This window comes from Saccopteryx bilineata, chromosome 2 (genome assembly GCF_036850765.1).
Source record: "Saccopteryx bilineata isolate mSacBil1 chromosome 2, mSacBil1_pri_phased_curated, whole genome shotgun sequence".
In the NCBI taxonomy this organism is placed as follows: Eukaryota; Metazoa; Chordata; class Mammalia; order Chiroptera; family Emballonuridae; genus Saccopteryx; species Saccopteryx bilineata.
In genome coordinates, this window is record NC_089491.1 from 264307789 (window position 1) to 264552427 (window position 244639).

General features: G+C 46.1%; 1 protein-coding gene across 2 annotated transcripts; it reads right to left on the reverse strand.

Annotated features, from left to right (window-relative positions):
* Positions 1-32223: 32223 nt before the first annotated feature.
* CCDC60 (coiled-coil domain containing 60) lies at positions 32224-171453 on the reverse strand. 2 transcript variants are annotated; one of them, XM_066255058.1, is made up of 15 exons: positions 171224-171453; positions 170950-171112; positions 110242-110321; positions 73202-73312; positions 68369-68476; positions 57155-57245; positions 53445-53492; positions 52062-52296; positions 47362-47446; positions 43929-44000; positions 40184-40246; positions 39405-39527; positions 36690-36821; positions 33906-34095; positions 32224-32541 (listed from the first exon to the last, which is right to left on the reverse strand). In XM_066255058.1, the coding sequence occupies exons 2-15, from the start codon at positions 171037-171039 to the stop codon at positions 32440-32442; spliced, it is 1530 nt and encodes a 509-aa protein (XP_066111155.1). In that variant the 5' UTR covers positions 171040-171112; positions 171224-171453; the 3' UTR covers positions 32224-32439. The 2 variants fall into 2 exon arrangements, with proteins under 2 accessions (XP_066111155.1, XP_066111153.1); XM_066255056.1 differs by having other exon boundaries at positions 170950-171453.
* Between the last annotated feature and the right edge of the window lie 73186 nt (positions 171454-244639).

Below are 244639 nucleotides of genomic sequence, written 5' to 3' on the forward strand. Positions count from 1 at the left end.
GAGCCTTGGCTGCGGGAGGGGAAGAGAGAGACAGAGAGGAAGGAGGGAAGGGGGAGAAGAAGCAAATGGGCTCTTCTCCTATGTGCCCTGGCTGGGAATCGAACCCGGGTCCCCCGCATGTCAGGCCGACGCTCTATCGCTGAGCCAACCGGCCAGGGCCAGCCTCCTTTTGATTTCAATAAGAGGTGGAGAAATGACAGTTTCCGACACATTTCTTCCTCTCCTATTCAAGTCAATGGGAGGCCGCAGTAGATTCTGCTCAAATATAGAGCATGTTGCTTAATTTTTTTCACGCTAGAACTTTTCCTAGAGCAGAAAAATTCCAAAGGTGGAATCCGCCACCCCCAATAGACTGAAAGAGGCCTCACACTGAGGAATCTGCTGTGCGGATTCTGCAGTGTAAAAGATCTGCCTCCTATAGAAGTCTGGCTCAATGTCATGTTCCTCAAAGAAGGCAGATAGTGTAGGAAACATGTAAATTTTATTTTTATCCAATTTATTTTTCCAAAGCTGAAGTTTCATTTGGAATGATTTAATTTTTTCGGACAAATTGAGGCATGTTGCATTTGGTCCTTGCAGTGATAAATTTAAGTCATTCAAGATGACAAAGATGTCCACCAAGTAAGCTATTTTCTGCAGCTCAGTTTTATCGCTAAAAAGTGTTTTGAATTGTGGTCTTGCTTTCTGATTAAAAAATGTTTTCAGTTCATCACGAAGCTCAAAGACATGTTTTAAAACTTTTCCTCTTGACAACCATCTGACTTCAGTGTGAAACAACAGAGCATTGTTTGGCGCATCTAGCTCGTTGCACAGTTGCCAAAACAGCCTCCTGTTTAAGGCGCTCAACTTCTGTGAAAGAACATTTGCACATGCTTGCAGACGAAATTTCATCATACTTTCCTAATCTACCTGACACCCCATTTGCATTTGCCAGAAGTCCATTCACAGTGAAAGTTGAAGATGTTCTGGAGACAGCGCAAGAAGAGTTCATTGACCTAATTAACAATGATGCAGCGAGAACAGATTTCTCTACGATGCCACTGACAAAATTCTCGATTAAGTGTTTACAGTTATATCCTATTCTGTCTGAGACTGTGCTGCGCCTTCTTCTTCCTTTTCCAGCAACATATCTTTGTGAAACAGGGTTTTCCAGCTTGCTGGTAATCAAGTCTAAATACCGAAGTAGACTTGTTGTGGAAAATGATCTTCGCTGTGCCCTTGCAAAGACTGCCCCAAGAATTTCTGAATTGGTAAGCAAGAAGCAACCACAACCATCTCACTGAATTTGGCAGCATACTGTTGCAAAATATTGCACTGTTGTTTACTGTTATACTACTGTTGTTATATTTAAACCCATGCTATACCATGGTGAAATGTTATTTATTTGGAATTGTTGTTATATTTAAACCCATGCTATGCCATGGTGAAATGTTATTTATTTGGAATTGTTGTTATATTTAAACCCATGCTATGCCATGGTGAAATGTTATTTATTGGAATTAGTAATAAATATTTCTCAATATATAATTAAATATTGTTTTTGTGATTAATCACTATGTTTCAATTATGTTTGATTTAAAATTAGTTTGTAAAAAAAATTCGTTTGTAATCCACTTTGGTTCTGGGAAGTGGAAGTTGATACTAAATAAAGTTTTATTAGAACACAGCCACACTTATTCATTTAGATCAGCAGTTCTCAATTGTAGCAATGAGAATACATAATGCATATCAGGTATTTACATTCCGAATCATAACTGTAGCAAAATTACAGTTATGAAGTAGCCACCAATTTTTTTTTTTGGTTTGGGATCACCACAACATGAGGAACTGTATTGTGGGGTCACGGCATTAGAAAGGTTGAGAACCACTGATTTAGATATTGTAGGTGGCTTTGCTCATGCTACCATGTCAGAGTACTTGTGATAGAGATTTCTTGGCCCCCAAAGCTGAAAATATTTACTCTCTGGCTCTTTACAGGAACATTTTGCCCACCTCTATTCCATATCTATAGGCTTCCTTTCCCTTTGGTTGCAGGTGGGTTTGGCCAACAGGGATACCTGGCAGGAGAACAGAGGGAGGGAGGGGAGTGATGTCAGGGCGTTTTCCTCCCTGGCTTTCTCGGCTGAGTTTCCTTGAGTTGGTGACTCATTGGATTGAAGGTCACAGCTCCTCGAGGGGGCAGCTCTCCCTGTGGAATTCTCCTTTTGGGTTCTAGAGAGCCCTCTTCCCTCTTTCCTTCTGGCCTAAGAGTGATACGAGCTCCTCTGTTGTTCCTGGGTTACTGTGTTATCCCTTGTGGTTCCCCACACCTTTGTTCTTCCTCTAATGTTCTAGTGTGAATGTATCATTTGAGGCTTGCTGGGCCCTTGACATCACATCTCTTTGGGGAGATGACATTTGAGTGGAGATATGATGGCTAAGGAGAAGCCAGACATTTGAAGAGCTAAGGGTAGAATATTCCAGGCAGTAGGAATAGTGCAAAGGCCCTGAGGTAGAAAAGAATTCAAGATGCTTAAGAAACAGAAATGGTAGGAGATGAGTCAGGAGAGGTAAGGAGAACCACACCATATAAGGCCTTTCCAGAACTAATAAGAAGTCTTGATTTTATTTTAAAAAATCAACAGGAAGCTATTGATGTGTTTTATAAAACAGATTTGGATGTGAGCTGATTTAATGGTCTTTTGTGCCAATCAGTTAAATCAATGAGTTGCCAGGTATAGATAATGATTAAATTTGCTTTTGGTAAATACATTGGAAGGAAGATTTATTTCATGAGCTCCAAGAGGAGTGAGACAATCTGGCCTTAGGACAGGCAGAAACCAGGGCAGATCTGGGGACCTTACCATAGATGTTAGTCTCTTCTCGTCTGGTTCCCAATATGGATCAAATTCCCAACCCTTGGGAGAGAGCACCTAGCTTCACTGAGGTCTAGTGTCCCTTAGGTTTCAATTGGTTGGTGGCCAGTATGGTAAAGTGAAGAAATGATCTATTCCTTGATTATTTATAAATTCTGTGCCAAATGTATGCCTCGTACTGTCCTAGGTGCTGGGGTGCATATGATGAGATAAACCAACCTGTCCATGCCCTCGTGGAACCCTTAGTTTAAAGGGAAGGGAGCCCCTCCCTCTAGGGGAAAAAAAAGCAAACACATTATTTCAGAATGTTCCTTGTGAGCAGGGCCTTTATCTGGTCACAGTTGTATGTCCATAGAATAAACAGCGGCTGGCACAAAGGAGGTGTTTAATGAATATTAGTGGATCGACAGATAATAGCAAGGGACTTACTTAGATAGGATGATCAAGAAAGCCCTCACTAAGAAATTAATGTTTAAGTTGAGATTTGCAGTATAAGAAGGAAAAGCCACGTGAAGAGCAGAGTCTAAGTCACCAGGCACAAAGAATAGCATGAGCAGAGAAGTGAGAAAGTGCTTTCTCTCTCTCTCTCTCTCTCTCTCTCTCTCTCTCTCTCTCTCTCTCTCTCTCTCTCACACACACACACACACACACACACACACACACACACACACACACCTTAAAGCAAGGGAGAATTGATGTGAATCAGACACCCCTCCTCCAAAGGGATGGGTTTCAACAGGCATCTTGTAAAATGGCTTTCACAGTATCAACTTAAGTGCCTTAAGTAAGCTAACTGTAAAGTGGTTTGATTTGCCTTGTGAATGACCAAATCTCAGTGACCTTATAAATGGGCTGTTCAGGACCAATTTTAAGTGCTTCAGAGTTTAAAGAGGTGGAACTTTTTTCTTCCCACACTCATCCTTGTAGTTTCTGAAATACTTAGTAGCAAAAACACCCAGGCTTGGGGTCACATGAGTTCCAGGAACCCTCTGGGGCTGGATCTCTGCTACTTTGTAACATCAGGGGAGTGCATGCCTTTTGTTCTTTTCTGGCTGGTTTTGCTCTCTGGTTGTCTGAAGCCTTTCCTCCCCACCCTCCCATCTTTTTGCTTCTGAGCTCCTGTATCACATTCCACTGCTTGGAATGATGATGAACACTTTGACTACAGCAGCAACTCCCTTCCTTCCCCCAGAGGCTGTGCACCTGTCATTGGTCCTTCCAACTGGCAAGGCCCAAATCAGTTTACCTCTGAACTGCTTTTTTTGCCATTATGTAGCCATGGTCAAGGTTTTTTTTTTTTTTTTCTTGTTTTTTTTTTTTTTTGTATTTTTCCGAAGCTGGAAATGGGGAGAGACAGTCAGACAGACTCCCGCATGCGCCCGACCGGGATCCACCCGGACGCCCACCAGGGGGCAACGCTCTGCCCACCAGAGGGCGATGCTCTGCCCCTCAGGGGTGTCGCTCTGTTGCAACCAGAGCCACTTTAGCGCCTGGGGCAGAGGCCAAGGAGCCATCCCCAGCGCCCGGGCCATCTTTGCTCCAATGGAGCCTCTCTGCGGGAGGGGAAGAGAGAGACAGAGAGGAAGGAGAGGGGGAGGGGTGGAGAAGCAGATGGGCTCTTCTCCTGTGTGCCCTGGCCGGGAATCGAACCCGGGACTTCTGCACGCCAGGCCAACGCTCTACCACTGAGCCAACCGGCCAGGGCTGCCATGGTCAAGGTTTCTAACTTTTACATTTTGTTCTCTATACTATAGAGAAATTAATTCTTTTGGGCTTTGTCCAGATGTTAAATTGAAACCATCAACTGATAGTTTCGAAAGTGTTATGTGCACAGCACTTACTGCAGAGTCAGGTTGTGTGTGTGGTTTGACTTAATTGAAGACTGAATCCTGTGTCCTTACAGTTGTGTCCTTCCAAGGAGAGAGAACGAATAAAAACTGGGAGGAGGGAGGATGGGAAGGGGAGAGGACACTGCATAGTGCAGGGGTCGAGAACCTATGGCTCACGAGTCAGATGTGGCTCTTTTGATGGCTGCATCTGGCTCGCAGACAAATCTTTAATAAAAAAATAATAACCCCATTAAAAATATAAAACATTCTCATGTATTACAATCCATTTATTTCCCACCGCTCATGTTCATGGTTGCAGGTGTCTGGAGCCAATCACAGCTGTCCTCGGGACAACACCAAATATTTATTGGATAATGTACACGGGTCCTTGTATGGCTCTCACGGAATTACATTTTAAAATATGTGGCGTTCATGGCTCTCTCAGCCAAAAAGGTTCCCGACTCTTGGCGTAGTGTAACCACTTAGCTGTTGTTACTTTTGTTATATGCCATCCCATTTTATCAGGGTCATCTAGATTCTGGGTCAATATATCAGATAACTTATCTGTGTTTTTGGAGCTCTCTGACTTCCTCTTCTAATTTGGGCCATTTGTTTTCATGTCCACTGCATAGCCATCATCCTGGGATTGACTTTTATCACACTCTGTCTTAATTGCTATTGCTTTACATAAACTCTTCATGTTTTATGGGACAGATCCAACTACCTTACTCTCCTCCTTCAGAATTCTCCCGGCTACTCTTGGCTCCTGTTCTTCCTTGTGAAAGTGTTTTTGGAGTTCAAGGGCAGGGGCTGAGTTATTCATGCTCCTCAGTTCATTTTGTGTATTATCCTTGGCCCATTCAAGGCTCTGCCCTTGTCTTATTCATTGATTCCTCTAATCTCTTAGTCTCACTTCTCTTCCATGTCTTGCCTGCCTGCCCCTGATGTCTGTGCCCACTCAAATGTGGTTGCTCTGTGTGCCTGGAAATGTGCATATCATTGTAAAATGGATGTTGCTACTTTATTTGTATATGTGTTTCAATGATACGAACATATTGTGTCTTCCTTTTTAAAAGCAACATTGCCCACTCATCCCTTTTTATCTTCCTTCAACCCCTGGAAACCACTAATAGATATATATTTGTAATTGTGGTAAAATATGCCTAACATAAAGTTGACCATTTTAGCTATTTTTAAGTGTAAATTCTGATAATGTGATACATGGGTAAACCTTAAACACATTGTGCTAATTGAAATAAGCCAGACACAACAGGGCAAATATTGCATGACTCATACTTACATGAAGAACCTCACATCGGGAAATTGGTAGAAACAAACAGTAGAATAGAAGTTACCAGGTGCTGGGGTGGGGAGAAGAAATGGGGAGTTCTTGTTTAATGGGCAAAGAGTTTGTTTGGGTTAATGAAAAGTTTTGGAAATAGACAATGGTGATGTTATGCAGCATTGGCAATGTACTTAGTGCTACTGAGTGGTACACTTAGAAACAACCTCAATTTTTGGTTCCATCTTTCCCCCCTTCATTTTGTAGATGTGTATAATGAGATTGAGAGAAAGGAAGTGACTTTATGCAGGGGGCACAGTCCCCATGACCACAGCCAACATTCTGTCATTTTATCCTCCTTTTACCTCGATTCCTTATCAACTTGAAACACTTTTGTTTTACTCTCTCTATTCCCATCCCATTATCACAAATCTGTGTTCCCCAAATCAGTTTCTCAAGAGTGGCTCTGCTGACATTTTGGGGCAGGGGAATTCTTTTTTGTAGAGGGGCTGTCCTGTGCATTGTAGGAGGGTGAGCAGCATCTCTGGCCTCTACCCACTAGATGCCAGTAGTACCTTTACTCCTAGTTGTGACAACCCAAATTGCCTCCAGATACCGCCCAGTGTCTTCTGAGGTCATAGTCACTCTAGTTGGGCATTACTATTGAAAAGCAGTTTTTTCCCCCCATGGGATGAAGGAGAGAGATAGAGAGACACAAGACGGGGAGGGAGAGAGAAAGAAAAGTATTAACTCATGGTTCCACTTAGTTGCACACTCATTCATTGCTTCTTGTATGTGCCCTGACTGGGGATGGAACCCATGACCTTAGTGCACTGGGTTGATAAGTTATCCACTGAGCTACTCAGACAGAGCTATTTAATTTTTTTCTTTTATCTCTGCAAGCTCTCAGGTGCAGCTGGTGATGTTGACTTGTGAAACACACATTGAATAACACACTGCCAACCCTACATCCTAGTACCATGATATTGAACCTTTTTATAAAAACAACCCACTTTTGCAGTGCTGGTCAACCTGGTCCCTCCTGCCCACTAGTGGGCATTCCAGCTTTCCATGGTGGGTGGTAGCGGAACAACCAAACAGTGCCGTGATTGGCCCACCATGAAAGCTGGAATGCCCACTGTGGGCGGGAGGGACCAAGTTGACCAGCACTGCAAAAGTGGGCGTTTTTTATAAAAAGGTTCACCATGATGGTCCTAGTAAGTTCACCATTTCCCTCTCCATTTTTGGAGACTGTGTATATCACACCTGTCATGCAAAAATAACACCTCACTCAATACAATAGTAGCTATGAGTTAAATTAGTTCTTCTATGTGGAAGACGGGGATTCCAGCATTCAGTTATCAGAAGCAAAATGTTCTTGTGTGATAGGGACCACACACCATACAGTTTTACTTCCTATGCTTGGCAAATTAGAAACCAACAGGATAATCATAAAGGAAATGCTTATTAAAACCAATCATTTCATTATTTATGTTATTTTGGAAAACAGATTTAATGAGCCTCCCCTACATATTTATAGCAAGGCCAGGGTGAGAAAAGTTTGAAGAATGAATACCGTTGAAGTGAAGAACTCCTAAATGTGTTGTTGCCATCACACAAAGACCGGGATGAGCTCAGACTCTCTCTAGGCAGCAGAATGGCCATTTTTAATTGCTCAGCGCACTTCCTGGGAGAGCCACCCATTAGCGAGGGTTTGGAGGCGGCAGGAAGGGTTGTAATGCTGTCCTGAATGTCTTCAATTATACATGAAGGGGTGGGTTCTCTATCACACCCAACAGAAAAGCTCTTCTCAGGCTCCTGGGGAATTTTCACACATTAGGGATTAAAACTTCCCTGGATCTTTTTGGACAGTGAAGATACAACATGCTCCTGGTAAGGGAAAAAAAAATGTAGTGTTCTTTTGAGTAGGAGTGAAAGTGGACTTTTAAAAATTTAGATGGAAGGTTTCACACTTGAAACCTATCATGTTTTTTATTATTTTAATTTTTAAAATTTTATTTAGAAAATTGAAATTTAATGGGGTGACATTGATCAATAAGAGTATATAGGTTTCAGGTAAGCATTTCCATAGCATTTGAACTGTTGATTGTGTGTGTGCCCATCACCCAAAGTCAAATCTTTTTCCATCCCTGTATGTTTGCCCCTTTCTTCCCCTTCCCACCGAACCCCCTCCCCTGATAAACACTTCACTTTTATCTATGTCCATGAGTCACATTTTTATATTCCACCTATGTGTGAACTCATACAGTTCTTAGCTTTTACTGATACACTTATTTCACTGAGTATAATGTTCTCAAGGTCCATCCACGTTGTAAATGGCACGATGTCATCATTTCTTATGGCTGAGTAGTATTCCATTGTATATATGTATCACTTCTTCTTTGCCCAGTCCTCTATCAAAGTACACTTTTCGTTGTTTTCATGTCTTGGCCACTGTGAATAATACTGCAATGAACATGTGGCGTATGTGTCTTTGCATACAGTGTCTTCAAGTTTTTGAGGTAGATACCCAGTAGAGGGATTGCTGGGTCATATGGTAGTTTTGTACTTAATTTTTTGAGGAATCACCATACTTTATTCCACAATGGCTGCACCAGTTTACATTACCACCAGCAGTGAATGAGGGTTCCTTTTACTCCACAGCCTCTCCAACACTTGTTATTACCTGTCTTGTTGATAATAGCCAATCTAACAGGTGTGAGGTGGTATCTCATTGTAGTTTTGATTTGCATTTCTCTAATAGCTAGAAAAGATGAGCATCTTATCATCTATCTGTTGGCCATTTGTATTTCTTTTTGGAAGAAGTGTCTATTCAGGTCTTCTTCCTATTTTTTTTTAAATTTATTTTATTTTATTTATTCATTATAGCGAGGGGAGAGAGAGTGAGAGAGAGAGAAGGGGGGAGGAGCAGGAAGCATCAACTCCCATATGTGCCTTGACCAGGCAAGCCCAGGGTTTTGAACCGGCAACCTCAGCGTTTCCAGGTTGACGCTTTATCCACTGCGCCACCACAGGTCAGGCCTTCTTCCTATTTTTTAATCGGATTGTTTGCTTGTTTGTTGCTGAGCTTTGTGAGTTTTTTATATATTTTGGATATTAACCCCTTATCAGAGCTGTTGTCTGTAAATATTATATCTCATTTGGTTGGCTGCCTTTTTGTTTTATTGTTGATTTCTTTTGCTTTGCAGAAGCTTTTCAGTTTGAAATAGTCCCATTCACTTATTTTTGCTTTTAGTTCCCTTTCTTTGGGGTCAAATTCATAAAATGTTCTTTACAGCCATGGTCCATAAGTTTAATACCTATGTTTTCTTCTATGTAATTTATTGTTTCAGATCTTATATTTAGGTCTTTGATCCATTTTGAATTAATTTTTGTGCAGAAGGACAGGGTATAGTCAAGTTTTATTCTTTTGCATGTGGCTTTCCAATTTTCCCAGCACCATATATTGAAGAGGCTTTCTTTTCTCCGTTGTGTGTTTTTGGCTCCTCTGTCAAAGATTATTTGTCCATATATATGTGGTTTTATTTCTGGGCTCTCAATTCTGTTCCATTGGTCTGTATGTCTGTTCTTCTGCCAATACCATGCTCTGTAGTATAATTTTAAGTCAGGTAGTGTGATATCTCCAGCTTCAATCTTTTTTCTCAGGACTGCTTGGGTTATTCAGTTTTTTTATGATTCCATATAAACCTGGTGATTTTTTTGTTCTATTTCTTTAAAAAGTGACATTGTGATTTTAATGGGGATTGCATTAAATTTGTATATTGCTTTGGGTAACATTACCATTTTAGGTATGTTGATTCTTCCAATCCATGAACATGGAATATTTTTCCATTTCATTGTGTTTTTTTCAATTTCTTTCAATAATGCTTCATAGTTTTCAGGATATAGGTCCTTCACATCCTTTGTTAAGTTTATTCTTAGATATTTAATTTTTTTCTTTTTGGTTGCAATTGTGAAAAGAATTGTTTTTCTGAGTTCATTTGAAGTTTCATTGTTGGCATATAGAAAAGCTGTAGACTTTTGTGTATTGTGTTTCCCTTTTATTTTTTCTTTAACCCAGTTATTTTTTAGAAGTATATTGTTTAATTTCCACATTTTTGTGGGTTTCTTTACTTCCTTTTTGCAGTTGAATTCTAATTTTAAAGTCTTATGGTCAGAAAATATGCTTAGTATAATTTTAATCTTCATGAATTTGTTGATGTTAGCTCTGTGACCCAACATATGGTCTATTCTTGAGAATGTTCCATGCATACTTGGGAAAACTGTATAATCTGATGTTCTGAGGTGCAATGTTCTATAAATGTCTATTATGTCCATTTGGTCTAGAGTGTCATTTAAGGCCAATATTTCTTTATGGATTTTCTGTTTGGATGAACTATCTAAAGCCATCAATGTTGTCTTTAGATCACCAAAGTTGATTGTGTTTTAGTCTGTTTCTATTTTTAGATCAATTAGTAGGTGTATTATATATTTTGATGCTCCCTGATTCGGTGCTTATATATTAAGAGGTGTTATGTCTTCTTGATATAGAGCCCCCTTTATCATTATGAAATGTCCATCTTTGTCTCTTGTTGTCTTGAAGTAAGGATTATCAGATATTAGTATGGCTACACCTGCTTTTCTTTGGATATTATTTGCTTGGAGAATCGTTTTCCAACCTTGCACTTTGAGTCTACTTTTGTCCCTGCAGCTTAGGTGTATCTCTTGAAGGCAGCATAGAGTTGGGTTTTGCTTTTTGATTCAATCTGCTACTCTGTGCCTCTTTCTTGGTGCGTTCAGTCCATTTACACTCGGTAATTATTAATGAATGAGGATTTTCTATAGCCATTTTATGTTTTGTTTTCTGGTAACTCAGTGTCTCCTTGTTCTTCTCTTTTGTGTTTCTGTCAGTTGTTTTTGTTTAGTGGAATTTCATACTTCTTTCCCCTGTTTCTTTTTTTTTTAAGCTGTGTGTTTCAGTATTAGTTTTTTTGTGGATTGTTAGTTACCATTGGGCTATTAAGAGGAAAATGTTCATATATGCAAGAGTCCTTTGTCTTATGAGTGCTTCTGTACTCCATCCTCCTTTGCTAGTGCAGATCTTTATCTTGTCCCCTTTTGTGTTATTGTTGTCACAGATCATCCTTGTTTTTATTATAACCTTGTTGGAGCTTTTGCTTGTAGTTTTGTCAGGTTCTTTGTATGCAGTAGAACAGGGGTTGGGAACCTTTTTGGCTGAGAGAGCCATGAACACTACATATTTTAAAATGTAATTCCGTGAGAGCCATTAATGCGACTTCTGGTGCTGCATGGTTTTGCTGATGGCTTTGTAGTCTAGTTGATACGTGATGAGGTTAAGCTTCATGCAGGTGTTGAGACTTCCATCTGTTAAATGTGATCATAGGTTGGTCTTAACGTTCTTTAGATGTGAGAAAGACTACTCACATGCATACGTAGAGCCAAACATTGTCAGTACAGCAACACTCACATGCTGCAGTGTGTGGTGTGTGATGGGAAGCACGTTCCAAGTTTTGACAATCAGCTGGTCTGCGGGTTGAAGTTTTTTCATTTCTCCCCACTTGTGTTTGCTTGCCAACTCTGCTTGCTGTAGTGCAAGTCTTTCCAAATCTTCATTCAGTGACTTGAACTTATTCACCCACATGTCTGAGGCCTTCAGGTCAGCAGCTTGTAGCTCAAAATATCTCTGATGGAGACACCGGGATGTAACTCAGGTCGGCACTGTCCACGGTATACTCGTATGGATAGGTGATGAACTTAAAAAGACGAGTGCACTCACGAAATTCTCCAGAGCGCGCTTTGAATGACTGCAGGAGATTAGATGTGAAGCCCGCTAGCTGCTGGAGATCAAGATATTGAGCAGGGTCACTTGCTGTGCATGCATCTTTAAATTCTCCCAGTTTTTCAAAGTGTAGTAAATGACCTGTTTCAATGTCAGCGATGAAGAGTTCCAGCTTGTTTTCAAATGCAAACACTGCTTGTTGAAGGGATAAGACTATTTCCAACACCTTGCATTTTCACATTGAGCTGGTTCAGATGTTCAGTCATGTCCATGAGGTAGTAGAATTTCAGGAGCCACTCAATGTTAGCTAACTCAGGATGCTCGGCATTTTTCATTTCAAGAAAAGTCCGGATTTCGCTCAGACAAGCCACGAAATGGCTGAGCACCTTCCCTCTTGACAACCAATGCACATTGCTGTGCAGAAGCAGACCAGGATAATTATTCCCAACTTCATCCAGCAGTGTCTTAAACTGGCGATCATTTCAAGCTTGGGCAACAATACAGTTGACCACTAGAATGACCAGCGACATCACCTCACCAAGCTGCTCGCCACACATCTGAGCACAAAGCGCCTCCTGATGTAGGATGCAGTGAAAACTTAGGATAGGTCTCTTTTCATGTTTACAAAGAAGTGCTACAAATCCTCTGTTTTTCCCCACCATGCACGGAGCACCATCAGTACACACAGAAATAAGTTTATCCATCAGTAGATTTTTTTCTTTAGCAAACTCAGTGAAAGACTTGAATAAATCCTCTCCTCTTGTTGTCTCTTTCATAGGCAAAACAGCAAGACTTTCCTCACGTAGTGTGTCACCGACAGCATACCTTGCAATCATGCTGAACTGGGATAAATGGCTTACATCTGTTGACTCATTCAAAGCGAGAACAAAGAATGGTGCTGCATTGATGTCCTTCACTTGTGTTGCCTCAGTTTGATTTGCCATCATGATGGTACGATTGTGAACAGTTCTTGCCGGCAGAGGCATGTCTTTTATTTGTTTGATTATCTTGTCTTTATCTGAAAAGACATCAAAAAGTCCATTGGCAACATCAAGCATGAATGTTTTGGCATACTCCCCATCTGTGAATGGCTTTCCATTTCTCACAATTGCTAAAGCACCAGCAAAGCTAGCTAAATTCCAGTCACCTTGTTGGGTCCAAACACGGAATTGCTGCTGACTAGCTTGCAATCTGCATAGTAGCTCTTGACATGTTTTCTTCCTGCTGTCCCTTGCTGGATATTTCGATGCAAATGTAGTATGGCGTGTGTTGAATTGCCGCTTTGTATTTGACCGTTTCATCGATGCAATTTTATCATTGCATATTGGACACACTGCAGAACCTGCTCTCTGCACAAAGGCGAATTCCTCTGTCCATTCCTGCTGAAAAGTACGATACTCCTCATATTTTTTTCTTTTAGACATCTTCTTCGTCAAAAGGATTTCTGCAGTTAGCTAGATGACTACTTGATTAAAAGGAGGGAAGTTTACTTCCTGACCTCACAATGACCCATGTATGTTATGCATTATCCAATAAAAATTTGGTGTTGTCTAGGAGGATAGTTGTGATTGGCTCCAGCCACCCACAACCATGAACATGAGCGGTAGGAAATGAATGGATTGTAATACATGAGAATGTTTTATATTTTTAACATTTTTATTAAAGATTTGTCTGCGAGCCAGATGCAGCCATCAAAAGAGCCATGTCTGGCTCACAAGCCATAGGTTCCCGGCCCCTGCAGTAGAATAACCCCCTTGAGTATTTCTTGCAGTGGGGGTTTTCTGGTGATAAATTCCCTCAGCTTCTGTATGTCTGGTAGTTTTATGGCTCCTTCATATTTGAAGGATAAATTTGATGGATATAGGATTCTTAGCTAGTAATTCCTCTCTTTCAGTACTTTGAATATTTGGGTCACATCTGGCTTGTAGGGTTTCTGCTGAGAAGTCTAATGATCACCTAACGGGCCTTCCTTTATATGTTAAGCTGCTTTGAAAAGTCTTTCTTTGTCATTGATTTTTTACAATTTTATTATGCAGTGCTTTGGAGAAGATCTGTTTGGATTGAGGTAATTTGGTGTTCTATTTGCTTCTTGGATTTGAGAATCTAACCCTTTCCATAGGCTTGGGAAGTTCGCATCAATTATTTGTTTGAATAGGCTCTTCATTCCCTTCTCCCTCTCTTCTTTTTCTGATATTCCTATTAGTCTTATATTGCTCTTTCTGATGGAGACAGACAATTCTTGTAGAGTTCTCTCATTATTTTATTTTATTTTTTTAATTTTTCTTAAGTGAGAAGCAGGGAGGCAGAGAGACAGACTCCCGCATGTGCCCGGCCGGGACCCACCCTGTAAGCCCACAGGGGGCGATGCTCTGCCCATCTGGAGCGTCCCTCATTTTTTTTTAAATTTATGAGTCTCTCTCTTCTCTCTGTAGCATCTCTAGTTGCCTGTCTTTGATGTCACTGATTATCTGCTCTATCTGACCTGTTCTATTAGCTAAACTTACTACCCTATTTTTCAATTCATTGAGTTCTTCATCTCTGGTTCTTTTTTAAAGTTTCAATCTCCTTGGTGAAGTACTCATTTTGCTCATTATTTTCTTTTTTTGAGGTCAGAATTGCAGCCTATCAGCGTTTTCTTGCATCTGAGTATTTTCAGAACTTTAATTTTGAATTCTCTATTGTTTAACTCCAAGGTTTCCATGTGACTGAGATTGCTTTCTGGAGATTTTTCATTTTCTTTCTGAGCTACATTTCTTTCTTGTGTAGCCATGGTGTTCGTTTTCTTCTTGAGAGGCTGCAGTCGCGATGATGGGTGGGGCGTATTGTGAGAGTTTGACGGCTTTAAGGCTCTAGCAGTGGCGATCTCAGGCCTCTGGGCGCTCCTCCTCATGTCTCAACAGACGGGGGACCAGACATAGACAGAGCACCTTCCCTTCAGGGGAAAGAGTGGCTCTGGAGAGCTAGCCGTGAGGTATGTCTCTGCTACTCTCGTACCCGCAAGGTGAGGGAGGTGGCATCTGGGAGGGTTGAGGGCTGCACTTTGTTTGTTTCTTTCTGTCTCTGCCCCGAGTGTGGGCTGCAGGCACATGGTGGGAACACTGGCTGTGCCCCCTCAGTCTCCTGTCGCTTTGGTTTGGTACCCACATTGCCCCTCAATCTCTCCACTCTTGGCAGAAGGAGACCCAGTCACACGGGGCTCCTCCCCCTCTGGAGCCTCACTGCGAACTGTCCTATGCCCCTCCCCCCTTCTTGACCCTTCCCACCTGTAGTCAATGCCACACGTGGACCTTTTCGGGCGAGCCCAGCGGGGGCTCCTCGCTGCGTTATAGCTGTTCAGTTTGTTGAAATTTCAAGGGGAGAGATCAAGAGTATCTCTCACGCCACCATTATTACTCTGACGTGTTCTTTGAAACCTATAATCTTATTAGTCAACATCACCACCGTAAATTTGACTTAAAAAAGGAAAAGAAAATGCAGAACCACAGTGAGTAGAGCCCATGTTGGACCATTTTGTTTTCTCTTTCTCTCCCCATTGACTGCCTCCTCCCCAAGCACCCTCTTCCTCTTTCTGTCCCTTTGATCTTTACGCAAAGTGGATACAATGAGAGACAGACCTTTCTTCTGTTTTATGATTTGCGATGTGTCATGCTCTGTCTGTGTGTCATGCTCTGTTTGCTTGTTTTCCTTACAGAAACCAGGGCAAAGCAGCAGAGTTCCCTGAAATGGGATGTGAAACTTATCAGCTGTAAGAATTTTCAACCATTTGGCATTGGTTTACCACCTTAATTCACCATTTTCTAAGGGTGTGGTTCAGCGGTATGAAGTTGAGTCACGTTGTTGTGCCGCCTATCTCTGGGACTTTGTCATCTTGTAAGTTTGAAACTCTACCCTTTAAACAACAACTCCTCACTTCCCCTTCCCCCCAGTCCCTGGCCACAGCTGTTCAACTTTCTGTTTCTATGATTTTGTCTCTTCTAGATGCCTCATATCAGTGAAATCATACAGTATTTGTCTTTTTGTGACTGGCTTATTTCACTTCAATATGATGTCTTCAAGGTTCATCCATGTTGTAGTATGTGTCATAGTTTCCTTTTTGAAGGCTGAGTAATATTCCATTAGACCACATTCGCTGTTGATCCATTCGTGCACTGATGGACACTGGGTTGCTACCACCTTTTGGCTGTTGTGAATATCCTGCCATGAACATGGTGTTCACCTGTCTCTTTGAGATCCTGCCTTTAATTTTTTTTGAGGGAGGTAGATACCCAGAACTGGAATTGCTGGATCATATGCTAATTCTACTTTTAATTATTTTTTGAGGCTCTGCCATACTTTTTTTCACAGTGGCCACACTATTTTACCACCAACCAGGTATAAGGGTTCCAATTTCTCTACATTCTCACTGATACTTGTTATTTTCAGTTTCTTTTCATTGGACCCATCCTAATGGGCATGAGGTGATGCCTTATTATGGTGGTCAATAAGTTTTTGTCATGTGCACAGCACCGCACAGTGAACAGGCTTGGAGCTTGTGGGTATGAAAAACATACAAATACCTAATTATCAATAGTTGTGCAGATTGCTCCCAAGGAGAAGTTATAGGCCTGGGGTGGATGGCCTGACTAGTTCCTGGAAGAGGGGCATCCCTTAAAGACATGGTCACTCCTGCCCAAGCAGCCTCCTTGGATGGGGTTCTTTTCTCGCTGCTTGCTTACGAGGCCCCTGGGGAAGTAACCTTTTGACGGCTCAGTTTGCAGAGGCCCATGGGTCCTTTCTGAGCATACAACAGCTTTTGGGACTGGGACTTGCCAGACATCTTCAAAGGTCTTTAAAGAGCTCTTACTCGCACAAACAGTTTTCCATCAATAAATGGCAGCAGTTTCTGCCCAGATGCCTGTTAAATTTGTCTCCCCTACAATGAGTCACTCTTAGTCAAGAGTCCCCTTGTTGGGAAGGATGGTCTGGTGACCCAAGGCCAGTTGGTTTTCTGTGATCTCATTTGCCTATTTGGGACCAGAGGTTGGAGTGCCACAGGGGTGGGAGGAAGTTGTGGTAAGTGTAGCCAGGAGAGGGGGTGGGATTCTCTTATGTTTGGGTGCATTTTCTGTAACTCGAAGACTCGGATTTTCTATTATAAAGTGACAAGATTGGACTTGACAATCCCTTCATACTCGGGGCTTGGTAACTTGGAGAGGAAGTGGCTGGGACAGCCGTTTTCATACTTTCTTTAATAAAGACAGATGGAGTGGATGGAGCTCAGAGGGTGACCCACCACTGCTGTGCTCAGTTCTGGGGAAAGTAGCTATAATCCTACTGTCCTCCTTTCCCACTCAACCAAGTCCCCTGGAAAGCCCAATTATAAGTGGAATATTAATAGTGATAAGCATGCTTAACAATAGTAACTGATGCCTGGCACATTCTCAAAATCACATGCTATTTTAAAATTATTATTATTATGTATATTGTAGACTCTATCGACAACCTGGGGTGGACAGACAACACCCCATGGGGCCCAATCCAGCCTGCCACCTGTTTGTGTATAACCTGTGAGCTAAGAAGGGCTTTCACGTTTTTAAGTCATTGAAAAACACAGAGGAATATACTATGTCTTGTGGAAACTGTTTGCAATTCAAATATCAGTGTCCACAAACAAGGCTCGATTGGCACAGAGCGATGCCTGCTGTGCTTGTGCGTCCTCTGTGACTACTTTTACACTACGGTGGCAGAGTTGAATTGTTGCAACTGATACCCTATGGCCCACAAAGCCTATAATATTTATTATTTGCCATTTACAGAAAAAAAATGTTTGCTGACCATTTCACAGACTGTCACCATCACTGGAATGCACTCCAGGTGTGTATAGATTTGTTGAGGATCTGTCATATCTGTGATGTTCTGGACCATGTCCCTCATGCTCACCGTGTCTTTCTAGGTCTGGACACAGAGTTGATGGGTCAGTTCTGGTGTGCTGGTTGCCACCCAGATGTCCTGGGGTTCTCTATCTCCTAGTGATGACTGCATTGCTGTTGTTGAGCCCTTCTTCTCGTTGATCCACTGGAATGCAGCCTGTGCCAGGTGTTTCTGTGGGTCCCTGAGGACCCAGATCTGTTCTAAAGGTTCCCTCTGGGCTCCAGCTCCTAAGTTCTCTTGGGACATCTCTCATGGCCTTAGCCTTGACCCCTTTATGGGATGACTAGGAGACCAGAAGTAAGAGCAGGAAAATGTACCATAGAAAGGTTAGCGTCTAGGACCAAATCCTGGGCTTTGCCTGTCCCAGGGCTCAATCGTCGTACTCATAGGCATCCCAGCAGGTGCCCCTCCTCTCCTGCCACCATTTGTGGGTCAGCCTGCTTCCCACACCAGTGGTGCCTTTGATCTTTTCTCCCCCAAATCAGTTGAAGTCTCCAGCTTCCACTTTGTTCCAGAAAGAGGAGAAGGCTTTCCTCCCCACCGACACGGGTATCTTCAGAGCCGTGCGTCTCTGCCCTCAGTGAAGATCTGTTCTGAAGAGACCTTTGCTTCTCCTTTGCTGAGTGCAGAGGCCTCCAAGAGTGATTCTCCCCAAATAATATAGATGTCTTCCCTCCTCTTCCTCCTATGATGAGCTCAATCTATTTGATGAGTGGCTGAAAAAACTCTGACAGCTTTAAAATAGGGGTTTATCTTCTGCTTTGGTACAAAGGTCAGGGTCCAGTGTCACAGCCCAAATGAATGAATGAATGAATGATTGACTTATATACGGTTATCATATAATAACCTATATCACTTTATATAGCATAGATACTTAGGTAATGTATAGTACTGTGTAAATATAGGTACTTTTCTCTATATAGTGTATCACATAGTAAAACACAGTATATATAGTAAATTACATACTTGCTATAAATATTAAATTATTTAAAATCTTTGGTCTTTAATTGTTAGCATCCCATGACTATTACCTCATGCAGATGCTAACCTAGGGGTGGTCAGTTGCTGTTTTAGGACGAAGAGAGCCCGAAAGCAGGTGCGAATGCCCACGGCTGTAAGATGAATCTTTGAGTGGGCTTCATGGCTTCACGCTCTGCCTTCCCACAGTCTGGGCTCCTGCTCTGGCATTAGCTTGCCCTGGCATTTAATAATGATCCCCAAAGTCCCCAGGTTTGGGGACAAAGGAGGTGAGGGGGTGAGGCTAGGACAAGTGTGGGTATAGATTGGTGACACCAACTTCCTGGAAATATTCTTGCAAGTGTGTGCTCTTCCGGTGGCAGGTTATTCTGGGCTCCTGAGTCTGTAGTGTTAATAACATCACCTGTGCTGAGTGGGCACAGATGGGCAACGTGGATACCCAGGAAGCTGGAGGACACTGAGAGAGGCATTGGGTGGGTTCATGGACGGAGCACAGCACTTTGGTGTTGCAATCGTGGTGTCTGGTTAGCAGCTGGCTACGAGGTCCTTCTGGGGCAGCGGCCACCATCAAAGAACCAGTGGCATCGCTGGAGGTGGTGAGGATGGTATTGCCAGTGGCGAGAAGGACACCTGTTTATGTCTCTCTCCTTTGCTGTTTATTTTTCTTATGATGAAAGTTATAAATTTGTTGTATATATTTAAAAATATATAAGTGAGAGGAAAAAGGTTGAAAAAAAATCTATGGTACTCCTCTTAGAGTGGGTTCTAGATGCTGGAATGGGACAGACTTCCTTCTTCCTGGAATTTATAAAAAGTGGTCGGGGCGACGAAGAAAATAAAACAGAGCACAGGGTCACTGGGTAGGAGGTTAATGTAGCAAGAGATGATTTATTATTCACGTTCTCACAAGTGTGCTTTCCAAAGTCTCCACCCTCATAGCTGTCCTTTTCTTTCCCTCCTGATCTAACTGTGTATCATCTATCTTATGATGAGATCATGCTGAGCACTCTACATTGTAACCTTTGTCCACTTACTATATTGGGAACACCCTTCTGTTTCCTTATTTATTCATCTACATCTTTAATTTTCAGGATGCAGAGCAATCTATCATATAGGCTATCCCACATGCTCGTGTCCCTTATGATCACACACAGGTTACTTAGGTTGCTTCTGTTATGTCGAAGGGGTGACACCTCTGGCGTCTGTCCTTTGCCTTCCATCATCACGGCCACCTTCCCGGCTCAAGCTTGCACTGCCCCTCACGTGGACCATTGTAATAGCATCCTCATGGGTCCTTGGGCTCTGTCTTACACTCTTCTGACCAGAGCGTATATTTCTGATTCTGCCACCCTTCTGCTCCCAAACTAGTACTGGCTGCCTGTTGCCTACACAATAAAACCTAAACATTTCTTCAGCTTTATTGCTTCTGGACTGGGCACCAGTAAAACCGGATGGCTTGAATAAGTATGTGTAAAGATGCTCAGTGTTCTTAGTCATTAAGGAAGCGCAAATCAAAACCACAATGAGGTACTACTTCACACTTGCTGGGTACAAGGATGGAGCTATATATCTCACCAAATACATGTATATATATATCTGTATATATATATCTGTATATATATCAATCATATATAATATATATAAAGTGGAATATATATATACACACACTAACATACACACATATATGCCTATATATATAGATATAGGTTTATATATAACGGAGCATAATAAGTGTTGGCAAGGATGCGGAGAAATTGGAGCTCTTATACATTGCCCATGGGAACATAAAATGGTGCAGTCTTTGTGGAAGACAGTTTAGCAGTTTCTCAAAAAGCTAAACTTAGGGTAACTATGTACAACCAAGCAATTCCACTTCTAGGTCCATGCCCAAAAGAATCGAAAACAGGAACTTGAACAGATACTTATATCCCAGTGGTCATTGTAACATTATTCATAATGGTCACAAGATGAAAGCAATTCAAGTGTCCACCAACAAATGAATAAACAAAATGTTATGTGATGGAATGTCATGCAGTCACACAAAGGAATGAAGTTCTGCTCCATGCTACTACAACACAACGAGCTGTGAAGATACTATGTTAGGTGGTATAAGTCAGGCACAGAAGGAGAAATATATGACTCCATTTATATGAAATAGAACAGGCAAATTCATAGAGACAGAAGGTGGATTAGAGGTTACCATCCTAGAGGGAATGGGGAATTGCTGCTGGGTGGGTAGAGTTTCTGCTTGGAGTCACGAAAAAGTTTCTAGAATGGTGATGGTTGCACAACAGTGTGAACATAATTAATGCCAATGAATTGTTGACCTAAAAATGGTTAAAACAGCGAGCTGTATGCTGTGTCTATTTTACCACAATAAAAAACCCCCAAACCAAACCAAACTGGATGGCTCGTCCATCCCTGCCTCCACGCCTTTGCTCACACGGTTTGCTCTTCTGGGTGCACACTCTTCTTAATTTCAGCCTGTTAAAATCCCATTCCATTTTTAAGGTCCATCTCAAGTGGTACCTCCTCCTTCCTGGATGACTTTTCTAACCTGTCCCTCCTCCTGTAGGCGAGTCAGTGTGATCTTTAATTTGTTTGAGCTTTCAGAGTACTTTATCTGTTCTTTTTGCACTGTTCCTGTGCCTGAACAGGTTGTTAGAGAACTAGGTTGTTAGTTCTCTGGGCAGGAGGATCTTACTTACCTTATTTTCATTGTTGCATCAGTCATCTGACAGGTATTTATTGAACCCATTAATTGCCAGCTTGCAACGTAATGCCAGTCTACCATAAAAGTTCAGTTAATGGGAATCTGAATTGAAAGGTCATAGGTGGTCTGAACCCCAGGTTCTCCAAGGAATTTCACTGTGGCATAATCTTAAGGAGGAGTCACTTTACTGCTGACTTCAACGCCTTGTTGGCTTTCATTCCTGGAAGTACGGGACCCTGATGGGTTGTTTTCTCTGTCTTCTGGGAACATAGACCACCCTTCCTTTGGGAAAATGTTTTCCCTCCCCCTTCCCCCAACTCCACCCCATGTGATTGGAGTCATCTGCCCTGTTTCTTACCTTCTGCTCTCTCAGTAACTGTTGATTTGTTCAAGGTGGACAACTAACACAAACTGGGTCAATCTGAGCTTTTCCCTGGGATTAAAAAAAAACCATACCGATTTTATATATTGATTTTACAGAGAGAGGAGATAGGGGGAATGAGAAGTATCAACTCATCGTTGGTTCACTTGAGTTGTTCATTGGTGACTTGTATGTGCCTTGAACCGGGCAAGCCTGGGATTTTGAACTGGTGACCTCAGCGTACCAGGTCGACTATCCACTGCGCTACCAGAGGCCAAGGCTCCCTGGGATTTTTTTTTTTTTTGTATTTTTCTGAAGCTGGAAACGGGGAGAGACAGTCAGACAGACTCTCGCATGCGCCCGACCAGGATCCACCCGGCACGCCCACCAGGGGCGACGCTCTGCCCACCAGGGGGTGATGCTCTGCCCCTCTGGGGCATCGCTCTGCCGCGACCAGAGCCACTCCAGTGCCTGGGGCAGAGGCCAAGGAGCCATCCCCAGCGCCCGGGCCATCTTTGCTCCAATGGAGCCTCGCTGTGGGAGGGGAAGAGAGAGACAGAGAGGAAGGAGGGGGGGTGGAGAAGCAAATGGGCGCTTCTCCTATGTGCCCCGGCCGGGAATCGAACCCAGGTCCCCCACACACCAGGCCGATGCTCTACCGCTGAGCCAACCGGCCAGGGCTCCCTGGGATTTTTAAAACCAGAACAGTGGAGGAGATCCTGGCAGAGGCCAGAATGCATATTGCCTTCTGTAAGAAGCTGATGTGCAGCAGGGTAGGACACGGCTGATGCACAGAGAGAAGGGGGAGGCAGAAAGAGAGCCCTGGTCCCAGTTGCATCAGAGATCCAGATGGATCTGTCCGTTCCAACCTTGCTGTTTCAGCCTCTCATTGCATTCCCTGAGGCAACAGACTCCTCTCTGGTCTACGTTAGTCTCCTTTGGGATTCCATCACTTGCAACCAAACCACTGCACCTCTCTGAGCCCAAGATTTCTCATTATAAAGTGATGACAATAGAATTGTTTTCAATATTAAAAGGTGATGCATATAAAATGCTTATGATGGTGCCTGGCCCATAATAAGTACCCATGAATGTCAACAATGATTACTGTTTGAATCAGCATCTATAGTGCCTGAGACAATGTGGTTGTCTACTGAAGAAGAAAAAAGATATCTTTGAAGAAATTGGATTTATTAGGTTGACACTGGTTAACACAATTATACAGAGTTCAGGTGCATAGAACAAGAAAGGACAAAAGTAACCTTATGGACATGGACAGCAGTGTGGTGATTGTTGGGAGGGGGTGGTGGACGAGGGCGGGGGGGTAAATGGTGATGGACAAGGACTTGACTTTGGGGGATGAACACACAATATGGTGTACAGAGAAGAGATGCCTTTGATTCTTCTTGCAGCTCTGTCCAAGAGAGAAGGGTCATTCCTCATGACTTTAGTGCCTGTCTTCTTTCTGTCCTTATTATCCCAGCCCATGCCTTCTTCTCTGATGACACTCTGAGTTTGGAAGGTCCTTCCCCATGTTCAGCCAGGTCTCACTGAGCCACCTCCCATTGTGGGGGAGACTGAGACACAGATGGGTTTAGTCTGTTCTCTAAACAGAGCCTCACCCCACTGCATCCCCATTGGGCTCCAGCTGGTAGACAGTGCCCAGCTCCAAGCATTCTGCCTGTATGCCGCCAAATGCTAAAACCTTGTCGTTGGAATTAAGTGTTTTGGGCAACGGGCTGTGTTATTTTGCTGACCGAGACTTTGAAAAGTTGGGACTGCTGAATGAACCACCGGATCCGACCTTGATCTCTGGTTGGCGCACCTGTACTCGTCAGGACAGACACAGTGCAGTGACATGTCACTGTGAGCTCTGTGCGTTCATCGGGAAGGTGTCCTGCTTATGCAGTGGCATTTAGTGGCGCCCAGTAGGCTCTCAGTTATTGTTTTAAATATAAACTATTCAAGACGTTAAAGACATAATAACAACAAACACTGAAATCATGGCTGTACTGTGCCAGACATTGTTTTAAACATAATATGTATGCTAACTCAAGGGTTTCCTTTGCTTGGAATGCTGTTCCTTCTCTTTCCACTTCTTTAGAAAACTTCCAAGACCCCATTGAAATGCCTTCTTCTTTTAAAAACTTCCAGGATTTGTCCAGGAGGAGGAGTTGGTCTAACCCTCCCGTGGAGGCCCGCGGTACTTTGAACGTAGCTTTTTATCCTATTTCTTGGTAACTGCCTTTGTCCTCGCCTCCCTCACAAGACCAAGCGCCTCACCGGCGAAGGGACGCAGCTTACCCCGCGTCTGCTCCTAGCACCTTCCTCACTAACTGCCCGTCAAGGAGGGCTCGGGTGCGCAGCGCACCGGTTCCTTTCGTTCACGTTGATTCCCTGCTTGGCGCACAGCCTTGTTCGTTCGGGGGACCTCATCGTTTTACCTTCCTAACCTTCTCATTTTACAGGTGGGGAAACCAAGGTCCCAGAAGAGAAAACGATGGAACCTGTTGCCACCTGGCCCACTTCCTGGCTAGCCCTGCTCGGCTGTGCTACTTGTCACCGGTAAGTTTTCGGGAATGTAAAATAACACAGGCTCGGAGAAGAGACGAGGACAGTGAATCTCTGCTTTCTGTAATCAGCGGTTCATGAAACAACACCGTGTAAATAAAATGGGTGGAGACGTGACCACATTCCAAAGGCCCTGGAGTTGCTGGATGTGTAAGGGAATCCTCTTTCGAGTTCTGGTAGAAAGAGAAAAGAGCATCGACTTGATGGTTTTTGTCATTTTTTATCCCTTCCCTCCCCATTCGGGAACTGCTTACAAGTGAGGTCCTGCCGCTGCTGTCCCAGCAAGGCTGGGTGGCGGTGTCTCCGTGCCTCCCTCAGCAAAAATGGTTTGGGCTGCATTGTCCGCTTCTTTGATGGCTGGAAGCATCAACCCTCCTTGTTGTCATGGCTGAGGGAGGTGATTGGGGGAGCTTGGACGAGCCTGTGTGTGGGGATAACGAAAAGACATCGCAGAATATTGTTTCATGCTCTTTAACTCAGGTTCTCGGCCGTCTGACTTCTGGGTAGTCTCAGTCATTTGCAAATGTGACCATGAAACAGGGACTTGGAGATATATATATATATATATATATATATATATATATATATATATATGACTCTAGGTAAAAGTAAGCTTTCTAATTGAACAAGTTTGGTCCAGGTTTCTCTTGGCAAACCCAGAGAGAGCCAAAGAGAAGGCAGGGGAAGGATTAATTATCAATAGAAGAGCAGCTCTGGAGCCATTTAGCACGAGTCCAGGTAAGGAGATCTCCCCGTACCCGAGAGCATCACTGGGGACACAGGACAACGCCAATTTCATCGGCATGTGCCATGTTCTAGAATTAATGTGGCAGGAAATTTAAGAAAAGGCACTGGAAAAGCTAGACTCATAGATACAGAGAACAGACTGGGGGTGCCAGGGCTGGGGTGGGGGAATTGGGCGGGGCTGGCCAAATGGTGCCAGTGTCCAGTTACAAAATATTGATAAATAAGTGCTGGGAGTATAATATACAGACAGCATGGTGACCATAGTTCACAATACTGGACTGTGTACATCAGTCCTCCCTTATCTGTGGTTTTGTTATCTACGGTTTCGGTTTTCGGTAGTTGATCCTCTGTCTGAAAATATTTAATAGAAAGTTCCAGAAATAAACACTCATAAGTTTTTTGTTTTTTTGGTTTTTGTATTTCTCTGAAGCTGGAAACGGGGAGAGATAGTCAGACAGACTCCCGCATGTGCCCGACCGGGATCCACCCGACACGCCCTCCAGGGGGCGATGCTCTGCCCACCAGGGGGCGATGCTCTGTCCCTCCGGGTGTCGCTCTGTCGCTACCAGAGCCACTCTAGCACCTGGGGCAGAGGCCAAGGAGCCATCCCCAGCGCCTGGGCCATCTTTGCTCCAATGGAGCCTCGGCTGCGGGAGGGGAAGAGAGAGACAGAGAGGAAGGAGAGGGGGAGGGGTGGAGAAGCAGATGGGCGCCTCTCCTGTGTGCCCTGGCCGGGAATTGAACCCGGGACTTCTGCACGCCAGGCCGACGCTCTACCACTGAGCCAACCGGCCAGGGCAACATTCATTAAGTTTTAAAGTGCATATGGTTCTGAGTGGCATGATGAGATCTTGTGCCCTCCGCTTCCGTCCTGGCTGGGGTTGTGAATCATCCCTTTGTCCGGCATGTCCACTGTGTAGATGCTACCTGCCCGTTAGTCACTTAGTAGCCGTCTAGGTTATAGATCAGCGGCCACAGTATCACAGTGCTTGTGTTCGAGTGCCTTTTATTTTACTTACTAAGGACCCTGAAGTGCAAGAGTAGTGATGCTGGGGGCTCAGACATGCCAAAGAGAAGCTGTAAACTTGACCATAGTATGTGAAGGAAAAAACAGAATACATAGGATTCGGTACTATCTGGGGTTTCGGGGATCTACTGGGCGTCTCAGAACGTATCCTCTGCGTTAGATTAGCGGGGACTACTGTGCTTTCAAGTTGTTAAGAGAGTAGATCTTAGAAGCTGTTACCACAAGGAAAAAAAGAAATTGTAGTTATGTGTGGTGACGGACATTAACTAGACTTACTGAGGTGATCCTTTCACAATATATATGTGTATCAAATCATACTGTATGCCTAAAACAAATACGATGTTATGTGTCAATTATATTGCAATTAAAAATGGGAGAAAAAGAAGAGGCATTGTTGTTTTTTGAATGTAAGAACCGGGATGAGAAGACAATGGTGCTGTTATTAACCACATCATACCATAGAATGCTCATATCCATTGGGGTTCCTGGCTTGACCGATACCAGACACATGGTACCTGTCTCAGTCGAGATGGGTTGAAAGGTCCAGGGTCAGTCCACATCTAAATGACCAGTAAAATATACCTTAAAATATACCTACGATAACTAGAAATAGGTGAAGAGGAATATAGTCGATAAGACTGTGTGGTAAGTGTGCCGGCTGGCAGAGGATCATTAGATTTAGTGTGGGGACCAGGTTGTAAGGTAGGTAGAAGTCGTGTCATTCTGTTGTACACCTGAAGCTAACACAGCATTGCCTATCCACTCTACTTGAATAAGGGAGATACTATCACAGTATTTTCTTCTACTCTCTAATGGAGACCATGGAGCTAAGAAAGTCATGTACCCAGCGCCACTCTTCATGGTGGCAGATACAGGAGAGTTGGCTCTGATGATAGTCCCACCCTCCATTTATTTCACGCTCTTTTAAATCTGAACGGGCACGTGCACACCTGCTGTGAAGCTGAGTGATAAAACATCTGTGTTCTCAGTCTTTCCTGTTTCTCTTGATGGATGACATGAGGTTAACTCAGGATTGTCCCCTAGCTTGACCTGTTTAGCTTTGTCTGGGGAGAGTCTCCCACTGCTGTTCCACGAGCCCTGTGAGAGGACAGGTGCTTCCTCGCAGGTACCTAGAATTTGGCTACGGTTGTTCACAGATTCCTTGCCTCTCTCCCGCTGCACATTAGGAATCTTTTAGTGGAAAGTGAAGGAAACCCAACTGAATCTGGCTTAAGCAGAGAAGAGACTTGTTAGCCCTAATAACCAAACTGTTTGAAGATCTGGCGAGATCCAGGTGTTCAAAATGATGTCACCAGGATGTATCGTCTCTCTCTTACCACATTTTCTGGCTTGGTTTTTCCTCTCTTTGTTGGCAATGTTTCTGCGTGGGGTGGTTCCCAGAAGCTCTAGGCTGGTTCTATCCTTATGGTCAACTGTTCAGAAGAAAACTTCTTGTTCTCATCAATTTCAACACAAGTTCAGGATTGGCCTTTTATTTTCTCAATCTGACACCAGAACCTTCTCTTTTAACCATCATGCTATAGGACCCCTGTTTAATCCTTCTGCGCCATCCTGGAGTACTGGGTCTAGGTGTCTATTTTTATATCTTTGGCATGGTACATGGCCTGGTACATGGTAGGTGCTCAGTGAATGCTCGAGTTCAAGTAGATGACAAGGTCTCACCTGGTTCAAACACTCCACAAACATCCACGAGCTGCCTACCCACCTGCACCCACCAAACAGCATCCCTTCCTCCCTTAGCTCCCTTCTCCCAGGTGCTACCCCCAGGACTTGTTTTCTAATCGATAGGAATCATCCTCCACCTTCACACACCTGTTCCATGAACATCTTCTTCAAACCCACATGGAGTTGAAAGTTGAGCCTGATAGTTTTTTTTCCCACCTCTGTTCCTGGTTCTTGGGACTACAGGCATGAAGGGGCCTCATGAGAAACTTAGACTGGGTCATGCCCTTCAACCTCCAGTTCTTTTTTTAAAAAAATTTCCCATTGCTTTGAGAGGAGAGAGAGAAAGGGAGGGAGAGAGAGAAGCATCAACTCGTTGTTCCACTTAGTTGTGCCCTCATTGTTTGATTGCTCATCCGTCTGAGGATTGTACCTGTGACCTTGGCATGCTGGGATGATGCTTTATCTACTGAGTCATCTGGCCAGGGACAATCTTCAGTTCTTTAGTGAGAAGAATTTCCTATCTTTGGTAAGAGTTTCACATCTTTGGGAAGGTTTTGGCATAGTGAACTTTGCCATTTGGGGGATATAAATGGTTTTAAAAGGGTGATATGACTGAATCTCTGGCTCTGACTTCCACCAAAAGACGACCAATTTGAATCCCAAGACAAAAACCTCTAAATAAGTATTTCTTCCTGTGGCTCCTCTTTGAGCCTGGGAGCTGAGAGGTGCTGTACTGCCTCCCCCTAGTCCATAATATATTTTAGTAATGAAAGATCTTTTGTTTGAATAACTATTCCTTGCCGAAGCAGAGTAGATCTTGCTGCTGGTAATGCTGCCTTTCTTTTTGATAGATTTTACTGGCAAGCATGATGGGAGCGTAATACTACTATAGACCACTAGGTGGTGCCACAGCTCTGAGAAATAGTCTTGGAAAGCGGCTAGCAGGTGGGTGGAGTAAGTCTTGTGACTTCAGCTTCAACCCTGCCCAAGACAGACTTGGCTTCTGCCACTTACGGGCTCTGTGCCTGTTGGCAAATGACCTTAAGGTTTGGTATCCTTGCTTGTAAAATGGTAATGATAACAAAGCCTACTTCAGAGGGATGCTGTGAGCATCTCCTATGGTAATGCTGGAATATTATCTAAATTGCAAACTGTGAAATGCTGTGCAAATCGAAGTTAATTGGTTCCAGGGAGCCCCACCACCTGAGCTGTTCCTTGGGCATGATTTCAAAAGCAAGATAACTTTTGTGACCTCCTTGTCTCCTACGGTGAGGGCTGGGATCAGCTGGACACGAGTGTAAAACACCGTTTGGAGCCTCTATCTCATCATCTGTAAAGCAGGTGAGCCCTGCCTTGCAAAATCTGGAGATACATATATGTATCAAGTGTTTTGCACAGTGTCTGGAGCAGAGCCGTCCTCAGTCATGGCTGGATTGTAAGTGGGCTGTTTGATGCTTTTTGGGGCTCCCACTCCTCTCCTAACCTCTCTTCTCGCTTCCTACTTTAACCATCCTGCTCCTGGGGTCCCGGTGTTATGCCTCTGTCCCCAGTGCAGCCCTCTCCCCTGAGTTTCAGGTTCCTTCCCCCTGCTGTCCCACGTCTCCCACTCCGTGTGCTCAAAACAGCACTCCTCACCCGCTCATCCCGATTTCTCTCTTCTTCCTCTCCTCCCGGTGCATTAATGACCTGCACCTGCGCTCTTCCACCCAGTGGTCCGAGCTGGAGGACTGAGCTGAGTATGATTCTGCGCTTGCCTGCCTTCTGCCCGCCTTTACCCACCACACTGAGTTCTGCTGATTCTACCTTTCACTGCCAGCCTCTGCCCACAGTCACTGCCTCAGCCTGACCTTGGCTCCCTACTTACTGCCTCGCATTCACATAGTAGCCTTTTTTTTTTTTTTCTAAATGCCAATTTGATGATTCCCCTGCTCTAAATTCTTCCATGGCTCCCTAGTCCCAGTAAATTGGTCTAAGCCTCATAAGATGGCCTAGAAGGCATCTAAAAATCTTCTTTCTCCTTCCCCAGCTTCCCTCCTCCCCTTCCCTGCATTGCTGACCTGATCGCCTAGTCCAGCCAGGCTCAGGCTTAGTTCTGCAAATGACATCAAGCTTCCTTTTGCCTCTAGGCCTTTGCTTATGCTGTTCTATCAGGAACATCCCCTCTGCCCCCCCTTCCCTACTTACCCTTCTCTTCCAGGTAGTATCACCCTCTCTAGAAAGCCTTTGCTGACATCTGAAATATGAGTAGGTGCCCCTGCCTCCCTCCATGCCCGGCCCTGTGTCCCCTGGGATGTTCTTGCACTTGCTTTAATTTGGCACCACTGTACGAATTCTCTAGTGCAATTAAATGTCAGCTGTGGTGGTCACCTGACACTTGAGATATATATGCAATATATATCAACTTGGCAGAGTCCCCATCCTGTGTCTCATGGGAAGCCAAGTGTGCATTTAAGATTTCTGTAAATCCAGAGAGCTCGCATAACATAGCCTGTCTCTGACGTTCTGCTCCCTGAAGCCCTGTCTCTGACCTGAGGCAGACCGACAAGTACAACAGGCTTTTCTCGTTTCTTTTCTTTTTATTAAGTGAGAGGCGGGGAGGCAGAGACAGACTCCCAGGTGCGCCCAACAAGCCCCCTACCAGGCAATGCTTTGCGTATCTGGGCCGCTGCTCCATTGCTAGGTAACTGAGCTATTTTATTGAATATTTTAGTGCCTGAGGTGAGGCCATGGAGCCATGCTCAGCACCTGGGGCCAATTTGCTTGCCATTCAAGCCATGGCTCGAGAGACAGAGCGAGAGGAGGAGGGCAGAGGTGGAGAAACAGATGGGCACCTCTCCTGTGTGCCCTGACCAGGAATCGAACTGGGGACTTTCACACGCGGGGCCGATGCTCTACCACTGAGCCAACCAGCCAGGGCCCTTTTCTCATTTCTTCACAACCTCACTCACAGGGACACTTGAGCGTGTGGCAGAAACTACTGAGGGTTCAAGGTGATGAAGCAGAGGGGTTGGCTTGCCCAGGAGTTCTAGGGACCCTTCTGCTAGCCCCACCTTGGGAACTGTTCCTGGGTTGGTTTTCTTCCAGAGTTCCTTACGCTCACATTTCACTCAGTCCCCTTTTCCTTCTTCTTCTTCTTTTTTTTTTGCTCTCCCTCCTTTTGTCTCTGCTCTCCAGTGCTCAAACTCCTGTTTAACATGGAGATGTGTATAGTCTCTTAATTTTGCACACTCCTTATAGACTTTATCTCGCCTTTACACCCCAGTGGCTTGTCAGGGCATCATGATAAACAAAGGGTATGAATGTGTGGGGACCTGTGATGGTAGGCAGTCCCTTTGTCCCCTCTTCGCCATTGCTTCTGTCGACTTGTATGCTTCCATGTGAACTCCATGAGCTGGGTGGGGACCTTGTCCACTTTGGTCATCACTGTGTCTGCAGAACCTAGGACTTGGTGGATGCATGTTGGGCTCTCAGCAAATACTCATTGAATGAAGGAGTAAAGGACTGACTGACCAGGTGACTAGATGAGTGAGTTGTGGCTTAGACCAGGGGTCCCCAAACTACGGCCTGCGGGCCACATGCGGCCCCCTGAGGCCATTTATCCAGCCCCCGCCGCACTTCCAAAGGGGCACCTCTTTCATTGGTGGTCAGTGAGAGTACTGTATGTGGCGGTCTTCAAAGCACGGCGTCACTCATGTATAGTGATACGGGATGCACGCATCACGGCTCCGGAAGTGCATCATATCATCTGTTATGGCTAGCAGTGACAAATATGGAACCGGACAGTGACCATCTCATTAGCCAAAAACAGGCCCATAGTTCCCATTGAAATATTGATCAGTTTGTTGATTTAAATTTACTTGTTCTTTATTTTAAATATTGTATTTGTTCCCGTTTTGTTTTTTTACTTTAAAATAAGATATGTGCAGTGTGCAAAGGGATTTGTTCAGTTTCTTTTATAGTCCAGCCCTCCAACAGTCTGAGGGACAGTGAACTGGCCCCCTGTGTAAAAAGTTTGGGGACCCCTGGCTTAGACTGAAAAATAGCTCCCGTTCAAGTCCCGTCCCTCCCTTCCAGATTATCATGGACAGATGTTGAGGCCCAGCCCGTGTGAGCCTTCTGATGATCTGGGCATGACAGCAAATCAAGTCCAGTAGTGTAGTTGTTAATTCAGCTAGGCCACCAGTGGGAGAGTTAAAATGACGACAGGTTTTATAACTTAGTGAGAATGAAGGTAAGGTCAAGACCAAGATGGGAAAAGAAATTAAATAGCGGTAAGTACACACGCATTCTGCAATGGCAGGAAGTGAGGCTTCCTGTTGTTATCCTTAGCATCTGAACAGCACACCCAGATCCCACAGCTCCAGCTCCCTCCCAGCCAGACATCAAACGTTCAGCTCAATTTTATTATCCAGAATTTGAGGGAGAGAAACACAGTGTGGGAATCGGGAGAAGGGGTGGGTAGAGTCAGGCTGGACCAATGGGGAACAGAGACTGGGGTGTGAGGGTGGGGGGAGTTTCTTCTCCGGAGTATCATCCCTTCAGAACGTTACCGGAAGCCAGTCTCCAGGTGACCCAACTAGATCACGGTGCGTATCCCTGAGGGTGGGCAGGCAGCAGGCACCAAGTGTAGATGAGCTTGCCTCCTCCGCTGGGACAGCTGGAGACTCTGGCCCGCCCAGGCTATGTCTGGGCATTCTGGGGCCGGATGGGGATGCTGACTCGGTTCTGCAGCCAGTTGATATAATCCTCTTGGGGCATGTGGATAATGTGTTCTCGCACAAACTGCAGGGCAAATACAGTGGCCGTCTCAGCTTTGGTCAGAACACTAGACTCCTTGGCCCTGCCAATGCCACCCTTAAGATCCTGGAATATCTGTGATTGAGGCTGGTGGTCCCAGGATGCCTCCCGCCATTCAGGCATTCATAACGCCTGAGCATCCTGCTGGGAGGGGGTTCTCTCAAGAACAAGACCCCTTTCTCACCTCTGCTTCAGCAGGCTTATTCTAAGCCTCTTCTATTGAACACATAGACATTTGGAGAGATCAGGAAAACCCAGCTGTCTTGACATTTTTTCCCTACTCCTTAACATCTTTAAAAAAAGTCATTTGTCTTTAAACTTCTATTGGTTCCTAGACAACTTTGACAATTGATGACAACTATGGTCTTGCTTTTAGGAAATGGGTTAAGACACAGAATGCAGTTTCAAATAGATTCTATAATAGATTAAGACACCCCATGTCCAGGGTATCAGACGTTCTGTGATGTTCTTGCTGGGAGAGGCACATGCTAAGTTTTACTAGCTGGGGCCGTGGACTCACCTCAGAGAATGAGGAGAGCCTTCATATCCCCCCTCCCCTTACCCATCCAGAGATGGCCCCATAACTGGCAGGGTAATGGTGGACAGGTGCCCTAGAGTTAGCTTTGGCCGAGCCAGCTAGAGTCCTTCCTGAAAGAGCCACCTTGCTCGCTTTCTGTCAAACCCATTACCTGCCGATGAGTTCAGTGGACACTCTAGTTCTGTGCTGGGACCTGTGCACGTGCTCTTCCCTCCTCCTGCCCTGCCCCTTCCCCTGCTTTTCGTGGTGCTATCTTTTCGTCATTCAGGTCCCAGCTTCAAAGTCACCTTCCCCATCCCCCCTGCTTAAGACAGGTCCCCTCTACCTCTACCTTGAACAAGTAAGTGCTCCTCACACTTTGTTGTGCATGAAAATCACCTGGGATCTCACGGAAGTACAGATTCTGAGTTGGTAGGTATGGTTTGGTGCCTGAGTGTCTGCATTTCTAACAAGCGCCCAGGCGAGGCCCGTGCTGTTGGCCTCACGCCACAATTTTAGCAGCCAGGTAGATTTAGAGGGCTTCTTGTTATGATTGCCAGGTATTTTATTCACGCATCTATTTATCGCTGTCTCTCCAAAACCTCCCAAGTTTCCAGGGGCACCATTTGCAAAGAATACAATGTCCCGAGATGAACAATCAAGGTTCATGAGATGATCTGTCTTCTATTAGATGACAGGCTCCGTGAAGGCGGAGAGCTTTGTCTTTTAAGTCGTGTTCCCTGCACTTAGATGGTGCCTGGATGTGGAAAAGATGTGATGACACGAGGCGGGATACCCGAGGCTTTGTGAGGGGACGGGATGTGCCAGTTACCTCGATGGCCCCGGCGATGTCTGGGGAGCACAGTTCCCAGATTCTCAGGTCCTGTAGCACCTTCAGGAAGATGTGCGGCCGGATCCTCAGGTCCAGGTTTTCCCCAAACTTCTGCAGTTTTGCCAGGATCTTTTTGGCAGGGCGGAAATTCTTCAGATCTTCAGGGAGTTTGGACAGAAGATCAAAGTACCTTCAATTTCAAGAAGAGAGGGCCAGTTAGGGAGCGGCTGGGAGGTGGGTCTGACATCTCAGGCCCTCCACTTTCACTCTCTTTCTCCCTCTCATGTGATGTCTTTTTTTAAAAAAGATTTTAGGGAGAGGAGAGAGAGAAAGAGGGTAGGAGTGAGAAGTATCAACTCATAGTAGTTGCTTCTTGTATGTGCCTCAAATGAGTAAGCCCGGGGTTTCGAACCGGCGACCTCAGCGTTCCGGATTGATGTTTTATCCACTCCACCACCACAGGGCAGGCATGTATCAGCCTTTATCTGGGGGACTCTCCTTCATCCTAACTGGAAGAGGCCCACAGATCAGGCAAATCTTTGATTTTTTTTTTTTTTTTTTTTGTATTTTTCTGAAGCTGGAAACGGGGAGAGACAGACAGACTCCCGCATGCGCCCGACCAGGATCCACCCGGCACGCCCACCAGGGGCGACGCTCTGCCCACCAGGGGGTGTCGCTCTGCCACGACAAGAGCCACTCTAGCACCTGGGGTAGAGGACAAGGAGCCATCCCCAGCGCCCAGGCCATCTTTGCTCCAATGGAGCCTTGGCTGCAGGAGGGGAAGAGAGAGACAGAGAGGAAGGAGGGGTGGGGTGGAGAAGCAAATGGGCGCTTCTCCTATGTGCCCTGGCCGGGAATCGAACCCGGGTCCCCCGCACACCAGGCCGACGCTCTACCGCTGAGCCAACCGGCCAGGGCCAATCTTTGATTTTTAAGGATAGTAAAAGCTGGAGCATGGTTTGCATCTCATTAAGGAAAGAAATTGGGGACATGCTTTAAAGAGATGCGTTTGTAATTGTAGAAGCTGACGATGTGGAAGCCTTACAAGAAAGGGAGGAGGCCCTGGCCGGTTGGCTCAGTGGTAGAGCGTTGGCCTGGCGTGCAGACGTCCCGGGTTTGATTCCAGGCCAGGGCACACAGGAGAAGCGCCCATCTGCTTCTCCACCCCTCCCCCTCTCCTTCCTCTCTGTCTCTCTCTTCCCCTCCCGCAGCCGCAGCCGGGGCTCCATTGGAGCAAAGATGGCCCGGGCGCTGGGGATGGCTCCTTGGCCTCTGCCCCAGGCGCTAGAGTGGCTCTGCTCGCAACAGAGCGAAGCCCTGGAGGGGCAGAGTATCGCCCCCTGGTGGGCAGAGCGTTGCCCCTGGTGGGCGTGCCGGGTGGATCCCGGTCGGGCGCATGCGGGAGTCTGTCTGACCGTCTCTTCCCGTTTCCAGCTTCGGAAAAATACAAAAAAAAAAGGGGAGGGACCCTGAGATTTTGAAGCTTCATTTTTGAGAGCTGATCAGGCCAGGGGGGACATGGACACATCTGTGGGGTAACATTCCTGAGTGCAGGAGGCTCTCACACACAAGATGGAGGAGGAGAGGGAGGAAGAAGAGGAGGAGGAAGGCGATGGGGGCCAGGAAGTGCTTGTGCATTTGCTGTGTCTGTAGCAAATAGGCCTGGGCCACAGCTCCGTGTGTTTCTGTGGATTCCAAGAACCTTTCTGAACGCTGTGACAGAGAGTGTGAGGGTAGTTTGGTAATCTGTATTGGGGCAACATGATTCTAACCAGGAGGTGGTTCAGGTATGATCAGGGTTTATGGTATCTCTTTAAAAAAAGGTGTGTGTGTGTGTGTGTGGGGTGGCATCTCTTTAAGGAAAGGTCTCCCCCCCTCTGATATATCTGTACCCATTGTGGAAAAATTGGAAGAAATCGATCATCCACCATACGTTTTTGGGCCCCTCATACAGTTCTGTATTTTATCTTTTATGACATATATTCATATTTATTCATGTCTCTTTGTAAGCTTCCGTTCCACATTATTAAAATCATGGAAAAGATTCTGGGTACATTTTTTAGACTTTCGGATCTTAAGTCTTAGAGCTTGATTTACTCACCCTGCTAGGATTAGGTTCGTAAAATCCCCATTCATCTGACTCCAATCCTGTGTTACAGATGAGCACAGAGACTGGGCTCAGGCAGGGGTTTAAATCCTAACGTTTCCTTGTTTGCAAAGTGGAGATTAATGTGTACCCTTCAGGATTTTTGTGGGGAATAAAATAGATAACTTATAAACGTTGCTTAGGGTGGTGTCTGCCATCCAAGAATCGCTCAGTTTATATCGCCTTTTGTTGTACTTACTGTCACCCCTGGGCACAGTGTCCCTGGGATACGCCTGCCTGGTTTTGTATCCTTAAGGGGTTAAATTATTTGGAGAAGACAGTGATCGCCTCATAGACCCCTAACTCTGTAGGAGTTTTTAAGTTGGTTTGCCTCATCTGCTGCTTCCTTCAGGGCTGGTGAGTTAGTCCTTGTTTGCAAGTCTGAACCCAACAGAAGATACCGTAAGTGTGGAGAGTAGAGCTGGTTGGATTATTTGTAATTAAGAAACTGAAGAATTCTTGCCTGACTGTGTTCTGGAGATAGCCTGTTTGGGGGCTCAGTTGCTGGCCAAGGGCAGTTGTGGAGTGATACCTCTGTCTGTCTTGAAGGCTCATGAGGTCAAATGTGATCTTGTAACAACAGCCCCCCACCTTCAGCCCCTCCAAGGACTGTCTTTTCTTGCTCTCAAGACCTTTACCAGTGGTCTGCAATTTCCTCTGCATCATTTTTCACGGTGGGGACTTCATATCTCATCTTTGTGATATCCTTTTGAAAATTTGAGGTGAAGAGTAAAGAGTGGAACTTCTGGAGAGCTCTCTCTTCCTCGTGCCTATATCCCGGGTTGTATGAGAAAAAGGAAGAAGAATTAGACCCCTGTCTCCTTTAACCATCCTAGTTGCCCTCCAAGATCTGACTTAAGCAATTTTCCTTCATGAGGGTTTTTTATTTTATTTCATTTTAAAAAATTTTTCTGAAGTTAGAAGCGGGGAGGCTGTCAGACAGACTCCCACATGCGCCCGACCGGGATCCACCCAGCATGCCCACCAGGGGATGATGCTCTGCCCATCTGGGGAGTTGCTCCTGTTGCAGCAGGAGCCATTCTAGTGCCTGAGGTAGAGGTCATGGATAGAGTGTGCCCTGACTGAGAATCGAACCTGGGACTTCCACATGCCGGGCCGATGCTGTACCGCTGAGCCAACTGGCCAGGGCATGAGGTTCTTCTTAACCCTTCCACCCACTGTTTAATTTCTATCTGGCTTTGGCTAGAAGAGGATACAGCTCTCTCCAAGGTCCTGAAATGCTCTTTTGCTAAATCCAGTAACTTTTTAAAGTCAGCTCTCATTCTCTCCCTACTTTTGACTGTATGTACCCAGCTTTCTCATCTGTAAAATGAAGGCTAATAATGGTTCCTAGCTCTCAGAGGTGAGGATTAAATAATATAATCTGTTTAAAGTGCTGAACTTAGCCCCAGTATTATAGTGGGTGTTCAACTCGTGTTGGTTCTTCTCTTCTCTACTCCCCCTTTCATTTTGTGCACATGTCCTGTCTCCCCAAAGAGACTTTGTATTATAAATATAACTATGCCATTCACTGACATATGCATTTCAATGACTTCCCATTTTACCCTGAATAAATCCCTCTGAATGGCTTGCCCTCTAAGGCTCTGGCTTATTCAGCCCCTATAACATAGTCGAGCTTTATCCCTATCCTTCTTATTTCTTCTCACCCAGAATTTTATGCTTTGGCTCACAATCAAAGTCTCTGAGATAAAATTTAACCTCCAAAGCTGGTCTAATAAGGCCTTTTATGATCTGGCCCTTGTCTGTCTTTGATTACCTTGTCAGCAACCTAAGCCCCAGCCACACCTGGTTACTGGCATGTCCTGGCCCAGTGTGCCCCTTCTGGCCTCTGGGACTTCGATGTTCTTTTCCTTTGAACTTCCTTCCCTTCTACTTTTCCTGTGTGACTCTCTGGGTTTGATTTCCACCTTTACTGTATAACTACTGGGTGGACCTTCAATAAGAAACATGTCTGAGCTCACTTTTCTCATCTATAAAATAGGTCTAATTATCAAACCCTCTCCACAGGATTGTTGTGAGTACTAAACAATAAATAAACACAAACTCTTACACCCATGACTGTTACACAGTAAGTATCCTGGAAATATCACCTATTTTTATTAAGCTGAAAATGTTTCCTTCAGGAAGACCTTTCTGCTTGCTGCTGCAGGCTAGGCAGGATGTCCTTCTTTTTTTTTTTTTTTTTTTTTTTCTTTTACAGAGACAGAGAGAGAGTCAGAGAGAGGGACAGACAGGGACAGACAGACAGGAACGGAGAGAGATGAGAAGCATCAATCATTAGTTTTTCATTGCGCATTGCAACACCTTAGTTGTTCATTGATTGCTTTCTCACATGTGCCTTGACCACGGGCCTTCAGCAGACCGAGTAGCCCCTTGTTGGAGCCAGCGACCTTGAGTCCAAGCTGGTGAGCTTTTCCTCAAACCAGATGAGCCCGTGCTCAAGCTGGCGACCTCGGGGTCTTGAACCTGGGTCCTTCTGCGTCCCAGTCCGACGCTCTTTCCACTGCGCCACCGCCTGGTCAGGCGGATGTCTTTCTTTGTGTTCCCTTACTCCCTGCTCTTGTCCCTTGTCGGTCCTCATCACCCTGTGTTGTACTTGTCTGTTTAATTTTCTGTCTCCCTAACTAGACTGAGGGGTGGGGGTCCCAGAAGGCAGGGCCAAATCACCTTCGAACCGGGGCCCAGAGAGTGTGAGAGGGCAAAGGGTCATCATGCAACCTTTGTTAAACGGATGAGTTCATTGGGTGAATGGTCATTGCAGTCAAGGCGTAGGCTGGGACAGGGGTCAGAATAGGAACGTTTCTACTGGACAGACTTCCTGGTACTCTTAAACTCCAGGTCCAAGTTTTAGTTATGACACTTATGGTTGTGCATGGGGCCACTGACACACCACTTCTCTGTCCTCTTCAAAGTTTCCGTGCCCCTTCTACCTTGGGACTTTGCATGCACTTACCCTGCTGCCTGGACTGTCCCTCTGCCCCCTCACCACACCAGCATCTCCTCTTTATCCTTCAGGGTGCAGGTTTAAAGTCACCTCCTTGGGGAGGTCTTCCTGAATTGCCCGACCTACATTAGGTCCCCATGGTTTCTCTCCCTCTCAGAGACCCCTCTTCTTTTCCTCTAGAGCAATGATGATCATTTCTACCTATTTACTCATTCAGTGATTTTGTTTCTGCCCGTATTTTCCAGGAGAGGCTATGAGCTCTCTGAGGGCGAAGAACTTGTCTTTCCTGCCCTCTGCGGTAGCCTCAGTGCCAGACCTGGCATCAGATGGGTGCACAGTAGGTGCCTGATGCATGCCTTTGAGTGAACGTGTCAGTGTGTGCTCTTACTTCATGAAGATTTCTATCTTGTCCTGTAGACAGAAGCTGGCCTCCTGGGCCATGCTGTCAAACTCAGCCTTCATGGTGTTGCACACGCCGCTCTTGTAGATGCTCAAGTCACAGTTGGTGCAGCTGTAGACAGAGACAAGAAGGACATGGGGGATCAGGCCCAAGAGACAGACCCATGAGGCTGGCCTCTCTGGGCCCCATGGTGCTTTGCAGTGGGGATTCCCTGTATCCACCTGGGCTCTCTGCCCTCCCCTGGAACCTCGCCCCTGCAACCCCCTGGACGTGGGGAGGACACATCTTCCCTACAGTACCAGGCCAGTGGTGCGGGCCTTATTAAACGAGCCCACAGTGAGACATCTGCCCACTTGAGCCCAGCCAATGTTAAGGCCCTTGAGAGGGAGATTCAGGTTCAGACTCCGGTGCCACGCTCTTAGCTGGTGGGTTGGCAAGGCATTCCAAGGCCAGGTGCCAGCCTGCTTCTCTGTAGAATGGGATAATGTTGCCGCCTCTTTGGACTGCTTTTGAGGAATCAGCAAGATGGTGAATATGGAATGCTTTGTCCAGGCCCTGCCCCAAGGAGGAATTTGTTGCCATTGTCCTTGTTGTGGCTCCGCAAGGTGACCCTGAGCCCCTTGCCCTGGGAGTCCCTCGTCCTTCAGCAGTGTCTGTGCTGCGGGGAGTCTGGTTGGCACGGGGTTATTTCCACACCCCTGGGAAGAGGGAGGGTGTGTCGCCGCTGTCCCTCCCGTCCGTCTCCTGCCATGGCCCACCTGGCCCACCTTTTAGACTTCTCCTGGATGGGCTGGCTGTGGCTTTCTCCCCTTGTACTGCTGGGTCTGTCACTGAAACGCAGAGGGATGGTTTTGAGTTGCTTAGAGCCTGCTTTTCACACAAAGGGCACTCTCAGGGTCCCCTCGACAGCTGCCTGCCAGCCTCCAGAATTCAGGTAAGGGAGGTGGTTCTAATCAAGGCAGTGGTTGTAGAGCTCACTGTGAATTTTCCCACCTCCTCGTCCTTGCCTCTCCCACACCCCCTGCCTGGGGAGTCCTGTTTCTTCTCCCCTTACTCAAATCCTGATGTCTCGTGGTCTACAGCAAGTTCTGCTTGCTCCAACCCTCCTGGCCCAAGGTTGACCTTCTGTCCCTGCATATCAGCAGGATGACAGTTTCTGGATCCCGGTTTCATTTGTATAGAATGGGTTTCTCTTCCTGGAGGAGAAGTTCACTGTGGACCCTTTCACCCTCCTGCCTACACCTGTCAGCACTTAACCTGGGGCTAAGGGCAGATTTGGTGAAGGACTAGGGGTCGTATCCTCCTAGTCATGTTGTCTTGGGTGTTTCTGACGCCAGACTGCCTTGTCACATAAGGGTTCTGTTCTCTTAATTGGACCCTTGAGCTAAACACCATTTCACTTGACTTTGGGGGCAGACAGAGCAGGGTGCAGAGCCCAACTCTGGTCTGTGGACGCGGAGCTCCGTTCTGCATGTCAGCTTTCCTATCTGTGACCTGTCAACTGCTCATACCATTGGACCCTTTCTCACGTGGGGGCTCATGGAATTCTTTATGTGGCTATTTCTTCCTGTGACTTTGTCTGGCTGGGGTTCCTGGGGGAGACTCTCCCTTGCTTGAGCCCATCCCTCCTCTGCGCCTTCTCCCAGGTCCTCCGTTAGTGACCCGGGCTTTCAGCACAGGGTCTAGCACCTTCTCTTTCACCCTGTCTCCCTCTGTGTCTTCCAAACGCCTCGAAAACTGACTTGACTGCTTTTTTTCTGTGTGGATCTAGAGGGTAAGACTTTTTCTTATCTCTGTGGTGTGTGGCTGACCCTCTCCTTTGGGCCTTGTGACGTCTGGGACTTCTGTTACTTTCCCAGGCCTCTCTCCACAGGAAAGGGCCTGGCCTTTCTGCTTTTCCCAGAGGCTCACGAGGCTGGACCTGGAGGTCTTAGGCCTGGCAGGTGATGGAGCAAATGCATATCCCACTCAGCTGGGAGGCAGAGCCCCATAATAATACCCAGAAGGCCTTCTGTTGGATTCCAACCAGCTGCCTCAACCCCTACAGATGAATTATTTGCGGGGAGTGCATTGGCTTTAACCTTTCTCTTATAAATGGCATTCTTTTGTAGAGCTGACAGTTTGACTCAGAGAGGAGGTGAGAGGTGAGGGAAGTGTTGTTATTAGCTGTGATGAACAAACAAACAGAAATATAAACAAGAAAATACCCTTTTGCCTGTCTCAGTCACCCTTCCCTGGTCTCTCATTGAGTTTCAGACATACTGGTGTTTGCTCAGTGCCTCTAAGTTGCTTGCTGTCTCAGGCCCTTTGCACATGCTGTTTCCTCTGTTTGGAACACTGCTCCCATCTTTCCCAGTCACAGGCTAGATAATTTCTTCTTATTTCTGGTCTCAGCTTAAATGTCAGACTCAGTCTTGGTTAGAATCCTTGTGCTCAATAGTCACTCAACTCTCCACATTTCTCCTTCAGCATCCTTCCTATAGTCATGGTTACAGAGCTGAGTCTGTGCACTTATTTGATAAGTGCATGACTGTCCCGTCAGACCAGCGGTTGATTCTTAACTGTGAGCAGGATTCAAGGACTCCATGAATGCAGATGGGAAAAAGTTACATTTTTATTTTAACTAGTCATTAGCAGAAATGGAAATTATAGGTATTTGCACATCACGTTACAATTGTGAGAGATATTCTGAAAAATCATTTACATTTGATACTAATCCAAAATTACAGTCGCTCCTAGAGCTGCTGCTAATTCTTGTTATCTAGTGCATTTTTGGAAGAAGCTCACAGGTGGCTATGCCCCAAATGTGGTGGTAATAGTATAGCCTAGCTTACTACAGATTTCTTTATAAACCTTGGTGTTTGTAATGTGCAGTTAAGAGCATTTTCTGAAAGGATCCATAGGCCTCCTCAGACTCTCAAAGGGCTTATGGCACAAAAAAATGATGGACCCAGTACAGACAGTGAGATTCATGAGGGCAGACTGTGATTGTCTTACTGCTGCTGAATCCCCCCAAACCTGGCACAGTTCTGGCACATAGTGGGTTCAGTGAATGTTCTCGGGATGAAGAAATGAAATGGGGAAGATCTCCTCTTCCCCATTGTAAGTCACCCAATAAAGAGGGAAGGACTGCCTGTGGGTAGCTCAGTTGATTACAGTATCATTTTGATATACCAAGGTTGCCAGTTTGATTCCTGTTCAGGGCACATACAAGAATCAACCAGCCCTGCCTAGATAGCTCAATTGGTTAGAGCAGGGGTAGTCAACCTTTTTTATTTTATTTTTTTATTTTTCTGAAGTGAGAAGTGGGGAGGCAGTCAGACAGACTCCCACATGCGCCTGACCAGGAACCACCCGGCATGCCCACCATGGGGCGATGCTCTGCCCATCTTGGGCATTGCTCTGTTGCAACCAGAGCCATTAGAGCGCCTGAGACAGAGGCCATAGAGCCATCCTCAGTGCCCGGGCCAACTTTGCTCCAGTGGAGCCTTGGCTGCGGGAGGGGAAGAGAGAGACAGAGAGGAAGGAGAGGGGGAGGGTTGGAGAAGTAGATGGGTGCTTCTCCTATGTGCCCTGGCCAGGAATCAAACCCAGGACTCCACGCCAGGCCGACGCTCCACCACTGAGCCAACCGGCCAGGGCTGGTAGTCAACCTTTTTATATCTACCGCCCACTTTTGTATCTCTGTTAGTAGTAAAATTTTCTAACCGCCTACTGCTTCCACAGTAATGGTGATTTATAAAGTAGGGAAGTAACTTTACTTTATAAAATTTACAAAGCAGAGTTACAGCAAGTTAAAGCATATAATAATAATTACTTACCAAGTACTTTATGTCGAAATTTTGCTAAGTTTGGCAGAATAAATCTTTATAAAACAACTTACTATAGTTAAATCTATCACTTTATTTATACTTTGGTTGCTCCACTACCGCCCACCATGAAAGCTGGAATGCCCACCTAGTGGGCGGTAGGGACCAGGTTGACTACCACTGGGTTAGAGCATCATCCCAAAGCACAGAGGTTGCCGGTTCAACTACTGGTCAGGCCACAGACAGGGACAGTCCCTTTCTCTCTCTAAAGTCAATAAATAAACATAAAAACAATCAACCAATGAATGCATAAATAAGTAGAACAACATATTGATGTCTCTCTCTCCTCCTCCATTTCTCTTTAAAATCAACAAATAAAAATAAAGATAATTTAAAAGGCAAAAGATTTATACGATCTGAAGAGAAACCAGAGCATGATATAAAGATAATTTAAAAAGAGGGAAGGTCCCTGCACTACTGGAGGATTCCAGCTGTGTGGTTGGTTAGTATACTGTCATTGGGGAGAGATGCCCGGATACTCACACCCAGCCCTGGGAGTTAAGGGGCTGAGTTGTACTGAAGAAGAAAAATGTCACCCCTCCCTGCCCCTCTTTCCATGGTCTGGTGAGGAGCATCTCCACAATGGCCCCTGTTCGGTGGAATGCCTCTCGACCCCACTGCCGCAGGCCCCAGGCCCTCCTACCTGGATTTGCGGGTGGTCTGCATGTCTTTGTAGGTAGAATCACTCTTGGTTTGTCTCACCATTGAGAAGATACTGCAAAGCAAGCCGAGTCTCTTAATAAAGCAGTTATTATCTGTGGAAGGACAAAGAGTTCTCTTTCTAGAGCCGTAGGCTCTACTGGGCATAGCTGTCTCCGGGAGAGATGGCTGAGACCACAGGCTCCTGGGCCACGCTCCCAGGGCTTTGAATACATTAGGCCTGGAGTGGGGCCCCACCCTAGAAGCTGCATTTGAAACCACACACACGCACACACGCACGCATGCACGCACTTCTGATGCATGTGTGCTGAGAGCACATTTTGAAACCTTAGAATTTCTCAGCATATTGGGAAGTAATGCCCACTGGACGTGCTTACTAAAAAATATGATTTCCTTTGATGATTCTGATGCAGTGGGTCTGGGATGAAGACTAGAAACTTGTATTTCTCGTGAGCACTCCCACTGATTCTGATCTTCAGGGACCTTTGGAAAACACTTGCTATGGGACTTTAAGAAAAGGCCATCTTCCTAGATGATGTTATGGTCTGAATGTGTCTCCCCAAATTTATACATGGAAATCCTAGTCCCCCAAGGTGATGGTTAGGGGGTGGGGCCTTTGGGGTGATTAGATCATGAGGGTGGAACCCTCATGAATGGGATTAGTGTCCTTCCTAAGAGACCCCAGAGAGCTAGCTTGTCCCTTCTACCACGCAAGTTTACAGTGAGAAGAGGTATCTGTGAAGCAGGGGGCCCTAACCGGATTCCAAATCCACCAGCACCCTGATCTTGGATTTCCAGCCTGTGAGATATAATTGTTTGTTGTTTATTATCCCCACCCTCCAGTTTATGGTATTCTGTTATTGCGGCCCAAATGGACTGAGGTAGATGCTAGAGGGAGGTCTGGCCTTGAGGTAGGGGACTGGGCAAGTTGTCTTTTAGAGTAATCCCCAGAATTCTATAACCGCCTCAATGGGATATCCAAAGGGAAGTGGGAACCCGGGTTCCAAAGTGAGGAGGGCGGAAGAGTGCCCGTGGGGCTCCCTGTTTCTCTGCAGCTCCGCTGCCTTAGCGAGAGATTGGGGAGAGGTCCCTTCCAGAGGAAGTGAGGAGGATGTGAAATTCCGACAGGTTCTTGCTCTGCAACTGTGGTTATTTTATCATTAAGTGAATGTAGAGGCCACGTGATGAGTTTTGTGAAGACCAACTTCTTGCGTGGTTTTTGTCTTTGACCTTATGCAGGTCACCCCTCACCATTCTTCTAAGTCTATGAGATGGAGCGGAGGTAATGAGTATGAGCTGGTCTCAGCCAGGTGCTGTGGAGACTCTGTGGGACACTATATGTGAAGTAATAGCAATGACCAGTACCACCACCCTGACCGCCACTGCCGTTTGTTGGTGCTTACAATATGCCAGGCACGTTCTAATATGTTAAACACATTATATCTCATTAAATGCTTAACATGATTCATTGGAGTAGACATTACTTCCATAACAATAATGATAATACTTTGCCAGGATAGTATTTAAATCTCACTGCAACCCTCTGGAATAGGTTGTTAACAAGCCTCATTTTACAGAATTGGAATCAGGCTCAGAGAGGTGAAGCAACTTGCTCAGCATCACACAGCAATGAAATGAAGAGAAGGGAGATGAACCCTTGTCTCCTTGGCTTCCAAGGCCAACAATGTTTGTTTTTTTGTTTGTTTTTTTCATTTTTTTTTTTTTTTCCATTTTTCTGAAGCTGGAAACAGGGAGAGACAGTCAGACAGACTCCCGCATGCGCCCGACCGGGATCCACCCAGCACGCCCACCATGGGGCGACGCTCTGCCCACCAGGGGGCGATGCTCTGCCCATCCTGGGCGTCGCCATGTTGCGACCAGAGCCACTCCAGCGCCTGAGGCAGAGGCCACAGAGCCATCCCCAGCGCCCGGGCCATCCCTGCTCCAATGGAGCCTCAGCTGCGGGAGGGGAAGAGAGAGACAGAGAGGAAGGTGCGGCGGAGGGGTGGAGAAGCAAATGGGCGCTTCTCCTGTGTGCCCTGGCCGGGAATCGAACCTGGGTCCTCCGCACGCTAGGCCGACGCTCTACCACTGAGCCAACCGGCCAGGGCCGCCAACAATGTTTTGATGCTACCTGATGTTATTTTATAGATGGGAAAGCTGAAGTTTAGAGAAAGGCTGAGGAACTTGTTCAAGGGCATCAGGTGTTGAACCCATGGCAGTTGTGACTCTAAAGCCAGTGTTCGTGCTGTGAGCCTCATAGAGCTGATCTTCATCGTCGTTGTCTGTCTCTAGTGCTGATGAATCAGGCACAGCAGTCAGGGCCGTAAGGGCCAATGCTGTCTCTGGGTGCCAGCAAGGGCTACCCCTCGGAGCCCTGATGTGAGTTGAGGAAGCAGCAAAATCCTTCATTACAAGCGGAGGTGAAAATACTCGGTGAACTATAATTATGGTAATAACAGTAACCAGTAAGTCATAGCCAGCATCTCAGGAGGCTGAAGGCGATGATGAGCCTCTTCTAGTGCCCCATTTATTTTCAGAGGGATCTGCACTGGAAGGGAACTCCAGCTTTAGCCTGTGGGCTCTCGGAGGCTGTGAGAGGCCAGAAGCTCTGTGGACAAGGTGTCCCATCAGGAGGAAGACACGTCAGGTCCACTTCTGACACTCTGAGCCAATTACATTGGCTGCCAGCTTGAAACTTCAAAGGATTCTCGTTGCTCCTAATATAGACACGAGAATCCTTGAGGCGGCCTCCAAGGTCCCAGACAGGCTTATGTCTCTTCCCATCCATTTTGGCTGCATTTCAGTTCTTTGAAGGTGCCATGGTCCCTTCTGACCATGTTTGCATATTTGTGTATGCTGCGTATAATGGCCTTCCTTGCCCCTGACTGTGGCTGGCTAGCTCCTTTTCATACTTCATTCCAAATCTCCTTAATGTTTCTTCCTTGGAGGAACCTTCTCTGATCTCCATCCCCATCCCAGATGAGACCTGAGACCCCTAATACTAACACAGGTCTCAGCTTTCCTGCCAGAACTCATCCCTCTGTAACGAGTACAGAGCCCATACATGTTCATATCTCCTCACTAATGGATGGAATGAAAAAAACCTCACAGACAACGGTTTTGGAACTTGAAAGATCTGGATTCAAGGTGTGGTCTTACACACGTCAGCTGGGTGACCTCCAACAAGTTTACTTCGGCTCTCTGAACCCCATTTCCTTATTTGTAAAATGAAGACCATAGTACCTGCCTTGTAGGGTGGTTGTAAGAACCCAGGTAGATGACATGCATGAATAAAAAGGACAATGCCCCGTGTGTGTCACAGAGAAAATGCCTGTAACTGGGAACTGCTATTGGCAATGTTACCATCATTATTTCGACGTCCTTTCTGTGCCCCAGGAGCAAAGGGGACATACCTGGGCGCATTTCTGTGCATCCCGTTCTCCAGTGTGATCGTCCTCTGGGCCTCTTTCTGAACCATCTCTAGGAGCTTCTGCAGGCCTGACGGGAACATGCAAGGTCACTGTCTGAGGGCTTTCTCGGGACGGGACTGTGCAGGTCAGGGCCCAGCCCCCAGCCTAATGTCGCCTCTGCTTCTGAGTTTTGGGGAGCTGGAGGGGGATTAGCCAGGGTCTGGAAGAGGTGGCTCACATGGTGTTTGGCAGGTTGTAAGTCTGACCATGTCACTCGTTTGCTTAAAACCCTTTAATGACTCTCCATTTCCCTTTTGTGCGACATCTAAATCCCCTGGAGTGGCCTCTGAGGCCTTGTAAGATCTGACTGCTCTTTTTCTTTCCTGTCTCATCTCACATCACCACCCCCCACCCCGCAATCCACTTTAAACTTGGCTCTAGCCAGAGAAGACTATTTCCAAGTGCAAGAAGTCAGCTTGTTCAGGGAACCTTTCCTGATCCCATACACCTGAACTTCCAGTTTGCTCACCCCCAGGCCGGATCTCGCTCACAGATCTATTTGATTTGACTTGATGTAGATGCCAGCCTTTTACAATGGGAAGGTTTCACAGAAAATTCCAGCTTCCCTGGAGGGGGATCTGATTCAAGTCTGATGCTGGTGGCATGCCGGCTGCGGCCTTTAGCCTGTGTGAACGCTCCAGCGACCCATAGCGCCCACCCCTCCTCACTGTATTACAGCTAGTGCTCGACTTACGACCATGATTGGTTCCGACAGACCGGTCGTAACATGATTTGGTCGTAAGTTGAGTAGGCTATATGTACAGTACTCTGAAATGATGTTATAAAAATCTTGAAGTCATATTTTATCATAATTTTTTTTCATTATTGTTACGTATCATAATTTTCTTTGTTCATTTTATGCCATTTGTATCATCTCTACGCTGTTTTGTTTCTTATTTCTACATTTGTCAGGTTTAAGTAAAACACTGCATTACCAGTACAACTGGTTTAATATTTGCAAAGACAATTTCCTCTTGGTAGACATCTTGGGAGGGGTTGATGAAAAATATCCAAGACACAAAACACAAATTGCTGTATGGAGTCTGGGATAACAGTTGAAATGGTGCACGCGGAGATGGTAGTGCTGCCGGAAGCTGGTCTGCACTGTCGTTCGCCCAGCTGGGCAACGCTTGTGCTGCCAGATGCGGAACAGTCGTGGCTAGCGATTGTGGTCGTAAAGTCGAATGGTTGTAAGTGGCATAGGTCGTAAGTCGATCAATATTTGTAGTTGACTTTTGTTTCATGCTTAACATTATTGCTTTTTACATAGTATAGAAATATTTCTTTGTATCTGACTGTTCAGGGTTGACTTGTGTCTTCCCAAGATATGTTGAAGCCCCAATCCCAGCCCTTCACAATGTGAATTAGTCACATACTTATTTGGGAAAAGGGATGTTGCTGATATAATTAGCTAATTATAAGGTGAAGTCACACTGGAGTAGGGTGGGCCCTTAATCTGAGATAAGTGGTGCCCTTATAATAAGAGGATGAGACACAAAAGGAGAAGATGGCCTCGTGATAAGGATAAGGCAGAGATAGGGCTGGTGGCGTATCTGCAAGCCAGACTGCCAAGGATTGCAGACAAGCTCTGGGGGCCAGAAAAGGCAAGGAAGGATGCTTCCCTGGAACCTTCAGAGACACTTAGCCCTACTGACACCTTGTTTTTGGATTCCAGCCTTTGGAACTGGGAGACAGTAAATTCCTGTTGTTAGAAGCGGCCTAGTCTGTGTCACTTTGTCACGGCAGCCCTAGGAAGCTAATCAGGGACACGTTCAGAAGTTTAAAAATGAACTGCATTTGGAGGAAGCTGTGTGCTTCAAGGAAAGTGGGAGAGGCCCTGGCTGGGTGGCTCAGTTGGTTAAAACATCATCGCGATAAAAACCTAGGTTGAGGGTTTGATCCCTGGTCAGAGAACATACAAGAATCAACCAATGACTGCATAAATAAATGGAGCAAGACATAGATGTCTCTCTCTCTCCCTCCCTCTCTCTCTCAAATCAATTAATAGCAATGGAAAGTGGGAGAGTGGAAGCTCTGAATGATGTAGTACAGACTTGCGAGTGTCTGATCCTGTGCTTGTGGGGCAGGCATCTCAGTCAGTGTTCACTCGTTAAATAAATGAATGACTAAGGAGAAGAGAGGGGAGGATTTGTGGCGTTGGCGCCTTTCTAAACGAGTTTCTTCTCCCAGGTAGCCTTGAGGAGTAAACAGGGCCCTACAGCCCCAAGACTTAGTTCTGTTTCCCATCTATCCAGCCTCAGCCACATGATGGATGGAGGTTGGTCCTGGGGGCACCATTTCTGCCCAGAGGCATCATTGGCAGGCAGAGAAAAAACTGTGGGCTGCTGCTTGACGTGTGGAGCTTTAGGCATGATTTTCTCAGAGAGCTGCCCAATGTACAGGTCACTGGAGTCATTGGCTGGTATCCTCCCTGCCCTGGGCAGGTAGGTGAGAAGCCAGGTGTTCTGCGTGGTTCCCAGTTGAAGGGAAGGAAGGGGAGTAACCAGCCCAGCCTCGGCTCCCTCACTCACAGGCTTCTGGACACACCCCGTGGATTCCGGGACACGTGGAGGTATGAGAGGTGTGTGTGACAAGACCCAGTGAAGGTCAGATTCAAGTCAAATGGAACCGTGACCAAAAATTACTAGGAAAATAAGCTGCTTGAGAATAAGGACGATGGTGTGCTTAGAGTAAGAATGGGTAAGTGTTGATGTTTGTCACAGCCAGGATGGCCCCAAGGTCACTAAGGGGAACGCCCTTTCCTAGCATCCAGCGACTGCATTCATAAACAAGGCAGGCACTTGGTTAGATGTGGGTGAAGGTGGCCACTGGGAGAGGCGCCTTGTCTTAGGTGCCTGGAGAGGTGGCTAAACAAGCCCCGTTCCCACCAATAGTCTCTCTCTCTAGCCTGACCTCTTGTTTTTTTTTTTTTAAGCTTTTTTGTTTGTTTTTTTAAAGAGTTTTTACTTATCTATTTTAGAAAGGGGTGGGGAGGAACAGGAAGCATCAACTCCCATGAATGCCTTGACCAGGCAAGCCCAGGGTTTTGAACCGGCAACCTCAGGGTTCCAGGTTGGCGCTTTATCCACTGCGCCACCACAGGTCAGGCTGTTGTTGTTTTTGATCATGTATTATCTGTAATAATCTTGCTGTTGATGGTTTTCTTAGTGTCTGCTTTTTCCTTCAATAATGTAAGCTGAGGGAGGGCAGACACTGTAACTCTCAGTTCCAGGCGTTCACTAGCTGATCAAGAGATATGTGTGGAATGAAAGGAGGTTCCAGAAATCCGTGAGTCACACATCTGCTGGTGGCTTCTCTTAGTTCCTCTCCATCTCCGATAGTACCCCTGTTCAGTAAACAGCTTTACTGGGCTTGGGCTTTTTTTGGTTCCCTGTCGACAAGGGGGGATGTCAGGAAGTTTTCTCACTGGCAGTCATTGCTCTGAATCCTGACCACTTATCAGACTTTTGCACTTTTGCCCATTTCTGGCTGTGATGGGCCCAATCAGGCTTTCTGGTCTACCTTGGCCTCTTGTTCAGCCTCCCTGAATCTACATGACATCCAATCCTTGTCAGCCCAACCCAGCCCAGCCCAGGCTGCTACAGGTGTTCAGGCGGGTGTGAAAGAACAGCGGCCCAGATTGGGTGCCATGGGGGGACACAGCAGATGAGGGCATGGCAGGGAGGGGTCCCTTGCAGCAGTCCCTTGTGGCCTTTCTCTTCCTTCGCCTTCTCCATCTTTCCGTGTACCTCCTTCTCTTCATTTTCCCACATCCTTTACACTCAAGCCAGAGAGGTCTGAGAATGCACTTTCTACATGACGTATGGAGCCCACTCCCAATTCTGTCTGGGGAAGTCCATGGGCTCCCCCCAAAGGAGTCTGCAGAACTGCATATTTGTGTATGTCGGAATTTCTTTTCTGGAGAGAGGACTTGTTGCTTTCAACAGACTTTCTGAAGAACCTGTGTCTCCAAAATTATCAACCACTGAAAAGGTGTGTTCCAGAGTGGGGATCATAGGGTGATACAACTTCTATGTACAAAACGTTCAGAAAAGTGGATCTTTAGAGGCGGAAAGTAGATCTGTGGTTGCTGGGGGCGGGGTGGGAAAGGAGAGGACTGCCATGGCTAGGAGGTTTTCTTTTGGGTTAATCGAAATGTTCTAGAATTAGATCGTGGTTACCCAACTCTGTTACTAAAAGTCATTGAATTATTCACTTAAAATGAGTGAATTTTATGGTATGTAGATTATACCTCAAAATCTGTTAAAATAGACAATGAATTTTAAGACAGTATGAAAAAATATGAAATATCTTATTAATAAGTTTTATGTACTAATTACATGTTGAAATGATAATGTTTTGTATAAATTGGGCTAAATGAAATACATTATTAACATTTTATACAGAGAAACTGATGACCATTGGCTGTTTCCTAAGGAGAAAGAGCTCAGAGTAGGCCAGGTCTTAGGGTACATTGCTGAGCCCCACTGGACTAAAGGAAAGGGGTCCAGGAAATAGGACAGGGCTAGGGGACCCTGTGTCTCTTAATTGAGTGGGGGAGGAAGTAGAGCAGGAGGCTTCCTTGCTATCTGGCTTCAAGGCAAAGTGTCAGGGCAGATTGGTCAGACTTGCGTAGGACTTACTGATATGGAGAGGTTCTTCATCTGGCTTGGTTGACGACGATTCATTGTCCTCAATGTCCTTACTGCCTGTTGTCTGGGTGGTCACACTACGGGGCTCATCGGAGCCAGGGTTCATGGAGACCATGCTGCTCTCGGGCGATGATCCCCCACTGGCCCGAGACAGTGTGAGTGTGAGGCCTCGCTGGCTTGGTTTGTGGTTTGCCGCATGTACTGTGGGAAATTTTAATTTCTTGGTCTGAAGGAAAGGGAGAAGAAAGAGGGATTTTAGAAAGAAGCAAGGAAGGAGAGAAGGATGGAAGGAGGGTGGGAAGAAGGGAGGGATGAAGGGAGAAGAAAGAAGGAAAGAAAGTGAAAACTTGGCTCTGAATATGAATTCCATTTGGTCTTTCCAAACGCTATGGGATGTGTCCTCGGTCTGTGGTGACTTTCTGTCTCTAATGGAGATAATTTACAAATGTGTATTATTTGAAATAAATTGTGAGCAGACTCATTCTAGTCACTGAGTCCTGTGGTTACCCAAGCAGCTATCACAGGAAACTACTTGTGGATTCCAATTTTACCATGGCCTGGAACAGCTTTTGACTTTTCTTTTGTAATAATCATCAGAATTGATTTCCAACCTGTGGAAGAGGATGGGTCTAATTTCTACATGTTAGTTTTGACTCAAATTGCGTATATCAACTTCTTGTTCAACAAGTTGATACCTGAGGCTAGGAATAAAGATTGTGTTGATGTGGTTTCTTCAAAGAACACAAGACAGAGAAAGTTCTAAGCCTGGCATTTATGAGTGGAGTAGGGGGAAGCAGGTTTGTCTGGTGTGGTGGCACTCCTGGGGGAAGACCCATGGCTCTGATGGGCGGGAAGGTCTAGACGACAAGTCCTGGAAGCTCTGGGTAGGCAGGGAAGGTTCTGTGAGGGGAATGTGGGTTTCTGGAAGGAAAGGAGTCAGAGAGGACTGGTTGTGTGTGTGTTTGTGTGTTTGTTTGTGTGTGTGTTTGTATTCACACACCCTTGGAGTTACTTCAGAATGCACTGTGAAGTCATGACCTCACTTAACTCACAATCCAGGTCTTAGAGAAGCTTCATAAGTTGCCCAAGGTCACAGCTAGCAAGAGACACAGCCGGGATTCAAACCCAGGCCAGGCTAACACCAAAGCTAATTATTATGCCTTGCTTACTTTAAAAGCCCTTTTCAGTAGTGTTGAAAATGCCGCTGGTGCTGTGCTGGGATTTGTTGTGACTTTTAAAATACCAGGTTTACAGTGGGGAAGAGTGGGCCCTCAGCTGCTCCAGAGTAAGGGCTCACTCTGGACCTGGGCTATAGTTTGCCCTCAATTAATAGAAACAGTTTTATTTGAAAACATCTAAAATGAAAACTCTTACAGGGCAGTCTGAAGTCTTCTTTTCATGAAGCTCACAGACTTTTCTATCCTAGGAAAGAAGATAGGAGAAGTTGTAGCCACAGCAACATTTCATAAATATCTAACAGGGTGGAGAGAATTGTATCCAGCAGGATTCATTTCCCAGAGTCTACTGTATATGATCAGAAGTAATTTTTTTGATTGGCTACCCTGTGGGGCCCTAAGTTTGGGTGAAACTTCCCTGCATTAGAAAAGGGGAGGAATTTCTTGGTTGCACTGGAGGAAGTAGAAGGTAGAGGAATAGGGGGAGGGAAGGCTGTCAGGCTTAAGGTGTGATCTCTCCTGTGCCTCTCTGTCCCCCTCAATCGTTAGTGAAATTCTGCACAGATTATGGAATGCTTCAGAATTTGACAGGCCGGGGAACCGGCATTTGAGCTGGGTTTAACTGGATCTCCAAGGGGACATGCAGGTTACAAAATGGCTGTAACATGCCAAAGGTTGGCATGTTCTCTCCTTGGGTAAATTAGGAGCTTGATACAGAAGCTTTGCCAGACTGACAGAAAACCCCTCTACTCCCCACCACGCTGATGTCCAAGCTCAAGGCTAATCCAAATAGAAGTCGCCTCTTCCTGTTTCATCTGGCACAGGGTGAACTCCCGACCCTACCAACCAGGCTCTTTACATTAACGTCCTTATTGAAGGCTAGGCAGATTGTGTTGTGGGTGGCCTGCAATCTTGCAGTAAGTGCTGGGCTCAGACTCCGGGAACCTCATGGGGGTCTTGAGCAAGTCACCCTGCCTTACCTCAGTTTTCTCATCTATCAAACAAAGAAGAGGGACTGAGATCATCTGAGAAGAGCTTTTCATATCTCGTGTACCATTTCTGTGTATTTCATTTTGTGCTTCTGAAGTTGCCATCAATTAAAATTCAATTAACAACCTCAGCCAGGAAATCCAAAATGAAGGGCTGACACTTTTGATTTGTTGAGAGTGGCAGACAAATAAAATGTGGGGAAGGAAATGTGACAGGCAGTTTCAGCATTGAACTGGCTCTCTCTGCTTTGACTTAAATTCCCATTGCTTCTTCTCTGCTGATTTGTATTTTACTCAAGAGTAGTGTTAACCAAACTGCTGTGTTCCACCTCAGTAGGGATTGCAAGGATTCCTTTTACTTTCTGAGGAGTAATGGATCCAGACTGGTGGCTTATGGGGAAACAGGTTTAGCTGCCCAGGATTTTACCAGTTGGGGGGAGTGTGTGTGTGTACACACACACACACACACACACACACACACACACACACACACACACGGAGACTACTGGTCTCTATTGAAAATGATATGCCCCGGGCTTCCATTCTCACATAGCTTAGCAGAAGAGGTTCTTCCCTTTAGCTGTAAAGGAGTATTACTGTTTGCCACAAGCCTCATCACTCCCTATTGCCTTTTTCAGCCTAATTTTTTTTTTGTTTTCTCAGTTTGCCAGGCTCTTGTGACCACTGCCTTGGCACTATCAAGGTCTACACATACAGAAGGCTATCCCTTGCTGTATGAGTTGATTAGAGCCTCTCTTTCACAGGGCCCATTTTACAGGGGGAGAAACTGAGGTCAGGACAGATGAAAGAACTTGTCCAATGCCATACAGTGAACTGAGTGAGTCACATGGCTGAACTAGGTTTCCTGACCCCTAATTTCGTGCTCTCCAACCATCAGAGAAGACCACATTGCAGCCCAGAGTTTGAGCCACAAACTTGAGGGGAATTCAATTTTATGAGCATGCAAATATGTTGATTCACTCCCTGCTCCTCCAGTATTCATTGTATATATTCCTGAAGGACATATTTTAAAGGTTTGTGGCTCCTGCTGGGTTTTTTTTCTGTGCATCTTTGGAAACGGATGCACATGATATCTTCATGGCAGGTTTCTGTCATAAAAACAAGCGTTCAAACTTCTCTGAGCTAGAGCACCCTGATAAAAGGGCAAGAAAAATGCTGAAACTGGGCAATTATAATTATACACTGTGGAGAGAATGCCTTTGAAGTCTCAGTGTTCAATAAACAGTGTTTAATAAGTAGACCAGAATTAACTCTCAGTTCTGCCATTACCCAGCTATGTGACCTCATGCAAATCACTTAACCTCTCTGAGCCCCAATGTCTTCCTTTCCCATCTGGGGACAAGAATAATGCCTCATGGGATTATTAAGAGGACAGACTAACTCCTTTAGCACAGAATCTGGTCCATTGCAATTATGTTAACAAGTGGCTTCTACAAATTATATAACCATAGTAATGCTCAGTACTTCAACATTTTCAAGGTGAATTTGCATATTGCTTCCTGGGATCCTTTATTAACGCTGTGAAGTAGAAACGAGCATCACACCCATTTTGTGGGTAAGGGGAGAGGTTCAGCAAGCACTCTAGTTGTATGCTCTCCCAACTACCTTTATACAGCTAACTATTGCCTGCCTTCATTATTATTTTAGTGCTTTGTTGCATAGATGAATTTGGGACATTTTGGGTAGGAATAGTTTTGGGTGGAAAGAATAGACCTCTTGATATTCACTTAATGACCACATGATCTAGTTTGTAGATGAGGAGCCTCTGAGCCATTTCACCCACAGGTGTTGTACGAAAGGCTACAGAATTAATATTAATATTTTAGGAGGCTTGGAGAACATTTTATTAATTTGGGTTAAGGTGTGAAGAGAAATTGTGATAATAGTCTCTGTACTGTGTGATTGGCATAACCAGGATGGCCTTTGGCATTGAATTGTAAATGCAAGGGGAGGAAAACATGGATTCCCAGACATTCCACCACACCTGTGGGGAAAGGGGTGAATGGCTAGCCAGGTGCAGGAAGAGAAAAGCCAAAATTAACCTTTTCTTATAGCAATGAGCCATTTGCGGCCATTTGTCCCCACCGAAACTACCTCTCCTATGTAAATGTGTGTGTGACTCTGGACAGAGAGATAGCAGATAAACACTAGATAATATAGGAAAGCCTTTAATATGTAAAGAGATATCTTTCTACCATTGTGTTGACTTGTAAATTTTGTTTTCTCCAAAATGATGTATGGTTTGCAAATTGAACGTGGTCCTATCATGTTAAAGGACATATGACTATAACCAATAGTGGTAAGGGGCTCCTAATTGCAATTTTTGCTTCTGTACTTCCCACTTACAAAACTATAAAAACTAAGTAGAACAAAGGGCTGGCGCACTCTCCGTCAGATTTCTGTCGGAGTTCCTGCCGCTTGGCCAAGCTAGACAATAAAGCTTTGATGTGTAAACGATGGACCTTGTTCCTGTCTTCCATATTTCGGGTCCCTCCGAATTTGGATTAACAATAGAAAGCCCTGTCTCTTCTTATTTTCTGAAGTGAGCCCCACTCACTTCTTATTTTCTGACTGTGTTTGAGATAGATGGATAGATAGATTGATGACTGTTACTGATTAAAAATATGGAGAGCGGTGGGTTCATTTCCTCCTGGTGACATCCTATTAAGCAGCACCTCAGCCATCCCACCCCTTCCCTGTGAATTGGTATCCAGACAAATGTCCTTTCTCCTATAATCCCCAGATAAGTATCTGGGAGCATGTGGTTCTGACTTTTTTTTCCTACTCAGAAAACCAAGGAGAAAAAGACACCTCCCCCCCCAAGAGAAAAGACTGGCAAAAACGCCTCCAACACCAGCTGGGGCTGTTCGCCAGGCGGCAGGGCTGGGCTGTCTGTTACCTTTGGCGCTGTGATGAAGTGCTCCCACCTCTGCTCCACAGACTTGTCCTTATTGATTTCTTTTATCGTGCTCTTGCTTCCGCCGGGGTCCCTGAGTGGGAAACAGCTTAATGAGTTTTCCGTTTCCAGAGTCTCAGTTTATTACAAGTTCTTTTAAGAAATGCAATAAATAGGCGATGGATGGTGACTGGTCACTTATATTTCACCCCCACACCCCCATCCTGAACTCGTGAGGCAGCGGGAGGGACCGTTCTCCATAGCTGGGTCTTGCGAGTAAGAATCAAGGCTGGGAGAGATGGCTGCTTACTGGGAGTGGGCTGCAGGAGGTGGAACATACACGTGTGCATTCTGCACCTGTTTGCGTTTTGGATGCGCTTCCTCTCGTAGCCCCTAGGGCAGGTTTGCGCTTGCCCCCCCCCCCCGGGGGTGAATTGAAAAGAAGCCTGTTCATTTCTGGGTTTCTAACCGCCCTAATGCCTTAGGGTCCCACCATAAGGAACATTTCTAAGTAACATACAGAGAGAATTACTGGGTGGGGCTGGGGGCAGCTTATGGGTGAGTTGCACATTGAAAATCACTGGTTTGGATTCATTGAGCAAAAGTTCTACACGATGTGATATGCAAGATGCTTCTCTGTGTTCTCACTAATTCATCACAACAAAGCCTTGAGATATAGTCATTACCACCCTCATTTACAGATGAGAAAACACACTCGAGGAGGCGGGGCTTAAGCCAGTCTTAGCATGATGCATATTTACCATGAATCAAATGACCCTGGCTTGCATGGGTCTCTCCGGGGCCCTGTACCTAACTTTGCCTTGTAATTTTGTATTCTATTTCTTTTTTAAAATTATACACACCATCTGTTTATTGTCAGGTACCCTTCTATCACCTGTACCCCCTTCTCCCCGGCCTGCCCCCCACACCACCTGCTTTCCCTCTGGTCATCAATCCCCACACTGCTTTCTGTGTCAATGAGGTTCTTTTCTGGTCCCTTCACATTTTCTTCATTGGAGCCTTCGTTTCAGCTTAATGGTGTAGTAGTCTCTAACTTCAGGTCTAATAGAATCAAAGTCTCCATTGATGAACTCAGGCAAAAAACTTTCCCTCTCCCCTTCAGTGACTTCGTACAAGCGGTTGGCACCTCCATCAGCACAGGCTTTTAAAAGAGCTTTGCTCCAAAGATGACGGAAACTTTTGTCCAAAGGCTGATTCAGAATCACAAGGCAATATTTCAAGTTTCCAGTGGGAAGCAGGGGTTCCAACGGGGTAAAGGCATGGTCCATATCGGGTTATTGGCCTACAATGGCGGGTGGAGCCAACGCTGCGGGAGCGAGGGCATCGACTGCTCGGCACTTGGCTGAGACGCCTCGGGCCTGTATTCTATTTCTTAAAGTATCCCTCTCCCCTACCAGTTAAATATACTTCAAGTCCCACAAAACCTGGATCCTCCCCTCATGTTTGGAGAATTTTCTGGGTATAAGCCCGAAGTTCCAGCCGGCTCTGTTTGTAACATACCCACAATTGCTTATCCGAAACCCACGGGACCAGGAATGTGGCCAAACTGAGAATTTTGGCATCTTGGAAAGGAACTATGCTGCATATGTCACATGCTGATATCATTCCTCCAGTGAGGTCGGAGACAGCATGCTGTAATCATGCATTAATATACTATTTCTGCAATGATATGTATGAATATTCAACCTGGGAGGGGTACATGAAGACTAGAAATTGCTTCAAGTCAGGCTTTACCATCAAATCACTTTAGTTTATCTCAGATTTTGATGCCAAATGAGTTTTGGAGAAACTGAGTTTTCAGAGCCTTCTGGATTTTGGACTTGTGGCTGTGTGGTGGTGGATCTCTGATGAGCAAGCCAGGAGACTCAGTGTGTGCTCTCTCAGTTACCCAGTCCTAGTGGTTGATTGATTGGGTGATTGATTATATATTGACCTCTTTCCTTTCTTGCATCTATTCATCCACCCACCCACCCACCATCACTCTTTCTCTCTCTTTTTTAAGTGAGGAGGAACCTGGCAACCCCTGTCTGTGGCTGATGTTCAAATCAACCAAGCTATTTTTAGCACCTGAGGCTGATGCTCGGACCAACCAAGCTATTCTCAGCACCCGGGGCTGATGCTCGAATCAATCGAGCCACAGGCTGCTGGAGGAGAAGGAGGAGAGTAGTGGGGAGGGAAGGGGAGAGAAGCAGATGGTTGCTTCTCTTGTGTGCCCTGACAGGGAATCGATCCTGGGATGTCCATACACCAGGCCAATGCTCTATCCACTGAGCCAACAGGCCAGGGCCACCACCATCTCTTTTTTTATCCCCCTTTTCTCTGTAGAAAGACTTGAGATGGCTGGGATCCTTTAAATCATTTGGCTGGCTGTCACCTAGTGTAGACAAGGGACTTGAGAAGTGAGATAGCCTGACCCATTTGATGGGGGGAGGCTCTGAGCTATTAGGGGCTGAGAGTGCCAGCGATGGGGTTGGGGGAGATGCTCAGATATAGGAGGCGAAAGGTGATTAAGATCAACCTTACTTAAGACTGGCTTCCCAGGGCAACGGGGTCTGAGCAGAGGAAACAAAGGCCTTGAGCAGCCTAAATGGGGAGGTGGGGGTGTGTGCTTTTCACTGGCAGAACTTTGCTGAGCAACTGCCAGCTCACAGCCACAATGAAAAAAAAAGGTACCTAGACACCCAGGTGGAAGTCGGGCTGGGAGGGGAGGGCTGGGTGAGGATGTGCCTCAGAGCTTTTTGTAAGACTTTATGTTTGATTACACAATAAAAAGCCCTCTGAATAATTAACAGTGAAACTCATTTAACGTTGGTTCTGCCTGCCTCTCCCCCGAGTAATCAAATTAGGGAATATTTAAAATCCAGCCAGAGGAAGGAGCAGCAATACATCAGTCCTATAAACAATATTTAAACTAGCGGCACTTTTGAAGTCTTAAACTTTTGATTTAAGGCTCAGCAACTGCAGCTTTAGCGTTTCCGCTTTGGAGCATTTCTTTCAAGACCACAGGGCTTTTTGCTTTTCCCCTTTGCTAATGCAGCCCCTGCTGTGCCTCCAGCCTTCTTCTTGAAGTTCAAAAGCAGCCCCTTTCCCTTTTTAAAATTAAATCTGGTCCCAGCCAAGGTTTTCAAAGTCTTAAATATTCAGGCCGGATCGGGAAGGTGGAGGTTTTCTGCTGACTTCCAAGATGACCCGAAACCTATTGCAGCTTCAGGCAGCGGGCTAAGTGAGCTAAAAATGCAGCAGCCTTCGCAGAGATCTTAAAAGCCCTGCACCGGGCTCTTGCAAAGCCATAGATAAAGAAAGGGCATAGTTAGATTGCATCGGTCTCTCTGTTTCATTTTCAGTAGCAAATAAACCAGAAGAGAAGATCAATAGGGGAGGAACAGAAATAAAGGACCCGAGCTTCGCTGTCCCCCTGCGGGCTGATACACACCTTTTGGAGAAGGGCAAAGCAGTGGGTACCCCTTCCCAGAGCCTGGCAGTGGGTCATTTGTGTGGTTCAAATGATCCAGGTCTCTATGCTCCTTGAAGTCAGGTGTAACACTGACTTGCTTTGTTCAAAAATGCATGAGTGACAGTGACATGTTGCACTTAGGGGGCCAGTCCTCGAGGCAGAGTCCCTTTTCTGCCATGTGGATTGGTGGGAGCTTGAGTTGAATTGGAGCTTCCACCACCTTGGGACCTTGAATGACTAATGAACAGAGACCCCCATGTTGATGGCACAAAGGGTGAGTAGGAAATAAACTTGTGGTGTGCGAAGCCACCGCGAGATTTCGCAGTTGTTTGTTATGGAAGCCTAACCCAGTTTACCTAACTGACGCCCACAGATGAGTCGCTCCAAGCATCAGAACCAGGACAGTTGATGGTTTAAGAATTGGGCAGACTGGCTGTTTGAGTATCGACCCCCCCCCCCGCCTCCCGCTGCTCCTTAGATGTGTGTTTGTGTAAGTTATTGAGCCTCAGTTTCCACATCTGTAAAATGAGGGGGGATAATGTTAGCTGTGCTGTGAAGATGCATTGGAATGATAGAGCAGAAAGAACTTGGTGAGACTCTTTGTACAGAGAACTGGATACAGTTAGACTGTTAACAGCAACATGCCTTTTTCATCAGAGATCTCAGTGTGGCTTAGGGGAGGGGCCGCAGGTGGGAAAGAGACACCCAGGCAGATCCATGGGGGAGAAGTGGTTATGGTTTCTGGACCATAATTTCAACCTGCTGAGGCTTTCTGGGAGATCCTATTTGTCAGAAATCCAGGGAAGAGGACATTGAGCACTCTTCATCTCTCTTGAGCACATTTTGTTCCCAGTGGTCACTTGAAGATGTCTCTCCACAGTGGCAATCAGAGTAATTTTTCTCAAATACTTCACTCTCTTTCTGAACCCGCATTTGGGGTAAAATACCCGATTCTCGGGGTGGAAAACTCGTTGTCTGGTTCAGGAGATGTTCTCGTGTTCGTGACCAAGATGGAGAACGGAGGCAACTACTCATTTTGCACCGGGAAGGGGACAGAGCCCAAAGCTCTGGGGTCTCCCGCCCCGCCCGAGTGATGGGTGCATGCCTGTCATCCCTCCAGGTGCCCACGCCTGTACAGATGCCACTCAAGTGAAGGAGTGGAGGGATGTGAGCAAACCGCTGCAGGGAGGAGGGCCGAGATCTCACTCAGGTGTCACCTTTGGAGTGAGTCTTCCGCTGACGACCCAGTTTAAAAGTTGCCTACCCCCCCTTGTCACAATCATATCACCCTCTCAATTTCTTCCTGACACTTAATATCTCAAAGTTTCTCAATTATTGCATGTTTATCTGTTGCCTCTCCCACCTCCCCTAGATCAGAATCCAGAAAGCAGGGATGCTGTCTTTTTTTTTTTTTTTCCCCAGTAGTGCCTGAAAAAAATCAGGTCTGAGGAAAATGAGACATTCCAGGGTTGGGGTAGGCACATAACAAAAAACCCCAAATAATCGTTATTATGTGCATCGTTCAGAACAGTGCTAGGTTTTTTTTATTTTTTCACAAGAGCGACAATCCGGCAAACACTTAAAGGTCTTTGGGAGATTGGTTAAACATATTGATAAACTCCACAGTCATTAAAAGAGGTTTTGACATGGAGAGACGTTCCCTACATATTAAGTAGCAAAATTTACTTGCAAAGCAATACATGTAGAATGCCTCTTTGTTGTTGTTTCTAAAGAAAATTATATATTTATAAGATCATATTATCTTGGTAAGTTAAGGTCCGCTTTGTATCCTGGGGTCCCCTGGCAAATATTACTTTTTTAATGAGTTCCTCTTTTTATCTTTTGACACCAGATTGTTCCTCAAATTAATCGAAGACTATTGGGGTTTAGCTAGAAACTGGAAGCAATTGTGTGGTGGTTAAGCATGTGTGCTTTGCAGTTTGGGCTGCCTGAGTTCACATTCTGCCTTAGCTTTTACTTAGCTATGCAGTTTTTAGCAAGTTACTCAAGTTCTCTGTGCCTCAGTTTCCTCATTGTAGGTTAGAATGAGGCTCAACTGTGCTCATATACCCAGAGCGATACTTGACTTAGAAAGCACTCAAAGGCCAGCTATTTTTTTTTTTGTATTTTTCTGAAGTGAGAAGCTGGGGGCAGGTGCACGAGACAGACAGAAAGACTCCTGCATGCGCCCCACTGGGATCCACCTGGCATGCCCATCAGGGGGCGATGCTCTGCCCATCTGGGGCGATGCTCTGCCAATCTGGGGCGTTGCTCTGTTATAATCGGAGCCATTCTAGTGCCTGAGGAGGAGGCCATGGAGCCATCCTCAGCGCCCAGGCCAACTTTGCTCCAATGGAGCCTTGGCTGTAGGAGGGGAAGAGAGAGACAGAGAGGAAGGAGAGGGGGAATGGTGGAGAAGCAGATGGGCACTTCTCCTCTGTGCCCTGGCTGGGAATTGAACCTAGGACTTCCACACGCTGGGCCAACGCTCTGCTGCTGAGCCAGCTGGCCCGGGCCAGGCCAGCTATTTTCATTATAACACAGCTGTTGGATTTAGGTGCCTGTGCGGTGTCAGAGAGGGTTGCCTTTTAGCCGTTTATGTTTTTCTAAAGGAGGGGTGGGTTCTTTGTGCCTGGGCAGCCTGACCCTTGAGTGTCTGGATTATACCCCCCCTGGACTCCAATGATGTCTCCCTAGGACAACCCAAAGTACCTGCAGGGGACAGCATGGGACTGATTTTGGAGACGCGAGACTGTTGGAATAACTCTCCCACCTTCACCCCATCAGTGTGTGCTGTACCCTGCTGGGAAGGCAAGCCAGTAACTCTTTAGCAAGTTACTGGCTCTTTGGATGCGGTCTTCCTTGTTCTTTCCCACTGGGATAGGGAACGTGGCAGGGGATGGGGTGGGGTGAGTGGAATCGGGAGAGGTGGCCCTAGGCTTGGAGTGCTTGCTCATGTCTGGTCTAGTCTGCCTCTCTGTAAAGGTCCAGTCATTTCTAGTCATTACTCAGGAAGTTAGTCTCTGATAACAATGATACCAACGCAGAGTCACGACCCCTTAAACAATTCCAAAATCCAAAGGGTCTTGAACACCAAAATAATTTTAATAGCTTATTTGACAGCAAAACATGACCTGAACTGAAGGGAGGCTATTGATGACCTTTATTTACCTTTCTCATACACTTTGTATAAATACTCATTTTTTTTCTCTGTAGGAATAGTGTTTGATGACAGGGTGCTGCCCCAGTACCCTCAGGGACTGTAAAGTTCCATTTGATATACATCCACACATTTCCTTTCTAACATACCAAAAAGGAAAAAAAGTCAGAATTCTGAAACACAGCTGGTTTTCCCAAAGGTTTGGAGAAAGACTTGTGGGTCTTTGTAGATAAAGCAAGTCTCACTTTGCCTAATCAGTGGCTTGCATCTCATGCTCTGAGTAATAAGCACTTTGTTACTGAAGGCTCAGTTTCTGCTCTGTTGTGGACCCAATCACCTTGTCAATTGAAATAAACTCTCCTGCTAGCAGCAGAATTAATGAGGATGCTGGGAAATAATAATGTACTTGAATTGCTACATGGTGACACTGGGGAGCTCTTCCTCCTCTTCCTCTTCCTCTTCCTCCTCCACCTCCACTTCTTTCTCCTTCTCCTCCTTTTCTCCCTCTTCCTCTACCTCCTCCTCTTCTCTTCCTCTTCCTCTTCTTTTTCCTCCTCCTCCTCTTCTTCTTCTTCCTCCTCCTCCTCCTCCTCCTCCTCCTCCTCCTCCTCCTCCTCTACCTCCTCCTCCCCCTCCTCCTCCCCCTCCTCCTCCTCCTCCTCCTCTTCTTCTTCTTCTTCTTCTTCTTCTTCTTCTTCTTCTTCTTCTTCTTCTTCTTCCTCCTCCTCCTCCCTCTCTTACTCCTCCTCTTCCTCCTCCTCTTCCTCCTCCTCCTCTTCTTCCTCCTCCTCTTCCTTCTTCTTCCCTACCCTCTTCTATTTTTTCTTTCTTCTTTTTACAAATAAAGCAGAAAGTCAGGTGTGACTCACAAAACATCCTAAAATTTGTCATCTCTCCATTCATGCAACCAGCCACCAATCCATCCAAATATGAGGATCATCCTGCAGCTCACAAAGATCATCTTCTGTTTGCAACACACTACCTGCCAATTAGTAAAGTCCTGCTGCCTGGAAAAAGCCCACATGGAGGTATTGGACCACGCCACTTTCTTGCTGTATAATCCATAGGGTTTGGGATTGGATCTAGAACTGTCATTATGCCTGATAGAAATGAAGCTTCTGGGACCTATAGGTCCCTGGGGATGGATGCTTCCTTTTGGAAAATGAATGGTGGGTGCCAGTACCTGGGTTTTAATAACAGGAGACGCTGGCAGTGTGGTGGTGGAAACTTAGAAAAGCACTGTTAGGAGAATTGGAGATTTAGATTTTCCCTCTTGGGATCATCCCCTGGAACACTCACCTTTGTAACTAGAGTTTGGTTGACCTTGTGTAGCTTCTTTTTTTCCTGTCGCTTTGTATGTTTATTTATTTGCTTAATAAACAAGGCTTTCTCATTTGCTGGTAAAATTCAGCTCGAAGCTTATTTCTTTACTAGCCTCAAGTCTCAATGTTGTTGATAATCATCGAGATGACTGCTCTTTAAAACAGGTATTTGAATCTTGAGTGGCTATCACACAGGGAGCACTCATTGTGTCCCTAGACATTGGGCTGAATGCTCCATGTTCCTGAGCCTCTTAATTAACCCTTAAAACAACTCTTCTAGGGCAGGGACCCATTCGATAATTGAAGAAACAGAAACAGAAGGGCCCAGAGATGTTAAGTGACTTGCCCAAGGTCACATTAAATGGCAGGGCCTGGACTCATCCAGGTCTATCTGATGCCAAAGCCCTTGATCTTAATCACTCTAATCCCTCTGGCATTTAGAAAACGCAATTGAAGATCAGGGGAAATTTTCATTATGGCATAAGGATGAAACATCACAAATGGGGATTGAATGTAAAAGAGAAGAAAGAGTCCCTTCTCCTTTCTTGCTAACTAAAAAGATACTTCCTGCTACTTTCTAGGAAACGTAACCCCCTGACCCCATCCCCATCCCCATCCCCATCCCTAGATTCACAAATTTTTAAAAAATGAGTCTCAGTGGTGTGCTGCAGTAGGCCCGTCCTGGCTCAGGAGAACTGAACTTGTCCATGGTTCCAACCGCAAGTTCAATGACATCACGTTGACATGCCTGGAGGCAGCCACAGCATGACCGTTTCCACCCTGGACATTGGCGTGACTACAGCCCAGGGCTTGTCCTACTTGGAGAGCTGATTATTAAACGTTGACCCGCATACGCTGACCCCCAGCTAAAATCGCTGTCAGGAGCAAATGGTTCACTGGGCAAAACCAACCCCAACAAGTCCTCTGACTTCCTGTGGGAATCTTTCCTGGGCCACGTGTATTTCTGTCGGGTCGGGCTGAGGTTCCGGCTTGGGTTCGGCCCTGAGAATCACGGCAGAACCTGTATTACTCTCAGTGTGACCTCTGTATCTTTTTTACTGCAAGTAATGGTTGTGGTGGGGTTTTTTTGTTTTTTTTTGTTGTTGTTTTTTTTTGGTCACAGTCTGGACACATTTCTAAAACGAATCCAAAGAAATAAAGACGGTCCTTTGTGTCTTCACAATCCACATGCTACACCATGTTCTTGCCTCAGTTTGGAGAACGGGTGCTCAAATGTCACAGGCAAAACATTGCCGCTGGGAGCCTGCTTGGGGAGATGAAATGCTATTAGAAGTCCGTTGGCTGGGGGCCCTTTTTCTTAGAATCTAAGCAATCAAGTGTGAAGAAAAATTAGATGCTGCTTTGACCTGGAAATTCGATTGCTCAGAATCCAGCCAACAGAAATATTTCCAACTGGGCTTAAAATGTATGAACAAGGATGTTCAGTGCAGTCTTATTTGAAAAGCAAACATTTGAGAGCCATCAATGGAAAAATGGTTATCTAAATTATGGCCTATCCATACTGTAGAATACAAGTATTTTCTTCAAGGAATGTGGAAAGTGTTAAAAAAAAAAAAAAGTGAAAACTTCATATATACCATCATGGAAAGATGTCCATAAGACATTGTAAGAGGGCAGGAAATTGCGTAAAGAACAATATATAATATGATCCCATTTCTTTTAAAAAATTTGCATATGGATATATATATTTATAAAGGACTCACCTTAGACCTTCAGAATGAATTTCTTCTAGGGAGGAGAATGAATTGGGGGTGGACGGAGGATTAAAGGCTTTCACACTTTATATACTTCTGAATTTTTGGAAAAAATTTTAATAGGAATAAAATAGATGCATTTATTACTTGAACAGTTTTGTTTAAAAAAAAATTATAGCAATTGTTTTAAGGCTGTGGTTTTCATGCAAATTCTGTGAGCCACAAAGATTATTTTGTAAATAATTAGGGTGCCTTGGTGGGAGTGGGAGGGGGTCCCACGTCTCCCAGACCCCCACCCCAGGCTCCAGTTTCCTGTAGGAGGCTCCATTTTGAAACTTTTGTTTTATATTATTGGTGTTTTCATTTTTTTTAAAAAAGGATTTCTGCTGCTTAAAAAATAATAAAGGTTATAAACCACTGCCTCAAAGGAAACGACAGTTTTAAATTTATCCCAACAAACAAGAACATGGAATCAATTGGAGTTACTGGCCTGTCAATAGACGCATGATTTGTGTTTCTGATTGTAGCTGAGGTTAGTTTATCTGGGCTCTGGCGCCAGAGATGAGTAGGGTGGGAGATGGGGTGGGGATTTGGGAGAGGGGGGAAGGGGTTAAGAGTCAGGATTTGGGAAGAGAGAGAAGACTGAATCCACTTTTAGGGCAGGGCTGACAGAGGGTGCCAATATCAGCTTATTGGGGTAGGAGTGGGGGGTTCCCACTTGCAGGGGAACTGTTGTGTTTTTTTTTTAGCTCAGCCTGGGATTTTCACACAGCTAATCCAATTCCTCAAGTCAGGATTCCTGACCTTTTTAGCTCCATTCTTGCAGGCCACCTGGCTCTCCTTAAAGAACCGGTGCTTTTCCATGCCTACCTGTCCCTCGTTCTGCCTTGTGTGTGCAGTGTGGTTCCTGCAACAGTAGCCATGAGGCTTTCGCATGGGCCCTCCCCGCTGATGGGGACACACATTGGCCATGTTCTGGAGCTTGTGCCTGAGCAAACCCAGCTGCTCCAGGGACCAGAACACTGACTATTTCCTTGGGTCCAAGTGGAGAAACATATATATGTTTGTATGTATCCACAAAACCTTGAGAGAAAGGAGAAAAATAATAACAAAGGGAAAGGAAAGAGCAAAAGGGAGGGAAGAGGAGGGAAAGAAAGAAGAGCAAATAAAAGCTATGGTTGCAGGGAGACATGGTCTGAGAAGAGAAGTGGAGAGTAGTCAGGCCGTGCATCCAGTGGTGTTCCTGGCTAGCTGGCCAAGTCCTGTGGTGTAAATACTCCCACTGTGGCCGATTTTAAGCTCCCAGTGTGACATCAGCCAATGTGGGACTGGGAAGAGATGCTGGGAAGAAAGGCACACAGCTGGCTCCCATAACTATGTGCTCTGGGGCTCCAGTTCACCCCTGTTTTGGTCTCCCAGAGCACACAGGAAAACTCCTTAAGCAACCCACCCACCAAAAACAGCAGATGCAAGGGAAGAACAAATAGGAAGAACAAGATGCCTAGTCTGTTGTTGGTTACGGCAGGTGGAAGGGCTGAGACCTACTTTGGATCCCAGCAAGTGATCAAGGGCTTCATGGCGTGGTGGGTGTGGTCGATCGTCAGGGCCTCCAGAAGCCAGTGGAGGGCACAGAGCTGGCGGAAGAGGGGTTCCCTGCAGAGACAGAGAGAGGGAGCACGTGGGACTCTGTCAGAATAGCATTCTTCACAATCATGTCAACAGAGACCGAAGTTGTGCTGGCTTCCAGTTAGACGGGTTGCCCTGCTCCAGGCATGCAGGTTTCCCAGGCATCAACCCATTAAACCATTGCAGTGGCCCCATCTTATAGATGCGGAACCCGAAGCTCAGAGGAGTGAAGGATCTTGTGCCAGGTCACTGGGCTCCTAGGTGGCAGAGCCATGGTTTGCCACAAGATGACCCAGTGCCAGTGACTGGAGGGTTGTGTGTGTGTGAGGGAGAGGTGATGAGGGGGTCCCGCAGCTGGAGGTCTCAACTTGGGCAAACGAGATTGAAGGAAATGAACATCCCACAGGTATCTGATTGTTCACTTGATAAAAGTCCAATAAATACATTGAGTGTTGAAGACGACTGGAAACATAGGGAAACAGTGTATTTCGTATAAGTCTCCCCACCCTCAGATTAAGTTGGACCTATTGCTTTAAGTGCATCAATCCTTTGCCTCAATATTGAAAACATCTTGAACATATTAATTCAAAGTGCACCTAAAATATGTCTAATCTATATTTTCTGATTTGGGGGTGCATCTTGTATTACAGTGAGCCAGGCACTCACTAGGGCACTTTACACATGGTTTTTATTTCTCCCAACAGCCTGTTGGGGTGTGAATCATTATCCACGCTTTAGAGAAGAGGAAACAGGCTCAGAGAGGTACAGTCACCTTGCTCTATGTCACACAGCTTGTGGATGATAGAGATGGGATGTGACTACCTCATTTCATGCTCCCAACAATCCCATAAGGAGGGTACTGGGGTTCCATCCTCCTTGTGGACAAGGGACTTGAGGCTCGAGAGGTAAAGGGAGTTACCCCGAGGTCATGCTTGGATTTGACCTTGAGGATCAGTGAGGATTTGAACCCAGAGTTTTTAACCTCAGAGACAGTGCTTCGGTGGGCCTCAGCTCTGATTGTTGGAGATCAGGAGAGGGTTAACCTACTGCACTTTTCCTGGAAAGAGGCAGAGTCCTCACCAGCAACTCCCTCCCACCCAGTGCAGTGATTCCCCCTCTTACACTAATGGGCACCATGCCTCCATTATTAACGTGTGATTGCTCTTCTCTGAAACTGTGCCCTGCCTTGCTCAGCCCTCCCCAGGGCCCTGGGCCTGAGGCTCAGAGGGGCAGGGCGGCATCCACCTCCCTGCTTCTAAGAAGGCACCATCTCCTCTGAAGCTGAAGCCTAAGCCCAAACCTGGGGCTCAAGTAGGGAGCTGAGCCAGGGTTTTCCTGGCACTCACTTGGGAGGTGTCCATTTTACTCAGCTTGAAGGGGAATTGCCCCCTGCACCCTATACCCATCCCTGGTTGCTGGGGTGGCTGTGTCCACTTGGTCTAAGGAAGAAAACCAGAGTCACAAGCTCTTTGTTCTCCTCTGGAGCCCCCTCCTCCCTCCTCCCTCCCCTCCCCTCCCCTCCACCCCTCCCCTTCCCCAGATTATTTAGTAAGCACCTACTATTTCCTTTCTTTAAAAAATTCTTTTTTTTTGAAGTTATTGAGGTAGCATTGGTTAATAAAATTATACAGGTTTCAGCTGCACTGGTCTATAATACGTCTCTGTATATTGCATTGTGTGTTCACCACGCCAAGTCAAGTCTCCTTCCGTCCTCACTGATTCCCATACACCCTCTTCTGCCTCCCCTCACACCCCTTTCCCTCTGGCAGTCACCACACTGTTGTCTGTGTCTATGAGGTGTTTCTGCTTAATTCCTTCACCTTTTTCACCCAGCCCCCAACCCTCCTCCCCGCTGACAGCTCTCAGTCTGTTGTCTGTAGCTATGAATCTGTTTCTATTTTGTTTGTTTGTTCATTATGTTCATTGGATTCCACATACGAGTGAAATCATATGGTGTTTGTCTTTCTCTGACTGGCTTAGTTCATTTATTGTAATACTCTCCAGGTCCATCCATGCTGTCACAAAAGGTAAGATTTCCTTCTTTTTTACGGTCCACTGTGTAAATGTGCCACAGCTTTTTTACCCACGTATCTACTGATAAGCACTTGGGTTGCTTCCCAATGTTGGCTATTGTATATAATGCTGCAGTGAACATAGGGGTGCATATATTCTTTAGAATTAGTGTTTGAGGTTTTTCGGATATGTTCCCAGAAGTGGAATTGCTGGGTCGTGAGGCAGATCCATTTTTACTTGTGAGGTCACTTCATACTGCTGCTTTCCACAGTGGCTGCACCAGTCTGCATTCCCACCAGCAGTGCACGAGGGTTCCCTTATCTCCACGTCCTAGACAACACTTGTTGTTAGGTGATTTATTGATGATAGCCATTCTGACAGGTGTGAGGTGATACGTCAGTGTGCTTTTAATTTGCATTTTTCTGATGATTAGTGACATTGAACACCTTTTCATATGTCTATTGGCCACCTATATGTCCTCTTTGGAGAAGAGTCTGTTCAGATCCTTTGCCCATTTTTAATTGGATTGTTTGTTTGTTTTGGTGTTGAGTTTTGAAGTTCTTTATAAATTTTGGATATTAACCCGTTATCAGATGCATCATGGGTGAATAGGTTCTCCCACTGTGGGTTGTCTTCACTTTGTTGATGATTTCCTTTTCTGTGCAAACACTTTTTAGGGTGATGTAGTCCCATTTGTTCATGTTTTTCTTTTGTTTCCCTTGTTCGAGGAGATATATCAGAAAAAAAGTATTGCTATGAGGGGAATGGGGGTGGGTGGCAAGGGGGTGAAATGGGAATGGGAAGAGACTCTGCATGGGCATGGGGGCAGAGTGCAGGAGGTAGAGGGTGTTATATTGAGTGGGACGCTCGAAGCCATGTCAACACAATAAATTTAAATTAAAAATTAAAAAAATATTGCTATGAGAAATGTCTGAGATTTTACGGTCTATGTTTTCTTCTAGGATTTTTATGGTTTCAAGTCTACCATGTAAGTCTTTAATCCATTTTGAGTTTATTCTTATATATGGTATAAGAAGGTGGTCTAGTTTTTTTTTTTCATGTATCTCGAGTAGATATATGAAAAAGCCATTTTTCCAACACCATTTATCAAATAGATTGTCTTTACCCTTTTGTGTGTTCTTGCCTTCTTTGTCAAATATTAATTGACCATATAGGCAAGGGTTGATTTCTGGGCTCTCTGTTCTGTTCCATTGATCTGTATGTCTGTTTTATGCCATTACCACGCTGTTTTAGTTACTATGGCTGTGTAGTATAGTTTGATACAGATAGCGTGATTCCTCCAACTTTGTCTTTCTTTCTCAAGACTGCTGTGGCTATTCAGGTTCTTTCGTGGCTGGCAACAGCCAAGGAGAAGAAGGTACAGCCTTCAGTCTGGGGCAGGAGTTGGCAAATTACTGCTGGTGGGCCTGCTGTCTGTGTTGGTAAATAGAACATTTGGGGAACATGACCACATCCATTCATCAGAGCTTTTATGCTTCCGTGGCAAAGTTGAGTAGTTGCAAGAGAGACCATTTAGTCTGCAAAGGCTAAAATATTTACTGTCTGCTTCCTTAAGAAGTTTGCTGACCCCTGGTCTGAGGCATAAGAGGTAATAATAGGAATAATAATAATAATCTTGGGCATAAGAGGTAATATTAGTAATAATAATAATAATAATAATAATAAAACAGCAGCAGCAGCAGGAGCCTACCTAGGAAACTTGCTACAAAGATCTGACTTAGGAGCTAAGAGATCAGGATTCCTATTAGGGAAGTGTGGCAGGTTCAGCCCCCTCTCTGGGCTTCAGTTTCCCCCCTGGCATTGAAAGAAGACGAGCAAGAAACTCTCCAGTTACTTCCACAGATGACTTGAGCCTCAGCTTGCTCAGATCAAATGAATCAAGGGTGGGGCACACGAATATCCATTTTCCCAGGCTTTCCATCCCCACCCCCTCATCTATCCCCAGTCCCCAGGTGACCGGGTTGCAGGTAAAAACCTAAGAACTACTGTTCTACACCATTTGGGTTCAGAGGGCTTATCCTTGGCAGAGAAAGGCAGAAACACATGCTTCTGAGAGATACTAGCAGAAATGACTTGTCCCGGAACGTTGGTAGTGCCAAGATTGAGAAACCCTGCCCTAAAGTCAAAAGCTTCTATCTCTGTACCTGGAGTCTTCCCATTGAAAAGTGCTAACTAGCGAAAAAGAAAAAGTCGGACTTGAAATTCTCTGGCATAGACCCAGGGGAACAAGATGTGAGGGTTTTAGAAAGCCGGAGTGTTCTCTGGAGGGTTGATGAGCCCAGTACGCCATGCAGTGATGAGTTCATGCCTCTGGTCAGAAGACGGCGGGGCTTCTCTGGGAAGTAGCTCCCTGAGTGTTGGGGAAAGCCTGTCCCCTGAGCCCTGGCTGAGACGTTGTTGCACATGCTCTGAGAGGGCTGTAGACAGATTTTATCAGGCTTTGCAAACTATCTGACATTTAGAGCATCTGGCTTGGTAAGGAATGGAATGACTCAGTCCCAGCTGATTTGCCACTTAGTTCTAAGCCTCCATGTCTGCTTTCTGTTATTTTTATATGCCAAATAGTGTCGTTGATTCCAGGCTCCATGTCCCCTTTCAGGAAAACAAAGGAAGAGCTCCACAGCTCCTGAAGACACATCAGTTGGTTGAGTCATCTCCGCCTGGCTTCGCTTGGGACACTAGCAAGGCAGCCAAGCCGGAGGGGGACACTGTACTTACACGTGTCCTTCTGGCAGCAAGGGCGAAATGATGCAGCAGTGCATGGGGATGAACGGGGGCAGTATGGCTCCAGCCCCCGCCTTCTTACTCTTCTCATCAGCATCGTAGGTGCTGGAGGACGGGCAGAAAGAGACAAGCAGAGCCAACAGTGAGCAGCAGTTAGTTTTAAACACCTTTCGCCAGGGTTTATTTGGCAAATATGATTGGGTGCCAACTACATGCCAGGCAATAATTATGGCTTGAGAGATGAGGATTCTAGAAGTAGCTGGCGAACAGAGCGTACAAAGACCTCTGCTCTTGTGGAGCTCATATTCTAGTGAGGAGCAAAGAGAATAAACGGGATATAGAGGTAAATTGTGTGGTGGACTAGTATATGGTTGGCTCTATTTTCTTAAAGGGCCAGGCAAATCTTTATGACTTTGTGGGACATAGGATGTATGTCACAACTACTTAGTGGCATGAAAGCAGCCATTGATGGTATGTATACAACCTGTAATGGCAGTGTTCCAATAAAACTTGATTTACAAAATCAGCCTGGGGGCTGGATTTGGCCAGCATGACCTACCCATTCCATACTAGATAGGGATAAATGCTACAGGGAGAAACACAAGCAAGTGGGGGGTTTGGAAAGGCTGGGAGCTCTGGGAGTTGTGATTTTAAGTAGAGTGGGAAGGTGTCACCAAGAAGGTGGCATTGGATGAAAATCTGTGTAAAAGAGTGAGGCATTCAGATGCTTGGGAGCAGAGCATTCTGGACAGATGGAATAACATGTGCAAGTGTCCTGAGGTATAACTGTGTTGTAGAGACAGCAAGGAGGCCATGTGGGGTGAGTGAGCAATAGGGAGAGAAGGGAGGTGAACAGAGGCCTTAGGGGTCATTGCAAGGATTTTGGCCTTTTCTTTGAATGTGAGTGTAAAGGATTTTGAGCTGAGAGAATACATAGTCTGATTTGTGTCTGAGAAGGCCCCCTTTGGCTGCTGTTTTGAGAATGGCCCGCAGTGGGGGCAGAGGAGGGTAAGTGGGGCCACGTATTAGGAATTTACCTTCCTCCTGGGAATCTGAAGACAATCCTGGGGTCATCGAGTTAACTGAAAAATGGGACCAGAGTCTAAGTCGCTTGGCTTCCATTTTCAACCCTAGAGCTGAGAAAGCCACGAGCAAGTATCTTGGGAAGGCCCAGTCTTTTATGTCTTTCCATTTGTTCAGGTCTTTGTTAATTTCATTCAGTGATATTTTGTAGTTTTCAGTATATACGTTTTACAGTTTTTAAATTAAATTTACCGGGGTGACATTGGTTAATAAAATGATGCAGGTTTCCGGTGTGCAGTGCTATCACACATCACCTGTGTATTGTATTGTGTGCTCACCCCCCCAAGTCAGGTCTCCTTCCGGCACCAATTATCCCTGCCACGGCAGTGCCCGATCTTACTGGCTCAACTCTGACCCCAGTGGCTTAGCATACGGTATGTAGAACTTAACCTGGCTTTTACACTCCTTAATCTCTGGTTTTATGTCTTCTCTCAACCAGATAATAAGACAAATTCTACCCCTTGTTGTGTTTTTTTTTTCTCACTTTTTCAGCTTAATTTGCATCTGAAAAACGAGGCCGGTGGGAAAGTCTGCTTGCAGGCATCCTTGATTTTCTCTTTTTCCTGCATAGTTTGTCAGACTTAGAACTTTTGTCTAAAAGAACTGATCCTATGGCCTTAGATCCAGAGGGGAGAAAAATAATCCCTTTTGCTTTTATAATGCACAAGATCAGACACCTTGTTAAAAAAAAAATTTTTTTTAAAAGACGAGCACTTGTATTTCTGATACTTCTGCAATTGGAATTAAACTTAAAGAAGTATAGCTCCTAGATGTGAGATGCTTTCAAGCATGCTTGGAAATTAAGACTTTTAGCCATAAATCTGAGGATTTTAGGGGATTGAGGCCCAGAGAGATCAGATTATCTTTATTGCATATAGCAGCTAACAATCATCAAGTATTTCTCATATGGCAGGCTCTGTGCTAAGCGTTATTTTATTTAATCCTCGTACAAAACTTGGGAGTTTGGTGTCATTCATACGGGTGAAAGAAAAGGAGGTTCAGAGAGTGGAGCAGCAACTTGCCCAAAGTTAAATAATTGTACGGGGGGAAGGGAGTCAGGACTTGAACACTATCCTGTGCCCTTAACCACTACTCTGTACTGGTAAGGATAACCTATCTGCTATTTTATAACCCCTGCCTCCAGATCTGCATTTGACAGCTGCATCGCAGAAATGGCCTCCAGTTATATTTTAATAATCAGCCTTGTACAGCTCAGAGAACTCACCGGATCAGACACAACCAGACCAATGTCTACAAGAGGAGCAACCTCATACATATTTAAACTTATTAAATTTTAAATAAATTCTGTCTCACACACTGAAGTGTGGATGGAAGAGGGGAGGATTGTGTTTTGTGACCAGGGATTAGAAACCCCATCCAAACGGAGAGCGTGACAGCTGAACTAGGTAAAACATGCCACGGGAGGGTCTTGAACAGACACCACCACCCCCCCCCCCGCCAGCGCCCATTCACCCGCCTGCCTGTTAATCTGGGCGCAGCCCCTGCTAAACATTATTTCTCATTCCTCCAGGAAAGGCAGCTGGCTGGCTAGTGCCCCTGGGAGTGGCCGACTCTGTGAGCCCCTCAGCTCAGGGAAGGCAGAATTTGCTCTGAGTTCTAGGGACCCTCACGGAGAGGGTAAGACCCCCTTGCTCACTGGGTGGCTGTCTCAGTATCACAAGGTCCCATGAGGGTACTTCCATCAGTGGTGGCCCGTTGAGTGCCTGGATGGAGGTGGCTCAGGTCATGACTTGCCGGCTTTATTTATTTATTTATTTATTTATTTATTTATTTATTTATCTATCTATTTTCATCCTGAGAATAATGTCACTGACTTTTGGTTAAAAAAAAACAAAAAAAACCCCTACCACCATATCCTCTATTTTCAATCCTGGCCTTCCTAGCCAGAAATGCTGGCTGCACAGGAATGTCTGGTGGGTGGATAGGAATAGGTCTAACCATGTCTCTTTTTTTGTCATTCAGTGAGCTTCTCAAACCCTTAGAATGTCCTTGGTGATAATAGCACTAGGGACATTTTTTTTTTGTTCTAGTATTTGGTCTTAGACTCTAGTTCTTTTTTTTTTTTTTAGACTCTAGTTCTTGACACAATTCCTAAATTTCTTGGAATTTCCTGGGTGGTAGGATTGTCTGTTGTTCCAATGATGCAACTCTTGGCAGGCTGCTGGGTGGCTTCCGGAAGACCAAGCCCTGATGAGAAGTTTGGAACTTTCAGATGTAAAGATAGGTCATGTCTACATGATGATGCTTCCGTAAACATTTCAAAAGTACGGGCCTCAGAAAGCTCCTGGGCGGGTGAACACTCCATGTAATAGGAGGGTAGCACTCCCAACGCCACTGGGACAGGTGCTCCTGCACTTGGGCCCCTGCCAGACCTCGCCTATGTGTCCCTTCATGACTGTTCATCTGTATCCTGTATTATAGCAAACAGGTAAATGTAAGTCAGTGTCTCCCTGAGCCATTCTAGAAAATTATCAAACCCAAAGAGGGGATCACGGGAACCCTTATTCATAGCTTGTTGGTCAGAGTACAGGTGACAATCTGGGACTTGTGATTGGCGTCTGATGTGGGGTAGTCTTGTGGGACTAAGCCTTAACCCGGGGGTTCTAATGCTAACTCTAGGTAGAAAGTGTCAGAACTGAATGGGGTGGTAGTACACCCAGTTGATGTTGCAGAGAATTGCTTGATGTGGGGGAACCCCCCCCCACATATCTGGTGTCAAAGGTGTTGTGTTTGTAGTAAGAGAGTGAGGAGACAAACACTGAAGGAGTGTAAAATCCTTTACATTTTAAAGGATTTACATTTTAAAGGATTTTAAAGGGTGCATGTCAATAGAATTTGAAATGATAGTTGTACCTCAACCTAGTTCCCAAATATGATTACCGCCAAAGGAGACCCGGTACCCATTATGCAGTCACTCCCCTCACCCCCCTTTCCAGTCCCTGGTAACCACCAGTCTGGTTTCTGCCTGGGATGAATCTCAAATACAACGTGGTAAATGAAAGATGCCAGACACAAAAAGGTCACATATTAATTAAATTATTCCATCGATAAGACTCTTGTTTTTAAGAAGCACATATTCCATTGGCACAATGTGTGGAAGTCTCGGGTTTGATTCCCGGTCAGGGCACACAGGAGAAGTGCCCACACACCTTTCTTTCCTCTCTTGCTTCTCTCTCTCTTCCTCTCCTGCATCCATGGCTCGATTAGAGTGAGTTGGCCCCAGGTGCTGAGGATGGTTCCATGGCCTCTGCCTCAGGTGCTAAGAAGACCTTGGTTGCTGAGCAACAGAGCAACGCCCCAGATGGGCAGAGTATTGCCCCCTAGTGGGCTTGCCAGGTGGATCCCAGTCAGGGTGCGTGTGGGAGTCTGTCTCTGTTTCCCCTCCTGTCACTGAACAACAACAACAAAAACACAGATTCATATTTTTTTAAGGTAAAATTCTGGAGAGCAGAATCTGGGAAATGGCATAGAAGACAGCAGATATCTGCTGTGGGCACCATTTCCTCTTTCACTAACAACCTGGCCATTCGGGTTCCTGAAGATAACCCCCAGCATAATGGCTCTTAATCTTGGCTTCACATTGAAATCAGCCAGGAGAGCTTTAAAAAATACTGCACACATGTAATACTCCCAGAACTGGTCTGGGACATGCCCTGGCCATTAGTATATAAAAACCTCTCCAGGTGATGCAATGGGTAGGTAGGCAGGGCCGACACCATGGCTCTAATAGGACGATGGCAACTGTGACAACCATTTCTACTATATTTCTTCTCTACCTGCCTCAGCACCTCCTCTCTGCCCCAGATTTGTGCCCCATTCAGTCTGCATGAGCTAAGGATCCTAGGATTTTTTAATTTTTTAATTTTTCCGAAGCTGGAAATGGGGAGGCAGTCAGACAGACTCCCGCATGTGCCCAACCAGGATCCACCTGGCATGCCCACCAGGGGGCGATGCTCTGCCCATCTTGGGGCGTCGTTCTGCCGCAATCAGAGCCATTCTAGTGCCTGAGGCAGAGGCCACAGAGCCATCCTCAGTGCCCAGGCAAACTTTGCTCCAGTGGAGCCTTGGCTACGGGAGGGGAAGAGAGAGACAGAGAGGAAGGAGAGGGGGAGGGGTGGAGAAGCAGATGGGCGCTTCTCCTGTGTGCCCTGGCCGGGGATTGAACCTGGGACTCCTGCACGCCAGGCCGATGCTCTACCACTGAGCCAACCGGCCAGGGCCAGGATCCTAGGATTTTGTCCATGCCTAATGGTGACACCAGAATCCATGGACTACACCATTAGGGATGCTTTTAATTTAGAACCTGAGTCCTAAGGGGAACTGTGTATCTTTAAGCCTTAGTCCTAATCTCTAAACTGGGGCCAATAATAGCACCTATAATATAGGAATTTTTAAAATTTAGAAAGATGTACATAATGCATCTAATAGACACATTCTAATTATTGGTGTGGTTACCATTATTTCACTGCTATTGTTATATGAATGGATGTTTCATAATGGGTCAGTCTCATGATGGTCCTTTCTCAATGAGAGGGAGGACATTTACCAAAAAAAGGAGGGGTTTATTTTATTAAATAAACCAACAAATATTTTTTTGTCTTCCTATTGGACACTGAGCTAGGATCTGGGGTTTCAGGTGGAATTTCTAGACTATTGATGTGGATTAAAGTGAACTAGCATACAAACACGTTATGAGAACCCAGAGTCCAGATGGGATCTGGGGGGTGTTTGGTCTGAAATCTAGGAAGACAGGAGAGAGAGGCATTTAAGCTGGGCTTGAATGGTAAGTAGAAGTTCTGTTGGAAGAGAGTGTAGGGAAGAGCATTTAAGGCCCAAAGCACAACCTGGGAAAGGCCTAGAACTAGAGACAAACCTGGGAAGGAGAGGGAAAGATGCACATTTGGGGACCAGCAAGATTTTCTGTGGAGCTCCAACCTTGGCCTCCCATTTTTTTGTATTTTTCTGAAGTGAGAAGTGGGGAGGCAGACAGACTCCTGCATGTGCCCAACCGGGATCCACCTGGCAAGCCCACCAGGGGGTGATGCTCTGCCCATCTTGGGTGTTGCTCCATTGTAACTGGAGCCATTCTAGCACCTGAGACGAAGGCCATGGAGCCATCCTCAGTGCCCAGGCCAACTTTGCTCCAATGGAGCCTTGGCTGCAGGAGGAAAAGAGAGAGACAGAGAGGAAGGAGAGGGGGAGGAGTGGGGAAGCAGATGGGCACTTCTCTTGTGTGCCCTGGCTGGGAATCGAACCCGGGATTCCTGCACGCCAGGCTGACGCTCTACCACTGAGCCAACTGGTCGGGGCGGCCTCCATTTTTACCTGGCCTCTTTTCTTATGTCTGTCCAGTCTCCCTCTCCTTTCTCTTATAAGTTCACCAGCCATTGGATTTATTGATTTTTTTTCTTTTTTTTTTAGAGAGGCAGGGAGAGAGAGAAACATCAAATTGTTGTTCCATTTATTTATGCATTCTTTGGTTGATTCTTATTTGTGCCCTGACTAGGGATCAAACCCACAACTTAGTGCATCAGAACAACATTCTAACCAACTGAGGTACCTGCCAGGGCCCACCAGCCTTTGTATTTAAGACTTGACCTAGATGCAGGAAGATCTCATCCTGAGGTCCTTAGCTTAATTATACCTGTAAAGGTCCTATTTCTGAGTGAGTTTAGATACACAGGTAGGGGGTTAGTACTTAGACATATATTCTTGTGGTAAACAATTTAGCTCACTACCCCTGTGGAGGATTAATGTGAACTAATAGCTTTAAATTTGAACTACTGTCATCCCTGACCCTCAGGTGGGATTATCCACAGGGAATATCATCTACCTCTTTTAACTACCTATTTAACTATGTAATGGTTTTTACTATTACATAGTACCAATTATAGCATAGTTCTAAGTGCATATCAATTGTAATTAGTCTTATTAATATCAATATATTTCAATTTATGATGGTTCCAGTTATCTATGTCACAGTGTGTAAGTGAATATAATTATATGCGTGTGTGCAAAACACAATTTATTTTTGTAAGAGTGACAGCAATGAAATGAATAGAAATTTTTTTCTGTCCTTTACCAAAGAGCTTTAATGAACATTCATGCAAATGAATTTGCTACTTCAAGGAAAAAAATAAAAAGACACCATCTCTTTGTCTTGGGACTGATAATTGCTAAAGGGCACGCTGATGCTGCAGGGCAGAAGCCTTCCCAGTTTAGAATTCCACAGTCAGAAAAGGAGGGAAAGAAGGGAGAAAGGAAGGAAGGAAGGAAGGAAGGGAGGCAGGGAGGGAGGACGGGAGGACATTCTGCTATCCCAGACTAAAAACTATAGGGAAATATCGGTACAGTAGGTAGCTGGTTAACTGGTCTACCTTTGGCAACCACATCAGGTGACATTGCAGCTCTGGGCACCCGCTTCCCCACAACTTGGTTCTGGGGTGGTACTCTGGGAGGCAGTAGATTTTTATCATTTTAATGAAGAAGCTCATCTCTAATAATTCAGTCTAGCAGCGTCGTATGTGGGGCCTTAGGAACAGAGCTGTCGAGGTCCCTCTCTGCCATCGGCCTTCAGTGACATCTCTAGGTGCTTCCGGTGGGCTCTCGGGATGCAGCCAACCTCGTCCCTGGGAGAGGCTTTTGTAGAGAACTAGGCCGTGCTGCAATTTCACATCTCTGGTAGATCTTGGCCCTGCCTGCCAATATTTCTGTGCCGTTCCCTCCTAACCCCCTCCCTTCTGGGTGCATGAATTAGCTTATCTATCCTGACAACAACTCTAGGTCATGCTGTTACTAGCATTCCATTTACTGACGAGGAAACTGAGGCTCAGAAAGCTGGAAAAGAATAGAGCTGGGGTCTGAACCCAGATAGTGGATTTCTTGTGAAGTCCAGCTGTGCCCAGGGCCGGTTTGTACAATGTCAGGATGTCGCTGAATGTGGCCGGTTGGCCTTTCCACTGGAAAATCTCATCAGCCTGTCCCTGAAATCCCCAAATCATTGACTTTGGAGATTCTATGGGCCACTAGGTCCTTGGATAACTTGAGTATCTTGTCATTGACTGGCAGGTGTCAGGGGCTCCCCTTTTGCTGTGAAGCCTTCTTTGCTGTCATTTAGATTCTCTCATGGAATGAAAGACTTTCAGTGAGACCTCCCAGGTCCTGGGGCAGACCGCACTTTTCAGAAGCAGAGACTGGGGCTGGCATGGAGAATACTCATTGTGTGTGATGATGACGCATGGCCATGGGATAACTTAGGGACAGAGTGGAACCAGCCAGTTTGGGAGCTGTAGGCTCTGATTTCATTGTGCAACTAGACAGAGGCCTCCATCTTCCCCTGTAGAACTTGTAACCATTTAGATCTTGAAATATATGTGTCCGCCCTAAAACCCATAGATTGAAGTCTTACCCCCCCCCCCCAGTACATCAGAATCTGACCTTATTTGGACATTAGGGTCATTATAGACATAATTAGTTACGATGAAGTCATACTGGAAGAGGGCTGACCCCTAATTCAATATGACAGGTGTCCTTACAAAAAGGGAGAACTTTGGACACAGATATGCATGCAAAAAGAATGGCATATGAAGATGAAGGCAAAGATGGGGTGATGCTTCCACAAGCCAAGGAATGCCAGAGATCACCAGCAACCACCAGAAGCCAGGGGAGAGGCACAGAACAGATTCTCTCTCCCATAGGCCTCAGAAGGAATCAACCCTCCTGACACCTTGACCTTGGACTTCTAGCATCCAGTAGTGTGAGACAATCCATTTCTGTTGATTAAGCCCCGTGATTGGTAGTACTTTGTCCTGGTGGCCATAGGACAAGAACTCAGGACGATCAAATATCTAGGCCTATACTCCCAAAGCAGCTGAATTCATTTTCTTTGAATGTTAACAACACTCTCATTAATTAACTTTGTGGTAAGTGACAGGCTGATGGTCCATGTCGCAGTAAATCAAAAGGGCTTGAGTATTATGTTTTGGGCCCTGGGAAGGACACCTGTTATGTCAGATTTTGTGTTAGGGACTTGTTATGTTTCAAGTTCTGTTTAAGGCTCTGGCTTTACGAAGGTGAACATACCCTCCAAGAATTCAGTCTTCACTTCTGTGTCTTAGTTATCTAATTTTTTTATATTAATTAGGAGGGTGGTAAGAGATTTCTTGACTTGGCTTATTTATGCCTTTATTCCAAAAAGTACTTGAAGCAGAAAAGAGAAACAAATAACAGAGGCAGGAAAATCAAGAAAACAGAATCAGGTAAGACAAATATCGAGACCCATGCCATGTGACCTAGTGTGCAAATTTGGCCCAGAGCATCCTAGTGTCAGCTGCAAAGGAGGAAATAATCTCTCACCTGATTCCTAGTGACCGGTAAAATGTTTAAAAGGTGGTCCAGGTGATGCCTGGCTATTCCTGGTGCTGCAACTGGGAAGATATTTCTTTCAAGGATCTGTACAGGGAGGATGCTGTGAAAAGTCAAGTCCACAATAAACCCTGAGATGCAAATAGGGTGATCAGTGCCTGTGTTGCCAGACTCCCAGCTACCAGACCTTCTGGAAGGACCTGGGTGAGAGATGGACAGAGTTGGGGGTGGGGAGGGTCTGGGCCCTCATGTCAGACACACCAGATCTATTCTGGGAACTTCAGGCTGTGGGATGGTCATTCAGCGAGCTTGAAATGCTCCCCTGGCGCCGCGGAGGCCCATTTAAAAATGCTTAATATTTTAGCAAATTCTTGTTTAATTCCCTCGTACGTTCCCTACGTTTTCTTCATCATTATTGCTGATTACCAGGCTATTTGTGGAAAGGGAGCCATTTGCCGGGAAGAGCAGTTTTCACCATTACATCTCCTCACTCCTGGGCCTCTTGCTCACAGCTTTTCCTCGATGTAAAGAAAACTCCCCCAGGCTCACGTGGCAATGGGAACGGTGGGGGGTAAAATAATTAACTGCGTCAGAGGAGTGGGTATAAAATGAAAAGTTTCCTTCACTCCATGCGACTTCCTCTTCACCATGCGTAGGGGTGGGTGGGTTTTTAATTTTAAGGGACATGTGTTCTCTGTGGGGGAGTCTGTGCATGAGCTGCTGCGTGGAGAGTGCTCACTGGGGCAACAGGGATGCTCTGAGAGGGGCTCAGATGAGACACACCAGAGGGGCGGCAGCGAAGCTACCCACGTTTCAGTCGTGAGCCTGAGGCTTGAGGGCAGGTGTGTGCCGTGGCGGGGGGGGGGGGGGGGGGGGCTCGGGGACCCACCTCTGCCACTCCCTTCAGCAGGCATTAAAACCTCTGAACCACAGCCTCCTCTTCTTCAGATGGCTGATGGGGGCCATACAGCGGAAGGGCAAAGCAGGAGTTGGAAACCGGCAGGCTGGTTTCACATTTTGTCTCTCTCTACCTGCATGTTGCCAGCACGTTCAGTAGGAAGCTCTAAAGCTTAGAGTTGTGTGTGTGTGGGCTGTTGTGCGGAGTTCATCTCCAAGCCTGTAGCAGAAAACCTTTTCCCCTTTGGACCATGCTTCCCCTAGTCCAGGGGTCCCCAAACTACGGGCCCGCGGGCCGCATGCGGCCCCCTAAGGCCGTTTATCTGGCCCCCACCGCACTTCCGGAAGGGGCACCTCTTTCATTGGTGGTCAGCGAGAGGAGCATAGTTCCCATTGAAATACTGGTCAGTTTGTTGATTTAAATTTACTTGTTCTTTATTTTAAATATTGTATTTGTTCCTTTTTTTTTTTTTTTTTTTTTTTTTTTTTACTTTAAAATAAGATATGTGCAGTGTGCATAGGGATTTGTTCATAGTTTTTTTTATAGTCCGGCCCTCCAACGGTCTGAGGGACAGTGAACTGGCCCCCTGTGTAAAAAGTTTGGGGACCCCTGCCCTAGTCTGAGACACCACCTGTGGCAGGTCAAGTCACTATTCCAAATCCTCAGTCCCCCACCCCCTACTTCCCAGCACCCTAACTTTCCTCTTCTCCAAGGTGGCTTCTTTGGCCAGTAGGATGTTAGCAGATCAGACCTGCACAGAGGCTTGCTCATTTACGTCCCTGACAAGAAAAAAACCTCACACTTTCACTCAACCCGGAAGAATGAGAAATGCATGGAACAGACCTGAACCAGGGGAATTGTCAGCCTAGATCAGCCAAACCCCAGTTAACCTACAGACACATAAGCAAAGAAGAATGGCTGAAAGTCACTGCGTTTTGGGGCAGCTTGCTACATAGCATATGGTGGTGACAAGAGCTGACTGATAGCACCATCCATTATAAGATGTACCATTATTTTATGAACTACAAGGAAGGAAAAACCTGTGCTAGTTACATTAAGTCACACACGTTGCCTCTCCAGTTCACAGATGTTAAAATGTGGGGGAAAAAAAGCACCTCTTAGATAAGATAAAATATGGCATGAAGAAAGAAATGGCCCCAGACTTAAGCAGAACTTGGATCATAAAGTAATTAACAGCCCCTTCTGAGAGGTGATCTGGTAAAGAAATATTTGAACAATTATCTGATCTCCTCCAGTGAGATCAAGAGTTCTTCCTGGGGTGTTTGATTTACCCACACAGGTGGCCCGTCAGACTTGTAACAACGCTGTTGACCTTTTGCTATCATTTCTCCCTCAAGTGCTACTATCTAGCTCCTTGCTACCTGCTCAAAGTGTGGTCCCTGGGCCAGCTGCGTCCTCATGGCCTGAGAGCTTGTTAGAAACGCAGAATCTTGGTGCCCCCCCCAGACCTCCTGAATGAGAATCTGCATTTTAACAGGATCCCCAAGTGATTCACATACACCTTGAAGTTTGAGTTGTACTGATCTGGCCATCTCTTTCCCTCTATTAAAAAAATAAAATGCTTCAGAAAGGAATCTTTCCACTGGCTGTATTAGAAGCCCAATTCCCTTGCTACAAGTTTGAAATGAAACTTGGACCGCATGCTGGCGGTCAGAGCATCTCAGAAAGTTCTTTAAGCTTTTCGGAGGTGGCCGGTCTCACCCTGGAGGGCACCATGCTTGCAATGGGTGCCTCACTTCCTGAGTCAGCCTCCATCCTCAGGCCCGGCAGGAAACTGGGCCTGAACCTCACCTAAAACACGATCCCTGCTGTCTTCACGGGGGGCCTTGCAAGAAACTGTGAAGGACTGAAGAGTTTGGGGGCCATGAAAGAACTGAAGTTCAACCTTTCTGTAACTGGGGAGTGGGGTATGGGATTAAGCACTGCAGATCGCTTTGTTAAAAACCAATCGCCCAAATGTGCTAGCTAACACGCACATAACAACAATAACAACAAAACTTTTAATGGTCTTATTGCTCTGCATCCAGCTGGTTTTCACCCACATTTTCTGTCTCTGCTGGCATGAAATATGGGGCTATAAAGCTTGGAGTGCTCTGATGGAGAAGGCAGAATGACATTTCAATGAACAAACACTCCTAGCAATCCGATTTCAGGGATGTCCTGCTCTTACTGAAGGAATTGCCTACACAGGAAATTTTCACTTAACAAATTTTATGGTTTTCAAATAATAGCAAATAACTCAGTTTCTCGCCAGTTTGTGGAGGCTGGAGGCTTAAGGGGCCCATTTAATCTGGCTGGTCCCCTGCCCCAGTGGTGCCAGCTCCCCACCCAGACATACTGATTTCAGAGCAGTTGAGGGCAGCCAGGCTGGACCCAAGGGCTCTGAACCGCTTGTCCTTAAATTTTTTTGAATTTTCCGGCAACCCATACAATGGGCAAATTAATAACGCGGCCCCAGTTCAAATGGGTACTGAGCAAATATTTTGCATTTAATTTCCCGTATTAGAATGCCCTGTTTATACAATAACTTAATAAATCTAGCCCAGCTGCCAAATTGACAAGAAGGTGAGAATCGTTCATTAAAATGCAAATACCGTTGAGATGAAATTTGGAATACATTTATTACAGTAATTGAACTTCAGTCAACTGTAGTCACAACACAGATTTTGAACTGCCTTTCAGACAAAAGGACGTATTGCATTGTTCCCCTCACCACCACAAGTTAATATCTTTGTCAGCATGCAAATTAGTCTTTTCCTGAGTGCTAATGATTTGCTATGGAGATTTCACTCTTCTTTATAGGACAGGATTGCCAGAGATAAAGGTCAACTGCAAACACAAAAGATTGCTCTGGTAGCATATTGTGTATACAGCAAATTGATTGCAAACATATTCTGAGTGCTTATTGCAGCCACACTCTTACTAAATCACACCGAAACAGCTCTTTCCCATCCCTGGGTCATTTGCTAATTGTAACGCCCAACAATGGGAGCTGTGCTGAGTCAGGATTTTACCTGTGAGATCAGAAGTTCCAGGTGGATTTCCCTGCTTTCCGAATGACTCAGCCAAAAGAGAAAAGGGTTCTGTTCGTGCATACCTTGTGCTCATAAATCAGGTGGGAGAAAGATGCCACGGGGACTATGATGAAGGCTCTGAAAACGTGATTCTGGATGGTGAAGTCACATTAGCTGCCCACCTTTTATTCTTTCTGGTCGCTTTGCAAAACTCACATGGCGTTTCTGAGGTCTGGACAGACAGGCATCTAGCAGACGCTGTTTGAAGTGGATGGAGGAATGCACAACCTGGAGAGTTTTTTCGGCTAAGGATGTTAAGGCCAAAATCAATTTGTTTCCCCTGGAAAATGGAGAGATTACTTTTGTTCTCTTTACCTCCTTCATATTTATCAATCAGTTGTGAGTGATGTCAATGCTGCTTGCTAAATATCACCTGTCTGTCTTCCTGTTGCCACCGCCCTAGCCGGAAACCAGCAATGTCGCTTCTGTTGCTCTAAGTGGCTTCCTACGCGGTTTTTCTCTTTCCCAGCCCGCTGTCCACCTGGCTGCCACAGGGCTCTTTCTAAAACTCACATCTCTTCATTCCCATCCCAGTGCTCTGGACCTTTCAGTGACTTCTCTGTTCTCAGGATGAAGTCCAGACTCCTTCCATGGCAGGAAGGTCCTCTGAGAGCTGGGTTTTATCTCTAACCACATACCCGGTCATTTATTTGAGTCTCTTTGCTTCTCAGAATTACGTACAATTTTGCTTCCTCCCCATTTCTTCACTTGTCTGATTTCTGTGTGTCCTTCAAAGCTTGGGAAAACAAGGACAATTGTTGACCATTTAGTTCCATTCTTCCTTCTCCTCCCCGAACTCCATCCTAGGTCAAGTGCCTTCTCTTGGCACTTGAGGCAGTCCCCACAACTGCCTCTGCCTAAATGTTCCCCATCATTATGCTCGTCACAATGTGGCAATGGCATACTCCATTGTCTGCTTTTATTACTAGACTGTGGACTCCTTGCAGAGAGTGCAGAGAGCAGGCGGTCAGCATTTGATCTCTCTCTCTTCCTCCTAATGGCAGAAAGTGCCAGTTTGTACCAAATGTCCATTTTTCTGGCTTTCTTAGTAATAGACCAGGTTGTTTTGTGCATTATTAGACCTCCCCCCAAAAATCAACAAAACGAAACAACAACAAACAAAACTCTGTTTTTGAGCTGCCCTGACAGATAGAACAGGCTAGTGAGGCACAAAAGTCATTGGGAGGGGCTGCTGGGCACACTCTTTAAAGGGAGTTAATACAGCTGGATGCTATATGCCTTTTGGACCTTCATCCCCCCCACTTCCTTCCTTCCTGCTGCCTGGAATTTAGCTGTGATGGTTGCAGCTCTAGCAGCCATTGTGTTCGTATGAGGAAAACTTGCAGATGGAAACAAATACTAGGGTACTGGATTAAAAGATGGAAGGAACCTGGTCCCTGGATGAAGCCACCATACCAGTGCTTCTTCTGCAAGGTAAACTTCTTTTCTGTGAGGACGGTAGGCCTCTGTTTTTTAAGTCATGGTAATTTCAGGGCTTCGTTTTCTCTGCAGCAAAATGCAGTCCCAGCTGACAAGTCTCTGTTCCCTTTGTCTCTGTTGTTCTCCTTCTGTCTCTTCGTCTTTTGCCCCATCTGCCATGATCATCACCTTTAAAACGCCATCCTCTTTGGCTAAATCAATGGCCATGGTCTAGGGAAAGATAGTGGGAGATGTTGGTTTGGATAATAAGAAAGGGGCTAGGGGACTTAGAAGCATGAAACTGCCAAGAGAAGTAGGTCTGGGGGAGCCACCATGGAGGGTGCCTGGACGGCTGGGAAACAGAACAGGAAGATGTGAGTCTCTAAGGAGTAAGGGCTGGGAGAGCAGAGGTGTGGGTGCTGTTGGAGAGATCTGTGCTGCCTGGGGTGGTGGGAACAGGTGCACTCATAGTAGTGAGTTGAGCGATGCACTGAGCTAGGCACTCTCTTTGCATTAACTCCATGAATCTTCATGTCATCCCTACAAATTAGGTACCATTGTCCCCATTTGGCTGATGAGAAACTAAGGCTCAGAGAGGTCAAGTAGTCTGACCATTAGGGTTAAACTGGTAGAACTGGAATTTAAACCCAGCTAGCCTGATTCCAAAGTGTTGCATGAGAAAAATGCACTGGTTTTGGAAAAGGTCTGTCCTTGTTTCAACTGGTCGTTGCTTCCTTGTCACTGAGTGTCTGTGACTTTGGGTGAATCATTTTGGCTTATTTGAGATGCCCTTTCCTCATCTGTAAAGTTAAGACAAATTAATGGCCATCCTAGGATATTGTGGAAATTACATAGGAGAGGCATTTAGCATGGTGCCTGGCACATTGGAGGCATTCAATAAATTGTGACAGTTATCATCATAGTTGTCATCACCGTCCTCACAATAAAGCCATGAATGACGGCTGTTACTATTCTCTTGCTTTGCACACAGCCAGGATGCTGGTTTGGCTCTAAGCCCCGCAGGCTTCTGGGAAGTGGCACTTGGTTCAAGTGGTGAGCTTAGGAGTCTCTCTTCTCTGAGGGTGGTGGCCAAAACAGTCTAATTAGACCGCAATTATTTTGGGATTTGGTAAATTGCACTACTCAGTAATTCATAAAGGTTTATGAATCTACCGTCCATGGTGTTGGTAGGATAAATGAGTGCTTGGTTATCATGTAAGTAATGAAATTTATTAAGCAAAAGGGCCAGGGAATTAACCTCTGCTCTGCTGAATAAGAAATTACATGCAGAAAACTTCTAATTAGTTTAAGTGGTTTTCTTCTTTTATCTCTAGCTCTGATTTTCACTAAAGAAAAATAAAGAAAAAGGGGGAGGAGAAGTGAGGGAATGAGGGGGAGGAGAAGAGGGGAGGAAGATGGAGAGAACCTGTATCACAGCCTGCTAGGTGTTTCAGAGGGAGACCCCGCTGATGACAGTGAGTTATATGGGTTTAGGCAAAAGCGGGATGTACATTAATGTCAGTTAGCCAGGTTCTAATTCTAACTCTACCAACAACTGGCTGTGTGATCTAGGCAGAATAATTAACCACTCTGTTCTATTAAGTAGGAATAACCATCACAACCACCACTCCTCCTCTTCCACCACCATCACCATCACAACTAGAAGATGAATAATTACCATGTGGCAGTAGCTGTGAAAAAAGCATTATGGTTACTGATCTCCTTAACCTCTTAAAATAACCCTACAAGGCAGCTACTAGTAGAATTGTTAGCCCTATTTCACAGTGAGGGAGCTGAAGTACAGCGAGGTTCAGTGATTTATGCAAGGTTGCCCAGATGGGGTGGTCTCTGGGCTGGTACTCAGACCTGAGCCGGTCTTCCTCATCAGCTCTTTGAGATAATATTGTCTTATCTGACTTGTTGTGAAAGGTGAAAAATGAGGAAATAGACACGAATGCTTTTAAAAAATTGTTATGTGCAAACACAAAGTACAATTCTTTTTTTTTTTAAAGAGACAGAGAGAGAGAGAGAGTCAGAGAGGGGTAGATAGGGACAGACAGACAGAAACGGAGAGAGATGAGAAGCATCAATCATTAGTTTTTCGTTGCGACACCTTAGTTGTTCATTGATTGCTTTCTCATATGTACCTTGACCGTGGGGCTACAGCAGACCAAGTAATCCCTTGCTCTAGCCAGAGACCTTGGGTCCAAGCTGGTGAGTTTTGCTCAGACCAGATGAGCCCACGCTCAAGCTGGTGACTTTGGGGTCTCAAACCTGGGTCCTCCACATCCCAGTCCGACGCTCTATCCACTGCGCCACCACCTGGTCAGGCCAAAGTACAATTCTAAACTCGATATTGAAAACTGATTCATAAAGAGAAAGGATTGGTCCTCACTTCCTAATTAGTTATTGCTAATTGCCGGGACCACAATCAGAAAAGTAAGCCCTCTCATCAGTGCAGGGTGCACGCACAGACGAGTAGGAAATGAGTGAAACTAACAAGCAAAAAGGCTGTAGCTTGTCTGACCTGTGGTGGCGCAGTGGATAAAGCATCAACCTTGAACCCTGAGGTCGCCTGTTCAAAACCCTGGGCTTGCCTGGTTAAGGCACATATAGGAGTTGATGCTTCCTGTTTCTTCCCCCTTCTCTCTCTCTCTCTCTCTTTTTCTCTCCCCTCTCTAAAATGAATAAATCAAATATTTTTTAAAAGCCGTAGTTCTTTCTCTCTCTGCAAAGCAGCTTTAGAGTTTTGGCTAAACAAATCTCTAGAGATTAAATTCCTTGAAGGCAGAAACCATATTATACTCATCGCTTCTGCCCCTCCCCCCATTTCAGGGCATATAGTGGGGACCTAATATTATTTTTGATTATCAGCTCAAGAAAATGATGAGTTGATTTAATGAAGGACAAAAAAAAAAATAAGAAAAAGGATTATGTTGATTATATGATCTCCTGCTGACGGTCATTTCTATTCTTATCTATCTCTAAAATTAGAGACCACATCTTTAGGCAACACGTCTCATGATTCACACATGTCCTGTCAGGAAGTGTCTGATGCAAATCTCTTCACTGCTTGTCCCACCTAATTTTGAACGCAACTCATTTAGTTTCTTCTTTCCTGACATTTCTATTGGACATTGACTGTGTACAACAGTGGTCCCCAACCCCTGGGCTGTGGACCTGTACCGGTCCATGGGCCATTTGGTACTGGTCCGCAGAGAAAGAATAAATAACTTACATTATTTCTGTTTTATTTATATTTAAGTCTGAACGATGTTTTATTTTAAAAAAATGACCAGATTTCCTGTTACATCCGTTCTAAGACTCACTCTTGATGCTTGTCTTGGTCACGTGATACATTTATCCATCCCACCCTAAAGGCCGGTCTATGAAAATATTTTTTGACATTAAACCGGTCTGTGGTCCATAAAAGGTTGGGGACCACTGGTGTACAAGGTACTCTGTGAGGCTGAGAAGAGATGCAGACATTTAAAAGGTTCTTTGCCTTCAAAGAATGTGCCCTCTTGGTGGCATCTGGGGACCAGAGCCCTTCACTCCATGGCTTGGCATTGGGTTGCATTGTCCTGACCTGACGCAGAGACTAGACTGAGCGTTTTGGAGATGAGAAGACCCATGGGGAAAGCCCCGAGTCCCCGTTTTACAAGTGAAGAAACTGACCCAGAGAGTAGAGATGTCACATGGCAAGTCAGTGGGAGACCAGAGATAATAGTGGGGTCTCTGGCTTCCCAGTCCGATGCCCTCCCTTCTCAACCCTCTCCCACCTTAGGTACCATTCAAGGAGGTTCAAAAATCTTGGCAATGGAATGACCCAAACGTTTTTACGCCCTTAGCTCTGCTCCCATTCGCTGTTAGAAGTCTTCCAGTGTCTTTCCTCCATCCCGGCTGCACCCCCCTGCCTTGTCTCAGGGCTCTCTACCCTCGTGTGGGATAAGTATCAAAAGTCTTCCCTTCTGGCCGCCATGCTCTGACACCAGGCTGCCTTCATCTCTCCTCTGGAGAACTGCCGCTCCCTCTTCACTGGCCTCCCTGCCTTGGACCTCTCTTTCCCCTTCTGATCCTTCCTGATACCGCACACGTGGCTTGCAGACTCCCGGGACAGCCTGCAGGGCTCTGAGTGGGCTGATGTGTCCCCGCACCTTAGCCTTTTCCTTACCATGTGACGCCCTAGCAAAGCCAAAGATTCTGCCTTATCACCAGGCTCTCCTTGTCATGCTCCCGGCCTGCAGTGTCCTTTTCTTCTTCTTCCTCTGGCTAACTTCTATTCATCCTTTGGAACTTGTCAGGCGTGAGCCCCGGGCCATGCCGGAAGTCACTTCTGCTTTTCCCAGGCTGGATTCAGCACCTTGGTCAGTGCTGCCCTGAACTTCTTGGTTGATTGTGTGTCCATGAACTCCATCCTCTCGCCTCCACTCCTGCCTCCCCTCAAAGGCAGGAACAATGTCTGACTTGTTTCTGTGTCCCCACAACCGGCACGCAGGGAGTCCTCAGAGAATACTTATTGCACGGATACCTAAACCATTCCAAATTTTTGCATTTCAAGCCCTAATTAAATTTATGTGACTCTAGAGCAAGTAACAACTACGCTACCACTTTCCTTTGATGTGGTGTATTTAGTTATCTTTGGAGAAAGCAGGTACGGACCATATACACAGGAACTGAATCATCCAAACAGGATGGAGATAAATGGATGCCTTTCAAACAGGTATTTTTTTCAACTGGGAACTAGAATATAGCTGTGTTCTGGAAGACGTGATCAAATGAAACAGGCTCCTCATGTGCCTTTCAGAAAAGTTATTTCTTTAGCTTCTACTGCGGTCTGGGACCGACCAATCCAGCATTTAATATCAGGTTGCACAGTAGGGCACGTGTTGTACTTTGATTGGTGATACATCTCCAGGACTTTGAAAGCTTTATGTGCCCTCACTGTTCACACATTCACACCCTTATTCACACACCATCCTGCCCCCCAACAGCCGTTTCAGCCCTTGTAAACATCCTGATATGCAAACATAGTGACGGTGACCTAAAATGGCCATTTTGTCAGAGGGTGCTGACCGAGGCCACCGTCCCCACTGGCTTGTGGGGTGACTGAAAGGTGCCCCGGCTCGGGGCGACTCTTTAATTAATGTGAGTGAGCATTTGTGTGAGAGGGCTGCATCTCTTCTGGAAGAAGAGGAATGAAACCCTGCCAAGTGTCAACAAACAGTTCTACATGCAGCCCAATTAGGGTGATCTCTGGGAGGCCGCAGAAGCCCACTGTAGCTCCGGTTTCTAGGCAACTCCTGTTAGGAGTGCTGGACCTGATTGGAAAGGGAATACTGGCACGTCTGCCTTGCGGAGGAGTCCGAGGTGCCCCCTTCCCGCCCCCCTCACCTCTCCACCGCTCTTCTGGTCTGTTTAGCCCATTTTACTTAGTAGCAAATTACGGCTTAGAGAGGTTGCGGAAGGTGCTAACTATCCTTGAGGGCAAAAGCCTTGGGGAGGACTCAGACTTATAAAATCATCCTAATGATAGCCACTAGTTACAGAACACTTACTCTGTGTTGCCAGGGCCCTGGTGCCCCACACCCATTACTTCATTTAGCCCCTACAGCAGACCTGCAGGGCAGGTGTTGCAGTGTCCAAGATGGGGAAACTGAGGCTCACACTATTGAAGCCACTTGCCTAATGTCACCAAATAAGACGGTGACAAGGCCAGTGTTTGCACTCTAGTCTGTCTGCACCACTGCCCCTTAGGTCACCTGTCAATACACAGACGGTCATGCCACCTGAGAAGACGGAGCATGGCGTTTGGAGGCAGTTCTGAGATAAATTGGCGGAGTATTATTTTTTTTTAAAGAATGCAAACCCCACCACCCTGTGATACCCATCAATACCTATTGTGCTTAATGGCTAAATGGAATGAATGGGATTATTCTTCATGGACCTGCCAGTGGGGATATAAAAAATGCATTAGCAGAGAGGGCGGCTCTGGCTAGAGCACACCGACAATTTGCAGAGCACTCCTGGCTTATAATGTCGAGAGAGACAGCAGACAGTGGAATAAGGCACAAGACCACCAGCCTGTGATCTTTTGGCCCATGCTCTTGTGTTTGATGGATGGCGGGGAGGTCTCGTGGGAGACTCAGAACGCTTCAGGAGTCGGCAATGGCACTGTCACTACTTGTCAGCACAGGGGAAGTTGAAGGGGGCAGGTCTGACATGCAGTGCAGTTGGAGGGGGCGTGTGGCTAAAGGCTTCCTTTCTGAATTTACAACTTGGGTGTTGCCTGTCACCGTGAGAAGAAGCTTCTGAATGCCTCCTGAACATGGGGTGGCCATCTGCGACGGCTTATCCTTGTCACAGTACATTCAGAGGGATCCCAGAAGATGCAAAACCTCTGCCCAGGACGGCTGACCAGCTCCCTCCCATCCCCCCAGGGCCCATGGAGCTGTATCAGTCTGAAACGGTTCTCTTAACTGTCTAGTCCCCCAAGTTAGGCAATCACCTCTCATCTTCTTCTCCCATTGGAGACACCCTTATATCAATTTCTAGCCGCCCCATGCCTGACACAGCAGGAACTTGCTAAAATGTGTCTGTGGCCACCCAGTCTTCCAGGTCTTATCCTGACCATGATCATGTGTAGACTGTTTTCTCTCCCTGGGATACCACCCCCCACACCTCCTGACTCCCTATATGCCTTTTACCTGGTCATTTCCTCTTCACTTTTCTAGACCAAACAGGTGCAAACTCAAAGAACTGATATTGCTAGTGAAAGGTGAACACGGAGCCTGAACACACACCTTTTATTTTTTTATTTATTTTTTAATTTTTTTTAATTTTTAATTTATTCATTTTAGAAAGGAGAGAGAGAGGGAGAGGAGAGAGAGACAGAGAGAGAGAAGGGGGAGGAGCAGGAAACATCAACTCCCATATGTGCCTTGACCAGGCAAGCCCAGGGTTTCGAACCGGCGACCTCAGCATTTCCAGGTCGACGCTTTATCCACTGCGCCACCACAGGTCAGGCCAAAGGAATTTTTAAAAAATTTTTATTTTATCTATTCATTTTAGAGAGGAGAGAGAGACACAGAGAGAGAGAGAGAGAGAGAGAGAGAGAGAGAGAGAGAGAGACAGGGGGGAGGAGCTGGAAGCATCAACTCCCATATGTGCCCTGACCAGGCAAGCCCAGGGTTTCGAACCGGCGACCTCAGCATTTCCAGGTCGACGCTTTATCCACTGTGCCACCACAGGCCAGGCACACACACCTTTTAAGGCTGTATCTAGTTTGCAAACTACTGTAGACACTCTCACCAATCATTTGGCCTGTGATTTTCTCTCCCTTCCCCTCTCCCCAGAGCTCTTTAAGCTCTTATTTTATATTTGCATCACTTCCACGAAAGGGCTGCTCAACTAACAGGAGCACTATTAACATTGTATTGCACAAATTGCATTTTGGGGTCATCATTGAGCCAGGAGCAGCACCCTTTGTGAATGGTGACCCCTGGAATTGTGCGAAGGGGCCGCCCTGCTCCGAGCATATACTGCCCCAGCCAGTCCTGAACGTGGGGAACAGTAGACCTTAGCAACAGTTCACAGATTCTCAGGGTCTCTTTGCAGCTAGTAGGCATTTTGGGGCTGTCTCAGGGCAGAGATGGAGATTCAGATTCTTCTGTAACTAGTTGTTTGGGTCTGGCTTTATTGAATGGATTCCTGCTTAAGCTCTTCTGATTTAAAGACAATCTTGAAAAAACAGTGTTCTAATCGGCTTTTTTAACTTTGCACCCACATTCTGCCAGGAAGCTCTTGTTTGGAACCAATCCAGCTCAGGACGATTCCTAAAGCTAAACCCACAGCCAGATATGTGGAAGGGCCAGGCCACCCACTTTCTTTAAATGCGACCCATGGGCTGACACAGCAGCACCAAGACATGCAGAATTTTCTGACCCTGAAATTCTGTCTGCCTCAGATGCAATCTAAGGGAATTCGCGGAAGCATCGTTCTCAACACTTCTCGGGCTGTTTGAGTTGGTTGTCCTGAATTTCCTTAGCTCAGGACAGATAAACACTTCTGTGAACATTCTTGCTGGCTTTGTTCTCATTAGTTTGGGAACTTTGGGGAGGTCAGAGCCCAAACAAGTCTGTAAGGGGGTCTCTCTAGTCCAGTAGGGTATGGCAAGGTAGGGCTGTGGTGAGGTTTGACTTTGGGGAAACATTTCAGTTCACATCATTGTCAATCTATTGAAATGATCTATATGCTATATCTGAGTGTCTCAAAAAAAAAAGAGTACTATTCCTCCTTGCAAGTTTTTCTCTAGGAAAAAAGCCAGAAAACCATTTGGATTAGATGCTAGGGCAGCTTCTCAGGTTGAACATGAATAAGGCATTCTAGAGCCCCTAAAGACAACTGCCCAGATGCAGCTAGCCTCATTGTCTGGGGTAAGTCATCTAATCAAACCCTCTGGGTTTTGAGAGCTATAATAATGTGGATCAGTGAGATGTCAGTGAAGAAAGGCCAGTATGGTCTCTAGGATCTTGAAGGACTTGTTCTCTGCAGTGACACCTTGTGGCAGTGAGTAGCAATAGCAGTGGAAGACAAAAAGTAAGGGGTGGTTTTACTTCTCCTTTGGGTGTGGAAGGTAAGCAATAAACTTGTTTATGAGACAGTTAAGGGGGAGGTGAGACTCCTTGGAGGAGATACTAGTCTTCTTGTAAATAGTTCATGTAATGGCTCATATAGGTAACTGGTTTTCTAAGTGTGACTTAAATGTGTAGCCTCGTTCATGTTACAAAAGGAATGGTCTGTACTATGCAGCTGCTCAGTTTTTCCTCCATGGTGAGATTGTGGGTATGCAAGAGGGACATAGATTGATTCAGCTCTTTTCCAGCCTTTTCTCTTTCCATTGAGTCAAGCTGTTGACTGTACCTCCAACAAAAGCAATGGTAATAAGAAAAACACTAATAACAAGAGTCAACAGTTACTGTGGAAACTTTATTCTAAATGCTTTCCAGATACTGACTTAATGTTATCTTAAAAACAGCATCTCAAATGTATCTAGCCCTGCTTGGGTAGCTCAGCTGGTTAGAGAGTCGTCCTGATACTCCAAGGTTGCAGGTTCAATCCCTGGTCAGAGCACATACAAAAATCAACCAATGAATACATAAATAAGTGCAACTACAAATAGAAGTCTGTCTGTCTGTGTGTGTGTCTCTGTCTGTCTCTCCCTCCTTCGCTCTAAAGTAAAAAATAAAAATATTCTTAATAAAGTATCTATTATAGTCCTTTGTCTCTCAAGGCAAAGAACAGACTACAGCACACTAAGCTTCTTAGCTCTATACTCCCCCGCATCTGACTTTGCAGTCAGACAGCAATGACACAACTTTTGATCCCCTAACAGACGAGAAGAAAATCTCCCTTGCAGAGTGGCACAGTCACGCATCTAGGGTGAGGTATAGACACCAGCCATTGGGATTGGCCTACTGGTTGTATTTATGTGTTTAACACTGATGTAGTCCAAGTGCCAGACACATGCATCTTAACTCATTTAATTCTCGCAAGCCCCTGTGAGGTAGATTTTATTATCCTCATTTTACAGATGAGAGCAATGAGACTCGGAGATTAGGGGACCTGCCTATGTTTAAACAGCTTGTTCACGGTGGAGCCAGGATTCAGGCTGGTTCCAAAAGCCAAGATAGAGCATACTACCTGTCAGAACAGGTGAGGGATAGGGGCCTGGAAACTGGCTTTAAAGATGGTTCCTGTTTATTTTTAAAAAATTTTTCCATTGAGAGAGAGAAAGGCGAGGGAAGGAGAGAGAGAGAGAGAAGCATTAACCCACTCCACTTAGTTCCATTTATTGTGCATTCATTAATTGCTTCTTGTATGTGCCCTGACCAGAGGTCAAACCCATGACCTTAGTGCATTGAGATGATGCTTTATCCACTGAGCCACTCGGCCTGGGCCAGATACTTGTTCTTAATTACTTTAGGAATAGAAACATGAGGAAACTAATACCTGTTGAAATATATTTACAAGCATTAATTTTGGAATAACAGGGTTTAAACTGCCTATTTTATTGCTATAATTGCTCTGCACTCCTGTGGGTCATGGGCTGGACAGATGACAGTGTCACTTTCGGTGGGCTGCAAGACAGTTTTTCAGTCTCGCATCCTATGGTGTTCCTGAGCACTGCACAGGTGTTCTGAGATAAGCTTGGCAAACTTGTAGGGTTTCTGACTTTTTAATATAAGTTTATTTTATTTTGCCTCTTTTTTTTTGTGACAGAGAGAGACAGAGAGAGGGACAGATAGGAAGGGAGAGAGATTAAAAACATCAATTCTTTGTTGCAGCACCTTAGTTGTTCATTGATTGCTTTCTTATATGTGCCTTGACCGAGGGGGGGCTATAGCAGACCGAGTGACCCCTTGCTCAAGCCAGCGACCTTGGGCTCAAGCCAGTGACCTTTGGGCAACCACGAGGTCATGTCTATGATTCCATGTTCAAGCCAGTAACCCCATACTCAAGGTGGCAACCTCAGGGTTTTGAACCTGGGTCCTCTGCTTCCAAGTCCGATGCTCTATCCACTGTGCCACCTCCTGGTCAGGCTATTTTATTTTACTTTTAAGTGAAATTAGGACTGCAAAATGTTGATTAATATTATACATAAGACCCAGACAATGATGTGGTCAAAGCCTCTACTCTGTTCAGGAAAATTGGAAGTCTCTACCTGTACTGGAAAAGGTGAACGGATTATAGCCATTGGCAATAGGCTCAGCTGCATGAAAACCATCACAATTGCTTTATGGAAGGGCCGGGATTAAAGAAGTGCTGAATAGGACAAAGATTTTATGCGAAGGACCCTGGGGTAGGAAATGGTCTCACTGATGCAGCTGGCTCTGTTTGTGGCTCAGTAATTTGAGAGGGGTTTTATTTATGTCTACTTATCTGATTTTCTAAATTTTCCAAGATTGTTTTATTTGTGTATTTTAAAAAGTTCTTTAAAACCTAAGTCTTGGTCCTGGCCAGTTGGCTCAGTGGTAGAACATCAACCCGGTGTATGGATGTCCCGGTTTTGATTCCTGGTCAGGGCACACAGGAGAAGTAACTACCTGCTTCTCCACCTCTCCCTCTCTTGCTCCTCTCTCTCTCATTCTCTCTCATTCTCTCTCTCTCTCTCTCTTCCCCTCTCTTCCCCTCCTGCAGCCATGGCTCGATTGGAGTGAGTTGGCTGGCCCTGGGTGCTGAGGATGGCTCCATGGCCTCTGCCTCATGCTCTAAGAAGAGCTAGTTGCTGAGCAACGGAGCAACACCCTAGATGGGCAAAGCATTGCCCCCTATTGGGCTTGCCGGGTGGATCTCGGTCAGGGTGCATGCGGGAGTCTGCCTCTGCCTCCCCTCCTCTCACTGAATAAAAAAATAAACAAAACCCCTAAGTCTTGTTTGGTAGTTTGGAAACAGCATATGCAAACTGTGTGAGCCAACAATTCCACTTTTAGGTGTATTCCCACCAGAAGTGCATACATATGTTCAGAAAAAAACGAAATAAAACAAAATACGTGTAAGAATGTTCATAGCAGCTTCATCATAATAGCCCCAAGTGGAAACAGCCCATGTGTCCATCAATACTAGAATGGATATGCTGTGCTGTCTTCACACAGCGGAAACTACACAAACCGAGAGAGAACCTGAACTGTACGAGACAGTGTGGGTCACCCTCGGAAACAATACTGAGTGAGGAAAAGCCAACAGTACGATTTCACGTGTTTTAAGTTCCAAACAGGACAAACGAACCTAAGTCTTAGAAATCAGGATAGTGGTTATCTTTGGCGGGGGGAGTGCTGGAAGGGGGACTTGCGGAGCTTGTCTGGGGGGCCTTGGTCATGCTCCCTTTCTTGATGTGGGTGTGTTCATTTTGTGAAAATCTGTTGAGTTGTATGCTTAATGATTTATGTGCTTTCCTGTATTATGTTATATTTCAATAAAAAGTTCAAAAAAAATTACAGGGCTTAATGCATGTGGCGTCTGTGCTAAGTGGTGGATTAGTGCTTTCTTGTCCAGCCTGTGGTTCCGTCCATTAGAGTAATGGCTTGCTAAACAATCCTGATAGGAAGAGATTTAAAGTGAATATGGAAATTCAGTACTAACAGCTGCATTTGCAACAACCTCCACTTAGGAAATTGACTTTCTACCCCCATCATATTTGTTCCATTTGTGCCTGAAGCATAGCCTTCCAAGGTTCAGCATCTGGGATCAGGTATGACATGCTGGCTGTAGCCCCATGACTGGGGACAGGGAGGAATCCATGAGCTCATCATCATATCGGTAAAATAGTTACAGTCACTTAGGGAGCATGAATGATATAATATACACAGCTAAAAACTTACCACCGGTCAAGCACTGTGCTTAGTGCTTTATTTATATTAACACATTTAATCCTCACAACAGCCCTGTGAGAGAGAGAAAGCATTTCTGTAATCCCCACTTTGGGGATCAGAGAAATTAGTCAGGTCATTCACCACTATGTGGCTTGTAAGTGGCGGGGCTGGGATTTGAACCCAGGCAGTCTGGCCCAGAGCCTGTATGGGCTTGTGGAACAGAAGCCGGCCTATGCTTGCTGCTCTGAGCTAGGTTCCTTCCCGGCCCAGCCTGGCCACGTGATCTTTTCAAGGTTGCATCTAGTCACCTCCTTGCCTCCCCTTAGCCTGATGCCTAGAAAGTGGCGGAGGAATTCTGAGGCATGCATCCGTTCATTCATTCAACAACTAGCTATTAATCACCCAGTAGGTTATATCCCATGACGCAGATGAAGAAACTGAGATCTACAGAAGTGAATTGGTTTGCTCCATGGCCACCCAGCTAATAACTAGTAGAGTTGGGACTTGAACCCACAGCTGACTCCAAAGCCAGTGAATTTTCAGCTGTACTACGTGAGTTCTCCAAGCCTGTCATCTGGAAGAGAATTCCAGAAAGATTTTGTGTAAACCCTTATATGTGGCAAAGAGCTCAAGATGTTCAAGATATCTTGATGCTTAAATTTGAATACCTGATCTCCTAGTTAAATTCTCTATTATGTGGGGTCCTCCTAGGCAGCCCTAGCCACGGGGAAAGGAATTAGAAGGATATTTGCCTTCAGTGGGAGAGCGGAGACAGAAACTTACCCTGGAACTGTGGTTAACTAGAGGTCTCAAAGACACAGGATGACACCAGAAACAAAGAAAAAATGGGCAGGGACCCAGGTCACATTCAAGATGATAAAAATGCAATTAACTTGAGCCAGGTTGCTCCAGCCCTCAGCAGTGACTTACTCTTTGGGCGTGTGGCTGTGTTTATCAGTTCTGGGCTAAGGATGTGGGGTCGAGCATTTGCCTGTACTGATGTCTGCCTGCTGGCTGCAGTCTGTGGGGGTGATGCAAGGTGGGGAGACTAAGGTCTTTGAATGATTCATAAGGCACAATTCAGAAGCCTTTGCTATGCCTGCATCCAAGGTATTGACCAGTATATAAATCCATGTTCTTCAACCATGCTGGGGCTTTGAGGCAAGTCTAGGTAGGGTAGGGGGCAGTGGGAAGAATCAGGTTTGAACTTCTAAATGACAAAGTTCTGGCTTACAGGCTATGGATGCAGAGGTTCTAGGTGTTGAATGACGAGATGTAGAAGTGACTGAGAACAGTCAGTAAATGTCTGAGACCAACGACAAATTTTCGGCCCTGGCCGGTTGGCTCAGTGGTAGAGCATCGGCCTGGCGTGCAGGAGTCCCGGGTTCGATTCCCGGCCAGGGCACACAGGAGAAGCACCCATCTGCTTCTCCACCCCTCCCCCTCTCCTTCTGCTCTGTCTCTTTCTTCCCCTCCTGCAGCCAAGGCTCCATTGGAGCAAAGTTGGTCCGGGCACTGAAGATGGCTCTGTGGCCTCTGCCTCAGGCGCTAGAATGGCTCTGGTTGCAACAGAGCAACGCCCCAGATGGGCAGAGCATCGCCCCCTGGTGGGCATGCCGGGTGGATCCCGGTCGGGCACATGCGGGAGTCTGTCTGACTGCCTCCCCATTTCCAACTTCAGAAAAATCAAAAAAAAAAAAAAAAAAAGCTGACAAATTTTCCAACTATTTTAAATTCACTAATTAAAAGCAGCCTCATTCATAAAGGGATTTGACTTAGGTCTATTTCTCCTGCTGGTCTCTTATACTTCAACCCTCAATTTGGGTTAATAAGGTGTCATTACAGATACCAAAGTGTATTTTGAGTCCTCTAATTTAGAGATGACAAATAAATTAAACCCCATGTAACAACTCTAATCAATAGTAGTGGCTGCTTGGAGTGCTGGGTTTAGAGAAATTGTGAGACCAACTCTGGGTTCAAATGGAAAGAGTGCTGCAATCCATTAGTAATGTCTGTATGGGGCACAGGAGTGGAGTGTGAGTATATATTCAGCTATCATTCTGGACCTAACTTATATGAAATTATTAGTTTCATGTGTTCTGGTTTAAAAAATTAGTTGGGAGAAGCTCAGTCTACCTGCTAGCTCAGACACAACCACATCTCAAAGTGAATGTCCCCTCTAATACTCCGTTAGCTCATATAACAGCCCAAGAAATAGGGTGAGGTGATAAAAGTGTCACATTGCCTCTTGATTTCTCTGTCTTTGTGGATAAGAAATCATTTTAGTCAAGCTCCTTGGTTGGCAGCTAGCACAGTCAGGAGGGGGGTTTATTGTAAGAGTACATGTGAGGGTGACAGAGGATCTGAGATACCACATGGGAGTCTAAGATCAAAGATCAGGCACCCCGTAAGGAGAGTTCCTCCAGAAGACAGAAGCTGCAGGAAGCTCAGTAGCAGGCGTTTGAAAGTCTTCAAGTTGAGTATTACTCAAGGGCTTTCTTCTTTTGTGCTTGGTCTGTTCTCCTCCAACTTCCCATTGGTTTCTTCCCTGTCTTTCCTCTAGTTGTAGTGTCTGATCACGGGCAGCCATTCTACCCTTCCGCCTTGGGCTTCCGCTCCACTCCCCACAGCCCCCCTGGCCTCCCTTCCTCTTAGCCGTGCAGCTTCTACTCTCACTGCTGCCTGCTTGGTTCTCGATGTGCTTCCCACTTTACATTCCCAAGAGTGCCTTCAACAGGTCATCTCTGTGATACCAGCCAGCTCCTGTGTCAAAGGCCAGCTCAGATTGGCTCTCTGGTGGAAACAAGACCCTAAATCTCTACCCTTTTGTGGTGTGACTTTGCCAAAGAAGTGGGGTCTGTCTTCCCCCCTATAATCTGGGCTGGGTCTATGACTCACTGTGGCTGCACGAGTATGGTGGAAGTGCTGTTTGGTCAGTTCCTCGCCTGAAGCTCAAGAGAACCAACACACTTCCTTTTTCTCCCACAATCCTGCCACCCCAGAACAAGCCGCGGCTAACCTGCTTGAGAATGAGAGACTATGTTGCTTGGGCCAGAGCCATCCTAGACCTGCCTTTGGCTGGTGTCCTCCAAACATATGAGGGAGCCCAACCAAGATCAGCTGAGTCTCCTACCCAGCCCTCAGCTGATTACAGGCGCTCAGGGGAGCCCAACTGAGACCAGAGAATCTCCCAGCTAAACTGTAGACTCGTAATCAGTAATAAATGCTTATTTTAAGTCACTGAGCTTTTGAAGTGATGTTGTGTGGCTATAACTAACTGATACAATGACTTCAAGCAAATCTCTGAACTTCTCTGGGTCTCAGTTTTCTCGTCTAGGAAATGGGTCAACAAGACCTTTCCTGCCTCCCTCAGGGAAGCGTCAGCAAATATTTATTGAGCACCTATTTTATGACCAAATATTCAGAGGCCAGGCAGGTTCTGTTGTAGGGCCATTCACCAATAAACCTGAGTGGACAGTCCTGCTTGCATGGCGGTGGGAAGGGAGAGCTCAGTGGGCTCACCTAAAAAGTCTGATAGAGATAGCAATGGGCCAGCCATCTCATCAACTGATTCATCCCACAGATTTATATCTAATCCATCTCCCTTACTCACTTCTCCGCTAAGTTAATATACGGGCTTCCCCCTTATTGTTAACTAAGGTCTACGGATGGACAAAAGAATTCATCTCGGGGACCATGAAAGTAGACATCATATAATCTAGGAGGTGACAGATTTTTATATCCCAGTGAGGGGAGGCAGAGAGAAGAAAAACATGTCGTGGCAGCACGATGATCCCGCCTTTTCCCTCATCTCCTACATCCAATCCGTTAGCTAGTCTGGTGGCTCCAAATAAATCCTGAATTCATCTACTACTGTCTAGTTCACTGCTATTTTCAAGCAGTGGTCAGCTCATACCATATCCTCCCAGCTGGTCTCTGTGTGGCAGGTGGGATATTCTTTTAAAAATCTGATTCTCTCCTTTTCTTGTCCAGATCCCTCCAGTGGGTTCTCATTGCACTTAGACCAAAACCCAAACTTTTCGCCTTGGCCTAGGAGGCCTGAGGCCTTGTATGGTCTGTCCCTTGCCCATCTCTCTAATTTCATCTGCTGGTCCTCTCACCCTCTCTCACTCTGCTCCAGCCACACCGGCCTTCTTTCTGTTTCTCCAATGTTTCCATCTTGTTTCAACGATGGCACCCACCCACCTCTTGTTCTCTGAAATATTCTCTCTCTCCTCTCAATATCTTTATGAGAATGGTTTTTTCTCACGATTCAAGTACCAGGTCCTGGGTACCCTTTACAGAATGGCCGCCCCCAACCACCCTCACTGAAGAGCAGCTTTCTCCACATCACCATACTGTCACATCATCTTGTGTCACAATCTAGAGCCAACATCTCCCCCCCTGCCCCCACTCCTGTCTATTTGTCATGTTTGTTGTCTTTGCCCCATTATGACACACATCACTGGCTCTCATTCACAGGAAGCTTGTCTGTTTTGTTCACTGCTGTGTCTCCAGTATATACAGTCAGTAATGCCTGGTGTGCACACCTGGCAATACCTAGTACTCAATAAATATTTGTTAAAGAAAATTAATGAGCACAGAAAACTAAGGAGGAATTGAGAAGTGTCCAACCTCATACAAAGGAAATAGCTTCTTCCCTTGCCAAAACCCACCATTGTTATTTCTAATTGCCTTGCTTCAGCTGTCTATCAAATGAGCTAGAAGGCAGAGTCTTAGACCTCATAAGCACTTGCATGGTCTATATCCTGCTGGGGTCCACTGGGGGAGGGGCTTCATTCATTACTGTTCATTTGCAATTGCCTGTATCTTAACTATGGCTTCAGGCTCAACTTTTCACTGTTTCAGTTGCAGAGGCATTTATTTTCTTTAAAACACTCCCAGTAAAAAGCACTGGGCAGCTTTGGAGGAAGGTATGTTGTTGGCTTCAGCAGTCAACCCAGTCAAAGAACCAGGCATGCGCAGATGCCCCCATGCGAGCCTCAGCTGGGAGAAATTCGGCAAGTAAGGGCACAGCGTGTTGCTCAATGCCACAGAACATCTGGTGGAACAGGCGAAGAGGAAAGCAGTTAGATTTTTATTCTTCTTATCATCATGTTAAATTGGCCATGAAACCAGGGATGGTGCGATTGAATCATAAGAGGGCTGAAGTATTAAATAAAAGTCTTGTAGACAGTCAAGGTGTTTGGCTAGATTCTAAGAGAAGGCAAAGCAGATTTGGAAAACATTAAATGGAAAAGACAACATCTTCTTTGCTAATAATTCGCCTCATTTAATATCGGGAGATGGGGCCATGGGGTTTGCATCTCTTTCAAGAGGTGATTTCCGCTGGAAAACAGGTTGTTTCTTTTTGAAGTGGAATTGCCCATTCCTTAAATGTCAGTGGAATTCGGGCAAGAGGCCAGGTGGAACATTTTCTTGTTTGTTGTTGTTGTGTGTGTGAGTGTGTGTGTGTGTGAGTGTGTGTGTGTGTGTTTGTGTTTTGCTTGTGGCTTTTCTGTCTGGCTTTCCCCACATTTTCTTTCGTGTCCAGACCTTGGACAGGCTAACCTGTTCGATAAGGATGCTAAATTCGAGCTCGTGTTGAGCCGTGGTCAGTGTGTCTGGCAGGAAAGGCACACTCACCTTGCCAACTCAAGGATGCGGAAAAGCGGCTGTCTTCATCACCTTTGAATCAAGCCCCCTCCATTATTCTGGGTTAGTGGGAAATTCAACCTTGGTTATTTTGGGGGTTAACAGCCATGTATCGGGGTGGGGTGCGGTGGGGGTGGGGGACAAGTAAGCCCTGATTTGTTGTGTTTGCTGATTTTGGTGACATAATTATTCCCTCTGTGGTTAATTCTGAGCTACCAACGCAGTGTCAGTGAATGGGGTGCTTGGAAGAGATTTTTAATGGCCCCCCATTTATACTGTTCCCGCCAGACTGATACTGTAACCAGAAGTAACCTCAAGAGGGTAGAGAACAACAGTAAATTTTATAAAATCATTAGGAAGTGATGAGTTTCGAGTTTTTATTACCTTTGTTGATCTTAGCCAAAAGACTGAGAAACGATTATTACCTTTGTTTTAATATCATGTATTTAATTGTAAGTTTATGTAATTTAATTTTTAACAATAGCTATGTTTAATGATTAGCTTGCAGATGCCCTAAAAATTTAACAGTGGGTTCTGGTTATAAGCTGACTCACCACTGCTTGTTGCCCTCCTCGGGCTGGGTCGAGTGAGACTTGGTATCTGGGACTTAACACCGATCAATGCATCAGTTGGTACCTCCCTTATCAGCTCCTGTTTGCTATAAAGATTATTGCAAAACTCTCAGTTCCCAGGCTCTAGAGATTCTGGTATGCATTCGCAGCTGGGGAATCTGGGTTAGAATCATGTACCTTAAGGGTGACAAAATTCAGCTATTAAGAACTGTCATGGTCATAGTAGTTGTGTATGGCCAGTGTCTGTTCTGATTGATTAATGCTCATGACACACAAATAGTTCTGTATTTAGAACCTCTAATCCAGTTTTCCTCTGCACCATTTCTTCTAAAGCAGGGGTCGGGAACCTATGGCTTGCAAGCCAGATGTGGCTCTTTTAATGGCTGCATTTGGCTCGCAGACAAATCTTTAATAAAAAATAATGTTAAAAATATAAAACATTCTCATGTATTACAATCCATTCATTTCCTACCACTCATGTTCATGGTTGTGGGTGGCTGGAGCCAATCACAGCTGTCCTCTGGGACAACACCAATTTTTTTTTTTTTTTTTTTGTATTTTTCCGAAGTTGGAAACGGGGAGAGACAGTCAAACAGACTCCCACATGCGCCCGACTGGGATCCACCCGGCACGCCCACCAAGGGCGAAGCTCTGCCCACCAGGGGGCGATGCTCTGCCCCTCCGGGGCGTCGCTCTGTTGCGACCAGAGCCACTCTAGTGCCTGGGGCAGAGGCCAAGGAGCCATCCCCAGCACCCGGGCCATCTCTGCTCCAATGGAGCCTTGGCTGTGGGAGGGGAAGAGACAGGCAGAGAGGAAGGAGAGGCGGAGGGGTGGAGAAGCAGATGGGCGCTTCTCCTGTGTGCCCTGGCCGGGAATCAAACCCAGGACCTCTGCACACCAGGCCGACGCTCTACCACTGAGCCAACTGGCCAGGGCCACAACACCAGTTTTTTATTGGATAATGTGTAAAGTACACAGGTCATTGTATGGCTCTCATGGAATTACATTTTAAAATATATGGCATTCATGGCTCTCTCAGCCAAAAAGGTTCCCGACCCCTGTTCTAAAGCCTGGCATATCCTCCAAGTACAAATCCTGTTGGGAGGCTCATCTTCACCCATGCAGTCCTCTCTCTTTGCTGCCTAGCATGAATGCTGTCCCCACTCAGATAACTCTTGGCCTCCTGACCCTACTTCTTGCCTGTCCCTGGGGCATTAAGGTTCCCGAGGCATCAGCCTCATAAGCCCTCCAGCCTGCTTTCAAACACTGTAGAGGCCAACATGTCCACAACGAACAGAAGTCCTGTGGGTCCCAGCTCTCGTCTGATGGGCAGGTAGTTAGTTCACATGCCAGCCCCGAGCTTGGCTTTGTGTGAGACTCTGAGACTGTGGTGCATCAGCCCCCTCGAGCTGGGGACATTTTCTGCAATACTATCTCAATCTTGACTGTTAGTGTGATCAGGCTGTCACAAAGCAGCACAGACTGAGTGGCTTAAACAACAGACATTCGTCTCGCAGTGTGGGAGGCTGGAAGCCCAAGATCGAAGTGTCAGGAAGGTTGGTTTCTCTTGAAGCTTCTCTCCTTGCAGAGGGCACCTTCTTGCTGGGTCCTCACATGGCCTTTCCTCTGTGTCTTATATTCCTGGTGTCTCTTCTTATAAGGACACCAGTCTTATTAGATTAGGACCCTAACATTATGACCTCATTTAACCTTAATGACCTCTTTAATGGTCCAATATTCATATGCAGTCACGCTGGGAGTTAGGTCTTCAACATATGAATTTTAAAAGGGGCACAATTTAATTCATTAACAACTATTGAGTACTTGAAATATGTTTGGTTCAAACTGAGATGTGCTTTAAGGGTAAAATATGCTGTGAATTTTTCATTGTCATTTTTAATCACTTTTTATCATGTATTCAAAACAAAATATAAAGTATCTTATTACATTTTTATATTGATATGAATGATAGTATTGATAATATTACTTATTAGACTAAGTAAAATATATTATTAGAATGATTTTCACCAGTTTCTTTTTACTTTTTTTTTTTTTTTGCGACAGAGACAGAGAGAGTCAGATAGGGACAGACAGAAAGGAAGGGAGAGAGATGAGAAATATCAATTCTTTGTTGCGGCTCCTTAGTCTCCTTAGTTGTTCATTGATTGCTTTCTCCTATGTGCCTCGACCTGGGGGAAGGGGGAGGCTACAGCAGACTGAGTGACCCCTTGCTCAAGCCAGCGACCTTGGGCTCAAGCTGGTGAGCTTTACTCAAACCAGATGAGCCTGCACTCAAGCTGGTGACCTCGGGGTCTCAAACCTGGGTCCTCTGTGTCCCAGTCCAATGCTCTATCCACTGCGCCACTGCCTGCTCAGGCTCTTTTTACTTTTTGTAGTATGGCTACTCAGAAGTTTTAAAAGACACGTATGGCTTGTGTTATGTTTCTGATGGACAGTGGGTGTCCAGAGACCGTCCAGGAGCTGACATGGCCATTCCTCCTGTGGTCTGGGGCCCTGTCTTCATCCCTTTCACCCCCTTACATTCTCCCCACCCTCGCCCACATCTTCCCACCTCCTCTTGGGCTTAGTCATCCAGGTCCGTCAGGCTGTGCCGCTGGACAGGTCAAGGGCGGGGTGCGGGTGGGCAGTGGAGGAGGAGGAGCTTCCAAATGATGGAGGTGAAGGGAGTCAACGTCCCACTGTGATTTTCACTGTGGTCTGCCTCCGGGGGAGGGGGTGGGGTGGCGTAGACCTTCCGCGCTGCCTGCATTAACCCCTGAGCACGGCCTTGCACATTTTGTGCTGAGAGTCTGTATCTCGTACTCTGCCTTGAGTTGCTTTGCCCAGGTCCCATTTATGATCCCACTTTGGATCATTCCAGCTCCTGGGAAGGAGTTCAGGGGAAAGGAAAACAAGTCCCATCCTCCCCCCACCCCCATAGGGATGAGTTGAATATGGTCCTAGACCGGAATGTGCTCACATGATCGCAGAGGAAGGAAGTGTGGGCCTGGGAGAGACGCTAATGGCACTGTCTGGATGCAGGCTGCACCAGGGCACCTGAGCTGCGGAATGTCACCCAGTCCTTCTGACAGCCTCTCAGTACAGTATGTTCATGTTACAGGTAAGGAGACAGACTCGGGGAGAGTACAGAACTCCTCCGGTGTCACCAGCTGGTAGGTCACAGGGCCGATATCTGAGACCAAGCCTGCCTGACTCTCGGCTACCATGCTGTGGGCCTGGGTGAAGAGGAAAGACTTTTCTGGAGCATCTAGGACTCTCTTGAGTTGGATTAGGGTCCAGGAGGGAGAGCAGAGGGGATTCTGGGTAGGGGACTGGCATGTGCTGGAGCGGGGACATAAGTCTGGTACAAGTACTCTTTGAAAAGTCTGAACAGGAAATGGATCCTTACAGGATGACCCTCTTGAAAGTCTTCTGCTTAATGTTCAGGGTTGGGGGGCAGGGCACAGAACTTGGCAAGGACTTGTAGGGACCACCTGGGAGCCTGCTCTTCTCTGCCAGGCTGTCTATGGGTTATTCCATGTTGGGCTCACCTACCGGCTTCGTATGAGGTTCTTTTTGAGGTTCAGTGTTTCCTTCTCTGTATACCTGATGCTTTTCACTGGCTTCTCTGGGACCTGAAGGGAAGCCAAGAAGTGAAAGAAAAAAAGTGTCAGTACAACTGTCACGAGCGGAGTCAGGCTGCGCGAGGCCTGTCTGATGAGGTTGGCGGGGTCCTGGGCAGCCTAGCGACCTTGTCTACACCACAGAAGGGCCATGTGGGGCAGTGCAAATAGCAAGGGTTTTGCAGTCTGACAGACCTGAACTCTGACCCTGGTTTTGTCTGGTGACTGGCTGTGTGACCCTGGACAAATTACTCAACCTCTCTGGGTCTCAGATTCATCAACAGGATGGGAGTGGGGTGGGGGGCATGGACTAATTCCAACCCTGTTTTGACAGTTAGATGAATTGCCGAATTCCTGACTCATAGCAAGCATTTGAAAAATGGAGGCTTCTATTATTAGTGTTATATTGCAAATAAAGGTTAGTCATTGTTGGTGGCAAGGGCAGCTGATTCAGAGCTGAAGCTCCTTATTGTAAAAATGCAAATAGACTTTCTTCAACCCCCCCCCCCCCAGGACTTAATGAGCGTGAGCGAATCATCCAGGTAGTTGCTCATGGGTTTTCCTTGTGTATCTTTCCCTTTCCCCTTGCCTGGTCATAGGGGAAACCTCCCAACACTTAACTTCATTACCCAGAAGTTGATACCAGCTCACCATAAAAAAAGAGAGTTAAATTAGCCATATTTTAATATAAGTCACTTTTTTCAGCCACCATTTTGGTGAAACAAGAACAAAACTATTACCTGGATTATTCTGTCCTGAGGTTAATTCCTACAGCATTAGGATTTAACATTTTTATTGATTGACTGCTTTTAGGGAGAGGAAAGGACAGAGAGAGAGAGAGAGAGAGAGAGAGACTTTGATTTATTATTCTACTTATTTATGCATTCGTTGGTTGATTCTTGTATGTGCTCTGAATGGGGATTGAACCCACGTCCTTGGCATATCGAGAAGATGCTCTAACCAACTGAGTACCCGGCCAGGGCAGGGTTATTATTTTCTTTTTAAGAAAAGGAAATGCCAAGAAATGAGTGCTTTCAGGTGAAGCTGGTGGGAGACTACTCTGCAACAACTTTTCTGAAGGGTGATCCATCAGTGCGAACTAAATGCTGTAAGAGCGTGCCTGCCCGTGGACCGAACAAGTCTGCTGTCAGGCGTCCTCTGGGAGTATCCCCGCAGGGCACAGAGGCTCATCCACAAACTGCTCGCTGGACGCTGCCTGTAAGAGCAAACTCTTGGAAGCCACCTATTTACTTTAAATAATCATGCTGCATCCGAACAATAGAATGCATGCAGCAATTAAATATAATGACAGTATGATTATGTAAGTATATTTATTGATATAAACCAGGGGTAGTCAACCTTTTTATACCCACCGCTCACTTTTGTATCTCTGTTAGTAGTAACATTTTCTAACCGCCCACCGGTTCCACAGTCATGATGATTTATAAAGTAGGGAAGTAACTTTACTTTATACAATTTATAAAGCAGAGTTACAGCAAGTTAAAGCATATAATAATAATTACTTACCAAGTACTTTATGTCGGATTTTCACTAAGTTTGGCAGAATAAATCTTTATAAAACAACTTACTATAGTTAAATCTATCTTTTTATTTATACTTTGGTTGCTCCATTACCGCCCACCATGAAAGCTGGAACACCCACTAGTGGGCAGTAGGGACCAGGTTGACTACCACTGATATAAACAGAGCTGTTTGAGTTTTTGAGTGGGAAGACATGTTCCAAAGTCATATATATCAGATAATTCTGGTTTCTTTTTAATGACTTATGTGGATGTACACATATCAAAAGATATGGAAAGCCTAGGCCCCCCAAATGCAGTGATTATCTCTTGGGGTAAAATTATGGCAAATTTCATTTCTTCTTCTTCGCTTATGTGAGTTTCCTATCAGTCTGCGACAGGTATTAATCAGTTGTATAACAAAGAGAAAAGACTTTTTAAAGTAAATGGCCAGGTGAAATTTGACAAAGGCTGATGGCAGGTACTGTAGTGAGGGTGTTGGTGTTGTGTTAACCCTGAGGGTCCGAGTGAGGTCAGGCACTCACTAACAGATCATAACGTGGACATGCGTCAGGAGGCACGGTGTCTTCCCCACGGCTGTCATTGCTCATGGTCTCTGCAATGAGATTGGGCGTGCTGCCTGCTTCTCTGGGCTTTTCAATGGAAGGTGAGGCGTGTAGCTGTGTCGGAGTTGAATGATGTGTGTGTGTGTGGGGGGGGTTGCTTGGAGTCCGCAGCAGGGGAGGGAGCTGTTTGATTCTCAGCCACTTTACTCCTGGTTCACCCAGTCCTGCGCATGGCAGCTCAGATCACTGGTGGAGAGTCCATGGCAGTTCCCCAGAGTGTCTCATAATTGCAGCTCCTTTTCATCCACTAAATAGTGTATATAGGATATAAAACATAGTATCTGGGATCGCCTTGCATAAGTGGAACTAGATATGAAACAATGAAATTGTTTTTAAACTTTATCTCTTTAGCTATTATTAGAAATGACATAGGTAATACATCTTGCTCATCTCAGTACACCAAGGTGTTTCAACTTGAACCCTTGGCTGAAAATTGATGGCAAAACCATCAGTTTTCACTGGAGGGATGGATGAAGTGGGTGCAGAGACAGACCTCCAAGGAGGCATGTAAAGATCTCCATGAGTACCTTTTAAAAAAATTCTAGGTAATAGACATTTGCTTTTCTCATGCTCCCAATATCCCTTCACCCTCCTTCTTGATACCAGTTCCCTGCTGAGACCTTCTGCACCTAGGGAGTTACCCATGGTACCAATACCAGGGTCCCATTGCCAAAAAGATCAAGCATCCAGTGATTGGTCTGGGGATGGTCATGTGACCCAGTTTGAGCTAATGAGATGTAAGCAGACGTTTGCCAGGGGCTTCTAGGAAGCACAATTCCTAGCTATGGTATGGAATCACAGCCAGAGAAGTTTTCTTTCATTATTGACTATGAAGAGAGGGGAAGACATTTATGGGAGTTGCTGGTAGCCAATTTGTGACCATGAGGGGAGCCATCCCCCAGTTGAAAAATAATGTCGGGAAAAACAGAGAGGAGAACCAAAGGAGAGGTTGTCATATGGTACCTCATTGAACTGGTCAGGCTTCACTGGAACCTGGACCTTTTATAACAGTTCCTTTATTATTTAAACCAGTTTGAAGTGGCTTTTCTATTTTCTGCAACCATAAAATTTCTCTTTGAAATATGTCCCCTGGTGCGCCGAGGCAGTCAACAGATCAAGAATGATTTTAACTAGTCCTCTTTCCCCTCCATTTCCCCTCTCAGGCTGTCACAAGCAGATGCCCCCTAGCCTGGTGCATTTTGTAGGGACAGCAATGAGAAAACATATTTATGAACAAAGAAAGAAACAAACACAGCCAAATTTCCCTGCCAGATAATTTGAAAATACATGACCGAAGCAAGCCCTGCTTGATGTCGTGGTTGTGAACCCATCAGGCTCTTAAATGTCCCAAGTTTTACCCTCATGAAGAAACTACTACACTGTCCAAATTTCCCCACCTCATCCCAACAAATCCCATCTAATTTTAGTTGCCTGTGCACCAGGAATTCACACAATTGGAAGAGAGTGAATTTGTATTGGCTGGAACTGGTGCTGAGCAATTTATAGCAGCAAAGCCAGGTTGTGTCCTCGATGTGGCACAAAACTTTAGCGGGATAAGAGCTTCCAGCCCTGCAGTTACATCAGCATTTCATTGGATTCTCAGGAAACCATTTGTGTCATGACCTGTTTAATTACCATTATAACAAGCCAGCAGTAATAACTGGCTTTGAGTGAGGGAGTTCTTCTTGCCAGGACACTTACAAGCAACCTTTGATGCTAACACAATGAAAAGTTTACAGAGCATCCAAGAATCACTGTCTCTACAAGCCTTGCCGGGTGGCACTTTTCACCATATGTATGACAAGCCTTAAAAATAACTTCCTTTTGCACCAGCAATTCTACTTCTATCCAAGGAAATTGTGCAGCAAGGATGAAAAGACCGCCATGAGGATGTCTATTACAGCAGTGTGAACAATAGTGAAAAACATCTCAATGCTGAGCAGTAGGCACTGGGGAGATAGATTATGGTCTAGCCAGACAACGGTCTACGATGCCTTTGAATTTGGTGTGACTATTTAATGTTGCTATCAGTGTACACGTTACAAAACATAAAGAACTTAGATAATAGAGAGTTTGAAAATTTATATTTATAAAAGCTATAGAAATTTCTAAAAGTTTATATAACCTGATACAAATTACATCTTGAAACATTGATATATGGTGGCCCCGGCCGGGTAGCTCAGTAGGTTAGAGTGTCGTTCGATACGCCACAGTGAATGCAGAATAAGTGGAACAACAAATCAATGTTTCTCTCTCTCTTTCTCAAATCAGTCAATCAAAATAATTTAAAATATTGTCATATGGCAAAGTATATGTATAATTTTAAAAGCTGGAAGTAAATGTAACGAACTATCAATAGTGATATTATCTCAGGTGTTTGAGTTATACATAAATTATTTTTAAGTTTGGTTATCCTTTTTCCCCAATTTTAATATAATTTATATATATGTATTACTTCTGTAATAAAATGATAGTGTTTTTCATGTTTGTAAAGCAGTTCTGACTAATTCTAACACTATAAGCAAAATGTAGTTTTTCAATGCGATTTTAAATGGAGTCATCCACATGTTTGGAATGATGGTTTTGCGACACTGTATCATGCAGTGTCTATGCAGGAAATCATGCAAGGGGGTTCCATACAGGGAGTTTTACACAGGGGAGCAGTTCCAAAGGTGTTGGAAGAGCTGAAAGGCCCAGTGAGGGATGGCAGGACAAGCTAGATGTTAGCAAAGACGGCAGGTGCTCCCACCTCCCTGGAAGCCCGCTGCAAGAGTGCCTGGGAAATGCGGTTCACAAGGATCAGCCCCCGTGTGGCGCAGGAAATGGAAATGAAGGTCAAAAACAAGTGACCATGGTTATAGCTTATGCAAATTCTTTGGCTGGAGGTGCTGACCAGCTACTTTTGGGCTATCAAGCTGGTTCTTACTTTAATGAAGGACACCTTTACACTTTGTGTATGCCTTATCTTTTGATGCTAAGCCTGAGATTCCCAGAATTTTCCATGGCTGTGGTACATATCCAGAATTCTTTCTTCCTCCTACCTTCCCCCTACCCCCCAACCTCAGAATCATTAACAAAACCCGGGATCCAGAATCCTCTGACTTCTGCCTATTTCTTTCCCTGGGAAGCATTGGATATGGCAGCTCTTTCAAGACCACCTCCTGGTGCCTGAGGACTTGGCTGTTGCATGTCTCAGGCCCTTTGGGTCCTTATCGTTGATAAGGAGCCTGGTGCTACGTATTTCCTCCCTACTGATGTTGATATATGTGTCTCTCTGACCAGGTAACACACTTGCAGTTCAACTCTGCATTTCAGATTGTGTTCCGGTTCTGAGACTAACGAATGGACGTTGTAGAAAATCAGGAAAAGATTTAAAAAATAAATTAGGAGAAAATAAAACGCTCAGTGTAACTCCATCACCATCTCTTCCTTTGTCCTTTGTCTTGCATTTGTCTTGCATTCTGTGGCTGCTCCCAGCAGGGTTTCATAAAAGCCTTCATAGTACGGTTGACTTGAATTTTCTGTCCTTGCTTCCTGTGGGAGTGTCCTTGGCCTTAAGAGCTTTCCATTTCTCCAACGCTTTGCAAAGCGTGGGGGATGCCTTCATTTTTTTGTTTCCTGGAAAACAAAGTCAAGTCCCTGCCTTCCCTGCTTTCCCCCGCAGCATGTGTCCTTTCTCCGATTGACCTGTGAGTGGGTCTCCACGAGCAGGGCCACACGACGCTCTGTGCCATGTCTGGGTACAGGCTAATGTGTGTGTGGGGACGGGAAGGGCGCAGACTCACAGTGAAGACTTAGGTGGGGATGATTTGGGGGGGCGGTATATGCACATTTAATATTCATGTGCTGGGACTGTTTAAACAGTAGCATTTGGAAGTGATCTGGTTTAGTGTGACGGCGGAGAAGTGGGGGGTGGCGGGAAGAAACAGAAAGAGCTTTGTTGTCGGAAAGACTCAGGTTGGGGTCCAGGCTCTGTCACTTATGTGTTCGGTAGTCTTGGATAAGTTACATATCCTTCCTGAGTCTGTTTCCCCATCTGTGAAATGGAGCTACGGCTGTCTACTGGTAACACTATTGTTCATCTACGTGGCCCATGGTCCTACTGAGTGTGCTCGTATTTGAAACGCATGATTCCGTTCAGCCCTTGCCATCTTACTCTTCCCATTTTATAGAGGAGCAACCTGAGGCTTCTAAAGGTAAAAGCAACATGCTGTCAAGAGGCTGAGTCTGGTTCTGCACTCAAGTTCAAGTGGCATCAAGGCATGTGTTCTTAATTCTACCTCATTCTGCACCCCTCCCCCAGCATCTTGCATACGAGGAACTGAATAAGGGGCAGAGGTTACTAGTTGTTAATTTACAGACATTACCTCCAAAGCTTGCCTGCTGAGTTTTGTTAGATTTCGCCACAACCATTTTCCTACGACAGAAAATCAGAATGACTTGTCGGAGGTCACGGCCGGAAAGCCAATCTTTTAAATATCTGCTGTTCTCTTGTCTTTTATGTGAGACTGTTCCAAACCCATCTTTGTTATTTCTTATAATATGATCTACTTCCCAGAATCAGATTAAGATGGAAATGAATTCCTGCTAAATGTACTCGGGCTGATACAGACATCAGGGGAACAGCTGGGATGTTCTGCCAAGTGGTGAGGGGGAGGGGAGAGTGTTTGCAAGAGAGAACTGGGAGCGAGCAGTAGGGTTGTTGACAAATTTCAGACTCGTTATGGAGAGGCTGAACAGAATGAGGCAGAGAGTGGGCCGGATCTCCAAGGCAAAGATCTACACGCCAGCCCGGAGAGCTGAGCGTGCGCTCTGATATTGAAGCTTTTGTTGGTTTCATGGTGGTGATGGTCACTTTCCTTTGGGGAGAGTCCGGTTCTGTTGTCATAAGGGTATAAGGCAGGGCCCTACCTCTGTAGGGATAACTTGGAACTAGCGACCTTGCTCATATGTAGCCCCTTCAGGCGGAAATATGATGGAGTGTGCTATTGAATTCTTTAAAGACTCTCTTTGCTGAAGGCAGGTTGCATCCTTAGAGAGTACTCTGAGTCACACTCTGTCTTTCTGTCATTGTCCTGTGGACCCAGGAGAAAGGAGGTTAGGGATTGGTGGGGAGGGGTGGTGGAAAAGGGAACTCCTCTGGGGAAGGTCACTGGGTCCTTCGCTGAGAGTCCTCTGGGGGAAGAGAAGGGTGACGGGGACCCCTGGGACAGAAGCTGCTCACCTCTAACTCCTGGCACGGTGCCTGGCCCTGAGTTCAGCTTGTCATTACTGAATGAGTGAAGAGGTAATGGCATCACAGTCTCAGGGTTAAACTCTGTAGGTTAATTACTAATTATGAGTGGAATGAGTTGTGTACATAATGGTGAGGTCTGGCAGACACCACCTGAACTAACGTGAGCACACTTAGCATCGCCAATGACTGGGACAGACAGACGCCACGTGCTCCCAGAGTGATGTACTGGGGAGGACCTGGTGACCCCTGATAGTCTTCCTGCCCATAATGCCCCATCTGGATCGGATCATGAGGGAACAACCCGAGAAATAAAAAGTGAGGGTTGTTCTGGAGAACGGATGCCCTGGACTCTTAGAAAATGTCAACCTTTTTCCTAAGGGTTGGGGCCTCTGGGACGCAGGTGCTGAGGCGGGAAGGCAAAGGGCTAACTGGGTAAGCCTGTGAGAGAGAAAAGAGGGAGAGAGCAGGGTTGCGCAGAGGGAGACCGAGATCGCGATGGGGAGATGACAGAACTCTCAGCCAAGGCAGCAGGGAGCTCAGAGCACGGTCACCCACTGTGGGAGCGCAGGCGTAGGGCAGAAATGGCCAGAGCTCACTGACCAGGGGTTGCTAGGTGGACCCTGGCCTCAGCATCAAAGCCACAGCGGATCCCGGAAGCTCCAACAGCTAGAAGCTCTCGGCTTCCTGCACTCCTTGTGGCTGAATGTCAACTGCTTTCTTGGAGAGAGATCCAAGGGACACACCTCTGTGGCTTCCACAGTGTCATGAAAGAGGAAAAAAGGCAAAATAAGGGGACATGAGACGAAGATGCAATGTGTAACCCCCTCCCCCCATTGGATGCTGGATGGAAAAGACAAAACTAGAGAAGGCATTACTGGGACAAGTGGGGAAATTAATATATGAACTGAATATTAGGGAAGGGTATTGGGTTTGGGACATTTCTGTATTAATTGTATTGTGTTTATGAAGAAGAGGTCCTTAGGTAACACATGCTGAAGTATTTAGGTATGAAGTGACTGCAACTAACTCTCCAAGGGCTCAGTTAAAATATATGATATACATATATATATATGTTATATATGCACATATAAACACACATATATACACTTAAATACCTATATATGTACCATGGCAAAATGTGAAAGCAAGGCAAAATGATAACAGTGAATTTAGGTTAAATCTATATGATTGTCTATTGACTAGTCTTGCAATTTATATATAGATTTGGGATCGTATATAATATAAAATTGGAGGGGGGACAAAATGGCTGCCAGCTCGCTCTCAAATTTTTCTTCGCTGCAGTTGATTTCCTCGGGGTTGTCTTTCAGTGTGAGGGAAACAGGAGAACCTCGAGGACGGGGTGCTCTGGGCGTACAGGCAGGGCCCGGCTTCCTGCTGCTGTTCATAGTGGGCACATGGGCGGAGGTGGGAAATACGGGGAAAGCCCAGATCCCCGAGGCTGCCCCGGATAAGAGGGAACTCGTCTTGCTTGACTGCCTTTGAGATAGAGCTAGGACAGCAGTTTTTTTCCTGCTTTCAGACTTGAACTTGAAACATTGACTCTTTCTGGGTCTTGAGCCTGCAAGCTTTCAGACTGGAACTTACACCATCCGCTCTTCTGGGTCTCCAGTTTGCCACCTGCAGATCTTGGGACTTGTGAAGCCTCCGTAACTGTGGGAACTGGTTCTTTATCATAAATCGCTTTGTGTCTGTGTCGATATCTAGCATCCATACACATGCTGTTGGTTTTGTTTCTCTGAAGAGCTCTGACTGGTACATTCAGCCTCTTTGTATTTAAAACTTGGGTTCTTAACTCTTTAGCCTCCCTGAAAAGACGGTCTTTTCCAATCCTTCACGTCAGCGGGAAAGACATTATCCCATTCTTTGTTTCTTACGGCATCCCCGTGTGCTGAGAAGGAAGATGAGTGAGAAAGATGGTACTGAAGGAACATGGAGAGAGGGTGGAGGATAGTCCAGGCTGACAAAGGCAGAGTCGTTATTATGGATGGTGGGTGGGCAGGGCGCCTCGGACCTGGGGGAGGAGGAACCGACATCCAGGTGCAGAGCAAGTCCAAGTTGAAAGGACTGTATTACTGGTTTTTCTTCCGTGGGAGGCGACATCGCCCTCCCCTCGACCTCCTCCTCACTTCTAGTGAGATGTACATTAGGCGCTGGCGTTCCTGGCAGGCATGGGAATTGTGTGCTGAGGGGCTTGACAAGGTGTGAACCGGAGGTGGAGGAGGGGCAGTTGCAGGGGGAGAGCAGGATGTGGATTCAGAGTCCCAGCTTCTTGTTCCACTAGCTGTGTGACGTCAGGTCAGTCACTTCCTCTGTACCCCAGGGCTCCCACCTGGCACTGGACCAGTCTTCACCGACCAGCTGTGAGGGCGCAGAGAGGAAGAGGCATGCTTGATTCAGATGGCTTTGTGAACCGAATGTGTTACTGTCCTTGTCACTACATCGAGTCTCTGGAGTTTTCACAAAATTGGAGTCACAATTTATAAATGAAAAACATAGCCTGAGTGAGATTAGGAAAATAGTACCAGATACACGAACCCCAAACTCCTCAGCAGTGGTAGCGATGCAGCAGTAGAACAGTAGGTGGCGCTAGATGCCATAGCTTTCAATCAAGTTCTGGTTTACCACCTCTCTTTAACTTGATTGAAATGGAAATTGGCTGTCAGCATCAAGAAGTTCCCATTAGCTGTGGGATTAAGCAGCAGCCAATGTACTATCCACCCAGTAAAAAAAAAAAAAAAAAAAAGGAGGGAGAGAGAAACTTTAATCAAATACATTAATCTCATAAGCTCCTTCGAAAGATTGATATGCGTGGCCAGCAGTCCAGCTGTTGAGCACCAGTAGCCAATAAGAATCCGTATGGGCTGCTGTTCTAAGTCCTGGAGGAACTAGTTTCAGGACACGGGCCCCAGTATGTAACAACCACTTTGCCAATGGCACTTCCACTGAATGACCAATGAATAACAGCGCCTAAATTTTCAACACCTCCTGCATGTCTGTAAATGTGCAAGGCTAGTTGGAGCAAATGGGCTCCAACTTGAGTGCCTGCATCAGTCTACTCATCAGTGGCAGTGGCTGCCTGGAGCTCCCTGCAGCCCAATCTCATCAGAAAAAGAGTTCTTTGATTGATTAGCAATGTCTGCCATGGTCCCAGGAAGGGAAGGCAGCATCATGACATACAGCTGCTATTCCCATGCCGGGCACTTTATCTGTCTTTTCTCATCGAATCCTTATGACCACCCCCAAAGCTAAGTGCTGTAATTATTATTATCCCCCCCCCCTTTTTTATGATTGAGGAAACTGAGACCCAGATTAACTAACTAACTTGTCTGAGGTCACCCAGCTGGTAGGAGGGGGAATGAGAGGTCTGGCCAGTCTAGGTTGCTGTGGGGCTCCCTCTATCATACAACTGACTTCCTTTCTTGGAAGTAAAACAAGCTATTTAACAATTCATTGCAGAGAAATGAAACAAGTCATCGCCCAGGAAAGTCAGTCCCCTTCCAGGTTGTCAGAGTTCTGGTGGGGAGTGTGTGTGGGTTGAGGTGGGGCTACATCCTCATGTGGCTTCAGCTTCTCTCTCCTTGGAGAAGATAAAGTTGACTTCTTTGCAGAATTCAAATGAAGTCCCTGGAGGTCAAAGAAACCCAGCCCCCCATTGGTTAGTAACTATTAATGCAATTTACCACCTGAGGAGTAGAAACAGCCAAGTTTAAGCCAATGGTGAAGGGGAAGAGCCAAGGCGCAGAAGGTCAGGTTGCAGCTTGAGTCCCTCTGGGAGTGAACGTCCCAAGGCTGCTGTGATAGGAACTCTGTGATGCTGTCTTCAGGAAGCCATTTGATGCCCTGTTACAGGGACCATGTCACGAGTCTGGGTGATGGGCAAGACTACCTCGACCATTTCTTAGTTACCTACCATGAGTTAGAAACTGGGCGGGATTGGACCCTGAGCAAGACATCATTCTTGTCCTCAAGGAGCTCACAGGCTAGTGGAGGAGACATGTATGAAACGGGTCTTTCCACAGTGTGGTTTGGTTAAGTGCAGGCATCAGACCCAGCCTGGGGCTGACGGTTCAGAGGTTCAGACTGAGCTGAATGGAAAAGGGGAGGGAAAAGTCTTTCAGAGGGGATCGTGAGGACTTGCAATGTCGAGGGTGATGGGGAGGGGGCAGCGATGAAGGGCCCGCTGACGTTCGGACACAGGAGACATCCTAAGCCTGGTAATGTTGCTGAGAAGCCACCAGAAGCCACTTCAGCAAAATTGGCTTAAAGGTGAGGGTCCTAGCTAAGGACCAAAGACGAAACATTAGTTTTCATTTAATTTCATTTCATTTATCTTTTTTTTTTTTTTTTTTGAACAGGAGGTGTTTTCATATGGTTTTAAGAACACACAGAAGGGTGTGCAGTTTTAAAAAGTATTACTTGCACCTTGTCCCCAAGCCATTCCTCTCCCTCCATGGAGATGACTGGCGTTACCAAGGCCTGTGTGTCCTTCCAGAGAGAGTTTATATACCACTCACACAAACTAGGGGATACTTCAACATGAATACGAAGCGGTAAAATATTTCTGTGAGCGGTGTGCTTTAATTAACACACATGCACGCACACATGCACACACACACTTTTCCCCACCACAAGCATTCCTTTTCGTACAAATGGCAGTATTATCTGTGCCTCGATTTCCTCCCATGTAACACTATGTCTGGGAGAGTGTCTGAGTGTTGTGGGTACATGAGGAGATCAGAACAAGGACAACAAGCTCTTGAGTCTCCGTGAGTGGTGGCCGAGAGGCGGGTAGCGGATACCCGGACTGGGGTTTGGAGAAGAGGGTGGACTGGGAGATTCAGGTGTGACGTGCTGAATTAAGTGTCAGAGAGGGAGGTGGAGAGAAGAGGACGGTTAAGAGAGAACTGCGATCCCCACAGGCATCTGGGTTGTGGTGTCCAGAGATTCCTTGAGCCCGCAGTCCCTAGCTAAGCTACAGAAACTGAGCTAATTTAATAGCTGTTTGCTGTCTGAAGCCGCTAAGTTTCAGGGCAACTTGTTCCACAGCAATAGATAACTAATGTCCATCCATAGAGGAGTCCACTTGCCATAGGACACAGTGGGTGATTCAGGTTACACAAACTCATTTAATTTCTCTTTAGGGCCTGGTCATAGAATTAATAGAATTGCTTTGACCATATAGCTCAATCTTGCCCATTGGCGAGGAAAAAGCATTGGCCCATTGCAAGGTGTGAATTGGCCCCCGTATGACTTGGTTGCAACAAGATAATTCCATAACTGAGTGACCGCAGGTGGCCGTAGCTTGTAGTATTGAAGAGCACAGACTTTAGAATCAGGCAGACTTGGGTTCAAATCCCAGCTCTGCCACTTGCTGTTAATTTCAGGCAAGAGCCATAAGAAATGCATGCTCTTAAACGCTCATTTTACAGGTTTACCCCAAAGCATATAGGGGTAGAATGACAGGTCAAGGCCATGTAGTCAGGAAAGAGACCCAGTGGTGATGATCCAAAGTGCAAACCAAACTACTGAGTTGTTTGCAAGGTAAGTAAATAAAGGAACAATCTGGGACTTTCTTAATTGGCATGTATACAGGTATGTATGTTTGGATAGAGACTCTGTCTCATAATTTGAATTTTCCCAGTGCACTTGGCAATCTGGCTTCTAGTGTTGTCATGCCCAACTCTCTCTCTCTCTCTCTCTCTCTCTCTCTCTCTCTCTCTCTCTCTCTCACACACACACACACACACACACACACACACACACTCATCTGGATGGGACATGCAGAATATTCTCCTCCATGGCCCTGGAGCTCTCCTTGGTGTCCTACGCTGGCCCTCTGGGCGTCGTGGTGACTGGTCTGGCCCCTCTCATGATAAGCTGATGTTTGTTCCCAGCTGTCCTCAGGGTGACATTTCCAGTCACTGCGTTCTGGACAAATGTGTCCAAGGCTGCAAAGACTTCCTCTCGGTGGAGGAGCTTTGCAAATGAGAAGCGAAACTGCCACCATGCTGCCTCTCACCGTTTCTCTGTCCCTGAGGAAAGGACAAACCCCCCAGTGTGCAGGTGCCCCTGGGGTTCTGGCTGCATCCGAAGGGTCAGTGGCGAGGGCATGTGGGCCAAGCTTTGAGCAGCAGGGCTCTGCTTGTAATCACAAGGTTAAAAGAAAATCAAGCAGCTTCCATTAAAAAAATGTTTTGTTGTTGTATTCAGCTTGCCTCTTGATGATGTTTAGTTTTCGTATTTTTAACATAAAGTTCAAAGCCGCTGATTTAAGCAGCTATTACACTTATGTTGTAAATTGTGTGTTTTCCCTCTTCTCTAAATTCTAGCCTTGTGGTGCATGCAGGGAGTGTGACCTGTCTGGCTGCATCTTTGGTCACTGGCACAATACCGACCACAGAGTGGCTTCCTGGCAGTTGTTTGCTGAGGGAGTGGACGGCTAGGTGGGAACAGAACCACAGCACGCCTTGATTTTTGACTTTTAGACTCAGCTCATAGACAAAGGCTGGAGAACTGAACTGCGGGGCCAGAGCTCAGCCTTGACAATGCAAAGGTGGCAGTTGTGACACACAGACAGATGATGAGGAGCTAGCTAGCCTCTTCTACAAAGGAAGGGGCCAAAGACACTCTCTGTGGTGGGTGGGGCAAAATGCAAGTGTAGCACAGTTGGGGTTTTTTTTTTTTTTTTGGTTTTGTTTGGTTTGTAGACTTTTTTGTTTTTAGAGCAGTTTCAAGTTCACAGCAAAATCGAGCAGCAGGTACAGAGGTTTCTGACAGGTGCCTGACCTCCACGCGTTTATCAGTATCCCCAGCCAGGGCGCACTGTTTGTGACCACGGGCGAGCCTGCGTCAGGAGTCTAGGGTTTACATTCCGGTGTTTACATTCTGGTTCACTCTTGGTGTTGTACATTCTGTGAGTTGGGACACATAGATAATGCATCCATCGTGATTGTATCTTACAGAATTGTCTCACTGCCCTGCTAACATATTTTTTTAAAAGTTACATAATTAAGCAGGTGAGGAACTTGGAGTTTTGGTGGCCATGGGAGGTGGGGGTGGGGCAGGTATAAGGATAGAAGAAGCCAGGTCCTCCTCTTCCGGAACAGACAGTCATTAATGTCTTAAATGTGTACACTGAGACATGGAGGTAAAACTTAAACACTTTGAGAACGCGGATCATTGGAAGAAATAGAGAAAAGCGTGAGAAGTGGCTGCCCAGAAAATTGTATTACAAGTAAGAAGTGGTCCAGAAAGAGGGACCCCCTTCTCTTTGGTAAAAGACTTTCTGGGCTGTTTTTTTTTTAACCTGTGTATATTTTATATGGACTTTAAAAAACAACCACAACAAAAAAAGAAACTGCAGGAGTGTGAGAGCTCTAGCTGGAATAAAAATACAGAGCCCCACTTCCTTCCCATGGAAAATAACAAACACCAATAATCCATTATCATTTCGGAGTCAAGACAAAATTAATTTGGATAAAAAAAAACCCCTACAAAACTATACAGCCGCGGAGCTGAGTTAGCAACCTCGGGAAATTCAGGGAAATGTAATTGAGTAAGAATTATCTCCTTAATTACTTCTGACCAAATCAATAACGACACTAGATGAGAAACCTCGGCCGGCCGCCACCACCGAGTATCAGGTTGCTGAGAAACGAATTGGGGTTCAGGCTTGTTTGGAAAAGCAGAACACTTTCCTTCTCATAGTTAGTGAGCGCGGTTCCTGGGGTAGGAGAGGCGGGAGAGGGATGGCTGGCAGCGTGGGGTGGGGAGATAATGAACCAAGCCTGCTTATTATTTTTAAATGTGACAGCCTGAACAGAGAGCCCTGTCTTCAAAGAAAGCATTGGATGCCCTGGCGGGCGTCAGATGTTCATTTTCATGTTTTCCTGGGGCTAAGCATGGGAGAAGCCAGCAAATTAGAGGGAGGTGAGCCCAACGGAGCAGAGGTAGGGGAGCGAGCATGTGTTTTCAGAGCACAAGATTCTGTGTGGGAACTGCAAAGATGTCTGTAAAACCATCTTGGGTGTGCCTTCGGTGGGGACGTGGAGAAGATCCTCGTTCCAAAGGGTCCCTGCTGGGCACACCTTCTAGATCTGGGACATGGCATTTGGGCTGGATTCAGACCCGATCTAGAGCTGAGATTCAAGTGTGCCCTATTTGCCTAACCTCGTGCTGACCTTCCTCCCTGTCTCTATCAGCATTGGGCGTCTCTTGACAATTGTTAGGGTCCTCTCGCTTCACTCTCACTCTTTGGGCCTTGCTCCTGGTCCTCTGCCCCTTGGACTTGTCAGTGAGTCATCCCCACCATCCAGGGCATATTTAGATATTTTTTCATTCAAAAAAGACTTTAGCCCATCTGAGGGTGCCGGCCCAGGGCTTGGATAAGAACTGTTACTAACTTCATTTCATATGAAGATAGAAACTGGTGTTACAGAAAGGCTAAGTTCAGTTCCCCAGTCTCCTGACAGGCAAAGGACGGAGGCGGAGCTCAGATCCAAACTGCAGTTTGGTTCCAAAATCTGTACTCTCCCTGCTCCATGAACAGGTGAGCAACCCAAACACCAGAGAGGCTGTGCCTTTTCCTGAGGCCACACAGCAAAGCGGGAGAAGACTTAGGACAAGAGGACCCAGGTGCTCACTCCCCAGCGTGCCACCAGCAGGTACAGTTGAAGGCCAGTGTGTGGGATTTGGAGCCACATAGACCTGAGTTGTCTGGCCAGGGTCTTTGGCAAATACAACGCCTCTGTGAGCTTCAGTTTCCCAGTGCACAGAGCCTGCTTCATACGGTGGGGATGGAGATTCAACGCGTTAATGAGTGTCAGGTCTCAGGACAGAGCTGGTTTATGGGGTCTCCCAATAAATGCTAGTTGTTACTGTAATTGTTATAATTAATAAGCTATGCTGTTAATGAAGGTGTAAAATGCAGGTGAGCTGCCACAGGACCATGGGGAAGTTGCTGAATTACAGTGGCCATGGGTCCCACTGGTAAAACGGTTATTATCCGCCCTTTACTCATGACACTAGAGCATTAGGAGGATTAATTAGAAATTTTATAATGTGCGGTGCACTTTGATGCTCTATAAACATGGAAATGCGATGGCTGAATATTTATATAATCTCTATTACTGAGATTTTGAATTGCTTTAGTGATGTTTAAAAAAAAATTCCAGATTTCCAAAGGTGTATACATCTGAGCTGCGTAAGAGAATGGCTTTTTGTTATCTGCCAGCTCAGTAGGACTGGGCATCTGGGCATCAGTGGGCAGAGTGCAGCGCCAGCATTTCGGGAATGTAGGAGGAGCTGAGATTGTGGGGCTGTCTCTTTAGATTTGTGCTCCTTCAGGGTTAAGACTGAATCTTGTCTTCCAGTGGACCACCGGCATGGAGCACAGAGCTTGACGTGCAGTAAGCACTGAATGAATGCTTGATGAAGGGATGGATGGATGGGTGAATGAATGGATGGATGGATGGATGGTGGATGGATGAGCGGACGGACGGATGGACAGATGGATGGATGGAATTGTTAACTTCTTGGTGACAGGAGATTAGATGGCTATGGACCCAAATACTTGGACTAACATCAGTGGGGAATCACCTCAGGTACTGGAGAAAAAAGCCACTTAGGCAGTGTGACAAATTAGAAACATATTTGGCATTGGACAGACCTGCATTACCAGGTGTGTAACCTTGGGCTTGGACTGAACCCTTCTTATTTTGAAAATGAGAATGCCTGGATGCTTTGAGCAGAAAGTAACAGGAAACTCCATCCACCATTGCTTACGCACTAGGAGATTTATGATTTCGTGAAGGGGGAGTCCAGGGTAGGGTTCAGGGTTGGCTTAGAGGTTGTGTTATCTCACTGAGCTGCCCAGAGAGTCAGCTGTCCACAGAACCAGCTTCTTTCTTGGATATCTTTCTCTTGTGTTTGTAAGATGGCTTAACCTGCAGACAAATTTACACTAAGGTGGGAGTGACATAAGGTATCACTCGGGCTAGTAGCATTTTCATTCTGAAAATGGGCGTGCAGGGAGCAGGCAGTGCTTAACCCAGTGGGATGCTTAGTAAATGGTGTAATTTCAGGTATGTGCCAGGTTAGCGTGTTGGGGAATGTCTTCGAGTGAGACCATACTGGCTTTATCCTCAGATTACATCCCATAGCTAAGCTCCCAGGCTGGCCACGCCGACGGGACCAACAGGGCTGACCCGGATGTCCAGGGGCAGTATCATGGGCACAGGCAGGTCAGCAGAGGAAGCTGTGGGATGAGGCCGGGCTGATGTCACTCAGGCTGATGGCGTCACCCTCCTCCCTGTGCCTTCAGAGTCTTGTTGGGGCCATTAGGGAGGGACACAGTGAGTGCTTCTTGGGGCTTTGATCTTTGGACTTGCCAGTCCCAGGTCCCCTTTGAAGAAGAAGAATAATTAAAAGGAAAAAAAAACCCTTGCAAATATTAAAAAAGAAAAAACATACCCACTCAAGCAGACAGACACCAGATGAGCTCTGGGCACAACAGGCTCTGTTGGCAGAGTTTCCTGATTCAACAGCTGGCTCTGCACGGCGGGCTCAAAGGAAGAAAGGAAATTCGCCACCCGTTTGAGGGAACGTTATTCTGAATGAGCTAGAACTGAAAATGTCCCTTAATCCCCGGAGAAGGACAAGGCTTCTTTTGAACAGACGGGAGGGCAAGGCCAACATTGAGAGGGAGATGGGGATTAATTAAGTTGGAGCCTCCGCCACTTGCTTGACAGGAGGGTGCCCGTCCAGGGACCTGCGCACATCTCCTTTTGAGTCACCCACAAATGGGGGGATGGCCCTAGTTTGTCATCCACGCTTCTAGAGCTGGTCCTTAATCCCAAGCAAGGGACATGGAGACTTCTTCTTTGGGATCAAGATAAATTGGGACCACTGGAATTGATCAAATTTTCACAACCCATTCTCCTCTATATATTTTTTAATTAATGCAGGGTTATTATTATTACTATTATTTTAAAAACTGTCATCACATGGCCCTGGATTGCAGTTCAGCATTACCACCTTGAGACCCTGGGCGGTGCCAGCCTCCCTGGGCACCCGTTTCCTCCACTATAGAACGAGGTTCAGAACACGGCTTTTCTCTTCCAGAGATGTTGTGAGAACCACAGCTCATGAATTCAGGGCATGTCACATAGCACCTGGCATTTAGTGTGTGCTTGATAAATGTTAACTATTAAGGTAATTATGAGCTCTGCCAATAAGCTCCTCAGCTCCTGAAGACCTCGTCCAAGTGAAACCTTACTAGAAATAGCCAGTACGCATTCAGCCAAATTTAAGAATGCGAAGGGATCCTCAAGACAGCTGGTCTGGTTGTATTTGCATAGTACTGGTCCTGCCACTTAATGGCATCTGTGGCCACCTTCCTCAGTAAACAGAGGAAAAGGGGATGATTCGATCCTCAAGGTCCCTTCTGACAGGAGTTACTGTGCCATTACCTCCTCCCTCCACTTGAGAAAAGACTCATGTGAACAAGTCATTGCTGTGGCGATGGGTCCCTCTTTCATTGTAACATTCAGGCCTCGTTCTCTCTGTGGGGCTGGCTTCTTAGCTGGGTTCCCACTGACATTCTCATCGCTTCGCAGTCTATAACGGGCTGAATAGTGTGCTCCCCAAAATTCATGTTCACCAGCAACCTCAGAATGTGCCCTTACTTGGAACTAGAGTCTTTGCCTACGTAATCAGTTAAGATAAGGTCATACTTGATTGGGGTGAACCCTGAATACATTGACTGGTATCCTCATAAGAAAGGAGAGGACAGTGGAGGAGAAGGCCACGTGAAGATGGAGTGATGTGTCTACAAGCCAAGGATTGCTGGCAGCTACCAGGAGCTAGGAGAGGCACGGGACAGATTCTCCCTGAGCCTCCAGAAGAAACCAACCCTTCAGACACCTTGATTTTGCACTTCTGACCTCCTGAGTGGTAAAAGAAAAAAACAATTTCTGTTGTTTAGAAAAATTTCACTGAGTTTGTGATAATTTATATGACAGCTCTAGGAAACTAATATACCATCCTTCTATAAAGTAAACCTTACTACCCCCTCTTACCCAGAACATTCCGTGGTTGCCCACTGACCTCAGGTATTCAATAGAGCCTTTCACAACTCAGTTTGCTGGCTGCAACTCTTCCCACACACACATTGTGTGCTGATCACTCTAAACACCATCAAAACCTGTGCACCTAGGAACATGTTATGTCCCCTACAAGGGATGCCCTCCCTCCTCTCCCATTGGAAAACTCCTGCTCATCCTTCAAGACCCAATATAAATGTCAACACCACCAGGAAGCCTTCCCAAGCACCCCCTTCACATCTCCCTCTGATGGCCAAGTCAGTTGTGCCTCTATTTGTTCCCATAGCATAGTGGGAAAGCCTCTCTCCTTAGAACACAGCTCCTGCACCACAGTTATTTGTTTGAGGCATCTGCTTCTGTACCAGTTGTGTGCTCCTGAGATCAGATGGTCGGGTCTTTGTAAGGGATCAGTGAGTGTTTGTGACTTGACTAAAGGACTTTATGGAACATATCAGAGAAGACCGAGGGAACTGATGTCATTTACTAGGAGATGCAACAGCAGGGAGGTGGCAGGATATTTGCAAAGATGAAAAAGACATGAAGGATCAAGACAGCCAGTGCCCTAACGGCCTTGGGAGACCAGTTGCCCATGTTGTCACGCATGCCATGAACTTGGTTGTCCACAAGAATGACTGTTTTCTGCACAGCCAGAACCCTACTGCCTCTACGGGCAATTAGAAAGCACACTGTGTTTTTCAGAGAGTAACTGGAGGCTTCTTCAGGCTTTGCAAGCACCAAGGAGTGTGGTCCCTGCGTGAACTACCAGGTTGTGCGTGGATGCTAAGACTGTGGACTGTTCTGGCTATGAATTAACCCCCCCCCCGACTTCTCACGACAGGCAGAGAGAATTGGAGGAAACACGTGTAAGAAGCTAAATAGGTGTGTGTGGGGGGGGACAAGAGGCAAGAGTATGGACTTCAGTGTCCAGCAGACATAGGTTTCAAACCCTTAAGCTCCTGCTTCCTGTGGAGTCACCTTGGGGGAGCCCTTCATCCTCTCTGGGTCTCTCCGTCCTCACCTGTGAAGAGGGTGTGTGTGTGTGTGTGTGTGTGTGTGTGAGTGAGTAATGGAAGTATAATTCAACAAATCCTTTCTGGGGTTCTGTTTAAGGATGTGCCATTGTTCCAGGGTCTTGGGGCTCAAAGCTGTTTCAGCCTAAGGTGCCTTGGGCTGGTAAACACTGTTTGCAAGACCAGAGAAATTGTGTCTGGGTGCTGTCTACCTCAAGGTGCTTGTTGATGCCTGATGGCTTCATTGTGCCCCGGCTGGCCCAGAGAAGGCCATCTGACTTTTCTCACGCTGCCTGCTCCTTTGAGGGGAGTTCCACTGAGTCCTGTTTTCCTTGCTGAATCCCTTCAGTGAAAAGGTCATCCAGGTGCAGGAAGCTCCAAGCTGACATTTCTCTTCTCTGGAAACCTGCCCAGGTATGGACACAAATGCTACATTGAATGCTCTCATCTAAACCCCTGGGAGAAAGTCCCACTTGCAGAACTTCCCTGGGACTTGCTCTCCTGGGACTTGCTCTCCAAGGACGAGCCAATTAATCACACTTGTCTGTGTTCATTCAAGGTACATTCCAAATGTCGTTTATTGCAGCCACATTTTAAAAATACAAACATTCTCCCGTTTAGTGCGGTACAAATCTCCAGGATGTGCAGTTTTGAACCTGTGGTGTAGGTGGAGACACAGACAAAATAAATACTATGTAGGAACAGCGACAGCAGAGAAGGAATCATTCAGGAGAGAGGGAACAATTGCGGGAACAATAAAATGAGAAAGGCGCTGTGGAACTCCCCGCTGTGACTGCAGAATGCATTTCCCTCCTCCCTGTCAGAGGAGAACTTAAACCATATTTCCTGCACGATGAGCCTGATCTTTGAAATGGCTCAAATCTCATTGTCACAAATACACACAATTGAGTTTGTCTAACTAGAGGTTTAATGACCTGTAAAATGTACCACGAGCACCTGGCAGCAATCAAAACTTTTCTCTAGCACCCACACCTCCCAACGCAAGGTCCTGGGTTGTGGGATGTTCGACTTGGCTATAGGTAGGAGACAAAGTCTGGTGTTCGGGAGAGAGAAAGTCTGCATAAATTTGCAGTCCATGTATTGCTGTAACTGAGCATCATCAAATGGCGTGGGTGGGCCATGGCTGGGTGGTTCAGTAGACAGAGCATTGTCTGGGCATGCTGAAGTTGTGGGTTCAATCCCTGGTCAGGGCACATGTGAGAAACAACCAATGAGTGCACAACTAAATGGAACAACTAGAGGAGTGAGTTGATAGTTCTCTTTTTTCCCCCCAATCCCTCTCCTTTCAAATCAATGGAAAAATTAAAAAAAAAAATTGCTTGGGTGACTGCAGCCTATGGCATTGTCTTGTTGGTTGGTTGATTGATTGATTGATTCATCCAATATATATTTATTGAACACTACTATGTGCTAGGTCCTCTGCTAGGGTGTTTGGTTAGGGATGACAGTTATATCAGTCATACTTTACCGAGTACTTGCTAGGTGCCCTGTGTTGGGCTAAGAACTTAGAATGAATTTTCTTATTTAATTTTACCATAGTCCTACAAGGTAAGTATTAATATTACCATCACCATTTTGCCGAGGAGAAAACCAGCCATGCATGCTCAATTCTAAATTCCTAGGCAAGAACTGACGGAGGTGCCCTGGCTGGTTGGCTCAGTGGTGGAGCGTCGGCCTGGCGTGCAGAAGTCCTGGGTTCGATTCCCGGCCAGGGCACACAGGAGAGGCGCCCATCTGCTTCTCCACCCCTCCCCCTCTCCTTCCTCTCTGTCTCTCTCTTCCCCTCCGGCAGCCGAGGCTCCACTGGAGCAGGGATGGCCCGGGCGCTGGGGATGGCTCCTTGGCCTCTGCCCCAGGCGCTCGAGTGGCTCTGGTCGCAACAGAGCGACGCCCCGGAGGGGCAAAGCGTCGCCCTCTGGTGGGCGTGCCGGGTGGATCCTGGTTGGGCGCATACGGGAGTCTGTCTGACTGTCTCTCCCCATTTTCGGCTTCAGAAAAATACAGAAAAAAAAAAAAAAGAACTGATGGAGGTGAGGGAGTGGGGGTGGATCTGTGTCCCATAGTTCAAAGTTGGCTGCAGTCTGGGAGAATGCAGTTCTCCACAAAAGCGTGGAGTCCAGGAGCAGTCCACCTTCTGCCACACACGCTGGTCTGCAGAGAGTGGATGTGGGAGGGGCAAAGGGCTGGGAGGAGACCAGGACCTGCCAGTCCTGGGACCGCTCCTAGCAGCCTCCAATGCACCTTCTGCACTGAACTCCACAGGCCCTCCCTTGTTCTTAGAGTGCAGTCCCCCCATTTGATCAAGCATCTCTGAAACAGTTTGTGTTACTCGCCAGGAGGGCTTGGGTTGGCTGATCTTGAAATCGCAGCTCTCTGAGCATATCCAGCACCATCTCCTGAGTTCTGGCCTCTGCCCTTTGCAGTACTGTGCCCTGTCGTGGAGCAAAGCAGCAGAGTGCACAGGTGGGTGCCTTGAGCACTCAGTCATGCCAAGCAAGCCTCGGGCACGCTGCAGGACCCACTGCCTAAGGCTTCTAGTGGCGGCCACCCCAGGCTGACCAATGTTTCAAGGTTGAAAGACAGACACCAGACATTCACTTATCCTAATGCGGAAAGGCTGCTTCAACCTCCACTTTAAAATGCTCTTAGCTTTCTCCAGGGGCCCCGACAATGAGGAAAGAAGTAGCAATAACAGCAGCTCTCAGTCACTGACACTTGCTCTGTGTCAGACCCCGCACCACGCACTTTATGCACACTTTTCCATGTGACATTCCCAACAGCCCTTTCAGGCAGTGATTATTATTGCTGTCATCATACATAGGCAGGACCTGAGGCTCAGAATGGTTAAGTAACTTGCCCAGAGACACACAGGTATGAAGTGTGGGAGTCGGTATTCCTGTCCAGATGAGTCTGAGGCTAGAGTCCACGCTCTAACCTTGATTTCTGTGCTGGAAGCATTGAGTTGTGGTCTGAGGTTCCAATAATTAGTTGTTTAGTATCCAAGTCCTTGGGACAGGAGCTCAGAATATCTTTGACAAATCCTGAAAGCACTCTGATGTAGATGGTGGCATTTAAAATAAACAGGATGTAAAAACGGAAACGGGACAGTGGCTGTGGAAACCAGTATGATGGGCTCCTTAAAAAATTAAAACTAGAATTACTGTATGACTCTGAAATTCCACCCCTGGGTATATACCCCAAAGAAGCTTATATGCTTATAGTCTTGTGGGAGAGGGAGATAATAAACATTTCTTAGTTATTATGGTAAGTAGTACAATGGAAACGTCTATAAGCACAGTGTTATGGAGGGGCCGGGCCTGCTTCTGATGCCTGGAGGGAGGACTAGGGAGGGTTTCTTTGGAGCAGAGAATTCTAAACTGGGCCCCCAGTAATGACAACTATGATTTAATTAAAGGCACATCCTAGCAGCAGGAGCAGCTCGTGCCGATGTCTGGAGGTTGGAACATGATGGGTGCATTTGAGACACTATCACCTTGTCCCCTGAATTTGGAGAGTGGCATTTTTGTAGCATTGAATGTAAGAGTGAGATATTAGGAGCCCGTACCCCTCTGGAGAGGTGTTTGATGAACTTTCTGTTTTGTATATAAAAATATTTGTAAATTCCTGGTTGGTTAGCTCAGTGGGTTAGAGTGTTATCCCATAGGCCAAGGTTGTGGGTTTGATCCCCCCTGTCAGGGCACATACAAGAATCAACTTGAGGAATGTATCATATAAATAAGTGGAACAACATGTTGATATTTCTCTCCGTCTCTCTCTCTCTCTGTCTCTCTGTCATGCTCTCTCTCTCCCACTCTCTCCCTCCCTTCCTCTCTAAAATCAATCTGTCAATTAATAAAGTTAAAAATATATGTGCAGTTACAGACTAAACAGACATGCTTTCCTATGGAGAAACTTGTCTTTCACGTGGCTCCTCACCAGATGGGAGTTGGGTTGTTCTCCTTGGAGCAGGAGACAGAAAGGCACCTTCTCCTTCCTATTTGCGTTTTCCATTTAGTTTGCATTCCCAACTACTACTGGGAATGTGAGCAGAAGCATCGCCCCCCAAACAAATGGCAAGCTTGCTGTACATGCGTCTGTGTGCATGTGTATGTGTATGTGTGATTTGTGGAAGTGAGGGAGGCCCCCTAACCCTTCAGATGCCTTGGCCCTGGACCTCAGACCCACCATCTGAATCCCCTGCTATTTCCCATTCTGTCTACTTCTTTTCCAAGTCTGCCTGGAGCGTGACAGCTTTATGAGCACAAGTAATGTGCTTGGGAGGTGATTCTGGAGAGCGCCAGTGAGACAAGGAGTGGATGTGTGTTAATGTGCAGGCGTTTACTTTTGCGAGCAATCTGGCCACATCCTGCTGGGACCACTGTAGGGTAGCCGAGGGTAGGAGTCGGCAAACGTGTCTGGAAAGGAACATAGAATAAAATATTCTAGACTTTGTAGGCCATACAGTTCATTACACAACCCACCCTTGTAGTGTGACAGCCCCACAGACAATATGTACCATGTGCCAGCAAACAGGCGTGGCTGTTTTCCAATAAAACTTTAGTTATAATAGCAGGTGGAGGGTTGGATTGGGCTGGCAAATATAGTTTATAGACTTCTGGTATAGAACATGACTCAGAGTTGTATCTGGCAGCCAGTGCAACCCAGGTACTTACCCACCGGCATTTACCTGCCATTGAAGAAGGGCTGTTCCCCTTCCTGCCCCTTCTGGGCGGCCCCAAGCCCCAGGTGGGGAGCACAGGTGCTGCTGCAGGAAGCCATAGTTGTACATGGGCACGCGGATACAGGATGAACATGCATGCACCTGCTACAGCCCCTAGCAGCCCGGTGAGCACTATTTTACAAGGAGTAAAATGAGGCTCAGAGAGGTTGCACAGCGAGGTGGTCACAGTCAAGACGGAACCGGTCCCTATGCTGTTTATGCACCGTGAGACTCAGAAAGATAGACAGACGTTTTATGTGGTGTTTCCAAATTGCATTGTACCATCTGGTGAGGAACTTTCATTCTGAAGCACACGGTTTGCAAAGCATGTCACCGTAACCTTTTCTATGAAATCGCATTTCTTCCTTTGTTTCCTGAGACATTACAGAAGCCCTTGAGATTCCAAGGAAGTACAAAGGTAGACGATCTAAGTGCTCTTTGTTCTTCACAGCCTTTTAAAAGCAACAAAAACACAGCAAACTACCCAACAAAAAATAAGTAATTCTCAGAAGAGAAAATACAGATGGACAACAGATATGTAGATGATTGTCAGTCTCATTAGAAATGAGGTAAATGCAAGAACACAGCAATGGGATGCCTTCTTTTCTTATCATATTGGCAAAAATTTAAACACCTTACTAAGAGTAGGTGACTGTGTGGAGAAAATGGTTCTCGGGTTTCTGTCTCCTTATTCAATCAGGGTGTTTCCACTCCCCGCGCCAGGGACTGGTGCGCTGGCTTGCAGCCCAGTCCTGGTTAATGGGACCACAGGAAGCTGAGGACGTGCCTGCATGTGACACCTAGAACATCTTCAGCCATCACGTAACCACTGGGGGAGGACTTCCCAACTCACTAAGGATGACAGATCCTACACATGGGGCCCTGATTATGGCCCCGAGCCATCAATGAACTATCCTTGGGCCTCATCTACATTAGACTTCTCAATAACACGAGGAAATCAAGCCCTGCTGGTTTAGCCATTGGATCTTCTTTTATTTGGAGCTCAGCATATCCTAACTCATATAATTGCCTCTCACGTTTAGAAGTAGGGGCTCACATGTCCAAGTAAACAATGCACAGGTATTTCATTAGAGCACTGAAAGTAATAATGAGATGGTCAGAGGCACCTGAACGTGCGTTGGGAGGGACCATAACCTATGGTTGGGTAACACTACGGAATTCTAGGTGGCCGTTAAAAATCATAAATTACGTTTTTATGTACTGATTCTATCATGCAAAGATCTCCAAGGCATATTCTTGAGTTTCAAAAAGTTGTGATATAATACATGTGGTAGAACCCCATTTATGATGAGTAAAATAATCTTAAAAATAAAGTATGTGTAAAGATTCATACACACACGCACACACACACACATTAATACATAAAAGTATTAACTCCAGAGATGGCAGATGGACAGGAAGCAAGAGTCAAGAGACTTCGCTTTTTAAAAAAAATTAAATGTATGTATAGCAGTCGCCCTTTTGACAACACAAATGGCTTTCGTTCATGACTTTCGTCATGAAAAATCATAGACAGGAAACATTCCACATGTTCATTATAGAAAAACCTTGCAAGTGCTAGAAGGTACAGATGTAAGTTTCAAACTATGCAAGCCAGAGGTCTTTTATTATTATTGTGTTTAACCACTATTTCAGGCTTCCTGGGATCAAAGAGGAGCTTCTTCTCAGGCCCTCAAATGTTTGTCTTGTGTGTGGTGCAATTACTTGGGCAGAGTTCAGTGGTTTTCATCAAAAGCTACTGGTCTGGTAGGCAGGGTCGTTTTTCCTCTCCTGCCTAAACAAAGCCTTGTGGGAACTGGGTGTGCAGAATGGAAGGGCTGTATCATTTGAATGTGTGTGTGTGTGTGTGTCTGTCTGTGTGTGTGCGAGAGAGAGGGAGAGAAAGAGGGAGAGGGAGAGAGGGGTAGAGATGGGTGATTCTAGAGAATTCTGTATAGAAAGATCTGCCCTGTGTCTCTCAATACCAACTCTTTTCCCCAACTATTTGGCACCGTACAAACTTGACCTTGCAGAGGGGAGAGGCTTCCTACAGTAATGACAGAAAGGTAGGCACAGGCTGTGTCGTAATTGTCTTTCTGTTGTTGCCTGTGTTTGCTCGGCTCTCATTGCTGGGTTGGGTACTATTTGTCTTAAGGCTCCTGTCATGCGGCCATTAAATCGTTGTTTTCTTTGACAGCGTCATTTCTGTCAAACCCTGGTGGGAGGATAGGGCAGAGTCTGCAGGCCTGGAATGCCGCCGCCTGGTCATTATGCCCGACAGCCCTCGATCGGCTGCCAGGGCAGACACGTGCCTTTGTGGCGACTGCACAGTGAGCGTCTCCCCCAGGCTAAACAGCTCCGCTGCGCTGCGTGGACCCACGCTTGTTCAGAGCGAGGCGGTCCTGGTGGGGGAGCACCCACTAGCAGTCATTCAGGAAAAGCGGTTTGGTGAACAGGGACAAAGGAAAGAAGAATAGTAGAGGAAATACTTTTCTGAAAATTAGGACGGATGCTTCTGTTAAGCGTATCACTTATTCTCTTTACCTTCCAGCAAGAGCGAAAAGCAAACATTTTCCAGACAGGGTGCAACTGTCATCTGAAATAAATGGTTGAGAACAGGGGGATTTGGGGGCTGTTGAACACAGAAAGATGAGGTGGCAGGGATGGTCCCGGTGACCAGTTTCCAATAGCCCAGCTGAATAGAGGAAGCAGTGAGCCTTGGGCAGAGCACCAAGGGACCGAAGGCCTGTCCCCGCTTTGGGGATCAGGCGGTTGCTCTGTGCCAGCACTCTTCGAGCTGCTGGGGGTATGGCAGTGGATTGAGCAAGTGTCCCAAATTGGGCATCCGGTAGGAAAGAGATGGTGTATTTAAATTGCAAATCTGAGGACAGTTGACTGAAGGGACTCTTTGCAAAGATATGAGCAGGATGTAAAGAAACCGAAGAGAAATGAACAGTGCAGCGCCCTGGACTCGTGCCAGTAGGGAGCCTTCCTGCCCTTAGGCCTGAGGAGGGGGCTCTGAGGGACAGGGGCGGCAGCCCTGGTCGAGTCACCCTTCAGGGAACAAAGCAGATTAGGAGGAGAGAGCTACAGTCAGACCTGGAGAGGCAAGTGAAATAGTTCCACCATCATCCCTGCTCTCATGCAGCTTATGTTCCACTCGGCAGAGACAAACATGCCAGCCGTCATCTTTAAATTATGATGTTGCTGGGACCTTCATAAATCTAAGAAGCCCCTTTGTGCAAAATTTAAAAAGCCACACTCTCTGCAAATAGATGCAGCCCTGTGCCAGGGCACATGGTTCCTGCGTGCAGCGTGGGCTGGACATCAGCTCTCATTTGCCCTTTAGGTCAGGGGCTTTTGTGGCACTCAACCCACAAACACCATGTCCCTGCCAAGTAGTCAGGGAGGCATAAATAAAGACATCAGAGGGGGTGATAGAGAGCGCAAGGCAAGGGGAGACTGTGGGATTCTGTCCCCGTTTGTGTTCTCATTGTTCCAGTGTCCTCTGCCTTCCTGGTAGCTCCGCTGCCACCGAGGGTCACCACCATGACCCAGGATGAGCAGGTGACAGATAACCCACACAAGCAGCTTTTCCAACCTTTTAGGCTTGGCCACACCAATGATGTGATACAAATAGGGGCTTTGAGAAGGTCCAAACAGGCTGATGGCCCAGAACCAGCCCCTCTGGACCTCACAGGCAGGCAGGAGCCAGGCTGGGTCCTCAGCCCGAGTGAAGTCCCTGGTGGGAGCCATGTGGAGCTGGCCCGGTGGGGATGGTGTGGCCATCTTTTCCTGGCTCCGGCTCCCCAGAACGGCAGTGAGCAATTTGTCTGTCAGCCTCAATCGGAGGTCAGCGACTCCGAGTGTTAATTTCTTCTCAAGCTGTCTTATGTGGCAGCCAGAAGAAGGGCGAAACATGGGGTGGGAATCACCGGATGCGGCAACCCATCACGCGGCTGCGTTTATTAGTGGTAAAGCTGTGGTGAGAGATGAGGCCCGGGCTGTGCTCCTTTCTTTTCTTTTCTTTTTTATGAAGCAGACACCGAACTCCTAATGAAGCATCTTTCATGTTGCAGTCGGGCATTTGACAGCTTTATCTCATTACTTTCTTTCTCGCGTGCGTCTGCATGCGATCTTTGTCTCTTTAAAGCGGCCAGGCAGAGAGATTACAGAGAAATCCACAGGCTCCAGATCTTCTCGTCTGCCTATAAACCGGTCACCCATCTCATGAGCACTGCCCTCTCATACAGCTTGTCTTTCTCAGCTTGTGTTTTATTCAGGGATCTGAGGTTAGCAGAAATGGAAATGCAATCATAAAACTCAAGTGAAAAAACAAAAAACGTAAAAGGAATCTAATGGCAGGAAAGCTCAGCTGCTTGCTTTGTCTCTTTGGCTCTTCAAAAAGGGCACAGGCATTCAGGTCTGCTATTTCTGATTCTTTAATCTCCCTCTCTGCATCCTGGCTCCTTCTGTTCCCTTACAGAACTCATAATAGCTGTGCCAGCATGGAGCTCCCAACTGTGGAGATTATTGGATACTCGGTGGCTATCTGGATCAGTGTCCAAAGTCCAAATTCCCAGATAAGAGACTGATTGGTGCAGCCTGGATCAGGTGGTTTCCTCTGGTCCAATAATGTGTGACTTGGAGGGTGGGACTCTGGTTGCAGAGCTCCCCAACTCAGAAGCAGGGAATGTGTGGCTCGAGCCTGAGTGCTTTCTCTAGAAGTTCCAGGAGGAGATGCCATGGTGGCAAAACAGATCTGGATTTCAATCCCTTTCCATCAAACCACTTGCAGATGTGTGCCCTTTGATAAGTTATTTAATTTCTCTAAGCCTTAAGGCAGGAGTCCCCAAACATTTTACACGGGGCCAGTTCACTGTCCCTCAGGCCTTTGGAGGGCCGGATTATAAAAAAAAACTATGAACAAATCCCTATGCACACTACACATATCTTATTTTAAAGTAAAAAAAAAAACAGGAACAAATACAATATTTAAAATAAAGAACAAGTAAATTTAAATCAACAAACTGACCAGTATTTCAATGGGAACTATGCTCCTCTCACTGACCACCAATGAAAGAGGTGCCCCTTCTTGAAGTGCGGCGGGGGCCGGATAAATGGCCTCAGGGGGCCGCATGCAGCCCGCGGGCCATAGTTTGGGGACCCCTGCCTTAAGGCCTTCATTGGACACATGGAGGTGTTAAGATTTACTCTACTATGTTTGGGGGTGGGTTGAATGGCTCGACACGTCTACATGTGAGTGAATTGTATCTGGCATGTGCTAAATGCCCAGTAAATGGCACACACTACATCCTCCGGCCTGCCTCCAACTTCAGCTGCTGCAGTGGGACAGTTCCTGTGCACTGTGGCAATACCCCACCTCCAGCACCTGCAACTCCTCAAGTCTTTCTCCAGAGCCTTGGGAGCCTGCTGAGCCTGCAGGCAGGCACAGCACGCAAGTTTGCAGGAGTTAACATCTCCAGAGCAACCCCCAGCCAATGGAGGATGGAAGCAGGTGGATAAACACTCCAGCTTCCCATTCCATGATGTTTTCCCAGAAAGCGTGCACTCTAGTTGGCCCACGATAGAAAAGGGCTCAGGGATGCACCCTTTATTGGCTAGTCTTCCGCTCGCTCTCTTCCCACCCTCCATTCCTGTTTCCTGGGTCACCTGCCAAGTACACCTCGGCACTCAAATCTTAGTCACAGGCTCTGTTTTGCAGAAACAAAAATTAAAGCAAATGGTTCAGTTACCTGGTTCATTGACCTATGAGAAGGGTCTAGTGTAGTCCCCACCCAGAGCCACATCTGCCAGCAGAAGTTCAGGAACATGACTAACAGCAGGTGCAAGGTCATTCCCCCACATGTAAAACTTTTTGGCTGTTGAAGGATGGCTTGTAGCAAAGGAGAGACTGTTCCCAAGGGTAGTGGCATTGTCAGCTGCCTGGTGGCCCAGGGGAGAAATAAAGCTTTCTATTAACATTCAACGGTGTCAGGACAGGTGGGTGGTGACACAGTCACAGCTCAGTGTCCCAGTATTTCTGGAGAAGCATACATATGATCACATCACTGTTGCTTAGGATGTTTCCATGGCCTCTCTTTGAAGTCATGGTCAAGGTCAAAATTCTTTGTAGCAGACTTCAAAGACACAGCCCAATACACATCTCCAGCCTTATCTTCTGCTCCTCCTGTGCTCTCTGCTCATTCATTCACTCCCTCACCCACTCCTTACTGAATGCCTGCTGTGGGCCAGCCCTGCAGCGTGGGCCATCCTGGACCCCTTCCAGCTTCTCCTGCTTTCTCATGCCTCAGGGACTTAACAGATACTATTCCCTGTGCCAGGAACACTTTTCCCTGCACCTGTTCACCAGTTAGGCGCTCTCACCACACTTGGTTCACTCTGTCCTCCTCCTCTCTCACAACCTTCACTGTGGTAAAGCAACCAAGAGATTTAGATCCAATATTGGAAATTTCCAAAATGCCTCTGAGCTACTTGGCCACTCCCTAGAGCAGGGGTTCCCAAACTTTTTACACAGGGGGCTAGTTCACTGTCCCTCAGACCGTTGGAGGGCCGCCACATACAGTGCTCCTCTCACTGACCACCAATGAAAGAGGTGCCCCTGGCCCTGGCCGGTTGGCTCAGTGGTAGAGCATCAGCCTGGTGTGCAGGAGTCCCAGGTTCGATTCCCAGCCAGGGCACACAGGAGAAGCGCCCATCTGCTTCTCCACCTCTCCCCCTCTCCTTCCTCTCTGTCTCTCTCTTCCCCTCCTGCAGCTAAGGCTCCATTGGAGCAAAGTTGGCCTGGGCGCTGAGGAAGGCTCCATGGCCTCTGCCTCAGGGGCTAGAATGGTTCTGGTCACAACAGAGCAACACCCCAGATGGGCAGAGCATCACCCCCTGGTGGGCGTGCGGGGTGGATCCCAGTCAGGCGCATGCGGGAGTCTGTCTGACTGCCTCCCCGTTTCCAACTTCAGAAAAATACAAACGAAAACAAAGAAGGAGGTGCCCCTTCTGGAAGTGTGGTGGGGGGCCGGATAAATGGCCTCAGGGGCCTGCTTCATGTGGCTTGTAGGCCGTAGTTTGGGGACGCCTGCCCTAGAGCATGAGTATAAGAGAGAGAAATGAGAAGACTTCCTATTGCCCCACTTCACTATATGGGTTCATTCATGCCCATTTCAGAGGTGCGTTCCTACCTGCCTCCCCTCACCCTGTACAGACATTCGAATAACCGCCAGAGTTGGGCTTGACTTTGCATTTGTCCACTTTACACACATCTGTATTTAATTCACAGCTGCATTTCACCTTCTGTACATTCTTAGCTGTAGCTGTGCTTTGTATGTATGGAAGGTGTTCAGACTCCTGCCTGCTTAGCTTTCAAGTTATCACCCCCTCCAGTAGCCTCCCTGGGCCAGTTCACACCAGTCATCACCTTTCAAGGCTGGTATCTCCCGCATGTCAATCACCATCTGCATCTAGATGCAGGTGAATGACTGGGCGTTACTATGGCAATTAAATCCTCGTCTGATCTGTCTGCACATTTCACTGTTAATATTTTCAAGGAAGACTCAGGTCTCAATAACATTTTATTGAGGACCCACTATGTGCCAGGCACTATGTGATTATTAGAGTGTGTTTCACAGGTTTGCGGGGAGGATGAAATAAGATGCTGACCCACTTCTGCCATGCTATCCTGTGCTAATCCTGTAATCAACAAAGCCCAGAATGGTGCTGTGGGTCCCGTGGGCCCCTAGTCAACACTCATTGATGGCAATGGGGCTGCCAATGGCTCCAGATGCAAGCCCTGGCCATTGTTCAGTCCAGCCCGGTCCTCCCAACACCTCCCTGGGTACCCAGGCCACAAAGCATTTGGGCGTCCTCCACCTGGAAAATGATGTTCTGTGTATCATCACTTAAGCTTAATTGTGAGTGGCTTGGAGGACACACCGCATGGGGCGATTTTACACCGGCATATTATGTTGGCATATGTGTTTCGTGATCTGTGGCCATCCGAAGGCACAGCTATTTTTAGCTTTCTAGCAAAGGTTTGGACCAGCTCCTGTTATTATTTTTTTCTTTCCCTCTTCAATGCTGGAACTGGCTGCTCTCTGGTATGACCTCTCCGGACCAAGCTGGGGGTTTCCGGAATGAATGGGGACCTGTTGGTTAAAGCAGGCAGTCCGATGGCTGTGCCTGCTGGTTCCAGACTCACCAGCATGTGTTGACTGTGGGTGGAGCATTAATTGTTACCGACATCTTAGATTAGTGGCTTGTCATCAAGTAGAGGGAGGATTTCATCCTTGGGCCTGGCTGTCTGCCCACATCCAGCAAGCCCATGGCCTGCCACCTGACAAGCCTGTGTCAAGCTTGGCCCGTGCATACGGCTTTGCCTGTGATGCTGTCTAGGCTTGTGCCTTGGGAGTTTGGCAAAAGAAATCAATTTCAGCAATGTATTGTCCCTTGTTGGAGGGAGATCAAGTTTCAGCCATGTCCTGGGAGGCCGGTGCAATATTTGTTAAGAGCATGGACAGACTTGAGTTCAAATCCCACCTCTGGCACTTATTAGCTCTATGACCAATTACTGGATCTTTCTGAGCCTCAGTTTATGTATCTATAAAATGGGAAAACATCACCACCCCATCACAGGGTTGTTATAAAGATTAATTCAGGTACTAAGCACAGTGCCTGGCAGGCAGCAAGCACTTCTTTATGCTACTTGACAAAGTGTTTAAGAGCCTGTGTTCACAGTCAGTTTCAGTTGATGTAGAAGACAACGTGGAGAGGTCAAGTGGAAAGACTTTGGAACCAAATCACCTAGGTTTGAGTACAAGTGTTTCCATTTACTACTTGCGCGTAAAAGGGGGGCCAGGGAAGAAATCTCACTGTGTAGTCAATGACTCCTACCTCTGGGGTAAGAACTGGTAGGGGATGATGGTCAAAGACATGCCATCCTCATTCATAATACTGTACCTGTTTATAAGGTTAATGTGTTGACATTATTTGTGCACATAAAACACAGAGAATAAAAAGAAAACAGATCTGGTTATTTGAGTTTCCCAGATTTTCATGGGCCACATAGACAAGGCTTAGGATAATTGAGAAATCATTCGGATTTTACTTTTACGTCTCTTGTGACTTGGGTTCAATATAGAGAGGATGGTCTCTACCCCGCCAGTCTGGCGGCAGCCCGCACCCAGAGCACGGCCAGGTCTTTCTCTGGTTGCAAGTCCTTGCAGCTACAGAACACCCCCATGATCTGAAACGGGGAGGTCATGCCCACCCCCAGCTACTGGAACCCTGTTGTCTATCGAGTGACTCCACTGTTGGGAATACACAGGGAAAATTCCTGGAAGGACAGGAACCTAAGGAGGATTGAGAATGGACCCGACAGAGCCAGCACCCTGAGATGACTTTGCTTTGTACTTAGGTCAGTCCTCCTCCAGAGGGCGGTCCTTGCCTGGGGGTTCTCCACCGGGGCTGGTCAAGACTTTCTCCAAGCTGCAGTACAGCCTGGGGCTCTTTCTACTCAATCCCCGGTCCTCCCCTCTGCTCCAGGTGTCAGACCTCATCATGCCTTCCCTGCTCAATCCCCTCCCCCATTTTTAAACCACCACATGCATTAACCCCAACACATCTCTTGTCCTTATTCCTGTTGCAACAGTGAGGATCATTGGTGCTTCCCGAAGAACCCAGTGGACATGGCTGCCCATTTTCCTCAGGCGCAGTGAGCCAGTGTCTTCATTCTGGTTTACTGGATGCCTGCAGGTAACCCTGGAAAGGCAGGACAAGCGGAAGCAAGGTGGTGGTTGAGGAAGAGCCCCCATGGTATAAGGGAGCTTGGGAAACCCCAGTCTTCATCTTGGAGAGGGGTCCCTCTGCTAAGCTCCGCTGGGGTAGCAGCAAGTGAGTTTCTGTGAAGGCGGCCATGCTTCCTTAGTTACTAATGAAATACGAGAGGACATGTGTCCAATACACGCACAGGGGTGGCTGGGGAGGGAAGTGTTCTGGCCTTCTTCCAACAAAGTCACATCTCTTGATATAATGTGACCTTTCATTCTGATTACCACTTTGCTCTTTTTGCCAAAGGAAAGCTAGGGGAAGAGGTATTTTTAGGAGACAATAGGCAAGTTAATTAGGCAGCTTTCCATTTGTTAGGCTTTACATTAAGTGCTCTGAGGGAGAGGGTAGCCATGGTATGAAGGAGCTGTGGACTTGATTCATTCTGAAGACTGGTCCCTGGGCCTTCTAGCACTGCATTTTGCGTGCACCAAGGAGGACATGAAATTTAAATGACATCAGAGCCACCTCCCTGCACAGCTGCATTGCTGTCCATTCTGCCAAAAAACCTCTTTGTCATATGCTAAGAGCTGTTCAGGTCAAGGAAGGACGCTGTTCCCCCGCCCCCTGAGTTTACACCCCGTTATTCTGACAGGTAAAATCGAACAACCCCCAGTGACTGCCCAGAGAGAGCCAGGGCGGGGCCTTGTGGGCACGTTTCATTTGCATCAGCACCTTCTGTGATGGTTGCTAGCTGAGGTGGATGTGGCCCAGGGCATACAGCAAAGGGGCTCTTTCAAGGGAAATGGTCAAGAGTCAGGTCGGGACAGAAAATGAGGTACCAGCTATGAGAGCAACTGTATATGAGTGACCATACCCATCTCCTTCCCGACTCTGTGCTCAGTGATGTCACACTGGTCATTTAAAATGAGTCACAGTGGGAGTATTTATGCCACAGAAATTGGCAGGCACTACAAAGAAGGGTTTTTTGTTGTTGTTGTCGTCATTTGTATGTTTGTTTTTCGAAGAGAGCTGGTTAAACATTTACCAGCACATCACAGGGCAAAGATTTCTGTCTGTATAAACCCATTCCTAAGATGCATTATTCCTAAACTGGGCCATCCCTTAAAAGCATTTCTTGTCACACCCTTTCCTTCCCAAATTGTAATCATCTATGTATAGGATGGGGCAAAAGTAGGTTTACAGGTGTGAGTATGTGAAACACAGTTTATTCTTGTATTATTAGTAATTATTGTATTATTTTCCATACAAACAACTTTAAATCTACTTTTGCCCTATCCTGTATTTATTATTTCTACAATGTTTCCTTTCCTAGCTCTACCATGTACTACCTCTGAAGTTGGGTAAATTAGTTAAACTCTCTGGGCCTCAGTTTTCTCATCTATAAAGTGGGGATTATAAGAGCTTCAAACCTTATCAGGTAGTTTCTTCATGGTTGCCATGGAGGAGTGATGTAATTCCTTGTATTCAATGTTTTAATACATCCAGTCCTCACAATAACCCAAGGACATAGGTATTATTGTCCACATGAGAAAAGGGAGCCCCCAGAATTTTAAGTAACCAGATGAAAGTGTCATAGCCAGTAAGGGGCAGAGGCGGCATTGGAACTCAGGGCCTTTGGGAATTCCGGGCCCTGTGTCCAACCACCGCATTAAGCTCCCTCTGTAGCATCTGTCTTCTCCCATTGGCAAGTCAGCTTCCCACCACTCATATATGGGCAAGCACAGGTGTTCTGCCAGGAGCAGAAAAAAAGATGAAGTTTTCCTCATTTCCTTCAAAGAAACCTTTCTTGCCTCAAAGGGATAATGAGAAAGGAATTGGTTTAAGTTCATTTGGAATTCTGAGTTCATTATCCACGTCCTGAAAGCCTGTCTAGATGACAAATGCAATGTGAAAAATATCGTCCATCACCCACATGTTTGGTCCCTGCAATGTCAGAACTGGTATATTGTAGAAACATCTGGATGGCTAGAAAAGGGGTCAAGCCAAACTTTTCTTAATGAGAACTTGTGGAAATGAAGGAGACCTCCATTTTACAGATGAGCAAACCGAGATACTTTGAGTAAATTTACATTGATTTTTGGTGGCACAGCTGGGGTCTTGTGAACATTGAGGATAAAGAAAAAAAGGACACTTACTAAGAAGGGCCCCTGGTGGCTAACTGGGCTCAAATTATAAAACAGAGCCTAGCAGTCATTTCTGTACAGGGGTCTCTCAGTGCATACTGCACTTTACAGGGAAGCCTATACATTACATTGCCTCCTTCCTGTCTGCCTGTACTGTGTTTCTACCATCTGAGCCAGCTCTTATAAAGGAGTTTCTGGAGTTCTATTTCAACCAATAGGACTGAGACTTTTCCCATCCAATCAGAGATGTGCATCTCTGACCAATCAGAGTTTCTCTATTCTAACCAATCAAATGAGAGAATTTGGAGTCCTCATTTGCATGAGGATGGACCAATCAGGAACAGGGGTGGGGACTTTTGTCCCTTTAAGCCAGCTCCCATCTGGCTCCAGGAGCACTCTTTCCCTTCCCACCAAAGAGTGAAGACTTTGTGTCCCTAGCTCTCCCTGGCGGAGCTGACACACTGGTTTCTGGCCAGAGAAGAGTGAAGCGCACTAGCATGGAGTGAAGTAGAGCAGAGCTATCTAGCTGAAGAGGCGGGTGGCCCCAGGGCCACCTAGCCAGCCCCAGAGCTGTTCTTCAGCCATGCTGTGTTCACAGCTGTGCTGTATCACTATTGAGCTGTTTTGCACTGAATAAAGTATCCTTCTCTGTATCCCAAATTGGAGATACTCATTGGCTTTGAATTGGCACCAATGACCACTGGTTGACAGTCTAAACTCTCATCAGTGGGGTTTTGAGTCCACCACACTGCCTGACTTTGGCAGAAATTGCTTAATCTGGTGCCAGGCACATGGTCCCACATGAATAAGCATGCCATGAATGGTTTGGGAGCAAGCTTCTCATGAAAGTGCCTTAACACTGATAAGCAGAGCAGGTCTGATGAAAACCCCCATCTGCTTATGAAGGAACTGAGGCTCAGAGATGTTAAGTCACTTGCTCAGGATCACAAAACTGCTGATGGGGTTGAATGGGATTGGAACCCAGCTTTGCATTAGGTCAATTGACAGCAAACACCTCCTCTTAAGCACCAGGATAAGAACCATGATTGTTTATCGAGTGCAGATTATGTGCTAGGCATTTCATGACTGGAAAGGAGTGAGAGGCATAGTCTGAGCTCCCCATTTAGTGTTGGGGAGTTAAGGTTGCTCTGGGGTTGGGTCAAGGTCAGTCATCTTGCTTGCTTTGTAAAGGCACCACTGCCCACTTTGCCACTTAAACCTCACATTTTCCCTCTGCTGGATTCCAAATTTTCCAAAATTCACATAAATCATCCTAATCTATTGTGCTATCTATATACCACCTCCTTTACTATTAATATTTTTCTTTACAGTGACATTAAACCAAAAACCATACCTACTTAAGTTTCTTCCTAAGCAATAATATCCATGACACTGTGCCTTTGAAGTGCTCATTGGAGTTTTCCTGATGTACCAGCAAAATTACCATATCATTATTGTTATTATTATTACTATCATTTTGTGACAAAGAGACAGAGAGAGGGACAGATAGGGACAGACAGGGAGGGAGAGAGATAAGAAGCATCAATTTTTCATTGTAGCTCCTTAGTTCAGTGATTGCTTTCTCATGTGTGCCTTGACCGGGGGGCTACAACAGAGCGAGTGACCCCTTGCTCAAGCCAGTGACCTTGGGCTTCAAGCCAGCAACCATGGGGTCATGTCCATGATCCCATGCTCAAGCCAGCAACACTGTGCTCAAGTTCGTGAGCCCATGCTCAAGCCAGATGAGCCACAACTCAAGCCAGTGACGTTGGGGATTTGAACCTGGATCCTCTGCACCCCAGTCCGATGCTCTTATCTACCGTGCCACTGCCTGGTCAGGTCCATATTATCATTAACATATAAAATCATCCTGTTTACCACTGGTGGCTTGTATAGCAAACTCTAGGCAACATGGCCTGGATGTCATGCCTGCTGACAAGGTGGAAGGGGCCAAGCACCAAGATGTCTCTTAGAGGAGGGATTCTTTGATGATTGTTGAAGACTTTCAAGAAGGAGGTTAAAATTAGGACACTGCCTGATTCCATGGTATGGAGGGTTCTTCATGTGGCAGTTAGATCTCTAAGATTTTGCCAGATGATAGTCTCTTGATTACGTTACCCTGGATCCTTGGAGGTCATGGCAATGGGAGGATGTCTCCTAGTCACCATACTCCTTATGCATAAGCTTGAAACTGCACAGCCTCTTGAAAGATTAATATTATACCCCGAACTTCACAGATGAGAACTTGAGCCACAGTGGCACAGCTAGCAAGATGAGGAGCCCAGCTTCCGGCCAGGTTAGCCCAACATCAGAACTCAGACTCTTAAATAGTATTATGCTTAGCAGCCATCCTGGCCCCTGTCCCGATGTCATCGCCCACCTTGGATCACCAGACCCGGGAGGGTCTCTGGGTGGGACCATCACAGGAACCCAGCAGAAGCGCATTTGAAAAGTGGGTGTAGGGATCTTCCCAGATCACATTTGAAAGTGTAGCTGTTAGGATCTTCCCAGAGATGGTGAGGTGGGAACCCAGCCAGATTCTGCAGGACGGAGAGGAAGAATTCCAAGGCAGTCTTTTTCCTGAGGTCTGGAGACACATTAACTCCTGAAGAGATGAATGACCTTGGGGATGCTGGGGTTTGTTTTAGAAAATCTAAGTAGCAGCTTAGGAGAGATGCTGAGATTCTGACAGTGGGAAAACTGAGGCTCAGAAAAGTTAAGTGGCTCGACCAAGATTTTATAGCTTGTAAGTGGCAGACCTGGGATTCTAAGCTAGGTCGGACAATAAAGGCAGTTTTTTTCCTGACACAGAGGTCCATCCTCCCTCCCTCCCTCCCTCCCTCCCTCCCTCCCTCCCTCCCTCCCTTCCTCCCTCCCTCTCTCCTTTCCTTCCTTCTGGAAGGGGGGTATGTCTTGATATTTTGTTAATTTTCTCAAGTATCTATTTTGCTAATATAGACACACCTCATGATCTTGCTCTTGTAGAGAAGGAATCAATTTCCCAGTGACAGCTGCTTAATGAAGAAATATGAGGATGTTTCAAGAAATGAAATCAGGTAGGGAGAGTCAAAGCGCCCGACCTCTAGGTTCTAGGGCTCTAGCTGATTAAAAAGCTGCCCGCATACTTCCAGGCTTACGTTATTATTACCAACGTCTGCATTTCAGCCTTCAGGTCTTAGGCTGATGGTGGGATGTCAGAGACCTTGCTGAGGTGGTCAGGGAGGAGCAGAAGGTTCCCCCCATGCGACCCCTTAGGTGTTGAAAAGAACCTCTGTCACCCATCCAACTGGGATTCATGTTCCGGATTGTTGCCTTGTAAATGAGGCACAAGGTGTCACCTTTGCAACAGGCTTCTTTTCTCAACCTGACGTGATATCCTGGATTCATTCCCAAGCCTAAGTGACTGTGGCAGTCCATTATCGCGACAACTTAAACCATGGTGCCAGACGCGGAGTGCACCACAGGCACGCAATTGCCAACGTTTGGCAACTTTGCCAGGAACTTCACAACAATGCGTGATTACATTTCATATACTTTTCTTGATTCATTACGGATACTGTGGGTTGGAGAGAAGTTGAACTTTAAAACTGGATTGTGTTGTGTGGGACTAAGTTCAGGGGTGGAGTGTGGGATGGAGGCAGACGTCAGGCGGATTTCAGCAGGTTCAGGCAGGTTTGGACAGGTTGAGTGACCGTGGCTTCTGATGGGCGCTCAGGGCTGGGTCTGGCCTGGGCTTGCCTAGTATTTGATAGAGAGGGGCGTGTCCACATCCCCAAGCCAACTTTCCTCATTTGTACTTCTTGCTTGGACTTTGAAGGCATTTTGATTTGAAATCCCTGCTTTCAGGAAGTGGATTAACACACAAAAGTCTGCACAACAGAGGCACTTATTGATGCCCTTGGCTGGCCTCTGGATGCCCATTCCATCATATTCATTCATTCGATAGCTATTTACTAGCACCTACTCTAGGCCTTGGTACTGGGCACCAGGGAGGGAGAGGGCAATGGTAATTAATGCTCAGTGATGGTTCTCCTTGCTTCAACACTGACCCACTTATCCTCATAACGACCCCCTCACATAAGTCCTAGTATTGTCCTCCTTGTTTGGATGGGGACGCTGAGGCCCAGAGAGGCAAAGTAACTTGCCTAGAGTTGCACAGCTGGCGAGACCATGTTCTCAAACACCACATATCCCTTTCTCTGGCAAGACCGATTCCCAGGGGAGCTTGCATTAGCTTTCCAGGATTAGTCTGGCTTTGCACTCCTAACACCCCCTGAATCTCTGCAGATTTGAGAAGTTCAGGGTGATGCATGTGTTTCCTAGCCCAGGAAGACTGGAAAACTGCTCCCTCTTTCCCACGGAGGGACGCCATTTGTCAGCCCTCCGTGTGTAATTTTCACCCCTTTCTGGATGAGAAGGGAGGCTGTTCCTTGGTGCACTGTAAATCTTTTTAACACCTTCCTGGTGTCTTTCCAAATATGGTGACTTCTCAGGCCTGGATTTAGCAGTCTGCTCCTCCAGCGGAGGCAAGCAGGGCCCATATAAGGTCATGCTTGTGTAGCTTTCATCTCTTAGTGCAAACCTGCCTGCCCAGTTTGCTCCCCAGATTCCCTAATTCTGCAGCCTGCAGCCTGGCGACTTCTCTCAGCCAGCCGAGAAGTCAGTGTGTGCTGGGAGGTGACACTTCCCCTTTCCCCACGGGTCCCTCTGTCTCCGAAGAGAACAGGTTTTGTCTTTTCCTCCCTCTCTCTTTTCTTTCTCCTCTCAGGATATTAATTAGGAAAAGCAAGAAGGAAGAAGGGGGGAAAATGGCACAGTGATCAGGGTAACACGCATAGAGCAGGAGGAATAATTAGCGCAGATCAAATTTGAGGTATGAAAAATAAAGTGATGAGCGAGTGAGGTTAGCTGGGATGCAGGAACAGGTGCAGCCTGGGCCAAGTTAATTAAGCGCAGGGAGTCTCCATGGAAACCCAAGTTGGGCACGTTTATGAACTTGTGTTAATTACAGGGAAATCTCCACACTGGAAAATGGTGCTCTGGCCACCCTGATGCCTTCGCCCAAGTCAAGGCTTTGGTTGCCGCCGATGACAAACCGAATTTCAGGTGGCTTCTCTCATGGTTGCAGACTCCTACACCTAGGTGTCATTCTTTCTCAGTTGGCAAAGAGTTATGCCCTGTGGCACCCACCACCCCAGTCCTCCCCCTTAGCCTCCTTGGACTTCTACACAGTCCAGCAGCACATGAGTTAAGAGCTGGTCCAGAGTGCCTGCTACAGTGACTGTAAAATAATTTAATGTTCTTTACCCATCCTCAGCTATTACTACATAGAAGGGAAAGGGAGGCTCAGGCAACTAGCTCCAGGCTGTACAGCTATGAAGGGACTCTTTGGGGTTTGAACCCCGGCAGTCTTGCTCTAGAGCTTCCTTCTCCTCCCCCTCCCTTCCCTCTCTCCTTCCTCTTCCTCCTTCTCCCTCTTCTCCCCCTTCCTTCCCCCCTCCCCTCCCCCTCCCTCTCCCCTACTTCCCCCTCCCTATGTTCCTCTTCCTCATCTTTATTGTGATATACCAGACAATTCACATACCACATGATTCATCCATTTAAAGTGTACAATTCAGTGGTTTTTAGTATATTCACAGATACGTGCAACCATCACCACAGTCAATTTTAATACATTTTCACTAGCTCAAAAAGAAACTCTCTAGATATCAACCCATTATCCTACAGTCTCCCGGGCCCTGGAATCTGCTCATCTTTCTGTCTCTATGAATTTGCCTTTTCTGGAGATTTCATGTAAGTAGAGTGGTACAATATGCGTCCTTTAGTTTGTGGCTTCTGTCACTGAGCAGACTGTTTGCAGGGTGCATCCATGACAGAGTGTATCAGGACTTCGTTCCTTTTCATGGTCAAGTAATATTCTATCACATGGACATGCCACATCTTGTTTATCCATTTGTCAGCTGTTGGACATTTGAGCAGAGCCCACGTGCTGACCTCTGCGTTGAATAAGCTGATTGAGGGTCACAGTTAAGGGCAGGCCTGGGACTCAGACCCAGGTCTTCTTCCTTAGCTCATGCACACAACACAGAAATGGACCTCTGTGCCATATCGTTGAGGAATGATGTGAAGCTCCTATACAACAAACACAGAGTTTGGGAGCCTCCGGGGATGTGGGATGTGGGATGGTCATGTAGGAAAAGAAAGCTGTGGGTGAGTGTGGAGGGACCAGGGAAAGAAAGAGACTTGAGGGCTCTTTCTGGAGAGATAGAAGGCCCTTGTGCGAATGGGGAAGGATGGACTTGCTCCAAAGAGTGGGACCATGAGCCTTAGTTAAGCTTCTTAACCTCTCTGTGCCTGTTTCCTCCTGTGTAATAGGGAGATGCTAATAGTACTTACCCCCTTAGGGCTGTTTGGAGGCCATGAGTTCATTTTTGTGCAGGTGGTTCATTTTGAGCAGGTTAGTTACCTGTGCAGGTACTAACCTGGCTCATAGTGAGTACGGCAGGAGTGTTTGCTGATACTTCTGTTATTATGTCTCCTGGGGTGGCTCACTTTGATCCCACAGGTACATGGAGGTGAGTCCCTGGAGACTGTGTGTGTCTAAGAGACCCTCATGGCCTCACTGTCCTTGCTCTGGACCTCAGATTTCCTGTATATACAATTAGGAGACTGGGTACATTCTCTGCCAATTAGCTTCACATTCTCCAAAGCCGTGAACAGAGAACACTGCTTGCACGATGAAAGTGTCTCTGGGAGCGGTCCTCTTCGGTGCCGCCTGCATGCAGTGTGTTCCCTTTTATGGGAATGTTAAGATTCTCTCTGACTACTTACATTTCCTCATGGAGTGCCCCCCATCCTGCAGAGCAGATTCCTTTGCCTACCCAGGAGTGGGGTTTCTCAGGACCTCTAGTCGGGGCAAGTCTGTCCTGTGCCCCACCCCATCTCTGCCCGAGTCCTCTGCCCTACAGTGTGTGGATGAAGGATGGAGCAAAGGTTAAAATCAAGGGCCTCCTTGACCAAGTCATTGACCCTCCTTATCCTCAGTTTTCTTGCCTCTATAATGGGGATAATAAGAGCACCTCCCTTCTGTTTGTTTGAGGATGAAATGAGAGTTCACGTCAAGCGCCTCAGTGCAGTCAGCCTGCAGTTGGTAAGCTCTCGATGCCTCTTAGCTGTTATTATCATTATTATTGTGAAGCCAGGACCCCCTGATGGGAGGTCTGGGTCTTTTCAACATTGTGATCTCAGGCCTGACCTGTGGTGGCGCAGTGGATAAAGCATCGACCTGGAAATGCTGAGGTCGCCGGTTTGAAACCCTGGGCTTGCCTGGTCAAGGCACATATGGGAGTTGATGCTTCCAGCTCCTCCCCTCTCCTCTCTTTCTCCCTCTCTATCTCTCTATCTCCCTCTCTCTCTCCTCTCTAAAAATGAATAAATAAAATAAAATAAAAAAAAAACAAAACATTGTGATCTCAGCCCCAATCCCCTTCACTTAGTAAGCAGACTGGGGTGCCTGCAATTTGTGATTTTTTTGAAGGGAGACGGTCTCTGATCTCCACTGGCTATCAGGCACCTGTCTGTGTGCCTCCCATCAAAGTGAGCCTCTGCCCGTATCCTAATCACACCCCTCAGTTAATGCCACATATTTCTATGTAAAGGGAAACAAATTACATGCAGTCAGCATCAAATACGAAAGCTTCCAGTGACGCTCCCATTGTTCCGGCAGCGTCCTCTGCTCCATGCTTCTGAAAACGGCAAGTTAATTGGCAGAGCTGTTTATCTCACTCTAAATAACTGAGAGATCCCCTCTGCCCTTTAGTTTGTAAACACCTCTCAGTGTTTCTCTGATCCCACTTTTCTTCTGGCTCTTGCCTCTCAAAACAAAACGCACACACACGCATTTATATAATATAATGGGACATTGTGAGGGCAGAATGGATTGCACTTGATCAATTGGGAAGTGATGCCTCTTTTACTTTTAAGCAATTAAGTAAATACAAGGGAGGAAATGCAAACAATACGCTAAAGGGTTTCCTTTTCTTAGACATTTATTCATTTAATAAACAGGTATATATATATATATTTTTATATTTTTTTAATTTTTTTTAATTTTTATTTTTTTTTGTATTTTTCTGAAGCTGGAAACGGGAGAGACAGTCAGACAGACTCCCGCATGTGCCCGACCAGGATCCACCCGGCACGTCCACCAGGGGGCCACGCTCTGCCCACCAGGGGGCGATGCTCTGCCCCAGAGGGGCGTTGCTCTGTTGAGACCAGAGCCTGGGGCAGAGGCCAAGGAGCCATCCCCAGGTCCCGCCTGGGCCATCTTTGCTCCAATGGAGCCTCGCTGCGGGAGGGGAAGAGACAGACAGGGCCATCTTTGCTCCAATGGAGCCTCACTGCGGGAGGGGAAGAGACAGAGAGGGGGAGGGGTGGAGAAGCAGATGGGCGCCTCTCCTGTGTGCCCTGGCCAGGAATCGAACCCGGGACTTCTGCATGCCAGGCTGACGCTCTACCACTGAGCCAACCAGCTAGGGCCAAACAGGTATATATTTTTAAACGTCCGTTACCTGCCAGGGGCGTGTTGGTACTTCTCTGTCTCTTTCTTTCTACCTCCCTGAAAATGAGGCTAACCAGGGAGGGCGTGGCCTCGGGTCAGGGAGGAAGCATGACCAGGAAGAGCCAGACAGAACCAGGTTCAAGTCTTGATTTACCGCTGCTGGTGTCATTTGGGACAAGTTATTTTATCTCCTTGAATCTCAGGCTCCTCATTGGTAAAATGGAGCTTAATATGCTTTTTATAGTTGTTCTGAGGATTAAATTAAATAATACATGTTTTTTATTTTGTCTGTCATGTGCCTCTCACTGAGTAGGTGTTCAGCGATGTCCGTACCAATTTTTCGTCTTCCCTCCGTGTCCACCGGGTTTTCTGTTCTGCCCCAGAGCTGGCCTCAGTCTTCACTTTGTTCTCTGCGTCATCCTTGATGCTCAGTTCACATGCTTCTCTGGGGAGCCTTTCTGGAAGCCCTGGCCTACACCAGGTGTTCCTGTGGTTTGCTTCTGTGGCAGCCTGTGCCTGCCTTTCTGCAACACTCATCATGCTTGAAATTACTTGTCTGACATGAATCTCTCTGCCAGGGCTGATGCGAGGATGGGGACTGTGCTTTGTTCATCAGGCTGTGCAGCAATTATAGGATGCACCAGCAAATGTCTCAGAGCAGCTCAGATATTAAAAAGAAGGAAAAACTGGAACCAATCCCGAAGTCCATCAACAGGTGAATGGATCAGCTTTGATCGAGTCACACGATGGGACACAATTCAACATCACAGGGAACAAGCTACTGGTATACCCAACAACATGGATGTCTCAGAAGTGTGCTGAGTGGAAGACGCCAGAGACAGAAGAGTATATACTGTGTGATTCCATTCACAGGGAATTTGAAAGCAGGTGAAGCTCATCGGCAGTGTTTGGAAGTAGGTCAGTGGTTACCTGGAGTGGGGGTGAGAGGAAGGGACTGACGTCAGAGGGGCAGGAGGGAGCTTTTAGGGGTGAAAGAACTGCTTTCTAGCCCGAATGGGGTGGTGGCTGCACGGATGCACACACTTGACAAGTCTGATGAAACTGGAGGCTTAAAATGTGTGCATTTTATGATATATACCCCCCAAAATTGGTTAAAAAACAAATCAATAAAACCAAAAAGAATAAACAATGAAGGAAGGAAAGAAAGGAGAGGAGGAAGGAGGGAGGGAGGGAGAGAGGGAGGGAGGGAGGGAGGGTACTAGCTGGAATTCTCTCCAAATAAGAGCTTGACTTCATTTCCTGAGTAGGAGTAGCAGTTAGTGGGAACCCACTGTTCTCATTGCAACAAGAAGAAAAAAAGGTGAATTATAGCCTGACCAGGTGGTGGCACAGTGGATAGAGCGTTGGACTGGGACACAGAGAACCTAGGTTCAAAACCTCGAGGTTGCTGGCTTGAGCGCGGGGTCGCTGGCTTGAGCCTGGGATCATAGACATGATGACCCCATGGTCACTGGCTTGAGCCCAAGGTTGCTGGCTTAAGCAAGGGGTCACTTGCTCTGCTGTAGCCCCCCCGGTCAAGGAACATATGAGAAAGCAATCAATGAATAATTAACGTGCCGCAATGAAGAATTGATGTTTCTCATCTTTCTCCCTTTCTGTCTGTCTCCCTATCTGTCCCTCTTTCTATCTCTTTCTCTCTCTGTCAAAAAAAAAAAAAAAGGTGAATTACAAAATCATATTTTCAAAGACACTGGAACATTATGGAAAATAAAAGACCAGATAAACTAAAATTCCACAGCGGGAAAGATCTTTCCTAGATCCTTATGAAAGCCAGTAAAACAGTAGAATGACATCTTTAAATTTCTCTAAACAAAAACCCTGACCACCTATGGTTCTATATCCAATAAAAATATCCTTCAAAAATGACAGCAGATTAACTACAGGTGTACGAAAGCTGGGGGATTTCTCAACGGCAGCTCTGCACCGGGAGACATACTGTATAAGTACCGCGCGCTAACCGATTGCGCCACTGGAGCTCCCAGAAGACATACTGAAACTAGTCTCGGGGCTGTTGAAGTTGATCCCAGCTGGAAATAGGGCCCACAGGAAAGGATGAAGAGACCAGGAGAATAAATGCGTGTTTAAATTGACAGAAAATTGTCTGTTTAAAGCAATACTAATAACTGTGTATTGTGGCTTTATAATAAGTATAGGGGAAAAAAGCAACAACTGTGATTTATAAAAGCATTACTAAATTTGACTTTGTTAAGTTTAAGAACTTCTGCTCATCAAAAGACGTTAAAGGAATAAAAGGAGCCTGGATGGATGGGTTCATCCATGTGACAGATGTATGATATAGGCTATATAAAGAATTCCTCCAAGTCAATAATAAAGTGACAAAAAAATGAATTAAAAAAAGACAGAAGTCTCAAACAGATACTTCACAAAGGAGGAATTTAAATGGCTAATCAAGATATGAAAAGATGATCGAGATAACTATTCATCAGGGAAATGGAAATTAAAACTCCAATCAGCTATCACTGTGCATCATGAGAAGGGCTAAACTTAGACTGTTTTGATGAGGACGTGGAGCTACTGGAACTCCTGTCTATGACTGACACTTCGGATGCGGGCAGTTCCTGATAAAACTAAACATATCCCTTTATCTCTCTCTCTCTCCCCAGTCTTTTCTTAGAGAGAACAGGATACTCAGGCTACCTAAATTACAAGGATCCTAAAAGCAGAGACTACTTTTATCCCCATTTTGCTGATATGGAAACTGAGGTTTGGAGTACAAGGTGATTTGCCCAAGGTCACACAGCTGGGACATAGCAGGGCCAGGGCTCATCCTGTGTCCGACTCCAGAGTCAGGAATGTTACCATGGTATTCTCCTGCTTTGGATGAAAAGCCACTTAGATGCCCTCTAGGGTGTTTCTGGGCTCTAGGTGGTGGGTCCTCATCTTCAGTTTCTCCGAACTGGGACACCTGTTGGTCTGGGCTGCCTTGCCTCCTGAACCGTACAGGGGGAATCCTTTGGCTGGGGCTCAGTGGCCTGAATCTAGCTCTCCGTGAAAACAGAGACGGTGTCTGGGTGCTCTGTGACGCTGGTGAATCAGCAGCAACCGCGTGCTGGTCAGTTCATCCTTCCACATGGCTGCACCACTTCTGCCTTGAGCCCCGCTGGGCCTTTGTTGCATCTACTCCTTTTTTAAATCCATTTGAAGCCAATACTGTGCTTTTTTGAGACCCAGGCTTTGTAAAATGAAGAAATTAGCTGTAATGCCATTGTCTGGTCTATATTAATGAATTATAACTCAATATCAAGTTCACTGTCAAAACAGAACCCCCATGTGCCCGAAGCCCTGTGCCCTGTGGATACCTGGAAAGAAAGCCTCTGAATTCTTTGTTAAAGCAGAAAAGTGAGCCTTCAGAAAATGGCAATTTATGCTGAAAACCCCCGACACGCCCTTAACTGAAACTGCGTGAATTACGGTCCTGTCATTTGCAGCTAGAGACGCCCTCATGCTCGTCTGCTTTTGGTTTAAAACATTACCTGGGCCACTCTGTTATCAATCTTATCTAACGATCTATGTACCTAAAGTATGAAATGACAGAACAGACTGTTACCACCCAGGGCAGACCAGACAGGAGAACACAGAGGGTGCCGAGTCTTTGGGATTGGATGGCTGAGCAATTGGTCTGAGAAGCTGCCTCTCCTGCTGTCCAAGTGGCCAGCACTGTCGCTGTCGAGAATGTTTGGTTTCTCTTTTGATACAGATGAAGTTGTTGTAACAATTAAAGAAGCTAAAAGGAAGTATAGGAAGAGATAACAAATAGTGTGTCATAATGCAAAGGGGAGGGATGGAGAGAGACAGGGAGAGGGAGGAGGAAGAGGGAGAGTAAGTGTGGGGGGGGGGGAGGGGAGAGAAAGAGGTTTTGATGATTCCAGATTCAGGGCTGTCTGCCCAGGTAGGAGGTGTCTGACCTCTGACCGCCACCCCCACTGTCCTTTAAGACCCCTACTGGGGATCAAATACAGGTCCTTTAGGGGCCAGAAGTGGCTATCTTCCATCGCAGGTAGACAAGGGACAATGGGGTTTGGCTTTCTTTCAAGTCTGTTTGCAGTAGCACCGTGTTCTATCAAAAAGGAAGAAAAGGGACACTTTGTTTTGTGAGTAACCATGAGATGGCTGATTTTATGCGACTTCTGAGGACAGTGTGATGCCCTCCTCCAGAATGCTCCTGTAACTGCTGATGAGCTCAGGACACTTTGGCAATGCTGGACGCAGCCATCTGGAACTGAATTTGGACACTTGAGATCGAAGCTAGGCCTCCCTCCCAGCCCATGTTAGCGGCTCCTGGCGTGGTGCAGGGGGTGGGAAGAATGGGTCTTTGCGGCCACACCGGCCTAGCTTTGAGTCTCGGCTTCGCCATCACACAAGTCATTTTTTTGTCTCTGAGGCTTGGTTTTCTTTCCTGCAAAATGGAGATGATAACACCTTCCTCAAAGGGTTGTCATAAGGTCATAAGGTAATAATTGTAAGTCACCTGGCTTACTGAAGCCTCAGAAAATGGAAGGATAACAAGGCAGACTCGCCTGCCAAATGGGGTTAATAGTATCTGTCTCTTAGCCTTGTAGAGTGAATGGTTTTGGATAATTCACATAGGGGCACACGGCCCTTACTAAGTACTCAACCAATAATACCTGCTATTTTTATTATCATCATGAGCCATTTATATATCTAATGTGCCATTTAGTTAATTTTAGAACATCGACATCTTTTTTAACCTCATGGAGGATACAAAAGCATCCTTCATTTTGCTATCCCAGGACAACTTTGAGAGAATGACAGTTCACAAAGAGATAGATTTTTTTCCTCCATACTATACCATCTTTTTTTCTTTTAAGCAAAAAACTAATGTTGGCATTACACACAAAGAACATGTGTGTGGGGGGGTAGGGGGGATGTACATAAAACATTAAAAGCTGGAGTAACATTAATCATAAATCCACCTGAGTTATTATTCTTAACCTAATCTTCCTAGATATTCTCTTAAATCTTCACAAGATTCAATCACAGGTGAGAAGACGCAGCATCAGGAAAAGGAAGCAGAGAGACTATGGTCACAGACCAGGCAAGTGGCGGCAGGACCCTGGAATGCTCCGTGGCCCAGGTGCTGTGTCAGTCAGCCCTGATGGGAGTCTGTCTGGTCAGCCAAGGAGACTCAGGAATTATCTTTCATTGAGACTGTTTAAACCTCAAGCCCCGGAGCATCAGGAAAAGGGCTATTTCTTGGTTTGGGGCAGAAAGGGAACAGGCAAGGTGGCTGGTTGGGGCTATAGAATCATCCAGGCTGCGCTCCCTGCTTCCCACAGAACTCAGCGCTCTCCCCTAACTCTATAATTTTCCCTTACCCTCCAAAAATGCCAGATTCATGCTCTCTCACATTCCTTGCTACCTGTCAATAGGCATTGCTTCATGTATTTTGAAAGGCCTCTTCTAAAAGGTCTAAAAATATCAAGGAGCAGGTTGATTAGAGGATAAAATCAGCTAATGAGCAATAGCAACATAGGCGACAGTCATGTGTAATTGCCTTTTGGGTATTTTCTTCAAGGGCTCTTGGAAAGGCAACATTTTAGTCATGTTACCCTTTCGGCTGCCTTTTCCTGAATGCATGAAACATAATCGACACGAGAGTTATCATCTCTGGAAATGTCAGTTTTTAAATGTTGTGATCTTGATATTTGGGAGCCAATAGCTTCCCTCCCTAAGTGGAAATATGAAGAGATAACATTTAATGAGCACTTACTATGTGCCAGGGGCTGTTTTTGGCATTATCTCAACAATCCTCCCAACAACCAGGGGAATGATGTCATACTGGCATTGAATGAGAATGGGTTGAAAGAAAGTCAGATTGAAGGTAAAGAGGACAGTTAGGGGGAAGATATAATAGTCCAGGCTAGAGATGATTGTGCCCTGGACAAGGTTGTGACCTTAAGGAAGGAGGCAGTGTCCACAAAACAGCTACTGGGAGGCAGCTGATTGGACATAAGGGATGATAGACAAGGCGAGGTCTAGAGGAAGCTCAGGTTTCTGCCTGAACATTTGGATACACAATAGCATTATTTATTTATAAGGGGATATGCATTTAACTAGGGAAATGTATTCAGGACTTCAGGCGTCCTCCATTGCAGTGGTTCTCCACTGGGAATAATTTTGCCCCCAGGAAACATTTGGCAATATCTGGATACATTTTTAGTTGCCACAGCTGGAGATGCTACTGGCATCTAGTGGATAGAGGTCAGGATGCTGCTCAACATGCTACAATGCACCGGGCAGCCTGTGGGCGCTAGATGTCAGTGGCGCAAGGCTAAGAAACCCTGCCCCACTGAGATGCAAAGCCTTGAAAGAAATAACACATTAGACCCTTCTGGTTATGGAAAACGTTAGTGGGAATTCATGGAGCAAAGGCCTCCCTCATTTGACAACCTCTTGGGGTAGAAAACTTAGGCAACTTTGTGTATGGAGAGAGAAACAGTATTAAAAGATTGATCTGGCCTGACCAGGCGGTGGCTCAGTGGATAAAGCGTCGGTCTGGGATACAGAGGACCCAGGTTCAAGACCCTGAGGTCGCCAGCTTGAGCGCGGCTCATCTGGTTTGAGCAAAGCTCACCAGCTTGGACCCAAGGTCGCTGGCTCGAGCAAGGGGTTACTCGATCTGCTAAAGGCCCGCGGTCAAGACACATATGAGAAAGCAATCAATGAACAACCAAGGTCTTGCAACGAAAAACCGATGATTGATGCTTCTCATCTCTCTCCGTTCCTGTCTATCCCTCTCTCTGACTCTCTCTCTGTCCCTGTAAAAAAAAAAAAAAAAATTAAAAAAAATTGATCTGGCCCTGGCCAGGTAGTGCAGTTAATCTGAGCATCACCTTTATACCCCATGGATGCGAGTTCAATTCCTAGTCAGGGCACATACAAGAATCAGCCCATGAATGCATAGACAAGTAGAACAACAAATTGATCTCTCTCTCTCTCTCTCTCTCTCTCTCTCTCTTTCTCCCCCCCTTTCTCTCCCTCTCCCTCTCCCCTCCCCCTCCCCCTCTCCTCATCCTCTTTCCCACCAATTTTTTAAAAAGATTAATTTGGAGTTCTGTAGGGGAGCATTTTGTCAGGGTACCAAGAAAGAACTTGTGTCTTGCGGGAGAATGGTAATATGCACCCATCCCCTATATATTAGAAAACAAGTTCTAGCTTTGGTTCCATGTCTTGTTGGTAGGAGACAAGTCTACATCCAGCAATGCTGAAGATTCAGGTTTCATGGCATCACAGCACATTCCCATGGTAGAACTTATATAACCTATACTTTCTTATTTGTATATGTGTAAATAATAGAACTTATATAGCTCCTATATATTTTTCACCTTTATTTTTTTGGTACTTCCTATTTGCTATCTTGATTTGTGGTTATTTATGAATTTTCTCTCCAATGGAATTATGGGTTCTTTAGGAGAAGACCTCAGGTCTGAGTCATATCAGCACCCCCAACATCTGTCACAGTAGCTGTTAAATATAGACCCTGACCATGTACCAGGCTACAGTGGACATTATTTTCTGTCATGTCCACCACTGAGCTTCAGTCCTCCATGTACCCTTTGAATCCCGTGACAACCCTAAACCATCCCAGCTGTATAATCTTCCCACTTCATGAGATCCTAAAACCCCAAGGCACTTCCAGGCTTGCAGATCACTAGATGTGGCTAATTTTCAAGTTATTAAATAAAACTACCGATTGCACACATCCCAATGTAGGCAGAAATGCATTAGATCAAAACTGAGCCTCGTAAGAAATTTTCTCAGCATAGTTTGAAAACAGGGATTTAGAAGGGAAAATGCCACCATCTCCTGATAGAAGGTATCCCATTACCAGTGATGATGGTTTTGAATTTAGCTGTCAGAAAGCTCTCCGAGAAAAACATGCTGGTTTATTCAGTCCAAGAAGGGTTTAATTGGCTTCTGTCAGATTATGTAAGTGCCCCTTGCCACTGAACCCCACGTGGGTTCTGCAGCTTCTGAATTTAACATCCAACAGCTGAGTCTTTGGAGGCTGTAGAAATGCTGAAAGGGGTTCAAGAATAGGTCTCTTCCTATAGTTGTGCAAATGCTTGTCTACCCACAGTTTCTTAGAGCCCCTCCATGCAGTGGAAACGGATGGAAGTCATAGGAATATGGATGGTGCCCATTCCACGGTCTCAGCTCTTCATGTTATTTCCTCTAAGTACATATTTTTCAAAGTTTCCAGAAGGGGTGGGGGTTCTGTGTTCATGTCAGTATCCCCAACACTTAACATCATGCTTGGCACATTCTTGGAGCTCAGTAAATTACAGGGTGGGGCAAAAGTAGGTTTACAGTTGTGAGTACGTGAAACAGAATTTATTCTTGTATTAGTATTTATGAATTATTGTATTATCTTCCATGCAAACAACTGTAGACCTACATTTGCTCCTCCTTGTATTAGTTGAATGAATGAATGTTCCCGGGCCTCTATATTCTCTCTGATGGATACTGTTCTGTTTTTTAAAGTACCGCGATGCATAAACGCTCTTGAGAATACTAAGCAATTGTTGTGTAGGGTAAGGGATGTCTCTCTCTTTTAGGTCGCTGTCAGTGTATTGCTTGGGACACCCAATGTGTGAGTTTTTGTAGAATCATTTGTGCCAGTCACTGCTGATTATTCAGTTTAATACTCCTCTTCAATACCTTCATTTCTCCCCCTTGCCACTGCCTTCCACCATCATGTTAGATACACCCGTTCCCCTGTCATTCTTGCAATTAGAAAAGGCAGGTGACACTATTCTGGCAAGTGAGACATAATAGGAAATATGCTGTGAAGGTTTCTCAACAGCCTTTATTTGCTCCATAAAAGGGACAACCATGGCTTTTACTTTTCACTTTTTCCTCTTTCTGCCGGAATGAGTTGTGATGCCTGGAGCTGGGGCATCCATTCTGTGATCATGAGAGAAAAGGTCCTGCCAATCCTGACATTAGTGAGCTCCTGGACCAATGCCAGCTGTCATCCACCTCTAGACTTGTTGTATGAGAAAAATAAATTTATTTTGTTTATGTCCCTGCTTTTCAGTTTTTCTCTCACAGCCAAAAACGATCCTAATTGATACACAAGGTGTTTCTTTTTTTCTCCCTTCCTTCTAATTCTCCATAAGATTCAAAGATGACTAATGGGACTGGGCAGAGAGTTAACTCCAAGGGAATAAAATCATGCCCAGGGGCACCCCTTTTTTTTATAATCAAGGTTTTTAACTGGGTCAAGAATTTTTGCCATCAGGATGAACTCTCTCCTGCAAGGTACCACATCCTTCATGCAAATATACTCCTGTACCTGTTCTAAAAGTTATCCCTAGACCTGTGTCTTCCCTCCAACCCTTCAACTGGGGCATGACACCTCTCTAACGATGGACTCTACCCTCCTAATGTGACTTTACAGTCAGTTTAATGCTCAGTTTCCTCCAGACTTCATTTCTGGGCTTGACCGTGTCTTCAGAATGGATATGGTGGCACTCGTGTGCAGTCAGAGGAGAGAGAAGAGCCTGAATAATAACAGCAGTCACTGTCATTACTTACTATGTGTTAACTGCATACCGAGTATTGTGCTCACTAGTTCACATCCATTATTTAATCCTTCCAAAACATCTATGTAGTAGATCCTACTATTATCAACCCATTTCACAGAACCTTGTATTAGAGAGTGTCAGAGAGGGGCTTTGAACCCACCTCTGTCTGACATCAAGGGCAGAACCCCTACTTAGTCACCAAGCTTCCATCACAGCCACAGTACTCTTTGATGTGTTTCTTCTGTCCCCCTCCCCCACCCTCACCCCGTGGGGACCAGCGGCCTCTTTGCAGTCTTCTGTCTGGCATAAAGAAACTGCCTGTTGCTCTTCCTGTGTCGGGAGGTAATGAACACGAGTGAGCCTTGCCTGCATCCTGATTTATCCCAGTGGGGAGCCCGGACTGTCGCATGGGCCTGCAATTAGACACAGCAAGATTTACCTAGGCAAAGCATTACCAGTGAAAGCAAGGGGCTAAAGGAAAAAAGAAAGCAACAAATTGACTTCTGCAGTTGTCTCAGGCTGTAACAGGGGAGCGAAAAAGACTCACTGCTGTGTTCCAGCCTAAGTCTTGAGTGATGTAAACATGAGGTGAGGCTGGCTGAGATTCTTCAGAATGGAATTTCACGAGGTGGATAGAATTTTTTTTTTAGGGTGATCAGTGATTCAGTGCAGGGGGCGTGGCCTCGCTGATTAGAGGCCAGAAAAATCGCCCAGCCCCAGCTCCCTTTTAACAAAGGCCAGTGGCTCCTGCTTACCTCTTCAGGCCACAATTTCTCCTATCTGGACAAGGAGGAAAATCGGTTCCTGTTTGCCGTGGAAACATATTGTGCCGGGAGTCAAAGTGTCTTTGAGGGGGAATCTTTCTAAAATACCTTGATTCTCCTTTTCTGCCTCTAGGTGGCCCGGCTGCATGGACTGCTGGGGAGGTGGATAGTGGAGAGAGGTGTACAGTGGGCGGGGCAGACAGTGGTGGGAGGTGTACAGTGGGCGGGACGACAGTGACTTTCCGGGAGAATCGCCGTTCTCCCCACGGGCTGAGGGCCAGAGGTGTTCGGGCCAAGGTCTTCTCCATGTTGAGTATCCTGACGCCTGGGTCTCCTTCTCCCCGAACTTTTTAGCATAGCACCAGACCCTGGGGGCTCTTTAAGCCTTAGTCTACCCAGGTGTAAAAGGGGGCTAATAATAACACCTCTACCATAGGGTCGATGAAAGGCTGAACTAAACCATCACATTTGTCTTTATGGTGTGCCAGGCTCTGTCCTGAGAGCTCTGCCCACATTAGCTCACCAGATCCTCACAACTACCCGTGAGAGAGGAGTATTTTTAGCTGTATTTCATCTATTCCAAGATGCCCGTTATCTCCCCACATTCTAACACCTCTGAAAACTGGGGTACATTTGATAATTGAAACAGGTTACAGTTTAATTAGTAGAGCTTTTCCCCCTTCTTTCTTTCTTTTTTTTAAAAAAATATTTTATTTATTCATTTTAGAGAGGAGAGAGAGAGAGAAGGGGGGAGGAGCAGGAAGCATCAACTCCCATATATGCCTTGACCGGGCAAGGCCAGGGTTTCGAACTCGCGACCTCAGTGTTCCAGGTTGATGCTTTATCCACTGTGCCACCACAGGTCAGACTTCCCTTTCATTCTTAGTGGACCCCCACCCCCCAAACAAAGATAAAGCAACTGTGATGTATCTTGAGATAGAAGGTATCTCAGATGAGATAAATATGGCATGCTGGTTTCACACACGAGGAAACTGAGGTGCAGAGAGGAACTGATTTCTCCAGGGTCACACAATCTAGTACAGAGGTGGAGCTGGCGTGTGAACCCCACATTGTCTGAAGAACCTGCTCTTTTAATCACCAAGCCAGGATATGACAAAGCACTCAATATGATGCCTGGCTGCCCCCAGTTGGGGAAGCTCTGTCTGTCTGGGTTTTTAATGACAACAATATAGAAACTTCAGGCACCAAGAGGCAGGGCTTGTATAAAGGATTCTACACTTTTATAAAGTTTTTGCCAAGTATCATTTCTGCATTTCCATTCTAGAACATGGAGGTGGTGTTCTAAGTGCCCCTGTCACACTTTTTTCCCCGTTCCCACGGAAGAAAATGGGGGTCCACGCAGAGGCGGATTTAATCGTAGGCGCATCGGGTGTGCGCCCTGGGCCCCAACTTCTGAAGGGCCTTGCAAAACCCCAACTTTACACTTTTTTCTAATGACACCAATTTTGGTTTCATATGTGCAATTTTAATATTAATAGTACATAATATTTTTTATTTATTTAAAAATATGGCTAACATGTATTTTTATTTCTCGTCTCTCTCTCTCTCTCTCTCTTTTTTAAGGGGCCCAATATTTTCTTCTGCACCTGGGGCTTCAACTGACCTTAATTCACCTCTGGGTCCATGGTATCTCCATATCCCCTACGCCCTCCCTCCTCCGTGGCAATCCTGTTAGACTTGTCGTTTGCTGCCTTGGGAAACAAAGGGAGAGGGAACTGGGTGACAGATTAGGGAGCCAGAGCCCCACATACAGTTTCATCAAGAGAAGACATTCAAGCAGAGCATTTACATATATTATTCCTATTCCTTCCCTTGAAGAAAAAAACTACCTGAAGATGTTGTACAAGGCAGGTGCCACTGCAACATTAGTTACCTGTCGCAACCTCCGTCTCTGGAGAAAGAAGATGAGAGCAGCAGGGGGCCTCAGGACCCATTCTGGAGTCCCCCTCCCAAGTGTCACCTATGACACTAATGCATGGTGTTCTCAGCGTAAGCGACATTACCATGCAGCTCAGTGTAACCTCAGTTTCCTCTCCTGAGAAGCCAGATCTTTCTCCAGAACAATTCTCACTGGACAGCTACCTGAGCTGCCTGACTTTTGTTATTCCCCCTTTTCATGTTAACCCCTCCAAACAAGCATAAAAATTATTTGAAGCCAGTGATTGTGCCTCATACCTTCTCCCCCCACCCTCAGCTGGTGGCATCATGACATATGCAAATAATCACTGCTCGTTAGCATGGCAGGCAGAAAGGGCTTAAATTTTGGAGCCAGACAGAATGGAGTTCAAGTCCCTCAGTTCCTTGCTGGTAGGTTGTCCTTGGGTAAGGGGCCTGGCCTCCCTAAACCTTAGGGTTGCCATGTCTCTGGTGAGGAGGTGACAGTTCATATCTTGAAGTATTGTAGGTGGTTCTGAAGCATCACCCATAAAGATGACTGCTCAGTACCTGGCATGTGGTGAATACTCAGTACACACCAACTATCGTATTTATTGGTTTCATTCGCACCAGAAGTTGATCCTGATCTTTGCATGTTTCCTTGTGGCTTGTCAGTTTCTAGTTAGCCTGGTTTCGGTTAATCAGTGCTTTACAGTAGCTCAAAAAGTTGAAATTTCTGAAGGCACTATCCTTTATATGTGAACTGGGGGCACCTGGAGGTCTTCATTATTTCCTTAAAAAGGGGTTCGGTGTCAGCAGGATTAAAATGAGGCTTTATTGCCTGAGGTCTTAGTTCATTTGCCTTCTCCCTTTCTCCTGGCTCCCTGCCTGAATCTCAGCTACCCTTATCCCAAGAAAGAGATAGCATTCCAACCTTTGTATCTTCCTCAACTTTCTTCTCTCAAGATGGGAAACTCTGTTGCATTTGCATTTTCTTGAATACATGGTTTCTCTCTCTCTCTCTCACACACACACACACACACATGCACATGCACACACACGCACACACACGCACACACACTGAGTTAGCTATCTTTCTCTGAGTTCCCATGACACCCAATGATACGTCCCCAGCATTGTAAGTACCTGCCTATTATGTCTTTTACTCCCCATCCCAAACATACACACTATAGAGTATGAATTTTTTAAAGGCAGGTCTTATTTGTTACAAGAGCACATAACAAGGGTTCAACAAATGTTTGCTAAATGAATGAAATCACAATATAACTAAAATGTAGGGCATGCTGACTATGTGGCAGGAGCTGTTCTAGGAGCTGTTTTAGGAGCTTTGGGGATATCATTTCATGCTCACAGCCATCCCACGAGGAGGTCTTAGGATACCACCATTTACACATGCCAACACAGGAGCAGAGGAGTGCTGTGATGTGCCCAAGATCACTGGACGCTAGGAAGCAGACCCAGGCTCTTTGGGTCCACTGCCCATGCTCTCACACTCACCTCTGCCTCTTCAGTGGCCACCTTTGCTCCTCAGCCTCTCCCTCGTCTCCCCCCGCCCTCCGACCACTGTGCCGGGAAGTTCAGTCCCTGAAGGGGCTGCTCTGGATGAAACCCGCTTCTGTGTAGCATTTTGAGATGAAAGGAGGCCTGTGAAGACTGCATCTTGCTGAGCAAGCTCACTATGAGCAGTGCATAAAGGCGTGTTAATCCTTAGAAACTCGAAGCTCAGGAACACTTTGGACTCCCACGAAAGCATGGCTGAATTTTAGGCTGTCTTTTGTGCACTGACTTACCCCCAGGTTCTCTCCCTGGGACAGGATTTTGAGTGAACCACAGTGGGCCACTGTGGCTTTTGACCCTCTCCCCTGCTGTTCACCTACCTTGGCCAATCAATGGTGATATCAGGGTTTGTGGATACAATAACCAACACACTTAACAAAGACATATCTGGTCTCCCCAGTTATGATCATTTAAAAACAGAAACACTTGACTCTGGTCCTTAAATACACACCAATGATTCTTCTTTGTCTTTCAAATCAACATCGGCATCTCATGTCACTTGTACACATTATCCAAGTGTCAGTATCACACTAAACAATTTTCCTATCTTACTTTACTTAGTCCTCATCCTGTTTCTGCCCAAGTTGATGTTCCTGTACTCCATTTGCAAACACGGAAATAAAGGGTCAGGGATGCTGAGCAACTAGTCTCCTGTCAATAATTGGTGAGTAGCAAGGTCAGGCTTCAAAACCCAAAGCGTGGCACTCTGCACTCTCTCTCCGTAAGAGAGAGGAGGTTTACGCACCTCAAGCCCAGCGGATCTCTGCAAATCATTTCTGCGGCAGCCAACCTACAATTCATCTTAATTTTCCCCTGATGTTCTGCAGTGTTGCCGCCGATTTATCCCATCATTTCGGAATTACTGGCTAATAGGATGGCCTAGCTCACCATTCTGGCTGCTGTTCTCGTTCTTCACGAGAAGCTGACCACTGATAGCGACTGGGATGTGTCTCGACACTTTAATTACACCACAACTCTCCTCTTTCCCCCGCCCTTGTCAGCTTGGAGGCTCATCCCATTTCACTTGGTCTTGAAAACGGGTTTGCTTTTGCCTGAGAGGGGAGACTTACCTGGGATGGAAGTTCTGAGGAGTAAAAGGGCCAGAGGGCCCCTAAGTCGGGGCAAGTCTGCATCTTCTTGGTGCTTTGTGACTTGCTCATCTTGGCAAGCCTTCAGGCATAGCCTGTTCCCCCAAGGGAAGAGTTTTTCCAGAATCTTCCAGGTCAGCAGCCACTGGTGTGAGAAGATCCAGCAATTTCACCCTGACTGCCAAGTGCCAATTACAGACTCCAAACTGGTTTCTGACCCAGAAATAATGGAAAACAAGTCATCTGGGTTTCTCACCAACAGGAAAAGGAAGTCCAGACGGAGAGGTTAAGGAGAGCCCGGAATTATTCACTTTTTAGAAAGTTACAAAGTTGTATGAGCTCTCTCCCTCTTTGAAAAGGGGTATCTTTATCTCTTATAAACATAAATAAAATATGAACTAAAACAACAGAACTCCACTGATAAAATCCAAGGGAGGCCCACGGAGGGGCCCCCAGATCCCCATTTTAAGGCGGCTCCAGGGTGCGGCTCAGGTTCCCACTCCAAGGGAGAGAAAACAGGCCACAAGCTACAAGGCTGGGCCAATTTGGTTGCCTGGCAATGGGACGCCATTGAGAGCTTCCTGATTGGTTGGGGTTGGTGGGGGCGGGGCTATGAACGCTAACCAGCTGCTGGGATGATGCTGGGGAACCAGGTAGTTGGCAAGGGAGCCACATTCTCCAAATTCTCCTTTCTCCTCTTAGGCCTGAGTACCTCGACTCTTTGCTAACTACACGTGACTGATTCCTTTCGCACTCTGTTCTGTCCCGCCACTAACCCATTAGTGATTTCTTGTGTCTTGGGTTGAGTAGCTCAATGTATGCTTTTAGCTCTAAAATGACCTTAACTGGAGGTGCCTATTTCTCTTCTTTTTCAAGCTGACAAACTCTAATTCATTCTTCAAAACTTACACACACACACACACACACACACCACACGCACAGGTGTGTATGACATTTATTGAGTGCTTAGATTGTGCTAGACACTGCTCTGTTTTAAACATATTATTAACTCAGTCCTCACTAAACAGCTTTTAAGGATGCTATTTTATGACTCTTCTACAGACTAGGAAACCGAGGCACAGAGAGATTGAATGACATGCGGAAGGTCACACAAAAAGTGCCCACGCTGGGATTCAAAGCCAGACCCGTTTGCTTTCTAAAACCCAAGTTCTTAACCTCTTCGCTACATGATTCCAGATAAGAGGCCTAGTTTTGCTGATCCTTGGTTTCCACAGCTTTAACATGGGGAAAACAATTTTACTCCAGGTTGTCGAGGATTCAAACAGATCATGAGGAGTCCTTGTTACGTGGCCACGCTTATCATCTTCTGACACCCTATCCCCTGGAAGAATTAGCCATTTTTACAGGGCAGTGTTCATTTCACAGCAGATATTAGTACTAATATTTATCGATCACTCGCTCTGTGCCAGGTGCTCTACCGAGCACTTTACATACATTAATTTATTTAATGCTTCCAATAACCCTGTGGGGTAGGCTGCCAGCTTGGGGAGGATTTATTACACAATGCTCTGATTTGCATGCTTTATCCTTGGCATTATTTTACACTGATCAGTCTGATTCATGCTTTTCTCGAAACCTTGAACTGCTGAGGATTATGATGTCATCATGGCCATGTGGTGAGCTCACCTCTTTCGAAGGCGAATGCTGCAAGGTGACCCTCCACAGAATGCAGAATGCCTACCACACAGCTCCAGAGGCTGATGCCTGGGAGTCATTATTTTCTTGCGTTTGTCTGAAGACTGAGTCTGACCTTCCCTTTCATGGGAAGTTTCGCTCCCTCCTGCGTCCTTGGTGGGTAGCATTAGAAATCAGCCAGCGCTTTTGGAAGGATTGCAGATAAACTGAACCTTGTTCAGAAGATGAGGCTGGGGAGAGAAAAGATAAGAAAACAAGACAGAATGGGACATGTTTAGCCCTGAGTAGAACACACAAAGAGTTGTCTTCCCATGGCTTTGAGGGACAGGCTTGGGGAAGAAGAAATCAACTAGTTCTATATGAGCCCAACGGATAGGGAGAGGGTTTTGGCTCAAGATGAGGAAATCCCCAGCAGAGCATGACTTTCCAAGGTCTGAGCTCTGGAGTCAGACTGACTTGGCCACTGAGCAGCCTCAATGTTCGTCTCAGAGGACTGTGATGAAAACCAAATGGATAACCCACGAGAAGTACAGTGCCCAACAAAAAGAAAGTGCTCAATAAGCGTCAACTCTTATTTCTTTTGTTACTAAGACCCACCTATCAGAGCCAGGTAAGCATTGGAAGTAGAAAGGGCTCTGGAATCAAAAAGACCTGCGTTCAAATCCTGGCTCTGCCATTTACTGTTAGGGAGATCTTGGTCAAGTCACTCCACTTCTCTGAGTCTCAATTTCATCATGTATATAAATAATGATGGTTATGCCCACCTGTGACAGTGGGGAGGACTAGGGAAAAGGATGAATGGAGAGAGCTCAGCATCTCTGAGGGCTCAGAGCATACTACTTCCCTTTTCTGTTCATGAAGGGATACAGACCATATGGAGAAAATGAGCTCCCAGCACCAGAAATGTTTTTTGTTTTTTTTAAAATAATTTTATTTTTTTAATGGGGCGACATCAATAAATCAGGATACATATATTCAAAGATAACAAGTCCAGGTTATCTTGTCGTTCAATTATGTTGCATACCCATCACCCAAAGTCAGATACCAGAAATGTTTAACTAAACAAGGTCACATTCTGAGACACTAAGGGTTAAGACTTCAACATATGAATGGGGTAGGGTGGAGGGCACAGATCAACCCACAGGACTGAGGTATCTCAAGCTAATAGCGCACACAGTATTAGATAGGTGTTGTTATGTTTCCCTCAAAGATTTAAAATATCCCTGTCTTCTCCTGTGAATTTTCTGTGGCATCGTGGGGCACCTTGGTGTACAGCTTGGGAACCACAGGGTTATCAGCATGGTTTCCATCCTTCAGCTGAGCAGCCTGGTCACTCAAGTAGTTAAAACCCACAGTAGCAGGCATTGAGTGAAGGCTACTGGGAGTATGTGGATAGAGTCCTCACCTCCTCACCCACCAGGTAGGACATGTCTGGACAGGTTCTAGATCTTCTCCAGAGGCTTCTTCAGGACTGCCCTATGGCCTCCTCACCAGCAGCCCAGCCTGGGCTCCGTCCCTCTTCCTGTCAAGCTTCCCCACCCCCTCCTGGTACTGCCCGGTGGCCTCCCAGATAAACCACTGAAATCCGAAATCTTGTTCCTGGGTCTGCTTCTGGAGAACTCGACCTAGGTCAGCGCTGACTGGAGTAAGTAGGAAGGGCAGAACGGAGTCAGGCCCTGACGTTTCCCCGTCCCTCATCTTGTTCAGGAACTTGCTGCCTTTGATTGCCCAGCCCCATAATCAGCATTCACCATTGCTCTCGTGGTTATCTCAAGGAATTTCTTGATATTCTCCACATTCCTTAAACACCGCAAGGACAACATGTTTTCAGAGATGCAAACACCCTCCCCAACAGCAGAATATTTGACAACTAAAATAGGAAGGGATTGTTTAATTCTTAATTCCTAGTTGATTTATGCAAAAATTCAGCCTGAAAGACATGAAGGGACAGGCGTTCTCTCCTCCCAACTTGCCAAAAGGAAAGGCTTCCAACTGCATTAGAAATGGATGTGTCGAGTGGAAGAAAGCTTTTGCATCGGATACCAGCTGGGGTAGCTGAAGTGAAATCTCAAACTCTGCTCCAACATGAGGGTTTCAGTCAATAATACATATGTTTGGCATTAAAAACCTATTGGAAAAGTCATCATTTAAAAAAAAAATCTTTAAAATACTTCTCTGTGTTGCATCTAGCACCCAGGGAACTCCTTCTGGGTATTGTTGCTGAAATGTCAGCATTGGGTTTGCAAATTATGTAGCCCAGGGCAAGAGTAAAACTTGGGGCTCCCCTGACACCTGGTAACTGGCAGCCTGGTGATGAGTTGCTACCCGGATGGAACAGCAGCGGGTAATGTGTTTCTGCACCACCTCCACAGACGGGTTCCTGTCCTTCCTCAGATTAGGATAACTCCTTGCTTCCTTACCCCTTGGAGGCTCTGTGGTGCCACATAGCATTCCTAGCCCACCCTGCAAACCACACCCCAAGAGGAGGTGACTTTGGGTCTTTGTAAAGGAAGAGAAGAACATGTGATGTTAACCTTCCCCTCCTCCTCTTTCTCTCTGGACTTGGATGCAGGAAGGAGTTGGTGCTTCCAGGAATATTCTTGGTGAATTTCCCCCACTGGAAATCTAGGGTGTGGTCCAAGCGATTTTCATGTGTAATGCTTTGTGTGTCTTTCATGGCTTTGTCTCACAGCATGCTGGGCTGCAGGATGGGGGGGGGGGGCAAAGGGTGGGGCAGTTAGCAGAATGAGGGAGGCTGCAAAGAGGGCCTCCAACAACAGAGCTGTGCCCTTCTGAAGAGGGGAGCCGCCAACCCTAGCAACCTGGCATGGAGGGAGCCAGGGGGATGCATGTCCAGAGCTCACTTTCCTCCCTCCCATCCCATGGGCAAGGCAACCTCCGTGCCATGGGGCGGGGGAGCCCATCCGTGCCGAGCAGCATGGAGAAGTGGTGGTGGTGGGGGGTGGATCGGGCAGAAGTGGTGCATTTAGGAAGCATCCAGCACTATCTTCAAGATATATTAAGTTTAAAAAGCAAAATAGAGGAAAACACTGTATGTTATGTGCTGGCTTTTTACTAGAAAGAGAAGGTGGTGGGGGGGAGGGAGAGAGAGAAAGGGAAGGAGGGGGCAGAGAGAGAGAGCTGGAAATTGTGTCAGTGTTCACCTTGACGTGGGGGAACAGTAGCATGGGGGAGGAATTGAGAACTGAAGGGTGTAGAGTCAGGGCACAGAGGGCAGACTCAAGTTATAGTGATATCAGAAGGATTTATTTACAAAGGGGCCACTGACAGGGTGTGGGGCAAGTGGAACAGAGGCAGATGAGTGGTAACCAAGGGCTAGGACCAATGACGCTGTGACCATTTCTATGGGATACGGGGAGGGAGTGGTTACCAGCCTTTAAAAGGACAGAGATATTATGTCTTGCCGGCGTCCTGGTAAGAAGCAGTGATGTGCAGTTGAGGGATACAGCCAATCTGAGGCAACCTTGCAGGAAGGATGCCCTCAACATACCCTGGTTCTTGACTCTGACCTACCAGTGCCTCCCATTGGCTCAACTCACCGACAAACCAGAGGGCATGGGAGCCCGTTGGTGCAGTAGAGGTAGAAACTGGCTTGGGTTGGGGGTGGGCAAGTCGAAGATGTCTAGCATAAAGTGTAACTCATTTACCCTGGAGAACCTTTTGTACAGTTTGACATTCCCCCCCTAACCCATGTAGGTGATTTACTTAAAAAAATACACAAATGAAACTAAATGTCCTTTCTTTCCCCCACTTTGCACACAGAAGCAAAGAGAAAAAGTGTTCTCTGACAAGAACAAATAGGCACAAAGCTTGAACATCCTCGATGAGGCGGCTGCATGGGCCGTTACCAAGACAAGGTTGATGTGTCCATCTCTTCGTGTCTGTCTGACCCAGAGTCCCCTCTTCCCCACCGTGCGTGTCTCCCTGCTCTTCTGAGAAGTGCCAGCTAAGAATTTCATTCACCAATATTGTTGCCTCTTTCTTTCCCTCCTTTCTGTCTGACCAACCCCACTACTTTTTCTCCCTATAATTTCTTTATATAACTTATAATTTTGAACTTGCAATTCAGCTAACCATTTGGAAGGCAATTTCCCCCCTCTTGCCTTCTTTCAGGTGTCGTTGTTTAGATAGTCTGGACAGGGTGGCTCAATTTTTCAATTTCCTGACAATTTCTTCCCTGAAGAGACTTCTCCTCTCTGTCTCCTTTCTGGTTCTGTCCTCTGTGGCTGTCTGCATCCTCTTCAAGGGCAGCCTCAGAAAGACACAATGGATTCTTGTCTAGCCATCACCCGACTCCTGCCACTTTGGTAGAAACTGTCTTTCTTTCTCGTAGCTTCAGTGACACTTCTTGCTCACTCAAATATGCTCTTTTAAACAGGTGTTGAGGTATATGACATTTGGAATATATAATAGCTGCATTCTCGTGTATACCTTCATAAGACAGTAGCTAAGAGAAGGAAAGGAACACACTGACGTGGAAAATCCATTCAGAGAATTAGCATATCCTCCCAACCGAAGCTCCTCACCTCGACCCACCCCTCATCGTGTTTTCCGATTTTCCAGGTTTTGCTTGTGAACATGTTTTTCTCACTGAAGAATTAGGAAATTAAACCAAGCCAAAACAGCATGGTTAATATATTTGGAAATATTTCTTTTAGATTTTTTTTTAGAGAGTTTTTAGAGATATACTTACCTTTACAAATAAAAATAAGCTGGAAGAAATTTTTGACCGTAGAAATAAGATGTTTGTTTTAAAAAATTAAGCCCTGGCCTGTTGGCTCAGTGGTAGAGTGTCAGCCCAGCATGGGGATGTCCCAGGTTCAATTCCCGGCCAGGGCACACAGGAGATGCGCCCATCAGCTTCTCCACCCCTCCCCCTCTTGTTTCTTTCCCTCTCTCTCTCTCAATCTCTCTCCCCCTCCCCCTTTCCCTCTCCCTCTCTTCTTCTCCTCTTGTAGCCATGGCTCAATTGAAGTGAGTTGGCCCCAGGCACTGAGGATGATTCAATGACGTCTGCCTCAGGTGCTAAAAAATGGCTCTGGATACAACAGAACAAGGGCCCCAGATGGGCAGAGCATCACCCCCTAGTGGGCTTGCTGGGTAGATCCCAGTTGTGGTGCATATGGGAGTCTGTCTCTCCCCACTACTCTCACTTAAAAAAAAAAAATAACAGAAGAGTATTCACATGAAAATAAAAAAACTCGCCTGACCAGGTGGTGGCACAGTGGATTGAGCGTCGTTCTGGGAAGTGGAGGACCCAGGTTCGAGACCCCGAGGTCGCCAGCTTGAGTGCGGGCTCATCTGGTTTGAGCAAAGCTCACCAGCTTGGACCCAAGGTCACTGGCTCGAGCAAGGGGTTACTTGGTCTGCTGAAGGCCCATGGTTAAGGCACATATGAGAAAGCAATCAATGAACAACAAAGGGGTTGCAACAAAAAACTGATGATTGATGCTTCTTATCTCTTTCCATTCCTGTCTGTCTGTCCCTATCTATCCCTCTCTCTGACTCTCTCTCTGTCTCTGTAAAAAAGAAAAAAGCAACACCATATTCTCTCCACCCAGGGCTAATAATTTAGCTTTTTGGTATACACAATTTCACAGTTTTTCCAGGTGCAGGTATGTCTTATCCCTTCTGTTGCTTGACAGAAATTAAATCCCATTAAATATGCCAATTTTGCCTGACCTGTGGTGGCACAGTGGATAAAGCGTTGACCCGGAACACTGAGGTCGCTGGTTCAAAACCCTGGGCTTGCCTGGTCAAGGCACATATGGGAGTTGATGCTTCCTACTCCTCTCCCCCCTTCTCTCCCTCTCCTCTCTCTCTAAAAATTGAATATATAAAATCTTTAAAAAAGTAAATAAATATGCTAATTTTTAACTTATTGATGTTTTCCCCTGTCAGCGAGTACTGACATATGCCCTCAGCTTTCACACTGTGGGACCACAGTGAAAACTATGTTTTAAACTGTGGTCCAGTACAGTGTATGTACAATACCTCTATATTTGTAATTGAAATAAAAGTTTCATGAACCACTGCTCACCTCTATTATGAAGGATGTACCCTGTTATTTTCTGTTTCATTCTTTTTCATTTTTTAAAAAAATGGCATCTAGGTCTCAGTAAATTGATTTTCAGCCCCACTAATGGGTTGTGACTTGCATTTTGAAAAAACAGTCTCCTAGGCCACAATTTTAATGTCTTCATTGTATCTCAAGCTCCGTAGTTTTTTAAGTTGCAAGAACCTTCGGCGGAGGTCACATCCAGCCTCTTCGTTTTACATGCAGAGGAGTGGAAATGGTATTTTCTCAATAGCTGGTACAAGAATTCCTGGCGGGAAGGGAATTTTCTTTGGAGAAGTGTCTTTATAACTGCTTGTTGGGGGGTTGGGGTGCTGCAGTGGGCATTGCCACACACCACTCTGCCCAAGATAGGAACTTGGAATGGAGTACTTAAGCCACGTGGCAGAGGAGGTAGAACCCGAGTTAACAAAACAAATAAGAAACTTCCAGAAATAAGCGTGGCTAGTATTGGATTTATACTACTGGCATTGCTGTGCTGTAAATTCATCTGCCCTCTCAAGGTTTCATCATGGTTTCGTATTAGGTCTCTTTCAGGAGCAAGTGATAGAAATAAAACTCGAATTGCATTAAGAAAAGAATTAGCTAGGAGTATTTATGTGCTTATGAAATTCAATACACCAGGCATGACTGGATCCCAGGGCTTTACATAATGTCATTGACACTTGATGTCTTTACCCCTCTTTTCTTGTCTTTGTTTTATTTTGTTTCATTCTCAGGTGTTAATTTCCAATAGTTTTTCCAAAAATGACTCAGGATGAATTCGCATATGATTGGGATCAGATGACCATCTTTGACCCAATCATGATGGCCAGAGCAGTAGGACACTCTGATTGGCCAGGACTGGATCACGTGGTCACCCTTGGAATCAGAGAGGGCGTCATGCCCACATTCACTTGGTTTGAGGTGGACGAGGGGTTTTTCCGGAATATTGGGTTCACATAGGGAGAATCAGTGGTGAGCAGCAAACACAATGTACGTGTTTGTTCACATAAATACCTCATGTGGGCAGTTAAGTTGGTGCAGGTTAAGGAAGGAGCTGACTTCCTTCCCTGCCTGCCCCAGAGCTGAAAGGGACCCCATTAATGAGACCTTCAAATAAAACTAGTACTAAAGGAAAGCCCTCCTAGGAGGTTACCGAAATCTTGGGGAGGACGCCAAGTTTCCTACAGTTTGTACAAAAGGTGTCTGTATCAATCTTGTCTGGACTTTAAGGGAAAGAAGATCCCTGCTCATACCCAGGTTACCTAAATGCGGTAATTGAGGCCCAGAGAGGCTAAGAGACCTGCCCAAAGACACACAGCTAAACTTTTATTAGAGCCTGGACTGGGTACCATCTCCTGCCACAGCTCAGAGGTGTTCCTTCCATGTGGCTCATGGAGCATTCTCTCTATCGCTGCTTCCATCAAACTCAGTATGTCCCAAAGGCTTGTCGGCCACCCCCAGCCCCAGCCCCAGCCTTCCCAGGACACTTGCCATTGTGAGCAGGGCCCTCTGCAGTCCTTGGGGCTGCCTGCCTGGGGGCTCTGCAGGGAGCCAGAAGGAGGGGCTCGCAATGAGGAGGGCTGGACCAGCTCCAGCCTCTTTAGGAGACTGGAAGCTCAGGTGTCTGGAAGAGAGGCCCACTGTGCAGGATCTAGCAGGGTCAGCGGAACCAGCAGGAACGACCGAGAGAGGACAACCAGCTAAGGAAAGGGGAGTAATAAGTTATTGTACCTTGCCTATTTACCAGGCATTTTGAGTATATTATTTATTACATCTTCACAAAATTCTAATTAAAAAAATTTTTTAATTCACTTTTAGAGAGAGAGGAGAGAGAGAAGGGGAAGGAGCAGGAAGCATCAACTCCCATATGTGCCTTGACCAGGTAAGCCTGGGGTTTTGAACCGGCAACCTCAGCGTTCCAGGTCCACTGTGCCACCACAGGTCAGGCCACAAAATTCTAATTTTAGAAAACAGCAAGTGAGGGGAAGGGAAGGGAGTGGCAATCAGGAGGGGCCATGCTGGGAAGGGCCTTGAACTTGGCTGAATAATCAAGTGAGGGAATGGAATTAACATTTGCATTAGTTTCCCAGGGCCACAGTAATAAAGTAGCATGCACTAGGTGGCTTAAAACAGCAGAAATTTATTACATATTTCAAAGTTCTGGAGGCTTGCCGTCCAAGATCAAGGTGTTGGCAAGGTTAATTTCGTCTGAGGGCTGAAGGATCTGTTCTGTGCCTGTCAACTAGCATCTGGTGGTTTGCAGGCAATCTTTGATGCTCCTTGGCTTGTAAATGCATAAGCCGCTAGCTGCCTTGATCTTCCCATGGCATTCTCCCTGTGTGCGTGTCTGTGTCTGTGTCTGAATTTCTCGTTTATAAAAAGGGCTTAATCTTTGGATTAGGGACCCACCCTACTCCAGTATAACCTCATCTTAACTCATCAACTACTACTAATTACATCTACTACAACCCTATTTCCAAATAAGGTCACATTCTGGGGTGCTGAGGGGGTCAGGCTTGACCTTATGAATTTGGGGAGATGCAGCTCAACCCTTAGTAACAGTGGGATCTTGAGAAAAGTTGGGTTAAGCAAAATCAAACAGATGTCTTTATTTCATAGGGGCTTTAGGGTGGTTTTATAACTGGGATGTAAAATCTTTCACACTCCTCCCCTGAGAAGTGGGACCTCTATCTGCTCCCCTGGCATCTGAGGCTGAATGAGATCATCGTACAGGCCTCAGAGCTGTCGTGAGGAGTAAATTAAATGAGCCATGAGAAGGGTGTCGGCACCTGGACACACAGATTTGTCATTCATTCATTCATTCATTCATTCATTCATTTGCCAGTAGATTTTACTAGTCTGTGGTGCTGCTTTCCTTTTAAAGGGTTAATTAATTAATGGTGATATTCAAGCTCCCATCCCACGCAGTTTCTAGAAGCTTCTCTCCCTCTCTCCTTTCTTTCTTTCTGTTTTTTTTTTCTTCTTCCTCTCCTCTCCTGTTTTTATTTTCCTTTGTAAAACCAGGTTTCCCCCACCGGGAAAGCACATGAGTGTTTCCCAGCTTCATCGTGCTTAGCACTTCAGCCCGCTGCGGGTCTCTGGGCCCACAGGATGCTGCTCTCTCTGCCTCATTTCTCTTCCTTCTGCTGCAGCTGCCACTCTGCCCTGGGCACCGCCCCTCAAGCGCGGGACAAACTTTGCCACCCATGGCAGCAGCAGAGACCAGGCTACAACTTTTATGCTGACTGCCTGTTTCAGGATGGTAGGAGAGAGGCAGAGGTTAGTGTGTGGCTTCTAACTGTGAAGGGAGGTCACGGGCTCGGAGCCCAGAGACCCCATATTTAGAGAGGTGCCCCCATCTTGTTGGCACCTGCAGCACTGGGGGCTTTGCCTGCCTGGGAGCTGGCACCCACCACCCAACCAGGCTTAGGCCGGCTTCTCTACGTCCTCATGGTCTGACCTTTCAGGATGTCCTTCAGTGGAAATTTCCACTCGCTTCAGGGAAAACCTGGCCCTGTCATCAGGTTGATGATGTTGTCCTGTGCACCTCGGTATTATTAAAGAAACAGAACCAATAGCATCTGTTTATTATAAGAAATTCCTGCCAAGCCTCTGTCTTCACATCTGTAAAATGGGCATAATGATAATACTTAGGTCATTGAGTTGAGGACAGAAATAGCAGTGACACAGGAAAAGGACATTGTAGGGAGCTGGTTAAACTGTTGGTGCTTGGAATCTGGAAGCATTTAATATTGTTATTGGACCTTTATCCTAGACTGAGGCTAGAAAAATGAGAGAGGGTCAAAATTGGCCAATGACAGCAAGGAGCCAGGGTGATGGATGTGTGCCAACAGGTAACTCAAGCAGGCGAAGCTCTTGGGGTTTTATAATTATGTGAAAAGACCTGAGATTTCTGTAAGGCAGGGGTCAGCAAATTAAAATTCTCACAGGAGCTCAGGGCATCTGAATGCTTATTTCAGATCATCTCTTGTTTGTATTCTGGAGTAAATAAATCGGCCTTTTGTTCTGTGTTATTCAACTCTCAGTACTGCTTGTAATTAAAGGGGCGGAACGTAGAGAAATGAATGGGTTCTTTAATTGGCTCTGTTCTGGGTGACATGGAGTAAGAAAAAAAAAATCCCTCCTGAGCAGGAGTGGGGGGGGGGGGCTGCTCTGCCCTGGGACATGGTGATAAAACCCTAGGCTGCCGGTGATCTGTGGCAAAGGGGTGGAAATCCATCGTCGTTAGTGTGATGGATGAGCTCAGGATAAACCTCTGCCGGTCCGTGCCGGAGTCCTCCTGAGACGTAGAAGAGAACCAGAGAGCAGGTCTGGTTTCAGAAGTCACCTTCATGTCAAGAGGTGGAGTATTACTCCCAGTAGGATTATTCCTCGCCCTCCGCTTTCCTTCAACCGCGTCTCTGGGAGGTGGAAGGGAGGACAAAAATAAAGCCAACCACCCTACTAGACGGTCAGATGACCTTCACTCATAACACGATGGGCTAGGAAGGGGTTAATGAACACGGACACTAATAGTAATAACAGCTATGACAGCTAATGTGTTAAGTGCTTTCTACATGCTGGACACTGTGTTGAGAGCAGGACAGCCATGATTTCTTTTAATGCTCTCAAGAATCCCATGTTATTGACATAAGTAATTGAATGATTTTTAGATGAAGAGATGGTGTCACACAGAGAGGTCCCCCAGCAGTATTGATGATGCTGACATTCATACATAGCCAAGTCGACCTGACTCTGAAGCTGCACTATGCTGAAGGCATTATGCCCCTAGTCCCTTTGTGTAGTTCTGCTTTGCCCAACTACATTTTTTATTCTTTGACTAAGTCTTGTGCTCTCCGAGTTTCAGTCTATCTATAAAACATCATTAACAACACTTTTAGGTAGCAGGTGCTTGGATGTAAACAGCAGAAATAGACGTTTAAGCAGAATGGAATGTTCTGGAAGGCTTTCGGGGTCTGGTCTCTTCTGATTCTGTGGGGGGAATGGGTCCGGCTCCTACCAAGAATCTCCCAGTGAAGAATTTTCCAAAAGGACGTGTTCAGATGCTGAATAGCAAAACCTTGCCCCTGCCTCCGTCCCCTGTCCAAACCTTCTAATAGAACTGCGAGGTGATAGATGTCTTCAGCACCAGGCATGACACACGGTAAATGCCCAGTGAACAGTAATTATTATTATTAATAATAATATCCAGGAGGAGGCAGCTCGGCCTGCCTCCATGCCCGCGGTGTAAATCCTGGGCCACTTTTCCTGTAAGATGATTTAGATGTCCTTTATGAACAGAGACATAAACTAAGCTAATGTATCCTCCAGACACAAGGACGCGGACATGTCTTCAAATTGGTCACCAAAGCGTGTCTTAAACTGGGAAAAAATCAAAACAGATTGCATCTAATTTTTCACTGTTCCAAGCAAGAAATTACCTTTTTAAGGGAAACATCATGGCTTTCCAGCTGCTTGCAAACAGAGTTTTTGTGGAGTGTTTCGTCTTGGACTTGGCTTATTTTGCTTCGTTAGATGGTCTGTCCCCGTGCAGTTAGTTTGGAAGAGAGAAGAGGCACAAAGAATTCACTTTTATCACTTCTTCCTCATGCTTTTAGGAGCCCAGTGAGCTCAACTCTTGCCAGAGGCAGCCAAGTGGGTTATTATGGGCTTTGGAGCCCGACAGGCATGAGTTCCAGTCCTGACTCCACTGTTTCCTGTTTGTCTAGCCTTGAACATCACTTTGCCTATGTGGACCTCTGTTTTCTTTACTTGAAAATGGGATAATTATTATTAGCTCCCTAGAGACTGTAGTGGCCTGATGTTCCTGTTGCTTTTGCTCAGGGCTGCTGCTGGACCATATGATACATTGGTGTGAGCTAGAAAAAGGCATTCCCTTCTTCTAGTGGATGCGTCTGGGGCCAGGTGCGTGGCTTGCTGAGCGGATCACAGGCAGGATTTTATTTCCTATTTAGCCCCTGAGCTGGCACCCTTGGACAGTATGCAACCTACACAACTATTCATAGTGATCTTGTTTTTATCTGCCCATTAAGCTTTTTAAACATTCTTCCTATGAACAGACACAGACCCCTTGGCCAAAAGGATGAGACTTTTACCCAGTTCTGGCCAATTAATCTGGCAACAAATAGCGATTGGTCCAAGGAATGCACATGTGACCCAAATGGTCCAATCAGAGTTTTTCCCTGGGACTGCTATATATTATACATGTTGGGAGAAAGGAGCACTTTATATTCGTTGGGAGGATGGTAGCCATGTTCCTCTTTGCATGGAATTGGCCTGTTTGTAGCAAACAATGTGATTGACAGGCAAAGACAAATAGGGTAAAGTAAAAAGGGAAGATGGGGAAAGGAAGTTTCTGGAGCCAGTCACAGAGGTTGGTTTCTGAAACATTTCCTGTGACTTTAAGCATTAACTCAGTTCTCGTAGTTACATGAGCCCAACAGATTCCCTTTTTGCTTAAGCTCATGTGAGTTGGTTGTCTGACACTTGTTACCAAAACTGTCCTGATAACTGGGAGTTACTATAAGATACATTGTAGCCTGACCTGTGGTGGCACAGTGGGATAAAGCGTCGACCTGGAACACTGAGGTTGCCGGTTCGAAACCTTGGGCTTGCCTGGTCAAGGCACATATGGGAGTCGATGCTTCCTGCTCCTCCTCCTTCTCTCTCTCTTTCTCTCTCTCTCTCTCTCTCTCTCTCTCCTCTCTCTCTAAAAATCAATCAATAAAAAAAATATATATATAAAAAGATACATTGTATATGGAAAATGCCTGGTTTGTTGGGTACTCCATAAATAACAGCTGTTGTTACTGCCATATTGTATCACAGGGAATCCACACCAGTTCTTTTCTTTGAGGTGATGAACAGAGAAAGTGGTTTATTAGATTTGGGATGTCAGACATGTCACTAGCCCTTGGCAGACATCAGTCATTCTTTAGTAGAAAACAGCAATTGATAAGTCTGTGGTGTTTTTTTGGTTGTTGTTATTTGTTTTGTTTAGGCTGGAAATGGTCTCAGAGTCCTTCCTAACAGGTGTAAGAGGCAGCTACAGCTTAATCATTTAGAAATGAAATAGGAAATGGAACCAAACATTTGGAGTTTAGGCAATTTGTGACAAAAATTTGTCGCAGTTCTTTTTTGTAAGCCTGTAACTCATGGAAGCCTGCCAACAGAGGTGAGGAAATGTTTCAGATCAATTCCAGAAGATAAGAGGCTCAGAATAGCATCCCAGAAGCCTAAATGGGAAACAAAGTTTGGTAGAAGGCTTTAGTGAGCGTGTGCAGGACACCGGGAGAGCAGGCAAGCACATTCCCGGAGACAATAGCTCAGCTCTGCCATTGTGTCTGGGACAAAGCTCATTTCCTGGTGGTCTTTTGTGGATGGCCGAGAGGATCTTGATGAATTTTCCTGCCAGAGGAAGACTTTGTGGTGGAATTGAAAAAGGAAGGAAGAAACGCAAACAAAACAAAATACAACATGCCAGGTTTTTCTGCCCATCCTGAAGAAGAAATCCAAGATCTGTCACTCACTCCTGAGCCTCAAGAAGGCCCAAGGTGCACCTGACGTTTTCTACTGTGTTTTCACCACTGTGAGATGTAGCATTTCGATGAGGTATCTGGTAAAGGTTTATTTTTCCATCACATCAGCCCCTAGAGACACACCTGTTTTGCACAGACAAGATTATGACCCCCGAACAAGCCCTGGATAACTGCTTTAAGTTGTCAGTCACTTCCTGTATATGCTGAGTATCTTTTACACACTTTGTCTTTAATTCTTACAACAAACTTGACACAGCAGCATTTGACCCCCAGTTCACAGGCAAAGGGACCGAGATTCAGAGAGGTCGCCGTGTGGATGAGCCGGGATTCGAAGGCAGGTCTTTCACACGCCAGCGCAGATGCTGCTTCTTCCATCATCCACGCATTGCTTAATTTTTATCTTTTAAAAAATTACAAAAGTAAGGATGCGCGTAAAGTAAAACAAAAACAAAACCAACCAACCAAAACACAAAACCTATCCTAATTAATTAGTCTTCCCAGCCCATGTCCCCAAGGTACCCTCTAGCACCAGTGGGCATGTGTCTTTCAAGACTGTGAATAACGCCACAAAGAACACAAAACGTGTGTCCTAGGAAAGTCAGGAAACGCAGAGAAGCAAAAATAAGTAAATGAAAAGAGAAGGTGCCACAGCTCAGAGACGACGGGGAACGTGCTGATGCGCTTCCTTTTCATATCGTCCGTGTGTGCACGAGTTTTAAGAAGTGGGAAAGGGATAATGAATGAGACCCTGACATGGCCACTGGGTCCTGCAGTCTAGTGGCCTGCCCTTCACCATTCCAGAGCCTTCTGGGTCTTTGTTTTGCCTACAGAGCAGTGAGGGTGGGGTGGGAGACACCCCCTCCCCCACAGAGGGGAGGCGTGTGGACAGCATTTCCTGTGTATGAGGCCCCCTGTACACAGCATTTCCTGTGTACATTTCCTGTGTATGAGGCCCCCTGTGAGGTCCTCACCATCACCCTGGGATACAGTTCCCATTCTACAGAGGGGGGCCCTGGGGCTCCAGGGGGTGAGATCTTCTTACCTCTCCATTTTCCTTCTTTTGGGATTTTCCACACCAGAAATGCACATTTTCTTCGTGTGATCACTGGTTGAGTGAGACAAAGGACAGGCACTCTTTGTCTCGTCTGATTTTCCTCCGCATTCTCTGATGCTCTGGGGAGAGTGTTTGGACACCTCCACTTGGCAGCCAGCCTCTTCACCTTCACGGTGCTGTCCTGCTTCCTTTAGCCTTGTCTGTAACCACTCTCGCCGGCAAACCTGCGGCTTGGCCCCTCCACTCCCCTAAAGCGCCCTGCCACCCTTTCATGTTTTCTCTATAGTTTTCAGAGTTCGGAAATGGTTGAACAGCCAAAATAAAACTGAACCTGGCAGTCATACCAGATGGGGTAGTTGATTGAAATTCATGCAGAGTGTCATCGTTGGTTAGTTTTGCTCAACAGAACAAATTTGATCATTTCAGCCTGGATGTAATGTTGGCAACTAGCTGTCATGGACTAGACCCACTGATGTCCTCCATGAACACACAGGGTCTATGGAAGGAACAGTGGGAATCATGCGAATTCTCTGGTCACTCATCCATCTTTGGAGCAACCCTATGAGGGAAGATGGTATCATTGGTTCCATTTTACAGATAGAACAACTAAGGCTCAAATAAATTACTCAGTAGAAAACGGACTTGAAAGAAACTGGCTTGAGACAGAAGATGTGCCCCTTCTTGTTGGCATTTTGGAAGCATGTGAAAATGTCTGATTTACCCCATTGGGAACTGGAATGCTAAATGTCATCTTGGCTTTAAAGCTGAGTGTCACAGACAAAAGATGTGCCTCTTCCCGTTGGCATTTTGGAAGCATGTGAAAATGTCGGATTACCCCATTGGGAACTGGAATGCTAAATGTCATCTTGGCTTTAAAGCTGGAGTGTCACAGATTACTTGCCCCCAGGACCAATTGGGAACAGAATGAGAGCTGGAGGAGACTGCAGAAGGGACAACAGATCTTATTTGATCATGGAAAATTTATTTTCAGCCCTGGCAATGTCATGGCATTTTCAGCCCAGGCTTTGTAATGAAGGGTTTGGACCCAAAATGGGAAGTGTCTCCAGTCGATAAATGATCCGGCTGTTGTGGCACTAAATTCTGTGCGAGAACCACAACTGTCTGAACATGACTGTGAGGAAATGAGAAGATGTCAGTAGAAAATAATGACGATGGTTAAGAAAAAGAAACAGAGACAAGGTGGAGTCGGTTGCTCTCAGGACAACAAACCAAGACATAATTGCATTTTCAGCCCCTCCCGGGAATGTGCGTGTGTACACTTGAGAGCGGAACGGGGTGGGGTGTCTGCAACTCACGCCCTCCTGAGCCAGAGCCTTTGCTCGGTGCACGGGGTGACACCTGTCTGCGGGGACTCTGGGTGCACGTCTCACCTGCAGTTAGTTCCCTGGCACTCGCGACACACTCTCCAGTTGTCTGCTAAGCGTGTTCCCTCTGACCTTGGTTCTCTGTGGTCCGCTACCCCAACCTGGGGTCTCATCACCCCTCTTGGAGGTCTGCTTAGGCAGGGCATTTTTCATTTATCTGTAGGTCAGCTGGCTGCTTCTGCTCCCTCTCTCTCTTTCTTCCTCCCTCTTTCTTCCCCCCTCTTCCTCTTCCCTCCCCCTTCCTCCATCCACATCCCTATCCCTATCCCCTCCCATCCCCTCCCCTTTCCCCATCCCCATTCCTTTCCCCTTTCCTATCCCCATCCTCCTTCCCCTTCCCTGTCCCCCTTCCCCACCCCATCTCCATCCCCCTTCCCTATCCCCATCCTCCTCCTCCTTCCCTATCCTCCTTCCCCATCCCTCCATCCCCCTTCCCCACCCCATCTCCATCCCCCTTCCCTATCCCCATCCTCCTCCCTCTTCCCTATCCCCATCCTCCTCCCCCTTCCCTATCCCCCTTCCCCACCCCATCCCCATCCCCCTTCCCTATCCCCATCCTCCTCCCCCTTCCCTATCCCCATCCTCCTTCCCCTTCCCTGTCCCCCTTCCCCACCCCATCTCCATCCCCCTTCCCTATCCCCATCCTCCTCCCCCTTCCCTATCCTCCTTCCCCACCCCATCTCTATCCCCCTTCTCCACCTCATCTCCATCCCCCTTCCCATCCCATCTCCATCCCCCTTTCCTATCCCCATCCTTCTCCCCCTTCCCTATCCCCCATCCCCACCCCATCCCCATCCATCTTCCCCACCCCCATCCCCCTCCCCTTCCCCCACCCCATCTTCATGCCTCTTTCCCATCCCCCTTCCCCATCCCCTCCCCTTCCCCACCACATCTCCCTCCCCTTCCCCACCCTCCATCCCCCTCCCCCTCCCCCTTCCTTATCCTCCTCCCCCACCCCATCTTCATCCCCCTTCCCCCCTCCCCCACCCCATCTTCATCCCCCTTCCCCATCCCCTCCCCTCTCCCACCCCCATCCCCATTCTCATCCCCCTCTTCCCCCATCTCCATCTCCTTCCCCATCTCCTTCTTCCTTTTCTCCCCCAAGGAAAACACTAGCCTTTAGTGTGAGTGTAGTTGCTTGCCAGACTGCAGCCCCTGAGTCCCTTAGATTTCTTAGGCACAAGTCAGACTCCAGACCATAGGGTCCTCCAACCTTCAGAGGACACAAATCATGCTCCCAGTGTTCTCTTCAAAGCCCCCCACCTGGGCTTCAGGTGAGGGGAGCACACCCCTTCTCTTCCCCGTGGAGTCTCAGCACTCCATCAGCTCTCTCTAAAGAAATCTTCCTCCTAATGCTTACATTTCTAGATGCTGTTCTGGTTGGTTCATATCATGGCTGCCCTCGTTCTCAATGCCCTATCACTCCATACCCTTGGTTGGAGCAAAATGAATTGTTATCCATTGCTCAGGATTTGAAAGCACCTCCAGAATGCCGTGCACACTAGCTCCACAAGCCCGAGTGCTTATCTGGAGAACTTGAGCACTACTGCTGTGCTGGGAGCCGGCTAAGTGGGAAGGTTTTAATTGTTTCCGGGCTTGTTGCAGCCACCTAATTTCCTCTAACGAGCACACACAAAAGCCACGGCGAGGAGAGGTGTGGGATTGGAAGGCAATTCAGAGCCTCATAATGCCAGACGAATTGTGGCGCCTGCTTCATGGCATCACGTCTGCGGATGTCTGGGAGCCGGTCTCCATGGATGCTCATTCAATTATGCTGAAACATAGAAGGAGATTGGCGGCCACATTGCTGCCATGCTGCCGAGCGTGCCGAGCCTGTGTCCCCAGTGCTGTTCCGGGCTGAGGCCGCCCTGCTAGTCTGAGAAGGACCAGGGGCCATGTTCTCCTTGGTATGGCTCTTAGCTTCTTCAGGCAAACTTTCCATCTTAGACTTCCAAATTGAGTAAACATTTTTCTTTTTTTATTATTATATTTTCATCTTTTTCTTGCTTCTTTTTTCTCTGGAAACACCTCTTGTTGCTTACCCATCCATTTGTTTAACAACTACAAAAATATGCAACAAATTTAAAAGAATGTATATTATTCAACCAATAAATCTTGATGGAGCACCAACTGTGGGCCAGGCAGTATCCTAACCAGGCGTGGAGAACACAGCAGAGAACAGTGGGCAGACCTCGAGCCTGCAGAAGTTTACAGTCCTGCCCCACATTCTAAGGAGGTCAGATCACTCTGGGGCATCTCTAGTCCTTTGATTTCTGGAATCTGGGTGATGGGTGGCTACAAAAACTCAAAGGAGACAGAAGGGATTATCAGAGAAATTATATGTTAATTCTAAGAGAACAGTCAACATAGAGCAGCGGTTCTCAACCTGTGGGTCCTGACCCCGGCGGGGTCACCTAAAGCCATCGGAAAATACATAATGCATATCAGGTATTTACATTCAGAATCATAACTGTAGCAAAATTACAGTTATGAAGTAGCCACCAAAATTATTTTTTGGTTTGGGGTCACTGCAACATGAGGAACTGTATTGCGGGGTCACGGCATTAGAAAGGTTGAGAACCACTGACAATAGAGCAAGAGAACAAAACAGCTTGCATAGTTCGGTTTGGAGATGGAGGGAGTTTACAAAAGAGAGGAGAGGAATTTGGTGGAGGGGGAATAGTAATGGAAGGTAAAAAGCGAATTTCAAGTTTTGCTCTGTTTTATGAATGGAATGCCTCTGGTCTCTGTGAGTATTTTATGAGACTTCAGAAAATGCACTTTTAAATGGCTTTATTTATTTTTTAAGATAACCAATTAAGCAATGAATAAGTATTTATTGAGTACCTACTATGTTCCAGGTGCAAGGCAGACGCTGTCTTTGCCTTATTGGGCTTAGAGTTCTGAGGGGAAGACAGACTGAGCACATGACAGGTGCCCAGAGGGACTGAAGAAGCTTTGTGCTCAGGCCTGAAGGCTCAGGATCCTGCTTGACAGGCGAGGAGAAAGGGGCAGGACGTATGGAGAGATTCAGATGGCTTTTGAGAAGGTTTCACAAAACGAAAGAATGCAGTTCACTTGGCTATCGCTGCCCCATCCAAAGAAGTAATTCTGGGAAATCCTCCACCAGACTCTTCTCAAGACCTAATTTCCAGCAAGCCAGTAAAATGGAGTGTTCTCAGAATTTGTGAGCGTGGGCATGCAGCTGTCTCGCTTGCCTCATCTGCTGCTCCCTCTGCAGCCGCCACCATTGTCAGGTGGATAAGAGCTGAGACGAAGCTGAGGGTAGCCGCTCTCCAGACAGGTGGTCCAGCTGTCAAAACCGGGGCTTCTCCATGAAGGGTTCCATGTGATGGTGACGTCAGGCAGGGCTGAAAGCAGGCCAGCCAGGCCTTACACAGGCTGCATATATTAGGTACCTTCTGTGTGCCCAGTTCTGTGCCAGGTGCTAGGAAACAAAAGTGGTTAGCAGATATGGTTCAGTTTTTGCCAACATCGGGTAAAAAAGCTTTCATGGTATCACCATGTCCTGGGAGCGATGACAGTGTCAGTTTTCGTTTGCCCCCTGAGTCCCTTGGGAAGGTCAGACAGACTTGAGTCAAAGTACCAGCGGTATCCAGGAATAGCTGTGTGACTTCAGACAAGGTCATTCTCCTGCACCTACATCTCATCGGTAGGAATGGGGATTGTAGCGCCCACCTCCAAGGACGGTAGTGAGGATCAGAGATAAGCCGTGGTAGGCGAAAGCTCTCTCTGCCCCTGGGTAAAATCGTGGTCATCTCTAGAGACTAAACTGCCCTGTGTCATTCTTACGCACAGAATAGTTCCATCTCAGTAATTAAAATGCCAGCTCTGAACTCATGATTAAAAGTTGGGGTTTTGTCAAAAGTTAAAGGTTCTTTCAAACAAACCACTGTAACAGAAACCTTTCTGAAAAAATTGGAGAAGTCTGACTGAATAATAGTAGGTGAAATTTAGGAATTCTTGCTAGTTGTATAATGATTGAGTTACTAAAGATGAGATAATGTGATGTGTGAGATTTGGCTTTCATTTTTATTTTCTTAATTTTATTGACTTTAGAGAGAGAGAAGAGGGGGGAGAGAGAGAGAAACATCAATTTGTTCTTCTACCTATTTATGCATTCATTGATTGTTTCTTGTTTGTGCCCTGACTGGGGATCGAACCCCTAATCTTGGCATATCGAGACAGCACTCTAACCAACTGAGCCACCCAGCGATGGCCTGAGAGTGGCTTTTCATTCAATAACTGCTGGCTTGTGGAAAAGGGGTTGGGGCACATGTGAAACAAGAATGTCCATGTGTCTTTTATTATTTCCTCTGATTTTATAAATGGTTGAAAACTTCTACAATGAAACATTTGAAAAAAGCTGTTGAAGTGTCTCCTCCAGGCAACCACATACAGCAGGTTGTATTGCACATAAGACTAGAGCGTGCTGTTCATGTCATAGACATAGATGTAAGTATTAATTATAACCAATCTTTGGCCAATCACAGTGGTGTACTGCTCTAGTAAAATCAGTAGATGTGGTAGGCAAACTTCTGTGTTGCCCCTCCCCCAATTAGCTCCTCCTCTTGGTATTTACACCCTGTCTGATCCCTAACCTTTGGGGCTAGACCTACTGAATTGCTTCTAACTAATAGAGTACAGTAAAAGTGATGGAATATCATTTCTGAGATGATATCATAAGAGTCTTCCATCTGACTGGTACTCTCCTTTCTGCTTTTCTTTTGTGCTAGTTCTGGTGGATGAAGCAAGCTGCCATATTGAATCACTCTATGGAGAGGCCTACATGGCAGGAAATAAGAGTGTGGCCTCAGGCCAGTGGCCTTCCAACCACCATGTGAGTGAGCTTAGAACCTCGTCCTTCCCCAGTCAAGCCTTCTGTTGAGACCACAGCCCAGTTGGCATTTTGATTGTAACTTGGTGAGGAAACCCTGAGCCAGAGGACCCAGTTAAGCTGTGCCTAGATTTCTGACCCTAAAAACTGGGAGGTAATAAATGGTGTTTTGTTTTTTTTTTAACTACTAGGTTTTGGGAATATTTTATGCTGTGATAGATCATTCATACAGTGTATTAGGACAAACTTCAGACAGAGGGAAGTAAAGTTTCTTATAGTGGGGGCACCTTTTCCTCGTTCAAACAAAGGTGGAGTATTAGTGGGGGTATTTGTAGCCCTGCTTTGCCTCTCTCTCAGCTCAGGCATTGGAAAGGGGCTTGCCTATCTCCCTCAAGGCCTGAGGGAACGGGGAGAATGATGAGGGCAGGAATGGTGTTGGCACTCTCGGCTTGGCAGGAATTTAAAGTTCCTCTGGGTTTGGCAGGTGTTCACAGCTGAGTCTGTTTTTTGAAGTGTGTTAGGTGTTCTTTGAGACCCCTTCTAGTGGCTTCCACATGGCCCAGTCCCCTGACATGGTGGGCAGGGTGGGCCAGGTGGTAGATGTCAGTGTCTTTTTCTATTCATTTTAGGAAGAATATTTTTTAAGATGTTTCCATCCCAGCTTCTACACATCTACACATCTATTAGACTCCCGGGAAACTCATATACCCTTGGTACCCCAAGGTGGGCATGGCATCTGCTTCTACTGCTACCTTCCACCCTCACCCTCTGGTCTTGACAGCCTCCAGCCACCGTCTGCTAATCTATACATTAGTCAGGTCTGAGTCAGGTATCAGCTTCCCAGATCCCAGGGAACATTCTGCAAGCTAGAGGAATCTCCTGACGTTCCTCTCACAAGGCTGTGGCCAGGAGTCATCGTCCCCTCCCCAGGAGGCTCACTTCACACTGGGCTACTTCCTCCCAAAAGCCCTCTCCCCAGTTCCAACCTCAATCTGGTGGGTGTTGGACCAAGGGACACAGAAACCTTTTCACCTGGAGCCTCTGCAAGGCCAGTGTCTCAATTGGAAATATCGGGTATTTGAACATCTCAGCTGAAACCCAATCTTAAGCACCACGTTTTGACATACTTTTCTATACATAAAACAGGCAATAACAATGTGGTTGTTATTTTTACATTGTTGTGAGAGATTGAATACACTGATGGGCCCAAATCAGTGGCCTTCCTGTCTCCAATCTCTTTGCTATGTGACTTTGCAGCCCCTCCCATCAAAGGATGGAGCCTGTTTCCCAGACCTTGGGTGGCAGCTAACCCTATCATTGCTTGGACCAATAGAATGTGGCAGAAGTAACATTATACATTTTCTGAGCCTGGGGTTAAGAAACTTTGTATAATTGTGGCCTTTCTCTCAGCATCCTCTTGTTGCCCTGTGAACAAACCTGTGAGTAGGATGAGAGTCCAGGGGGAGAAGAACTGAGTCGGCCCAGTTGTCTTGGACGTGTGACAAAACCCAATGTAGATCAGTAAAGCCACCTACCTGACCACAGTGACATACATGAAATTGGCTCAGATAATCAGATATGCCTAGCTGACCCACTGACTTGTGATTAAAAATAATTGTTATCATAGGCCACGTAGGCTTTATGCTTGTTTGTTATGCAACATCAAGGTAGCAGGTGATAGCTGATACAATTTGTCAACATCGCTAATGAGGGAGGTGCTTTTGAGCAGAGGGTTCTCTCCAGTTGCAGGTGACAGAGCTGATGGCCAGCTTGGCCTTGTCATCTGTATACCTCTCTCCCTCAAGCATTCTCAGCTGCCACCCAGATAGATCGCTCCTAGGCTTGTCAAAACTGTCCAGATTCCTGTCCCAAAAGCAGGGCTTCCTCTGGCAGCTTGTTAGGATAATTGAAATGTGGGTGGAAGCTCATTAAGTTCCCTTTCCTTAGCATTCTTCCTTCCAGGCCTGGAGGAGCTGTGAGTTCTGTCACATCCCATTAGCACCATGTCTGGGTGGTTTCCACACCTATCCAGGAGAATCAAACACATGGGGTCTACTTCCAAGGGAACGTGCATTTATTCCCACAGAGAGGGGTATGCTTATGGAAATGTAAAGACACGTGTACGTCAGACAGGGGTAGATGAGAGAGAGAATGAGAAGACCCAGAATGCTTTGGAATAATAGTAAGTATAAGAAACCACACAGGTTGCCATCGTTCGTAATAAGAATCTGGCATTTGAAGTCTCCCCTGGCCAGTTCCAAGTCCCCTTCTAGTCTTATCTCATGCTGCCCCACCCCCTACAAAACCCTATCTTTATGGAAAGGATTTTGGAGTCAAAAAGACTTTTGTTCCGATCCTGACTGGGCCACTCTAAGAGTAATCATAGGCCTTGGCTGGTTTGCTCAGTGGTAGATAGAGCGTTGGCCCAGCGTGTGGATGTCCTAGGTTTGATTTCTGGTCAGGGAATACACGAGAAGCAACCATCTGCTTCTCCACCCCTCCCTATTCTCTCTCTCTTTTTCTATTCTCCTCCTGCAGACTTGGCTCGATTGCTTTAAGCACATTGGCCTCGGGCACTGAGGATGGCTCCATGGAGCCTCCACCTCAGGTGCTAAAAATAGCTCAGTTGTAAGCATGGCCCTAGCCTGGCAGAGCATCAGCCCCAGGCAGGGGTTACCAGGTAGACTCCAGTACTGGTGCATGTGGAAGTCTGTCTGTCTTTCCCCTCCTCTCACTTGGGAAAGAAAAATAAACAAAAACAGTAATCATAATGACATGGACTATTATTAAGCGTGTTTTATTTTCCAGGCTTTGGGCTAGGAGTCTGATTATAAATTATCTCATTTAAGCCTGGATAGGCACCCCCTGAAGTCAGAGATGATGATACCCATTTGGTTTTATAGTACACACCAAACACGCAGCACGATTCTTGGTGGTAGACGTTCAGTGAACATTTAGTGAACATCTGACTGGATGACAGTCTTGTGGGGTAGACGTAATTATTCCCATCTTTATGAAGCAGAAGTGGAGGAACCTTGCCCGACCCAGGCTCCCACAGCCAGTGAGTGGGGAAGGAGCTGACACCAGGGAGACTGCTTCCAAGGGCCGTTACCTCCTTGAGTGCTGGCATCATCTCTGGGACTCCCGAAAGGTGGAGATGGTAAGAGTAGCTACCCCATGGGGCGGTTGTGACAACTGCGTAAAGCAGACAAGATAGATAAACACCTAGGCAACGACCTGGTACGTAATAACACAGATGCTAGGTTTCCCACATCGGTGTTTGTTTTTAGTTTTGTTTGTTGTCTTTGTTTTCTCCTGAGCATTTGTGAAGCGTAGGGGGTAGTTGGAACACCAGAGGAGGCCCTGTGGCATCACAGAACCGAAACCACACGGGTGGGTCCAGTTCTGACTCCACTGGGTCATTGCTGTGCCACTTGTTGAAAGTCATGTGAATTTCAGGTCGCCCTACCTACTGCGTCGTGTTGCTGCAGCGCTGAGCTAGGACTGCCAGGAAAGAGCGTGTGGGCACGGGAACCAAACAGACTCATCATTAAATGCTTTATAGCAACAAGCACCATATGCTTGTGCAAATCAATCAACAACAATTAGTCTAAAAAAACTCTACCGTGACACCTGCCTCCCATGATTGTTTCCAAGATGGTTAAGACAATGCTCAATGATGCCTTGCAGTTGGTAGCACTTAATAATAATAATAGCTAATGATCAGTACAGCTCTCCTGAGCTAATAACATGTTCCAGGCTTTCGATCCATCCGCTCACTTAATATTCTTGTCAACTCTTAAGGGATGAGTTCTGTTTATTGTCTCATTTTATAGGAAACTGAGGGGCAGAGAGGTATGCAGGTATCCAAGGTCAAATGTCTAATAGAAAGGTTAGTCTCTCTTGGGACTGGGCACATTCCCTGCAGGAGGGGTGGGAGGCAGAACAGAGGGCCACTTTGAGCTCGGACCACACCCCAGTCTGTCAGAAGCCTGAGCGTGGGTGGCTTCTGGTTTGAGGAGTTTCCGGCATTTCATGGCATTTGTGAGAAGCTGCTCTTGCGACCCATTGGTTGCCAAGTCACTCTTGAAAGGGCTGCTTTCATGATCTTCATGTGGAGGAAATGACATTTTTCTGGCGTTGTCCTTAAAGGGATATTGTGTTCTTAGCTACCATAAGAAGAAAATCCTCCTAGGAGAATTATTTAAAATAATTGTGCTCTGATCAATGAAATCTAGGGTTGGTTAGGGTTTATCACACTAGCCAACCTTGTTCTGTTGGTTGTTTGTGGCTGGAAATCTTTATTGAGAAGGATTTCGGCAAAGACCAATGTGTTTGATTAGCAGTGTCTGCTGTGGGCAAGGGGAGGGGCAGATGGGTATGTATGACACATGTCACAGACTCTGCATTATTTAGATGCTTTGAAGTGGTGCTCTAGGAGGGCAGTCACACTTCCCGTTGTGAAGGTTTGGGTTGTACCTCACGGATGCCTCCATATAGCATGACAATTACGTATCTTCACAGAGATGTTGCTTTATCCCTGAAGTGATCATTTTTAGGCATCTAAAAGAGGAAACAAAGGTTCTGAGCGGTGAATTGAAATTGACTTGCTCAATGCTGCCCAGCTTGTGTCTGACATCTAATAGGCAACCGACAAGTTATATGTTGATTGATCAGCTAGTAAACCATTCAGGCTGCAGGTTTTAGGCTTTGAAACGAATGCTTGAACCTTGGTGCTACCGATGCTTCTGAGGAGGGCCTAGAGCTGTGCCGGATGCCACGGTGAGTGCGGAAGTCAGTACCAATCTCAACGCCCAAGGAACCTGCAGTCTTATTTCCTTTCTCTCCTCCCCTCCAACCCTCAGAGAGAATCTCAAACCTTCTGGAAAGCAAAAGAAATGATCACTGCATTTTATTTGGCTACAAAGCATGAGATGGTAAATTGCCTTTACGTTGTAAATTGCTGGCACCATCCAACTCATAGGAATACAAGTGCATCTTTTTGGGATAATAGCCATTTTTATGCCACTAATCTCAAAAGGAAATACGGCTCAGGGAGCAGGCTGCTGATGAGTTGGGTAGCAGTGCTGAGACTGATGTGGTGTCGAGAAAGCCACGGAGTCTCTCTGGGCCCGTTTTCTCCCTAAGAAATGATATTCAGGCTGTGTCTTGGTAACCACAGCAGGGGAGAGTTAAGGAAACCTAATAAAGAGTCTCAAGGCAAACTTAATGTGTTTGCAGAAAACAAAATAATGAGAATGCTGCATGAGAAATTCCTTTGGTGTTGGCAGTGAGTCCCGTCTATGTATTGCATCCTCAAAGCTCTTTCCAATCTCATGCGATTGTCTCAACAAACCTGGAGGCTGGAGAGGGGGTGGCCACCCAGGATCAGGGAAGTTAAGCGACTGGCCCAAGGCCACACAGCCTCCAAGGGGCAGTCTTCAACACACATGTAGCTGGGTCCAAGCAGCATCACTGTATTATTGTGCTGAGAAGGAAAGGGTAGGCCGAGAGCCCTTCCTAGAAAAGTCAATGTTTGTTGAATGAATGCAAGTGATGGAGTAAGATGGTCAGCGGATCCATTCCCATAACACTTCCCAGAAACAGTTTCCCCGAGTGTGTCAAAAGCCTTAAACATTCAGATTTCCTCTGGCCTCATCCGTTCCCATTTTTATGACTCTATCCTAATGAAATAAGCAGATAAGATGTGGAAAGATGACATCCAGAGGCTCATATCGATATCATCTATAGGAGCCAAGAAAGTGTATATCACCTACATATCCAAGGGTAGGACATAGGTTTATATCTGTGAATGGATCTGTGCATTATGGCATGCCTATTTCCTGGGTTTTCAAACAGTGTGTTCAATGAATGAGAGCTAGAAGGTGCAGCTACAGCAGTTTTATTGCAGCCTTCTTTAGAGGGCAAAAAGAACGGAAACTTAGATGTCCAACAAGGGTTTGGAGGTGTGAACACACTGGAATCCTACATTGTGTTTTGAAAGAACGATGCAGATTGGTATTGATGGACCCAGACAGGGGTTCGCGATCTAGAAACCAAGGGGACAATGCAGTGAATCGAATACGTGTGGCATGATCTCTGTCTTTTACTCCATGTCTGTAAGGATGTATGTAAAAATGTCATAGGGTTATCATCGGGTGATAGGAGTACATTTTAAAGCAATAATAATTAGAGTAACTCTTCCAATAGGCTCTTATGAGATGGTAATAATTCTCACTGTGCTCTTACTATGAGCTGTGTGTGTGGCTGTTCTAATAATAAGCTCAACTCAGCTCAACTCACAGACCCGACCCATTTTGAACTCAGCACAGTCCCATGAGGCCACTATTACTGCATGAAGGCGAGAAGGACCCCAACATGTGGCTGACCTGAGAAAAATAGAAAAGGGACAGGGAGGTGCCTAACCTTGATGAGTACCCACTCTGTGCCCGGCCCTTAAGACATGTGGTCGCATGGACTATTCTTGCACTGATTATGCAGAGTGGATGTTACCTCCAACCCAAACGTGTGAACACTGAAACTCAGAGAGGCTGAGTAACTTACGGTCACCCAGCTTATAAGCGGAGCTCATCTGGCTCCAAATGCCTATGTTTTTCAACTTGCTCTCCCTTAGAATACCTACTTCTTCTTAGCAGCAAGGCCGTGGCCAACCGCACTGGTAAGCAGAGGTCATGGGAGTGCGGAAGGGCTTATGAATCATTACATCCAGCCTGGCCTTACGGTGGAGCTGGAGGAAGGGTCTGGCCGGGCCCTTATAGTGTCCTTGTTCTAAGCCAGCTCTGTCCTCTGGGACAGCAGTGAGCTTGCAGCTCCCCAGCCCCGTCTCTGGCTTTGGACGTGAGACGCGGAGGTAGTACCAACTTCGCCCAGCTGTGAAAACAGACCCTCCCCCGCGGACGTCCGGGGTCATCACAGGCAAGTCACGTCACTCATGAAGCCTTAGTATTATTAGTAATATTTTTTTACCTGTAAAATAGAGTTAAAGATGCCCATCTCTATGGGATGTCTATGAGGTTAGAAATAATAGTTGCAAATCACCTGGCACCTAGTAGGCCCTCGTCACTTAGAGAAGTTTTTGGGGTTTTTTAATTGTTTTTTGTTTTTGTTTTTTTTTAAATTCAGTCTAAAAACTATAGAGGCGACAATACTCAGGGAATATCCAGTTAGTGACAGAGGCTGAGCTGGCACACATGTATTTTGGAGGCCCAAGGAAAAGCACTTCATGTTTTCTTTGCCAAATTAAAGTCAATTCCACCTTAAAATTCCCCTCTGCAAATGCTTGGCAAGATGGTATTTAATTGATCATAACATGCTCAGCCTCTCAGGCAGGCTCTTTCCTCCTCTCTCTCATCACTGCTGATTACTCAAGATATTTTTATGTAAACAGAACATGGCTTCTGCATATAAGTAGACCCACCCACCCCCACCCCTACGCCCCCGCTTTCCTTTCCGTTTAGGGCTGCCCCGCCACCTCAGAAGCTAATCAGTGGAAGGTCTCGGCACCCTGCTGGGCGCCCTGCAGGGCTGTGAGGGTCCCCTGCCGGCTGAGCCAGGGTGGCAGGCTCTGGGGAGGCGGTCGGAAGGGGCAAAACTGGGCACCCTCTGTTTTTCTGCAGCCACCGGCCGTTTCTCCACGCGCTACCTGTGGCCCCTGTGAAGAGAGACTCTCTCTTCAAAGGTAGCAGCCCTGTGTACCCCCTCCCCCACCCTTCTGTGAGGGAGCTCCAGAGGAGAGAGGGGTAATCCTAGCATAAGCGCATCTCTGTTTGTGGGTGACATCCGGGCGCACAGTATGGGAATTCCTGGTTTTCATCTCTGTCCCCCCCATCCTGCTCCATGCTGGTGGACTGTACCCCAGATTGAGGGGCTATCTCCCTGTCTTCTCCACCTCTTCTTACCTAGCGCAGTTCTGGGCACAGCAGCTCTGTTTGGGGACTTCAGGTAGTTCCGTGAGAAGTGAGGGAGTGCTGAGAAATGAGTGCACAGAGGAACTGACACTGAATCTTGAAGGTGTGGGCTTCATCTTAAAGGCCCTGCGGAGCTTTAAGAGGAGGGAGTGAAATAACCCGATTGTGTTTTCTGGAGCTCGCTCTGGCTGCCACGTGGAGAGTGGACCAACGGAGACAAGAAGACTAGGAGGCTGTGACAGTCCTCCCAGAGAGTAGCCTGCGCTGGAGTGGGGGTCGGGGTTGTGGTCCAGGTGCAGAATGCCCCCAGGCTTTGCAGCTTTTTGTGCTTATTCTGGGCAGATGCCATGGGTGCCCGCCTGTCTCCCCTAGGCCTGCCCCTTAGACCGTCTGCAGACTGCCCCTGTGTGCTCTGATGGCTACCTGCCCCTCTCAGCCTCAAGGTGTCCTCTGGCTATAGCAGTGTGCTTGGGACCCCTCAGAGAAGGCGCCTTAGGAGTACCCGTTGGCCAGTGAGGAACAGGAATAGGGCAAGTACCCCGGCTACCTTGCCCACAGTGGGACACTTCTGAAGCGTGTTCTACCATGTCTGCTGGAAGTCCCCGTGGGGTCAGACCACAGCAGCCAGTCGTCATCAGCTCATGATGGTGTCCTCTACTGTCGTCCTCCCTTTCCTGTCCCGTCTGCCCCACGCCCTCCCCGTGCATCCTGGGGTCCTTTCCAAACAAAGTTCTTGCAGTCCAATTCTTCTCTCAGCCTGTTTTTAGAGGCACCCAAAACAAGGCAACGGCATTTTATTATCATTTTATCTTACACTGACTGGATATGCATACACGTACATGTTTATCCGTTCATGTTATACGTTGGTACTGTATTTTTCACACTAATGGGCCTTTAAAAAGAGGAGATAGCTCAGTGGGACCCCAAGTCCTACTCGAGCTTTCTCAGGTGGAGCGTTTAGTCATTGACACTGTTGACATGAGCAGACCCCACATGCCGAGGGTGAGGCTTGGAACTGCCCCTGGTTTTAAATGTCCAAAGTCAAGACACAGAGGGTGCTGAGCAAATGAAGTATCCACTCCAGCGGGCCCCATCCGTCAGCCTTGATCCGTGCTGGGGGCAAGGACAAGGACTCATCGAAGGTGTCAGCATTTAGGCTTCCATTGCCTCGGCGTGTACTCATGATTCGTCTAAAGGGAGTGAGCTTTGTGGCTGGTGGGGAGTTGAGGGTTTTTTTAAACTTTTTATTTTTTAAACAATATCCTGGTGTTTTTTTAAAAAAATAGTGACCTTCAAATACCCCAACTTTAGTGGCAGAGAAATGTTCTATATTTCATGTTTATTGGGAAGATTTGGAGGGCTGGGATAGGAACATGTCAGCCACCCAGAGTAACCCCGTGGTTCTCGACCGAGGGTGTCTCGACTTTGCACCCAAGAGACACCGGACAATGTCTGAAGATGTTTTCGGCATGACAGAGGGAAGTGCTGCTGGCAACCAGTGGGCAGAGGCCAGAGACGCTGCTCCGCCTCCTGTGTGCACAGGGCGGCCGCGCCACACAGGGCGATCAGCCCCAGGATCAGTAGCGGGAGACCCTGCGTTAGGCGGGTCTCTGCACCCAGCTTCTCTCTGTCCCCCGGGCTTGGGAAGGGAAGAACTCAGATCATGGGGCCTTTCTGGGGCTTCTAGCACAGGGCAGCAGAGGGCAGTGAAATCCTCTGGGTCTGATTTTGCTTCAGGGGTCAGACAGTTGTGTGTGTGTGTTTGGGGAACACACAGAGCCATTGCCATTGTTAAGGGCCTTGTTTCAAGTTCGTCTCAACAGTGGGATGTTTTGACAATAATCAAAGCTTATCACCAAAGGGAATTCAGTAGCATTACCATAAATTAAAAAAATCCAGAGTCACTTGCCGTAATTAGAAGGTAATGACAATATGAATCCAATGAAAGTAATCAAGTATTACTGACTACTGGGAGCTGAGCAGGCTGGGAATCAGGAGAGCCCCCTTGCCTAAGCTTGAAGTTTGCTCAGCTCCAGAATGGGATTTGGCCAGAACAGTGTTTCTCAGAGAGTGTAAGAGTACCCCCTTTTGTGTAAAGGGGGTAATTTGCAGTTATACACACAGTCATCACTAAATTACAGCGGATTGCTTGATGATTAATTGACCCCCCCCCTTTTTTTCAATTTCCTTTTAATCCTTTCAAACACAGCAAGGAATAAGCCTCAGTTTCAGTGCTAACATTTCTTTAACACCTTTTGAACGCTTTCTAATTTCCCTTTTCACAAAAGACAGAGTCCTCCATAGAGTCGGCGTCTTGATGGAGTTGCAATACTCAGAATTTAGTAACATTTTATCATTTCACTGTTATTTATTTAATGATTAATTTCTATCCACGTAAAATGATACTAGTTTTCCACGGATAGTGGTATTGTATATATAAGTTTCCTCCTAAAATAACTTAAGTTCTGTTAAGTGAATCAGTTTAAAAATGTTAAAATAAAAATGGGTAGATGTTAGGCGAAAATGGCAAATATCATGAAATTATCAGGTGTAGTAATACAGAGATGTCAGGCTGTCTTCCAGGGACAGCCTTAAAGATCACTCTATTTTTTATTGCAAAGCTAATAATTTGCAAACATCTGTGTTTTAAATATTATCCTAAAATCACATAGGATTCTTTTTTTTCTTTTAATTTTTAATTGATTTTAGAGAGAGGAAAGGAGAGAGAGAGAGAGAAATGTCAGTTTGTTGTTTTACTAATGTATGCATTCATTGGTTGTTTCTTGTATGTGCCCTGACCAGGGATTGAACCTATAATGTTGGTGTATGAGGATGATGCTCTCACCAATGGAGCTACCTGGCCAGGGACTTAAAATTATGTAGAATTCTTTTTTTTTTAATCTTTTTTTTTCTTTTTTTTGTATTTCTCTAAAGCTGGAAACGGGGAGAGACAGTCAGACAGACTCCCGCATGCGCCCGATCGGGATCCACCCAGCACGTCCACCAGGGGCGACGCTCTGCCCACCAGGGGGCGATGCTCTGCCCCTCCGGGGTGTCGCTGTGCCGCGACCAGAGCCGCTCTAGTGCCTGGGGCAGAGGCCAAGGAGCCATCCCCAGCACCCAGTCCATCTTTTGCTCCAATGGAGCCTTGGCTGCGGGAGGGGAAGAGAGAGACAGAGGGGAAGGAAGGGGGGGGTGGAGAAGCAAATGGGCGCTTCTCCTATGTGCCTTGGCCGGGAATCGAACCCAGGTCCCCCACACGCCAGGCTGACACTCTATCGCTGAGCCAACCGGCCAGGGCCTATGTAGAATTCTTGAAGTGAGCCTGGTGCTACCTGTGAAGACTTCCAGGTCCATCAGCCACCCATCCCTCAGTGGATTCATTCACAATTGCTTTTGTGAGACGTCCTCTTCCTAGACTTAGCTTGAGATATGATAGATCTTTAACAGATGCCTCTTGAAAAACACACATGAAGCAAAGGACCAAAAGGGACACTTTCAGTGACTTGGGAGAGGAAATCCACCTACGGGTAGCTTCAGGAAAAAGCTAAGTGTTCAGAAATAAGGTGGGCTGTGACGTGTTTTGATTTAGAGGTTCATGATGTGATCTAGGTGGTGATTTCACTTTACTACAGTTTTCTCACCCCTATCCCCCCTAGTGTCCTCGTCCTCAGGGGTGGCTTGCCTCATGGTATCAAAATTCACTTCTGCATAACCAGGCCCACATCCACATATCACAGATCCAGGGGAAGAGAGTAGCTTCCCCCTACATTTCAAGGAAATGCTTTGAGATTCACTCCAGTTGGCCGACTGGATCACTTTGGGTCACATGCCAGCCCTGGAATCAGTCACTGAAGTTAAAGGGTTGAATGTACTCATTGGCTTCTCCTGGGTCACGTACGCCAGCAGTCAGGGATGGTGTCATCTTTCCCAGAGAAATACGGGTCCCCAGAAGGGACTTAATTGCTGCTGGGAAGTCCTGAGAGGAGGAAACAGATGCAGGGACACAGAGAGAGAGAAGCATCAACTCATTGTTCCACTTAGTTGTTCCATTTAGCTCTATACTCTTTGATTGCTTCTTGTATGTGCCCTGACTGGGGATCGAACCTGCAACCTCAGCGTGCCAGAATGATGCTTTATCCATTGAGCCACCGGGCTAGGGCTTAATTTACTGTTTAAATATCCCTTCCTGCAGCTGTTGTGTACCATGGTCTGTGGGGCAGGAAATGGAAGCAGGGAAACTGATACTTGTATTTCACTTGGCCGATAAAAATGTATAATCTCTTAGCTTTAAATTTTGTTATTGTTGTCATTGTACTCGGTGGCTTCATGACTCGACCAGGGAATGGAAATGACAGGATTTATTAATCTGCTTTGTTAGCAGGCTTGGTGTTTTTGCCACCTTGGTCGCGTCTGGGAGCCTGCCATTCCTGAGTTTTCTTCCCTGTCACACTTCTCTCCTGTGCCGCCAAGATGCCCCGCACTGTGAACAGGAAGAATTGAAATTCCAGTCGTGTCTCTCCTCAGTTCGGTCTGATTTTCAGAAATTATAGTAAATCAGTGGCTCTGAAAATTGGCCTATTTTTTTTTTTTTTTTTTTTTATTCCAGGGGTGTTGGCTTGACTTGACTTGATGAAAAGGCAAAAACAAATGGAGTCTTATAAATGTAACTAATCAGGAAGTTAAAGAGAGGTTAACCCTAATGGATTAATCAAGTTCCTCTGGGAAGTGGGAAGAAAAGGTGGGAGGGAGGGCCCAGCAAGGAGTGATGGGCAGGCTTTTGTCCAGTGGGTTTAATAAGCCCTGCACTGGACTCAGCTTTCAGAATGACTGGAGCTTTTTTTCTCTCTGTCCATCCTTGCTTGTTAGAGAGTAGTGAGCCACACAATGGTGGCAGTCTGGTGTGCAGAGCGTAGGAAAGACCTCAGCTCTGGTTTCTGATCCTGCCACTCACTAGCTGTGGGACCTTCGAGATACTCCTTCACTGTTTGAGCTGGTGTTGGGCTCATCGGTAACATGGGTGAGCGTGCGAATGTTCCCACACGATCAGGCTTGTCCAGGTCAACAGAAGTCATGTAGTAAAATGTCAGAGGTCAAGGTAAAGATGGAGAGGGGAGATTGTCCAGCACCCACAAGGACCTTGAGGAAGCACTCTTCTCCAAACAAGGGTTGCCGACTGGTAGTCACTGGCAGATGCTGAGGCCCCATCATTCTCTCCACAACTGTGCGTCCATTGTCATTCAGGCCACTCAGCTTGGACTCATTCCGATGAGGGCTGGGGTGTGATTACCACCAGCAAATATAAGGGATCTTAATGGGGTTATTAATTATATACCTTTCTGTTTATAGGAGAATAATACTGTTAATACCATTAAGCACCATTATCAGCGTGTGATCTAATAATTTCAACATAATGAAACTAATGTATTTCACAGGAATGGAAGGAAATATTCCACATTGGCCACCAGTGCTCTTGGCTAAGAAGTCCTTGAAGTAGCAATAATAGTTGTTCTGATTTTTGTCACATCTAATTGGTACAGTGCTTTACAGTTTACATGTTATGTCCACATCCCTTTTTATCTCATTTTATTCTTCCAGGAATTTAGAGAGGGAGCAGGGCAAAGAAAACAGTGCACTAGTTGAGAACATTTTGGTTGCAAACAACAGAAAGCCCAATCTCCATCAGCATAAGGAAAAGTAAATTGGGGTTGTTGTTGGTGGTGGTAAGATTGCTGGTTCACATAATTGAATTGCCCTGGGATATTCTGCTTCAGGAATGGTTTGATCCAGGGGTTTCATGCTGTCATGAAGGTTCTGGCTTTGTTTCTGGATGACTCTCTCTACTGCTTTGTTGGCTTCATCCTGAGATTAAGCTTATAGTGGCCTCTATTCTCATATCCTCACAATCACAATACCCAAAAGCAAGGCAGATGACCTCTTCTGACAGGTCTCATGGAGGGCAAAATCGTTGCCTGTCTCAGAATCCTCTCCTCATATCTCATTGGTGCTCATCCCTCAACCAATCACAATGGTTGATGGATATAAGCACTTATTAAGTTTAAGTCAATCAGGGCCCACCCTAGAGCTGAGAGGGAGGGATGAATTCACTACAGACAACAGGGCTGAAAGTGAGGGAGGGGGTGGCGGTACCCACAGGAAAATGTGAATGAGTGCTCTTGTTGGGAAAGGGGGACGTGATCTGGAGAAATACCCCAAAGTGTCCATTGCCCGATGATTTGAAGGGGTTCAGAGGCATGTGCAAAGTCCCATGGACTCTGACTCGTGGTGCCAAGATATATAATAGATTCAGTGTTTTGCCTCAAATCTTGTACTGTAAACACCAGGCTTCTCTGGAAACCTGAAGAATTTCCCCACTAATCCTTCAACCTCACTAACCCAGCTCTGTTCTTAGAAAAACACTGGCAAACAAATGAGCATCATTCTGAGCCAGGAACTTCCTGTCCATGAACGTTCAAAACATAGAGCCCAAAGTCCAGACACTAAAGGAAGTGAGATCGTACTTGACATTGTCCTGAGTTCATAGGAATTCCCTTCCCATGGGAAGCAGCTAGATGGAAGGAAGTTTCACGGTCCTACACCCTCCTAAGTCAGGGTGACTTAAAAGTCCATCCACAGTCACCTCCTCCATCACACTGCTTTTTCTAGGATTCCCATTCACTTTAATAAGAATTGCCTACTACTACAGTGCTGGGAACTGGCCAACAATAACACGTGGCCCTCTACAAGGTAGGTAATGTTAGTATCTCTGTTTTACAAACGAAGACACTGTGACCCAAAGAGCGATAGTAGCTCCTTCAAAGTCACTCAATTAGTAAGTGTGGAAGGTGGGGTTTGAGGCCACGTGTGGATCATGCTCTTTAGCTGGCACCCAACACAAGGACATGTTTTGGTTTTATTTGGGAGCATGTGGAAGACAGTAGATTGCTCAGTTCTCTCCTGCCTGGATTTGACATCAGTGCCCCCTTCCTGTCACCCATCGCTCGGATCCGATCTGGGAAGAAAAGCCTTGACTGAAAGGCTTGTCCAGCAATAGAGCTTTAACGGGGCCACCTGCTCAGGACACGGGAAGTCCCGACAGGAAACATCTGCCCTGGAAACACCAGTGCTGCAGCCAATTGAAACGTACACATGGAGGAGCTGTCCTTGAGCTCAGGGACGTTCTGAGCTGAGATTACGATATCATCAGCCACATCCCACGGAGCTGGAAATGGGAGAGGCTGGGTGGCTTCCCCACTGGGACGCTCTTCGACATAATAAGCAATCACTGATAAATATTATTCATGAAAAAGCTTCGAGGAGTCACTGGGGTGTTTTGTCAAATGGATAATTGAATTCCTTCTAGGAGGGAGCACTTGGAGTGGTGGTCTCTAGGTAAAATTAGTGTAGAAAAGCTAGACCTACCAGGTGTGTGTGTGTGTGTGTGTGTGTGTGTGTGTGTGTGTGTGTGTGAGTGATGCCAGAATCATATCACAGGAAGACTGCTCATGTCATGTAAGAATTTCTCACAAGATTCCCCCAAGGCCTGACTCTCCTTCAGGGTACTTCAAATACAATTTGTGTAACAATCAATTTGGGTTGATTTATCTACAGACTCCCAGTAAAGACACACACTGAGTGAACTGAGGTCTTCTTTCTTTCTTCCCTCTCTTTCTTCCTCTTTTCTTGTCTCACCTCCATCCCCCCTCCTTTCTTTCATCCTTTCATTTAACAAACTTTAGTCGAGCACCTGTTATGGGCTAGACACTGAGCTGGGTGTGAGGCAGTCCAAGATGAGTCAACAGTTTGGAGGTGGGGATGGGTAGGCATCTAGAGCAGTGATTTTTCAAACAGGAGTGATTTCTCCCTTCCCACGGGGGACACATCTGGAGGCATTTTTGGTTGCCACAACTGGGGAGGGGGAGGTGCTACTACTGACATCTAGTGGGCGGAGGCCAGGGGTGCTGCTCAGCATCTTCCAATGCACAGGGCAGCCCCACAACCAGGCATTATCTGCCTTAATATGTCAGCCGGACTGAGGTTCAAAGAATTGGCCTCCGCTGTGTCCGTGGTGGCTCTATCTGTCCCTGACAGACGACCTCAAGTGCATCTGTCCACCTCTTTGAGTTTCAGTTTACCGTCCATCAGAGGGGACAAAAAGAGTTCCCTCTTTGTAATGATTGAAGGGAGTTTGGGCATAAATAATGCCATTTGGTACCCGTCACACAGTGGGTCCCAAAAAACAAGAGGCACTTGACTTTTCTAAGCCCAGGCTTCTGTATAAAAGCGATCCATGGGTCCTGCCTGGTAAAAGTGAATTCCAAAGCTGTCCTTTAAGAGGAAACCCGAAGAGATTGTCATGCTCTTTTCCCTCCGTGGACTGTACTGAAATGTACTGATTTATACATTTAATGGTTGAATACTTGCACCCACCCGTGAACTCCATGAGGGCAGGGGCTATGTCTCCTGTTGTTCTTGGCTATATTCCCACTACCCAGTCCAGAGTCAGACCAGATGGCATCTGTTAAATAATTGGAGCCAGACTGCCTGAGTTGAAATCCTGGCTTCTCTACTCATTGGCTGTGTGACCTTGAGCAAAATGTTTAACTTTTCTGTGCCTCATTTTCCTCCTCCATAAAGTAAGGAATAGTATATCCACCAGAAAGCATTGTGGTGAGGGTTAAATAAGCTACTATCCTGTCCAGTGCCTGGCACTTGGTTAGTGCTCATCTGGATTAGCTATTATTATTACCGTCATCACTTGGCTGTTGTTTTTCATTGATGCCACTCAGTCACGGATGTCAGCACACCGGGGTGGACCTGCCCCCGCCTTTGGGAGTGTTTGTTTCTGTGAATCGTTTGGAGAAAAATCCAAGTTTGCGGAGAAGCCAGCAGCTCATCTGATCAGGAAAGTAGAAACCAAAGTGATTTCTTGTGGGAGGTTCACAGGGGTTGGGGCGACCCTGGAGTCACCGAACAGCCTTTCTCTCTCACCTGGAAGAAATGAGAATTGATCTGAAGCTCGTCCCATCTATAAAGGTCTGTCAGTTGCCGGAACCAGTGCGTGTTGTCAAGGATGCTTTTGGTCTTTGGTCCAGGGAGGGAGTGATCCACGATGATTTTGCTTTTCCAGGGAGTGAAGCAGACCCAGTGGAGGGACCGAGTAGGGGACGTGCAGGACGAGATTGCTCCCCTGAGTAGCAGGAAAAGAGAAAATCAAGAGGCTGATTGGAATTGAGAAATGAGGAGAGAAGACCCAGTTAAATCCAATCAGGGAGGAAGACAGGTTGGGAATAGGAGCAAGAGATCAGAGAGCATCAGAGAGGGACAAAGAGAGGTTTAGCGCCTAAAAGGCTGAGAGTAACAACAACAATGGCAATAATAATAGCTACTGCAAATACCATATTTTCCCACGTATGAGACGCTCCCATGTATAAGACGCACCTTAATTTTGGGGCCCAAAATCTAAAAAAATATGTATTACATAAAGTTACTGAACTCAAGTTCTATTCATCATAAAATTCATACAACTCCTCATCCGTGTGAAAAAGTGAGAAATGCAAGTAAAAAAATCTATAACCACTGTACAAGACACACCCAGTTTTTAAACCCCAAATTTTCCAAAAAGGCTGCGTCTTATACATGGGAAACATGGTAAGTGCCTACGGTGAACTAGGTTCTCTATGTACACCTTAGCTCGTTTAATGCTCACGGCGACCCTATTTGGCAGCATAACCCATCTGTGTCAGCCCTCATCAACCTGTCGTTGATAAATAAAAGGTCACACTTTCTGTATTCATGCATACATTCATTCATTTCATTGATTCATTCAAAACTGTCTGCTGAGTACCTAGCACAGGGCAGGTGCTGTTCTAGGCACTGCAGCTACAGCAGAACAGCAGACCACGAGACCATACTCCCTGCACAGGAAGCTGACATTTTCATGGGCGGCAGGTCGACCAGCAATAACAGATAAACAAGTCTATCTGATAATGTCAGATGCGGAGGAGTGCTATGAGAAAAACAAGGCACGAGGGGGGCGGGTGTTAGTGTGGGGGGAGGGGAAGATGCAGTTTTAAGAAGCATGGTCAGGAAAAAGCCTCCCCGAAGAGGTGACATTTGAACAAGACCTGGAAAAGGCAAAAAAGAAAACTGGGTCTGTGGTTGGGAGACGAGTGTAACAGGAAGGGAGAACAGCAAGTGCGAAGGCTCGGGGCGGGAGCATGGCCGGTGTGTTCGGGGAACAGAGAGGAAGCCAGCGTCCAGGGCAGAAGTGTTTGGGGGGGGGGGAAGGCACAGGTGTTGGATCATGTGGGCTCCATGGCCATTGTAAGGGCTCCGGCTTTTCTTCTGAAGGATATGGTGATCTTTTGCAGAATCTCGAGCGGGAAAGTAATTTGACTTGACTTTGGTTATAACAATTCCTCTGGTTGTTCTGTTGAGAGGAATCTGTTGGGGACAAGGGAGGAAGCTGGGTGACTGACTAGTCAGGAGGTTTCTGCAAGGATCCAGGTGACAGATGATGGCAACAGTGAGGTGGGCAAAAGCGGTGGGATTTTATACCCAGTTTGGATTAGCCCAAGTCCCCACCTACCTATCTACATAGGAAGCCGCGCCCTGCTTCCCCCACATATCCTCCAGCTCCCCCCGGTGCCCAGGAAGCCAAAGGGCAGGTGCCCTTACCACGTGGCTTCAGGCTGTTCTTGTCTCCTATTCTGACTCTGTATGTCCTTGGCCACTAAAGCCTCTGGGAATAGTGACCTGGGCACCACTGTGCTCATTATGAGAACAACAATGGCCACGCCACCTAAAAATAAAAGGTCAGAGAGGCAACAGGCATCAATTTGAGACCCACAGGATAGCTATTCTGGAAGCACTGATCCAGGAAGAAACCCAAATATTGTTCCAATGAATAATAATAATAAAAAAGTTTAGGTTTTATAGTGTTTTTTTTTGTTTGTTTTAAAAAGTATATTCTTAAGAAAAACCAGCCTTGCCATTCTTGGTCTCTGGATTGGTCCAAGACGGTGATACGCCAGATGTCTGGTGATCTGGATTGGAACATTCTTTCCTAAATTCTTTAGATGGTTATCTGTGGAATCTATGTACATCCAGGCATTGACGCCCGACTGAAAAGTTCAGGAGGTTAAGTCCTCAGGCTAGTCAAAGTAAAATAAAATGGTCTCTTCATGTTCCAGTACACTCTGATTTAAGTAGTTTTGTTAGCTTGACTATAGTGGCTCCATTTTGTGTCTTCACTCTTTCCTCACCAGGGAGTCAGCTCCTGGTGCTCCCAAAGCTTCCGGCCTTGGGGATGCCAGGATGGTACCTCGTGCCATGCAGTGGTGAGGAGAAAGGCCACTGGGCTTCATAGCTGGTTGCTTGTGCCCCCAGGTAACACGAGCTTTCATAAGTTTCCATTAGCTTTGGGCCCTCATTCTCTCTAGCCTAGGGGCTCATTCCAGGCCTCAGGTCCAGGGGGACCAGTTGATGCTGTTATCTGTTTCCATGGAATCTCAGAAAGGTTTCGTGATTTTCCCAGGACCATCGCTTTTGCATTCAAATCCCCTAGTGTCACCTTTTCCTTTGTGACATGAAGACCCTAGTCCCACAGTGCCCATTTTTATCAAATCCAAGATGACATGAAATGATTAATAATGGTGCAGAACAGGGGTCCCCAAACTTTTTACAAAGGGGGCCAGTTCACTGTCCCACAGACCGTTGGAGGGATGGACTATAAAAAAAACTATGAACAAATCCCTATGCACACTGCACATATCTTATTTTAAAGTAAAAAAACGAAACGGGAACAAATACAATATTTAAAATAAAGAACAAGTAAATTTAAATCAACAAACTGACCAGTATTTCAATGGGAACTGTGGGCCTGCTTTTGGCTAATGGGATGGCCAATGTGCTCCTCTCACTGACCACCAATGAAAGAGGTGCCCCTTCCAGAAGTGCAGCGGGGGCCGGATAAATGGCCTCAGGGGGCCGCATGCAGCCTGTGGGGCTGTAGTTTAGGGACCCCTGGTGCAGAATATTCAACATTGGAACATTTGGGCCCTGGCCGGTTGGCTCAGCGGTAGAGCGTCGGCCTGGTGTGCGGGGGACCCAGGTTCGATTCCCGGCCAGGGCACATGGGAGAAGCGCCCATTTGCTTCTCCATCCCCCCCCCTTCCTCTCTGTCTCTCTCTTCCCCTCCCGCAGCCAAGGCTCCATTGGAGCAAAGACAGCCCGGGCGCTGGGGATGGCTCCTTGGCCTCTGCCCCAGGCGCTAGAGTGGCTCTGGTCGTGGCAGAGCGACGCCCCCGGAGGGGCAGAGCATTGCCCCCTGGTGGGCAGAGCGTCGCCCCTGGTGGACGTGCTGGGTGGATCCCGGTCGGGCGCATGTGGGAGTCGGTCTGTCTCTCCCCGTTTCCAGCTTCAGAAAAAAATAAAAAATAAAAAAATAAAAAAAATAAATAAAAATAAAAATGACCAGATTCCCTCTGTTATATCCGTCTAAGACTCACTCTTGACACTTGCCTCGGTCATGTGATACATTTATCCGTCCCAGCCTAAAGGCCAGTCTGTGAAAAAATAAATAAATAAAAAAACAAAACAAAACAAAACAAAATTGGAACATTTGTATTTAAAATCTTGGACATACTGGGGCTGCATCTGAAGTAACCATTCATTTAGTCATTCAACACACACATTTATTGAGCACCTAATATATCTCAGGCCAAAGAGTTCACTGTCTGTCGTGGGAAACAGACGCGTAAAGAGATGGGTTCTATTTCATTTTGGGTATTTGGAGGGGATTCTGGGCTACTCCTTAAGAGGAAGGGATAGAGTAGGAAATGGGACTTAATCCTTGACTCATTGGTGCTTGAGTGGTGGAAGCAGCAGCAGGAAGGCATTGTTGTAGTGTCAGGCAAAAAAGGGTTCAAATCCCATGTTCACCAGTGACCAGCTTGGTGACCCATACTTTCTCTGGTGACTAGCACTGGATAGATGGGGCCACAGTTTGACGCAGGGTGAGTAGTCCATAAATGACCACTATTATTACTGAGTGGATCATGGAGCCTCAGTGTAAAAACAAGATAAAAATTCTGCCCTGAACCCCCTTTGCCTGAGGCATCAGTTTTGGGGGAAAAAAGAAGCTCCTAAATTTTTACATATGAAGTGGTCCTCTGACCCCAGCGAGTTGGCAGAGCTCCTCATCTGCTGCTCCCTTAAGCCCTGCCAGAGAAAATCTCTTCAGACGCAGTAATTAATGTAAAACCTTCTATGGTTGCTAAAGCCTTTCCATTTCACTGTCGAACGTCACTGTCTACAGATGATGAAGTCTGATACTCTAGATACTTCTCTAGGACAGTGATAAAAGTGATTGTGTTTTTCAAAATAAAGAATTGTGATCTATGGCAGATGTGGGAAGAGGGGCATATGGACATGTTTTGATGTTAAGATAGAATATTTGAAATCCTGGACGGCTAGGGGCATGGGAGTGTTTTGTTCACCAGCCTTCTGTCTACGCACAGACCAGAGCCATTTGGGAATTTGGCAATCCTGGTCCATTAACTTGACACAACAGATGGTAAAGTCCCTCAGGTTGGGAGCCAGAACTTCAAAAACTTCCTGACCCCACAGGACGTTGGAAAGAAACTTGGTACAGAGACAGGCAGATTCCTGTTGTTTTAGTGAGCAGCTACTGTATTCCAGGAACCATGCTCAGTACTTGATAATCAACATCCCAGCAAATGCTCCAAATAAAAAGTGAAAAACAAACAAATAAATACCCCCCCCACCAAAAAAGTGAGAAACAAAGCCCAGGTGGTAAGTACTATTTTTATTTTAGGTTATTATTACTGTTTTATAGAAGATAAAATTGAGGCGATGATAGAGGGGATTTGAACGTAGGTATATGTGGCTCCACCCTGTTATGTTGACGTTATGCTAAACTCAAGTCACTTAGATAAGAGAGCCCCAGCCTTCTCTTACCAGCTGTATGGCCTTGAGCAAGTCACTTATCCTTTCTCAGCCTGAGCCCCCTCGTCTGTGGAACAGAGATCGTACCGAACAGAGATAGCACAGTCTCTCATAGAGCTGTTGTAAGATACATAAAAGAAAACACGGAAAGTGCCCCGCATCGTGTCTGCCGACAGTGGCCACTCCAAAGCACTAGGTCCTTCTCGACTCATAATACGAATTTATTGGAAGAATGATGATTTCCCCTCCTTCTCCGTACACAGAGGGTTAACTTAGAACCCCAGGCTGTCAGCATTTCTCTGATCTTGGTGCTAATTATGTACAGAAATCACTTTGCCTCTGCCACATATAATGAAAACGATTGTAAGAGAAATGGAATTTATCATGCAACGTGCTATGAGAAATTATTTTCCCCAAGACTACCTCAATTTCCCCTACTTTTCTCCCTTTTCCCCTCTCCTCGCCAGATCCTCAAATGCAAAAGTTATATTAACCTCCCAACCACTTCAATTAAAACGCTCATCCCAAATTTGAAAACAATTAAAAAACCCATTATCTCAGATTTAACGTTCTCTGATTCTGTGTCTATTTTCAGCGCAGCCCGAGCGGCAGGTAACATTATCACAGTAGGCGCCTTCTACAGAGCAGCGCCCCGCTCTCCGCCAGCCGGTCCCGTGGCACAAGCCTTATTAAAACCACAGACGCCCTGGTATACTTTCGTCATGTCCAAGTGCGTCGAAATAATTGATTGTTTTAATGAGCTCTCCATCTGTCTCGTTGTCTTCTTTCCCGACTCAGTTAAAGGTTTCAGAGGGAGGGAAGAACAGACTCTGTTCTTGGGGCGCTTGTCATGGACTCAAAGGGCAGGGTCTCTGGCTTAGAGCTGCTTGCTGCCTATTGATTCTGTGTTCCCTGAGAAATTAGAAACGGTTGTTTCCCCAAAGAAGAGCATGCTGGGAGATAGTGACTGCAAGGATCACAAGACCCCCTTGAGTTAGCTCAAGAAGGGAAGGGCTCGTCAGTCACTCCCTGTGACTTCGGTTTGGGTCAGCCAGCACGTTGAGTACCTGTTGTATTCCAAATCACCACACAGTCCTGCAGATTAGGTCTGATGTGGTGCAGTCCAATCAACAGTGGGCCAAGATCAAGGTTGCCCAGGCCCATCTCTTCACCAGGGAGTGGGGGGTGAAATGTTTCCCTTTATGAGGCTGTATGGTTTAGGCAGTCACAATGATATAGACATCTTCTGCACAACAGTCTAGTAAAATAATTTGAATAATCCAGGGCCCACATATCCACATGGGAACCAGATTCTATCTATGTCTTTGTTCTCTGCTCTGATCCAGTAAGTTAGGCCATTGTTGATCCTCACTGATCTTTGGGGTGATACCCTAACTCACATAATTTTGGGGGGTGGAGGTGTTGAGTCTATGACGCACAAATATCGAAGTCATCCAGGCTTTATTCCAAGCTTGAGATGCAGCCAGGAGACTATGATGCTCTAGTCGACTCCAGTCTGGGTCATCTGGGGTGAGGACAGGAAAGAAACAGATTAAAAAAAAGAAAAAAAAAAAGGCGGGGCCGTAGTCACCAGAAGGGTAATATATACTGCAGTGACCACAATAATGCACCTCTCAGACCTCCACAGGAAGCATGATGGATTGGGGGGTCTCAGCTGCTGAGCCCTGAAATCCATCACTGTGTTTGTGCAGGGGTCACACCTCCCTTGAGATGCCCCCGGCTAGTGGCTGGTGCAGAAAGAATACTAACAGGAGCTCATTCCTGGGAGACCATAGGAATCCCCTGACAGGTACCCTTGGCTCACGGACTCCCTAGGGGCCTTGCCGAATGGCTTGGCATAGTGATCTAAGATGCTTCCATCTACTCTCTTTCTTCTCTCTACCCTTCACTTGGAATCAGACCTGCGTTGAGGTGGTGGCTTGCCTAGCCTCTCCCACGTCCCTAACAAACCTCTTGCATGACTAACCCCATTTGACATCAGCTTCTTGGAAGACCCAAGTTAACCCAGATGCGAGGGAGGCAACTAATGAATCTCCACCTTTAATCAAAAACTCTAGGGTTTGCCAAAAATGTTCTTACCCAATGTCTTCTTTGGCTTGTGGCTTTGCTTAGGGAAACTGCTAGGGGCGGAAAAACCTTGAAGTTGGTGTAACAATATTGACTTATTGGTTGATAACCCTGCCTTCTATTTGCCAAGCACTCAATGATTTACAAAGCTCTTTAAGGTTCATAACTTGATCCTGTCTTCACAAAAACGCAGCGAGGCAGGTGGACTTATTTGATATCAGTAGTAAGGAGACCAATAACTGGAGAGCTTAAAATGAATTGTTTAAAGTCCCATAGATTCATGTTACTGCTGTGCCTAAAAAAATTTTCAATGGCTCCCCATTGCCTTCAAGATAAAAGCCAAGCTATAAATGTGATGCAAAAGGGATCTGTGGTCTGGCACGAGGCATATCGGGCTGTGTTTAGTGCTCCAATAGCACCACCTACTCTTTGGCCTCCTGGCCTTTGCACATGCTGTTTCCTCTTCCTGAAATGCCCTTCCATATATTCTGCTGGTATCAGCTACTCATCCATCCCCTTTCTTCCTTTAAGAAGCTATTATTTAAGACTGGGTCATATATTCCTTTGCCACCCCAACCTACTCCCAACTTTTTGTACTTATCCATTTCATAGCAAATTGCAAACTAGATGGTAACTTATATTGTAATTGTCTGTCCTCACAACTCCACTAAGTAGGGATGATTGTCATCGGGTATGGGTGAAGGAACAGCATCAGTAAAGTGGAGTGTATTCATCAGGGTTCTCCAGAGAAACAGAGCCAATAGGATATAGATATCATAAGAACTGGCTCAAGCAATTATGAAGGCTGAGAAGTCCCATGATTTATGGTTGGCAAGCTAGAGACTCAGGAGAGCCAACGTGTAGTTTCTGTCTGAGTTCAAAGGCATGAGAATCAGAAGAGCCAAGGGTGGAAGTTCCAGTTCCAAACCACTAGGTTCAGCCCTGGCCAGTTAGCTCAGTCGGTTGGGGTGTCGTCTTGAGACACCAAGATGTGAAATGGGCATTATGATAATAGATACTTCAAAGGTTCGGTCCCTGGTCAGGGCATGTACCACCAGTGAATGCAGAACTGAGTGGAATAACAAAATGAATCTTTCTCTCTCTCTCTCTCAAATCAATCAATTAAAAAAACAAAACCCACTAAGCTCAAGATCTAAGAAGAACTGATGTTTCAGCCCATGTTCGAAGGCTGTATAGAAATTACTAAAATCCCAGCTCAGACAGGCCCAAGTTCCTTCCTTACTCAGCCTTTTATTCTGTTCCGTCTCCACTTGATTGACGGAGGCCCACCCACATCTGGAGGGCAATCTGCTGCATTGAGCCGATGCATTCCAATGTTCGCCTCATCCAGAGACACACTCACAGACGCCCCTGGAATAATATATGGTAAAATATCCGGGCGCCCTGTGGCCCAGGCATGTAGACATGAAATTAACCATCACATGAGATAATCGCCCAAGGTCTCATGACAGTGTCTGTGACAGAGCCGGAGTACAGACTGTCTCCAGGGCTCTTTTTACACAGCCCTGTGACTGCCTCTACTGACAAGACAGCCGTGGGTGGTGACACCTGTGTGACCCAGTTGGAGCTTCTGCCTTTCCTGAGGACATACGAGGGGCCCGGCTCCCGTGTGTGGCATTGCACTTATATCCCCATCACCTGGTACTGCCAGTGTCTCCAGAAGTCTGGGTGCCTGCCGAGTGAATAAATCTCATGTACCAGAGTGGGTAGCTCGCTTATTGTGAGATTCAAACCCAGTGCTCTATGACTTCACAACCATACAACATCCTTCTTGAAGAGCAGGGCTTGTTTCTCCAAGCCCTGATTTCTTAGCTTCCTGTGCCACCCTGCCAGCCCCCCTTGCCCCCAAATGTCCTCCTGGAGTGTGACTGTGGCCCTCCAGGGGCTGCGGGCTGGGCAGTAACCTTCAGCCTCTCGGCTCCCCCAGGAGCGTGCCTGGCGGGGAGGCCCCAGCCCCTTGCCAGAGCCAGTTCCCTCGCTCCCCAATGTGCTGCTGACTGGGCAGGGAGAGGCCGTGAGGGCACCAGCCCAGCCATGCACCTCGCACACCGGCTGGCATCCGATCAAGCCTTTTCTTCCCCGGTTCCCCCGGAGGCATGGGTTGGCAGGGCCTGCAGTGCCAAGTGGCAGTGTTGTGGAGGGGATTTGTACCTTTCTTCCCATTTCTCCCTTGAAATCTCAGCAGCAGCTGCTCCGCTGTCCATGGCAGGTTCCAAGCGTCTCAGGCAGGCGTCAATATTGACAGAAGAGGCCCCCCGGCCCAGCAGGGGATGCAGTTTCAGAAGGGGAGCTGAGCAAACTCATTAGGACGGCAGCTCGGTATCCTCTGGCAGCCCCAATTACTTGGCTCTGAGCAGCATGAATATGGATCAGGGAGAGGAAGGAGGCTCATCTGGGTTTGATGTTTTAAACAGACAGTATAGAATAGGATTTTTAAGGTCACTTGTTTTGCAGGCAGAGAGACTTGGCTTCTAATCCCATTTCTGCCCTTTGCTACCCAGGTAACCTTGGGAAAGGTTACTCATCACTCTGTGCCTCAGTTTCCTTTTCTGTGAAATGGGCATTAGGATAATCGATACTTCAGAGGTGTGCTGTCATGATCACATGACTTAATGTATCTAGCACAGGGCCTGGGGCGCTGTGTTTAATAACAGCAAAAGTTCCTAGTGTCTCATCCAAAAATGGTCCCATCTAGATGAAATGGCCTTTTTTCCTAAAAGGAAATCTTTCCCAAAATTCTCCCTGTAGCTTTCTTCTTACAGTTCATTGGCCAGAATTGGGTCACACGCTTACTTCTAAACAAGTCACTTGCTAGGCAAATGGAATTTCTGTGACTTGCTTAGACCAGTAGTTCGTTAACCAGAATCGGGTCACATGACCACTCCTGACTGGTATCCAATCAAAGATTATCAAGCTTGCAAACAAGCAGGAGAATAAAACCCATAGTGAGGAGGAATATCGAGAAACTGGCCCAGAACAGACACAGAATTAGAATGAGCTAATAAGAACATTAGAACAGTCCTTCTAACTGTACTCCATAAATAGAAAATGTTAGGTAGGGATATGGAAGACATAAAAACAAACAAACCCCAAAACCCTAAATTAACTTCTGGAAATTAAAATTGCATGTGTGAAATGAAACATACACTGAATGGGATTAACATCAGATAAGATAGTGCAGGAGAAAAGATTAGTGAACTTGAAAATTTAGCAATAGGAACTGTGCAAGGTGTAACACAGAGAAGAAAGAATAATTTTTTGGAAAAGGACAGAACATCAGTGAGCTATGGGACATCAAGCAGTATAAGATAAGTGTGGTTGGATTCGCTGCGGGAGAGGCAGATGGGTGGGGATTGAAAAATATTTAAGAGCGACCCTGGCCAGTGGCGCAGTGGATAGAGTGCTGGCCTGGAGTGCCAAGATGCCTGTTTGAGCCTGGAGTTGCTGGTTCAATTGTGGGGTCACTGGTTAGATCCTGGGGTCGCAGGTTTGATCCCCAAGGTTGCTGGTTTGAGCCCCAGTCAGGGCACATATGAGAAGCAATCATTGGAACAACTAGGTGAAATAATTAGGTAGAACAATGAGTTGATGACCACAGACCACACTTGTGGTGATAAGTGTTATTGTACCAGCATGGAATGCATACTTCCCTACCTAGGCTTATCAGTGTGGGCTTCCTGGAGGAGGTGACATGAGTTGGGTTTTGAACTGATACAATATCACCCTTTCCCATTAGAAGGTGAGCTCTATGAGAGTAGAGACTAAATGTTTCATTTACTGCTACATCTCTAACAGTCAGAACAATGCCCAGCATTGTAGGTAGATGCTCAATAACTAGTTACTGAGTGAATGCATAGAAAAATAAAGGTCCAGGAAGGGATTCTAGGCCAAAAGAACAGCATGTACAAACCGATGAGGTAAAAAAAAAAACAACACACAGCACATTTGAGAATGGCAGGAAGCTCACTGGGGCTTTAGCACAGCATTCATGGGCTGGGGATCAGAACATGAAGGTCTTTTGTCTATAGAAAGATCATACTGTCTGTGGTATGGAGAAGAAAGTGGGGTGAGGGAGAGTTGGGGGTGCTGGGAGCTCAGAGCAGCATCTAGCCAACTAGTCTGCACTAGGACCCCTAGCGAGAGATCCGGGCTGACCTGAGGAGGTACAGGATGGGGTGGTGGTGAGGCCCGATGGCGATCAGTCCCTGTTTCACCTTTCCTGGCCTCTTACTGCAAGGCATGTGGTCGTGTGGCAAGCCCGTTCTCATCCCACCAGGAGAAGCCTCTCCTTGTTAAAATTCTGGGCCACGGTGGTCTTGCATTAAAGCTGATATTAAGCCATAAAATGTAATATGTTATGACACCATCAAATGCAATGTAATTGCTATAAAACCATAAAATGGAATGTAACAGGCACAGTTACACTCCCTCGCAGTCTAAAACAGTTCACTTCCACTCTGCTTTTAGACAAACAAACAATTCCTATTCATTGCTACCTCTGGAGCTAGCTAGGTATAGGAAAAGCAACACAGAGGAGCGTGAATTGTGACGCAGACACCGAGGCAGGGTGCAGGGTGGTGTGAAAGACAGTGCCCAGTGCCAGTGCTGGGACAGGACCTGGGGTCCAGGTCTCTGCGATAATATGCAGATCGGGATCCTGAAAAGCAAAGCCAACAGTGCCCGAACTTGCACGGCCCCTCTGAGCATAAACACTGCCGGCTGCCTCTTCGCGGCCACCTTCCAAAGCTCACCCATATGTCTCCTGGGGCCAACTCAAATGTTAAACTCTGCAGGGAGGGCAGTCTGGGGAAATAGTTTCAATTAACTAAGATGACACCGTGCACAGTCCCCGCAGACGGGAGACAGAGTGAAGTAGGGAGGACAGTACAGATATGAGGGGTATAGAAGGGGACGGAGGGGGGGGGGGCTCAGGGTGCTCGCCCAGCAGGGCAGCCAGGGTGGTCTAGGAGCTCAGGCAGAAAGAGGCAGTGGCTAAGCTGAGGAGTGGAGAGGAAGTAGGAGCCAGATGGGGCGAGGTGGGCATAGTGGAAGAAATTAGCGTGCAGAGCCAGAGAGAGAGAAGAGAGAGGAAAAAAGGGGGTTGGGGGCAGGAGATGGGGGAAGAGGGAGAGAGGAAAAGAGAAGGAAGGTAGGATAGACAGGTATAGACAGCAACGGAGGCAGAGAAGGAAAGAAGTAAAGAGAATGTCAGAGAGAGGGACAGACTGGAGAGAATTAAAGAATTTAATAAGAGCATGTGTTTAGAACATAGACTGTTAGAGGAATGGTGTGAGATGGGCTGGAGACATAATCAGGGACCTGTAACAGGGCGGAGGGGAGAGAGAGAGACCTCACCCAGTCAACATACAATACGCATTCACATCTATCCATACAGAGACACAAAAGAACTACATGTCAAAGCCTACTAATTAATTCCCCTCCATGCCCTCACACCTCAGGAGGCAGCAAGGTGAATTCTGGTCAGACCTGAGCAGGGCTTTGGGGAACCTTCTCCATGACCCATGTGCCGGGTTTGCCCCGTTCGCTTCGAAGGTGGGCTGGGGCCATCACCGAGCACACCACGGCCATCCCACGGGGAGAAGGTGGCCCTTCCCAATACGATAGCAAAGCCTTACTGTGCCTGACTCAGGCTTGGCGTCCGGGGGCCCCGAGATGAGGTCTTGTTTCTTTTCATTTTACAACACATTTCACAGTGTCGTTAATGAGTATAACAGTCCGTAAAAACAGGAAGGCAATGAGGCTGCATAATGTCCTCACTGTGAGTTTTGGTGAGACACCTGAGGAATCAGTGGGCGGGAAGAACACAGGCTGGTGCCCAGGGCAGTGTGCTTGGCAGCTGGGGTGTGACAGCAGAAAAGAACAGAAAGGACAGCCCAGGATGTACCACCCAGCTGTCTCCGTGTTTGCGCGTGCCTGAGTGCGCATACGTGAGAAACAGCCGTGCGCATGCCTACCTTGGGGGGGGGGGGTCCACTCTGTAAATATTTGTGTCCGAGTAAATGGGAGAGGAAATCTAAAACCCCAGGAGCAAACTCCAAGGTTTTCCCAGGCCAGAGGAAAATGTATTTTCTCCTGCATTTTGCCTCCCCTCCCTTCTGCTTATGGGAGGGTATTTTTAAGGAAAAAAAACTACCAACACGTATACTGTGAGACAGATGAAAGGAAAACTGTGGTTGTGAGATTTCTGCTCATTCTTGGGTTAAGATGGAGCCCTGGATGAAATGCATCTTCCTTTTCTGAGGATGCATCACCGAGAATTTTTAGTAACGCGGAGGAAGGTCCTGGAGCTTGCCTGCAGTAGGTAGAGCTGGGAAAAAATATTCATTTGCTTAACAAAATAAAATTTCATAGATGTCCTCTGGCACAGGGGAGTTGGGGAGGTGTATACAGCAGGGCTACAGCAGGGGCCTAAGGGGAAAGACGGTGTGTGGAAAGTCCCAGAGTCTCAGTTAAGGAGATTTAAGGATGGAGGTGGTTGAGTATTACATTTTTGGTTGTTTCTTTTCCCACACTGTGTCATAACTCACTCTGGATATCCCTAAACCTCCCACAAAACTCTGTGTATTAGTTGAGGTAAAGGTTAAGCTGCTGTAACAAAGAACTCCAAATGCAGTGGATTAAAGAAGACAAGTTTATCTCTTATTCACAAAACCGCCCTGAGGTGAGTGGTTCAGAGTATGCTGGGCTGCTCTCCATACCCTCACTCAGCGGCATCCAAGCACATCCACGTGCTTTTGTATAAAGGGGAAGGAAGATAAAGAACACAATATACAATTTTCTTTTAAGCAAAAGTAGCCCTATTAAACACATTACTTTTGCTCATGTTCCATTGGTTAGAATTAGTCATATGGTCCCACCTTGCCCCAGGAGTGGTTGGGAAATGTAGTCCCCAGGTGAGCAGCCATGTGCTCAGCTCCTACTCTGGAAGAAAGGGAGGATGGAATTTGTTAGAAAGCTAACAGCATCTATTGCAGTCTTAGACTTGGTCTGAGCCACCATTGTTTCTTACTTGAATTATTGTGATGGTCTCCCAAAGGTACCCTTGCTCCCATCAGTATATTCTGAATATCAGTATTTAGAAATGTTACAAAAACATGTTCTCTACTCAAAATTCTCCACTGGCCTGCCTTATGTTCTGAGTAAAAGCTAAAGTCTTTGGAATCACTCAGCAGGATCTACCTGATTCCCAGCTCTCACCCACGTCTAACTTCAAATATCACTCTTCTCCTTGCTCATTCTCCAACCACCCTAGCCTGTGTCTTCCTCAAACATGTCAGGCATGCTCTGACCTCAGGGCCTTTGCATGTGCTTACCTTCTGCCTGAAATATTCTTACGATAGGTATCCATCCCCTCCCCTCCTCAAGTGCCACCACCCCATTAAGATGGCAGTTCCATCCCTTAACCCTCTTTAACTCCCTTCCTCTGATTTTCCTCTACAGTACTATATACATGTGGTGTGTTTGATTTAATTTATTGTCCTTCTCACCCATTAGAATGTAAGCCCCACAAAGGCAGAAATTTTTGTTGGATCCAAGTGTGAGTGTTCATGTGTGTGTGTGGCACATGTGTATATCTACAAAAACTGATAACCTCCTTCCTACAAATGACAGACTATCCTGGGCCAAAGCAGGGATGCAACGATGAATAAAATGGCCCCAAACCTCTGGTCTCCTGCAGCTTATCTTTTGGAGGAAGGCAGACAGCAACACACCTAAACAAATTCAGTATGATCATTTGAGAAGGGGATCCGTGCTGCATGGGAAATAACTTGGCATAAGTTGTTAATTAGTGATGGTGGAAGAGGGGAAGTTCTTCAGAGTCTCTGAGGAGGTGAGACAGAGCCAGCTATGTGAAGTATTGGGAACATGGTATTTCAGGCAGAGGATACAGCAGGTGCAAAGTCCCTGAGGCACAGATGAGATCTGTGTATTTGAGGGATGGAAGGAGAAACAGGAAGGTGTAGGCATAGGTAGCAATAGGGATCGCAGAAGAGATGAGGGTGGGAGGCGGCAAGGGACCTCATCATTCAGAGCTCCCATGCCTACCTCATAGCCATTAACCACTTTGGCCATTGAACACTTGAAATGTGGCAAATCCAAATGAAATGTGCTATAATTACAACATACATGGCAGATTGCAGGGACCTAGTATGAAAAAAAAAAGGTAAAATATTCACATTTCTATTTTGAAAGTACATTGGAATGGTAATACTTTTGAGATTAGGTTAAATAAAATATATTATTGAAATTAATGTCACTTGATTTAAAAAAAAACCTTTAAAATATACTACATACATATACAGTTTGCAATATAGTTCTATTGGACAGCGCTTATCTGGAGCCTTTTATGAGTCTTGTGAGAAGTTTGAATTTTATCCAAAGTGCCAGGGGAAATCATGGGAGGATTTTAAATGGAGAAGCAACGCAACTGGACCTGTGTTTAGAAGGATCAATCACTCTGGCTGTTGGGTTCTGAAGGACCAGGCTTTGAGACAGAGAACAAGGACAGGAAATGTATTAGGGGGTGCTCTGGGGTCCACGCTGGTACGAAGGAAGCAACAGAAGTGGGGTTGGACAGAGGGAGAAGCTGGGTTGTGATACATCTCAGAGAGGGCTCAGCCGACCCCACGGGGAGCTCTGAACCAGGGGCCAGGCCTCGGAGCTATTCCACATGGGGCGAGGAGGCTCTTACAGTGACCAGTCTCTATGCCAGCTTGGAAAGCGAGCATGACCCTGGGCAAGGCAGCTCGCCACTGAAGCTCAGAAAATAAACTCCTTTTCATGTGGCCACAATGAAGCCATTCTATGGATGGATGGGGGGAAGGAGTCACAGTGGAAGCAGAGAGATAAGCTAGAAAGATCTGGTGGGGAGTGACTGTCCAGGTAGGGGGACCCCTGTCACCAAAGGTGCGGAAGTAGGTCTCCCCAGGGATCATCAGAGGCTGTGACTAGCTCGCCTTCCTTTTAGGGAGTGGCAAGAGGTGAGTGCACAGGAAGGTCTGGGGGTTTTCTGTTCATTGGAGACCAGCTGCCCCTCCCAGGGCATGGACACCTCCCTGGTCCCCACACTGCAGGACTGGCACTTTAAAAGGCAAAGGAGAAACCAGCTTCCTGGCAAGTTATGTCACAATATTGATCGAGTGATTAACTTTCATGCTGAACAGACTCAGAGTTGAAACAGCCAAAGACGTGGGAAGGGGTCATGGCCTGACAGGTTGCATCCTGCAAGAGGGGCCTGGGGCCTCAGGCCAAAGGCCATTGCCCTGGGGCTTCCAAAGCCAAACTTCCAGGCAGGAGCAGCAACTCACTGTGTGACTTTGTCACAGTAAGATATTTCCTTCTCTGGGCTTTAGTCACCCCATCTGCAAACTGGTGGACATTGGGGGGCGCTCACTGCTCTTTCTGTGGAGGGCTTGTGATGTGCTGAGCACTTTACGTGGGTTATCTCATATAATTCCCTCCCCCACAAGAATCCGAAGAAGTATTATTAAGCCCATTTTGCAGATTAGGAAACTGAGGCTCAGAGAGGTTAGGCAACTTGTTCCAGGTGACACAGCTGAGTGCTAGGTCGGGCTTTGGACACCAGCAACGGAGTTTACAGTCTCCATTATTCTGTTTTTAAGTTTCTTATCAGTACTCATGAGGTTTTGGACTATTTTTAACCTGACAGTTTGGGAAAGGTTATATTGTTAGGTCTGCGATCCCAAAATGTGAGTCTGATGCCCAGCTTGCTCTCCCAACCTGTGGGCTGTCTTGCCCTTGGTCTGTGTGGCCCTCTGTAAAACTGACTTTGATTGGTATTGTCTCATGAGGGCCAGAGTCTGGGGCAGACGTGGGAGCATGAGGACTTGAACTTGACAAGATTTTTCAACAGCTTTATCAATAAGTCATTCCCTGGAGAAAAGCCAGAGCTCGTCCTGTCTCAGGGCCCTCTTGGCTTCCCCTCCTCGGATTTTCTGCGGCTACAATCAGGGGAGACAGCCAGGCCTGGGGCGTGGGCGGTTCAGCCAAGGCGAACTTTATCTCCTGCACTGCGTGCAGAGCGGGCAGCAGCAGGGCGTCCCTGAGCCCCTGCCACGCGCTGCAGGAAATAAAACAAACAGGAGAGGCCATGTGGTTGCCTCTGGGCCCCGCTGGAGTTTTGTGTTGGTCAGGGTGCAGGGAGAAGACTGCGCCTGCTGTGTGTGTGAGTGTGAGTGTGTATGAGTGTGTGAAACCGCATCTTGCTGGAGGAAAACTTAGCCACATGGTCTGAAACTTTTAAAAATGCACATGCCTTTATTGATGATGTTCTTATTAAATATACAATGTATTTGCATGAAGCAAGACTGGAAGTTTAGCCATTGAACAGCAACGGTAGAACAGTAGTTTTTACACGGTAGGTTTTATGGTTACGTGTTTCTTTAAGTTAATAGACAAGTATTGAGCAATTTTAGATTTACTGAAAAGTTGAGCAGAAAGTATAGAGTTTCCATCCACCCCCACCCCAGCAGTCTCCCCTATGATTAATGTCTTGCATCAGTGTGGTACATTGGTTACAGTCGATGAGCCAGTGTAGGTGGGTACATTCTGAATAACTGACAAAGAGTTGACATTCTGTGGTCGCTCTCTGTGTTGTGCATACACTTGGTCGTAGCTGTTCCTCCTGCCATAACTTCAGATGCTTATACACATGGCCAGTCTTTCGTATGTTGGTTTTAACTGCTACTTACAATGTCTTCAGAAAGATGGCCCTGTGATGTGATGTGATTTGTAATGGAAGGTTTCTGTGTGCACAGAAAGGGCCCCGTAACAGAGCAATGGGGCGGGAGTTGGGTATTAGCGGAGCAAACCCTTGTCTTTGGGAAACGACCCCAGTATTTTCACGTGAAGTAACAACCAAATCTTTACTAAACTCCCTGGAAGGAAAGAGAGAAACACAAGTAGATGAGGTTTTTTGCACAGTGTCTCTGAGATAAGGACTGAAGGGTTCCCTGTCATAGATCAAGCCAAGCTCTGGGAGGCAAGAAAAATCGCCACATCACTCAAAATAGATGAAAGAAATTTTAAACAAAAAAGGCGGTGACCAATTAAGGTCACTTAATTGGACAGCACTCTGCAGGCATTGGGTAGCCTTTTTTTTTTTTTGTATTTTTCTGAACTTGGAAACAGGGAGGCAGTCAGACAGACTCCTGCATGCGCCCGACCGGGATCCACCCGGCATGCCCACCAGGGGGTGATGCTCTGCCCATCTGGGGCTTCGCTCTGCCGCAACCAGAGCTATCCTAGCACCTGAGGCAGAGGCCACATAGCCATCCTCAGCACCCGGGCCAACTTTGATCCAATGGAGCCTTGGCTGCAGGAGGGAAACAGAGAGACAGAGAGAAAAGAGAGGGGGAGGGCTGGAGAAGCAGATGGGCGCTTCTCCTGTGTGCCCTGGCCGGGAATCGAACCCGAGACTCTTGCACACCAGGCTGACACTCTACCACTAAGCCAACTGGCCAGGGCCGGCATTGGGTAGTCTTAACTGGAAAGGTTTTATTTTTTTAAAACTTCTTCATTTTATATCAGGTAACAGTGGATCTTAAACTCAATGATGTTTCACATTTCATGAAAGGGCATTGAATTCAAGTGTGTAAAATATGTGTGATGCTGTTTCAACTTAATGATCGATTCAGTCTCACGGAATAGCATTGAGGTGTTGTTATATTTTTAAAAAACCTCTATTTTTTGTCTTTCTAAAGATCTCTCCTAACAAGGAATGTAAGGAAAGAGAGAAAAGGACTCTATATTTTAATTGTGAAAATATATATGCATGTAATTTATGGACATGCACCAATACCAGCAAAACAATGTAGACCCGTTAATTCAGAAATGCTGGTTCTGAGGATTTATCCAGAGAAAGAAAGAAAGGAGATACGTATTTAGTTACCAGGATGCTCACCTCAGCTTTGCTTATACAAATGGAAAAAAAATTAGAAAGCATTTAAATGTGCATCAATTGGAGGGTGCGAAATGTTAAGACATCCATGTATAGAACAGTGGAGTAGGCAGACATTAAAGACAAGGCTGACGTTTGTCATCATAGGAGGATACTCATGGTGTATAATTATGAAGAGGAGCATACAACCTAAACATGATTCTATTTTTTTTTCTTTAAAATAAAAACAGTAGTAATACTAATAACGTCTGTATATATTCAACATATAAATGTTCAAGGGAAACCAATGAAATGTAATAGTAAGTTATCTCCTTCTCTGTAGAGGAGGAATGCGGGCAATATTTGTTTTCTTCTGTGTTTTGGATTCTCCTTCAATAAAATATTTTTATGTGGTTGGAAAAATAACAAGATTGGGGGGGGATTGATGTAGATCCTGTGAGAGATATAAAGACAGGCCACCAGCACTGGCTTCCTCTGTGGTGTCTCTGTGGTCCACGGGCTCCTGCTCCTGTAATGACTTGGTTGAAAAACAACAACATTCTAATCACAGTACTAATATAATAAAAAGTATTTCGGCAGCAAATATTTTTAGCTCAAAAAACTGAGCCCAGCAGTGTCTGTTTGCATTTGTGTGGGAAGTCAGGAAAGGCTTTGCCAAGTGTGTAAATATTTGCTGCTTGGGTGAATATTTTTTTTCCTTTTGTCTTTACTCTCTGTGCCCTGTCAGAGGGAGGAAGCTTCGTGTCCACCACCAGTGGTTTCTTTCTCAGAGCGGGGAGGTAGTGATACTTGGCAATGAAATGGCTCTGTTATGGGGTGAGAGTTTGTGTTTCTCCAGATTCATATGTTGAGGCCCTAACCCCCAGCATAACTACCTTTGGGGATGAGACCTCTAAGGAATCATTAAAATTAAATGAGGTCGTAAGGGTGGAGCCCTGATCTTACAGGATTAGTGCCTTAATTAATTAATTAATTGACAGAGAGAGAGAGAGAGGAACAGATAGGGAGATAGGGACAGACAGACAGAAAGGGAGAGAGATGAGAAGCATCAGTTCTTCATTGTGGCACCTTAGTTGTTCATTGACTGCTTTCTCATATGTACCTTGACTGGGGGGCTACAGCAGAGCAAGTGACCCCTTGCTCAAATCAGCAACCTTAGGCTTCAAGCCAGCAACCTTTGAGCTCAAGCCAGTGACCATACGGTCATGTCTATGATCCCACGCTCCAGTCTGTGACCCCATGCTCAAACTGGTGAGCCCATGCTCAAGCCAGCGACCTCTGAGTCTCGAACCTGGGTCCTCTGTGTTCCAGTCTGATGCTCTATCCACTGTGCCACCGCCTGGTCAGGCCAGGATTAGTGCCCTTATAAAGTCTGGTTTTTGGTGCACATGCATGGAGGAAAGGCCATGTGAAGAAATGGTGAGAAGGCAGCTGTCTGCAAGCCAGGGAAAGAGAGCTCACCAGAAACCAAGTCAGTGGCACTTTGCCCTTGGACTTCCCAGCCTCCAAAACAGTGGGAAATAAATATCTGCTGTTTACATTGCCTAGTCTGTGATATTCCAGGTAACCCCCATCTGTTCTGGTCGCCACTCTCGGAGGCACTGCTGTCACCTGGCCTAAAAGCAGAGATCATCATTCCTGAATCACGACCTGAGCTGTTTGGACCCTTGTCCTATGTGGAGCTGCCACCCTCGTCTTCATTCTTTGCTCGAACCTCCCTCTGCACGCCAAGTGTGTTTCAGAAACCAAACCGAGCATTCTCATGGCCTTGCTTTGCCGACACCAGTCTCCCCACCTGTGGTGCCATCCCCTTCCTGCCCCCAAGCCCACACTCGTCTCCCCCTCTTCTAAGGACTATCGTAAGGTCTTGTGCCTGTCACTCAACGGACAGTTATGTCGGTCTGTCCCCTGCCAGAAACTGTGTCTTGTTCCTCATTAGATCCCCAGCACCTAGAAGTGCCTGGCACACAGGAAGCACTCATTAAATATCTGTTGTAGAATGAATGAAGAATGAGCACCAGAATGGCTGCTGGCACATAAAAACCCCAGATTCTTCTCAGACTTTGTGGCCTCTGGACCCTTTTGTACTCCTGAAAATTACTGCAGACCCCAAAGGGGGTGTCGCTGTGCTTATGTTTATTGCCGTTTACCACACTGGAAATTAAAGCTGATAAGCAACAATAATAGGTCCATGAAATGTTAACAACACTAGCATATTTTATGAAAATAACTGTATTATCAAAAATAAAAAAAGTGAGAGGGGGCATTGCTTTACATTTTTTGCCAAGCTCTTTAATGTCTGACAGTAGGACCTGGCAGGATTCCCGTGGCTGCTTCTGTCTGTTGTGATGTCCAGGTCATGTAGATTCCAGAAACTTCCTCTTACACTCATGAGAGTAAAAAAATCAAATAATATCTTAGTATTATTATAAAGAATAGTTTTGATCTGGTGCCCTCCCCCTGGAAAGTATTGGGAGACCCCCTGGCATCCTTAGACCTTGAGAGCCGTCGATCTAGCCCACCTTGACCATTTTATAGTTTATAGGTGAGGACACTAAGCCTAGATACTTGAAGGGACTTGCCCAAAAGTAGAAGCAAATTTTCAAATGAACAATAATGATAGTAAAAGCTATCATGTATACAGTTCTGATTACGTGCCAGGCAGTACGCTCAGCACTTTATGTGATGAGCTCATGGACTCTTCCACCTGACTCTAGAGTTGGACCGATTTTGACCCTTATTTACAGAAGAGGAAACTAAAGATCAGAGAGGTTATGTCAGTTGTCCAAGGTCACACCACAGTCCAGTAGCATAACCAGGATTTGACCATAGAGTTATGTGTTTCAGTTTTGGCTCTTCATCCATTATCCACATTCCTTAACTACTTGTAGGGTGAAAAGAATGAAGAAGACAGACTTCTCACATAATGTGGGCTGACCTCGGAGCCCAGAGAGAGTGAGTGCGCTCCAGACGGTTGAGGGCAGACTGGATGGTCAGGGCTCTGGTCACAGTGGGAGTGAACTTTGGTGGATTTCCTTCAGACCTCAGAGGAAGATAACCTGGGATGTCTTCCCCATAGTATTAGAGGGCTTTTGCTCAATCCACCAAAAGTCAAATCCATAATACCTTGTTCCCTGAAAAACCAAATTGCTGATGACCAATGCTCAAATTAGTCAAATCTGCCACTTTTCCAAATCTTAATAAGGAATACACACACACACACACACACACACACACACACACACACACGTAGGTGAGAGGAGAGGGGATAGTGAGACAAACTCCTGCATGTGCCCTAACTGGGACCCACCTGGCAACCCATCGGGGCCAATGCTCAAGTAATGAGCTATTTTTTAGTGCCTGAGGCTGATGTGCTCAGACTAGCCAAGACATCCTCAGTGCCTGGGGCCATGCTCAAACCAATCAAGCCACTGGCTGCAGGAGAGGAAGAAGGAGAGAAGGGGGAGGAGGAGGAGGAGAAAGTGGATGGTCACTGCTCCTATATGCCCTGCTGGGGAATTGAACCCAGGATGTCCATACACCAGGCCGACACTCTATCCAGTGAGCCACCGGCCAGGGCCAATAAGGATAATTCTTATCAAATATAGTTCATGCATATGAATATACTTCTCTTGAATACAGTCATTGACTACATTTTTATGCATGTGCTATTTTAATTTGCTGGATGGTAATATTCAATGAATTTATACTTCTTAGGTACTCTTATGCAAAAAATTTATTCTATTCAATAAATTTATACTTCTTGAATACTCTTATCCAAAAAATTTATTCAAGATATTTTAATTATATTCAAGACTCTGTTTAAGATATTCAAGAATGTATTCTTCATTAGAAGATAGTCATGAGAAAGCTAAACATCTCCCATGATATTTAGCTTTAGACAAATTGAACTGAAAATTGTACTGGGAAGATATTCACTGAACATGTTCAAGACCAATTAAGAAGAAGACTATATTCATATTCATTGAAAATATTCAAGAGAGAGACTCTTCAAGACACTTCTGGCAAATTTAACAAGTTGTTGTATTGCTGGTCTGGCTTCCGGCCAGGTTTGGTTGAGGCCTCTTGCAGCAGTCCGGGGCCAGGCATCCTGATTTCTGTGGGGGACAGGGGCTCAGCAGGTTCTATTAGAAGGCCCTCAGTTGCATCTGGACCCTCAGAGGATAAGAAAACATTGTTGTGTTTCCAGGTACCACCTTGACCCTTTGGTCACCTCTATGAGAAGAAAAAAGAATAAGAGCAAAGGGAGAGATGGGCCCATGTTGGCTGCAGAACTCTGCCAGGGACTTTGTAAGCATTCTTGCACTTAACAACCCAAGGAATTGGTTACGAAAATTATCCCTTTTTACTGATGAAGGTGGTGGGGCTTGGACAGGCAAAGTGACTTGTCCAAGATAATTTAGTTAAATCAAGGGCAGTATAGGAATTTGAACCCAAGCAGAGAGGAATTCACAGTCAGGTAGAGTGGGGTTTGAACCCAGGGAGAATGGGATTTAAACTCAGGCACCTAGATTCCAGAGCCTATAGTCTTGCCCATTGAACTGTACATTTTCCCACGAAGGTGGCCTTTTGTGAGGTTCACCGACTCAGTGAACAAAGAAAGGAACGTTGAGGTGGGGGCCTAGCAGTGGGCACTGAATGTGTGAGGCTGTAAGGAACGTTGAGGTGGGGCCTACCAGTGGGCACTGAGTGTGTGGGCTGTAAGGGGATTTGATCGCACACCCACTTGGATATTAAAAGGACCAGGCAAAGCCGGAGAAGGAAACTGTGAGTCACAGGACAGAATGGAATGTCTGACGCTCTAGCGGTCTATTTGTTTGTCCTGTTGTCACATGCTTGCTCAGAGCTCAGATCCGGCTGCGTTCTGTTCCCCGAAACTAAGACCCAGACCCGTGGAGGACCATGCTGGCTGCTGACGTAGATGCTGGAGCTGTTTCTCCGGGACTTTGTAGAAGTTTCCAGCTTACAGAAGTATTTGCTTCATTCTTTCTTTTGCGGACAAACCCCAACTTTTATTTTGTTCTTTCTTTTCCAAGAAAGACTCACACCACATGTACATTGCTGATAAATTAGAAAATATGTTGAAGCTAAAATAATAAGAAAAAAATAAGCACCAATACATCTTCCTTCTCCCATGCCAACAAATCATTATTAGTAGTGGGCATATTATTCCCCAAGGCTTTTGTTTCTCTGCAGTTTTAAACTGGGATCATATTGCACCGGCTGTTGTGGAACCCGACTCCTTTATTTATTATAATCCTATTCATGAGGATGATGTCACATCATTTTTATTATTGCAGATATCTGATTGTTCATGATTTATTCCCTGTTCCCCAAGAGGGGAGAGATGAGAAGCACTTGGGGGGCTGCCCAGGTGTTGGCTGCACAGTCGGGGTCCTGGGGCAGGACTTAGCAGGGCTTGGTTGGTAGGTCTCTGAGGAGGGGTAACCTTCTGTCTCTCCCCAGCAGTCAGGGCTCAGGAGACTTCAGATGGGAAACACGTGGGCACATCTTACAATAATATTTCGTCAGTGGCAGGAGGCTGTGGGCACGTGCCCTGACCTTTTAGGGCTTCTCTGTCAAGTGGGGTTGTTTTGACAGTTGCACGTTGCCTCCTCCTCCCTCTTCACTCCGTTTATTTAATGCTGACCCGTCCATAGACCCGGGGCGGGGTGGGGGGGCTCAATACACCCCCTCCAAGGACGGTTGATTTTAGCGGCTTTGTTCCACCAAGCCAACAACGTTTTCAAATACCATACAATTTCACTTAGATGTGTAATCTAAAGGACAGTATAAATGAACAAACAAAACTAAAACAGACTCATAGACACAGAGAACAGACTGATGGCTGCCAGCAGGGAGGGGGTTGGGGGGCTGGGTGGAAAGGTGACGGGACTGAGAAGCACAGACTGGCAGTTACAGACAGCACGGGGCTGCCAGGTCCAGCACAGCGAATAAGGCCTTGATATTGTGAAAACTAAGTGCAGTGCCAGGTGGGTGCTGGAAGTATCGAGGGACACTTTGTAAAGTGTATGATTGTCTTACCACTATTTTGTATACCTGAAACTAATTTAGAATAATATTAAAGGCAAACTGTAATTTAAAAAAAAATTTAATGAAAAATAAAATGTAGAAAAGAAAAAAAAAGAATGTTCTGAACCACTTTTAAAACATTATTCCAATTTCCCGTTTTCTCAGCATCCTTCTTTTTAAATCAAATAGTCTATAAAACATTAAACTGGACAAATTAAGTCACTTTGTATAGATAAAGACAATAAAGTTTTGGCAGGGCACAACAGATCTTGGCAGGACGACATGACCAGGCTCCTCTGAATGGCGGGAACTTGGCTCTGAGATCCTGGTACCCGGGGCCTCAGCACCCTTTCTCTCCCCGGGGACCGGCTTTTCCGGGTCTTCCTTGTCTGCCTCCTGCTTGGTCTTCCTTTACTGTACTGTCCCCACAGTCTCTCTCTCTCTTTTTTTCTCTCCTTCAAATACGAAGGAGAAATAAAAACATTCACAGATACAGAAAAGATGAGGGAATTTATCATCAGAAAACCCCCACTCCAGGAATTACTAAAGGGGGTTCTCCAATCAGATACAAAGAACAAAAAAAAAACAGAGCCACAAGTAAAAGCTCCAAGAAGAACACAATAAAACCAAATTTAAACTGTGACAACAACAAAAAGAAAGAGGGGGAGAAGACGGAGATTAACAGTAGCAAAGGACGATGGAGTGCAAAAGTACTCACAAAATAGTTCGCTACAATGAACAGGGTAGGGACCCTTTTCATTACTCAAAGGTAACCACCATTGAAAAAACCACCACAGAAGCACATGAGATAAAAAAGATAGCAACAGAGGAAAGATGTATGGAATACAACCAAATAAAAACAAAAGATAGAAAAACGAAAGAGAAGGATCAAACAAGACACAAAACTAACAGAAAGCAAGATATAAAATGGCAATAGGGAACTCACAAGTATCAATAATTACACTAAATGTAAATGGATTAAACTCACCAATAAAAAGGCACAGAGTAGCAGAATGGATTAAAAAAGAAAATCCAACTGTATGCTGCCTACAGGAAACTCATCTAAGTAACAAGGATAAAAACAAATTCAAAGTGAAAGGCTGGAAAACAATACTCTAAGCAAATAACATCCAAAAAAAGCAGGTGTAGCAATACTCATATCGGATAATGCTGACTACAAGACAGGAAAAGTACTCCGAGACAAAAATGGCCATTTCATAATGGCTAAGGGGACACTGAATCAAGAAGACATAACAATTCTTAATATATATGCACCAAACCAAGGAGCACCAAAATATATAAGACAGCTACTTATTGATCTTAAAACAAAAACTGACAAAAATACAATCATACTTGGAGACCTCAATACACCGCTGACGGCTCTAGATCGGTCATCCAAACAGAGAATCAACAAAGACATAGTGGCCTTAAACAAAACATTAGAGCACCTGGATATGATAGACATCTACAGGACATTTCATCCCAAAGTGACTGAGTATACATTTTTCTCCAGTGTACATGGATCATTCTCAAGAATTGACCATATGTTGGGCCACAAAAACAATATCAGCAAATTCAGAAAAATTGAAGTTGTACCAAGCATATTTTCTGATCATAAAGCCTTGAAACTAGAATTCAACTGCAAAAAAGAGGAAAAAAATCCCACAAAAATGTGGAAACTAAACAACATACTTTTAAAAAATGAATGGGTCAAAGAAGAAATAAGTGCAGAGATCAAAAGATATATACAGACTAATGAAAATGACAATACGACATATCAGAATCTATGGGATGCAGCAAAAGCAGTGATAAGAGGGAAGTTCATATCGCTTCAGGCATATATGAACAAACAAGAGAGAGCCCAAGTGAACCACTTAACTTCCCACCTTAAGGAACTAGAAAAAGAAGAACAAAGACAACCCAAAACCAGCCGAAGAAAGGAGATAATAAAAATCAGAGCAGAAATAAATGAATTAGAGAACAGAAAAACTATAGAAAAAATTAATAGAACAAGGAGCTGGTTCTTTGAAAAGATCAACAAAATTGACAAACCCTTGGCAAGACTTACCAAGGAAAAAAGAGAAAGAACTCATATAAACAAAATCCAAAATGAAAGAGGAGAAATCACCACGGACACCGTAGATATACAAAGAATTATTGTAGAATACTATGAAAAACTTTATGCCACTAAATTCAACAACCTAGAAGAAATGGATAAATTCCTAGAACAATACAACCTTCCTAGACTGAGTCAAGAAGAAGCAGAAAGCCTAAACAGACCTATCAGTAGAGAAGAAATAGAAAAAACCATTAAAAACCTCCCCAAAAATAAAAGTCCAGGCCCTGACGGCTATACCAGCGAATTTTATCAAACATTCAAAGAAGACTTGGTTCCTATTCTACTCAAAGTCTTCCAAAAAATTGAAGAAGAAGCAATACTTCCAAACACATTTTATGAGGCCAATATAACCCTCATACCAAAACCAGGCAAGGATGGCACAAAAAAAGAAAACTACAGACCAATATCTCTAATGAATACAGATGCTAAAATACTAAACAAAATACTAGCAAATCGAATACAACAACATATTAAAAAAATAATACATCATGATCAAGTGGGATTCATCCCAGAATTTCAAGGATGGTTCAACATACGTAAAACGGTGAATGTAATACACCATATCAACAAAACAAAGAACAAAAACCACATGATCTTATCAATAGACGCAGAAAAGGCTTTCGATAAAATACAACACAATTTTATGTTTAAGACTCTCAACAAAATGGGTATAGAAGGAAAATATCTCAACATGATAAAGGCCATATATGATAAACCATCAGCTAACATCATATTAAATGGCACTAAACTGAAGGCTTTCCCCCTTAAATCAGGAACAAGACAGGGTTGTCCACTCTCTCCACTCTTATTTAATGTGGTACTAGAGGTTCTAGCCAGAGCAATCAGACAAGACAAAGAAATAAAAGGCATCCATATCGGAAAAGAAGAAGTAAAGGTATCACTTTTTGCAGATGATATGATCCTATACATCGAAAACCCCAAAGAATCCACAAAAAGACTACTAGAAACAATAAGCCAATACAGTAAGGTCGCAGGATACAAAATTAACATACAGAAGTCAATAGCCTTTCTATATGCCAACAATGAAACAACTGAGAAGGAACTCAAAAGAATAATCCCCTTCACGATTGCAACAAAAAAAATAAAATACTTAGGAATAAACATAACAAAGAATGTAAAGGACTTATATAATGAAAACTATAAACCATTGTTAAGGGAAATAGAAAAAGATATAATGAGATGGAAGAATATACCTTGTTCTTGGCTAGGAAGAATAAATATAATCAAGATGGCTATATTACCCAAAGCAATATACAAATTTAATGCAATTCCCATCAAAATTCCAATGACATTTTTTAAAGAAATAGAGCAAAAAATCATCAGATTTATATGGAAGTATAAAAAACCCCGAATAGCCAAAGCAATCCTAAAGAAAAAGAATGAAGCTGGGGGCATAACAATACCTGACTTCAAACTCTATTATAGGGCCATGACAATCAAAACAGCATGGTATTGGCAGAAAAATAGACACTCAGACCAATGGAACAGAATAGAAAGTCCAGAAATAAAACCACATATATATAGTCAAATAATTTTTGATAAAGGGGCCAACAACACACAATGGAGAAAAGAAAGCCTCTTCAATAAATGGTGCTGGGAAAACTGGAAAGCCACATGCAAAAGAATGAAACTGGACTACAGTCTCTACCCCTGTACAAAAATTAACTCAAAATGGATCAAAGATCTAAACATAAGACCTGAAACAATTAAGTACATAGAAGAAGACATAGGTACTCAACTCATGGACCTGGGTTTTAAAGAGCATTTTATGAATTTGACTCCAATGGCAAGAGAAGTGAAGGCAAAATTAATGAATGGGACTACATCAGACTAAGAAGTTTTTGCTCAGCAAGGGAAACTGATAACAAAATAAACAGAAAGCCAACTAAATGGGAAATGATATTTTCAAACAACAGCTCAGATAAGGGCCTAATATCCAAAATATACAAAGAACTCATAAAACTCAACAACAAACAAACAATCCAATAAAAAAATGGGAAGAGGATATGAATAGACACTTCTCCCAGGAATAAATACAAATGGCCAACAGATATATGAAAAGATGCTCATCTTCTTTAGCTATTAGAGAAATGCAAATCAAAACGGCAATGAGATACCACCTCACACCTGTTCGATTAGCTGTTATTAGCAAGTCAGGTAATAGCAAATGTTGGAGAGGCTGTGGAGAAAAAGGAACCCTCATACACTGTTGGTGGGAATGTAAAGTAGTACAACCATTATGGAAGAAAGTATGGTGGTTCCTCAAAAAACTGAAAATAGAACTACCTTATGACCCAGCAATCCCTCTACTGGGTATATATCCCCAAAACTCAGAAACATTGATACGTAAAGACACATGCAGCCCCATGTTTATTGCAGCATTGTTCACAGTGGCCAGGACATGGAAACAACCAAAAAGCCCATCAATAGATGACTGGATAAAGAAGATGTGGCACATATACACTATGGAATACTACTCAATCATAAGAAATGATGACATCAGAACATTTACAGCAAAATGGTGGGATCTTGATAACATGATACGAAGTGAAATAAGTAAATCAGAAAAAAACAGGAACTGTATTATTCCATACGTAGGTGGGACATAATAGTGAAACTAAGAGACATTGATAAGAGTGTGGTGGTTACGGGGGGGAGGGGGGAATGGGAGAGGGATAGGGGGTGGGAGGGGCACAAAGAAAACAAGATAGAAGGTGACAGAGGACAATCTGACTTTGGGTGGTGGGTATGCAACATAATTGAACGACAAGATAACCTGGACTTGTTATCTTTGAATATATGTATCCTGATTTATTGATATCACCCCATTAAAAAAATAAAATTATAAAAAAAATAAAAAAAATAAATAAATAAAACATTATTCCAATTTCCCGTTTTCTCAGCATCCTTCTTTTTAAATCAAATAGTCTATAAAACATTAAACTGGACAAATTAAGTCACTTTGTATAGATAAAGACAATAAAGTTTTGGCAGGGCACAACAGATCTTGGCAGGACGACATGACCAGGCTCCTCTGAATGGCGGGAACTTGGCTCTGAGATCCTGGTACCCGGGGCCTCAGCACCCTTTCTCTCCCCGGGGACCGGCTTTTTCGGGTCTTCCTTGTCTGCCTCCTGCTTGGTCTTCCTTTACTGTACTGTCCCCACAGTCTCTCTCTCTCTTTTTCTCTCTCCCTCTCCCTCTCCAGAGTCCCACCACAAGGAGGAGAGGTTTGGTGTGGTGGATGTTAATACCAGAGATGGTGAGAGGGTGAGAGGTTGGTGACCCTTGGTAGATGACCTGGGTCACCTTTAAAAGTAAATGTTATTTGGCCCTGGCCAGTTGGCTCAGTGGTAGAGCGTCGGCCTGGCGTGCAGGAGTCCTGGGTTCGATTCCTGGCCAGGGCACACAGGGGAAGCGCCTATCTGCTTCTCCACCCCTCCCCCTCTCCTTCCTCTCTGTCTTTCTCTTCCCCTCCCGCAGCCAAGGCTCCATTGGAGCAAAGATGGCTCCATGGCCTCTGCCTCAGGTGCTAGAATGGCTCTGGTTGCAACAGAGCGACGCCCCAGAGGGGCAGAGCATCGCCCCCTGGTGGGCGTGCCGGGTGGATCCCGGTCGGGCGCATGCGGGAGTCTGTCTGACTGCCTCCCCGTTTCCAGCTTCGGAAAAATGGAAAAAAAAAAAGAAAAAAAAAGAAAAGTAAATGTTATTTAACACTTGAGAATAATGACAAAGAATAGACACCTCTGAAAGAGTCATCTTCTTTTACAACAAAGGCTCCTCAACAATATTTTATTTTCAGCTAGTTAGTGAGATAACCTATAGTTGAAAAAATTCAGTACAACGCCTGGCACATAGTAAGCGCTCAGTGTGTGCTAAATAACTATTGATTTGATGATGATTATTTTAACAGGCACAGAAAGCATTAGGACCCTGCATCTAGGCAACCGTGGGAAGTCTGAGCCCAACAGAGCTCCTGCCATGAGACCTTCTCCCCCGTCCCTGCCACCCCTACCCAGGAACAGCCCCAGGCAGAGCGCATGCTGGGGAATGTTTTCATACCCTTCACCGCCTGGGGAAAGCCAGGGTGTCACCAGGCAGATAAATGCGGTCCATCTTTTCCCGTGCTGAAATTGGAACGTCCGGCATGGAGCTTCGATGATTTATTTACCAGTGACAGTTCTGCTCTGGGGCGGAAGTGCCCTGGTTTGCTGAGTGCTTCCTTCATTTGTCTTTGTTGGCAGTGCAGGCCCGTGGGATTCCCACCCCGGCTCCCACTGATGCCTCTTCCTTCCCTATTCCCCTGCTCACACCGAGGGGCTGGGCACGAGGGCTGCATGGTGTTGTGCCCTCCCACCTAGAGAAGCGCCCTCTTGGGTCTGCTGTTGTTGGGGAGGCACCTGGCAGCGATCATGGACGTGTGTGTGTGTGTGTGTGTGTGTGTGTGTGTGTGTGTAGGGGGGACGCATGTGGCATTAGAGAAACTACATCTCCCATGATCACAGACCTTTGCGAGATGCCGTGGGGGTTAGACTGCTCTGGGCTCAAATGCTGTCGCTGCTGTTTGTGCATTGTGTGGCCTCCAGCAAATGGCTTGAGCGCTCTGAGCCTTGAATTTGGTTACCAGGGAATAACAGCACTTTTTTCCTGCTATCTCATGAGGATAGCATCTGTAAACCACCCAGCACACAGAGCAAAGGGGGCCTGGCATAGGTAGGAAGCTTTTAATAAAAGCCAGCTGTTACTCGTGTTTCATTCTCATTCCCCGGGGCTCAGAGCTGGTCCCTGGAGGAAAGGGGTTCTCTCTTAGGCCTGTGCAACGCGAAAGCTAGAAGCGACTCATAGGAAAAGCTGGACAGTGTGAAGCTGTGACTGACTCCCCAACACTTCTCACACGGTGCGGTCTTAAGGCCAGTTCCTCCGCTCTTCTGAGCCTCCGTTTCCTCATCTGTAAAATGACGATAACAAAATAATATGAATCATGGAAAGGATCCAGCCTTGAGAGCACTCAGTGGAGAGCAGTTTTCTCCCGCCCCATCTTACTCACATTACTTTCCAATTTACAAAGGGTGATGACCTCATTATCCACCAGGATGCCCTTCACCCCAGGGATGGGTCATAATCTCTGATTCAAAAACAGCGAAACAGGCTCAGAGAAGTTTAGCAACTGGTCCCAACTTGTGCTTACTTATTGAACACATATTTACTGAGTGCCTACTGCACTCCAATCACTGTTTTTAGGTGCTTCAGATAGATTGATGAACAAAACAGGCCAAAAAAAAAAAAAAAATCCCTGTCTTCATAGAGCTTACATTCTAGAGGTGGGACGCAGGTCATGCACTATGGGAACAATAAGTAGATAAACTATATCGTTTGTTAGAAAGTGACAAAGGCTCTGGAAAGACTACATCAGGGGTCCCCAAACTTTTTACACAGGGGGCCAGTTCACTGTCCCTCAGACCATTGGAGGGCCGGACTATAAAAAAAACTATGAACAAATCCCTATGCACACTGCACATATCTTATTTTAAAGTAAAAAAACAAAACGGGAACAAATACAATATTTAAAATAAAGAACAAGTAAATTTAAATCAACGAACTGACCAGTATTTCAATGGGAACTATGGGCCTGCTTTTGGCTAATGAGATGGCCAATGTGCTCCTCTAACTGACCACCAATGAAAGAGGTGCCCCTTCTGGAAGTGCGGCGGGGGCCGGATAAATGGCCTCAAGGGGTCGCATGTGGCCCGCGGGCTGTAGTTTGGGGACCCCTGGACTACATTCTGATAAGGGTGGTCATGAATGAAGGATGAAGGAGAGGCAGGTTGCAGTTTTAAAGAGGGTATTCAGGCTGAGAAAGGTGACAGATGAGCAAACATTTCAAGGAGGTGAGGGGATCAGCCATGCAAATGTCTGAGGAGAAGAGCATTCCAGGAAGAAGGAACAGCATGTGTAAAGGCCCTGAGTTCCCTGGAATAGTGAGGAGTAAAGTGGAGAGAGTGGGAAGGGATGAGGTCAGAGGGGCACAGAAGGAATGGAGTGTGTGTGGAGAGAAAAACTTTTAGGACTTTGCAGCCATAATAAGGAAGATAGCTTTTACTCTGGATGAATTGAGGAGCCACTGGAGGGTTTGAATAAAGTTGTGCCATCATCTGAGCAATATTTCTCCCAGGATCATCTGGCAGTTGCAGTCAAATTGACTGGTAGAGTATCCATCAGCAGATGAATGGATAAACAAAATGTGGTCTAGCCATACAATGGGATATTATTCAGCCATAAAAAGGAATGAAATTCTGATATATGCTACAGCAGGGATAAACTGTACAGACATTATGTCAAGTAAAAGAAGCCAGACACAAAAGGACAAATATTGTATGACTTTAGTTACATGAAATATCTAGAACAGGCAAATTCAGAGAGTCAGAAAGTAGAGTGGAGGTTACCAGGTGCTGGGGAGAGGGAGGCAGTGGGAACCAGCTATTGCTTAATGCCCAGAATTTCTGGTTGAGCTGATGTGAAAAAAAAAAAAGTCTTGGGAATAGATGGTGGTCGTGGTTGCACAAAAATGAATGTAATTAATGCCCCTAACTCTGGTGCACTTGTAAAAATAGTTAAAATGGGAGATTTCGTTAGGTATTTCACACACACACACACCCCATTTTTTTTTAAATATAAAAATTGACAAGGGTGGAAATAGCCTATGCTGGAACAGGCTCGGCTCAAGGTGGAGGCAGGGGGGAGGTGAAGGGGCTCAGTGATGGATGCGCTTGGGAGTTAGGATTTCCTGATGGGTTGTAGGCAGAGCTAGTCATTGACAGGGACCTTCCCCAGGACCCCGGGACCACACAGGGACTATTTTGTGCTCACACAGGTCACCACCCTCCCAGCCTGCCAGTGTTTCCAGCCTATGGTGGCCCTGCCAGGACGGGGTGTTG

Bases quoted from the DNA above. Each gene is read 5' to 3' on its own strand.
- CCDC60 (XM_066255058.1), bottom strand. From the start codon at position 171,039: ATGAGCAAGTCACAAAGCACCAAGAAGATGCAGACTTGCCCCGACTTA. The intron at 73,313-110,241 runs GTAGGTGAGCCC...CCCGTCCTCCAG, and splicing joins AAGAACCTCATACGAAGCCG to CACCTACGATGCTGATGAGA. The intron at 57,246-68,368 runs GTAGGTCTCAGC...TTTCCCACTCAG, and splicing joins ATCACTTGCTGGGATCCAAA to GGACCCCGGCGGAAGCAAGA.